The following is a 288,358-nucleotide window of genomic DNA, read 5'->3' on the forward strand; positions in this document are numbered from 1 at the left end:
GTACATACCTAGTTTTTCTTTTTTCAAGAAGTGGAGATGTAGTGGTAGTTAATGGTGTTATTCCGTGCCACTCAGTTAGCCACTCCCACAGGGGAGGAGTTCACATACTGTGCAAGGAGGGTAATTAATAAAGTTCGGTGGAATATCCTGGTGTGCTGGTGTGCTCGGTCCTATTGCACAATAATAAACACAACAGCTAACTTACTTCCTATCCCATCTTTTCCTCCGTTTTGAATTTTTTCATTTCTTTCTGTTCATTTTTAAAAGCTTCCCAACCTTGTAACTTCCCACTATTTTTTGCTCTATTATATGCCCTCTCTTTGGCTTTTACGTTGGCTCTGACTTCACCTGTCAGAACAGTTGTGTCATGCTGCCTTTAGAATGCTTCTTCTTCTTTGGGATGCATCTATCCTGCACCTTTTGAATTGCTTTGTTCCACACACAATGATTCATCTCCTGATCCTATGTCATCTTTTTCTAAAGATTTGATTTCATTTTTTACCAGTGGAGCAACTCCACCCCATCTGCCTACCTGCCTGTCTTTTCAGTACAGTGTATATCCTTGGATATTAAGCTTCCAGCTAGAATCTTCTTTCAGCTACAATTCAGTGATGCCCACAATGTCATACATGCCAATTTGAAACTGTGCTAGAAGTTCATCTACCTTATTCTGTACACTGCGTGCATTCAGATATAACCCCTTCATTCCTGTATTCATCACACTTCTCAAACTTGTCCCCCTTTTACAGTACAACTCTTCCCGTTGATTGCAATTTTGCCCTATCATCAGCCTCTGCATGCTAGCAGTCTCACTACACGCTGCCTGCAATCCTCAGCCCTCTGGTTCCCGTCACCCTGCCAAGTTAGTTAAGACCCTCCCAAACAGCTCTAGCAAACCTGCCCACAAGGATATTGGCTCCCCTCAGATTCAGATTCAGATTCAGTTTATTGTCTTTTAGAAACCACAAATGCAATGCAGTTAAAAAATGAGGCAACATTCCCCCAGAATGATATCACAAAAGCATATGACAAAACAGACTACCAAAAAATCCACGTAACGTTTGGCAATCCCCAATCCAGAGTCCAGAGAGGCTGCTGCGTATTAATATTGTGCTACCGTCTAGCGTGTTCCCCGGAAAGGAGCTCCAAATCCACCACACAAAAACAAGACCAAAAACTAAAGCTACAAGACCTGCACAAAACCACATAATTACAATATATAGTTACAACAGTGCAAACAATAGCATAATTGATTAAAAAAAACAGACCATGGGCACAGTAAAAATAGTCCAAGATGTTAAAGAAGTTCAAAAGAAATCACCATAGTTTCCACAAGTCTCCAGGGTCCCAACAGACTCGCCATCCCACGCCGGCGGCAGAAGGGAGTACCCCCGCTATGGACTTCTAAGGCACCGCCCGAATCAACCTGGCAGACGCAGCACACAATGGAAGCTTTGTCGAAATCAGCCTCGCAGATGCAGCACACACCGAAAGTGACCTGAGTCAGTCGAAAGGACACCGAGTCCGTCGAACCTCCGAGCCGACGACCATCCCCTCCGGCACAGCTTCTCCGAGCACCATCTTCTGCCGAGCGTATTAAGATGGTCCCGCCAACGGCCATCGGCAACGTGACCCTGAGGACTGGGGGCCTGTTCTTCCCAGCAGAGTCCCGGACCTCACAGCAGCAGCAGCAACGAAGAAGGTCTTTCCTGAATTTCCCGATGTTCCTCCATGCTCTCACGTCTGTTTTCAATCAATTATGATTGCGCACGGCACCCCACTTCACAAATAACAGATAATCAGTTCTGGAGTGGCCACTGCAAGCTGCATCACGCCGCCATCTTGGATATTGTTTCAGGTGTAATCCATCCTTTTTGTAAAGGTCGTACCTTCCCCTGAAGAGATCCCAATCACCCAGAAATCTGGACCCCTGTCCATTGCATTTGTTCCTCTACCATGCATTCAATGGCCATATCTTCCTTTTCTTACCCCCAATGGCACATGGCACAGGCAGAAATTACTGCACTGGAGGTCCTGCTTTTCAATTTTCTACCTAGCTCCCTAAAATCTTTCCTCAGGACCTCCTTGCATTGTATACCTATGTCACTGGTGCCAATATGTGCCAAGACTTCTGGCTGCTCACCTTCCCCCTTTAGAGTGCTGTGGACTGAAAGATCTGAAGGCAGACAAGTCACCTGGACAAGATGGTGTACACCCCAGGGTTCTGAAAGAGGTGGCTGAGAGATTGTGGAGGCATTAGTAGTGATCTTACATGATTCATTAGATTCTGGAATTATTCCAGTTCAAAGTAAATTTATTATCAAAATATATACAGAATATGTCACCATATACATCCTTGATATTATTTTTCTTGTGGGAATACTTGATAGATCTAAAAAATAATAACTATAACAGAATCAATGAAAGATCGCCCAATGTAACCAGTGTACAAAAAATAACAAACTGTGCATTAGAAAAAGAATAAATAAACAATAAATATCAAGAACATGAGATGAAGAGTCCTTGAAAGTGAGTCTTTGGACTGGTTGTGGGAACATTTCAATGATGGGGCAAGTGAAGTTGAGTGAAGTTATCCCCCTTGGTTCAAGAGCCTGATGGTTGAGGGCTAAAAACTGTTCCTGAACCTGGTGGTGTGAGTCCTGTGGCTCCTGTATCTTCTTCCTGATGGCAACAGTGAGAAGAGAACATGTGTTTGGGGTCCCTGATGATGGTTGCTGCTTTCCTGCAACAGAGTTTCATATACTGTAGATGTGCTCGCTGGTGGGGAGGGCTTTACCCATACTGTGCAAATGCTGCACACTTGCCATCACCTGTCAGCAAGAAATAACAGATCATACACTGCATACAATTGTAGGAAAGGTGTATTTATGAATGTCACTTAATCAAACATTTAGTAAAGAGGAAGAAACTAGAAGGGCCCATTATAATTCAAACAGTCATGTGTGTGCAAGTTGGAGCACAAATCTTCCAAAAGCTGGAGGTGTTCTTGTGCTAGCTCCTATTAACCGATCACTGATAGAACTTTGCACATTGGACTCCATCGAATCATGCATTCTGGTTGGATCGAAACCTACCATGATCTTCTTCTCTCTCCATCTCCCACTGAAAAAGGATCTTGACCCTTTCAGTGTCCGTCACAAAACATCTCCACCCAGCTTTTTCTAGAACTTCTCCCAATTTCACCATCCTGATCAGCTGACCCGACACGCCTAAGCTGAACGTCACAACCCTTTATCTTTCATGGTAACCCAAACACTACCAGCAGATCACAATGTTTCTACAGAAAACTATTAAATGAAATACCTTCACAGCATTAGCAGTAAATGCTCAGCAGTAAAATCTTAATTGGGATGTTACACTAACTCCCACCAAAAATAGTCATGTCCTCATGATTTTGAAATTTACCAACCCATCTTTGATAACACAGTTTTCAAAAGAATCTAGCGATGTCAGGACCTCCAATCCATTTGTAGATGGTAGTGACATATCTCACTAGAGGCATAAACATAACACTCTGTTCTCCCGGTGTGTCATAGGCCAGCTTGTCTGCAGGTTTCCTGACTCTCTGAGAACTCCTTATCCCATCTTTGGCTTCTTCAGCCTCAAACACTCCTTAGGATTTTTCCTGTCAAACTGGGGATGTCTCACCCTGCTCATTACTCATAGCTTCCAGCAGCTGTTCCCCCGTCACTTGACTGCGCTTAGCTACATGCCCAATTACATTGGAACCCAGCTTCCCTTCATTGTATAGCATCGAGTCTGCCAGCCTACTGCTAATGCCCCCCCCCCCCCCAGCAACTTGTGAGTCAGTGTGGGGTGGTTCAGGAAACTCTTCATCAATTATTGGGGTGTTTGCACAAGGTAACATATATAACAACCTAATTTCCTCATCCTCTGAGTCCGTACAGCATTTAGTGGGTAGATCCCTTTCAAGACTCTCCATTGATTTCTTTTCTGTTTTCCTATTCTGTCCTCCTACTAGCAATAGGGTGCATAGCATGCTCTGGGTCAACATGTACCTCCTGCCCTAGAGGTAAAAGGTGATTCCGATGGAGAGTTTTGACAGGCCCGTACCCATCTTCTGGCTTCACCTGGAAAACTGGCACATTTGGCATCTGACTCTCCACTATGCTTTCTTGATAGCCCTAAATTCCTTATTAAAACTCTGTCCCCAAGCATCAGTTGGAAAAACCTAATCTTTTGACCATATATCCTCTTTTTTTCCTTGATTCTGCCTGGTAGCAGACACCTCTGTTAGTTCACAAGCCTTTTGCAGTTACTTCCTCATGTCAGGCACATACTTAAGATAGGTCTTCTGTGGCAAGTCTTCCCTTCCAGTCCCAAAACAGAGGTCTACAGGCAATCTCACTTTGTGCCTGAACATCAAATAGTATGGGGAATGTCCAATAGCTTTATTCTGTGTACAGTTGTGCAATGGACCAAATGCCAAATATGCTGACTCCATTTGTTCTTCTTACAGCTATTCAGGATTCCGAGCATGTCTAGCAATGTCTGGTTCAGCTTCTCAGGCTGGGGATCACCCTGAGGTTAATAAGGTGGGTCCTTGACTTCTTGACTCCAAGCATGCCCAGTAATTCATGTATGAGCCTACTTTCAAAATTCCTTCCCTGATCACTCTGTATCCATCTTGGAAGGCCGTAATAAAAGAAATACTTTTCTCATAACACTTTGGTCATGATGAACACTCTCTGATCCTTTGTAGGGAAGGCTTGAGAATAAGGAACCCTTAGGAGGCAGTGGTCATAATATAATTGAATTTATACCACAATTTGAGAGGAAGTAGCATAAGTCCAAAGAGACCATAAGACATAGCAGAATAACGCCATTTGGCCCATCGAGTCTGCTCTTCCATTCAATCACGGCTGATCCTTTTTTCCCCTCCTCAGCCCTAGTCCCCAGCCATCTCCCCATAATCTTTGAGCCATATCCAATCAAGAACCTATTAAACTCTGCCTTAACTATTCCCAAAGACCTGGCCTCCACAACTGCCTGTGGTAATAAATTCCAAAATTCACCATCCTCTGGCTAAAGAAATTTCTCTGCATTTCTGTTTTAAATGGATGCCCATCTATCCTGAGGCTGTGCCCTCTTGTCCTAGATGCCCCACCATGGGAAACATCCTTACCACATCTACTCTGTCTAGGCCTTTCAACATTTGAAAGGTTTCAATGAGATCCCCCTCATCCTTCTAAATTCCAGTGAGTACAGACCCAGAGCCATCAAACGTTCCTCATATGATAACCCTTTCATTCCTGGAATTATCCTTGTGAGCCTCCCCTGGGCCCTCTCCAATGTCAGCGCATCTTTTCGTATATGAGGAGCCCAAAACTTTCACAATACTCAAGGTGAGGCCTCACCAGTGCCTTATAAAGCCTCAGCATCACATTCCTACTTTTGTATTCTAGACCTCTGAAATGAATGCTAACATTGCAATTGCCTTCCTCATCACCAACTTTCCTTGCAAGTTAACTTTTGGGGTGTTCGGCACTAGGCCTTCCAAGTCCCTTTCCATCTCAGATTTTAGATTTTCTCCCCAGTTAGAAAATAGTCTGCACATTTATTTCTACTATCAAAGTGCATGACCATGCATTTTCCAACATTGTATTTCATTTGCCAGTCTCTTGCTCATTCTCCTAATCTGTCAAAGTCCTTCTGCGGCCTGCCTGTTTCCTCAACACTGCCTGCCCCTCCACTCATCTTTTTATCATCTGCAAACTTGACAATATGGTCATCTATTCCAACATCTAAATCATTCATATACAGCACAAAAAGTAGTGGTGCCAAAACTGACTACTATGGAGCACAGCTAGTCACTGGCTGCCAACTCGCTGCCTCTTACCAATCAGCCAATGGTCTAACCATACGGTAACTTTCCTGTAATACCATGGGCTCTTAACTTGGTAAACAGCCTCATGTGTGGCAACGTGTCAAAGGCTTTCTGAAAGTCCAAATATACAATATCCACTACACTCCCTACATATAATCTCCTCGAAGAGTTCCAACAGGTTTGTCAGGCAAGATTTTTCCTTAGGGAAACCCTGCTGACTTTGTTCTATCTTGTCCTGTGTCATCAATTACTCCATAACCTCATCCTTAACAATTGATTTCAACATCTTCCCAACCACTGAGGCCAGGTTAACTGGTCTAAAATTTCCTTTCTGCTGCGTTCCTCCTTTCTTAAAGAGTGGATTTTCCCATCCTCTGGAATCAAGCCAGACTCCAGTGAGATTTGAAAGATCATTACTAATACCTCCACAGTCCTCTTTCAGAACTCTAGGGTGAAGTTCATCTGGTCCGCGTGACTTACGTATCCTTCAGTCTTTCAGCTTTTTGAGCACCTTCTCCCTTGTAATAGTAACTGCACTCACTGCTCTTCCCTCATACCCGTCAACATCTAGCACAATGCTTGTGTCTTTCACGGTGAAGATCAATGCAAAATACTCGTTTAGTTCATCTGCCATCTCCTTAATCCCTATAATTATTTCTCCAGCCTCATTTTTCTAGCAGTCCTATATCCACTCTCACCTCTCTTATTGTTTTACATGAAAAAACCTTTACTATCCTCACAATATTGTTTGTTAGATTGCTTTCATATTTAATTTTACCCCCCAATAATTTTTTGAGTTGCACTCTATAGAATTTAAAATCTTCCCAATCCTCTGTCTTCCCACTAATTTTTGCTTTGTGATATGCCCTCTCTTTTGCTCTTACATTAGCTTTGACTTCCCATGTCAGCCACGATTGTACTATTTTGCCATTTGAGTATTTCTTCACTTTTGGCATACATCTATCCTGCACCTTCCTCATTTTACTCAGAAACTCACACCTTTGCTGCTCTGCTGACATCCCTGCCAGCTTCTCATTTCAATTTACTTTGGCCAAATCCTCTCTCATACCTCTGTAATTTCCTTTACTCCACTGAAATAGTGTGCCATCAAACATTACTTTCTCCCTGTCAAATTTCAAATTGATATTATGATCACTGTCTCCTAAGGGTTCTTTTACCTTAAGCTCCCTAATCGCCTCTGATCCATTACATAACACCCAATCCAGTACAGCTGATCTCCTAGTAGGCTCAACGACAAACTGCTCTAAAAAGCCATCTCATAGGTATTCAGCAAACTTGCTCTCTTAAGATCAATTTCCAATTTTGATTTTCCTAATGTTGAAATGTATGTTGAAATCTCCCATGACTATCATAATATTGTCAGATGTATCAGTATTGCAATGGAATAAAGGGAATTACAGAGGCACGAGCGAAGAGATTGCTCAGGTGCATTGGAGGGGAATACTGGTGGGGATCTCAGCAGAGCAGAGATCCTGAAGTTTCTGGGAATATTCCACAAGGTGCAGGATAGATATGTTTCATAGAAGAAGTCTCAAATGGCAGGGGTAGGCAATTGTGGCTGATGAGGGAAGTTAAGGCCTGCATTAAAGCCAAGGAAAGGGCATATAAAGTAGCAAAAGTGATGAGGAAGTTGGATGATTGGGAAGTTTTAAAAATCCAACAAAAGGCAACTATAAAGCCGTAAAAAGGGAAAAGATGAATTCTGAAGGCAAACTAGACAATAATATAAAGCAGGATACTAAGTTATTTCAGTTATATGAAGAGTAAAAAGGAGAATTGATATTGGACCACTGGAAAATGATGCTGGTGAGGTAGTAATGGATGGCAAAGAAATGGCAGGTGAAATTAATGAATATTTTTCATCAGTCCTCAATGTGGAAGACACTAATAGTGTCTCAGAAGTCTGTGAGTGTCAGGGAGCAGAAGTGAATGTCATTTTAACCTGGAAATGGACTCCTCCCATCTTGCGCACGGACTGTTTGATCTGCTTCCATCTGGTAGGCGCTTCAGATCCCTCAAGACTAAGACTAATAGGCACTGGAGAAGTTTTTTCCCTACTGCGGTCACTTTGCTGAACAGTTAACTGCCGGTTAACTGTCAGCTAACTATTACTTGGATTGCACTACCTGTATGTACAATTTATATTTTCATTTATATTTATCATTATTATTGTTATGAGCAGAGAGACAACATCTGCCGGAAGTAAATTCCTTGTATGTGCATAGGTACTTGGTGATTAAAGTCTGATTCTGATTCTGAAATGTGCTAGACAAACTAAAAGGTCTTATGATCGATAAGTCACCTGGACCAAATGGGCTACATCTCAGAGTTCTAGAAGAGGTTGCTGAAGAGATAGTGGATGCATTGGTTATGATCTTTCAAGAATCACTTGATTCTGCCATGGTTCTGGAGGATTGGAACACTGCAAATGTCACTTCATCCTTTAAGAAGAGAGGAAGGCAAAAGAAAGGAAATTATAGGCCAGTTAACTTAACCTCAGTGGTTGGGAAATTGTTGGAGTCCATTATTAAGGACAAGATTTCAGGGCTCTTGGCAACTAATGATAAAACAAGTTAAAATCAGCATGGTTTCTGTAAAGCGAAATCTTGCCTGATAAGTCAGTTAGAGTTCTTCGAGAACGTAACAAGCAGGGTGGATAAGGAGAGGCATGGTTGTCATTTACTTGAATTTTCAGAAGGCATTTGATAAGGTGTTGCACATGAGGCTGCTTAACAAATTAAAATCTCATGGCATTACAGGAAAGATACTGACATTAATAGAGGAATGGCTGATAGGCAGGAGGCAGTGAGTGGGAATAAAGGAGGCTTTTTCTGGTTGGCTAGCAGTGATTAGTAGTGTTCCTTAGGGGTCAGTATTGGGACCACTGCTTTTCACATTATTTGTCAATAATTTAGATAATGTAATTAATGGCTTTCTGGCAAAGTTTGTAGCTGATACAAATAAAGGTGGAGGGGTAGGTAATTCTGAAGAAGCAATGTGATTGCTGAGGACTTAGACAAATTGGAAGAATGGGAAAAAAGTGACAGATGGAATACAGTGTTGGGAAATGTATGATAATGCAATTTGGTAAAAGGAACAGAAGTGTAGACTATTATCCAAATGGGGAGAAAATTCAAATGTCAGAGGTGCAGAGGGACTTAGGAGACCTTGTGGAAGAATTGCAGAAGGTTAATTTATAGGTTGAGTTTGTGGTAAAGAAGGCAAATGAACTGTTGACATTTATTTCAAGAGGAATAGAATATAAAAAAACAAGGAGATTATGCTGAGGCAGGTTTCAACCCTATGCCCTTTTCCTGACATAGATCACCCCAAACTCTCTCAGCTGGCATCTGTATGCAGAACATAAAGCAACTGGGGGTTTGCAAAGGCCAACAGTAGCTCCTTCAACAACTGAAAGGCCTCATCACATTTTGCTTCCCATCTTGTTCCAAAGGGCTCTGAAGGGCTAAGATAAACTTTACTACTTCTTCTTTCATTCTCCTCCCTTTCTTCCCCAAGAGAGGAGAACTGCACAGAAGCTGATTCAAAGGGTGACATACTTTGCAGTAGTCCTTCCCGAACCTCCAGAAGTACCCATAGAATCCAAGGAATGAGTGTAGAGTGCTCACAATCTCACATTCTAGGGCCTTGGCAATGTAGGCCCTGCCTCTATCTTGGATGGTTCCACCACTACTCCACTGTGAGACTAAGTACCCAATGTAGTTGCCAGACATCTTGCAGAACTGGCATTTGTCCAGTGATGGTTTTAACCCTTCAGCTTCAGGCAGTCTAACACCTTCAGTAGCCTCGTCTTGTGCTCTTTCAAGGTGGATTGCAACACCATGAAAACATCCAATTACACCAGTACCTCAAGCAAGTTCATGTCCTCAACAGTCTTCTTCTATGTTGGAAAGTAGCCAGTGTTCCTGATATACCCTGGGACATTCTTTTAAGCTGAAAGAATCCAAGTGGATATATAAATGCTGTCTTCTCTTTGCCAGTTTCACTCATGGCTATCTGATAAGACCCACTCTTTAGGTCCAGCACACAGAACCATTTTACTCCACTGAGACAGGCCAGCACATCTTCCATCTGTGGAACAGTATACTGGTCAGGGACCGTATGTTGGCTCAGTGTCTGACAGTCAACACGCATTTGTACCTTCTCATTCTTTTACTCAGCACCACTATGGGTGATGCATAGGGACTCTGTGACTCAGTGATATTCCAGCTTCATTAATGCTTACAGCAAATGCACAGTATCAGCGAATCTGATCCCAGATGAGCCCCTACAACGAAACCATTTCTCGGGCATCTCTAAAAACACAGCTGGTTAGCCCCTCGCTAACAAGCCAATGGACTCAGTGGTGAGAAAACCACCTTTCTCAAGCTGACTCTAGCAAACTGCAACAGATGTATCGTGGAGAGCATTCTAACAGGGTGCATCACCATCTGGTGTGGAGGAGCCACTGTATGTGATTAGAAAAAGCTGCCCAAAGGTGTAAACTCAGCCAACTCTGCCATTGTGCACTAGCCTCCCCAGCATCTGTGACATCTCCAAAAGGCAATGCCTCAAAACGACAGATCTATAATTAAGGACCCCAATTGCACATGATGTGCTCTACTGCCATTACTACCATCATGGAGGAGGTACAGAAGTCTGAAGAAACAGACTCAATATTGGCTTCTTCCCCTTTGCCACCAGATTTATGCACAAACAATGAACCCATGAACACTACCTCACTACTTCTGCTCTCATTGCCCCCTACTTACTTACTTTTATATATTTCTTACTGTAATTTATAGTGAGCAAGACTTTGCCATAACTTATCTGATGCTAAGCCATGATAATGGTATCTCCGAGCAGTCCTGGCCAGCTTCCTTCATTAACAGGAGTTTAGTCAAAACTTGGTTACCACTATCTTAACTCGCACATCGCCCTCTGGGCTCATCTCCCATAATATTATTTCTGAACATGGAACATAAAACATTGAAATCTACAGCACATTACAGAATTTTTGGCCCACAACCTTGCGCTGACCATATAACCTACTCTAGAAACTTCATTGAATTTCCCTACCACATAGTCCTCTAATTTTCCAAGCTCCATGTGCCTATCTAAGAGTTTCTTAAAAGACCCTATTGTATCTGCCTCTACCACCGTCACTGGCAGTGCATTCCATGCACCCACCATTCTCTGTATGAACAACTTACATCTCCCACGTACCTACTTCGAAGCACCTTAAAACTATGCCCCTTGTGTTAGCCATTTCAGCCCTGGGAAAAAGCCTCTGGCTATCCACATGATAAATGCCTCTCACCATCTTATACACCTCTATCAAGTCACTTCTCATCCTCCATCAATCCAAGAAGAAAAGGTTAAGTACACTCAACCTACTCTCATAAAGCATGCTCTCCAATCCAGGCAACATCCTTGTAAATCTCCTCTGCACTCTCTCTATAGTACCCACGTCCTTCCTGTAGTGAGGTGACCAGAAATGAACACAGTACTCTAAGTGGAGACTAACTAGGTCTTATATAGCTTTAACATTACCTCACGGTTCGTGAACTTAGTCACATGATTGATGAAGACCATCACGCCATACACTTTCTTAACAACACTGTCAACCTGCGCAGCAGCTTTGAGTATGATATGAACACGGACCCCAAGGTCTCGCTGACCCTCCACACTGCCAAGAATCTTACCATTAATATTATATTCTGTCTTCAAATTTGACCTACCGAAATGAACCACTTTCCACTTATCTCGGTCGAACTCCATTTACCAGTTCTCAGCTCAGTTCTGTGTTGTATCGATGTCATGCTGTAACCTCTGACAACCCTCCAGAATATCCACAACACCTCAAAGAAGAGGGGTCTCAGAACAGATCCCTGTGGAACACCACTGGTCACTGTCATCCATGCAAGCCAATTCTGGATCCACAAAGCAAGGTCTTCTTGGATCCCATGCCTCCTTACTTTCTGAATGAGCCTTGCATGGGGAAACTTCTCAAGTGCCTTACTGAAATCCATATACACTACATCCACTACTCTACCTTCATCAATGTGTTTTATTACGTCCTTAAAGAATTCAATCAGGCTTGTAAGGCACAACCTGCCCCTGACAAAGTCATGCTGACTATCCCTAATCAGATTATGTCACTCCAAATGCTCATAAATCTTGCTTCTCAGGATTTTCTCCAACAACTTGCCACCACTGAAGTAAGACTCACTGGTCTAAAATTTCCTGGGTTATATCTACTCCCTTTCTTGAACAAGGGAACAACATTTGCAACCCTCCAATCCTCTGGTGCTTCTCCCATCCCTATTTTTAATGCATAGATCATTGCCAGAGGCTCAGCAATCTCCTCCCTCACTTCCCACAGTAGCCTGGGGTATATCTTGTCCGGTCCCGGTGACTTATCTAACTTAATGCTTTTTGAAAGCTCCATAATATCCTCTTTTTTTAATGTCCATATGCTCAAGCATTTCAGCCCACTGTAAGTTATCCCCACAATTGCCAAGGTCCTTTACACTGGTGAATACTGAAGTAAAGTATTCATTAAGTACCTCTGCTATCTCCTCTGACTCCGTGCACATGTCTCCACTATTGCTCCTGATTGGTCCTATCCTCACATAACTCATCCTCTTGCTCTTCACATACGTGGAATTTCTTGGGGGGATTTCCTTAATCCTGCTCATCAAGGCCTTCTCATGGCCCCTTCTAGCTCTCCTAATTTCATTCTTAAGCTCCTTCCTGGAATCCTTACAATTTTCTAGACCCCTAACAGTACTTAGTTTCCTGAACCTTTTTTTTAAGCTTTTCTTTTCTTCTTAACTAGATTTTCTACATTCTTTGTACACCATGGTTCATTTACCCTACCATCCTTTACCTGCCTTAATGGAACATGGCTATGCAGAACACCATGTAAATGTTCCCTGAATATTTGCCACATTTCTGCTATTCATTTCCCTGAGAACATCTGCTTCCAATTTATGTTCCCAAGTTGCTGCCCAATGGCATCATATCTGCGTTGTTATTATGGACTGCCCTTCTATAATAATGGATCAGCTGCAATGGAATTTGTAGGACACTGAGTCTAAAACTGGATCAGGCTTGTATTTATGGTAAGGTATGGTGTTTTGTATGAATTTGTATTTTAAAGCAAGAATTTGGTGATGTTTGCCACCTGATTGTGCTTGTGTAAGTAATCAGATTGAGTTAAACTGCTACAGGATCCTGTAATGTGTTGGATTGTTTCTGGTTTCTCTTGCCATTTTCTGCATTTATTGCCTTGAATTTGTTGGTGTTTTATTATGTATTTTGATTGTTTTTGTATTAACCACCTGGTCCTGTATTGCCATAAGGAATTCCTCTTTTTCTGGATAGAGGTATCCAACTCTGAGCCAGGCATTCGACACTTCCTTGACAACATCTAGTCTGCTCAGATCTCTTCTGCGGAGGGTCATGCTCTTCCATTGGTTAACTTTTTCTTCTATAATGATAATTTCTTCATTTTTCTGGGCTGTGATTTCATTCAGGTTTAGTGGTTATTGTTGTTATTATTATTATTAAAATACTTTTCACAGCTCCAGCTGGTAAAACCTGAGCTGTAACATAGCCAAGCACATTCTTTTCCCAATTGCCAGGAATTTCTGGACTATTCTAGTGGTGTTCAGTATTGTGGTTTTCTGGATATTTTATATATTGCACTTCTCTGCTGATGCAAAACAACAGATTTCCCAACATATATCAGTGATAATAAACTTAGTTCTGATTGTGTCTATGTTGACCCAAAGCATTAAACCTCTCTTTTTCTTCAATGTTCTGGTTGCATTAAATGACCATTGAGCCATAAAGATTGAGCAATAAAACAATTGGGCAGCCTGATTTGTCAAACATAGATACTCCGATCTCAAGCAAACTAAAATATCTTCATATTTCACACCTCATTCACCATGTCAATAAGAATTAGGCAGAAATCAGAACCACTGTTAACACATCCTATTTTCATTGTATATCTTGTCATACCCAGAGAACACATTATAAAAGTGGAACTGCTCATTTGATTTCTGAATTGTATCTGGCTGGGTTTCAATACTATACTCTATTGTACAGCCTAAAACTCCTTAAACGTTTTTGCAATTTTTGGGAATATCTGATTTTGTTATGTTAATGATGTTCTTGTTTCTGTTTGCATGATTTGTTTTTGTGCACGGGAGTTTGATGCTCTTGTTGCCATTCACGCAGTTTGTTTTATTGCGTGTGGGTGGGGGTTTGATGTTCTTGTTGCTGTATGTGTGATTTGTTTGCTTTTTTGCACATGGTGGGGGGTTGATGTTTTTCTTTGAATGGTTTCCATTGTTCTCTTTGTTTTGTGGCTGTCTGGAGAAGACGAGCCTTGGAATTGTATACTGCATACATACTTAGATAATAAATGTAGCTACCTTGAATTTCCTCTGGTGTACAGTTATAATACCTGATTCTCTACCCTGAATGTAAATTGTTGATCATTTTGCGTGCTCAATTCAGTATAAAGGGTTCCTGCTATTTTAACAACCTTGCTTTTCTACATCATCACTTCTTAATCTGATTTTATATCCACACATTAATAGAACAAAATCTTAGGTGATGCATCTCAGAGAGCATAATATTAGAAAATTGTTACAAAGAGGGCTTTGGTAGGTGGCAGGAGTTAAGTGGATAATGGTTCCACATAAAGTACATTCAGCGTTTCAAATGGCCTGGAATGCAACATTGCTACTCAATTTTGCCTTTTCCATTACCTGCCTACTTAACACAGAAATGCTGAAGAGAAAGCTTTGATTGAAACACTAAAGAAAAGTGCTGTACTAATTGAAATGCACTGTAGATGTTAATGATTGCATGCTGCCATGTTCTGAAGCAAAGTAAGGATCTCTCGCTTTCTTTCTCTCTCTCTCTCACACACACACACACACACACACACACACACACACACACACACACACACACACACACACACACACACACACACACACACACACACACACACACACTCACTCCTTCTCTCTCTTTTTCCCAACTCTCCCTCTGTCCACTTCTCTTCCTTTCTCTCTTCCCCTCTCTCTTCTCTCCTCAACCCCTTCTCCTTTTCTCCATTTCTTTCTTTCTCTCATTCCCTCTCCTTTACTCTCTCTCATTCTCCCTCTCACCTCCCTCTTACTCTCTATCCCCTCTTTTCTCTCTCTATCTCTCTCTCACTTTCTTTGTTCTCCTCTGCCTCTTTCTCTCTCTTTCTCATTATTTTTGATATGTTAGAGTTGAAGTTGGAATTTGATATGGATACAATTTTGCTCCGTTTATAGAATCCCAGTGGGATCACAATGTCAGTGTTGTGTACAATAGTTTTGCTAACTGAATTTAAGAATGGTTCAGTGCAGTGTTATTATTACCAGAGTACTAAGTTATAGGAATGAAGAAAACGAGCATAAATGAGCAACAAAAGTTTTTAGAATGGTAGTCTGCTTTTCTTGGTTACATTTTGATTTATTTTTAAAAAGAATTCCAGGATGCAATAAAAAAAGAGAATGGAGCTTTGGAGGAAAGTCTTCAGGCTATTTTCTTCAATAAAGATTTGTGACATGGACAAGTCAATGGGAACTGTTGAAAAATCCAATAGATTTTTAATTAGTAATGCTCTGATTATTGAACTGGTTGAAATTCGATGCTTTAATGTGGCTTGAATTAAATTAGCCCAAGTGTTTATCAATATACCATTCTGAATTACCTTGGTCAAAAATAATGAAATTCTAAAGTAGCATCTTCTGCACCTCAATTACATGATTGACCTTAAAGTCATCTTTTGAAACAAATTCCCTTGGAGTATAATTTTATCCAGTGGATTTGGGGCCAGTGGATGGTTCCACATCCAGATTTCTTTGATGGTGAGTTCTATCACCTCACTACCTCAGACACATGCCTTCCATCACTGCATTGCCAAAGGCAAACATTTCTCTGAAGTATTCTCTCTTTTCTCCTCATATCTTTGCCTGCCTTAAGTTCAAGAACTGCGTTGATTATGTTTTGGCTCTTAATGGTGGGCAGACAATCTTGCCCCTGTACTCTGCTGATGGTTGGAGTTTCCTAACAGGAAATGCCTGTAGGATACAGTGATTTCTAGCACATAATATAAAAATCATGAAAGTGCTGGTGCAAGGGATTTTGAAACATGAGATAGAGGTCTTTATTCTGTACCTCTACAGAAGATAAGGAATAGAAGCAGAAATTGGTAATTTAGTCCCCTTGAGCATGCTTTGCCATTCAAATTGCCTTGTACCTGAAGTCCACTTTCCTATTAGAATCAATAAACCTGTCAAGTTCTCTTTATTTCTTTCTTCCTTCATTTTCAATTCTGGCTCCTTTCCAAAACACATTCTATACAAAATGCTCGTTTTTGAAGACAGTATATCCAAAAATACCTTTGAACTGTTGAAAAGATTACTTGAAAGGCAACTATAATTGGACCTAAATACATAATAGCTAAGTCATTACACTGGTTTCAAATCTTAATGCTATTTAAATGCAAATTGTTTTCTTTTGGTAAAAGCAGTCATATTGCATGTTAATTCCAAATCTAACTATATAATTAGGAGCATTACAGTGTGGTATGAATGAGTCTGTGTACAAAAGAAAAACTAATCCCTTCAGGATTGCACATTAGTGACTGATTTAGTTATATATCGAACTGAATTCGCAAAGATTGGGGCATTTTATTTGATACATTTAGTGACTGCATCATCAAAATCTGATTTGTTCCCTAGTTTCCACAGGATCATTACCTTTGGTAGCAGGAACATTCAAAATTTATTTTAACTTGGATATAAATAGAAAGAATTGAGAGGTTTGGGGAACTGACATTAGCAGAAGAAACCAATCCTGTGAAGATTAATAATCTTAAAATCTCTAAGGCAAAGATAATATTAATTAATTTGCAGTGTTTAAATGGGAAATTCGATATTAAAATATTTTCTTCTGTGCATGGAGGTGGATTCTATGGTAGGCTGATGCTTATTGAGTTGAAATGCCCCATGTATGTGCTGAAATTATATTTGCTGATTCCTTAAAGGAGATGTGTGTGATTTGTTCTGTGTGTATACTTATGATTGGAGACACAGGTGAGATCTGAGTGGCCGGCGGGAACCAGAGGTGAGTCAGCTGCCCCAGAAAGGATGCAACAAGCTCTTTCACCGGAGGCACTATCCTTCTCTGGGCACCCCAAGTACTCTTTTTACAGGCAGACTAAACCAGGTCACGGTAGCTGGTGGGTCTCATACTGAGTGAGATAGGTACATACTTGTTCTAGCATGACAAGTCATCTCTGGCGGACTGGACTTATGAGATAACTAACGCAATTCTTCTTCCAGGAAGGCATTTTGAAATGCATGTAGGGAGTGAAGGACAATCCAAAGCTAAGAAGTCATGGTCATCCACTACAATCAAGAAAGACCCCAGTTGTGATGACTACTCATATTATTAGAGCCGAACCTCTGTGGTCAAGAATGGAACAGCCCTGGTGCAAAGGCTTTTTGAATTTAAAAACATTTCCACACAGGTTTCCTTGCTGTCTTTGGCAGATACAATGGACAACCATTCAATTATGTTTATGATTGGTTAAGAATAGATATAACCATATAACCATATTCAATTACAGCACAGAAACAGGCCATCTCAGCCCTTCTAGCCTGTACTGAATGCTTACTCTCACCTAGTCCCATCGACTTGCACTCAGCCCATAACCCTCCATTCCTTTCCTGTCCATATACCTACCCAATTTTACTTCAAATGACAATATCAAACCTGCCTCTACCACTCCTACTGGAAGCTCGTTCCACACAATTACCACTCTCTGAGTAAAGAAGTTCCCCCTCATGTTACCCCTAAACTTTTGCCCCTTAACTCTTAACATGTCCTCTTGTTTGAATCTCCCCTACTCTCAATGGAAAAAGCCTATCCACGTCAACTCTATATATCCCCTTCATAATTTTAAAAACCTCTATCAAGTCCCCCCTCAACCTTCTACGCTCCAAAGAATAAATACCTAACTTGTTCAACCTTTCTCTGTAACTTATATGCTGAAACCCAGGTAACATTCTAGTAAATCTCCTCTGTACTCATTCTATTTTGTTGACATCTTTCCTATAATTCGGTGACCAGAACTGTACACAATACTCCAAATTTGGCCTCACCAAAGCCTTGTACAATGACACTTACCTTCATAATCTCAGCCTCTGTCAGCCTCTGTCAGTCTAAATAGTAGTTTTCTTTTTTGGAACCAAGACAACAGTAAGCAGGGACCCATAGACAAGCAAACACACATAATGTTCGAGGAACACACACAAAATGCTGGTGGAGCACAGCAGGCCAGGCAGCATCTATAGGGAGAAGCACTGTTGATGTTTCGGGCCAAGACCCTTCGCCAGGACTAACTGAAAGGAAAGATAGTAAGAGATTTGAAAGTAGGAGGGGAAAATGCGAAACGATAGGAGAAGACGGGGGGGGGGGGGAGGGGGTGGGTTGGAGCTGAGAGCTGGAAAGGTGATTGGCAAAAGGGTTACAGAGCTGGAGAAGGGAAAGGATCATGGGACGGGAGGCCTAGGGAGAAAGAAAGGGGGAGGGGGGAGCACCAGAGGGAGATGGAGAATAGGCAGAGTGATGGGCAGAAAGAGAGAAAAAAAGAGGGGGAAAAAACTAAATATATCAGGGATGGGGTAAGAAGGGGAGGTGGGGCATTAACGGAAGTTAGAGAAGTCAATGTTCATGCCATCGGGTTGGAAGGTACCCAGATGGAAGAAAAGGTGTTGCTCCTCCGCCCTGAGGATGGCCTCATCTTGGAACAACATGGACCAACATTTGGGAATTGGAATTAAAATGTTTGGCCATGGAGTGGAGGTGCTCAACTTACGACGAGTCTCTCTAATGTAGAGGAGGCAGCATCGGGAGCACTGGACACAATACAGAACCCCAGCAGATTCACAGGTGAAATGTTGCCTCACCTGGAAAGACTATTTGAGCTCCTGAACAGAGAAAAGGGAGGAAGTGAAAGGGTAGAAAGTAGAGGGGGGGGGCAGATAAAGATATATTTAGTTGTAGGATCGCTTTGGAGATCGGGGAAGTTGCGGAAGATGACACATTGAATGTGAAGACTCATGGGGTGGTAGGTGAGGACAAGAGGAACTCTTGGGAAGAGTTAAGGAAGTTAAGAGTTAAGGAACTCTTAACACTGTTAAGGTGGCGGGCAGGAGGCGTGAACACAGATGTTTGGGAAATGGAGGAGATGCAGGGGAGGGCAGCGTCAGTAGTGGAGGAAAGGAAACCCCATTCTTTGAACCAGGAGGACATCTCTGAAGTTCTGGAAAGGAAAGCTGCATCCTGAGAACAGACACAGTGGTGGTGAAGGAACTGAGAAAAAGGAATAGCATTTTTACGGGAGACAAGGTGGGAAGATGCATAGTCAAGTTAATGGTGGGAATTTTAGGTTTATAAAAGATGTCGGTTGCTAGTTGGTCTCCAGAGATGGATACAAAGAGATCGAGAAAGAGGAGGGAGGTAGGGTGGAAGTTAGAGGCAATGTTTATGAAATTGACAAGCTCAGCATGGGTGCATGATGCAGCATGACTGCAGTTGTCAATGTAGCAGAGGAGATTTGGGGAGTATTACCAGCGAAGGCTTTGAACATGGACTGTTCTATGTAGCCAACAAAGAGCAGACATGGCTGAGGCCCATGCGGGTGCCCATGGCTACTCCACGGGCCTGGAAAAAGTGGGATGAGCTGAAGGAAAAGTTGTTGAGAGTTAGGACCAGTTCTGCCAGATGGAAGAGAGTGGTGGTGGAGGGGGAGTGGTTGGTTCTTTTGTTAAGAAAAAGGCGGAGAGCTTTGACATTGCTCTGCTTTTGGTTCAAGTCTTGACAAGACTGAAACAAGAAGGGAGTTAAATGCCACCACCATGAAACACTAATTGGCTGGAACAAGTACGCTCACAAGCATTATTCCCAAACCTATTCCATTGCTCAGTTGCAAGGGCACACAGTCTCTTCTGCAGAGTCTGTGGTTGTAATAGCAACTCCCACCACCCTGTGCATCTGCTGACGCACCAGGAATCTGTGCCTGCTGGAAGTCGTGGATGAGAGACCTGCCCAAGATGTGAGGGGCTGGTTCCCATTTGGGCCATCTCCCTCCCAATACATGAGATTTTGGACCTGCCTCATACACAACCAGATGCCAAAATAGACCAGGGCACCATAAGACCAGAAGACACAGGAGCAGAATTAGGCCATCTGGCCCATTGAGTCTGCTCTGCCATTCAATCATGGTTTTGTGAATCCATTGTGATGAGCAAACCAAGCTAAGATGGGGTCCAGAGTTGACCCCCCTGTGAACTATGCCGCTAATGAGAGAGAGAGAAGGGGGGGGGGGAGGCATCCTGTGCAGATGAGAGACAGAGAGACATGATTTAATATTATGGCTCCTTAGCTGATTGTTTACCTTTGCTCCAAGGACACTAGCTTTGCCTACTTGTGAGATTCCTGCAGAGACAGCAAAGTGGAGCCGGTTTGATGGACGACCGGTGTCCAGCAAGTGATGATAAAAAGCAGGTCTGCGAAGACATAGGCCGACACACCAGGGAGACACACCATGGGACACTGAAAGAGCGTTGTGCAACCACATGAAGGTGGGGGTTTGGAGGATCGATTCGGTAGAATTGATCAGTGGCTCACAGTGTGTGAAGGTGCGACCAGTGGGGGCTTGTTTGTGTGTCCACCCTTGCCTGGGTGACAGGTCTACCACTGAAGAATGGTCGTGCCTGGTATGGTCACAGTTGGTGACCGCAACAGGAAGACAACGGGAAGATCGACGGCAATGGCATCACCTCTCGCTCTCTCTCTCACTCTCTCTCTCTCCAACGTTACTCCACCAACTACCTCGACTTAAACTGAACTGAACTGAACGGAACTCTTCATCATCGTAAGACTATCCATTTACCCTTAGACTTTGAAAGAGCTTGGTTTTCAGATTCAGATTCAGATTCAGATTTAGTTTATTGTCATTTAGAAACCACAAATGCAATGCAGTTAAAAAATGAGACAAGGTTCCTCCAGAATGATATCACAAAAGCATATGACAAAACAGACTACACCAGAAAATCCACATAACATTTGGCAATCCCCAATCCAGAGTCCGGAGATGCTGCTGCATATTAATACCGCGCTACCATCTTAACGCATTCCCCAGAAAGGAGCTCCAATTCCACCAGACAAAACACGACCAAAAACTAAAGCTACAAGACCTACACAAAACCAACAACATATACAACAGTGCAAACAATAGCATAATTGATATAAAACAGATTTCTATTTTGATTCCTATTTCCACACTTCTGTATATATCATTGCTAACCTGTTTCATATATTTGCATTTTATAGTACAGTATTACTTAGTTTACTAATAAACACTATTAGTTACAGTGATACCAGATTTCAACGTATATTCCATTTCCGCTGGTTCGGTAACCCGGTCATGGGGTACGTGATACCATCCACAAAGCAGGCAGGAGGGGGAGTGGGTGTGACTGAAGCAAAGGGAGTGGTAGTCAGCTGGTTTGATCTGGGAAACATGGAACACTGGGTGAACCTTCATTGATGATGGTAGTGCAATCTACATGAGACCTTGTTGATAGCCTTCTCCGCTATGTAATATGGGGACAACTTGCAGCTGTCAACTTTCAAGGGAAGCTCCCTAGACACCGACCAGACTTTCACCCTGGCTTGAGACCTCACCTGTTGGTGGAGCAGATCAACATGTTTTTTTTTCTGAGCTCGCAGCAGAGAAGCCCTGGTTTACCTCCACATGCACTTGTAGCATTGGACCAACTGTTCAGCAGCAATCTCACGGTAGGGGAATCCCTTTCGGCATTCAAAGAGGATGACTGGAGGTTATTGAGGGCAATCTCTGCCTAAACCAGTTGAGAGCTCCAGGAGATGGGTTTAGAAGAGACAAGGCAGCACAGGGTTGTCTCCAGTTCCTCATTCACTGTCTCAGTGTGTCCATTAGATTGGGTGTGGAAACCAGATGAGAGGCTGACTGTGGCTCCCACAAAAGAACAGAAGGCCTTTCAGAAATGAGAGCTTGATCAGACACTACATCCTAGGGAAGCTGTGCAGCCAGAACGCATGCTGAACCATGTGCATAGCAGTCTCTTTAGCCGACAGGAGCTTAGGGAGAGCAATGAAATGGGTAGCCTTGGAGAATCGGTCCACAATCACCAGAACTGTAGTGTTTACATCAGATGGGGACAGACCAACGATGAAATCCAATGAGAGCTGGGACCAGAGCTAGTGAGGCATGGGCAGCACACAGAGCAGACCCACCGGGTACTGACATGATGCACTCTTCTGGGCATAAGTGGGACATGCGGATACCAAATCATAGATGCTCTGTGATGTAGATGGGCACCATAATTGTCTCCTGATAAATTCCAGAGTCTGTTGAATTCCTGGATGTCCAAACAGATGGGAGCACTAACCCTATTACAACAATCCGGGGTGTTCTGTGTAGGGACATTATTTATAGTTACTCTATATTTTCTTCTAAAGTAACCACAGAAACTGACTTATTTTCCAAAAGCTAAATCTGGAAATATGAAAGGCTCTGGGCCACATTTGGGATGTGATTAAGCATATTAGGAGTGCAATTCTTCCTTTCTTATTTGGGTCCTGCTCTCTGGAGAGAGAACCAAACATCAATCCACAAAATCCTTTATGTAGTTAAAGTGCAATGAAAATCTTTTATGTTTGGGGATATGTCTCAACACATGTATCACACTTTAGATTTGTTAGTCCATGACAAATTCAAAAAGAAACACTTTTGCTAGAAGGTGAATGAGATGGATAAGACATTAAACTTTGTTCAGAGAAGTGCTTTTAAGCTATGTAACCTTCAAGAGCAAAGCAATTCTAATATATGTTTTAAGTTTGTGAAGCAAAATTTTTTTTTACATATAACCAGGCCAGAGGAACATCCATTTAGAACAGAGATGAGGAGGGATTTCTTTAGCCGGAGAGTCGTGAATTTGTGGAATTTTGTTGCAACAAGCAGCTGATTAGGCCAAGTCATTGGGTTTATTTAAGGCAGAGGTTGATAGATTCTTGATTAGTCAGGGCATGAAGGGATATGGGGAGAAGGCAGGAGATTGGGGCTGAGAGGGAAATGGATCAGCCATGATGAAATGGTGGAGCAGACTCAATGGGCCAAATGGCCTAATTATGCTCCTATACCTTGTGGTCTTAAACATTGTGCTTTTCCTGTTGTTTGAAGTGATCAGGTGTGAGCTATGATCAAACGCTATGTACTTACCTTTGTGTCATGGTTCTGAGTGCCTTTTGTTAATGGTACTCCATTATATCTCAGATTTATAATTATTATTTTCCCAGCAACATCTATGTGTAGCAGTGTTTCTTAACCACTCCTGAAGATTTCACTTTTTTAGGGTATGTCACTGTCTAAGATTTCTCCTAGCTGTGAAATATTTTCTCTGCTCTTGCATTTCACTGAGTGACCGTGCAAGAAGGGGACTAGTGAGGGAGGTTGCCAAGAGACCGATGACGACTCTGGAGGAGTTACAAGCTTCAGAGGCTGAGATGGGAGAGACTGCGCATACGACAACTGTTGCCCGGGTGCTTCACCAGTCGCAGCTTTATGAGAGAGTGGCAAAGAGAAAGCCGTTATTGAAAAAAAAACTCACATGAAATCTCAGCTAGAGTTTGCCAGAAGCCACGTGAGAGAATCTGAAGTCAGCTGGAAGAAGATTCTATGGTCTGATGAAAACAAAGCTGAGCTTCTTGACCATCAGACTAAATACCATATTTGGCATAGTATTTGCACATCATCAAGAACACACCATCCCTACAGTGGAGCTTAGAAAAGCAGAGGGCAATGTGTAAGCCTAGGTAGTTCTAAAGTAAGGACATATTCGGCATACCTTTGTGGACCAAAAGGCCTGTATTGTGCTGTAGGTTTTCTATGTTTCTATGAAGCATGGTGGTGCTGCATCATGCTGTGGGAATGCTTCACTACACAAGGTACTGAAAGGCTTGTGAAGGTAGAGGGTAAAATGAATGCAGCAAAATACAGGGAAATCCTGGAGGAAAACCTGATGCAGTCTGCAAGAGAACTGCAATTTGAGAGATTTGTTTTTCAGCAAGACAACGAGCCCAAGCATAAAGCCACCGCTACAGCAAATTTAATGTCCTGGAGAGGTCAATTCAGAGTCCAGACCTCAGTCCGATTGAAAATTTGTGGCTGGACTTGAAAAAGGCTGTTCACTCACGGTCCCCATGCAATCTGACAGAGCTTCAGCAGTTTTGTAAAGAAGAATGGGGAAAAATTGCAGTGTCCAGATGTGCAAAGCTGATAGAGACCTATCCACACAGACTCAAGGCTGTAATTGCTTTCAAAGGTGCATCTACTAAATACTGACTTGAAGGCGGTGAATACTTACGCAATTGGAGAGATGGGAGAGATTTTGAACGATTTCTTCTCTTCGGTATTCACTAAGGAGAAGGATATTGAATGGTGTAAGGTGTGGGAAACAAGTAAGGAAGTTATGGAACCTATGACAATTAAAGAGGTGGAAGTACTGGCGCTTTTAAGAAATTTAAAAGTGGATAAATCTCCGGGTCCTGACCGGATATTCCCCAGGACCTTGAGGGAAGTTTGTGTAGAGATAGCAGGAGCTCTGACGGAGATCTTTCAGATGTCATTAGAAACAGGGATTGTGCCGGAGGATTGGCGTATTGCTCATGTGGTTCCATTGTTTAAAAAGGGTTCTAGAAGTAAGCCTGGCAATTATAGACCTGTCAGTTTGACATCAGTGGTGGGTAAATTAATGGAAAGTATTCTTAGAGATAGTATTTATAATTATCTGGATAGACAGGATCTGATTAGGAGTAGCCAGCATGGATTTGTGCGTGGAAGGTCATGTTTGACAAACCTTATTGAATTTTTTGAAGTAGTTACGAGGAATGTTGACGAGGGTAAGGCAGTGGATGTAGTCTATATGGACTTCAGCAAGGCCTTTGACAAAGTTCCACATGGAAGGTTAGTTAAGAAGGTTCAGTCGTTAGGTATTAATGCTGGAGTAATAAAATGGATTCAACAGTGGCTAGATGGGAGATGCCAGAGAGTAGTGGTGGATAATTGTTTATCGGGATGGAGGCCGGTGACTAGCGGGGTGCCTCAGGGATCTGTTTTGGGCCCAATGTTGTTTGTAATATACATAAATGATCTGGATGATGGGGTGGTAAATTGGATTAGTAAGTATGCTGATGATACTAAGGTAGGAGGTGTTGTGGATAATGAGGTGGGTTTTCAAAGCTTGCAGGGAGATTTATGCCGGTTAGAAGAATGGGCTGAACGTTGGCAGATGGAGTTTAATGCTGAGAAGTGTGAGGTTCTACATTTTGGCAGGAATAATCCAAATAGAACATACAGGGTAAATGGTAGGGCATTGAGGAATGCAGTGGAACAGAGAGATCTAGGAATAACAGTGCATAGTTCCCTGAAGGTGGAGTCTCATGTAGATAGGGTGGTGAAGAAGGCTTTTGGAACGCTGGCCTTTATAAATCAGAGCATTGAGTACAGAAGTTGGGATGTAATGTTAAAATTGTACAAGGCATTGGTAAGGCCAAATTTGGAATATTGTGTACAGTTCTGGTCACCGAATTATAGGAAAGATATCAATAAATTAGAGAGAGTGCAGAGACGATTTACTAGGATGTTACCTGGGTTTCAGCACTTAAGTTACAGAGAAAGGTTGAACAAGTTAGGTCTCTATTCATTGGAGCGTAGAAGGTTGAGGGGGGATTTGATCGAGGTATTTAAAATGTTGAGAGGGATAGATAGAGTTGACGTGAATAGGCTGTTTCCATTGAGAGTAGGGGAGATTCAAACGAGAGGCCATGATTTGAGAGTTAGGGGGCAAAAGTTTAAGGGAAACACGAGGGGGTATTTCTTTACTCAGAGAGTGATAGCTGTGTGGAATGAGCTTCCTGTAGAAGTAGTAGAGGCCAGTTCAGTTGTGTCATTTAAGGTAAAATTGGATAGGTATATGGATAGGAAAGGAGTGGAGGGTTATGGGCTGAGTGCGGGTAGGTGGGACTAGGTGAGATTAAGAGTTCGGCACGGACTAGGAGGGCCGGAATGGCCTGTTTCCGTGCTGTGATTGTTATATGGTTATATGGTTAATTAATTATTTTGTGTTTTATATTTGTAATTAATTTAGATCACTTTGTAGAGATGTGTTTTCACCTTGCACAAAAGAATCTTTTTCTGTTGATCAGTGTCAAAAAAAGACAAATTAAATCCACTGTGATTCAATATTGTAAGACAATAAAACATGAAAACGTCCATGAGGGCTGAATACTTTTTATAGGCACTGTAACTGCACACAGGCAAGTTACAGAGGTCAATTAATCCTTTAAAGTCTTCATAGGTGGTAATCTCTATGCTATGCTCTTTCCAAAACAATTCCCAACCCATAAATTGGGAAGATTTGGACCTGCATTTATGAGTTTTCGGCATGTTAATGAAGAGTGCTTTGGGACTGGTGGGTGATTCAGGAAGACAATGAATCATTGATGTGCATGTATGTAGATTATCGATAATGTTCCAAAGAAGCTAGCCACATTGCACTGAACTGTCATTAACAGTGCTCATTTGAGAAATTGCTCTGACATTTATAAACATGATAAGCATTTATTGACAATAGTTATTGATAATATTATACACTTGCATATTTTGTGAAATAATTTGTATCTCTAGACCTACATACAGTTCCATTTCCTGACCTGCATACTAAGCTGCCTACTTCTCTATTTGCATGGTTTCAATAAATTCCTCCTACATGAAGAAAAATGAATGATTTTGAAATACTAATACACTTTATCTAATTAAATAAAGCTGGACACATTAAGAAGGGATTATGAAAGCCAAGAAGGGCCATAAAAAGTCCTTGGCAAGTAGGGTTAAGGTGAATCCCAAGGCATTCTGCACATACCAACTTGGTAGAGTTTTTTGACAAGGCGATGAGAGAGATTGATGAGGCTAGGGCAGTGGATGTTGTTAACATGGATGTTAGTAAGGTGTTTGAAAAGGTCCCTCATGGGAGGATAATTCAGAAGATTATGATGTACCGGATCCATGGTGAATTGGCTGTTTAGATTCAGAACTGGCTTGCGCATAGAAAACAGAGGGTAATGGTTGAAGGGACCTATTCGAGATGGAGGTCTGTAATTAGTGGTGTTCTGCAGGGATCTGTGCTGGGAACTCTGCTGTTTGTGTTGTAAGTAGATGGGGGGGTTAATAAATTTGCAGATGATACCAAGAGTGGTGGAGTTGTGGATACTGTAAAAGACTGGCAAAGAATATAGCATGATATAGACCAGTTGCAAATATGGGCTGAGAAATGGCAGGTGGTGTCTAACTCAGATAAATGTGAGGTGTTGCACATCGGTAGAACAAATGCAAGGAGTGTCATAAGGGGACAGGAGGCTGGACCCAAGTGCAGGACACAGACACTGAGTACTAGGGGCAGGACGGGAACAACTAACGATAGACAAGATGTGGTGACTGTGGTGTGCGTGAGGGACATGACATTCAAGGTGATGCTGGGGTTCCGACAGAGTCTTGGAATTCAGGCAAGGCAGGAGGATCCCGGAGTTCAGGCAAGGCAGGAGGATCCCGGAGTTTAGGCAAGACAGGAGGATCCCGGAGTTCAGGCAAGGCTGGAGGATCCCGGAGTTCAGGCAAGGCAGGAGGATCCCAGAGTTCAGGCAAGGCAGGAGGATCCCAGAGTTCAGGCAGGGTCTAGGAGTTCACTGGGCGGGCCGCATAACTCTCAGGCAGGGCCCGGACCTCCCAGGCAGGAACACAGGGGCCTGAATGGGTCACAGGGCACCTGGGTAGGTTGCAGGGCACAACCCATCAGCAGCAAGGGATGGAAGGGGGCAGAGTCCCCAGCCAGGCTTGCCCAACAGAGGCAAGGGATAGGAAGGGAACTAGGTCCAGGGTGACTGCCAGACTTACTCAAAGAACTCATCTTTAACAAGGGGAGCTCCAAGCCGGGGCAACTAGAGAAGCAGGACAACACCCCACCCCCCAACTCGACTCAGTCCCAGAGCTCCCTATAAACACCGCCAGCCGCTGGGCATCAGGTGCACCTCCTTGAGTCCAAATAAGCCACGATGATCTGCAGGTGTGACTACTTGGGCTCAAGGGTGAAAGGAGGGATGGCTACAAGACCCGGAGTCGGGAGTCTGTGGACCGGATCAAGAACCAGAATGCGGGCTCTGGACCGGACAATAACAAGGAGACAGTACACTGTTAAGGGCAAGGTCCATAACAGTGTTGCTGAGCAGAGAGATCTTGGTATCCAAGTTCATAGCTCCTTGAAAGCGGCTACACAGATCGATAAGGTGGTTGAGAAGGCTTATGGAATGCTTGCTTTTATTAGTCGAGGTACTGAGTTCAAAAGTCAGGTGGTTACGTTGCAACTTTATAAAACTCTGGCTAGGCCACATCTGGCGTATTGCACACAGTTCTGGTCATCCCACTATAGGAGGGATGTTAAGGCTCTGGAGAGAGTGCAGAAGAGGTTTACCATGAAGCTGCCTGGTTTAGAGGGCATATGCTATCATGGGAGGCTGGACAAACTTTGGTTGTTTTCTCTGGAGCAGCGGAGGCTGAGGGGTGATCTGATAGAGGTTTACAACATATATGTCAAACTCAAGGCCCGCGGGCCAAATCCGACCTAAAATGAGTTTGACACCCCTGGTTTACAAGATTATGAGAGGCATAGAGTAAGTAGACAAGGAGTAACTTTTTCCCAGGGTTGAAATGTCTAACATCAGAGGACATGCATTGAAGATGAGAGGGAGTAGGTTCAAGGGACATGAGGGTTAAGATTTTACTCAGAGAGTCCTGGGTGTTTGGAATGCTCTACCTGGTATGGTGGTAGAGGCAAAAACGTTGGAGGCTTTTAAGAGACGTTTTGATTGACACGTGGATATAAGGAAGATGAAGGGATGTGGACATGGTGCAGGTAGGAGGGATTAGTGTTTGGGTGTTACTGATTTGCTTTTTAGCTGTTCTGTGCATGCCATGACACTAAGCTCCTCTTCTGCTACCTCTGTCTCTGTGCCTACTTCATTGGCAAGGACTCGCCAGCCCACACCGATGACCCATTACCCCGCCTTCAACCCTTTTCTTCTTCCTGGACACCCTGCTCTGGTCTTCTGCCTGATTTGCATCAACCGTCTTCACTTTACCACTCCTCTCTCCAATTCTAACATCACTCCTTCCAAACGCACTACTCTCCACTCTCTCCGCACTAATCCTAACCTCACCATCAATCCCACAGATGGGGGGGAGGGTGCTGTAGTAGTCTGTCAGACTGACCTCTACCTTGCTGAGGCTTGGTGACAGCTGTCAGACACCTTGTCTTACCTACACCTCAAACAGAACCCCACTAAGGAGCGCTAGGCTATTGTCACCCGCACTACCACTGACCTGATGCACCATCAATAACTCACTCTGAGACGTAAGAAGAGAGTTATCGGCTTTTATTGACTGGAAGAATGAACAACCCAACATCCTGGAGAATGAGGGCCGGCCTCAGGCCTCATTCGCCTTTATACAGGGGTTTGTGGGAGGAGCCACAGGAGCAGTCAGCAGGGGTCTGTTGGGAGCAAACCACTCTGGTATATGTAGTTCACCACATGACCTTATTAAACCTGGGGATCTCCAAGCAGTGCAACCAAGCTCATAATTATCTTACGCAACACCTCCCATTTCTACCTCCTATACAAGAACCCTGATCTTCTCATTTTTACCATCGATGTACTTGGAAAACTGTACTACAATGTTGAATAAAATATGCTATTGAATCATGCCCAGCATCATTGTATTATTTATTTTATGTTTTCAGCCCTGAAAATAATGCAAGAAATTTAAACTATGATGATTGAAATGCTGCGATTTTCTACCTTTTGGAAGATGCAGGAAGATTTGTCAAAGGCCATGATGGGGTGAAATAAGGAGATAACTATGGTGAGTCTGAACCTGCACTCCTAAGTTTAATGTTGCACTGGTCTGTATGTGACAATGTGAATGAGCTCCTTCTTCACACTCATCATCTCCTCCAACACACTTGGATAAGTCACTGCACTTGTTAGTAGATTAACAAGCTTCATCACATAGAATGATTCTGGTTACTTTAGTCAGTGGATAACAATATGACTTTGTATTATCATAGACTGCACCATCAATGAAAACCAATTATTTTTTGTCTTTTATCAGAAATTGAGATGATATAATTTTACTTGATTTTTAATGTTTGAAATTAATTAAAAAATCAAGGGATCCAACAACACTAGTGATGTTGGAACAAATGAAGGCCTATCATAGGTGTACTAAAGAAATGTGATAGCAGCATTTTAAACTTTGTAGAATGCTTTATGAAGTCTGGAATGTATTAAGACATTTTTCCACTGATCATAGCTTTGATTGTTCTTGAAATATAACTTCAATAATAACAAAATAAGAAATTTGTACTTTTGAAGTCTTGTGTTGGGGGTGTCATGATACAAAGAGGAGTAGGAATTTATCTAATCTGAGTTTTAGTTATATGTGTTGAAGTTCATAGAGACCTGTGGTCAGATGCCTTGAAAATGCCATGCCAGATGCAACTGATCAGGACACCCTCAATGGTGCTCCTGTAAAAATTGTTCAGAATGGGGGGAGGGATTCTTGCTCGCCTCAATCTCTTCAGGAAGAGGAGACACTACTGTGCTTATCTGACTAAAGAGATGGTTTTGAGGGAACAGGTGAGATGATCTGTTAAGTGCACTCCCAGAAGCTTGCTGCTCCTAACTCTCACCACGGCAAAACCATTTATGTGCCATGAGCACCTTCCTTAACTCCACAATCATCACTTTGGTCTTAACCATGCTGAGACTCAAGTTGTTGTGTGTTGTTTCCTACAATAACCTTGAACATTAGATGTGTTGCTTCAGGAATAAATGATTAAAAAGCTCTTTTTAGCAGTGTTTGGCCGGCTTGTGGCGTAGTGGCATCAGTGCTGGACTTCAGAGCGAAGGCTCCCAGGTTCGAATCCAGCTGGCTCCCTTGCACACTTTCCATCCGTGCTGGGTTGAGCATCGAGCTAGCAACTCAGCCTCGAGATAGCCTGCTAAAAAAATCGCCGTCACGACGCCGTCCCGATGACTCTACTCGGAGTTAGGGCTTTCTTTTTCTTCTTTAGCAGTGTTCATCGCTGTTTAAATGTTTCTCTGTGTTGTCTCATTTGCTATATCAAAACCATTCTGAGCATTATCTGAATATCAATATAATCTATAATAAAAGCAGAAAAGGTTGGAAATACTCAACAGGTCAGGCAGCATCTGCTGGAAGAGAAACTGAGTCAACATTTCACTTGGAGATCCACCAACTTACTCACCTAGCTGAGCTCATTGTTTGATTTTTACTGATTTACCTCTAAGCTAATTGCCAGTCACTATTCTCTGAAAACTGTTTTGCTTTATCTAGTGATGCCCAGCTTTCATAATGAGATGAAGGTTTTGGTTTCATTGCCTCCTTTATCACACCAATCTCACACTTTACCATCTGCAGTAGAGTGTGTCGACTGCACTCACTCCATTTTCTTAGCTTTCCAGATGGTCTTTATAATTATGTTGTTACCTTTCCAGATGCTTATCATAAGGCAGCAGAAACTCTGCCAAAGGATGAATGAAGACTTCAAATTTTGTACCAACATTCTTCTAAGCTCTGCTGCAATTGAGAAAAAAACACAGTAAAGCATTTGTTCTGCTTTGCTTTTGCCTCTGTTATTAAAACAAAGTTGATTGCAAGAATAAGAAAGGAACAGATTGCTGAGTGCTGTCTTTGTGTCTGTGATCAAGCAACCCACAAGGATATTGCTTTTCCCTTTTGTGTTTCACTCTTCAACTTTTCTCCTTCCCTTGTCAGCCCTGTTTAAAACTTCCCCGAAGATGCTAGTAAACCTCCCAGCCAGGATGTTAACCAGTCTGGTTAAGGTGCAACACATCCCACTTTGACAAATCCCATCATCCCCAGAAACTGTCCCATAGATCCAGGAAGCTAAAGCCCTTCCCCTGCATGGATCCATCCCAATTATACTCTCTACCTAGTAGCTCCAGAAGCACCTGGAGATGGCAGCTTCTGAGGTCCTGCTCCTAGAGAGCTCTCTAAACTCAAGTTGCAGGACTCCATCCCTTCTCCTGGTGCCCACATGTGTCACAGATTCTGGTGTTCATCTTCCCCTTTCAGAATGTTTGGGGGCTGCTCCAAGGTGCCTTTACCATTGTACCAGGAAAGCAACATATAGAATCAGAATCAGAATCAGGTTTATAATCACTGACCGATTTGCTGTTTTGTGGCAGCAGTAGAGTGTAAGACATTAAAAATCACTATAAGGATTTGATCCTCAGTTCCTCATAAATGATTACAATGATCATGCAATTATCTTCTCTCGCTAACCCACCATTCTCCTAGAACACTGTGATCCCGAAAATAACTTTGGGCTGGACTTTGTAATGCAGCCAGGGAGCTTTGCAGGCTGCAGAGGAGGAGAGAGCATCTGGTCATTGCTGATGTCCTCAGGCTAGCAAGGAGTTACAGCACATTCTCTTGGTTCAGAGTTACGTTAAAGTGTGATACAAAGGGCAGAATCAATATTTCGTGTTGTTAAGCAATTTTTCAAAGACGAGGACATTCCGATCACCAACATTCTTGCTTGTGAACAGATGAAGCACCATCGATGACAGGACGGCACTGTGGGGATTACCACTTTCTTGAAAAAAGATATATCTTGCATTTTCACTATTCACTGTGTAAATCACAGACAACAGCTTCTTCAAAAAAAATCCAAGTGATCGGCTGCACAAATCATTAAATACTGTTTTCACAGTGTTAGATAAAATCAAGTCCCATGCTCTCAATTTTTGACTATTCTGAGAGCTTTGTAGTGAGAATGATGAACGGTTTGAATGCTTGCCATTGCACACAGAAGTCAGATAACTCTCAAAAAGAAACTGCCCAAGATGCTTTCATGCGTTGTTTTGAAACTGTGATAAAATTCTTTGAAGACTCAAAAGCTTTATTCAGTAATCAGCTCCAAGAATCTTTGGCATGACATTTCTTATTTGTCAGGATTATTCATAGAGTTTAATGAAGTCAGTCTTCAATTTCAAAGAAATGATGTGAACTTTAACAAAGGCAAATCAATTGTCTGCATATTTCTGTCCAAGTTAACCCTATTTAAGTACAATAAAGGCCATTGCAACCTTTTCCAATTTCCAAACCTCTCTGAGTTGGCAGAGAAAGAAAGAGTACCAAATAATGATCTCAAGTAAACTATGTCCACCTGGGTGAGCTGCAGAAAGCCATGTCAGGGAGGTTCCAGCATTTCCTCTTGGTTCAAATTCCAGATTGGGCAATATATCCATTCCTGAGCACATAATGAGAATTAAGAGGAAGGACAAAGGAAAAGCTGATCTCACTACAAAATAACCTAGCCGAAGCTGAGGCTCAAAAGAAAAATCAAAGATTTTTGGTTACAGAAAGAAATCTCTGAATGCTATCCTGCACTGTGGAAAAAAAGTCAGATGTTCTTCATTGCCTTCCCAACATCATATTTGGTGGAGGGTGGTTTCAGTGCAGTCGCCCAACTTCTTTCAAAGCAATGAAACAATGCAAATTGCTGAACGGTGGTATCTAAGACGGCCTCTGAAGTGACACTCAGCCTGAGGTCTCTGCACCATCTCACTGAGAGGAGAAAAAGCAACAAAGTAGTGAATCATTGGAATCTCTACACTCTAAGATTGTTGATGAAAATTGTTTTTACTGTAATTAAATAAAAAATAATTTTATTTGTAGCTTTAAATGGATTTGAATATTTTTTGCAATTTTTTACTGCTTTGAATTTGCAGTTCTTATTTTCTATCATTGTGCTTTGTAAATCAAAATTATTTATATTTCTTATGTAATTACTGGAAAGGAAGAGGAGGGCGGTGGGGATGTGGCCTAGGAGTCAAGGGGAAGGTAACCTAAAAATGACTTGGAGCCATTGGTTTAGACTGATACTGTAAAGGTGCAGTATTTATTTAGTATTAAGCTACTACTGCTGAGCTGTTGTCTCAGCGTTAGCTTTAGATTGAAAGATTGAGTTAATGGCTGGTTGGTCTAGCATTTATTGGTTTTCCTTTCTTTTTGCACAGTTGTTATTGAAGTCAGAGAGCTGTTGATCCACTGTAGTGTGTCTCTCTCGTGGCACTTGGACCATAATCGCACATCTCATGTCAGCAAATCTCGATCAAACAAGATGGGCCCAGCAGAGAGAGAACAGCTGACCTTGGCCCTGACATTAATTGTCCTGGTAGGATTGAGCTTTCAGTCATTTAAAGCTGCGTTTGGAGGAGTGACTCAACCAGTATGACAGATACCCTCAGAATGACAAGCCCAGTCCAGACCAAAGTTCATGGAGGGGAAACTAAACTCAGTAGAAGCTGGATTGGCTGACATTTTTCACTCAGTGTGACAGCTCTTTTCAGAGTGGTGTATAATCCTAGCTGGAAGAACAAGTGTCATCCCTCACAGCAACAGTTCAGCAACTCACTGCAGACAACCCGAATCACGTGACTGTGATTACTGCTTTCACGGCTGCGATTCAGCGGTCTGCTACCGACAGCCAGAATCAGGTGACAGCCACTACTGCTCTCTCAAACACAATTCAACAGCCTTTAGCCATGTCAGTGCCACTCCAGCATCTCCCAGATGCTTCTTTCCAACGGCCTCAGCAACCTCAGCCGTTAATGCCCCGACTCTCATACCTAAACCAAAACCAAGAATTCCTCCACCAGGCAGCTGCTCCAGTGACCCCAATGGTTGCAGGAATGTAATTACCCAGTGTGAGCTGAATTTTTCCAAGTCCAATGTGATTGGTTCAGTGATGATGTGCATAAACAGGCATACATGGTGAATCCCTGTTCAATGCTCTTCAGAAACAAGATTCCCCCCACAGCCCAGTCACTTAGGCAATTTATGTCAACTTCAAGAGGGTTTTTGAGTTTCCTGGGTCCGTGCCAAGGCAGAGGGATGGCGAGGGACTAGGCAGTAATGATCCGGGGGAATGAGGGATTCCTCATTGCTACCTTTCAGCACTGTCCCTCTAAGTTGTGCAGGTGTGTGGCCACACAGTAACTAAAATGCTCCTGGACACATAGGCTTTGTTGCCACGCAACTAGAGTGAAAACAGATGAGAAAAATGTGAAAGATTTTCTTTCACTGTACTGTACTGTATTTCATTACACTCTTCAATTAATGAAATCTAAAGTATGCGATTTTTAAATTTTTGTTCTAAATATTCATATTAGGCATATTACAAGAAGTATTTAAAGTGCCGTGCAGCTTTCAGACCATGTAAACATTTCCTGCTCAGAGCAATGGTTGGTCTGCCCAACTGTAAAAGAAAAGAGGGAACATTGCCTTCCAGCGTGGACTAAGTACAGGAGTCTGGTACAAGATCGCAGTGTGTGATCAGCAGGACAGCCTGGACGAGCTGATTAATCTGGCCATTCAAATCTGGAAAATGAGTGGTGCAGAGGAAGAATGGCTGAGCTTCTTCCTCCTTTGAGCAGCGTTTGAGCCCACCCCCCTCACCATTCCCCCATTCCCCTTTTTCTCTCTCACCTTATCTCCTTACCTATCCATCAGTTCTCTCCTGTCAGATTCCCCTTTCTCCAGCCCTTCATCTCTGTCACCGGTATTGACTTCCCAGCTCTTTATTTCATCCCTCCCCCTTCCCTATCACCTGCTGCCTTGTATTTCTTCCTCCCCTCCCTCCACCTTCCTACTCTGACTTCTCATCTTTTTACTCCAGTCCTCCTGGCGAAGGGTCTTGGCTGGAAACATTGACTGTACTCTTTTCCATGGATGCTGGCTGGCCTGCTGAGTTCCTCCAGCATTTTGTGTGTGTAGTTTGTAAGTTGGCAAAATTGTATATTATTGTTACGTGTACTGAGTTACAATGAAAAGATTTATTTTGCAAGCCATCCATACAGATGATTTCACCACATCAGCACATTGAGGTTGTACAAGGGGAAACAATAGCAGAACGCAGAGTAGTGTGTTACAGTCTACAGAAAGTGTAGTGCAGACAGACAATATGATGCAAGGCCAGGACAGGGTAGATTGTGAGGGCAAGAGTCCACCTTATACTAGGGGACCTTCAATAGTCTTATGAGCGTGGAATAGAAGCTGTCTTTAGCCCAGTGGTACACACTGCCACACTTCCGTATTTTCTGTAAAGTGAAAAGAGGGAGAAGCAACAATGTAAGGGGAGGCAGAGAGCTTTGATTTCATTGGGTGCTTTGCCAAGACAATGAGAAGTGTAGACAGATTCCATGGAGGGAAGGTTGATTTTTGTGATATGCTGCGCTGTGTCACAACTCTGCAGTTACTTGTGTTCACAGACAGAGCAGTTGCCGTACCAAGCCATGATGTGTCTGAATTCTATAGTGAGTGACAAAGGGGATTGGGGAGATGCTTTTCTAGAATGTACTTAGATTGTTTATTAGAATACATGTTACTCTTCATTTTGATTAAAGCAACGAGGACACTGAAGCATTGAGGCAAGTACAGAGTCTACCTGTTTTTTGTTCTCACTGTACTGGAGAGGGGAGAGCCTGCCACTGGGCCCAGAGATTGTAGTCCAGGTTTTCTGTGTTTTGGATGTGCACTTGGACTTTAGACTTTTTTTTCAGTCTTATAGTTTTTTATATTCTGTGCTTTTTGCCTGATCGTTCTCATTTTTTGTGTGGGAGGAGGGATTTGTGGGTTGATGTGCCTGTTCCATTTTTGTTCATTTTTTGTGTGGGAGGAGGGATTTGTGGGTTGATGTGCCTGTTCCATTTTTGTTCATTTTTTGTGTGGGGAGGGGGGTTTTAGGATTGGTGATCGTACTACCTTTCTTTTCTTTCTGGGTTTCATAGCTACCTGGAGAAGAAGATTTTCAGAGTTGTATACATTTGAACCTTTTGAACCTTTGAATTTCTTACGGGGAAGAGCGGGTGAGGTTCATTCTTTGGTGTCAGGGTCACAGAGTCACACAGCACAGTGACAGACCCTTCAGTCCATCAAGTCCTTGCTGATCATCTAGCATTTCATTTTATTCTCCCCACATTCCCATCAACACCCCTCAGGCTCTACCAATCATCTACACACTTCCAGCCTGCACATCTTGGAGTATCCAGAGGAAATTGGTGCAGTGTGAAATGGTGTAAGCTCCGCACAAACAGTACCCAGGGTCAGGACTGAACCCAGTTTCTTGATGCTGGGAAGCACAGCTCTTCTAATAAAATTATGGTGTTGCTATGTGTCTAACACTTTCAAGGATCAAGGTCAACTTCATTCGCCATATACATTTACATGTATTCAGAATTTGCTGTGGTGTGTTGGCGCACATGAAGCATTCAACTGTGATGAAGAATAAAGAATTATATAAAAATGAAGTAGAATGTTAAGTACAATACGGAATAAAATGTGCATAAATACCAGCATGTATTTACAATGGAAACAGTTTTATATAAAAAGTTTTAAAGTGCTCACAGTGCATTGCAGTGACTGAGGTAATAGGTAGAGGGAGGGGAAGAGGTGCTAACTAGAATGTCGATCAGATTAACGCATAAAATGCTGGAGGAACTCAACAGGTCGGGCAGCATCTTCTGTGAAGAGGAATAAAGATCTGATGTTTTGTGTTCATCTTTGTGTGTGATGCTCCAGATTCTCTCTTGGGTTTATGCTGATCAGATTAACTGCCAGGAGGAAGAAGCTTTTAAGGTGACAGTGTTTGTTTTAATTGCCCTGTATTTACATTGTAGTAAAAATGTGGAGTTTACTTATCTTTAAGAATAGTTGTCCAACACTTGATAAAAAAATCTGTGGATCTCATGAACTCTTATCAGAATCAAAATCATAGTCAATATTTCAATTAAATAACTGATGCATAAGTTCAGTGTAGCAAAAATATTTGATAATACTTGGGAGAATAGTTTGTCTTCATACACCACATGTCATGCTCTTTAATTTGAACAATAAGTAAACGATGGAGGAACTTTGTGAGTGGAGCAGCATCTATGGGGGTGAGGGGGAAGACATTTTTGACCTTTCTGTTTTGGTTGTCCCATAGGGCTTCAGACCCATAGCAGGAGATTTGAAGTGTCATTCTTGTATGAAATGCTGAAGTATACAGATGGAAAAGGCACTGTGATCTCGAGCAATTAATCTGATTTTCTTTTTGTGATTTTGATTGTAGTAGCAAAGGAAGGGTGGGATATGATTGACAAAATAATAAAGTCTTTTGGGGCTAATTAAAGGTAGAGTTTGATGAGCTTTTAAATTGCATTAATGATAGTTGAATTTTAAGTAGGCAATCATTGAGAAAGTTCCACAGAGGAATAATTTTCAGCTGACAGAGCAGAATCATTGAGCAATGGAAATTGGCCAGGTAGATAGAACTGAAACTTCACTGGAAAACTTGAGCATGGTTTCTGAGATGTAAAATTGCTCTTCAAAGTTCAAAGCAAATTTCTTATTGAAATATGTATATGTCAGCCTGAGATTTATTTTCATGCAGCTGTTCATGGTAGAACCAAGAAATACAAAAGAATCAATGAAAAACTACAAAGACTAACGAACAATGTGCAGAAGAAGACAAACTGCGCAAATACAAATAAACAATTAACAGAGAAGATGATTTGCAGGGCCCTAAAAGTGAGTGCTTATGTTGTGGAATCAGTTCAGCACTGAGGTGAGTGAAGTTATCCACTCTAGTTCAGGAATGTAACTGTTCCTGAACCTGGCATTATAGGACCTCTGGCTCCTGTGCCTCTTTCGTTGTTGTGTTACTGTAATCTTGCTTGAATTTAGGATGTCTGTATTTGTTTCCAATCCCCTTTTTCTTTGCTGGGGAAGCTTCTTCAGAGTGCAATAAACCCAAGGCTTTAACAACCTGTCAGTATTGTGTTAATGCAACATCTCTGAGTGACCTAATTTACATGTAATTTTAATCAAGAACTCACCAAATGATGTCCACCAGACCAAAGATAACAAAGGGGAAAAAAAGCAGGTGATTAATTGGATTATTTTTACTCATGTTGACAACAGAATATGAAAACAAACATTCATTGTCTGAGGCATGATGAGTGACAGTGACTCTGAGGACGCAACTCAGCTTCTGCATTCAAATTGGCGAATGCAGGTTCCAGTTAATTGACTTCATTAATACTGCTGTGCAGATCCATTTAGGAAACAAATAACTGCATGAACTCTCCTACCTGCCATCAATTGTGGAAATGGAATGAGGAAAGAAAGAAAGGCTTGCATTTGCTTCGTCCACAGTCGCAGGTTTACCACTGCATCCATGTGGTGAGAGAATGAGTTGGTGTTCAGCCCAAATGCTCTGTACTGGCCAGTGCCCCCTACCCTGTCTGCCTGCATTGGACCCGTCTCTCTCTTCTTGCTGCTACCATTGAGGGAGGGGTCGAGGTTTTGGGTCCCAGGTTTGGGGACAGTGTCGGCCTGCTGAATTCACCTCCGCACTGAACTGACTCCGCAGCTGCGGACTCACTTTCGGGAACTCTGCAACGCTCGTTCATTGTAACATATGTTTATTTATTATTATTTGCGCGAGTTGTCCTCTTCTGCACATTGGACGTTAGTCAGTCTTTGCTGTGTGTGGTTCCTTGTGGATTCTATTGAATTTCTTTGTTTTCTGCATGAGCCTGCAGGAAAATGAATCTCAAGGTTATATAATGTAATTTGATAATAAATTTATTTTGAACTTTGGCATCACACTCTCTCACTCTGTGTAAAGGATATTCTTCTGAATTTCTATTCAATTTTTATCTGTATAGACTACTTTACTGTATTTGATATTTATATTATAAATACACTGTAAATTAGATTACCTATTTTATTATAAATATCGTAAATACTTGTATCATAAATACTATAGCCTTAGGAGTTTGAGGTGATTTAGTCTGTTACTAAAGGCTCTAGCAAATTTCTATAGATGTATATTGGAAAGTATTCTGATTGTGTGGCGACTCCAATGTATAGGATCGAAAGAGGTTCCCCCCGCTCCATCATGGGCACAAACCTTACCACCAGCAAGAACATCTTCAATAGGTGGACCTCAAGAAGGTAGTGCTTCAAGAAGGTGACATCCATCACTGAGAATCTTCACCAATCAGGAGATGTCCCTTTCTCATTGTTGCCATCAGCGAGGAGATCCAGGAGCTTGAAGATACACACTCAATGTTTCCCTCCGCCATCAGATTTCTAAAAGGTCCCTGAACCCACCAATATTACCTCACTATTTCTCTTTTGTTCTATTTATATATTTCTTATTGCAATGGCTCGATTCCTGCCATTGTCTATAAGGACAACGTTCTTCCTGTTTCTGTGTGTGTTTTTTCCTGGTTGTGGTGAACTAGATATACCTGTCTGACTGCTCCTGTGGCTCCTCCCAGGACCCTGCTGACTGCCCCTGTGGCTCCTCCCACAGACCCCTGTATAAAGGCGACTGTGGCCTGCTGCTCTCCCTCATTTTCCCAGGATGTAGTTGTTCTTCAGTCAATAAAAGCCGATATCTCACTTCCTAAGTCTCGGCGTGAGTTATTGATGGTGCATCAATTTTATTGACTGAAAGTTACAACATGGAAACCGCTTTACGCCCAGAACGCCTAGACTTGGACCCCCAAGACCCTGGAGCAGCTCTTGCCTTTGAACACTGGCTGGTGTGCTTCCAATCGTACTTAGAGGAGGTTCGTGCCACTGACTCGGCTGTTCGGCACAAACTTCTCCTCTCGAGGGTCGCCCCAAAAGTTTATTCGTTCATCAGGGACATATCCACCTACGAGGAGGCGCTTGCCGCCCTCAGAAGACAGTACCTGCGGCCAGTAAATCCAGTTTATGCACGGCACCGCTTGGCAACACGAAAACAGCGGCCTACGGAGTCGACTGCTGAATTTCTCCGAGAACTACAGGTACTCGCGCGGGCTTGTGACTGCCAAGCGCTCACAGCAGAACAGCATAAGGAACTCATGGTCCGAGACGCTTTTGTGACTGGGGTCCGGTCAGTGTGTATACGCCAGCGGCTGCTGGAAAAAGCTGATCTTACCTTACGCTCCGCGATAGAGACGGCCGATACGATAGAGGCTGCGCAGCTGTACGCCGAAGAGGTCCAGCCGCGCGATTCCCCGGTTCCGAGCGAATTCGCCAACGCCGCTGCCAGTCGCAGTATCTCAAACCCCACGAATTCGCCAGGTATGAAACTCTGTTACTTTTGAGGGCTTCAGAAACATTCCAGAAACAGCTGCCCGGCGCGCGAAGCGACTTGTTCCAGCTGTGGGAAGAAGGGCCATTTCGCCAAGGTCTGTAAGTCTAAACCGCGCCCGGGGTCGAGCAGCGCTGCGTCTGAGACCTGGGGGCTGCCATTTTGCATGACCGGATGTGGACAACCATCTTTGCCGGCGTCACCAGGCCCCGCCCCCGCCTCGCCATCTTGCATGCCCGGATGTGAGCGGCCAGCTTTGCCGGCGTCACCAGGCCCCGCCCCCGACACGCCCCGTTCAACGCTGGCTTCTGTGACCCTCGACCAAAGCGCCCCACACCAGCTCGCAAGGTCGATGATGGACATCCTGGTGGAGGGGCACAGGACTAGCTGCCTGTTTGACATGGGCAGCACTGAGAGTTTTATTGACCCGGCCACAGTGCAACGCTGTGGACTCATGACACGGCCGGTACGTCAGAAGATCACCTTGGCTTCAGGGTCGCATTCCACGGACATCCGGGTGGGTTGTGTAGCGACATTGGTGGTGCAGGGCACAGAATATCGGAACTTTGCGTTCCTGGTCGTGCCTCGGCTGTGCGCACCTGTGCTGTTGGGGCTGGACTTCCAGAGCCACCTCGAAAGTGTGACTATGGCGTATGACGGGCCCCACCCACCACTCACTGTCAGGAATCCTCAGTTTGGTGGGACTTCGCCATATATTCCGTTACCACACGCACATACACCCCGAACCCCACATCCCGCCCAGCACCATGCCGATAGCTGTGCTGCTGACACTATTTGCAACCTCTCCACCCTCAAGATCCCTCCCCCATCGCTGTTCACCAACCTGACCCCCGACTGTAAACCTGTGGCAACTAAAAGCAGGAGGTACAGCGCGGGGGACAGGGCCTTTATTCATTCAGAGGTGCAGCGGCTGCTCAGGGAGGGGATCATTGAGCCAAGCACAAGCCCATGGCGGTCCCAGGTGGTCGTTGTTCGGACCGGGCAGAAAAATAGGATGGTTGTGGACTACAGCCAGACCATCAATAGATTCACGCAGCTTGACGCGTACCCCCTACCCCGCATCGCGGATATGGTCAACCAGATAGCTCAGTACAAGGTGTACTCGACAATTGATCTGAAATCCGCTTATCACCAGCTCCCCATCCGCCCAGAGGACCGCCCCTACACCGCCTTCGAGGCGGGTGGCAGGCTCTATCACTTTCTGCGCGTCCCATTTGGTGTCACAAATGGGGTCTCAGTCTTCCAGAGGGAGATGGACCGGATGGTGGACCAGTACAAACTGATGGCCACATTTCCCTATCTAGATAACATCACCATCTGTGGTCGCGACTGGTCGGATCATGACGCCAACCTCCAACGATTTTTCCAAGTGGCCGATGCTTTGAACCTCACTTATAACAAGGACAAGTGTATTTTCAGAACCACACGACTCGCTATCCTTGGGTATGTCGTGGAGAACGGGGTCATTGGCCCTGACCCCGACCGTATGCGCCCCCTGTTAGAACTCCCTCTTCCCATTACTCTCAAGGCCCTCCGGCGGTGCCTGGGTTTTTTTCCTATTACGCCCAATGGGTTCCCCATTACGCAGACAAGGCCCGCCCCCTGGTCAAGTCTACCACCTTTCCCCTCTCTGCTGAGGCCCGCGCGGCCTTCAGCTGCATTAAAGGGGACATTGCCAAAGCAACGATGCATGCGGTGGACGAGACCATTCCCTTCCAAGTAGAGAGTGACGCCTCTGATGTCGCGCTGGCTGCTACCCTCAATCAGGAAGGCAGGCCAGTGGCGTTTTTTTCTCGTACCCTTCAAGGCTCTGAACCGGCACTCCACGGTGGAGAAAGAAGCCCAAGCCATAGTGGAAGCTATTCGGCACTGGAGGCACTATCTCGCCGGCAGAAGGTTCACCTTGCTGACCGACCAGCGCTCAGTTGCGTTCATGTTCAGCAACCAACAGCGGGGCAAAATCAAAAATGATAAAATTTTGCGATGGAGAATAGAACTCTCCACCTACAATTATGATATCCTGTACCGGCCTGGCAGGCTCAATGAACCCTCTGATGCCCTATCCCGGGGACCGTGTGCTAGTGCCCAGCTCGACCAGCTGTATGCCCTTCATGCCCAACTTTGCCACCCGGGGGTCACCCGGTTTTATCATTTCATTAAAGCCCGGAACCTGCCGTACTCCCTGGAGGACATCAGGACGATGACCAGGGACTGCCAGATCTGCGCTGAGTGCAAACCGCACTTCTACCGTCCTGACACTGCGCAGCTTGTCAAGGCCACCCGTCCTTTTGAGCGACTGAGTATTGACTTTAAGGGCCCCCTTCCCTCCACCGACCGCAATGTCTACTTTCTCAGTATTATTGACGAGTACTCGCGATTCCCCTTTGCCGTTCCCTGCCCCGACACTGCTACCACGTCGGTCATAAAAGTCCTGCGCCAGCTCTTCACTCTGTTCGGATATCCCTGCTATGTCCACAGTGATAGAGGGTCCTCCTTTATGAGTGACGAGTTGCGCCGGTTCCTGCTTGCTAGGGGCATAGCTACTAGTCGCACCACGAGTTATAATCCCCGGGGGAATGGCCAGGTGGAGAGGGAGAATGCCACAGTGTGGAAGGCCATACTTTTAGCCCTTAAGTCACAAGGGTTGCCGGTCTCCCGATGGCAGGAGGTCCTCCCTGAGGCACTCCACTCTATCCGCTCCCTGTTGTGTACGTCCACTAATGCCACCCCTCACGAATGCTTATTCTCTTTTCCCAGGAAGTCTGTCACTGGGACCACCCTGCCAGTTTGGCCGACGTCCCCGGGGCCAGTGCTGCTACGTAAACATGCGAGGAGTAATAAGTACTCACCACTGGTCGAGAAGGTTCACCTCCTGCATGCTAATCCCCAGTATGCCTACGTGGTCTTGCCTGATGGGCGGGAGGACACCGTCTCTGTCCGTGACCTGGCGCCCGCCGGAGCAGCAGACCACTACCCCGAGCACTCCACGGTAACTATGCACCCTGTGCCCGAGGTGACTCCGCATGCACCGTGCCCCACACAGACTCCGTATGCGTCTGTTCCAGGGACCTCGCTCACACGCGAGGGATCCCTGACACCTCCTGTTGGGACAGAATTAACCCACTCTCCGCCTCCGGAGCAAACACCACCTCCGGCACCTGTGCCGTCATCACCTCCGGCTCCTGTGCAATTGCAGCCGGAGCTACGTAGATCGCAGCGAACGATTCGACCACCTGATCGACTTAACCTGTAAATATGCTTGGGAACTTTTTTTAAACAAAGGGGGGCTGAATGTGGTGAACTAGATATACCTGTCTGACTGCTCCTGTGGCTCCTCCCAGGACCCTGCTGACTGCCCCTGTGGCTCCTCCCACAGACCCCTGTATAAAGGCGACTGTGGCCTGCTGCTCTCCCTCATTTTCCCAGGATGTAGTTGTTCTTCAGTCAATAAAAGCCGATATCTCACTTCCTAAGTCTCGGCGTGAGTTATTGATGGTGCATCACTGGTGCTCTGATTTCCTCCAACGTTCGGAAGACATATAGCTAAGGTTGGGTTAATGATTTATGGGCATGCTATGTTGGCATCAGAAGTGTGGACACACTTGTGGTCTGCCCCCAACATATATTGCTCATTAACATAAAACAGCATTTCACCGTATGTTTCAAAGTTTTGATGTACATGTGACAAATAAAGCTATTGATTATCTTCTGTTTAATCTTTGCTTGACCTGTTAAGATTGATAACATTTTCTATTTTTATTTCAGAGTTCCAGCAACTGCATTTTTTTTACTTTCATCCTCTAATTTGCAGCTTCATTACAGTGCTGGCCATCAAGTGGAACATGTGCTCTGTGCTGGATAAACTAATCTAATCAGAGTGCATTTCACAAAAAGAAGCAATAGAGTAATAAGTAAACTGTTCATTTGATTAATTGCAAACAAAATCACAAGCCTTCTGGTTTCATTAGATAGGAATAAAAGTGATGGCAGCATAATTGTGAAGGGAGTTAATAAAGCCATAAATCTGATTTTCTTTTGAATAGATTTGGAAGCTGTTGGTGTTGGCAATTTATTCTGTAGCTTTTTCCATTCAGCTGGTTTTCTCCTGCTTTCTATAAGCATACTGAGTAACAGCAACACATTCTCCTGCAGTTTCTTCCTACTCTATTTTGGAAGACTCATTAGTGCATTTGTCTTCTTTGAGGATAAGCTCATAAGAGATAAGAGCCAATCAACCCATCGAGTATGCTTCATCATTCCATCGTGGCTGATTTACTATCCCTCTCAACTTGTTCTTCTTGTAACCTTTATTGCCCTTTCTAATCAAGAACCTATCAACCTCCACTTTAAATATACTCAACACTTGGCCTTGACAATGGACAATGGACAATGGACAATGAATTCCACAGATTCACCATTTTCTGGCAAAAGGAATTCCTCCTTTCGGAGGCTGTGCCCTCTGTTCCTAGACTCACCCACTAAAGGAAACATTCTCTCCACGTCCACCCTATCTTGGCTTTTCAATATTTGATAGGTTTCAATGAGATCCCCCTTGTCATGGTGATGGGTTTTGAGAGTTCCTGAAATCCTAAGAGTGATATCGCCTGGAGTTTACCAATTTGGCACTTGGTTCTTGTTAGAGTCACCCACGGTGGTTGGGTTAAGGAGGAGGACTCAGACAAAGAGCGATTCAACCAAGACCTCAGTGGTGGAGCTGGCAGAAGATGATGAAGTGAAGTGTCCCTAGCTGTCTTGAACTCCATGTCACTGGACCCTGACTCTGACCAGTCAAGTGCTGTGTGGTGGATGTCCATGCGTCAGCCTCGCTATGTTATACAACATCACACCCAGGCTTTGTCCCGTAACTCCCCTAATGTGCATTTGTAATAATTGGGTATAATTGCTTGGTCTATGAATGGTTAAGATAAATTGTATTCTCAAATGGTGAGGTGTTAATACAATGATATACAAAGTCAAAATCTTCAGCGTTCTTCTGCTGAATATTGCTTTGCTTACACCTGAACATGTAGTGACACTTGTGGGTTGCAGCCAGCACATCCTTGGTCACTAATGGAAATTTCACTCCATGTCTCAATGTATATGTGATAAATAAGTGTAAATCTGAAGCTTTGTTTGATGGAAGGCTTTTAAACTGATTCTGAGATAACAGGTTTGATTCTTTGAGTATCTGAGTATGGGACGAGGTTTTGTACATTGTGAACTCTTGCCTTAGTACCTGCCTTCATGACATTTCACCCACAGCTGAAGGTCCTCCATATGATGCTCCATGGCTGACTTACCGCACAGGAGGGGTCCCGAAGTTGGAAGACTAACATTTATTATCTACCACCAATCCTTCTTGCTATGGGTCATGGTGTTCGTCTGGCTGGATTTGCATCCAACTCTATTATGGGCCTTAATTGTTTCTGTATTGGAGAAGGTCTCTGTAACTGGTCAGTACGGTGGGGCACTCTGAGATAACCTAGCCCACTGTTACAGGTAGACCATTCATAGGTCATGTTTTCTCTGTGATCCCACTGCCCAAATTCAAACTTGCATTCTCTGACATCCACCTGTTCAGAGGATGCACTTATCATGATCTTCCAAAATTCCTTAGACTTAGGAAGGGTCCTGACAGATTGTGGAAACTGCACAAATAAAAAACAGCCATTTAATGAAAGAGAGGAGCAAGAAAGCAGGGAATTTAGGTTAGGTTGTCCTAACATCAGTTACTGGGGAAACGCTAGAATCTTTCACAAAGGAAGTGATAAAAGAATAATAATAAAGGCATGATTAGGCAGAGTCAATATTTTTTATGGAATTGAAATCATGTTTAATAATTTAAATCAGGTTTATTGGAGATGTACAAGTGGATCAGATACAAAGAACTCAATCAATGAACTGTACTTGGATTTCAAAAAGGTATTCAATTAGATACTATATAAAGGATTACTCCACAATATGATGTGTATGGAATTAAGAGTAGTGTACGAACATGAATAGAAATTGCTGCTTAGATTGAAAGTGGAAAGTAGGAATAAATGAATCATTTTCTTGTCAACAAGCTGTAATTAATGGAGGGGATTTGTGTAGGGCTGAGACCCTTCATCAGGACTGGAAATATTGACTGTTTATTCACTTCCAGAGACACTGCCAGAGCTGCTGAGTTCCTCAAGCATTTTGTGTGTTGCTCTGGATTTTCAGCATCTGCAGAATCTCTTCTGTGTAAGTTGTGATTAATGCTTTGCCGTAGGGCTTTTTTGTGGAACATCAGTTACTTAGGCAGAAGTTGGTGAAGTTGCCATTACTAGGGAGAAGATTCTTTGGATACCAAAAGGTCCGAAGGTAGAAAAGTCATCAGGACCAGATGGTGACACCCCAGGGTTCTGAAAGAAATGGCTAAAGACAACTTAGAGGCATTAGAATCAATTGATTCTGCCATTATTACAGAGAAATGAAAAATTGCAAATGTCATTCCACTCTTCAAAAAGGGAGAGAGGCTGAAGAAAAGGAATTATAGGCCAGTTAGTCTGACCTCAGTGGTTAGGTAGATGCTGTAATTGTTTGTTAAGGATGTGGTTTCGGGGTACTTGGAGGCACATGATAAAATAGGCTGTAAGAGATAATCTTGCCTGACATATCTGTTAGAATTCTTTGAAGAAATAACAAGCAGAATAGACAAGAAAGAATCATGGATGTTGTGTACTTGGATTTTCAGAAGTCCTTTGTAAAGGTACCACACAAGGCTACTTAACAAGCTATGAGCCCATGGTATTACAGGAAAATACTAGCATGGATAAAGCAGAGGCTGACTGGGAATAAAGGGAGCCTTTTCTGTTGGGCTGTTGACTAGTGGTGTTCCACAGGGATCTGTGTTGGGATTGCTTCTTTTTATGTTACATGTCAAAGACTTGAATGATGGCTTTGTGGCAAAGTATGTGGGCAATATGAAGATAGGTGGAGAGGCAAGTAGTTTTGAGGAAGTAGAGTGGCTACAGAAGGACTTAGACACATTAGGAGAATGGGCAAAGAAATGGCAGATGGAATACAGTATCAGGAAGGGTATGAGCATGCACTTTGGTAGAAGAAAAAAAGGGTAGATTATTTACTAAATGTTGCGAAAATTCAAATAACTGAGGTGCAACGGGACTTGGGAGTCCTTGTGCAGGATTCCCTAAAAGTTAATTTGCAGGTTGAGTCTGTGATGAGGAAGGCAAATGTGATGTTAGTATTCATTCCAGGAGGACTGGAAAATAAGAGCCAGGTTGTAATGTTGAAGCTTTAATAAGCACTGCTGAGGCCTCACTTGGAGTATTGTGAGCAGTTTTGGGCCCATTATCTAAGAAAAGATGTGATGACATTGGAGAGGGTTCAAAGGAGGTTCACGAAAATGATTCTGGGATTGAACAGCTTGTCAGGTGAGCAGTGTTTGATGGCTCTGGGCTTCTACTCACTGGAATTCAGAAGAATTAAAGGCCTTGATAGATTGGATGTAAAAAGAATGTTTCCTATGATGGGGAGTCTAAGACCAGAGAACACTGCCTCAGAATAGTGTGGGGGGGGGGGGGGGGAGTCCTTTTAGAACAGAGATGAGGAGGAATTTCTTTAGCCAGAGAGTGTGAATCTGTGGAATTCATTGCCCCGGGTGGCTGTAGGGGCAAAGTCACTGGGTATATTTAAGGCAGAGGTTGACAGATTCTTGATTAGTCAGGGCATGAAGGGACATGGAGAGAAGCCAGGAGATTGGGGCTGAGAGGGAAATGGATCAGCCATGATGAAATGGCAGACACGGGGAACTCTGCAGATGCTGGAAATTCAAGCAACAAACACAAAATGCCGGTGGAACACAGCAGGCCAGGCAGCATCTATAGGGAGAAGCACTGTCGACGCTTCAGGCCGAGACCCTTCATCAGGACTGACAAAATGGCAGAGCAGACTTGATGGGCCAAATGACCTAAATCTTGTTCATTATCGTCTTTTTGACAATCTTATTAATGACTTAAGTGAAAGGGTTTCCGAGTTTGCTGATGATACAAAGAAAGATCTGCAAGTGTAAGTGGAGAAAATCATGGAAGTTGGAGTATAACTGGAACAACCTGTTAGCTCACAGCTCTGGAACTCAGTGTTATTTATTTAGTTATTATTTGCATCTTTTATCTACTTTTGCAGAGCTGATGTTTGTCTGTCTTTATCGCTTATAATTCTCCATCAGTTCCTTTGTACTTCTTTATTTTCCTGTAAATGTCTGCAGGAAAACTAATCTCAAGGCAGTATATGATGATGTATGTGTACTCTGATAATAAATTTACTCTGATCTTTGTGAGGAGGAAACTGAAAAGCAAGAATAGAAGAAGAATAGAAAAGCAAAACATTATTTCAATGTTGGTGTTGTGAACTGTCTGTGTGGTAGTACACAGGTCACCCCACTGAGCCGAGTGAGCCCATGTTCTCTACAGTCTGGAAGATTAAGCGAAGATCTCACAGACCAAGAAGGTTGCATAAAGCAGATGCTCTTCTTTTCAGGAATCTTATGTCTGGGAGTCTTATGTCATAGTCTCAGATTAATGATTTAAGACTGACATGGAGAGGAATTTCAATTTGTTTCTTTATTTATGCGGAATTGACCTATGCTGTGCAGCAGTCCCCAATTTTTAATCCTAACCTAATCACAGAACAATTTACAAAGACCAACTAACCAACCAACTGGTACATCTTTTGATTGTGGCAGGAAATCCCTGTAGTCATGGGTGGTCACTGTATGAAACTCCTTACAGGCAGCCGTGGGAGTTGAACTTGGGTTGCCGGTACTGCCAAGTGTTGTGCTACCATGCCACCCACTGACTGTTGTTAATCTTTCAAGTCCTCAATCCCATGGTCCGTTGATGCGGAACCATTAACTATATCCACGATTGGGTAATATTTTAAAATGATAGAAGAATGGAAGGTTAGTGAGGATTGGACAGGATAGATGATTTGAGACAATGATTTGATCAGTCAAGGTCTCATTAAATGGTGGCGCACGCTTAAGGGAAGGGGACCATATGCTGCAACTGCACGTATTTATGTTATAAATTGCTGTTATTATATTGCTGTTGCTTGACTTAGCATTTTTATATATTTTAAAAATTATTGTCTGTACTGAAGTTATCTAACACTTAATTAGTTTTTTTGTTAAATGAAATGTCAGCAGCGATCCAGATACATCTGTGATTTGGTATTCACATTCCATTTTATCATTTCCATATTATTCAGATTTAATTTTTCAGATAGTTCTGTTTCTTTGTAAACTATGTTTAATAAGGTAGAAGCCAAGTCTTTTGTCTCTTGCAGCTGCAGTGATTAGATCTTTCAGAATTGTGAATCTTCTTTACTAAACGAGTACTTCCATACATTTTCCGGTCTACCCTGTGATACAAAGAGATAGAATTTATTCTTTTCATAGCTGGGTATAACAAAGCAATATGAAGCGATATGGAAACAATTTTCTGCTTCTAGTTCCTCAGCTTTGATTATATGATGTGATTGGTCCAGCAGGCTTCTCTTTGGGGTGGCACCATTACAACACCAGCTACTCTGATTTGGCACATAGCCAAATGGTTACAGCTTCGTCTAGTGATCTGAAGGTCGCTAGTTTAAGCCTTGGCTAAGGCTGCGTGTGTGTCCTTGAGCAAGGCACTTAACCACACATTGCTCTGCGATCACACTGGTGCTAAGCTGTATGGGTCCTAATGCCCTTCTCTTGGACAACATCAGTGGCGTGGAGAGGGGAGACTTGCAGCTTTGGCAACTGCCGGTCTTCCACCAAAAAAAACCTTGCCTAGGCTTGCGCCATGGAAACATTCCATGGCACAAATCCATGGTCTATTGAGACTAACGAAGGCCCACCTACCTACTCGGATTCAATCCCACTGCCGTCTGTAAGGATATTGTATGTTCTCCTCATGACCACATGGCTTTCCTCTGGTACTCCCATTTCCTTCCTCATTCCAAAGATGTACAGGTTAGTAGGTTAATTGATTAATTGGTGCAATAGGACAGTGAGGGCTCATTGGGCCAAAAGGACTTGTTACCATGCTGGGTATCTCTAAATAACATCTTTAATGTCATTCTATCTGATCTGTTCCACCATGTATGGTGTCTCCTAAGGATTCATCCTTGGCCACTTGATGTTGGTGATTGATTGTTACCCCTGGGCACAGGCACCATGTTGGTTTCTGTACCTATGAGGCCACCCACTCCCATTATCTGTTAAGAGTCAAACACTCACCTGACATCAGACTCTGGGTGAGAGGAAATTTCCTCCAACTATGAATCGGGTGGCCTGTGTATTTGTCACAGACTTTGATCCCTTGCTGCCTTGGCCAGAGCCATGTTGAGGCTTATCGCCAAGGATGCTCCCCATGCTTCTACTTCTTCAGAAGGGTCAGGAATTTTGGAATGTCCCCTGTGCTGAACTTAGTGGTGCTGGAATGTATGGTTACACTTGGGGGATGCTCCATGCACATAGAAATAACATTGAGCATAGGACACTACAGCACAATACAGGCCCTTCAGCCCACAATGTTGTGCTGACTTTGTAACCTAACCATTTCCTCCTACAGAGCCCTCCATTTTTCTGCCATCCATGTGCCACTCTCTGTGTACTCCATCAGGTTGAGTGACACTTTCACTGCACGTTTCAAATGGATCTGAATCTGCATGATCCTCACCAGTTTTTATCATGTCTATTGAAACCATCCTATCCAGATGCCTCACAGCTTGGTATTGCAAAAAGAAAGGAAAAAGTACTAAGGTAGTGTTTATGTCTTCATTGACCATTCAAAAATATGAATGAAGGGGGAAGAAGCTGTTCCTGAAATGTTGAGTGCATGTCTTCAGGCTCTTGTACATGGTAGCAATGAGAAGAGGGCATGTCGCGAGTGACGGGGGTCGTTAATGATGAATGCCGTGACCTTGAGTCATTGCTGGAAAGGCTAGTGCCCATGATGGAGCCAACTCAGTTTACAACTTTCTACTGCTTATTTCAATCTGTGCAGTGCCCTGCACCATACCACATGGTGATGCAACCAGGTAGAATGCTTTCCATGATACACCTGTAGAAATGAGCAAGAAATGTCTTTGGTGACATAGCAAGTCTTTTCAAATGCCTAAAGAAACGTAGCAAGTCTCGTCAAACTCATAATGAAATATAGCCACTGTTGTGCCTTCTTTGTAACTGCATCAATACGTTGGGCTCAGGAGAGATCCTCTGAGATGCTGATACCCAGGAACAAACAGGAAGTCTTGATCTCAGAATCTACCTCACCTAGTCTGCACTTTCTCTGTAAATGTAACAATTTATATTGCATTCTGTTACTCTTTCCCTTTTGGACTACCTCAATGTACTAACATATGGCATGATCTGCCTGCAAACAGTTGCTTTTCACTGTATCTCAGTATTTGTTCTATTAGGTTTCTATAGAAACAAAAAAACATACAGCACAATACAGGCCCTTCAGCCCACAAAGTTGTGCCAAACATGTCTCTACCTTAGAACTACCTAGGCTTTACCCATACCCCTCTATTTTTCTAAGCTCCATGTAGCCATCCAGGAATCTCTTAAAAGATCCTTTCGTTTCCACCTCCATCACCACCACTGGCACCCCATTCCATGCACTCACCACTCTCTGAGTAAAAAATTTACCCCTGACCTCTGTACCTACTTCAAAGCACCTTAAAACTGTGCCCTCTCGTGTCAGCCATTTCAGCACTGGGAAAAAGCCTTGGACTATCCACACGATCAGTGCTTCTCATTATCTTGTACACCTCTATCACATCACCTCTCATCCTCCGTCGCTGCAAGGAGAAAAGGCCGAGTTCACTCAATCTATTCTCATAAGACATGCTCCCCAATCCAGGCAACATCCTTGTAAATCTCCTCTGCACACTTTCTATGGTTTCCACATCCTTCCTATAGTCAGGTGACCAGAATTCAGCTCAGAACTCCAAGTGGGGTCTGACCAGGGTCCTATATAGCTGCAAAATTACCTCTCAGCTCTTAAACTCAATCCCACGATTGAAGAAGGAAAATGCACTGTATGCCGTCAACCTCAGAGTCAACCTGTGCAGCTCAGACCCCGAGATCCCTCTGATCCTCCATGTTGCCAGGAGTCTTACCATTAATGCTATATTCTGCCATCATATTTGATCTACCAAAATGACCCACTTCACACTTATCTGGGTTGAACATCTGCCACTTCTCAGCCCAGTTTTGCATCCTATCAATGACCCGTTGTAACCCCTGACAGCCCTCACTCTATCCACAACATCCCCAACATTTGTGTCATCAGCAAATTTACTAATCCATCCCTCCACTTCCTCATCCAGGCCATTTATAAAAATTACCAAGAGTAGGGGTCCCAGAACAGAGCCCTGAGGCACACCACTGGTCACTGGCCTCCATGCAGAATGTGATCCGTCTACAACAACTCTTCGCCTTCTGTGGGCAAGCTGGTTCTGGATCCACAAAGCAATGTCCCCCTTGGATCCCATGCCTCCTTACTTTCTCAATAAGCCTTGCATGGGGTACCTTATCAAATGCCTTGCTAAAATCCATATACACTACATCTACTGCTCTACCTTCATCAACGTGTTTAGTCACATCCTCAAAAAATTCGATCAAGCTCGTAACGCACGACCTACCTTTGACAAAGCCATGCTGACTATTCCTAATCATATTATGCCTCTCCAAATGCTCATAAATCCTGCCTCTCAGGATCTTCTTCATCAATTTACCAACCACTGAAGTAAGACTCATTGGCCTATAACTTCCTGGGCTATCCCCACTCCCTTTCTTGAATAAAGGAAAATCTGCAACCCTCCAATCCTCCAGAAACCTCACCCGTCTTCACTGATGATGCAAAGATCATTGCCAGAGGCTCAGCAATCTCCTCCCTTGCTTCCCACAGTAGCCTGGGGCACATCCCGTCTGCTCCCAGTGACTTATCCAACTTGATGCTCTCCAAAAGCTCCAGCACATCCCCTTCCTTAATATCTACATTCTCAAGCTTTTCAGTGCACTGCAAGTCATCCCTACAATCGCCACGATTCTTTTCCGTAGTGAATACTGAAGCACAGTATTCATTAAGTACCTCTGCTATTTCCTCTGGTTCCATACATGTTTTTCCATTGTCAAACTTGATTGGTCCTATTCGCTCACGTCTTATCCTCTTACTCTTCACATACTCATAGAATTCCTTGGGGTTTTCCTTAATCCTGTCTGCCAAGGCCTTCTCATGTCCCCTTCTGGCTCTCCTAAGTTCATTCTTAGGCTCCTTCCTGCTAGCCTTAGAATCTTCTAGATTCATATCATTACCTAGTTTTTTGAGCTTTTTGGAAGCTCTTCTTTTCTTCTTGACTAGATTTACAACAGGATCTTCATTGGAATCAGCCAGGGTAGGTCTTACCCAATGAACATCAAGGCACTGACTGTGGTAGAACAAAGGGATCTGGGAATACAGGACCATAGTTTATTGAAAGTGGTGAAACAGGTAAATAGGGCTGTAGAGAAAGATTTGGCATATTGGTCTTCATAAATCACTTTATTGTGTACAGGAGATTGGATGTTATGTTAAAATTGTATAATACATTGGTGCAGCCTAATTTGGAGTATTGTGTGCAGTTTTGATCACCTACCTACAGGAAAGATGTAAATAAGGTTGAAAGAGTAAAGAGAAAATTGACAAGGTTGTTGCTGGGTCTAGAGGACCTGAGTTATCAGGAAAGATTGAATACGCTAGGACTTCATTCCTTGGAATATAGAAGATTGAGAGGAGATTTGAGAGAAGTGTACAAAATCATGAGGTGTAGAGATAGGATAAATGTAACCAGGCTTTTCTTACTGAGGTTGGGTGCGACTACAACTAGCGGTCATGAGTTGAAGGTGAAAGGTGAAATGTTTAAGGGGAACATGAGGGGATCTACTTCACTTGGAGGGTTGTGAGAGTGTGGAGCAAGCTGCCAGTGCAAATGGTGCATGAGAGCTCAATTTCAACATTTAAGAGAAGTCTGGAGAAGTACAAGGATGGTAGGGATATGGAGGGCTATGGTCCAGGTGCAGGCTGATGGGAGGGTGCAGTTTAAATGCTTTGGCACAGACTGTGTCTGTGCTGTTCTTTCTATGACTCTATCATCTACATTTCTCTTTCACTTCCAGCTTTTGACATCATTCCTGCACACATCTATCTCTCACTCCCCTCATTAGAATCCACCTCTTGCTCCACCCCTTTCTCCCATCACTTTATACTGGCTATCTCCCCTTTTTCTTTACACTCCAGACAAAGGGTCTTGACCTGAAACATTCTCCATTTGCCTCCAGAGATGTTGCCTGACCCCCTGAGTTCCTCTAGATTCCAGCATCTGCAGTCTCTGTATCTCCAATCACATATTGAGGTAATGTCAAGTGTAGCACACTCTCAGTTCTGTCTTTACAAGTCACTATATCCTTATTTTCCATTGACACATGTAATACAAATGGAAAACACAAATGAGAAGATTTTTAAGTGCTTAAATAAACTGTATCATTGCTATTTTATTTTCCTATCTCAGTATTGTTCACTAGACAGGAGAATTATCTGCACCATTCTACCTCATGTCAGGTTTAACCTGAGCCAGTCTGTGTCTCAGTAAATCTGATGCATTAAATATGACAATAAATAGCTTCCTGAGGCTGGAGGATAAAAGTCAATCTTTGCATCACTTCTACTATGGTCAGTATATCTTTACACGTGGACCGTAAAAGAAGCAAGATAGAGAGGCAGGGTTAAACCACCAAATTTTGCTACAATATTGTGGTAAACTATGTATACCTGTCTGGACACGCCCCTCTGCTGACTGCTCCTGTGGCTCCTCCCACAGACCCCTGTATAAAGGTGAAAGGAGGCACTACTCCCCCCTCAGTCTCCGAGATACTATGCTCCATTTTGCTGCTAATAAAAGCCTATCGTTGGCCTCCTGTCTCCGAGAGTTATTGATCGTGCATCAATTTTATTAGCAGCAATTTTAAAACATGGAGAGCATTTTACGACCCGACAGATTGGATATTGACCCTCAATCTCCGGAAGCCGACATCACTTTTGAACTCTGGCTTGCATGCTTCCAATCGTACCTGGAGGAGGTTCATGTGACCGAGCCTGCCACGGTGCACAGAATCCTCCTCTCCAGGGTCAGTCCGTGGGTCTACTCCCTGATCAGCGACCTGCCGACCTACCAAGGGGCACTGGACAATACCTGCGGCCGGTGAACACCGTCTACGCGAGACATCGCTTAGTGACACGGCGGCAGCGGGCCGGAGAGTCGAGCGCTGAATGTTCCGGGCCCTACAGACACTCGTGCGGGCTTGCGATTGTGGCGGGCTGATGGCCGAACAGCATGCGGAGCTCCTGGTAAGAGACGCCTTTGTTACGGGGATCAGGTCAGTGTACGTGCACCAGCGGCTACTGGAACATGCCGATCTTACCTTACATTCAGCGATCGAGCTGGCTGATATGCTGGAGGCCGCTCTGCACGATGCTGACGCTGTCCAGGCACGCGATCTCCCGCCGGCCCCGTGGACGTCGCAGACCCTGCAACCCACCGGTGAATCGACCTTGGCTGCTGCCAGTTGCGAGTCCGTGAAGTCACCGCACCCTGCCAGTGAATCAACCACGGCTGCTGCCAGTCGCAAGTCTGCACAGTGTTACCTCTGCGGACTCGAAAAGCACCCCTGAAAATGCTGCCCGGCCCGAGCAGCTACCTGCTCCAGCTGTGGAAAGAAGGGCCACTTCGCCAGGGCCTGTAAGTCCAAACCACGAGCGGGGTCGAACAGCGCCGCATGCGAGTCATGGGGGTGGCCATCTTGGTCGCCACCATCTTGCCTGCCCGCCGCGTGCAAGGCATGGGGGTGGCCATCTTTGTCGGCGCCACCTCACCCCGCCTCTGACCCACGGGTGCTTACCGGGCACCAAGACGGCAATGCAACTCTGGCCTCCGTGACCCTCGACCAAAGTGCTCCACACCAGTTCACCAGGTCAATGATGGACATCCTGGTGGAGGGGCACAGGACTAGCTGCCTGTTTGACACGGGCAGCACTGAGAGTTTTATTCACCCGGACACAGTGCAACGCTCCGGACTCGTGACACAGCCGGTAAGCCAGAAGTTCACCGTGGCTTCTGGATCGCATTCCACAGACATCCAGGCGGGGTTGTGTAGTGACACTGGTGGTGCAGGGCACAGAATATCGGGACTTTACGTTACTGGTCATGCCTCAACTGTGTGCCCCTGTGCTATTGGGGCTCGACTTCCAGAGCCACCTGAAAAGTGTGACTATGGCATATGACGGGCCCCTCCCACCACTCACTGTCAGGAATCCTCAGTTTTGTGGGACTTCGTCATATACCTCACTACTGACCACACACACACACCGACCCACACATCCCACCCATCACCATGCCGACAGCTGCGCTACTGACACCACTTGCAGCCTCTCCACCCTCAAGATCCCTCCCCCACTGCTGTTCACCAACTTGACCCCCGAATGTAAACCTGTGGCAACTAAAAGCAGGAGGTACAGCGCGGGGGACAGGGCCTTCATTCAGTCGGAGGTGCAGCGGCTGCTCAGGGAGGGGATCATTGAGCCAAGCACAAGTCCTTGGAGGGCCCAGGTGGTCGTTGTTCGGACCTGGCAGAAGAATAGGATGGTCGTGGACTATAGCCAGACCATCAATAGGTTCACGCAGCTTGACGCGTACCCCCTACCCCGCATCACGGATATGGTCAACCAGATAGCTCAGTACAAGGTGTACTCGACCATAGATCTGAAATCCACTTACCACCAGCTCCCAATCTGCCCGGAGGACCACCCCTACACCGCCTTCAAGGTGGGAGGCAGGTTCTATCACTTACTGCGCTTCCCCTTCGGTGCCACGAATGGTCTCTGTCTTCCAGAGGGAAATGGACCGGGTGGTGGACCAATGCCAACTGAAGGCCACGTTCCCATATCTGGATAACGTCACCATCTGCGGTCACAACTGGCAGGATCACGACACCAACCTCCAACGATTTTTCCAAGCGGCCAAAGCTCTTAACCTCACCTATAACAGGGACAAGTGTGTGTTTGGAACCATCCGACTTGCTGTCCTTGGGTATGTCATGGAGAACGGGGTCATTGGCCCTGACCCTGACCGTATGCACCCCCTGTTGGAACTCCCTCTTCCCACCACCCTCAGAGCCCTCAAACGGTGCCTGGGCTTCTTTTCCTATTACGCCCAATGGGTCCCTCACTACGCAGACAAGGCCCGCCCCCGGTCAAGTCCACCGCATTTCCCCTCTCAGCCGAGGCCCGCGCGGCCTTCAGCCGCTTTAAAGGGGACATTGCCAAAGCAACAATGCATATGCTGGATGAGACCATTCCCTTCCAAGTAGAGAGTGTCGCCTCCGACTTCGTGCTGGCTGCTACCCTCAATCAGGCAGGAAGGCCGGTAGCATTCTTCACTCGTATCCTTCAAGGCTCTGAAATTCGGCATTCCACGGTGGAGAAAGAAGCCCAGGCCATAGTGGAAGCTATTAGGCACTGGAGGCACTATCTCGCCGGCAAAAGGTTCACCTTGCTGACCGACCAGCACTCAGTTGCGTTCATGTTCAGCAACCAACAGCAGGGCAAAATCAAAAATGATAAAATTTTGAGGTGGAGAATCGAACTCTCCACCTACAACTATGACATCATGTACAGGCCTGGAAGGCTCAATGAGCCCCCTGATGCCCTATCATGGGGAGCATGTGCCAGCGTGCAGCTCAACCGGCTATACACCCTCCATGCAGATCTTTGCCACCCGGGGGTCACCCGACTTTACCATTTCATGAAAGCCCGGAACCTGCCTTACTCCCTTGAGGAAATCAGGACGATGACCTGCGACTGTCAATTCTGCGCTGAATGCAAACCGCACTTCTACCGTCCTGAAAAGGCACAACTTATCAAGGCCACCCGCCTCTTTGAGCGACTGAGTGTCGACTTTAAGGGCCCCCTTCCCTCCACCGACCGCAATGTCTACTTTCTCAACATAATCGACGAGTACTTGTGGTTCCCCTTTGCCATCCCCTGCCCCGATACCACAGCCACGTCCGTCATAAAAGCCCTGAGCCAGCTCTTCACTCTGTTCGGATATCCCTGCTATATCCACAGTGATAGAGGGTCCTCCTTTATGAGTGACGAGCTGCGCCAGTACCTGCTGGCTAGGGGTATTGCTACTAGTAGGACCACGAGCTATAATCCCCGGGGGAATGGACAGGTGGAGAGGGAGAATGCCACTGTGTGGAAGGCCACACTCTTAGCCCTTACGTCAAAGGGATTGCCGGTCTCTCACGGGCAGGAGGTCCTCCCCGAGGCACTCCACTCCATCCGCTCCCTGTTATGCACATCCACCAATGCCACCCCTCATGAGCGACTCTTTTCTTTTCCCAGGAAGTCTGCCACTGGGACCACCCTACCAGCTTGGCTGACATCCCCAGGACCAGTGCTGCTCCAGAAACATGCGAGGAGCAATAAATATTCGCCGATGGTCGAGAGGGTTCACCTACTTTATGCGAACCCCCAGTATGCCTACGTGGTCTTACCTGATGGGTGGGAAGACACGGTTTCCATCCACGACCTGGCGCCCGCAGGAGCACCGGGCCCCTACCCCGAACACTCCATGGTGACTATGAACCCTGTACCCACCGATGTATATACCCATGAGACACCGCGCACACCAAGCTCTACACAGACTCCTCACGACACTCCCATACCGGGCGCGACGCACACGCATGAGGGATTACTGACGCCTAACGGGCTGGCACCTCAAGTCAGGCCGGAGCCAGCACAACCACCGTCACTGGTGCAATCACCACCGTCACCGGTGCAATCATCACTGGTGCTACGTAAATCGCAGCGACAGACTCGACGGCCTGATAGACTTAATCTGTAAATATACTTGTAAGAAACTTCGCCCTGTAGGGACTCTCTTTTAAAACAAAAGGGGGGTGAATGTGGTAAACTATGTATACCTGTCTGGACACACCCCTCTGCTGACTGCTCCTGTGCCTCCTCCCACAGACCCCTGTATAAAGGGGATTGGAGGCACTGCTCCCCCCTCAGTCTCCGAGATGCCGTGCTCCATTTTTCTGCTAATAAAAGTCTATCGTTCGCCTCCCGTCTCCGAGAGTTATTGATGGTGCATCAAATATGTCGCACCCAACCTACAATATGTGATTCCCTGATCCTCGAAGACTTTAACACCTGTGAGGGTAATGGATGTTTGGCATTTTCTGTTCTGATTTTTGTGTCCCTAAAGGCTTCCTAAATCAAGATATTCTATTGATCATATCAACAATGTAATTAGATACCATCTGCCTGTTATTTATTTCACTTTTTAGATTTATTGTCTTCTCATTGCTTTGGGTCATTGCATCCTGCAACATTGCCAAGATATTCAGAATTGCAAAGTGGTGTGGGTGGGTGAGAGAAAAGACTCTCATTTGCATTGCGATTTCCATAGTGTCAATGGCAAGGTATGAAGTACAGCTAGAGAGACAAAAGCCACTGCAGATACTGGGATCTGGAGCAATCATCAATCTTCTGGCAGAGCTCAACAGGTTAAGCACCACCTCTGGTAGGAAAGGAATAGTTGCTTTTCAGGGTGAAGCCCTACCTCAGGTCCTGATGCAGGGTTTCAGCATGAAACATTGACAATTCCTTTCCTCCCACAGATGGTGCTCGACCCATGGAGTTTTTCCAGCAGATTGCATGAAGAACAACAAGCTCTCTCAGAGAGAAGTGCGGTAATGGTCAGATAAGGTGATGTCAGTTTAAGGAAATACTCTGGTCAGCAGGTAGTTGTTCTTCCCTGCGGATCATCACCTTGTTGTAGTGGAGTGGCTTGTGAGGTCCTGAGATCCTGAGGGTGATGCCATCTGGGGCTTAGCACCTGGTAGGGTCACCCATGGTGGTAAGGTCAAGGCAGAAGCACCAGATAAAGACCAATTCTAATAAGATCTCAATAGCAGATCTGGCGAAAGATGAAGACACATCACAATGGCAGTGAAGACAGAGGAAGGCTGCAGCAGTGAAAGGTCTCCAACCATCTTGCACTCCACGCCACTGGGCACTGACCCCGGTCTGTCAAGGACTGTGTGGTGAGTCTCCTCTCGTTAACACAACCAGGCATCCTCCATTAAGGCAATAACCCCTTAGGAGAAGGTCATACACAACTTGAGTGGTCACATGACACTACTCGCAAGGGAGGATGCTCTGACTGGATCTACTAAACAAGGCTAGAATGCTAAGGCATCTTGTGATATTTTCCAGGAATTAGCTGAAAAGTTGTGTGCCTTTTCCACTGTACATGGGACAACAAAGCCCCAGAGGGTTCTGGCTTGTGAGAAAAAGAACAGCTTTCTGACAGAGTAGAGTTGGAAAGTCTGGCCAACTGGATGATTATCGATCCAAAGACCTAGTTTACAACAGAGAGCTCTTCAACAAAGCTTTTAGAATACTAATGGTAATACACTTTTTTTAAGAACAGTGCTTGAAAATTAGATTTAGGTTTAGAGATACTGCATGGTAACAGCCCCCCACTCCCAGCCCAACAAGCCCACGCAACCCATAATAACCATGTAACTGATCAACCTGCTAACTGTTACATCTTTGAAATGTGGGAGGAATCTAGAGAAGCTGGAGGTTATGGGGAGAATGTACAAACTCCTTTCAGGCAGCGATGGAATTGAAGCTGGGTAGTAAAAGTGCAATACTAACTGCTGCACTACTGTGCCACCTAGGAATACCACCAAAAGTATGCTCCCTTTGTAAACAAATAATTGTTCATCTTCAAGTCTAAGCCATCTTCAGAACAATCTCATTCACATACTGGTTCCCCTAAAACCCATTTTCCCTCATATGCTTCAAATTGCCCTTCTTTTATCCACCTACACCAGAGCACTTCATCTGCCAGTTAACTTATTTTCAGGGTGTGGAGGAAAGCCACGTAGTCACGGGGAGAACTTACAAACCCCATGTGGACATCACCAGAGGTCAGGATCGAACCCAGGACTTTGGAGCCACGAGGAAGCAACCCGATTGGCTGCACCACCATGCCATCCCGCCAAATAAATAGAGGCGGCACCATAGCATAGCAGTTAGCCACAATGGTTTACATCGCCAGTTGTAAGATCAGGGTTCAGTTCCCACTGCCATCTCTAAAGACTTTGTACATTCTCCCTGTGCCCAATGGAGTTTATTCTGGGTGCTCCGGTTTCCTTCCACATTCCAAAAGATGTAAGGGTTAGGGTTGGTGAGTTGTGGGCAGGCTATGTTGGAGTCGAAAGTGTGACAACCTTTTCAACCTTCACTGATTTGATCTGCCGCAAGTCCCGCATCTCACTGTATGTTTTTATGTATATGTGACAAAGAAAGTTTGAGTATCTCAGAAACTGCTGATCTCCTAGATTTTCACACACAACATTCTCTAGAATTTACAGAGAACAGTGCAAGAAACAAAAAAACATCTGGTGGGCGGCAGATCTGTGGCTGAAATAATGAAGGTAAACTTTACTTCAAAGGTTTGAAGGTACAACTTAATATCAGAGGAATGTATACAATATACATCCTGAAGTGCTTTTTCTTTGCAACCACCCATGAAAACAGAGGGGTGCCCCAAAGAATGAATGACAGTTAAATGTTAAAACCCCAAAGTCCCCCCAGCTCCCCCTCCCTCCCATGTGTATGCGGCAGCAAGCAACGATCCCCCCTCCCCCCCCCCCACTGGCAGAAAAAAGCACATTGACACCTGCCACTGAGCACTCAAGCATGAGCAAAGCAACAGTAAAGCCACAGACTTGCAGTCACCCCAAAGACGACATTGTTCACCCAGGAATCGACATACCACAGGCTCCCTCTCCCTAATAAGGGATAAAGAGGTGTCTCTATTTTCACAGCGAGTGGGGAGACGTAACAAACAACCTGCTGGTTTATGATGTTAAAAGTCCGCCAAGTCGCATTTATCAATCTCTGTGCCCAAAGATCATAAGTCTCTGGGCACACAGCCTCACATATTCCGACTCCCTCGACAACACACGGGTCACCTGTCATGACACCGACTATCGATCCACCCGTCTCCAGAGGCCTGAGATCCTAGGCTTCCAAAGCCGAGCCAAATACTTAGGCCGAACACTTGGCGTGCTGAACAATGGCCAGTCCTGAAACCCTGAGAGCGGGTCCCATTCTCGCAAAGAACCGTAGTCAGCGTGTAACTCCAGGTCAGGGTCTTCAAAAGAACCTTGAAAGGGAAAAGTAGAGATATTAAATATGGAAATGGATCTGTTTCCAAAGATGCAAGCAAAGGAGTCACTGTTTAGTGCCATCATTACTCTGCTCAATTTACTTGCTTGTTTGCTTGTTACATACACCTGTTAGGGTGCATTCTCCAGATACCTTATAAGGTAACCGTAGCCTTCAGCCAGGAGCAGATGTCATCAGGTGGTTCCCAATGGTCACAGAGTGTTTCGGCCCTTAACCACGACACTCTCCAGTTGGTGGGCCGGCAGTGGTGGCTTAATCACTGCCTATCTGTTCCTGGCTTCCAGCTTTCTGACTCTCGCCTACTCCAAATCCAACAAGAGGCTCGTTCTCCCTCTTCCCCCATCCTACAAGCTGCTTGTTTTTTGCTCCTTTCGTCTAGGCCCAGAGCTGACAACAATCGCCATGCTGATTTGGCTGTGAAGCCTCTGCAACCGATCTCCACAGGGAACAACCATGCCTGCCATCCCTGGTCTTTGCACTCCTGCACTAAGAGCTGGTACTTCAAGGCCTTTCTTTCATGGGCCTCTTCCCATCCCCCCTCCCACTGCACCATCAACTCAACCAGAATTATTTTCTAGTTTTTAGTTGACCACAATACAATGTCCGGGCGGAGCGTTGTGTGCACCACCTCCGGGAACTGCAGCCTCCTTCCCACATCGACCCTCATCTCCCAGGACCTGGCCGTTAGCTGCAGGTATGGCTTTGGTTGTTTGGTTACGAAAGGCCTGGCTCTCTCTTTGATGAAGGTGATGGCCTTTCTCAAATCTGTGCCAGCCGTCCTCTTCTTGCACCTCTCTCGCTCTAGTGTGTCAGCAAGAACCAGCAGCACCTTATCATGGCGCCACCTACACCGTCCTTGAATTACAGCTGTTTTACACCCAGACAGTATATGAGCCAGTGTCCCCTTTTGACCACAGAGCTTACAGTTCTTGTCCTCTCTCATCCCCCATGTATACAGATGTAATGGCGAAGGAAGGGTGTCATACACGGATCACAAGAGGAAGGAAATACGGAAGGGCTCCAGTCTCCATAACCCTGTCCATGAGATCTTGCGTTTGGGCAGATCCCATTTTGTCCAGGCACCCTGGGACACTTGTTCCACTGCCTTTGACATCTGCTTCTCTTCCTCGTGGATCCGTACTTCTGCCTGTACCATATCTCGCCTGTTCCTTATGCTTGTGTTTCCCCACTGCTGGAAGTGAACTGAGCCGAGGCCTTGCCGCTGGATGCAGGGGTTGCCGATGATATCTTGCAGCTTCAGAGAACACACTGCCTATTCTACTGCTGCGTTGGCTGCCCACTTGCGCCCAGATCTGGTTGTAACGCCTGCTTGCTTTACCAGGTCGTCATTGGAATCTCTCAAGCTTAATAAGGCTCTGCATTTAGCCACCTTGAATTCCTCCACAACTGATGACTGGGGAAGCTGCAGTTGCCCGGATCAAATATGGAGGCCCACTGAAGAGAAGCTTGAGGGAACTCCTAACCATCTCCGCAGGTGCTTGTTGGTTTTCCTCTCGATGCCCTCTACGGCAGTCATGGGGAACTCATAAAGTGTGAAGAGCCAGAGAAGCCTGGGCAGAAGGCCGTATTGGTACAGCCAGGTCTTGAATTTACTGGGAAGTCCGGATTTGTCGACCTTCTTCAACCATCCTTCTGTCTGCTTCATAGCATTGTAATATATATTGAAACTTTGAAAAACACAGTGAAATGCATTGTTTACATTAATGACCAATATATGCTGAGGATGAGTGGGGGCAGCCCACCTGCTTCAGGCATCACAAAGCACACTCACACTCACTAAGCCTAATCTGTACTTCTTTGGAATGTGGGAGGAAACTGGGGCACTTGGAGGAAACCTATGCAGTTACTGGAAGAATGTATGAACTCTTTACGTCAGTGGGAATTGAACCCCTATCATCCAATCCCTGGCGCTCTTCAGCATTACTCTAAGGGCTACACTACTGTGCCTGGACAACTGATAGCACCTGTGACCAGAACAGGCTGAATTGAAGAAAGGAATTACCTAGATATTTATAATTAGTCATTTATAAATACAAAGTCATTTCACATAGGATTGTTAGCAGATTGAGTACCAACATGGCTGTGAAAATAACAGGGTTTAGATCTGAGCAGGGAGAGGTACTCAGCCGGTAAATGTCTCATTATGGTTCCTCAACCTTAATTTCACTGCAGAGTAAGAAATTCTAATATGTTTCCATTTATTGAAAATCCCAAAGCAGGACTTCTCTGTGTCTAACATTGTGCTCTCTACTGGTCAATATTAAACATAGGAGTGACTCCTGTACCACACTGCTTCCACACGTGTCTTTTAGTACATTGTTATTAATTCTTATCTATTACTCCTAAAAGGGAAAGTGGGCCCTCAAGGGCTGTTGAATCCAATGCTATAGCACATCTTCAGTGCTGCAATGCAGTAAGAGCCCATATTTTTGCTCAGCTACCTTGAGATGTCGAATCTAAAGCCTTCTGACACAGAAGCCAGCTGGAAACAGAGAACTGAGCCATGGCTATTCATCAAGCGATGGGTCTCAGAGATTGGACCACAGAGCAAAGTTTCCCACTGTAATAAGCATATGTTCTTTGACATTATGACAGATGAAAAACATTTACGGCTTTGGGATGAACACTGACTGACTATCCCTCCAAATGTTAGCGGATATGAAGAACATTCATCATTTCTGTGTGCGACATTTCTTCATCCCATTGTGTCAATCGGAAACATCCTGACATGTTTCGCATTTTTTTGCTTCCATACTTAAGCTGCCATTTGTTATATTGGGTTTCTAACTTCTCCCACAGCAACAAGCTGTCTATTACTATTGCTGATTCATTGAACTGATCAGTTCAAGCGACTGGGACTCTGGGGGCATCTGTACAGGGTGCTTTCAGGAATACTGTTGCGGATGGATGTTGATCGATTATTCTGACTTTACCATTTGGAGAGACTCTGCTGATGTTTAAAACCATGTAAGATTTGAACCATGTAAGATAGTTAGTGATTTTCTTTCCCTCAGTGTGATGGACCACTGGAATTAATTATGAAAACAAAAGAATGCTAGAAACATTGAGCATGTCAGACAGCAGCTGCAGAGAATGGAGCTGAGTTTCATCTCAGAGCTGAGGCCTTATCACAGAATCCTGACATTTTATTTGCTAGTTGGTGTGGAGGGTGTTGAACATCTTTGTGCCTTCAAGAAGCAGCTGGATTTGTTTCAGTCTAAGCTGCAGAATGCATGAAAAAGGAGGAAAGTGCTTTATAGAGCAAACATGAGGAAATCTGCAGATGCTGGAAATTCAAACAACAACACACACAAAATGCTGGTAGAACACAGCAGGCCAGGCTGCATCTATAGGGAGAAGCGCTGTCGACGTTTCGGGCCGAGACCCTTCATCAGGACTAGATATTTGATGCGGTACCATGGACTTGTGTCTGATTGTTTCTTGTTTTGATAGCAGTGTATAGAATGGTGAGAGGCATAGACAGAGTGGACAGCCAATGGCTTTTACCCAGGGCAGCAAAGGCTGGTGCAAGAGAGCATAATTTTAAGATGATTGGAGGGATGTATAAGGGGGATGTGAGAGGTAGTCTTTTTTGCACAGTGTGATTGTAGAAGCAGATACATGAGGGACATTTATGAGAGTCTATTCAGGCACGTGGATGAAAGATAAATGGAGGGTAATGTGGGAGGGACAGATTAGACTAATCTTCAGTAGATTCAAATGTTGGCACAACATTTTGCGCTGAAGGTCCTGTACTGTGCCATCAGTTCTATGCTCTACATTTGCACTTATGTCCAGCTTTGTGCAGTTTTTCATCTCTTCACTGTCTTACATAATTTCTCTGTGTTATTTGAGCCTCTGTACCTGTGATACTGCTGTAAGCAAGATTTTCATTGTACCTGTACCTCCCTGTACTTGCGCTGACCTAACTTGACTCCTGTGTAAAAGGAAGGAGTGGGGAGTGGCAATTGAGCGGATAGATATTTCCAATTATTCTTTGATATATTACATGATCCGTACTTGTTTATTTATCTCTCCACTATATTTGTTCTTCAATAGACACATTAAGAGATGGAAGACAGAGCCATATCCTTTGGCCCGTCAAGTCTGACACCAACCAGCACCCATTTTCACATTAATCCTACCACAGCCCATTTATTCTCCCCACATTTCCTTCAGCATCCCCGAGCATTGGTCAGACAGATGTGAGAGTATTATTACCAATTTAGGATTATAAGAAAGGATGTGCTGTCATTGGGGAGGGTCCAAAGGACACTCATGAGAATGATCCCAGGAATGAAGGCATTAACGTATGAAGAACATCTGATTGCTCTGGGTCTGTCCTCATTACAGCTTAGATGAATGAAGGGGGACCTCTTTGAAACCTATTGAATATTGAAAAGCCTAGAGAGAGTGGACGTGGAGAGGAATTCCAGGATCAGAGGGTACAACTGCATACTAGAAGGACGTCCCTTTAGAAAGATATGGGGAGGAATTTCTTTAACCAGAGGGTGGTGAACCTGTGCAATTTATTGCCTTAGGTGGCTGTGGAGGTCAAGTCACTGGGTATATTTAAAATGGAGGTTGATCCACTCTTGATTTGTAAAGGCATCAAAGATTACGGGGAGGAGACAGAAGGATGGGGCTGAGAGAAAAATAAAGTTTATTAAATTGTTAAATTAAATAAGTAGTGGGAAAAAGAGTGGTGATATAGTGTTCATGGGTTCAATATCCATTCAGAAATCTGATGGCAGTGGGGAAGAAGCTGTTCCTGCATCACTGAGTGTGTGCCTTTAGGCTCCTGTGCACCTTCCTGATGGTAGCAATGTGAAGAGGGCATGTCCTGGCTGATGGGGGCCCTTACTGGTGGATGCACCTTTTTGAGACATCGCTCCGTGAAGATGTCCTGAATACTACAGAGTTTGGTGCCCATGATGCAGCTAAGTTTAATACTCTCTGCAGCTTATTTTGATCCTGTGCATTAGCCCTCCATTCCCCGTGACGGATGATGATGCAGCCAATTAGAATTCTCTCCACGGTACATCTATAGAAATTTGTGAGGGTTTTTGGTAACATACCAAATCTCTTCAAACATCTAATGATATATAGCCACTGTCGTGCCTTCTTTGCAGCTGCATCAATATGTTGGGCCCAGGATAAACCCTCAGAGATGTTCACACCCTGAAACTTGAAATTGCTCACTCTTTTCTCTTCTGATCTCTCTAAGAGGACTGGTGTGTATTCCCTTGTCTTACCGTTTCTGGTTCCAAAAGTAGTCATAGCCGAAGGGTGGTAGTGGGGATGAGCTCCCACTGCTTCATGGTGTGCATCTCAAACAGCCTCTGACCACCAAGTCCAACTCCTGGCCTTCACGTGTGGCATAGTTCTTATGTCCGGCGGAGCTGTTCTCACTGATAGGAGAAGGGGCAAAGGCGGGCCACTGGTGCCTTAAAACCAGTTGCTCCAGGCAGATGGGGCTTGTTAACCATGGATGGTAGCTCATCTAGGAGAGGGAAAACTCCAATTATAAACCTTTGCTGCCTTGTGGCTATACCCGCTCATGGGAAAAGCTTTGGGAGTAAACCCTGAGGAAAAATCCAGAGTCGGAGTCCCAATAGTGGCTGACTGCTGTACCCAGCACTGGCACAGCAACTCCTCCGATGCTGTTGGCACCAAACTGTATCAATTTTCGTTGTTCCTTTGGACCTCTCATCAGCATGGAGAGGTGGGTCCCACTGCATGGGCAACAGACGGATCTCCATATCAACTCTGCCCTGCCTTGTGCACTGGAGAGGCCACTCCCAGTGACTACCAGAGGTGCAGTATCCATGGTCAACCATGACTGATGGAGGACACACACACACACACACACACACACACACACACACACATTTCTGAAGCCCACAATCAGTTCTTTGGTCTTACTGACATTGAGTGCAAAGTTGTTGCTTTGACACCACTCAACTAGCTGATTTATCTCACTCCTGTATGCTCTCTCATCAACATTTGCAATTCTGCCACCAATATTTGTGTCATCAACAAATTTATAGATGGTGTTTGAGCTGTGCCTAGCCACACGGTCATGGGTGTAGGGAGAGTAGAGCAGTGGGCTAAGCACACACCCCTGAGGTGCACCACTGTTGATCGTCAGTGAGGTGGAGGTGTTATTTCTGATCCGCACAGATTGTGGTCTTCCAGTTAGAAAGTCGAGACAGTTGCAGAGGGAGATATAGAGGCCCGTGTTCTGGAGCTTTTGAATCAGAAGTATAGCAATGCTTGTGCTAAACACTGAGCTATAGTCAATAAACTGCATCCTGACATAGGTATCGGTATTGTCCAGGTGATCCAAGGCTATATGCAGAGCCAATGAGATTGCATTTGCCGTAGACCTATAGTGACAATGGGCATTTTGTAGTGGGTCCAGGTTCTTGCTGATACAGGAGTTGATTTTAGCCATAACCAACCTCTCAAAGCACTTCATCACTGAAGATGTGAGTGCTACTGGACAATAGTCGTTAAGGCAGCTCACCCTGTCTTCTTCAGCACTGGTATAATCGTTGTCCTTTTGAAGCAGGTGGGAACTTCCGAATGCAGCAACGAGAAATTGAAAATGTCTTTGAATACCCCTGCCAGTTGGTTGGCACAGGTTTGCAGAGTCTTACCAGGTACTCAATCAGGGCCTGTCATCTTGCAAAGGTTCACTCATCTTGAAAGACAGCCTGACAGAGATCACAGGGTCACTGGGTACTGCAGGGACCCTCATAGCTATAGTTTTCTTCTACCTTTCAAATCATGCATAAAAGATCTCATCTGGTGGTGAAGTATCACTGCCAATCATGATGTTAGGTTTGGCTTTGTAGCAAGTAATGGTCTGTAAACCCTTCCAGAGTTGACATGCATCCGATTTCACCTCCATCTTCATTTATTATTGCTCCTTTGCTCCTGAGATAGTCTGCTGTAAGTCATACCTGGGTCTCCAGACCTGAAAGCCACAGATCTGGCCCTCGGTAAGCTATGAACCACTTGGTTTATCCATGACTTTTGATTTGGGTATTACAATATGTTCTTGTAGGCACACACTCATTCACACGGGTTTTAATGAAGTCAGTGACAACTGTGGCGTACTAATTCAGACTCGAAGATGAATTTCTGAATTCAGTCCAGTCCACCGATTCAAAGCAGTCCTGTAAGCACTCCTTGTCCATACCTTCTTTGTTCTCACTACAAGTGGACCCTAAGGGGCTGAATAATTATTTTTTATTTTTTATGCTCTTATTGTGCCACTCATCTACACACTAGGGGCAATTTAAAGTGGCCAGTTAACTTAGCAACTCACATATCTCTGGAAATTGGGAGGAAAGCAGAACACCTGGGGAATGTACCGTAAAAAACTTGCAATCTCCACACAGTCAACACTCTAAACAAGTTGATGGAGCTTTGAGTCACCTATTCTACCAACTTTTCCACTGTGCCACCCTTTTATGATAATTCCACATCCCACTTCCTTCTCTGAGCTTTTCCTCTTCATATCTCTTGCTAATGGTTGTATAAGACATGCTTTTCAAATATTGACTATTTATCTTATCTGTTTACATCAGCCTGATTTCTGGGATGAGAGAATTATCCTATCATGAAACGTTAGGCAAACAACACACACAAAATGCTGGAGGAACTCAACAGTCCTGGCAGCATCTATAGAAAAGAGTAAATAGCCAACATTTCAGGCCAAGCGAAGCGTCAACTGTACTCTTTCCCACAGATGCTGCCCGGCCTGCTGAGTTCCTCCACCATTTTGTGTGTTGCTTGGATTTCCAGCATCTGCAGATTTTCTCTTGTTTGTGATTAGATGTTAAATAAATTGTATACCTATACGTTGGAGTTTCAAAGAAGGGTCTAACTTCCTTGAGATATACAAGATTTTGAGGGAGTTTTATAGGCTAGCTATTTAGGTTACTAGTAAGAGAATGTCAAAGGAGGGTGCAGAGTTGCAAGATAAAAGATTAGCTATTAAAAACAGAAGAGTGTTAAAAATTATTTTTATAGAGGGTGTACAATTCTCTGCTCCAGCTAGATGAAGAAATTAAAGTTTTGGAGAAAGTGGCACAGAAGAGGAGTTGAGGCTAGCATAGATCAGTAATGACTGTACTGAATGGCAGGGCATTCCTACTCCTGGTCTACTCCTGCTCCCATTTGCTTGGTTTCTTATCAGACTCCCTGTGCACCTTTGATCGTTTTCATGACTAAACTCAAATACGCCCATTAATAGAGATGATGAAAAGGATAAATCTCTCATTTCTTAAGATGAATTTCAATCCTTACTCACCCTGATCAGCCCACGGTTTAGGAATCTATATGACTTGCCACAACACCATGGCAACAGCTCAGCTCCTGTTCCTGATATCAACAGCTGACCTTATTTGTACACTACGGTTAACTACAATCATTTATATACCACCCCGGTTTAAGATGGCACAGGGGAAATGCAGCAACTACTTGCTGGTAACAAATAAAACAAACAAAACTACTACCGTAACTACTTGACTAATCACACTTTTTCTGATAAATGATCACTGCAATCAAAAGCCTGCAACTTCTCTTTTGGAGCTGAGCTTTTGAAGCACCTCTACAACCTGGCATTGTTACAGCGTGAACTGAAGTCTCAAAGACGCAGGGCAGTTGCAGTGTGGCACGCACGGGCCAAATTGAGGCAGCGGGGCTTGGGCCCAGGAGTGAGGAACGACAAGAGTTTTGAATGATTGAAGCACTGGGCCAAATTGAAAAGGTCAGGGTGTTGGAGTCAAGGGATGGGCTGGTTCAGCTCGCTACTCGTCTCTGTGCTGAAACTAATGTTCTCACGGGCTGGCTGCTGTGATGACTGGCTTCATGGCTGTGGGCTCACCTTCCTGAACTTCAATTGTGAATGTTATTTGCTTACTTTTATTATTTGCATGTTTTGTTTATTTTCTCTGCACCTTGGATGTTTAATGTTTTTCTTTACTTTAAATGGATTCTGTTGGGTTCCTTTGTTCTGTGTCTGCCTGTAAGGAGATGAATCTCAGTATATGGTATATTTACTTTGATAATAAATGTACTTTGAACTTTGTACTTTAAACAGACATCTTTAGTAACCCATATCAACAGGCTAACGTTAAACCTCTGACCAACAGCATAAAGTGGGGAAAAAAGAAACAATCTCAGGAGATTTATATTAACTTGGTTCTTCTTATTTGCCAAATTCACTGATGATAATTTGGTAATGTGCACACTTACAGCTGTGTGCTCCTTTTGCAGAGTGCATTATTACTTTAATGAATTGTAATGTTTTACCTACGTGCTGAAAGAAGTCTGATTCTCTCATTTCCACTTTACAACAAATTTCTCATTCTTTACTGTTACTGCAGTCAGTGAGTTCCTTAAGGTTGTTTTATCCGGGTGTGGCATTGGGGATAAGCTCCCAATGCCAATGGGGCTTTCATTTTAACTAATTAAAATTAAAAATCAATAAAAGAGCCTCAAAGGCTTCTGTGGAACTATTTTCTCACCATCCTGTCAATATATGTCAATCTTACAATGTTTAGATGTACATTCTGTTTTCCTTTCGATGAGAAAAATCTGCAGATACTGGAAGTCCAAGCAACACACACAAAGTGCTGGAGGAATTCAGCAGGCCAGACTGAATCTATGGAAAAAAGTAAACCGTCAGCATTTCTGGCCGAAACCCTTCATCAAAAAACTTGTTCTTTAGACTGCCTTTCAAACTGCTCTGCTACACAACTGGCCAGTTATATCTGTGGAATGCACAGACTGGGAACGTGATAATGGGAAGCTGATGATAAAGGATAAAATGGTAAAGTGGCTGTAGAATTGGGCTGAGGAAAAATCTCAGGTTAGTCTTTAATGCTGTTGGTACCAATTTTAAAAAAAAATCTCTTATTGATTGCTTTTAATAATCAAAGAATTGTCATCAAATATGAAGAAAATCTGATAACTGTCTCTAAACTGAAACAATAATTTAAAAATGAACATAAAATCAAGCCCTATTGATATTGTAGGCCCTGTACTGTGGCTCATCCAGCTTAATCTGCACCAACCTCTGGCTTGGCCATCACTCCCTTGTTTGCTAACCTTGATTGGCTTGTGATGGATAATACCTTGATTATAAAACTTGTTCATCTTTGTTTTCAACCCACACTCAGCTTCCCCCTATTTCTATGTCCTCAACCACAAACCCTAAACCAATTCTAGACATATTGGTGGAAGTTGAAGTGAGTGTCCCCCTCAAATGTTTCTCAATCTCCTCCTATTTTGGACATCACCAGCATAGAGGCTAAAGTTGTCATCTGATGGGACCCTGGTAACCCGTGTCCAAACAAAACTGGCACTAGAATGCAGAGAGCACTGGTTCCCATTTCCCCTACAGACAGATTCGTTTATTTATCATATAGACATTGAAACACACAGTGACTGCACCAGTGGTGTTAACAACCAACACAACCAGACATGCTATCAGACATCCGGCTCAGATTCATCCGGCCTCTGGTTCTCAGATGTTAGGCTTCCAACTTCCATGCATGTCACCATTGTGGCTGTAACTTGTAGACACACCACAGGTCCTTGGGCTGCCTGCCCACATGGGCCCTGCTGATCTGGGAGGACTGTCTTGGGGTTTTCTCTAGCCCTTATCTACAGGACCTACTATTTTCCAGTCTATGCCTCAGCATGATTCGTGCCTCTGGCTTTTCATTTACTGCTCCAGAATCAGAATCACGTTTAATATCACTGGAATATGTTGTGAAATTTGTTGTTTTGTGGCAGCAGTACATTGTACACACACACACACACACACATTCTAAGTGAAATAAGCAGTGGAAAAAGAGATCAAAAATGGTGAGATAATGTTCATGTGTTTATTTTCCATTCAGAAATCTGCTGGTGGAAGGAAAGATGCTGTTTCTGAACTGTTGAGTGTCCTTCAGGTTCATGTGCCTCTTCCTCGATGGGAGTAATGAAAAGATGGGGCTCCTTAATGAAGGATGCCATATTTTTGAGTCTGGTGCATGATGGAGCTGGTTGAGCTTAACTTTCTGCAGCTTTTTCCGATCTAGTGCAGTGGCCCCTCCCCCCTTAAACTCCTCATGAAATAGAGCTGCTGTCGAGTGTTCTTTGTAATTGTAACAATATGTTAGGCCCAGGATAGATCCTCAGAGATGTTGACACCAAGGAACTTGAAACTGCTTACTCTTTCCATTGCTGACCTCTCAGAGAGGACTGGTGTTTGTTCTCTTGACTTCCCCTTCCTGAGGTCCACAATCATTTCCATGGTCATACTGATGTTGAGTTCAAGGTTTCTACTGTGACACCACTCAACTAGCTGATCTATTAGCTCCTGTAGCCTTCTCATCACTATCTGAAATTCTGCCAAGTTGGGTCATGGGAAAATTTATTGATGGTGCTTGAAATGGCCTAGCCACACAGTCATCGGTGTAGAGAGAGCAGAGTTATGAGCTAAGCACACATTCTTGAGGTGTGGCAATGTTGATTCTCAGTGGGGAAATGTTTTCCAGAACCACGATGACTGTGATCTCCCAGTGAGGAAGCTGAGGATCTATTTGCTGATGGAGGCACAGAGGCTCAGGCTTTGGAGCTTGTTGATTAGAACTGAGAGTATGATGGTGTTGAATGCTGAGCTGTAATCAATAAACAGCTGCCTGATCTACGTATTGCTATTGTCCAGGCGATCTGAGGCCAAGTGGTGAGCCAATGAGATTGCATCACCTGAGACCCATTGTGGCAATAGGGAAATTGCAGAAGGTCCAGATCCTTGCTTAGGCAAGAGTTAATTCTGGCCATGACCAACCTCTCAAGCACTTCATCACAGTAGATGTGAATGCAACTGGGCAATAGTCATGGAGGTCTCTCACTACGCTCTCCTTGGCCACTGGTGTTATTGTTGCCCATTAAAGCAGGTGGGAACCTCTGAATGAACCAATGAGACACTGAAGATGTCTTTGAATACTCTCCCCCACCAAATTGTTGGCACAGGTGGTCGCAGCCTGAAGCCTTGTGAGAGTTCACCCTCTTGAAAAATGTTCTGATATTGACCTCTGAAACAGAGATCACAGGGTCACCAGAGATTTGCACAGGCATAGCTTTATTCTCTTTTTCAAAACGCGCATAAAAGGTATTGAAGCACCAGAGCCAGTCATGATGTTAGGTTTTGCTTTGTGGGAAGTAATGGCCTGTAAACCCTGCCAGAGCTGGCTTGCGTCCAATTCCATTCCTAACTTCTTTCAGAATTGTTTCTTTTCACTCTTAAAGTAGCCTTCTGTAGGTCATACCTGCCCTCTTGTATGGTTCCATATCATCAGTCTTGAATACCACAGATTTAGACCTCAGCAGACTACAAATCTCCTGGTTATCCCCAGCTTTTGGTTTGGTTATATCCAGTATGTTCTTGAAAGTACAGACTTATCCTCACAGTTCTTGTTGAAGTTGTGACAGGGGTTGTGTATTCATTCAGATTTGAATATGAATCCCTGAATGTTGTTCAGCCCACCGATTTAAAGCAGTACTCTAAGTGCTGCTCCACTTCCCTTGATTATACCTTTTCGGTCCTCACCACTGGTGCTGCGGTCTTTGCCTATATATTGGGAGAAGTACAGCCATGTGACTGGACTTTCCAAAGAGTGGGCATGCAATGTCACCACAAATGTTCTTAACATGGCCAAGTGTGTTGGCTCTTTTGGTTCCACATCAATATGTTGGTGATAGTTGATCAGAGACTTCTTCAAGCTTCCCTGGTTTAAATCCCCTCCAATGATAGGGAAGGCACCCGGTGAGCTGTTTTGTGACTGCTATCGTGGTATTCAGCTCCTCCAATGCCTGTCTGATGTTGGTCTGAGGTGGAATGTACACTGCTACCAGGATGATAGTGGAAAACTCACTTGGCAGGTAAAATGGATGACATACTCTTGGACGGGTGAGCATGTTGGAGACAGAACTGCTATGTCCGTGTGCCATGATGAGTTAATCATAAAAATATACTCCACCTCCTCCACCATTAAAAGTCTGAGCTGTCCTGTCTTTGTGGTGAATGGTGAAGCCATCAGACTGTGGCACTGCGGCCAAAATGGCGGGTGTGAGACATGTTTCCATGAAGTAACGTACGTAGCAGTCTCTGATGTCCCTCTGTTACTGAAATTTTGCTCTGAGGTCTTCAATTTTTTTCCCCAGAGACTGTACATTTGCCAGCAGTATAGTTAGGAATGGGGTGGTCCAAAGCCTTTGTGATTTATTTGTACCTGTAGACTGGCAAGTCTTTCCCACTTCCATTTTCTTAATGAGGAACTACACTCACGACCTGAGTCTGCCATCCAGAGTCCACTGATTTTGAGTATAAATAGATTTTTTAAACTGAAGTACCCAAGGATGTGTCTGTGTATTTCAGCTATAGCAAACCTGAAAAGGAATATTTGATTATTTTCATTGAAGCTGCCTTACTTGTCATTACTTATGTCATTACTTATTGGTGCTATCTTAAGGTCAGCTTAATTCCCATCATTCCTGTCCCTAAATCCTAACCTGTTGCCTAATTTTCCATGCACCCCCCCAAACCACCTCTATGAACCTAGAAAGTAACCAAGTTGGAGCCACGACCTCAATGGACATCACAGCTCAGCACCATTTTGTCTAGAATCATTGTCTCTGCCTCTAGAGTCAGTAAAGCCTGGGTCTAGCTCATATAACACTTTCTAGCAAATCCTGGAAACTCTAGGGGAACAAAAAGGTTCAGACATGGTGTAAAAACTTGTTGTCTTTTTCTCTTCCTTATCATTTGCATTAAGGATTGGACAGCGAGGAAATTGGTGCTTCACTCATGTTTCATTCAGCAGTTATTTCAAACCTTCTGAATCCTTAGGGATTAATTATTAGCGGTATTTAAAACCAAGTAAAGATAAAGTCTTACTGTGTATAGAGGGAGATTACTTATAGAATGCTCTGCTTTAAACAAGCTCAACTAATCTTTTATTGTCCTTTTAATTGAACAATTTGTTTTATTTCCCAAATAAACTCACTGTTGATAATTTGTTTTCCTTTTGACCTGATAAACCACTGACTACTCACTGCAGATTTCAGAGGAAATGTTCATCCACAATTCAGGAACAAAGAAATAAAGACACAAAATCTTAATTAATTATTCTTGATTGTTGAGTATCCGTGCAATCTAATCATTATAACTGGTAATCGGAACTGTTGTCCTTCTATTGTGATAACATTAGAAGGGATATTAAACTTAGAGATGTTTGGAGAATGATTAAGAAAATGGAGGGGGTTTCTTAGGGATAATAATATTCCAGTATTGATTGATGAGGGTAAAATGATTGTTGCTGAAGTAAGGAAGGTTGAGCTACTAGCTAGGTCATTTGCTGAAATTCATAATAAAGATAATTTAAGTGAAGAGGTTAAATAACATAGGGATAAGCTGCTAAATGAATACCCTGCTGTGTTGGAAGTCAGCTGTGGCAATGATAGTATTACTGATTTAGAGTTTTCTATGTATGAATTTAAGAAGGCTATGCAGGTCAGACATCTCCAGGAAAGGATGATATGTTATTGTATGATTAGACATATGACTGACAACTCTCTGGAAATAATATTAGATTTTTGGAATCATATTTGGAGGTTAGACTATCTTCCTTCCATGGAAAATTCTAACATGTGGGAAACCCCCTCAGATCCTTCAAGTTATTGGCCTATATTGTTAATGTCTCATTGATGTAAAGTAATGGAATGTATGGTAATACAGCAGTTAAGTTGTATTTTGGAAAAGGAAGGTGAAACTGGGTTTTATCAGAGTGGATTTTGGAAAGGTAGAATGACATTGGATTCAGTTTTATGATTGGAAGATAATATTAGGAAAGCACGTAAATAAAGAAGTGGTAATAGCAGTATCTTTGATATCAAAAAAGCATATGATACGTTACGGAAGGATGAACTTTGGATTAAACTACAGAAAATAGGAGTGGGGGGGAGATAGTGTAATTTTTTCTGAATTTTTTATTTGGACGGTAGGTACAGGTAAGGGTGGGGAAGGTATATTCGGTTCCTATGAGATAGAGAATGGGACCTCACAAGGCAGTATTTGTAGCCCTTTATTATTTAATATCATAATTAATGTTATTTTCTCTGATAGGCATTGTGGTGGATAAATCACTATATGCAGATGATGAAGCTTTATGGATTAGAGGTAAAAATGACAACTTTACTGTGTATAGGATGCAATTAGCAGTGGCAAGTAGATGAGGATTTAAGCTTTCAGTAGCTAAAACTCATTTAAGTGTTTTACAAAGAGGATTAATAGACCTGCACGTCATTTGAAATTAAATGGTGAAACTCTTGAAGAAGTGTCTGTGGTAAGATAATAAACTAACATGGAAGCACCATATCAGTAAAATAATTGTTAAATGTAAAGGAGCATTAAATATTCTCAGGTGTCTATGTGGGTATTTTTGGGGTGCTACTTGAGAATCTTTGTTGACCATTTATATTTGTTTAATTAGATATGTTTTGATTATGTTTGTGTTCTATTAGAGTTTTTCGAGGAGGTTACCAGGAAAGTGGATGAAGGGAAGGCAGTGAATGTTGTCTACATGGACTTCAGAGACTAGCAAAGGAGGACAAAGGGCTTAATTAGGAAAGGGAAAAAAGATTATGAGAGAAAGCTGGCAGGGAACATAAAAACTGACTGTAAAAGCTTTTATAGATACATGAAAAGAAAAAGATTGGTCAAGACAAACGTAGGTCCTTTACAGTCAGAAACAGGTGAATTGATCATAGGAAACAAAGACATGGCAGACCAATTGAATAACTACTTTGGCTCTGTCTTCACAAAGGAGGACATAAATAATCTTCCGGAAATAGTAAGGGACTGAGGGTCTAGTGAGATGGAGGAGCTGAGGGAAATACATGTTAGTAGGGAAGTGGTGTTAGGTAAATTGAAGGGATTAAAGGCAGATAAATCCGCAGGGCCAGATGGTCTGCATCCCAGAGTGCTTAAGGAAGTAGCCCAAGAAATAATGGATGCATTAGTGATAATTTTTCAAAACTCCTTAGATTCTGGATTAGTTCCTGAGGATTGGAGGGTGGCTAATGTAACCCCACTTTTTAAAAAAGGAGGGAGAGAGAAACCAGGGAATTATAGACCGGTTAGTCTGACATCGGTGGTGGGAAAATGCTAGAGTCAGTTTTCAAAGATGTCATTGTACATCAGTCATTGAAGGTGGGCATGCAGGTACAGCAGGCGGTGAAAAAGGCAAATGGTATGTTGGCATTCACAGCAAAAGGATTTGAGTACAGGAGCAGGGAGGTTCTACTGCAGTTGTACAAGGCCTTGGTGAGACCACACCAAGAATATTGTGTGTAGTTTTGGTCCCCTAATCTGAGGAAAGACATTCTTGCTATAGAGGGAGTACAGAAAAGGTTCACCAGATTGATTCCTGGGATGGCAGGACTTTCATATGAAGAAAGACTGGATCGTCTAGGCTTATACTCACTGGAATTTAGAAGATTGAGGGGGGATCTTATTGAAACGTATAAAATTCTAAAGGGATTGGACAGGCTAGATGCAGGAAGATTGTTTCCGATGTTGGGGAAGTCCAGAACAAGGGGTCACAGCTTAAGGATAAAGGGGAAGCCTATTAGGACCAAGATGAGGAAAAACTTCTTCACACAGAGAGTGGTGAATCTGTGGAATTCTCTGCCACAGGAAACATTTGAGGCCGGTTCATTGGCTATATTTAAGAGGAAGTTAGAATTGGCCCTTGTGGCTAAAGGGATCAGGGGGTCTGGAGAGAAAGCAGGTACAGGGTTCTGAGTTGGATGATCAGCCATGATCATACTGAATGGTGGTGCAGGCTTGAAGGGCCAAATGGCCTACTCCTGCACCTATTTTCTATGTTTCTATGTTTCAGTAAGGCCTTTGACAAGGTCCCGCATGGGAGGTTAGTTAGGAAGATTTAGTCGCTGGGTATACATGGTGAGGTAGTAAATTGGATTGGACATTGGCTCAATGGGAGAGGTCAGAGAGCGGTAGTGGAAGATTGCTTCTCTGAGAGGAGGACTGTGACTAGTGGTGTGCCACAGGGATCAGTGCTGGGTCCATTGTTATTTGTCATCTATATCAATGATCTGGATGATAATGTGGTAAATTGGATCAGCAAATTTGCTGATGATACAAAGATTGGAGGTGTAGTGGACAGTAAAGAAGGTTTTCAAAGCTTACAGAGGGATCTGGACCAGCTGGAAAAATGGGCTAAAAAATGGCAGATGGAGTTTAATACAGAGGAATTGCACTTTGGAAGGACAAACCAAGGTAGAACATACAAGGTAAACGGTAAGGCACTGAGGAGTGCAGTAGAATAGAGGGATCCGGGAATACATATACAAAATTCCCTAAAAGTGGCATCACAGGTAGATAGGGTAGTAAAGAGAGCTTTTGGTACATTGGCCTTTATAAATCAAAGTATTGAGTATAAGAGTTGGAATGTTATGGTGAGGTTGTATAAAGCATTGGTGAGGCCGAATTTGGAGTATTGTGTACAGTTTTGGTCACCGAATTACAGGAAGGATATTAATAAGGTTGAAAGAGTGCAGAGAAGGTTCACAAGGATGTTGCTGGGACTTGAGAAACTGAGTTACAGAGAAAGGTTGAATAGGTTAGGACTTTATTCCCTGGAGTGTAGAAGAATGAGGGGAGACTTGATAGAGGTATATAAAATTATGATGGGTATAGATAGAGTGAATGCAAGCAGGCTTTTTCCACTAAGGCTCGGGGAGAAAAAAAAACAGAGGATATGGGTTAAGGGTGAAGGGGGAAAAGTTTAAAGGGAACTTTGGGGGGGGGCTTCTTCATACAGAGAGTGGTGGGAGTGTGGAATGAGCTGCCAGATGAAGTTGTAAATATGGGCTCACCTCTAACATTTAAAAAAAACTTGGACAGGTACATGGATGAGAGGTGTATGGAGGGATATGGTCCAAGTGCAGATCAGTGGGACTCGGCAGAAAAATGGTTCGGCACAGCCAAGAAGGGCCAAAAGGCCTGTTTCTGTGCTGTAATGTTCTATGGTTCTATGGTGTGGCTTATGGATCAGCTTTATCTTCAGCTTTAAAATGCTTGGATGTGATACAAGCACTGGATTTAAGAATGTGTTGTGGGTAATAAGGTCAACCCCTGTATCAGCTTTACTGGTTGAAATGGGATAATTACTCATACAATTTCAGAGGATGAAGTTGATGTTAACATATTGGATTAATTTCAGGGGCAAAGAAATGATCATCCTGTTAAAGATGTATTGGAGGACTGTTGTTTTTAGTTCTGGGTAGATGTGTTTTTATTAAACTGGGAATATGGGTGAGTTGGATTATGCAATATGTCAACTGCAGCTTTCTCAGTAACCCCACCATCAATTTTTCACAATGACTTTAGATTGCACAATTTAACAATGTCTAAGGATTCTGTAATGCCGAAGAGTCTGTTGATTTATCAATATATTAAGGAAAATTATTATGGTATGTTAACCATTTTTACAGATGGATCAAAAGACAATTTAACTGGGAATATTGGTGTGGCTGTTTTTGTGCCCGAATTACAGGTAACAATAAAGAAACAGCTCAAAGTTTCAAAGGTTTCAAAGGTACATTTAATGTCAGAGAAATGTATACAATATACATCCTGAAAAACGTACTAACCATTTTTCAGGATAAACAGCAAAATTAGTAGCCATCATTTTAGGCTTAATGTGGGTGGAGGAAATCTGTTCATGTAAGGTTGTAATTTGTTCAGATTCCTTTTCAGTCTTAAAACAGGTCATTCTGCCGGTAGGTCAAACATCTTTTTGTATACAAAATATTGGTTTATGTTTGCTTTTTATGGGTACCTGTACATGCAGGTGTTGAGGGTAATGAGTGAGTTAATTGTTTAGCTAAGAAAGCTGTTAAAGGTTCAACAGTGGATTTAGACCTTCCACTTAGCAAATCAGAAGCTCAGGGGTTGGTAGGAATAAGAATTAGGGGGTTATGGCAAGACTTGTGGGATACTGGCCTTAAGGGGAGACACCTTTATAGAAGATAAAACTGTTGGGTTTATGAGAGAAATGGATAAAACAAGAAGGGAAGGAAATATTTTGACACAACAGAATTAGGCAGACTATGCTTAATTGTTCCTTATATCTTGTTGGAAAAGATCATTCTGGGTTATGTAGGTTTTGTCATCATTATGACACATACTATTACATTGTGAAGCATATAACATTGAAAGAAATCAATGCAGACTTCATTACAATCTTTGGGGGTTGATAGTCCTCATTTAAAAACTTTGGTAAGTTGTGAAAGTGACTTAATTCACAGTATCGTATTGCATTACTTACAATCTATAGGGTTTTAGGAGTAATTTAGGTTTCATTTGAAAGAGAAGTAGTAAGGAGTTTTTTTTCCAATTCCATATGATACATAGGTCTTTTAAGAGACTCTTAGATAGGTACATGGAGCTTAGAAAAATAGAGGGCTACACAGTAGGGAAATTCTAGGTAGTCTTGAAAGTAGGTTACATGGTCAGCACAACATTGTGGGCCAAGGGCCTGTTATGTGCTTTAGATTTCTATGTTTCTATGTTTCTCTAAACCACACTCCAGTCATGTTGATGGTGGTGGCACACTTTTAAGTTGGACTGTCAACTGCCATAAAAAGTCAGAAGAAGAAGAAGAAGAAGAAGAAGACGAAGAAGAAGAAGAAGAAGAAGAAGAAGAAGAAGAAGAAGAAGAAGAAGAAGAAGAGGAAGAAGCTGTTGTCCTTTTTATCATCTGAAAATAGCTATTAAATAATCAGTTCTATTTGGATGAGATAAACTTTATTTAATGGAGCTGTTTCAATAGAAACTATTCTCAATAGAAAACATTCTTTTTCTGAAGCCCCTTCAGATCTGTGACATTCTATCAGAAATGGAGAAAGGTGGGAGTTAAGCCAAGATTTACATTGTGGGAATAAAGGGCAAGAGAAGAAAGAACAAGAAGAAAGGTCCATGTTGATGTGGAATGCAGAAGAGATTAAGTAACAGGGTACTCACTATGAACCTTGGTTCAGCTAATGAAATGAAGAGGTGTGTGAGCCACAGCAGGTTATTGTACAGTCAGACAAAGTTGGCAATCAACTTAAAATGCATAGGAAATAAACTACAGCAACACCTCCTTGTGAAAAACTGAATACTTTCCCCAGAAAAGAAGAATGTGTGGAGGATAGTTGCACATTAATTAATGTTCAAGTTGGAAGTAAATTTATTATCAAACTAAGTATACTCCACCATCTACTACTCTGAAATTCATTTTTGTGCAGGCATTAACAAAGAAGAACAAAGAAATACAATAGAATCAATGAAAAACTATAAACAAAGGACAATCAATCAATGTGCAAAAGAAAACAATCTTTGCAAATACAAAAAAGACAACAAATAATAATAATACTTCATTGTAAATACAAACCTGATCCAGTTTGAGACTCAGAGTCCTACAAATTATATTATGACTGATCTATTATTATAGAAGGATAATCCATAATAACAATCCAGATATAATATCACAGGAGATGAGCCCAGGGGCCATGTGTGAGTTAAGTTAGAGTCAACAACGTTCTGACTAACTTCCTGGTAATGAAGGAAGCTGGCCAGGACTGCTCTGGAGATGCCATTATCATGAATGTTGGCTTAGCATCAGATAAGATATGGCAAAGTCTTGGTCAAACAATGCTTTAGGCAACTGAATACACTTCAGAGGCTCAAGAAAGCTTGCATGTTACAAGTCCTTGGCCCTGATCTAAGGTTCCCCCAGGTGAAATTCCCTCAGTTTTTGAAAATCCCTGAGGTAAGTTCATCTCTTTGATGGCACCAAATGAGCTCAGAAGCAGTTCGATAAGATTTCCAGTATTTTGTATAGTCCATTTCACTAATGAAGTTACAACGATTTGTGCCATTATTCTGCCTTTTGTCCTCAAGTGAATTCTCTCATTTTTCAGTTAATTTACCACAGCTGCTTTAACAGTTAATGACAAACTGTCAGAGAATATCCATTGAATAAATGCCTGCTTTCAGCTACTCTTTGAAGTGTCTGATGGAAAAGCTCTTTATCTTTCTGTAACTTGAACAACTGATGCACTAATATTCCTGTTGGCGAGCTTTGTTACTCGGTCACTCATTGTCCAATAAGTGATTTTCTAAGAGTCTTGTTTGAAGATGGGTGCCGTGTCAGTTTTGTTCTAATCTGTACCATTTATTCCACTGTGCTTGTGGGGAACTTCCTTCTGATAACATGGCAAGCCCAGAAAAAAAATTAGCAGTAGAAAATGTGCTTCTAAATCATGTCACTAGGGTCAAGATTATGCCTTGGATATCATGCTGTGATCTCATAATTATACTGTGCTGTATTTCACTGATAGTTCTCCATGTGAAATTTTATTAATTTCCTGTGAAGTGACAGACATTGACTTTCAAAGTTTCTGGAAAGAGTAATGAGAGAACGACAAAAAAGCCCAAACACTTTATTTCACAATCTAATATCTCAATACTCTATGCTTTCTCTCCTTAATCAAGCTAACTCACACGGTGTGGAAAAGGCTCAACAGCCTATCTAGTCTTCCATGGTAAGATAGTCCCATCTGTCCTCCTTTGGCTTATTCCATTCTAAACCTATCCTGTCCAGGCTCCTTTTAAACGTTGTTGATGCACCTGTCTCAACTCTTTCCATCATCAACTTGCTCCATATGTTGACCACTCTATGGGTGAAAAAGTTGCCCCTCAGGTTTCTATTAAATCTTTCCTGTGACGGGACCCTGAATTGACCCAATGAACTGTGCTCTTAAAAAGAAAGAGAGAGAGGGAGGTGTCCAACACAGAGAACTTGTTATTAAGAGAGAGAGGCGAAGAATGCTTGGAAGATTGATGTTATGGTTTCTCAGCAGTTTGTTTACATTTCCACAAGGACACTGCCTGCTTGTAAGTTCTTACAGAGAGAGAAGGGTGGAGCAGTTTGATGGACAGCTGGTGTTCAGCACGCCAGGTCAGCTGCTGGACTCAGACACACACAGTTTTGGATGCTGGATGAGCTTTGTTGTGCCCACAGGAAGATGGGTTTTTGGAGGATCGATTAGTGGCTCTCACAGTGCAGAAAAGGTGTGACAGGTGGGGAGTTATTTGTGTGTCCAACCCTTGCCTGGGTTGATAATTCCACCACGGAAGAACGGTTGCCTTTGTTATAGTCACAGTCGGTGACTTCAAAAGGATTTCGGAGGACAACGGGCAGATCGACGGCACGAGCTCACCTGAAGACTTACACACTTCTCTCTCTCCAACTCTACTCAACTAGGTACCATGAACTGAACTGAACATTCTTCATCATTGTAAGACTGTACCCCTAGGTCTGAACAAGCCTGTTTTTTTTTCAATTTCCACACTTATATATATCATCTTTGCTAACCTGTTTAATATATCTGCACTTATATTACTGTATTGCATAGTTACTAATAAACCCTATTAGTGAATAGCAATACCAGACTCCAGACTCTGCTGGTACATTAACCCGTCATGGTGTACGTGACACTCCCCTCTCCCCTTAAGCCTATTCCCTTTAGTTCTCTGATTGGGGAGAATATTAAGTGTATTCACCTTTTCTCTGCTACTCATAATTTTGTAGATCATCCCTCATTCTCCTACACTCCAGTGAAAAATGTCACAATTTGCTCAAACTCAGTCCCCCAAGTCCCAGCAATATGCTTGTAAATCTACTCTGCACTTTTTCCAGCTTAATAACATCTTTCCTACAGCAGGGTGACTAAAACTGTACACAATATTCTAAATGCAGCCTCACCAACATCTGTGCAACTGTATTAGGGTTTACTCAGTGTCCCGACTAACACATACCAGTGTGCCAAATGCTTTCTTCGCCATCCTGTCTACCTGTGATGCCATTTTCTGGAAACCATGTCCTTGTAGTTCTCGGTCCCTCTGTCCTACAACACTCTCTAGGGCTGTATTGTCTACTGAGAAAGATATACTCTCACATGACTTCCCAGAATGCAACATCTCAAACTTATCCAGTTGTTTTCCATAAGACCATAAGGAGCAGAATTAGGCCATCTGGCCCATTGAGTCTGCACCGCCATTCAATCATGGCTGATTCCTTTTTTTAAAATCTTCTCAGCTCCAGTTCCTGACCTTCTCACCATAACCTTTGATGCCATGTCCAATCAAAAACCTATCAATCTCTGCCTTAAATACACTCAATGACTTGGTCTCCACAGCTGCATGCGGCAACAAATTCCACAAATTCACCACCCTTTGGCTTTCTCTGCATCTCTGTTTAAAAAGGCACCCCTCTATCCTGAGGCTGTGCCCTCCTGTTCTAGACTCTCCCACCACGGGAAACATCCTTTCCACATTTACTCTGTCTAGGCCTTTCAACATTCGAAAGGCTTCAATGCAATCCCCTCTCATCCTTCTGAATTCCAGTGAGTACAGACCCAGAGCCATCAAATGTTCCTCATATGATAACCCTCCCTTTCATTCCTGAAATCAACTTTGTGAACCTCCTCTGGACCCTCTCCAATGCCAGCACATCTTTTCTAAGATGAGGGGCCCAAAACTGTTCACAATACTCAATGTGAGGCCTCAGTGGTGCATTATAAAGCCTCAGCATCACATCATTGATCTTGTATTCTAGACCTCCTGAAATGAATGCAAACATGGCATTTGCCTTCCTCACCACCGACTCAACTTGCAAGTTAACTTTCAGGGTACAAGGACTCCAAGTCCCTCTGCGTCTCAGATTTCTGGATTTTCTCCCCATTTAGAAAATAGTCCACACATTTATTTCTACTGCCAAAGTGCATGAACATGCATTTTCCAACATTGTATTTCATTTTCCACTGTCTTGCCCATTCTCCTAATCCTTCTGCATTCTACCTGCTTCCTCAACACTACCTGCCCCTCCACCAATCTTCATATCATCTGCAAACTTGGAAACAAACCCACCCATTCCATCATCTAAATCATTTATATACAGCATAAAAGGAAGTGGTCACAACACCGATCCCTGCGGAACACCACTAGTCACTGGATCCTTTTATTCCCACTTGCTGCCTCCTACCAATTAGCCAATGCTCTAACAATGTTAGTAACTTTCCTGTAATACCATAGGCTCTTAACTTGGTAAGTAGCCTCATGTGTGGTTTTGCCAAAGGCCTTCTGAAAGTACAAATATCCAACATCCACTGAGTCCCTTTATCTATCCTATTTGCAATCTCCTCAAAGAATTCCAATAGGTTTGTCAGGCAGGATTTTTCCATGCTGACTTTGTCCTATCTTGTCCTGTGTCACCAAGTACTCCATCGCCTCATCCTTAACAATTGACTCCAACAGCTTCCCAACCACTGAGGTCAGGCTAACTGGTCTACAATTTCTTTTCTGCTGCCTTCCTCCTTTCTTAAAGAATGAAGTAACATTTGCAATGTTTCTGTCCTCTGGCACTATGCCAGAGTCCGATGATTTTTGAAAGATCATTTCTAATGCCACCACAATCTCTCACACTACCTCTTTCAGAACCCTAGGGTGCAGTTCCTCTGGTCCAGGTGACTTAGGTACCTTTAGGTCTTTCAGCGTTTCATTCTTTTTGCCCCAGCAGGCCACAAATACAACTGCACTGTTAAGCAGCACAGAATTAGGGTGATGGCCACACTGTGCAGAAACGAGCCCTTTAAAGCATAAACATATTAATCATATGCAGTTCCCATTTTATTCTCTTCATATTCTCATCAACCCTCCTCAAAATCTACCAATCCTGATACAGGATTTCAACCTGAAACATTGATAGTTCTTTTCCCCGGACAGATGCTGCTTGACCTGCTGTGTTCTTGCTCCAGTAACACAAGTCTCCTGTCACAGAATCAGTATCGGTATCAGAATCCGGTTTATTATCACCGCATGTGACGTGAAATGTGTTAACTTAGCAGCAGCAGTTCAATGCAATACATAATATAGAAGAGAAAAAAACAATAATAGTAATGATAAATAAATAAGTAAATCAATTACAGAATACATATATTGAATGGATTAAAAAATTGTGCAAAACACAGAAATACTTATATATTAAAAAAGTGTCCAAGGGTTCAATGTCCATTTAGGAATCATATGGCAGAGGGGAAGAAGCTGTTCCTGAATTGCTGAGTGTGACTTCAGGCTTCTGTACCTCCTACTTCATGGTAAAAATGAGTAAAGGGCATGCCCTGGGTGCTGGAGTCCTTAATAATGGATGCTGCCTTTCTGAGACACTGCTCCTTGAAGAGTCATAGAAAAGTATAGCACAAAACCAGGCCCTTTGGCCCATCTAGCCTGTGCCGAACCATTTGAACTGCCCAATCCCATTGACCATAGCCCTCCGCACCCCCTCCCATCCACGTACCTATCCAAATTTCTCTCAAGCGCTGAAATTGAACCCACATCTGCCGCTTGTGCTGGCAGCTTGTTTCATGCTCTCCCCACCCTCCTGAGTGAAGTGCACCTCCACCCGTGTTCCCCTTAAAGACTCCACCTTTCACCCTTAACCCTGATCTCTAATTGTAGTCCCACCTGATCTCAGTAGGGGCAAAATGGTGGGGGTAGATTTATGTCCTGGGTATTTTGTAGGCAAGTGCCCAAGATGGAGCTGACTAGATTTACAACTTTCTGCAGCTTCTTTCAGTCCCATGCAGTAGCACCTCCGTACCAGACAGTGATGCAGCCTGTCAGAATGCTCTCCATGGTACATCTGTGGAAGTTTTTGACATTCAAATCTCTTCAAACGCCTAATGAAGTACTGATTTGCCATCTTTATAACAACATCGGTATGTTGGGACCAAGTTAGATCCTCAGACATCTTGACACCCAGGAATTTGAAGCTGCTCACTCTCTCCACTTCTGATCCCTCTATGAGGATTGGTATGTGTTCCTTCATCTTACCCTTCCTGAAGTCCACAATCAGCTTTTTCGTTTTACTGACGTTGAATGTCAGGTTGTTGCTGCGGCACCATTCCACTAGTTGGCATATCTCACTCCTGTACGCCCTCTCGTCACCACCTGAGATTCTACCAACAATGGTTGTATTGTCAGCAAATTTATAGATGGTATTTGAACTATGCCTAGCCACACAGTCATGTGTATATAGAGAGTAGAGCGGTGGGCTAAGCACACACCCCTGAGGTGGGCCATTGTTGATCATCGATGAGGAGGAGATGTTATCACCAATCTGCAGATTCTCTTCTGGTTAGGAAGTCAAGGATCCAATTGCAGAGGAAGGTACAGAGGCCCAGGTTCTGCAACTTCTCAATCAGGATTGTCGGAATGATGGTATTAAATGCTGAGCTATAGGCGATGAACAGCATCCTGACGGAGATGTTTGTGTTGTCCAGGTGGTCTAAAGCTGTGTGGAGAGCCACTGAGATTGCATCTGCTGTTGACCTATTGTGGTGATAGACAAATTGCAATAAGTCCAGGTCCTTGCTGAGGCAGGAGTTCAGTCTAGTCATGACCAACCTCTCAAAGCATTTCATTACTGTCAATAATGAGTTTTACCAGGCAATAGTCATTAAGGCAGCTCACATTATTCTTCTCAGGCACTGGTATAATTGTTGCCTTTTTAAAGCAAGTGGGAACTTCCACCCATTGCAGTGAGAGGTTGAAAATGTCCTTGAATACTCCTGCCAGTTGGTTAGCACAGGTTTTCAGAACCTTACCAGGTACTCCATTGGGACCTTCCACCTTGCGAGAGTTTGTTCTCATTAAAGACAGCCTAATATTGGCCTCTGAGACAGAGATCACAGGGTCATCAGGTGCAGGAGAGATCTTCACAGCTGTAATTATATTCTCCCATTCAAAGCGGGCATAGAAGGCATTAAGTTTATCTGGTAGTGAAGCATCGCTGCCATTCATGCTATTGGGTTTCACTTTGTAAGAAGTAATTTCTTGCAAACCCTGTCAGAGTTGCTGTGCATCCGATGTTGCCTCCAACCTCATTCAAAATTGTCTTTTCACCCTTGAAAAAGCCCTCCACAAATCATACCTGGTTTTCTGATACAGGCCTGGGACACCAGACTTGAATGCCACAGATCTAGCCTTCAGTAGACGACGTACCTCCTGGTTCATCCACGGCTTTTGGTTTGGGAATGTACAGTAAGTCTTTGTAGGCACACACTCATCCACACAGGTTTTAATGAAGTCGGTAACAACCTCAGCATACTCATCCAGGTTTGAAGATGAATATCCTGAATACAGTCTATTCCACCGATTCAAAGCAGTCCTGCAGGCGTTCCTGTGCTTCCCTTGTCCATATCTTCTTGGTCCTCACTGCTGGTGCTGTAGTCTTCAGTCTCTGCCTATACTCAGGGAGTAGAAGTACAGCCAGGTGATCAGACTTTCCGAAGTGAGGGAGTGGAATAGCACAGTAGGCATTCTTGATGGTGATGTAGCAATAGTCCAGTGTGTTATTTCCTCTGGTATTGCAAGTGATCTGTTGATGGTAGTTGCTCAGTGATTTTTTCAGACTGGCCAGGTTAAAATCTCCCAAAACAATGGTAAAGGTGTTAGGATGCGCTGTTTCATGCATGTTGATCCCATTGCTTAGATCATCTAAAGCTTGCTTGACATTGGCCTGAGGTGGAATGTTAGGAAAATGATCCCAGAGAACTCCCATGGTAGGTAAAAAGGACGGCACTTAACTGCTAGATATTCAGGTCAGGTGAGCAGAATTGGGATAGCACTGATATATTTGTGCACAATTCTACATTCTACAACACAGAAATAGACCCTTTGGCCCATCTATTTCTTGCCAAAACATTTAAACTGCCTAGTTCCATCAACATGCCGGACCACAGCCCTCCACACCCCTCCTATCCATGTGCCTATGCATACATCTCAAATATTGAAATCAAAATCACATCCATCACTTGCACTGACAGCTCTTTATAACTCTCTAAGAGAATTTCCCCTTAACCCATGACCTCTATTTTTAGTCTCACCCAATATCAGTGGAAAAAGCCTGCTTGCATGTACGCTATCTATATTCCTCATAATCTTTTCATGCCTCTATCAAATCTCCCCTCAATCTTCTATGTTCTAGTGAATAAAGTTCTAACTCATTCAATCTTTCCTTATAACTCAGGTCTCCCAGTCTTGGCAACATCCTTGTAAATTTTCTCTTTACACTTACAATCTTTTTTACATCTCTCCTGTAGGAAGGTGACCAAAACTGCACACAATACTCAAAATTAGGCCTCACCAATGTATTATATAACTACAACATAGCATCCCCTCTCCTGTACTCTATACTTTGATTTGCGAAAGCTAATGGCCAAAAGCTTTCTTTACAACCCTCTTTACCTGTGACACAACTTTCAGTGAATTATGGACCTGTATTCCCGGATCATTTCTTCTATCACACTCCTCAGTACCCTAACACTTACTGTGTAATACCTACCCTGGTTGATCCTCCAATACTGCCATTTTTAGCCCATTTTTCCAGCTGGTTCAGAACCCACCACTTGCTTTGTTGGTCTTCCTCACAGTCCACCACACCCACAACCTTGGTATCATCCACAAATTTGCTGATATAGTTAACTACATTGTAATTTCGATCATTGATATAGATGACAAACAACAATAGACCCAGCACCGTTCCCTGCGGCACTCCATTAGTCACGGGCCTTCAGTCAGAGATGCACCCATCTAATACCAGTCTCTGGATTCTCCCACAAAGCCAATTTCTAATCCTATTTACTACCTCATCTTAAATGCCAAGTGTCCGAACCTTCTTGACCAAACTCACATGGGGGACCTTATCAAATACCTTGCTGAAGTCCAAGTCCACTGCCTTGCTTTCATCAGTTTTCCTGGTAACGTCCTTGAAAATCTGCAAGAAATTGGTTAGACATAGACTACCACACAAAAAAACCATGCTGACTATTTAAATACTCATATATCCAGTCTTTAGAATATCTTCCATTAACTTTTCCATTACTGATGTCAGGTTCACCGGCCTATAATTTCATGGTTTATTTTGAGAGCCTTTCTTAAACTGCGGAACAACATTAGCTATCCTTCGATCCTCCAGTAGTTCACTTGGTGCTACAGATGACTTATATATATCTGCTAGGGCCTTTGCAATTTCTGCACTTACCTTCCACAGGGTTCGATGGAACACCCTGTCAGGCCCTGGGGATTTGTCCACCCTAATTTGCCTCAAGACAGCTGTTGTGTTTGGTAACTTCAAAATATTAAACTGATTTAAAGGAATGCATTGGAGTTTAAAATGCAGGTCTAACTTCATGTTTACTTTCAGCCAGTCTCACATGTATCTTGAGGGAGCATGATGACATATGCAATTCATGTATTTATACATATAACCCGTAAAGAATTCTTAATCTAACAACATATATATACAAGTTAACTGAAGTATTATTGAACTATTAAGTACACAACACTCCTCCCTGTTTTGCTATAAACTCAAAGAATGCATCTCAACTATATACACAATATAAGCAATCCCAGGTTCCGGAGCCTCCTCCGTGGTGGTTGTAGGAGTTGACTCCGAGACTGCAGAAAATGGTTCTGACAGTGGTAGCCACCTGTCTTTTTCTTCCTCTTTCTTCTTCTAGTTTATACATCTTGATCTTGGGAAGGAGCATTTATTAATCCTTCTATTGCTCCCTTTACGATCTGATCTCTTCTCTTGGTGTTCTCATCCACAATATCAGCTGAAAAATCCTGTTTTTGCATCTCCATTAACTCCTTTCTTTTTGGCTTTCCATCCATCCAGCTGGGCTTTGTTGTTCTTTGCATTTATATTTACTCTTAGCTTTTTTGCCTCCGACTTGAAGCACTTTAATGTGCACGGAGTAGATTTTGGTTCTTTATGCTCACAAAAGTTGAATTTTTACAACTTTCCTGAAGCTCCTTGAACTATCTTCAGTTTAAAACCAAGCCAAATTTTGCAATTATCTGCCTGATTAACATATCAGAAGTTTTCTTAGATAGCTTCCCTATGAAAACTTATGTAGCCAGACAACTGCTTTTGTCACTTCTGAGCAACATGGTCCTTCCTTGATCCAATATGCATTCCAACCAGAGGCACACAGGTTGGCACCAGCGGCTATTTGTCCTCTGTTGAGAAACAGTTCATGGTATACAGCATGGAGACAGTTGTGGCATCATCCAGTACTTCTCCTACTTCACTTGCAGTTGACTCTTGCAGGAATGTGGCGTGCACATGGTGGATGGATCGCCAATCAAGTTGTCTTTGTCTCAGCCAATCATGGCTTCACAATACTGCTCCTCCTGTTTTTGCACATACAAGCTCAGTGTGGCTTGTTGTTTGTTGTAATTCACAATTATGAATGTCATTCCCCCAGGAGTTATCTTTTCTCCAATGTAAGTTCTTAGTTGGATATCTGCTGGCTTTAGTTTAGTATCTTTGAAATACCGTTCAAGCACATTTTTTGGAATGATTCAAACAGCTGAACCAATGAATTTGCCATTCTCTTCTGGTGTAAGCCATATTGCTTGTCTATTGTTAGTTTTCACATTGTAACTCTCAAGGTTACGCGGACCTGTGTAAGTCTCACCATTATCAGATAGCTCAGCAACAGCGTGCAGCTTAGTGCTCTTTTTGAAACTACAACTTGACTTTTTAGCTTTTTTCTCTTCCCTTGTCTGTCGGTCATATTCTTTGTATGTACTCTGTTGCATTTTCTACAAGTTTCTCCTTTAAACCTGCATTTGTTTGGTGGATGTGGGCCCCTGCCACAACAGTAACACAATTTATTCAGCCAGGCCAGTTTCTCTTCAGATGTTGCAATTGTATTCATGCTCACTGTCATTTCTGACTGCAACTCAATTGTATCTCTGTTTGCGATTTCCACTGCAACACTGATTTCAACTGCTCTTTTAGATGTGAACTGTATTTCAGTTAGAAGCTGTTTTTGAATGTTTTCTTGTAAGGTTTCACAAACTAAATGAACTCTCGGTGCATCATTAAGACCATTACCGAACTGACAATATTCAGACAACTTCTTCATTTCAGCTGAAACAGACTCCCTTCTTTTTGATTCTGTTTATAAAACCTAAATTGTCAACAATAGCTTTGGTTCTAAATGCTCCTGTATTACTTTGACAATATCAGCAAAGCTTATTTCTGCTGATTTGGTTGGAGCAGTTAAACTTCAAAGCAAGCTGTATGCCTGTAATCACTCAGCAAAATTGGTGCTTGTTTCTCATTTGCTATTTCATTTACTTCAAAGTACTGTTGCAATAGTTCAGTATACAAGAGCTATTAAATTGTGTTACTGTTGTGTAATCGAACTCATCAATCTTTCCAATGTATCCATGAATTTCAGCTCTTTTTTTTCAAGATTATTATTACCCGGTACTCACTTTATGAACCTGTGAATTCTTGTTTTCTGACTTTTTGAAAAAAACTCAATCATGTCTTCACTTCCAAAGAACACCTGCTGTGCTGCTTTTTGCAGTTCGACTGTCTCTGCGTGTGCTTTTTGAAACTTCACTGTCTCTTGCAGCTTTTTTTTTTGGTCGAACATCTTGCTCTGCCCTCTCAAGTTCGTTTAAAAATACCTCTTCACCAATGTTGTGTTTTATAACTTTAAAACATTTAATGAATTCAAAGGAAGATATGGAGTCTGAATTGCAGGTTGAACTTCCAGCTTACTTTCAGTGAGGCTTGCATGTACAACGTGATAGCATGATGATGTATGCAGTTCATGTGGTTATACATATAATTCATAATGAAGAGTTTAAATGAACAAGAACACTTAATAAAAAAAATACAAGATTACTCAAGTGTTACTGGACTATTAACTACACAACAACAGCAAACAGCTGCTCCTCTGTAATCTGTATAGGGTCCATGAACTCTCTGCTGCTTTGCCTCACCTCTATAGATCCTGTGTGTCTCTCTCCCAAATAAATACAGATGCAAAAAAAATCCATTTGAAATCTCCCCCATCTCTTTTGGCTCCATGCATAGATTATCATTCTGATATTCCAGTGGACCAATTTTGTCCCTTGCAATCCTTTTGCTCTTAACACAGCTGTCGAATCCCTTAGGATTCTCCTTCACCTTGTCTGCTAGGACAACACCATGCTTTCTTTTAGCCTTCCTGATTTCTTCTTTAAGTGTACTCTTGCATTTCCTATATTCTTCTCGTAACTAATTTGTCCCTACCTACCTATACCTGCTATGCACCTTTTTTTCTTAACCAGGGCCTTGACCAATCCTAAACCTTGTTCTTGTCTTTTATTCCAACAGCCGCACCCAAGCTTTGTACTCTCAAAATTTCACTTTTGAAGGCTTCCCACTTACCAAGTACACCTTTGCCAGAAAACAGCCTGTTGCAATCCACACTTGCTAGATCTTTTCTGATACCATCAAATTTGGCCTTTCTCCAATTTAGAAACTTAATACAAGAACCATTTTTCATAATTACCTTGAAACTAATGGCATTATGATCACCAGATGCAAAGTGTTTCCTTACACAAACTTCTGTCACCTGCCCTGCAAGTTCTTTAATCTAATGAACCTTTCACGACCCACATTGGTTACTTTCATTGTCATCATTGATCATACTCTTTTGTCAATCAACTTTTATGTGGTTCTGCCTTTTTTAATAATACTTTTTATATGTTTTGTACTTTTTAACAAACGCATGTATTTTTCACACTCACTGGCAGAAAATAATATAACAGCTAAACTAACGATTTATCACCTTTCTCATTTTTCATTAGCTTAGTAATAACACATTACTCACATGATATATTTGTTTTAATTATGTAGCCTATTAACTAATTTATCTCTATCAAAGGAATTTCTTCATCTATAAAAGTAATAGATTTTTCATCTTTTATTCCTTTGTCTTGCAACCTTTAGCATTAATTCCCCTCTTAGCATCTCTTCTCAGCTCTTTACTTAGTTTGCTTATTACTTGTACATTTGTTTGTACTCTAAGATGAACTTGGAATTCAGACAGTTCGCCATTCCTGACTCCCAGAAGAACTCTAAGGATCAGAAATTTAACAGAGATCCAACAGTATCAACAACCACATGAATCAGAATGTGTCATACAGGACACAGATGGATGAGCAGAGACAGTTGGCTCCACCGAGTCTGTTCTGCCACAAAACTAAATCATGATTTGCCTGATTATGGTCATTCAGTTTACAATCTGACCTCTGCACCGCTTGATTTCCACTTCCATAAACTAGTCAACTGCAGTCTTGAATGTACTTAATACTGAGTATTCTCAAGGTTCATGGCGAATTCCAAACATCATAAAATAATAGCTTCTCCTTGTCTCAATCTTTTACTAGCAGTAATTTACCCTGAGACTGCCATCCCTAACTGCACTAGGGAAAACATCCAATTTATCAAAAACACTGAATCTCCAGATTATGAGATCCTGTTTCGTTGTCTCAAATAGAGTACAACTAAATGTCTACCAGATGAGGTTCATGAGAATGATAGCATCAACATATGAGAGGCTTTGGGTCTGTACTCACTTGAACTTGGAAAAATGAGGGCTGAAGTCCTTTGAAACCCATCAAATATTGGAAGGCTTAAATAGAGTGGATGTGGAGAGGATGTTGACTGTAGTAGGGGAGTCAAGTACCAGAGGGCATAGTTCTGAAATAGAGGGATGGCCCTTTTAAACAAATGATGAGGAATTTCTTCAGCAAGATGATGGGGAATCTGTGGTATTAATTGTCACATATGGTTGTAGAGACCATGTCATTTGGTGCATTTAAAGGAGAATATTATAGGCTTTTGATTAGTAAGGATGTCAATAGTTATGGGGAGAATGGAGTTGAGATGGATAATAATCAGCCATGATAGAATGGTAGAGAAGACTCAATGGGCCAAATGACCTAATTTTGTTCCTTTGTCTTATCCCTTATAACAGTAGAATGGAAGCTTACAGTACCTTGAGGCTGGTACTGTGTGCTTTTAATCTTTTCTATCTTCTGCTCCATGTAAGGAAGATTCAGATTTATTTATCGCATGTACATTGAAACATGCAGTGTAATTTGCGGTTTGCATTAACAACTAACACGCTGAAGGATGTGCCACACACTCCAGTCCCAACATAGCATGTCAATAATATTCCGCAGAAGAACACAAGCAGCAAGAATAACAAAATGAACAAGACAACGACAGCAAACTCCACTCACACAGCCAGACAGGCCACTTCTAAGCCTTCTGTCCTTTCGATGGATTCTCAGACTTGCAGACTTTGGGCTTCCATCCTCAGATTTCACACCTAGGACTTGCTGATAATGGGTTTGACCTTTGGGCCACACCTTCCAGACTGCTTACCCAAGTCAGCGGGAAGTGCAGACAGAATCCATGGAGGGAAGCGGGCCCTTGTGATGGACTAAGCTGCCTTCTTAACTCTGTGCAATTTCTAGTAATCTTGGGCAGAGCAGCTGCCCTATCTACTCAAAAAATCATGAAGCAGTGTCTTATGATGACTGTGATGATGATAATAATAATAATATTGATGATGCCAACATGGCCAGGTGTTTTACCCTTGAGATATAAATATTGGCAAAAAGAGAACAAATGTTCCTATCTGAGAAAGAAAGCAGTGCCTGGTGCACAATCTGACTGCCAGCTCCATCTCTGTTCTGTACTGAATAACAAGACTCGACTTTGTGGTCATACTCAAGTTTTAACACAAGAGCTCATGGAAATATGAAACATACACCACCTGGCCTCTCAAAACTGCTTTGCCTTTCAATGTGGTCAGAAGAGCACAATTCCTCTTCTTTTTCCATTTCCTGTGCACTGGAATTTCCAAATCTTTCAAAAAATGATCTCCCTGAAAATGCCTCCAGTGATCTAGCTTCTACAGGTTAAGGAATTCCAGGCTGTCACCATCATCTGAAAGAAGAAATTGTTGCAGCTCAGTTTTAAATGACCAGCTTTTATCTTGACTGATGACCACTGGATCTGAGATGCTAATACTATCAACTTTCAAATCAGCCACCCAGTATGAGAGGTTTTTTTTCTACGTTAATGAATGATATTACAATAGGGACCAGCTCAGCTGCATGTTGTGAATTACTACATCAGCCTTCAGGCCACTGAAGAAATTCAACAGAGAAACTGTTAACATTAGGTAAACACCCCGAGACACCAATAGACTAAATATTAAATACCAATTTCTGCCACTGGCCTGCAGCAGTGGTGACACTGAATGATTGTCCTCTTGAAAAGTAATAAAATTTTAAAATCTGAATGTGATTATATTGGTCAAGGGCAAGACCGGTGACATTATAACAATAGTGAATGGTTGGCTTTGGATTAAGGCAAGTTAAATTAAAACATTCCCATCGAATGATATCAAAGTCTGTACTCCCACATGAGTTTCCTTATTTCCTCTGTGCTGGGAGCTAATGGATTCGATAATCTGAATGCATTTTTTCCCAACAATTCTTCCTGCATTCTTTTTCTCATCTGCCTTTCCCTTCTTCATATTTCATGATGGGCTGTGCCAGGGAGAAATAGCGACAGTCAGAAAGTATTACATGTCTGATATAATAGCTCTTGCCAGCCTTCTATCTGTTCAAATATAATAACAGTTTTGCAAGCAAATACCGCACTATCTGTGAAGAGAATAGGCTCCTAGCTCATAGAGGGAGATGACTGAAATATGGTTTGGAAACTGAAATGACCATGGCCTACTCTGTATGCAAAGGCCAAAACTACAGACAATAAAGCAACAGTAATTGGACTGCATTCAAATGTCTTAAACTGAAATATTTTACCCCAGAATCAGAACCAGAAACAGGTATATTATCACTGATATACATAGTGATTTTTTAAAAATTGTGGCAGCAGTACAGTGTAAGCCAAGGCATAAAAATTACTATGAGTTTTAAATGTGTTCCTGGTGCAAAGGAGAAACAATGATGTAGTAGTGTTCATGATTTCATGCATCATTCAGAAATGTAATGGTGGAGGGCAAGAAGCTGTTACTAAAACATTAAGTGTGGGTCTTCAGTCTCCTGTACATGCTTCCTGATAGTAGTAATGAGAAGCAGGCGTGTCCTGGATGATAAAGGTTTTTAATAATGGATGCTTTATCAACCTGAGGCATTGCCTTCCACTTAGTAGTCTGGAAGGTTGTGCCTCTGATGGAACTGGCTGAGTCTATAATCCTCTGAAGCCTTTCTTGATCCATTTAAAAGAGTTCAAGGAAGAATTCAGACTGGCTGGTTTGCCACTTGCCACATTAACCATGATCATAGTCAGTGTTCGTCTGTTTTCGTTTTGTCCTAAGGCTTTCAGACCATTCATGTGAAATACTTTGTCTTAGTAAGGATGTTTGGATACTCAGAGTTGGTCTTATTAGTTAAGATGTGTTCATGGTGTAAAATATAATTTTGCACAAATTGTTGAGGTAAAATATGCAATTGTAACTAATGAAATTATATTTAATTGGTAACTGTTAACTGTATACTGGTAAAATATAAAAACTCTCTTCACTTGAGTTCAGATGTACTTTGAGTTCTGGGAACTCTGTCTCCTCTATGCATCTACATGTGCTGAATAAAGACCTGTTACATCGATAGCTTTGCTCATTCAAAGTCAAAAGAGGCTGCTGTAGTCATTCAGTGCTATGTAACCCATAAAGCAAACTGCCAGTAATATCTTGCACCACGTTATCTGATAGAAAATGGCAGACGCTGGGAGCATTCATCTGGTCATCAGTGGAGAGAGAACAAGAGCCTATTTATCATTTGGAGAGAAGGGGAGAGGCTAAAGGAACACAGGTCTGTGGTACGATGCTGACTCAACCCTGGTTTGTGATGGGAATTCCTCCATTCTCTCAACTGCTTCCCCTTCTTTACAACCTAACATACTTTTCACAGAGTCCTGCCAAAGGGTTTTGGCCCAAAAACATCGACTGTACTTTTCCTAGATGCTGCCTGGTCTGCTGAATTCCTCCAGCATTTTGTGTGTGTTACTTATCATTTTTCCAGTTCTGATGAAGGATCCTTGACCTGAAACAGCAAAACTGTTTCCCTTCTCACAGATGGTAACGGACCTGGTAGGTGCTTCTAAAATCTGCGTTTGCTTTGAATTTACAGGATCTACTGTTTTCTGTTCATATTTCATTCAATAACAATACTCTTTTGCTCTCACCCCTTCTCGTCACCTCACCCGCCTATCACCTCCCTCAGGTGCCCCTCTTCCTTCCTTTTCTCCCCTGGTCCACTGTCCTCTCCTTTCAGATTCCTTTTTCTTCAGTCCTTTACCTTTTCCACCTATCACCTGCCAGCTTCTCACTTCATCCCTCCTCCACACCTACCTAACTTCTCCCTCACCTAGTTTCACCCATCACCTTCTAGATTATATTCCTTGCCCTCCCCCCACCTGAAGAAGAGTTCCAGCTGGAAATGTCGTTTATTCATTTCCACAGATGCTGCATTCCTTAAGTATTCTGTGTGTTGCTTTGGATTTCCAGCATCTGCAGAATCTCTTGCTGCTGGTGTGCTGGTGACAGAATCCTGTTTATGTTGCATGATTCACTTCATAAGCTGTTTAATTTAAACACTTTCATTAAATTATCACAAAGGCAGAGTTACTTCTCATGTATTCATAAGTGAACTAAAAATATCATTCCGAAAATTATTCTGACTTACAACGTTTTTACCTGAATGCCCAGTGATCTGATTTGCTATAAGAAAATTAACATTTATTTAAATTTATTGACATGTCTAATAAGTGATAGGGGTCTAAGCTATCATTTGCATAGATAGTAGCTGCAAGCCTGAATGGTAATAATATAGTAATCACCTTCAATTTCTCCAAACCAGACTCAAACATAAAGAAAAATCTTAGAGGGGGAGAACTTTGAAACCACACAACATGGGGCGTCTTTTATGAGTCCAATGCATTGCCCTTGCTGTATGTTTATGTTACAGAATCATAGAATCATAGCCAGATACTGCTCAGAAGCAGGCCCTTTGGCCCTTTGAATCCATGCTATACCATAAACCACCCTTATACACTGGTTTACATTAAGCTACATTTTAAAGCAATTCTCCCCTCATCCACATCAAAGTGCAGCTGTCTGGCTACAATTGTGTCGGCTGGGTAAAAAAAGCTGTTAAATATAAACTCGCTTAGTTTACATGTTCCACATTATGTGGGGTTCTTAGGTTGGGACAGCCACCTCGGAGACAGTACTGTTGTTAATTAAAAACAAAGGCTGTACTCTATGGGTTCTGGAAATAATCAATGTGAAACAAATCAAAGTTAGGTACATTTAGCCAATGAGCCAGGAGTTAGTGTACAGCAGAGTAAAAGGTAGAATGAATGAACGAAGCATCAGTTAGATTTAGATTTATTTATTAATCACATGTACATCAAAATATACAGTGGAATGTGTTTTTGTGTTGACAGCCAACACAACCTGAGATCATACTGGGTGGGGGCAGCCCATTAGCTTTGCCGCACATTCCAGCACCAACATTGTATGACCACAGTGTTTAGCAGAACAACGTGCCGCCAACATACAAGCAAGAACAACTGAAATAACGACAACACAACAAAGATAGCAGGGGGAGGAAAAACACTATCCTCTCACAAATGGCTAAGGAAGTTGTTCATGCTGGTGAAGTTGTGAGCAGAAATGAAACTCTACCAACAAGTTATAAAACGATAAGATATAGGAGCAGAATTAGACCATTTGGCTCATCAGGTCTACCCCACTGTTCAATCATATCCGATGTTTTTTAACATTATTCTCCTGGATTTTTTATTTAATGAGATATAACGTAGAACAGGCCAATGAGCCACACCACCCAGCAACCTCAGATTTCCCCTGGCCTAATCATGGGACAATATAATTACCAATTAACCTACTAACCAGTATATCTCTGGGCTTTAGGAGAGAATCAGAAAGAACTCACACATTCCACAGGGAGAACATACAAACTCCTTACTATAAGACAAAAGAGCAGAAGTCGGCCATTTGGCCCATCGAGTCTGCTCCCCCATTTCATCATGAGCTGATCCAATCTCCCCATTAGTCCCATTCCCCCATCTTCTCACCATAACCTTTGATGCCCTGACTACTCAGATACCTATCAATCTCTGCCTTAAATACACCCAATGACTTGGCCTCCACTGCCGCCCACGGCAACAAATTCCATAGATTCACCACCCTCTGGCTAGAAATTTTTTTTTGCATCTCTGTTCTGAATGGGCGCCCTGCAACCCTCAAGTCATGTCCTCTCGTACTAGACTACCCCACCATGGGAAACAACTTTGCCACATCCACTCTGTCCATGCCTTTCAATATTCGAAATATTTCTATGAGGTCCCCCCACATTCTTCTAAACTCTAAGGAGTACAGTCCAAGAGCGGTCAAACGTTCCTCATATGTTAACCCTCTCATTCCCGGAATCATTCTAGAGAATCTTCTCTGAACCCTCTCCAATGTCAGCACATCCTTTCTTAAATAAGGAGCCCAAAATTACTTACTCACACTTATGAATAACATCTGGATTGAACTCTGAACTCTGATGCCCGAGTGCTAATTGATACGCTTCCATAGCATTCTCCCATTACCATTAGATCCCATTCCTGTCAGTAACCCATCAGTCTCTGCCTAAATGCACCAATAACCCCAGCTCCATGGCCTTCTGTGCCAATTAATTCTGTAGATTGACAGCTGTGACAGGGTTTGAATGCCATAACCTCCTACAAAGCTAAACCGTGCGACATAGGGAACTGCAGAGCTTCACTTCCAGATGAGCTCAACGCCTCCTGTGTTCACTTTGACCATCAGAACAGGAATGAACCATTGGGCGCACCCCCATGTCTCCCAGTGATCGTTTGGTCTCAGTATCTGACGATGACGTGTGGGCTGCCTTCAAGAGAATGAATCCAAGAAGAGCATCCAGTCTGGATGGAGTACCTGGCTGAGTACTAAGGACCTGTGCTGTCTAACTGGCTGGTGTATTCACAGATATCTCACGCCCCAGCACATCTGCTTCAATCATACCAGTGCTCAAGAAGAGTGTGGCAACCGGTCTAAATGACTATCGCCCAGTGGCACTTAGATCCACAGCGATGAAATGTTTTGAGAGGCAAGTATTGAAGCATATCCCGTCTGAATGGCAAAATAGGCTACTTCCACACTACACCGGATAATTTTGGAAACGCTGGTTTTCGTAAAAACGATAGGCATCCACACTAGGCATTTTTAAAAATATCTCCGTCCACATTAAAACGGATATTTCGGCATATCTCCTCCTACTGCACATGTGCAAGACACATCTACCGAAAACAAGTGGCACGTTTCGTGTTGAATCTTGCTGTGAAAGACTTGGTACACGTTTGTTCAGTTACAGACCAGAAAAACTTAAATGACGGACAGCTGTTGGCTCTCGCGCAGGAGGACTTAAGACTAAAAAAAACAAATACTAGTGTGTATGGAGGTAACCGACAGGGAGTTCGTGGACAGTATGACCTGGCTGATTACAAACATTGAAAAACTGATGAACTCTGTTGCATCAATAAAGCACCTTGTTAAATGTATAACACATGTCTGCATCAGTGTTATCTTGTATTTCCATACAATGTTACATTAGGCTGTTACACATCTATTGTCAGAGAAGTACTTGCATAAATAGGTAAACCACCTTCATACGAGCAAGGACAGAAAACAGGGCAAAGTGAGTATACTTATTTATTCAGTAAATTATCAGTCAAAGTATTTGGTGAGTACATTTCTAACTCTTCTGGCTTCAGTCTCGTTGCTGTCTGTTTTGAAATTGTTAGGTTGCGTTCAAGAAAACAATGAAATGACACGCTGCCATCACCATCTGTTCCGGCATGACAGCGTGTTCAGATTTCTCCGGTTACCCCATCCACACTGCTCCAGCCAAGTGGCGTTTTCAAAATTGCAAACTCTGGAGAGTGTTTCTGAAAATCTCCATTTTCAGGGGACGAAAATGCCATTTTAGTGTGGATGGAGGGTAAAAATGAAGAGAAAAAGCTTTGGTTACAGATTTATCCGGTGTAGTATGGATGTAGCCTTAGATCCGCTCCAATTTGCCTACCGAAGCAACAAGTCTACAGTAGATGCTATATTGTTGGCTTTTCACACAACCCTGGAATATCTGGACAGCAAAGATTCATATCAGGATGGTATTTATCAATTACAGCTCAGGATTTTACACCACCATCCCCTCAAAACTAATCAGTAAACTCCACAACCTGGACCTCAATACCCCATTGTGTAACTGGATCCTGGATTTCCTTACTTGTAGACTCCAGTCAGTTTGGATTGGCAAAAACATCTCCACAATCTCCATCACCACAGGATCACCATAGGGATGTGTACTTCACCCCTGTTCTACTCACTTTACACCTCTGAATGTGTGGCTAAGTACAGCTCCAACACCATATACAAGTTCGCTGATGACATCACTGTTGTGGACCAAATCAAATGTGGTGATGAATTAGCATACAGGAGAGAGATTGAAAACTTGGCTGAGTGGTGTAATAACAAACAAGAGAAAATCTGCAGATGCTGGAAATCCAAGCAACACACACAAAATGCTGGAGGAACTCAGCAGGCCAGGAGGTGTCTATGGAAAAAGTACAGTCTCACTCAATGTCAATAAGACCAAGGAGTGGATTGTAGACATCAGGAGATGGAAACTAGCTAGTAATCATCAGAAGATCAGATATGAGAGGTTCAGCAACTTTAAAGTCCTGAGGTCCTATCTCAGGGGACCAGTCCTGAACCCATCATATAAACATTATTGTGAAGAAAGCATGACAGTGCCTTAGGAGTCTGTTGAGGTTCACCAGGTTATTGAAAACCTTGGAAAACTTCTACAGATGTGTGGTGGAAAGTGTACTGACTGGCTGTATTATGGCCCGGTATGGGAACACCAATGCCTTTGAGTGGAAAATCCCACAAAAGGTAGTAGATTCAGCCCTGTACATCATAGGTAAAACTCTCCCAACTGTTGAGCATATTTACATAAAACACTGCTGTAGAAAATCAGCTTCCATCATCAAAGATCCTCACCACCCAGGCCATGCTCTTTTCTCACTGCTGCCATCAGGTAGAAGATACAAGAGCCTCAGGACTTGCACCACCAGGATCAAGAACAGTTACTACCCCTCAACCATCAGGCTCTTGAAAAAAAAAGGAGATAAAAAGGAGGTAATGCCATTAGGCTTTACAATTCTACCGCCAGGACTGAAGAACTTTTTAAAAGCTATTATTAATGCTTTTTGAGATAGTGATTTAGATGCATATCATATTTTTTACTGAGTTAAGTATTGTATGTAATTAGTTTTGCTACAACAAGTGTATGGGACATTGGAAAAAAAAAGTTGAATTTCCCCATGGGGATGAATAAAGTATCTATCTATCTATCTAATTACACTCATTTAAGGTCTCTGTTATTTTGTTATTTCATGCTCGTTATTTAATGGAAATTATACAGTGTCTGCACAGTGTGTTTATGGTTACTGTTCTATAGATTTGCTAAGTATGACTGCAAAAAGGAATCTCAGAGTTGTATGTGGTGACATGCATGTACTCTGACAATAAATTAACTTTGAACTTCAGGTTCCTCACTCTTTGTTTGAAGAAATTCCACCTCACCTCAGTTTAAAGAGGTGTCCCTTTATTCCGAGGTTGTCCTTTCAGATCCTAGACTCTCCTAATGGAAACATCTTTACATTGACTCTATTCAGTTCTTTCAATATCTGGAAGGTTTCAATGAAATCCCCTTTGATGCAGTACAAGAGTTCTTGCATCTTGGAGAATATGCTCTCCGGGCACTTTAGAACGTTAAAGCACAGTACAGGCCCTTCTGCCCAAGTATAGTGCCAACATTTTAATTTAGTCTAAGGTCAATCTAAACCTCCCCTCCTACATTGTCCTCCATTTTCCTATCATTCATGTGCCTATCTAAGTGTTTCTTTAAATGTCTCTAATGTATCTGCCTCTACCATCACCCCTGGCAGGGTGTTCCATGTGCCCACCCTTCTCTGTGTAAAGAAATTACTTCTGACATATCCCCTTATACATTCTTTAAAATTATGTCCCTGGTATTAGCCATGTCCACTCCAAAAAAAAGTCTCCAAGTGTCCACTCCACCTTTGCATCTTATCATCTTGCACACCACTAAAAAGAGGGCATCTAGCCAATGATGGATGGATTACAGATTCTGCTGGTCGTTAAGGCATTCCTGTATTTCTGAAGAAAAATGGTGCCATCCAGCTGCCTGTAAGTCTATCATTACAAGACTATAAGACCACAAGATGCAGCAGCAAAATTAGGCCATTTGGCCCATCGAGTCTGCTCCACCAGTTCATCATGGCTGATCCATTTTTCCTTCTCAGACCCAATCTCCTGCCTTCCCCCTGATCCCTTCATGTCCTGACTAACCAAGCATCTATCAAACTTTGCCTTAAATATACATAAAGACTTGGCCTCCACAGCTGCCTGTGGCAATAAATTCCACAGATTCACCTCTCTCTGGAGAAAGAAATTCCTCCCCATCTCTGTCCTAAAAGGACAGAGGCTGTGTCTCTGTCCTTACTATACTGAGGCTGTGTCTTCTGGTCTTAGACACTCCCACCATAGGAACTGTCCTCTTCACATCCACTCTATGAAGATAGGTTTCGATCAGGTCACCGCTCATTCTTCTGATGGCTTAGAGCCTTCAATAGTCTTCATAAGACAAGCCATTTAATCCTGGAATCATTTTCGTAAACCTCCTTTGAACCCACTCCAATCTCAGCATAGAAAAGAAAGGAATTGAGTACAGTTAAGGAGATCACAATCGTGAACATGCACCTTCTGCTAATATAAATATCAATAAACATGTAAAGGATCACACACAAAGACTTGTTCAACTCGATTTGTAATCAATACACTGATATAAAAGAAAAGTTTCAACATGGACAATATGTAGAAAATGTATCGGTTTATCAGGAAATGTAGTGAACACTTGACCAAAAGCAAAACAATAGAGACAATGTAGTAGTAAATGATATTTCACTAATAAACTGCAAAATAGCAGGCCACAAAATAAGACAGAACAAATGCTTAACATGACAGGGGAACAAGGTAACTGAAAGCTAGGAACAACTGATTAAGGCTGGTTGGTTTGATGAGTGAAAGCTGGGTTTAAGTAGGCTGCAAGTGATAAATTGGAAATAAATAGCAGGTGACTCCTGTTAGCTGGATGGAGATTGGGAGGTGACTACCTGTGCAGGCCTGGCATCATTAGATGATTGGGCTCACCAAAAACACATTTGTGTTGGATAAAAACACAACGCCAAAAAAAGAAAGGCAGACAAATGTTCCAAGTAAATTTATTACCAAAGTTCCTACCTGTCTTTAAGGTCAGCTCCCGAACGTTGTTATAGCTGGGGGTGATAGTGGGGATTGCTCCCACTACTTACTAAATGCTCCCAATGGCGTGTGCCTCAAATAGCCTCTGACAACCAAGTCCAGCTCCTGGCCGTCACATGTGGCTTAGCTATTAAGCCCAGCGGAACCATTTCAACTGACAGGAGAAGGGGTAAAGGTGGGTAACTGGCACCTTAATACCCATTGCTTCGGGCAGATATGGTTCATCCATGGATGGCAGCTCACCTAGGAGAAGAAAAATTCTGATCTCAAACCTCTGCTGCCTTGCGGCTAAACACACTCATTGGGAAGAATTCGTGAGTAAACCTCCAGGGAAAATACGGAGCTGGAGTCCCTAAGGCAGTCCTACATTGAATTTAATGCTGACTGGCAACTCCTGTGACACTGCTGGTACCAAACTGTATCAGTCTCTGCCTTTCCTTTGGGTTCATCAAATGTATGGAGAGGGGGAGCTTGCTACATGGGCAACAGCTTGGTCTCCATATCATACTGCCCAGGCTTGCAGATCTACAATCAACTCTGACTGACAGAGACCCTCACTCACTCATCTGTCTTTGTGATTTCATCTAACACAAATATGCTCCAGGTCAAACTGGAAGGCAGACTACAAGGACAATGGCAAGATTCTTAGTGTGAAGGAACATAAAGATCTTGGGTTCCTCAAAGTTGATAGGATGGTTAAGAAGGCCTGTGATGTGTTGGCCTTCATTAGTCAGGGGATTGGTTTCAAGGGCTGTGAGGTCATGGTGCAGTTCTAGAAAACCCTGGTTAGATCTTACTTGGAGTTCTGGTCTCTTCATTATAGGAATTAATTAAAAGCTGTAGAGAGGGTGCAGAGGAGATTTACCAGGATGCTACCTGGATTAATGAGCATCAATTTCAAGATTCCGCTGTGTACGGCAGCCGTGTTGCGAACTCTGATCCAACTTTACAGTGCACTGCTAATTTCTGCGATTTCCTTCCTTGTTCAAGTAGATGGATGTCCCATCAGATATGATAGACTGACTCTTCTGAACATCAGGAAGATGGCATTTACCCACAATGTGCTGCCTTTCCCACCTGGAAACTCCTGCTTACATGATCCATGGGAGGATTTATTGCACTGCCACTATCCCGGAAGAGGTGCCGGAGGAGAGGGAGAAGAGCCAGCGTACTAATCGGGCGTCTCTTCCCACAATACTCCGGGCTAACTATCAGTCCCTGGGCTTTAAGTTGTGCATACTGAGATCCAGAATCTACTAAAAGCGGGAAACAGAGGAATGTAATGTTCTGTGCTTCGTTGAGACCTGGCTGACAGAGGAGATACAGGATCATGCCATCGAGCCCTTTGGTATCTCCCTGTTCTGGGCAGACAGGTTGAAAAATCTCACTGGGAAGAGTAAAGGGGGAGGGGTATGCTTCATGGTCAATAATGCCTGGTGAGACCCCTGGAATGTATATGTCCTCAAATCCTTCCATTGCCTGGATCTGGAATACCTCGTGCTGCTGTGTAGACCTTTCTGGCTGCCCACGCAGTTCACAGCTGTGTATATTCTGCCACAGGCTGATACTGACCAGGATCTCACGGAACTGTACGAGATCATCAGCACCCTGGAGGCTGCACATCCACAGGCTGCCTTCACCATCGCCAGAGACTTTAATAGAGTGTCTCTCCGAGGTTTTGCCAACACATTCAGGTGAGCACACAGGGAGATAGCGTACTCGACCACTGCTACTCTCTCTTCCGCAACGCTTACAAAGTGCTTCTCTGCCCACTGTTTGGGAAGTCAAATCACTCCTCCATCTTGTTTCTGCCAATGTTCAGGCAGAAGCTGACACAAGAGGCGGTCAAAGTTAAAACTATCCACTGTTGGTCCAGCCAATCGATCTCCATTACAGGACTGCTTGGATGACATCAGCTGCAATGTCTTGCATGATGAAGAGTCTCCAATTTCACAGATGTGGTCACAGGCTTCGTCCAGAAGTGCGTCGAGGATGTTGTCCCCCAGATATCGGTCAGGATCTACCCAAACCAGAAACCCTAGATAAAGAGTTTCATGCCAGCAGCACTTACCATGCGACACAGAGCTGACATTACCGGTAATCAGCAGAAGCTCAAGAAATGCAGCTACAACCTGCGCAAAGTCAAGATCTCGGGTCTTTGGGCCCACAGCGAAAGATTTTCTGGCCTCCCCAACAACACACGAGTTTCCCACTGTGACACTGACCCTCAATCCGCTCATCTTCAGAACCCCGAGATGTTAGGCTTTTGAATTCGAGCTGGACTCTCAGGCTGAACCCTTGGCGTGCTGAGCAATGGCCAGTCCTGAAACTCCGAGAATCAATGTTGTAGAAAATAAAACATGAAAACTTCCAAGGGGGCTGAATACTTTTTATAGACACTGTATATAAGATAGTAACAAACACTGACAAACAGTATCTTTTTCACAGAAGACAAGGTCTACTATAAGGGGGCATCATTTTAAGGAATTTGGAGGAAACTATAGGAGGTTATCAGAGGTAGGTTTTTTAAAACAGATAGTGATGAGTGCATGACACGCTACCAGGAGTGGTGATGCATGAGGGACATTTTGGAAACTTTGAATTGATATATAGATAAAAGAACAATTGAGGACTATGTGGGAGGGAAGGGTTAGATTGATCTCAGAGTAGGTTATAAGCTTGGCACAACATTGTGGGCCAAAGGGCCTGTACTGTGCTGTGTTCTAAGGCATTAACTTGATAACACACACTCCATTATGTTGATTTGATTGTTTTATGTATTATTCATTAGAAATCTTTATGAATAACGCATGATTTGAAATAAACTATAGCAGATGTCTAACCTCCTGACTCCCCTAAGCATTTCCACCACCTACAAACATGTCAGGAGTGTGATGAAATACACTACACTCTGTGATGAAATACTCTTACACTTTGCGATGAAATACACTACACTCTGTGATGAAATACTCTTACACTTTGTGATGAAATACTCTGCACTTGCCTTATTACATCTTCAACAAGATTTAGCATCAATCAGTGTAAAGGCAGCCACTTACTTGACACTCCAATCACCAGCAGGAACGTACTCACCCTGACTACCTCGGCCACAGCTGCATGGTATACATGGGCACTCCATGTACCAGCAGGAGCATATACTCACCCTGACCATTAAAGCCATGGCTGCATTGTATATACCTACAAAATGCCAATAGCCAATTGTATTCCAATAGTGGCTCCCAGATAGGCGACCTCTGCCTCCAAGAAGTCAGAGCAGCAAGCATTTTGGAAAATTATCGTAGGCAAGTTCTCCTCCAATTCATGTATCCACTGGCCAGGAAATACATCACTGCTCCTTCACTGTGGCACCTCAAGAAGGGGATGTCCATCATCATATGAACATACCCTCTTCTCATCAGTATCATCATGAGCAAGAAGACCCACACTCAATGATTCAGGAGCAACATCTTCCTCCCCATCATCAGATTTCTGAATGGTCCATGAGCAAACAAACGCTACTTCATCAGAATCAGAATCAAGTTAAATATCACCAGCATATATCATGAAATTTGTTAACTTTACAGCAGTAGTACAATGAAATACAAGATAAGACTATAGGACCATAAAACATAGGAGCAGAAACAGGCCATTTGGCCCATCGAATCTGCTCCACTGTTCAATCATGGCTGATCCTTTATTCCCATCCTCAGCCCCACTCCCCAGCTTTCTCCCTGTAACCTTTGATGCCCTGTCCAAAATAAACCTATAAAGCTCTGCCTTAAATACACCCAATGATCTGGCCTCCAAGCTACCTGTGGTAACATTTTCCACAAATTCACCACCCTCAGGCGCATAAAATTTCTCCACATCTCTGTTTCAAATTAATGTCCTCTATTCTGAGGCTGTGTCCTCTTGTCCTAGACTCCTCCACTATGGGAAACATCCTTTCCATGTCTACGCTGTCTAGGCCATTCAACATCCCCACTCATCCTTCTAAATTCCTGCGAGTACAGACCCAGAGCCATCAAACGTTCCTCGTATGATAACCCTTTCATTACAGAATCATCCTTGCAAACCTCCTCTGGACCCTCTCCAAAGCCAACACATCTCTTCTTAGACGAAGAGCCCTAAAGTGTTCACAATACTCAAGGTGAGGCCTCACCAATGTCTTATAAAGTCTCAGCATTACATCCTTGCTCTTGTATTCTGGACCTCTTGAAATGAATACGAACATTACATTTGGCTTCCTTATCACCAACTCAACCTGCACATTAACCTTATAACCATATAACAATTACAGCACAGAAACAGGCCATCTCGGCCCTCCTAGTCCATGCTGAACGCTTACTCTCACCTAGTCCCACCGACCTGCACTCAGCCCATAACCCTCCATTCCTTTCCTGTCCATATACCTATTCTTTTTTTTTAAATGACAAAATCAAGGAAGAGGGACGCCTCACGTCTTAATAAGCTGGTAAGGAAGGTGGGCTCTGTCGTGGGCACAGAACTGGAGAGTATGACATCGGTAGCAGAGCGAAGGGCGCTGAGTAGGCTACGGTCAATCATGGAAAACCCTGAACATCCTCTGCATAGCACCATCCAGAGACAGAGAAGCAGCTTCAGCGGCAGGTTGCTATCGATGCAATGCTCCTCAGACAGGATGAAGAGATCATTACTCCCCAATGCCATTCGGCTTTACAATTCAACCGCCAGGGGTAAGATATGTTAAAGTGCCGGGGTTAGGACTGAGCTTAAGTTACCATTCAATGTATTTTAGTAAACTATTTAAGAACTTTTTAAAAGCTATTTATTAATGCTTTTTGAGAGGGTGATTTTAGATGCATATCATATTATACTGAGTTAAGTATTGTATGTAATTAGTTTTGTTACAATAAGTGTATAGGACATTGGAAAAAATGTTGAATTTCCCCATGGGGATGAATAAAGTATCTATCTATCTATCTATCTATCTATCTATCTATCAAACCTGCCTCTACCACTTCTACTGGAAGCTCGTTCCACACAGCTACCATTCTCTGAGTAAAGAAGTTCCCCCTCATGTTACCCCTAAACTTTGCCTCTTAACTCTCAACTCATATCCTCTTGTTTGAATCTCCCCTACTCTCAATGGAAAAAGCCTATCCACGTCAACTCTATCTATCCCCCTCATAATTTTAAATACCTCTATCAAGTCCCCCCTCAACCTTCTACGCTCCAAAGAATAAAGACCTAACTCGTTCAACCTTTCTCTGTAACGTAGGTGCTGAAACCCAGGTAACATTCTAGAACAACCTTTAGGGTGTTCTGCATAAAGACTCCTTAGTCCATTTGTATCTCAAATTTTTGGATATTTCTCCCTGTTTAGAAAATAGTCCACACATTTATTTCTACTACCAAAGTGCATGACCATGCATTTTCCAACATTGTATTTCATTTGCCACTGTCTTGCCCTTTCTCCTAATCTGTCTGTCCTTCTGTTTACTCATCACTACCTGCCCATCCACCAAACTTTGTATCATCTGCAAACTTGGCAACAAAGCCGTTTACTCCATAGCTAATTCATTGATATACAGCTTAAAAAGAAGCTGTCCCAACATTGACCCCTGCAGAACACCACTAGTCACTGGCAGCCTACCAGAAAAGGATCATATTATTCCCACTTGCTGCCTCCTACCAATCAGCCATACCAGTATCTTTCCTATAATACCATGGGCTCTTAACTTGATAAACAGCCTCATGTGTGGCACCTTGTCAAAAGCCTTCTGAAAGCCCAAATATACAACATCCACTGAAACACCTGCAATGCAAGTTGACTCTTCATCAATCATGGGATTGAATTTAAGAGCCGAGAGGTAATGTTGCAGCTATATAGGACCCTGGTCAGACCTCACTTGGAGTACTGTGCTCAATCCTGGTCCCTCGCTACAGGAAGGACATGGAAACCATAGAAAGAGTGCAGAGGAGATTTACAAGGATGTTGCCCAGATTGGGGAGCATGCCTTATGAGAATAGGTAGAATGAACTTGGCCTTTTCTCCTTGGAGTGACAGAAGTTGAGAAGTGACCTGATAGAGGTGTATAAGATGATGAAAGGCATTGATTGTGTGGATAGTCAGAGTCTTTTTCCCGGGGCTGAAATGGCTAGCATGAGAGGGCACAGTTTTAAGGTGCTTGGAAGAAGGTACAGAGGAGATGTCAGGGGTAAGTTTTTTATTCAGAGAGTGGTGAGTGCGTGGAATGGGCTGTTGGTGGTGGTGATAGAGGCAGAAACGATAGGGTCTTTAAAGAGTCTCCTGGATGGATACATGGAGCTTGGTAAAACAGAGGGCTATGGATAAGCCTAGGTAGTTCTAAGGTAAGGACATGTTCGGCACAGCTTTGTGGTCCAAAGGGCTTGTATTGTGCTGTAGGTTTTTTATGTTTCTATGTTTCTATCTATTCTACTTGTAATCTCCTCAAAGAATTCCAACAGGTTTATCATGCAATATTTTCCCTTAAGTAGACCATGCTGACTTTGTCCTATCTTGTCCTGTGTCACCAAGTACTCCAAAACCTCATCCTTAACAATTGGCTCCAACATCTTCCCAACTACTGAGGTCAGGCTAACTGATCTATAATTTCCTTTCTACTGCCTTCCTTAAAGAGTGGAGTGACATTTGTAATTTTCCAGTCTTCCGGCACCATGCCAGAATCCAATGATTTTTGAAAGATCATTGCTAATGCCTCCACATTCTCTAACGCTACCCCTTTCAGAACCTTAGGGTGCAGTTCATCTGGTCCAGGAGACTTATGTACCCTTAAGCTTTCAAGTTTTTGAGCATCTTCTTCTTTGTAATATTAACTGCATTCACTTCTCTCATATCCTTCAACATCTGGCACACTGCTAGTGTTTTCCACAATGAAGACTGATGCAAAATACTCATTTAATTCATCTGCCATCTCCTTGTCCCCTGTTATTATTTCTCCAGACTCATTTCCTTGCAGTCCTATATCCACTCTCATCTCTCTTATTTCTTATATTATTGAAAGAGCTTTTACTATCCACTTTGATATTGTTTGCTAGCTTGCTTTCATATTTCATCCCTTTTCTCCTAAAGATTCTTTTAGTTCTCTCTCTAGGTTTTTAAAAGCTTCCCAACCTTCCATCTTTCCTCTAATTTTTCTTTGTTGTTTGCCTTCTCTTTTGCTTTTACATTAGCTTTGACTTTCCTTGTCAGCCACGGTTATACGATTTTGCCATTTGAGCATTTCTTCATTTATAGAATACTTTTATCCTGCACCTTCCTAATTTTTCCCAGAAACTCATGCCATTGCTGCTCTGCTGTCATCCCTGACAGCATCTCCTTCCAATTTACTTTGGCCAACTCCTCACTCATACCACTGTAATTTCCTTAACTCCATTGAAATATTGCTCCATCAGACTTTACTTTCTCCCTATCAAATTTCAAGTTGATCTCAATCATATTGTGATCACTGTCTCCTATTTTGTTATTTTATTTCTTTGCCCTGTATTGTTAACACAAAACATAAATTTCACATCATATAAAACTGATCTTAAACCTGATTCTGATTCTCATTCTACCTCGTTATTGCTCTTTTCCATTATTTATTTATTTGGTAGTCAATAGTCAATTAATGTCTTGCACTGCACTGCTGCAAAGCAATATATTTCACAGCATATGTCATTGAGAATAAATCTAATTTTGATTGTTATTTGAATTAAATGCAGGACATCTCCACCAACAGCATCCTTGGGTTGAGTACCTTCAACATACGGACTGATACAATTTCCGAGGACTTTTTCAAGCAATGAATATGAAAAATAATCACCACCTATTGGTGACCTGTCTTTTCTATTTACTGTTTCCATGAACATAATGGCAAAAAGATTGATACATGAAAATGAAGATATATTATCTGTTCCACTGGCAACTCCTGAACAGTTAAGAAAGTGTTCAAAGAAGAAGCTGCTTACTAAAAGATAAAAGTTGCAGATACACAAATTTGACATTAGATTTAACATCAAACATGTGCTAGCCTATCTCAGGGCACTGCATGATCCTTTTACAGATTTCAGTTGAAGACTAAGTACAAATAAGTAGTTTTTTGCAAGCACAGAAGAATGGTTGTTGTGGTTACCAGAGTTTTTTTTTTCATTTTACATTTTAGGATCTTCAGCAAGTAACTGATTGCCACCCATTGTAGTCCAAAAATTGCTCAAAAAGCAAAAGATTACCATTACAAATCTTCTGATTTGCCTCACATAGTGGAAATTTAACACTTGCAGAGAACATCGTACATTACAGTGCAGTACAGGCTCTTCAGCCCACAAGGCTGTGTTAACCTTTTAACCCACTCTAAGTTCAATCTAACCCTTTATTCAAACAGGGCCCTTCATTTTTCTATTATCCACGTGCCCATATAAGAGTCTCTTAAATGTCCCTGCCGTATTTTTGAAAGGATGTTAACATAATGGAAAATGAGTTTTGTCATATGAAGAGCATTTGATGGCTCTGGGCCTGTAACACTAGATTTCAGAAGAATGAGGGGTTACCGCTTTGAAACCTATTGAATGTTGAAAGACCCCAATAGAGTGGATGTGGAGAGGATGTTTCCTGTGGTGGGAGAGTCTAAAACCAGAGGACACAGCTTCAGAATAGAGGGGCATCCTTTTAGATTGGTGAACCTATGGAATTTGTTGCCATAGGCCAATGTAGAGGCCAAGTCATTGGGTATATTTAAGGCAGAGGTTGATAGATTCTTCATTAGTCAGGGCTTGAAGGTATATGGAGAGAAGGCAGGAGAATAAGGTTGAGAGAGAAATTGATCAGCCATGAAGACTCGATGGGCCAAATGTCCGAGTTCTGCTGCTATGTCTTATGGTCATAACGAGAAATCAAAATCATAAAAAAGCTATAAGTTCTCAGTAGGCCTGGCAGCATTTGCAGAGAGAGGAAGAGAATTAATGATTCAAGTTGATCATCTTTCTTCAGAATATGAAAAACAAATAGAAATCAAAGATTTAATTTTCAGAGAAAGAGGACAACTCTTTCTAGAGTTTATTGTCATAGGCATACACTAAAAGGGTATAAACATTACTAAATGAGCTTTTTGCAGCAGCAGCATGGTACATTACAAACATGACAAACACTAATTAACATAAACTGAAATAAATTATGCATTAATACATGTACAGAAAAATAAACAAAATAAGCGCAGAGACACTGGAATAAGTTGAGTAAGAGTAAAAGGCAAAGAGTTTGAGGTAGTGTTATGGTTTTTCATGTGAGTTCAACAACATGATGGCAGTGGGGAAGAAGTTATTGGAGATCCCTGTTACATGGGTCTTCAGTCTCCTGTATCTCCTGCTGGATGGCAGCATTGAGAAAACAGCACGGATGGGGTTCCGGCTGATGATGATGACGTGCTGAAACATCAGCTCTTTTAGTCGTTCTCGATGGTGGGCAGAGGTGTAGAAAGGAAATGTCTAAAAATGGAGACCATGAGTGATTGAATGACAGAAATAGAATTGATGCACTCTGAAAAAAGAATAAAGGCTTGTTCTAAATGCAAAGCTACCTGTCTGAAGGAGACAAGGTAAGCAAAAAGGAGGCAAGATATAATACACTGCAGCTGCTGAAAACCCAACACAAAATAGAAAATTAGAAGTACCAACACGTCAGGTTTCATCCAGAAAGAAAGAAAAACTGAGTTAATGTTACTAACACAAAAATGATAGGCCAATTGGAATTGTTGAATGTAATATTGATTCCTGAGGGCTGTAACAAGCTTGGTTGGAAGTGAGCGTAACATCAGTGGTGGGAGTCTGATGCGAGATGACGCTGAGTGAAAGGATCCACCAACGTTCTTTTTTCCCCAAGGTAGGGGAGCCTGGAGCTGCAGCAAAGGCTTAAGGTGATAGAGAAAAATTTTTAAAGGGATCTGTGGGGTAATCTTTTCCACACAGACGAATGGTGGATGGTGGTACAGTTATAACATTTAAAATATGCTTATGCAGGCATGGGGATAGGAAAGATTTGGAGGAATATGGGGGAAAACTCAGGGAAATGGAACCAGCTCAGCTGATTCTCTGATGCTTTGAGATGCTGCTTCCTTCCCAAACTTACATTGGAACAATGTAGCAGGACATATGCAGTGAGAAGAGAATGAGAGACGGATTGACAATTAAACTGACAGGTAACTGGTTTCCAGATTGAATGAAGATGCTTTGCAAAATGCTCTAACACACAATCTATTTTCAGTTCCCAAGGCCTGACCACCGTCTTTTCACCATGAGACCACTGTCTCTTCATCCCGCGTCAAAGCTCGTACTTCTTTCTTAACAAATGTTCGAAAAAGATTTCCAGATCATTCCCTTTCATTCCCCCTCCCCCACCCACCTACCTTCCCCATCTTGCTACAGCTTTTAGCAAGACCTTTGAGAAGGGCTCTCATGGTATATTTGTTTGGAGGGTAGACTCATGGATACAAAACTGACTTAGTGGTCGGAGATAGAGTGTGACAGTGGTACAGGGTGGCTTTTCAGATTAGAGGTCTGTGACCAGTGGTGTGCTGCAGGGGTCATTGCTGGGACCTTTGTTATTTGTCATGTATATTAATGATCTGCATAAGGATTTAACTGGCAGGATTAGTATGTTTGCAGATGATACCCCAACTGGTGGAGTGACGGATGCATGCCATTGGACCCTGACCCCAATCCGTCAAGGAACATCTGGTGGTTGCCCATGTATCAGCCTCCCCACATTGAACAAAGTCACACACAGGCATTCTCCATTAAGGCAATCTATCCTAGTCCCAATCTCTCACCACGTGTCTAAGAGAAAATATAGTTAGATAACATAATTTTACCACATTAAGGGCACTTACATGTCACTAGTACTTTCTGATGGAATTATTTGAGCAGATTCATTTTAGCGTTGAATTATTGTCAATGCAATGATATAGTCTTTCAATGTGCCACGCTGGATTGTGAAGGGTTATTTTACTTGTTGGTCAAAAGCCACTTCTGCTGGTCATTGAAGGATGCAGCAGCTTTTTCCCACTGTGCGCCACGGTACGGGTGTCCAGTTTCAGGTGCCTCGGGGTTCTTCCTTTTTCTCCAGGCACTCATCTTCACTCTGAGGTTCTGGGCAGTGCTGAAGAACCATTGGGGAAGTGTGCTGCAGGTATACAAGGGCCCACACACACTCTTCACTAAGTATCTGTTTGTTGAATGGTTAGTTTTGAAGTTGTGTAACTCGGGGAGACTTAATGAGGCTCCTGTTGAATTTGAAGTGTTACTGAATGTTTAGTATCATAGCTTGTGAAACACAGGGTGGCTTTGATGTTTGGTCAGATGTTTTACTGTTTGTCTGTAAATAAATGGTTAATGTGCTTATTCATAATCAGTGTCTTCCCATGAACCTGCTTCCTCATAACACGCCCAGAATTAAAGCCGGCACTGTGGCTGGTGCCATGTGGACAGATACCAGCCAATAAAATCAGGAATCATTGTAATGATCTTGGAATAAAATTAACTTTGTACCCAAATGGCCAGTTTCAAATCTAACATGGCATGTAATGATAGTAAATATGATTTTTTTTTATTTAACTGCTTCCCATTTGGTCAGAATTGGCAATAATCATATTTGTTTTTAGTTTTTGTCACTTTAGGATGTCCTGCACTGAACACTGTGATTCCTTTCTTGACCATCACAGCTCCACCTGTGCCAGTCAATGTTGCTCTCGGAGACTGTTGCAGCTTTGCTGGTTATTGAGTGAAACAAATCTATTTCTTTTAGAGTCATAGAGCACTACTTCAGAGAAACCTTTGGCCATCCAGTCCATGCCAAACTATTATTCTGCCTAGTCCCATTGACCCACACCTGGACCACAGCCCTCCAGACCCCTCCCAACTATGTACTTATCTAAACGTCTCTTAACTGTTGAAATCAAACCAAAATCCACCACTTCCACTGGCAGCTCATTCCACACTCACACCACTCTCTGACTGAAGAACCCCCTCAGGTCCCTCTTAAATACTTCATCTTGAATTGAATTGAATTTATTTCTTACATCCTTCACATACATGAGGAGTAAAAATCTTTACATTATGTCTCTGTTTAAATGTGCAATCAATAATTTATAATAAATAGAACAGTCAATGTAACATAGAAATACACTCAGATCAGCGTGAGTTCATCAGTCTGATGGCCTGATGGAAGAAGGTGTGATACCATTTCAGGGACAGTAGCAGCTGGAACAGTTTGTGGTTGGGGTGACTTGGGTCCCCAATGATCCTTCGAGCCCTTTTGTCACACCTGTCTTTGTAAATGTCCTGAATCATGGGAAGTTCACAACTACAGATGCACTGGGCTGTCCGCACCACTCTCTGCAGAATCCAACAATTAAGGGTACAGTTCCCATACCAGGCAGTGATGCAGCCAGTCAGGATGCTCTCAATTGTGCCCCTGTAGAAAGTTCTTAGGATTTGGGGGCCCATACCAAACTTCCTCAACCGTCAGGTGAAAGAGGTGCTGTTGTGCCTTTTCACCACGCAGCTGGTATGTACAGACCACGTGAGGTCCTCGGTGATGTGGATGCCGAGGAACTTAAAGCTGTTTACCCTCTCAAACCCCGATCCATTGATGTCAATAGGGGTTAGCCCATCTCCATTCCTCCCGTAATCCACAATCAGACCTTTGTTTTTGCAATATTGAGGGAAAGGTTGTTTCTTTGACACCTCTGTGTCAGAGAGATGACTTCTTCCCTGTAGGCCACCTCATTATTGTTTGAGATTAGGCCAATCAATGTAGTGTCATCAGCAAATTTATTTAGCAGATTAGAGCTGTGGGTGGCGACACAGTCATGGGTATAGAAGAAGTAAAGGAAGGGATTCAGCACACAGCCCTAAGGGCTCCTATGTTGAGAGTCAGAGGGGTGGAGGTGAGGAAACCCACTCTTAGCACCACAGGCGATTTGACAGGAAGTCTAGGATCGAGCTGCACAAGGCAGGGTCAAGGCCGAGGACTCTGAGCATACTGTTGAACCTGAATGGAATTATGGTGTTAAAACCTGAACTGTAGTCCAGGAACAGCATTCTCATATAAGCATTCTTCTTCTCCAGATGTGTAAGGAAGGTACGTATAGCAGTGGTTATTGCATCATCTGTCGATCGGTTATGTCGGTAGGTGAATTGTAGGGGGTCTGGTTTGGGTGGTTGCAAGCTGCAGATGTAATCCTTGACCATCCTTGTTGGAAACCTCGTTGTCCACATGTTGGAAACATCTGCGTACCTCAGCCTCCGAGATGACCAGGTTGCAGGTTGTGGCGGTGGCTTTCCTCGGAGGCTCAGAGTTAGCGACATCAAACTGAGCGTAAAAGCAACTCAGCTCATCTGGGAGAGAGGCCGTGATATTGGCAGCACCACAACGTTTGACTTTGAAGTCTGTGACAGTCTGCAGCCCTTGCCACAGGTCACATGTGCTATTCACAGTGAATCTTGACTCAGTCTTGCCGCTGTATTATTGTTTCACAGCCTTAATAGCTTTGTGCAGATCGTAGCTGCTTTTCTTGAGCTCCTGCTGATTGGCTCCTTTTTCTTGAGCTCCTGCTTTCACCACTAGTCCATGACCTCTAGTTCTAGTCTCAACCAAGCTAAGTAGAAAAAGCCTGTTGGCTTTTACCCTATCTATACCCCTCTATCGAATCTCCTTTCAGTCTCCTATGCCCCAGGAAATAAACCTATTCAGCCTTTTATTATAACCCTCAAGTCCTGGCAATTTTTTATTCCTTTTTGGCAAATCAACTGTGAAAGAGTTATCTCTAGTTGGTGCACATGCAAACATTTATCCAAATTTTATCGGGGATGTGGCTTATGTTCAATGAGATAGATTTTTTTTTACACAGGGTGTGATAGGCACGTGGAACGCACTTCCAGGGCTGGTGGTAGAGGCAGATACATTTAGGAAGTTTAAGAGAATCTTAGACAGGCACATGGATGAAAGAAAATGGAGGGTTATATGGGAATAAAGATTGATCTTGGAGTTGTTAAAAGATCAGCACAAAATCTTAGGCCGAAGGGCCTCTATCTTCTATGTTCTTGTAATGTAGTGCTAATTTCCTCCATCCATTTACCTTCTGATGCAAATTGTGTGGCTTTTTGCTTCTGTGATTGTGATTGTTGGTTTTAGACTGAAACACTACGTACAACACGTAGCATATGCTTGCTTGGCAGGTCTTTTGAAAGATAGATTTAAATTTATGTTATTCTTTCAAATACTTTTCTCAGGTTGTTAGTTTCTTGTGGGATTCCTAATCTGACAGGCAGAAACAAGAGAGTAGGTTAAAGGTCTGAATGAATCACCTTGTGGAGATTAACATTCAAGGTTTAAATCCTATTTACATTGCAGATCTTTGTTTCAATTGATTCATTGGCTAGGTCAGCATTTATTATTCATCCCTAGTTCTCTGCTGAGAGAACAGGTTGAATTGGTTCCTTGAACCACTGCAGTCTTTCTGACAAAGATGCTGGATAAGGAATTCCTGCATTTTGACCCAGCATTGATTAAAAAAAACAGCAAAATCCTTCCAACTCCAAATCATAGACTGCACCTACAGGTGGAGGTGTGTTCCAGTTGCTTGCTGATTGCACCTTTCTAGATTTTTCAAAAAAGTTCAAGCATTCATTTAGTATCAAAGGACATAACTGCAAAATTCTTCTTTTCCAGATAGCCATGAAACCCAGAAAGAAATGAATGGCAGCTCGATTACCAACCTCCAAATTTCTCCTCTCTGCACAAAAAAATGAACAAAAATGGAACAGGCACATTGACCCCCCAACTCCCCCTCCCCTGCACAGAAAAAAATGAGAAAGAATGGGCAAAAAAAAATACAGAATACAAAAAAACCCATAATACTGAAAAGAAGTCCACAGTCCAAGACCACATCCAAAATGCAGAAATCCTGAGCAACATTTTCCCTCTCCGTAGCAGAGCGATCTCACCAGTGATAAAAAGGCAGGCAGCCAGCATTTCAATCTCTCTCCTTGCTTTAAATCAGTGTGCAATGAAAGCTTTAATCAGCTCTCAGCCTTCTCGCCATGAGGTTCCCACATGCTGCCTCTGCCTCTTGGAATCACCTCGGAGACTGCAGTGCAGAAACACCCAAACGATCTCCAAACTGCAAATCCCAGGTTCCAACAATTCCAGAAACACATTCAAGATGAAATACATTGAAAAAGTGAAATATATTGTTTATGATCTATCCAAAAGATGTCGACTGAGGAAGTGTTGTATGCAGGTGCCATCTTGACCAGACAGGCTGGAAGATGTAATTTAAGAGACCCTGAAGAGCTGCAAAAGTGGATTTTGCAGGTGGCACATAATTCAGATTCAGATTTATTTATCACATGTATATTGAACCATACAGTGAAATGTGACATTTTTGTTAACAGCGTTCACACCCAAAGATGTGCTGAGAACAGTTGGCAAATGTAGCCACACATTCTAGTGCCATCATGGCATGTCCACAATGTTCAGCAGAACAACACAAGCATCAATAACAGCAATAACAACAGAACAAAGCAAGACCCTCTATCCACTCACACCCATCGCAGGCACAGGTAGACCTCCTGCCCTACAATCCATGGCTCCAAACTCTCAGGCTTGTAGACGTAGTGCCTCCAACCTCAGTCCTACAGATCTCACAGGCTTGAACTATGATTCATTGGATCATAGAGTTCTTATTGGATGGAAGATTCAACCCATCAATCTGTGCTAGATGTAAGCGATGGTATTGGGTTTGCTGACTGTGAAATTCTAAACTCACAGACCTTTAATCTTATCGAACATAAATAGCCACGAATACTCTCACTAAAGGGGGATTATACTGTCACTGCCCAATCTTCAAGCACTAGTTCATTTCCTTGTTTAGTCTCCATGGTGAGTTTAGCTGCCGATACCCACTATTCGAGCAGTGGGTTCCCTCCCCCTACCAAGAAGATACAAAGTAGATTATACACAATTCATTTGGTTTCAGTTATGCATGTTCAAATCTGCACATTCTTAAAACACATTTGAAACTCACAGAAGATTTTTATCTTAAGCATCTCCAAATTGCAAATCATTTCTAAAACACAAAACATTTTAAAGCACAAGCAATTTCTTGAACATAAAATATTTCTAAGACACAAAACATTTCTTAAACATAAAGGATTGAAGATTTCCAAAACATAAGTACAATCCCTACAGACTAAAAAGACATACTAAAATATAGACAAATTGTCTGTTGCAGAAACCGAAGCTGGAGGAATTAATTCACCCCATCTTTCTTACATGATTCTTGATGTTCCCATTGCTGATAAGCCTGAACTGTTCTTTACATCTACACTCGTACTCTTCTACTTTGGTGACTTTACAAGCATGTGTATTTTCCTCAGATATCTTTTTAACCCAATCAGTCTAAAAGCATTTTTGGAGACATAGGTCTCACTAGGGCTGTAAATGCTGTGAAGCAAACTCTAAGAGTGCACAAACCTTTTGAACTGTTATTACATCAGTTATTTATAGGCTAAATGATATTATCCATCTGTTCTGCAACTCTGAATTAAGCAACATGAAGAGTCAGCTTGTCTACTTGAAACAACCCAAATTAAACAACCCTTTGTCTTATACTGCATTCTTTTGAGCAGTAAAGCAGATGCAGCAACTAGCATCTGTTTTCTCACAAAGCGTCTACAAAATACAGAGCTTGTTTGCAAAGCTGTTTTAAACTTCAAGCTGATTACTGCTTTCCATTTACATTTTAAGAACTGAAGACTGACTTTTGCTTATGACCATAAACTAACCAATGCAATATAGTTGAAAGTTTACTTACAATTATTTGTGACCTTTCAAATGGTAGCTGCTATTTAGAAAGCAAGCTTAGCAAAATACCAAGAAAGAGACATTGGACAGAATATCCATCACACAAGTAAAACAATCTCATCAGTCTCATAGCCCTGCTCTTTCCCCCCAGCCATGCTAATTATCCTTTCTCAAGTTTCATTCAGAAGGCACTGATTAATTTTGGTTCCATCAATCCTGTGAATTGCAGAACTGAACTATTATCTCCATTGAGAAGTGGCTTATCTCATATTTTGATCAACATTTTGAACCTCTCTGCTACAGGAATTAATTTTCCTCCACTTAACCTGTTCATATACTGTAAATGAGGGTGTAGTGGTTATTACATCGCTTTACAGTGCCAGGATCACCAGTCAGGTCCCAATCCCCCAATACCTGTAAGGAGCTGCATAGCTTTCCTTCGATTGTCCAGTGTGCTCTCACATTCCAAAGTTAGAGTTAGTAAGCTATAGGCATGCTATTTTGGCACTGGAAATGAGGTGGCCCAGCACAACCCTCACTGATTTGATTTGATTCAAGCCAACTCATTTCACAGGATGTATTATGTACATGTGACAAATGGAGCTAAGCTTTACACTAATGAGGACCTAGAAAACAGTGACTAAACCTCCTCTTAGCCTTCATCTTCCAAGAAAAATAGCCCCTTTTTCTTGTCAAGCCAAAGCATTTGTAAACAGGAAGCTCTTTTGAGCAGCGTATGGCAAGTTTATCTCTGTAGCTGTCATTTGGTTGGGATAGTGAAGACCCTGCTGGCAATTTTACACTGGCATAAGTTGGCTCAGTCCTGACATTTCACAGCTTTGCAGTTGTCTGTTTCTATGTTCCCATGTCAGCTGTACCTCTTTCAGCTGGTTTCAAAAGTTCATCTGAGGCACGTTGTATCTTCAGGGCTTTCTGGTCCAACACAGCACAGGAAATGTCATCCTGCTCACTGAATTGAATGTTGCAGCAAGTTGCTGAAGGCATGTGCAATGAGCAGCTGGGGACTCATTCTTGTGTTGTCTAATCCATCAAAACATGATTGATTCAGATGGTCAGTATCAAATGAGCAGGACTGCAACCATCAGCTTTGAAAAGACATCATTTTCGATGTCGCTTATGCTAAAATCCTCATCCTAAGAGAGCTTTTCTTTCCCATAGAGTATTGCCAGCATCAAAATCCATCATCTCACGTTTCTCCTTGGTGGAAGGCATTAAAGTGCAGTCACTGTGTAGGTCAAGTGGGGAGCAATGCCAGCCTCTGTCACAGTGAGCACTGGCAACAACTGAACCCAGGTGCAGAGGAACAGCAGACTCTGTCACAGTGAGCACTAGTAACAACTGAACCTGGGTATGGAGGAACAGCAGACTCTGTCACAGTGAGCACTGGCAACAACTGAACCCAGGTGCAGAGGAACAGCAGACTCTGTCACAGTGAGCACTAGTAACAACTGAACCTGGGTATGGAGGAACAGCAGACTCTGTCACAGTGAGCACTGGCAACAACTGAACCCAGGTGCGGAGGAACAGCAGACACTGTCACAGTGAGCACTGGCAACAACTGAACCCAGGTGCGGAGGAACAGCAGACTCTGTCACAGTGAGCACTGGCAACAACTGAACCCAGGTGCGGAGGAACAGCAGACTCTGTCACAGTGAGCACTGGCAACAACTGAACCCAGGTGCGGAGGAACAGCAGACTCTGTCACAGTGAGCACTGGCAACAACTGAACCCAGGTGCGGAGGAACAGCAGACTCTGTCACAGTGAGCACTGGCAACAACTGAACCCAGGTGCGGAGGAACAGCAGACTCTGTCACAGTGAGCACTGGCAACAACTGAACCCAGGTGCGGAGGAACAGCAGACTCTGTCACAGTGAGCACTGGCAACAACTGAACCCAGGTGCGGAGGAACAGCAGACTCTGTCACAGTGAGCACTGGCAACAACTGAACCCAGGTGCGGAGGAACAGCAGGCTCCCACGTAGAGATGGAAACAAGAGGTTACATATAGGAATTGAAACAGAACATCAGTGACACAATCAAGCAACACTGCAAGGTGGAGTGTTATCAATAGAAGGACCCTGCAAAGAGGATTAATCGGGAGTCTGCTTTAAATAATCACAGAATGTGGAAAACCTGTATCAGTAGCAATTACCTTGACAAGATTACACAGAAAGCACAAGAGCCTAATGACATCAATTAGTAAATACAATTGCTTGAGAAACCTGTAAGACCAATACTCTACACCGCAGAGGCTTACAGGGCTCATGGTAATAGTAGTTAGTGTATTGCTATTATGGAGTTAGCAATCCAGGTTCGATTTCCATTACTGTCTGTAAGGAACCATAGAACATTACAGCACAGAAACAGGCCTTTTGGCCCTTCTTGACTGTGACAAACCATTTTTCTGCCTAGTCCCCCTGACCTGCACCTGGCCCATATCCCTCCATACATCTCTAATACCTGTCCAAGTTTTTCTTAAATGTTAAAAGTGAGCCTGCATTCACAACTTCACCTGGCAGCTCAATCCACACTCCCACTGCTCTCTGCGTGAAGAAGCCCCTCACCCATGTTCCCTTTAAACTTTTCCCCCTTCACTCTTAACCCATGTCCTCTGGTTTTTTTCTTCCCTAGCCTCAGTGGAAAAAGCCTGCTTGCATTCACTCTATCTATAACCATCATAATTTTATATACCTCGTATATAATTATATATGCCGCATAGAAGAATGAGGAGTGCGTATGTTCTCCCTGTGGGTTTCCTCCAGGTGCACCAGTTTCCTCCCATATTCCAAAGACAGACGAGCTAGGGTTGGTCAGTTGTGAGCATGCTCTGTCGGCACCGGAAGCCGGGCAACATTTGCAGGATGCCCTGTCACATTCTTCGACTGTGTAGATCGTTGATACATTTGACTGCATGCTTCAATGTCTCAGCGTGGGTGTGAAAAATAAAACTAACCTCATCTAATTTAATCTGCACACTTTGGAAAAAGTTCTCATCTTACTTCAGAAGTGTCACTGAGCTGAAAGGTCAACTTTCCCTCCCCTCATAAACCTGCCTGATGTGCTCAGTATCTCCAGCAATTTGTTTCACAAATGCCCCTTTGCTTCTGTCTTATTCTAGGGCAATTTGAAATGCAAGTCTTTTTATTAATATTAATTTTTATTGGCTTTCAGAAAATTCATACATTTTTGACTAGCAGAACTTCAAGGTGAGTCACACTTTCTACTGTAAATGAATTTTGATACCTTGTTCCAGGATAAGTCATCCTAGGTATTTCCAACGAGATTAGAAAATCTCAGTCACTATATCCTGAAAAAGATAATGCCAGTGATCTTTGTTCCAAAAGATAATTCCCAGATAATGCTCTAATGCCTGGACGTGTAAGAGTCTGAGGAGATCGAAGTAGTGTCCTTGGAAAAAATCCATAGAACTAATGGGAAAACTAAAAAAATCAAATACAGCGATGATTTAGATTTAGCTTCAAATTCATTTATCACATGTACATCGAAACACAACGAAATATATTAGTGGTGAGATAAGTGATCATTTAGCCTGAGAAGTGGGATTGGCTTTGTTATTGGACTAATTAAATTCCTTCACTATAGGATACAAAGGCACTTTTCAGGCACAGATTTGAAGTCTCACTCTCTCCGGAGTTTAGGGTCAGGATTGAGCTTGCAAGCTTCATGCCAAGTGGTGTTGTTTTTGTATTGAGCTGTAAAGCCTGTAGGTGATTTCACCTTGTCAGCATTTGCTGTGCTTGCAGTGAAAATATCACAGAGTGAAGAACAGTGGGATTTTATTACCTGAAAAATGATTACATTTTGTTCTTTGTGCTGCTGGCAATCAATGTTAGATGGCTGGAATTTTAGTGCGGCCATTCTATTTATTAAAACAACCTGCTGTGGGGCAAGTTAGGCAGCGTTATGTGACTATAACAATTTAAAGTTTGATTCTGAGAGCCATTTCATGGTTCCTGTTATGAATCATGGACTACTTCCATCAGGGCAATTGTCCATGTTGTAGGGCTGCCTGAGTTTCTAAACTGAACTGACTGTCTTCCTGTGTAGGTGCAACAATATGGTAGGAATCCTATTGTGCTTGTTGGCTGAATATAGAAGCCTAACGGTCAGACATCAGACATATAATTTAATATTTTGTTGGAGTCGAGACACTCTGATCAGTTGCAAGCCTACAACTGTTAATCAGCAGGTTTTGTACAGTTTGTTGAGACCTAAGATGAGGCCATGCTGGAAATATTATTTCAGTGTTTGAGGGCAGGGACTGGTTTGCCATTAATTCCTTAAAACTCATGACTTTCCATTGGATTGTGGCAGAGTATGATCTGCAATAAATATTCCATAGTAGTAATAAATTATTTTGATGCTGTTGGCATAATGAGTGCCGTGAAAAGCAAACGGGTTCTAACATCTTAGCAACGCGCCTGAAAATGAAACATTGACTTGTATGAAGGTGATGGCCTTAATGTCATGTTTCCTTCTGATCTGGGCTGTGAGACCCAGTACATGCATATAATTCACTTGCCACTCTCTTCCAGCTCTACCTTTGCTCCCTTTTCTACCTGACACAACGTATCTGTCATCTTTCACACCTGTTCAGTTTGCCAGTCACCTGCCTCACCACACTCACTTCTCTATATTCAGGCTATCTCCCCTCTCCACGTGTAATCCTGATGTAGAGCTTCAACCTGCAATGTTGCCAATTTCTTTCTCCCCCACGGACACCACTCGACCTGCTAAGTTTCTTCATTAGTTTGGTTTTTTCCTCTCTAGATCTCACCATGTTGCAGTCTCTTGTCTCTACATACAGTCCTTTGTAAGGCTCAGCAAATATTGCAAGGCACGGTTGCTTCAAAAACAACAGATTTCACAACATATGCTGGTGATATTAAACTTGATTCTGATTCTGATATTTTTGCAACCTAAGCTCTCAAATGTTGGCTTCACTGAGGTACAGAGTGCTTGAGGTGCCTTTCAGTTAATCTTCCCTCCTCAAACCAATCCAAACAACATTTTCCTGTGTGGGTTTTATTTCAGGCTCTCTCTGTATAGGAGTGTACTGTTATTATGTCTCTTCAACGGGTATTGTCCATTTAACTATATCCTCCAGGCCCATTCAGAGTGTCCATGCTTTTATAGTCCTGGGAATAATGATTTTACTAAACAGCAATGAGGAGCATTTAATTTGAGCTTTAGAATTATGTATTGTCATTTACTTATTAAAATGGGAATACCCAGCTTTCATAGCATATTGTGCAGAATAATGAATAGGAAGAGGTGAATTACAAGATTCTAATCTATTTGAGAAAATCTGGTTGACATCAGTGTTCGATTTTTCACGTCGCTGTGAATATTGGCAGTGTTTAGATCAATCCCTACTATTTTACATTGTTAAACACAAGAAACATCAGGTGCTTCTGCAGACAGGAGGCAATAAATAAGAGTTATTTCTTTTCCTTTTCTCTCCTGAAAGCAGGCTAGTTTTAATCTGAGTTTAAATGTGCTATGTTATCTGGGAATTTAAATTAAGTTGGGGCGGTGTGGTAGCACTGTGGTTAGTGTAGTGCATTTGCGGTGCTAACCACCAGGGTTCAATTTCACTGCTGTCTGTCAAGCAAGAGAAAATCTGCAGATGCTGGAAATCTAACACAAACACAAAATGCTGGAGGAACTCAGCAGGCCAGGCAGCGCCTATGGAAAAGAATAAACAGTCGACATTTTGAGTTGAGACTCTTCATCAATCTTGAAGGCAACAGACTGGGTATGAGAGAAAAAGTGGATCAGCCCTGATGAAATGGCAGAGCAGGTTCGATGGGATAAGTGGGCTAATTCTGCTACGGTTTTAGGAGTTTATATATTTTCCCCACATCCCAGCGATATGCAGGTTAGTAGGTTAAATGATCAATGGGTGTAATTGGGCTTTGTAGGCTCATAGGGCAGGAATAGTCTGTTACCATGCTCTATTTCTAAGTAAAACAAATTAATTAATTAATTAAATCATGATGGTAACAATGGTCATACTCAGTAATGGTGACTTTGAACTTGCTGAAATGGTATGTTGACTGACAAGATTCATGTTTTATGTTTAAGCAATCTCATTGACATGATACATTTCTGTTACTTACAAAATTCTGTCTCCTTGGACAACAAATATGTTTAGCAGCATTGCACCTGCCTCATAAAAGGTGTCAAGTTCAGTCAAATTCTTTTCAGTAACTATGGTGCATTGTGAAAGTGCCAGAGTGTGAAATACAATTGATTACAATGCATTAACTCCATCACACAGGACTGTCCCATATTTAAGCCATCTGTCTCATACCATGTCGTTTTTCGTGCTACGTCTGACAAGACCAAGATTGGAGGTGCATTAATGGAGGAGTAGTGCATGAGTCTTTACCCTGGATTGCTCTGACCCATGTTCAACCCTTCTGTTGATGAGTGAAGATATATGACCTTGCTGGTTACTGCACACCTTTAATACAGCAGGAACAATCATTTCTAGAAACTGAAAAGATTGGTGAGATAATTACATCAATCATTCCAGGGTCAACATCAGGCCACACCAAACTAACTCCTTGTTTCTTGGGTTCTACCTGACCATATTTTTGCTATTTCTTTCTTTTGTTTTCAGCAAAGTGATCCACAGCTTAACAATTTGTTTGTATTTAACCAGCCTCCTTTTATTCCCACTTTACAAGTGACTACAGTTTTACTCTCTCTGGTGAAGTTATTTAGTGGATCCTATGAGAAGGGGCAGAGATTCAGATTTATGGATCGTTGGGATCTCTTCTGGGGAAAGTACAACCTGTACCAAAGGGATGGATTACACCTGAACCCGAGGGCATCCAACATCCCTGCAGGCAGGTTGGCTAAAGTTGTTCGCGAGAGCTTAAACTAATTTGGCAGGGGGGTGGGAACTGGAATGATAATGCTGAAGAAGAGGTAGTTGATTTACAAACAGAGGAAATGTGTAGTGAGACTCCTAGTATGGAAAGACCAATGATAGGCCAAAATTGCAGTCAACAGAGTGAGTTGCAATGTAAAAGGAGGACAAATTCAAAAAGGATGAATATGAGATTGAAGGTGTTATATTTGAATGTTATACGGAATAAGGAATATTAACTTGTAGCACAGTTACAGATTGGCATGTATGATGTTGTAGGCAACACTGGATCATGGCTGAAAGAAGATTATAGCACGGATGTCCAGATCTTGGCCATGGTGGATTTAAACTATGGAAGAAAATGTGGAACTCGAATGGGTCAAGGACAGTGGAAGCAGACAGATCAATTGTTTTTGTTCCTTCCATGCGCTTGGAGATGGAGGCTGCCATTTGTGGAACTGTTTTACATCCTCCATCTTTGCTTTCTGTGTTTTAAAGTAGAACATAGAACATAGAACAGTACAGCACATCACAGGCCCTTCGGTCCACAATGTTGTGCCGACCCTCAAACCCTGCCTCCCACATAACCCCCCACCTTAAATTCCTCCATATACCTGTCTATTAGTCTCTTAAACTTCACTAGTGTATCTGCCTCCACCACTGACTCAGGCAGTGCATTCCACACACCAACCACTCTCTGAGTGAAAAACCTTCCTCTAATATCCCCCTTGAACTTCCCTCCCCTTACCTTAAAGCCATGTCCTTGTGTACTGAGCAGTGGTGCCCTGGGGAAGAGGCGCTGGCTGTCCACTCTGTCTATTCCTCTTAATATCTTGTACACCTCTATCATGTCTCCTCTCATCCTCCTTCTCTCCAAAGAGTAAAGCCCTAGCTCCCTTAATCTCTGATCATAATCCATACTCTCTAAACCAGGCAGCATCCTGGTAAATCTCCTTTGTACTCTTTTTAATGCTTCCACATCCTTCCTATAGTGAGGTGACCAGAACTGGACACAGTACTCCAAGTGTGGCCTAACTAGAGTTTTATAGAGCTGCATCATTACATCGTGTCTCTTAAACTCTATCCCTCGACTTATGAAAGCTAACACCCCATAAGCTTTCTTTTCTACCCTATCTACCTGTGAGGCAACTTTCAGGGATCTGTGGACATGTACCCCCAGATCCTTCTGCTCCCCCACACTACCAAGTATCCTGCCATTTACTTTGTACTCTGCCTTGGAGTTTGTCCTTCCAAAGTGTACCACCTCACATTTCTCTGGGTTGAACTCCATTTGCCACTTCTCAGTCCACTTCTGCATCCTATCAATGTCTCTCTGCAATCTTCGACAATCCTCTACACTATCTACAACACCACCAACCTTTGTGTCATCTGCAAACTTGCCAACCCACCCTTCTACCCCCACATCCAGGTCGTTAATAAAAATCACAAAAAGTAGAGGTCCCAGAACAGATCCTTGTTGGACACCACTAGTCACAACCCTCCAATCTGAATGTACTCCCTCCACTATGATCCTCTGCCTTCTGCAGGCAAGCCAATTCTGAATCCACCTGGCCAAACTTCCCTGGATCCCATGCCTTCTGACTTTCTGAATAAGCCTACAGTGTGGAACCTTGTCAAATGCCTTACTAAAATCCATGTAGATCACATCCACTGCACTACCCTCATCTATATGCCCGGTCACCTCCTCAAAAAACTCTATCAGGCTTGTTAGATACAATGATACTTCAGGTATCCCCCTTGGACTAGAGATAATTATCAAATTAGAGGTTATTTGTGAGATGTTTTGGTTGGACATAATGTGTAGGTTTGTGAATGTTGGGGTGATTTGACCTGGTTACTGAAGAGAGCAAAGAGCATCAATTACCAACTGTCACTTGCTGGGAAGAGGGCAATAAATGGACACTGGCCTGGAGCAGACCCAATAAAAAGGTGTTAAAGGTCAATCAGATGACATTGGAATGCAAGGTCAGAGTTGGTAAGGAATGAGTATAAAAGTAGACAATTCAAGTGATCTATCAGTGACAACTCTCTCAAGAGACTCACCATCACCAGGAAGAACCCCCATGCAAGGGGCTGGGTGAAGATGGGATCGATCATCTGCCCAACGGAGATCCCCTATTTCAATGTTATCAATTGGAAAAGTGATCTGAATGAGTATTGGTACAGAGGGAACAGTAAAATTCATGTTACTGGCCCGGGGTCAACATAGTTCCATTGTTGTTTGTGCAGAGACAATAAAGTGTGAGCATCAATTAGTGATGAGTTGTGTAGTGAGTTTCCTAACCTAGTTCTGTTGATGAACAGTGAACACACAGAAGCACGTTGTATCAAAAGAACAGGCAGGAAGGCAGAGGCGGTGGCATTGCTCTGCTAGGTAAAGAATGAAATCAAATCATTAGAAAGAGGTGACGTAGGGTCGGAAGGTGTCGAATCATTGTGGATAGAGCTAAGGAACTACAAAGGTAAAAAAAACCCCTGATGGAAGTTATATACAGACCCCCAAACAGCAGTAAGGATATGGCCTACAAATTACAATGGGAGATAGAAATTGCATGCCAAACGGGCAATGTTATGAAGGTAAATTGCAGGTAAATTGGGAAAATCAGGTTGGTGCAGGAGTCCAAGAGGGGGAATTTCTAGAGTGCCTATGAGATGGATTTTTAGAGCAGTTCATGGTTGAGCTCACTAGAGGATCAGCTGTTCTGGATTGGCAATGAACCAGAATTGATTAGAGAGCTTAAGGTAAAATAACCCTCAGGGAAAAGTGATTGTAGTATGATTGAATTCACCCTGAAATTTGAGAAGGAGAAGCTGAAGTCAGATGTATCAGTATTGCAGTGGAGTAAAAGGAATTACAGCGGTGTGAGTGTGTCACGGTCCGGTCCGTTGATGACTCATTTTCAGTTAATTCCCCTTTCCCCGTGTTCCACTGGTCTCCTTGATTAGGGCATCTGATCCTCATTCAAACCGGCAGCATAAAAACTCTGGCTTACATCTACTCGCTGCTGGTTCATCACCATAGTCAGTGCGGCTATACTCGTCTTTGGGACAGCTGAGAATCGTGGACTCTAAGTTGCTTCGGTGCCTGTGAATTGCTTAGTTGCTTAATGATTTAGTGATTTTCGTGTCCAGCTGAGTTGCCGGCCATTTTGCCACTACTCCGAGCTAAGATGCGAATTCTGTCGTTTTCATGTTCGGCTGAGACTTGCTGGCAGATTGTTGCCACTCTGAGCCTCCAAGATTAAGGAACTATCTTCCAAGCCACCAAGAATAAGGGACTGTCTTCATGAGCTTCTCCGTGTCTAGACACAAATGGACTGTCATTGTTTGGTTCCTGTCATCTTGTTCGCAGCTGAGTAGGTCCAGCCATTTGCTGCTACCCCAAGTTGGGAATTCTGTCTCTTCGTGTCTAGGGGAGGATTGCTGGCCATTTGTCACTCCTCTGAGCCAAGATATGAATTGTCTGTCTTTGTTTGGTGTTGTCATCTCCGTGTTCCAGTTCCAGGACCAGGCTCTCAGTCCAAGTTCAGTCCAGGTCAAGTTCCCAGCCCATGTTCAGTCCACGTCAAGTTCCGAGTCCAAGTCAAGTTCAAATTTATTCACGTGTCAAGTCTCCATGCCTGTGTCCTGCACTTGGGTCCGCTCCCTACGCTCCATTGCAACAGACAGAGGAGTTGGCCAGAATTGATTGGAAAAAATACACAGGCAGGGATGATGGGAGAACAGTAATGGAAACAGTTTGGAAGGCACAAAATATATACATCCCAAAGAGGAAGAAGTATTCTAAAGGCAAGATGGCACAACCGTGGCTAACAAGAAGTCAAAGCCCACATAAGAACCAAAAAGAGGGCATATAATGAGAAAAAATTAGTGGAAGTTAGAGGATTGGAAAGCTTTTAAAAACCAATAGAAGGCATCAAAAAAAACCATCAAGAAGGTAAAGATGGAATATGAAAGTAATCCAGCCAATAATATTAAATAGAATACCAAAAGTTTCTTGGGATACATAAAGTTTAAAGAGACGAGAGTGGATATCAGACTGCTGGAAAATTATGCTGCAGAGGTAGTACAGTAAAAGGGGACAAGGGAATGGCGGATGAACTGAATCAGTATTTTGCATCAGTCTTCACTGTGAAAACTCTAGCAGAATGGTAGAAGTTCCAGGTGTCAGGGGACATGAGCTGTGTGAAGTTACCATTACTGGAGAGAAGCTTCTAGAGAAACTGCAAGTTCTGAAGGTAGAGAAGTCATCTGGACCAGATTATGTATACCCAAGGGTTTTGAAAGATGTGGCTGAAGAGATTGTGGAGGCATCAGTAATGATCTTTCAAGAATCAATAGATTTTGGAATGGATTCAGAAGACTGGAAAATTGCAAATGTCAACACAAGTGAATCTGCAGATGCTGGAAATAAATAAAAATACAAAATGCTGTCTTGCCTGCTGAGTTCTGCCAGCATTTTGTGTTTTTTTTTATTGCAAATATCACTCCACTCTTGAAGAGGGGAGGAAGGCAGAAGAAAGCAAATTAAAGGCCAGTTAGTCCAACTCAGAGATTGGGGAGATGTTGGAGCTGTTTGTTAAAGATGTGGTTTCAGGGCACTTGGAGGTACATGATAAAATAGGCCATAGTCAGCATGGTTTCCTCAAGGGAAAATTTTGTCTGACAAATCTGTTGGAATTCTTTGAAGAAGTAAGAAAGAGAGACAAAGGAGAATCCGTTGAGGTTGTGTACCTTGATTTCCAGAAGGTCTTTGACAAGATGCCTCATATGAGGCTGCCTAAGAAGCCAGAAGCCCATGGTATTACAGTAAAGGTTCCAGCATGGATAAGGCAGTGGCTGATTGGTAGAAGGCAAAGAGTGAAAATAAATAGAGCTGATTTTTTAACGTTATATATCAATGATTTAGGTGATGGAATTGATGGCTTTGTTACAAAATTTGCCGACCATATAAAGATAGGTGGATGGGCAGGTAGTTTTGAGGAAGTAGAGAGGCTACAGAAGGATTTATATAGATTAGGAGAATGGGCAAAGAAGTGGCAGATGGAGTAAAGTGTCAGAAAGTGTAGTATCATGCACTTGGGTAGAAGAAATGAAAGAGTTGATTGTTTTCTAAATTGAGAGAAAATACAAAAAATCTGAGGCTCAAAGAGATTTGGGTGGCCTTGTGCAGGATTCCCTAAAGGTTAATTTGTTGGTTGATTCTGTGGTGAGGAAGGCAAATGCAATGTTAACATTCATTTCAAGAGGACTAGAATATAAAAGCAGGGATGAAATTTTGTGACTTTATAAAGCACTGGTGAGACTTCACTTAGAACTGTGAGCATTTTTCGCCCCTTATCTTAGAAAGGATGTGCTGAAACTGGAAAGGCTTCAAAGGAGGTTCATGAAAATGATTCCAGGATTAAATGTCTTGTCAAATGTCTTGATCTTTGCATCGTCAATAGGGATGGGAGATGTACTGGAGGATTGGAGGATTGCAAAAGTTGTTCCCTTGTTCAAGAAAGGAAGTAGAGATAACCCAGGAAATTATAGACCAGTGAGTCTGACTTCAGTGGTTGGCAAGTTGTTGGAGGAGATCCTGAGAGGTAGGAGAGACAAAATCTGATTAGGCATAGTCAGCATGGCTTTGTCAAGGGCAGATTGTGCCTTGCGAACCTAATTGAATTCATTGAGGATGTAACAAAACATTGATGAAGGTAGAGCAGTGGATGTAGTGTATATGGATTTCAGCAAGGCATTTGATAAGGTTCTCCATGCAAGACTCCTTCAGAAAATAAGGCAGCATAGGATCTAAGGAGACCTTGCTATGTGGATCCAGAATAAGCTTGCCCACAGAAGGCAAAGGGTGGTTGTAGAAGATTCGTATTCTGCATGGAGTTCGGTGACCAGTGGTTTGCCTCAGGGATCTGTTCTGGGACCCCTCCTCTTTGTGAATTTTATAAATGACTTGGATGAAGAAGTAGAAGGGTGGGTTTGTAAGTTTGCTGATGACAGAAAGGTTGGGGTGTTGTGGGTAGTCTGCAGGATTGTCAGAGGTTACAGCGGGATATTGATAGGATGCAAAACTGTGCTGAGAAGTGGCAAATGGAGTTCAACCCAGATAAGTGTGAGGTGGCTCATTTTGGTAGATCAAATTTGATTTCAGAATATAGTATTAATGGCAAGACTCCTGGCAGTGTGGATGATCAAAGGATCTTGGGGTCTGAGTCCATAGGACACTCAAAGCTGCTGCACAGGTTGACAGTGTTGTTAAGAACGCATATGGTGTGTTGGCATTCATCCACCATTGGATTGAATTCAAGAGCTGTGAAGTAATGTTACAGCTATATAGGACCTTTGTCAGGCCCCACTTTGGGAACTGTGTTCATTTCTGGTCACCTCACTACAGAAAGGATGTGGATACTATAGAGAGAGTGCAGAGGAGATTTACAAAGGATGCTGCCTGGATTGGAGGATGTACCTTATGAAAATAAGGTGAGTGAACTTGGCCTTTTCTCCTTTGAGCGGCAGAGGATCAGAGGTGACCTGATAGAGGTGTATAAGATAATGATGGGCATTGATCGCGTGGATAGTCAGTGGCATTTTCCCAGGGCTGAAGTGGCTAACATGAAGGGGTATAGTTTTAAGGTGCTTAGAAATAGATACTGAGGGGATGTCAGGGGTAAGTTTTTCCACTCAGAGAGTGGTCGGTGCGTAGAATGTGCTGCCAGTGGCAGTGGCGGAAGCGGATACAATAGGGTCTCTTAAGAGCCTCTTAGAGAGGTACATGGAGCTTAGAAAAATAGAAGGCTATATGGTAGGGAAATTCTAGGCAGTTTCTAGAGTAGGTTACACGATTGTCACAACCTTGTGGGCCAAAGGGCCTGTAGTGTGCTGTAGATTTCTATGTTCTATAAGAAGAGTGTTAAATGGCTCTGGGCTTGTATTCACTGGAATTCAGAAGAATGAGAGGTGACCGAATTGAAACCTATTGAATGATGAAAGGCCTTGATAGAGTGGATGAAAAGTGGATGTTTCCTATGGTCATAGACTCTAAGATCAGAGGACAAAACCTCCAAATAGAGGAGCATCCTTTGAGAACAGATATGAGGAGAATTTCTTTGGGCGGGGAGCAGTGAATCTGTGGAATTTGTTGCTACAGGCAGCTGTGGAGGCCAACTCTTTATATACAGGGCATTTAAGGCAGAGGTTGATAGATGCTTGACTGGTCTAAACATGAAGGGATACAGGGGGTAAGGCAGGAGATTGGGGCTGAAAGGAAAAATGGATCAGCCGTGATGATATGGCAGAGCAGGCTTGATGGGCTAAATGGCCTCATTTTTCTCCTTTATGTTATGGTCTAAAATGATCTCTAAAAATAAAGATTAACTTTACTCATCACATGTTCATTGAAACATGCAAAGAAACGCATTTCTTGTGTCAAATTGAATCAACGAGGATTGTGCTGGGCAGCCCACACTTCTAGGGCCAGCACAGCATGCCCACAACTCACTGAGCCTAACTGTACATCTTTGGAATATAAGAGTAAACTGGAGCTCCAGGAGGAAACCCATGCAATCACAGGGAGAATGAGAAACTCCTTACAGATAGCGGCAGGAATTAACTCCCAATCTAACAGCTCGCATTGTAAAGCATTGTCCTAGCTGCTATGATACTGTACCACTCTAACCATCTCACCATATGGCTCGGTGTGGAGGAACCAGATGAATGGCTGCCTGCAGGGGCTGGTGTGAGTCTGCCTGGGGTGAGTGGTATAGACACACAGTATTGAGAGTATGGACTCAAGGCGATATCCTAGCTGCTATGGTAACACTGGGCATTGCTGGGGACATTACTCTGAACTGATTCTATTTCCTGCAGACTCTCTTTCAAGTGCTCTTATGACTCTTGTTTCTCAGTATTATTTTTTTTAATTGCGTAGTTTGTCTTCTTTTGTAGATTGGTTATTACTCTGCAAGATGATGAATCTCAAGGTAGTATATGGGAGCATATATACATACTTTCACACAGATTCAAATATTCAAAGTACATTTATTAACAATGTATAAATTATACAACCTTGAGAGTTTTCAACTTACAGGCACCCACAAAGCCAGAAACCCGAAAGAACCTAATTTTTAAAAAATAGACCAACCCAGTACGCAGAGAAAGAGAGGAAAAACACAAATTGTGCAAACAAAAGAAACAAGCAACAGCATTCTGAACCAAACAGAGTCCTTTGATTCAAATCCCTGGAGCAGCCCAGAGTAGGCCCAAATCCTCGGTCTCAGCCCATTATATTAGCAGGGCTAATCACAGCGAAGCTCGCAGACACGAAGTGTATTGTAGCCGGGACAGTCTCACAGCTTCAGTGCTTTGGAGAGAGGAGTGAACATCATGGGATAGCGAGTGAAATTGGCCCAACTCTCACTTCCGGTCCTGATACCCTGTCTTTCCAGTCTATCTGGGCTGGCAGTGGATTCTGCCTTGTGTTAGGACCCGGACCCCACCACAGCAAAATGCTCTGGGCCTAGACCTCGCTACCTGGCCCGAAGCCATTCTTGGCCTCTTCAAATCGGCTTGGCACTTAGAGCGATCTAATCTCGCAACTGGTTTAATCTCTTACTATCTTTCCTTTCGGTTAGTCCTGACGAAGGGTCTTGGCCCGAAATGTCGACAGCACTTCTCCCTATAGATGCTGCCTGGCCTGCTGTGTTCCACCAGCATTTTGTGTGTGTTGTTGTTTGAATTTCCAACATCTGCAGATTTCCTCGTGTTTGCTCTCCATATCTCCTCTCTTTTTCAATGTCTTGTGTGCATAACGAGGCAAAGCAATGTTGATTTCCTTTTGAAACTGTATCGACCCTTCCTCCCCTCTTTTAGGGATGGATTCTTTTGCCTGCTGTGCCATCCCAACTCTAGCCAGTAGCCATGGTTTGCTCCGTAATAATGAGATGTTGCCATAATTGTTGGTGTGTGTCCCATAACGTTGTTTACATGAGTGAAAAGGGATTCTCTCATTCCAATGAGCACAGAACACCCACTCACAAATGGATCTGACACATTCACATTAGCTCAAGATGCAGCTAACATTATGTTCAAGTGGTTTCTATCACTAATGGATATTAATGCAGACTGACATTAAGACAGAATTTATCTTTCACTATGATTTATTAACCCAGCAGAGAAACAAGAAGCAACCACCGTGGATTTATGTCCTCTGTCTTTGGAAGTGAGCAGAAAAAGGTTCTTCATTGTGTCACTGATACTCTACAGGGACGACAAGCCTTTCTGGAGTATCATTAATATTCCATTGGCTAATTTTCCTTTGAGAATATAAAATATTGACTTTTGCATATTTTTTCCATTTTGTTAAGAAACCCTCATTGAAAGCACACTTAAACTGACTAAGAAATGTTTCATTAAACACAGTCTGTTAGCTGTTTTAAGTTAAACACACTTCCATTAAATGGAATTGCTGCTTTGTTAAAAGAAAAATGTGCAGAGCCAACATTCCTTAGTACTCTGAGGAAAGTAACCCAGAACTGAGATTTCTTTTCATCTACTCAAAATGTCTTAAGGCATCAGATGTAAGATAGGGTTTTCAACTCTGCAGGTGCTTGTGAGGAGTTAACGGTTTTCCCCTTGACTATGTGAGTTTCGTCTGGGAGCTCTGGTTTCCTCCCACATTCCAAAGACATATTGGTTAGTGTTAGTGAGTTGTGAGCATGGAAGTTTGGCAACATTTGCAGGCTTCCTAGCACAATACCTACTGGATTGACTTGACTCAAATGATGCATTTCACCATATGTTTGAATGTACATGTGCAAATAAAGCTAATTTTAAAAGTTGTCTGCACACCTCAGTCCCTCACTCCTGCTGCCTTGGGAAAGCAGCCAACATAATCAAGGGCACCTTCCACCTCCGTCATTTTCTCTTCTCTCTCCCATTCCCCACCTCCCATCAAGCAGAAGATATAAATATCGAGGACACATACCATCAGGAAAGCTGAATTAAACGGGCATCTTGTACAATAAAGGTGAAATCCTGATCTCTCAGTCTATCTCATCATGGCCTTATCTACCTGCACTGCACTTTCTCAGTGACTGTAACACTATTTTTTTTACCTTTTGTACCACCTCGATGAACCTGTGTATGGAATAATCTGTCTGAATGGCATGCAAACAGACGCTTTTCACTGGGACAATAAAAAAGAAATTAGAAATCATTGATAATAATTGCTGGGTCATATAGCAATAGATCAGTTCAGAAGGCAGGCAATCATGCTACCTTGAATCTGGAGTAAATGCCAGATCAGTAAAGATGGTAAGACTGTAGTTGGGAAACAATCATCTGATAACTTCATGGTAACCAGTATTGTCACATTTTCATTCTAAAGTTTATTTTGACCCTGTAAGAAAATGAATCAAGCTCTCCAATTTGCTGGACATGTAATTTATTCATGATGCCTTATATTCTTTCTCTTGCTCCCTCCATTTTTCGCCAATAACCTTTGAACACGATTGATTATATTAGTGAGATCTTAATGTTACTGAACTTGCCAATTAGTGGGCTTTGCCAACAGGTAGCTTACTTATTTCTGAGCTTCAAATTCACAGCTGCTTGAGAAGAAAGGCACATGACATTTGTCAAATTATAGGAAGAGTTGATGGTGTCACTCATCTGAAAGTTTGACATTAAATGTTTAATCTTCCATTTGGCTGCTCTCAAGGCTAGTTCAGAAAAGACAAACTAAACACATCACAGAACCTTTGCTATTTCCTCTGGGTTGAAAACAAATTGAACTCCATACTCTGTTCTCTGGTCAGAAAACATTGTGAAATGATGAAAGCAATGTTGCTTTATTCATAAAGGTTTTGTTACAAAGTTAGCATTCCAATTTGATATTAAATATATACAAACAGCAAATCCTCCTTGGCTTGCTTCTCCAGTCCCCTATGAAATTTCTGCTGTTATGTGGAGTTGAGTCAGTATAGCAGTATTTTGTGACATACTAGACCCCAGAGATGGCAGTTTTCTAATTGTCAATATAAATACTGTACCCTTGGTCAAAGGCCATGGCAATTGACCCTGGGTGGGACAAGTGGATTGATGCACTATAACGATCTATTTGATTTGTTTATTTACAGGAATAGCACAGAACAGACAAGCCCTTCCGGCCCTATGATTCACTCTGCCCCAGCAACCAACCTATCTAACACCAGCCTAATCACAGGACACTTTACAATGACCAATTGGAAGCCCATGTACTCCTGGGGAGAACATGCAAACCCCCTTCAGACAGCACTGGAATTGAACTCCGTTACCCTGAGCTGCGGTAGCATTGCGCTAACAGCTACACTACCATGGCACCCCGTCCTCACATTCTCCAGCACTCTGTCATCGCATCTTATAAAATTCCTGCAGAATTTGTGCATAACTTGTGGCTTTCTTATGAATGCTGCTCAGCTGATGCTATGTGCCCGTGACACTGCTGCAAACAGGTTCTTGTGCCTATGACAGTAAACTTGACTGTGGGTTAGTGGAAGATGTTTGGAGATAGAGCTGGTAGATTTCTATAATGTCTGGACTCTCATAATGTCCTACTGATTGCTTTGTTTCTATCCACAGTAAGATTTTAATTGGTGTTCAGTATGAAGGTGCTGTTGGTTAATACTGTCCACAGTGGTACTTTCCTAAGAAGTTAATATCACTCTAATAAACCTGTGTTTACTGTTGAGTACAAACCTTTGGTCACTAGAGTTAGGTAAGGTGTTAGGACAGTCACTGCATGTTATACTCTGGATGGTGACACACAGTTTCATTCATTTTGTTTTCACATTGGCTTCAACAAACTAAGATAAATACCAAGGTCATTAGCTGAAGTTCTCTTAATATCTGAGAATGGCATGTACAATGAATCAAGACAAGGAACAGTGCCACGGCACCATTCCACAGTAGAATAGATAGATAGATAGATACTTTATTCATCCCCATGGGGAAATTCAACTTTTTTCCAATGTCCAATACACTTGTTGTAGCAAAACTAATTACATACAATATTTAACTCAGTAAAGAATATGATATGCATCTAAATCACTATCTCAAAAAGCATTAATAATAGCTTTTAAAAAGTTCTTAAGTCCTGGCGGTAGAATTGTAAAGCCTAATGGCATTGGGGAGTATTGACCTCTTCATCCTGTCTGAGGAGCATTGCATCGGTAGTAACCTGTCGCTGAAACTGCTTCTCTGTCTCTGGATGGTGCTATGTAGAGGATGTTCAGAGTTATCCATAATTGACCGTAGCCTACTCAGCGCCCTTCGCTCAGCTACCGATGTTAAACTCTCCAGTACTTTGCCCACGACAGAGCCCGCCTTCCTTACCAGCTTATTAAGACATGAGGCGTCCCTCTTCTTAATGCTTCCTCCCCAACACGCCACCACAAAGAAGAGGGCGCTCTCCACAACTGACCTATAGAACATCTTCAGCATCTCACTACAGACATTGAATGACGCCAACCTTCTTAGGAAGTACAGTCGACTAGCGGTTAGTGTAACCCTGTTACAGCTCAGGGTGTCAGAGGTCAGAGTTCAATTCCCACCTTCTCCGCAGGGAGTCTGTACATCATCCCTGTGGAACGCATGGACTTTCTCCGGGTGCTCAGGTTTCTTGCCACAGTTCGAAGACGCGCCAGGTAGGTTAATAAATTGCCCTGTGATTAGGTTACGGTCAATCAGATTGTGAGGTGGCTGGGATGGTGTGGCCCGAGGGCCAGTAGGGCCTACTCTGCACTGTATTGCTAAATAATCAATAAATAGGTAAATAATGTTTTTAGAATGCAGTTGTGAAATCAAAAAAAAATCAGCCTGGCATATGTAGTACGTAAGTATTGCTCTAATGTGATATTCTAAGCCCTTTAAGCATACAGTTCTTAATCTGTATTCAGGGCTTTGAGAGCCGATTATTCATTTCTTAGCTTCAACCATTGCTTATAAACTCAGTTGTACTATTTGGAGAAGTACTGTAATTTAGTTTTGATGCACTCATATGGCAGGGTCCATTGCTCTAGGGACTGGTCCCAAGCATATTGACAGAGGGAAAGGAATTTAAACAATAGAGGAATAATACGTGATGCAGAAAGAAAGAATGTGCCTTTATGTAACTAGCTTCAAACCCATAGGACATTCCAAAGCATTTAGCAGCAACTAATAGTCAGCTATGTCAGTTATGGGTCAACTGCCTTTGAGTCAGAAGGTTATGTGTTCAAACCCTGTTCCAAACACATCATCTATAATAATCTAATCTGACAGCCCATTGCCTTACTGCACCAGCAAAGTTGTTGTCTATTTCAAGAGATGCGATGCTGAGCTCTAGTCTGGTCTGTAATTTAGGTATAAAATATCTGCTTCACTATTTCAAAGGAGGTCTGGGGCATTTCTCCTTCATGTCCTGTCAATACGTATCCCTTGATCAGTCATGAAAATTCAGGCTAGTTGATCATTATGATATTGTTGTTCATAGGTATTTGTTGTGCTCAAGCTGCAGTTTTCTAATATTGTGAATATGAAAGCACTGGAATTGGCTTCATAGAGCTTTCAGATGTCTGAAAGTTGCTATATAAATGCAATCTTTTCATGTAATTACTTCTGAATACGAGCACATTGTTTGGTAAGGATACTAATTTGTATATATGCAGTGAATGACTATTTCATACATATTTTAGAACAGTAGAGCACAGTACAGATCCTTCAGCCCACTATGTAGTGCTGACCCTTTAACCTACTTCAGGATTAATCTAGCCTTTCCCTCCTGCATATCGTCTGGTTTTCCTCCATCCATGTGCCTATCAAAGAAATTGTTAGCATGGTCACTTGAGTCGAGTATGATGTTCTCCTAAGTGTTTGTCTATTGGTAAATCCAGGACATTATGGTGTATTCCCTTAATGGGAGAATTCCTGCGTGTGATTTATTTAACATGGGGAGTCTGATACACGGGCAGCTACCACATGGTCCTTGACAGATCAGGGTCTGGGTGCATTGCCATGGAATGCAAGATGACTGGGGACCCCTCAGCTTCTTCTGCCTTTCATTGCCATTCTGATATGTTGTCATCTTCCATTATCTCCGCCACTGAGGCTTTGATTGGATTGTGCTTTGTCTGGACCCTTCCCCTTGATCTTACTGCTATGGGTGACCCTAAATGCCAGAGGGCTGAACTAAAGATGGCATTGCTCTCGTGATCTCAGGAACTCCCAGTGCTCTCCACCATGACAAGGTGTTGGTCCTCGGAGAAGACCTAAGATAGGCATATACGCATTAGACAGGCATATTTTGTTGGTGAATGTTAAATATTAGACACAAAATTAGTGTAACTTCTCTTTGAACATTAAGTATGTGATATTTTAGGTCTATCTGAGAGGACAGTCACCATCTTCAACAATGCAACCTGGTCAGACTATTGCAACTGGTGTGGGAAGAGAACACAACAGATTTGGATTGAGAGATAGGAAGGAAAATATTGAACTGAGCCTGAATGTCCCTCTCCTGATTGCAGATCCATGTCCTTCTAAGCTTGCTTCCTTGATGCCTTTGACATCTTTTGGGGAGAGAAGTTTGCTGTTGGTTTCCTCTTTGTCACTTAGCTACCCTGCAGGTAATTTACCTACCAGATAGTGAAAGGCTTAGGGAGAGTGCGTGTGGAGAGGTTGCTTCCAATAGAATTCAGATGAGGAGGAACTTTTTAACCAGAGGTTGTTGAATCTGCAGAATTCATTTCCACAGATGGCTGTGGAGGTCTCGTCACTGGGTATATTTAAAGTGGATATTGATAAGTTCCTGATTAGTATGGGAGACAGAGTTTATGGGGTTGAGAGGTAAATGAATCAGTTATGATGAAATGGTGGAGCAGACGTAATGGACCAAATGACCTAATTCTGGGCCTATGGTGAAGTTTATAATTAGTAACTGACTAATCCATCCTGGGGAAACTGGCAGGATTCAGTCTAGGTCACTGAGGTAGTGAGTAAGCAGCTGTGCAGCCTCAGGGACTGAGAAGGCTATTGATGGTCCAGGTGAAGGGGTAGATAGATTGTCAGAACCTTACTTTATTTACTTTAATTTATTTAGTAATAGTCAGAGTAGGCCCTTCTGGCCTTTGATCACCACTACCCCAGCAATCTCCCCCCAAAAAAACAATTTAACCATCGCCTAATCATTGGACAGTTCACAATGAATGACCAATTAACCTACCTGGTATGTCCTTGGACTCTGGGCAGTAACTGGAACACCCGGAGACAACCTATGCATTCCACAAGGGAGGACGTACAGACTCGTTACAGAGGACAGGGATTGAACTCTAACTCCCCGAGCTGTCATATGAACCATAGTGTACTGTTGAATATGACAGCGAATGGAATCAATGGATTGGGACTATAGCGCTTTGTGGTCAGTCTTTCCCAATATGTGGCTGACAGACAATTCTGTTCACTCGTCTACAAAATATTGGTCAAAAAGGTGGGTTAGGAGAGCGTAGAAGGGTGAGTGAAGCCTGGAAGTGAATCCCTGAAGTGGGGGGTGGGACAGTATAAACACAGCCGGCAATGGTGAACACAAGAGATTCTGCAGATGCTGGAACTCCAGAGCAACAGAATGTTGGAGGAACTCAGCAAGTCAGGCAGCATCTTTGGAGAGCAATAAAGAGTCTCCATATAGAGAGGACTGAAGTTGCCTCCATGAGACTTAGGAGCAGAATTGAGCCATTCAACCCATTAACGGATCTGCCATTCCATCATGGCTCATTTATTATCACCTTCAACCACATCTCCTGCCTTCTCCCTTTAACCTTTGACACCCTGACTAATCAAGAACCTATCACACCTGCTTTAAATATACCCAATAACTTAACAATGAATTTCATAGATTCACCACCTTCTGGCTAAAAAAAATCCTCCTAATTCTGAGGCTGTGCCCTCAGCAAATAACCTATTCACATCCGCTCTATGTAGGGCTTTCAATATTCAATGATCTCACAGCAATGTAAGCGATTAACATATGCTTAGTTGAAGAACAATGTGCACAGGAGGATATGCAGAGAACAATCTGCTGCTCATTGTAGTGAATTTCAGGATAACTGTATAGCAGACCTCTTCTGTTAGTTCCAAATTATACACTGTGGAAGGCTTCACTTAATGATATCTAAAAAGACACAAGAGCTTTGGCAGATGCTGGAAATACTGAACAACACACAAAGTGCTGGAGGAACCCAGCAGGTCAGGCAACATCATAGGAGGGGAATATACAGTCAATGCTTGGGGCTTAGACCCAATGAAGGCTACAGGTAGTGCAGCGGATAGTGTAACACTATTACTGCATCAGTGAACAAATAATTGGGATTTGATTCTTACTGTTGTCTGTAAGAAGCTTGTAGATTCTCCCTGTGACCACATGGGTTTCCCTCAGGTGCTCCAGTTTCCTCCCACATTCCAAAGATGTATGGTTAGGGTTAGTGAGTTGTGAGAGTGCTATGTTGGTGCGGGGTGTATGGGGTGTCAGGGAGAGGTAGTACCTCTGATGGGGAACATGTCGTATTCTTCTGAGTAGTTAGTCCGCATTGGTCCTCACCTGACACTCAGCTCTCACCAATGGTTCCTCGTAGCTGTTTGCATGCAACAGCGGCCACACCCCGGGCAACGGTTTCGAATGGCCGGCAAAACCTGGTGAGGGTAGTCGATGGGCCTCAAACCCTTGGTGAGTTAGGGCTTGTCTACCTACGCACGCGAAGACTGAATTCGGCAGACTACGCGGAGGAGACCACTGCTTGGCGGTCCAACGAGTAGAAAGGCGGACCCAACAAAGCGTTGTGGAGTGCAATCAGGGCACAGTGAGACACGTAGGACACTGCTGGCCATCCACTGCATCCCGACTTATCTCCAGCCATCTCGACTCCATCTTGCAACTGGATACAGATAGGTCGGGACGAGAGAGTGAGGCTGACGATTTGCGCAACTCTCCCTCACTTTAATCCAAGTCAAGCGCAAGTCACGACTCCAAACCCATTCCGCTAAAAATCTTCAAGTCCTGTGGCGATGGGCAAGTGGCGAAGCAGCAGGTGTGGATACACTGGAAGCTGTAGTCACAAACCTGCACACAGGCGGCCCAGGGCATTGGGTCGTTCTCCGCTGGAATGAAGCAGCAGTGGAGCTCGGCAGCCCCCTGGATGTCTGAGCAGTCCTCTTTAGGAATCGCTCTGCTCACCTCCATGGAGGAAGGGGCAAGAAAAGGTGCCTCAAACATAGACTGCTTCATCTTACCCTGGCCAGCACACCGCGGCTGGCAGGGATCCCACTCAGCGGTTGAACTGCAAAGAAGATGAAAGTGAAGGTGCTTAACCTTAGCACGTGGAACGTGCAAACTCTGCTTGACATCACCAAGGCTGTCAGACCAGAAAGAAGAATAGCACTGGTCGCCAAAGAACTAGCCCACTATAACGTGGACATTGCAGCACTCAGCGAAACACGCCTAGCAGACAAGGGCCAGCTTACAGAACATGGTGGTGGGTACACCTTCTTCTGGAGCGGTCGCAGCAGCACTGAACGACGAGAGGCTGGCGTTGGATTTGCCATCTGATCCCACCTCGCTCGTAAACTTGCCAAGCTTCCAGAAGGCATCAACGATCGCCTGACGATGCTTCGGCTCCCATTTGGCAATAAGATGAGTGCAACGCTGATCAGTGCATATGCTCCAACGATGACCAACCCAGATGACATCACAGATAAGTTCTATGAAGAACTTGATGCCCTCATAGCAGCAGTCCCACAGTCAGAGAAGCTTATTGTCCTCGGGGACTTTAACGCCAGAGTGGGGACAGATTACCAGACCTGGGAAGGGATTCTTGGAAGACATGGTATTGGCAAGTGTAACAGCAATGGCCTGCTGCTCCTTAAGACATGTGCTACGCATGACCTTGTCATCACCAACACCCTATTCCGCCTCCCTACCCGTAACAAGACATCTTGGATGCATCCACGCTCTAGGCACTGGCATCTGATCTACTATGTCATCACCAGAAAGAGGGACTGGCAAGACGTGAGAGTGACAAAGGCCATGTGTGGTACTGACTGCTGGACAGATCATGGACTCATAGTGTCCAAGTTTAAACTTCGCATCCTGCCTGTGAGAAGACCCCGAGGTCAGAAGACTGCAAAGAGGCTCAATGCCTCCAAGCTGAAGAGCAGCGTAGTTGCAGAAGAATTTTGTGAAGACCTAGATAGCAGGCTGCTTGACACACCCCAGGATGACCACACCAGCATTGAAGAGCAGTGGACGCCTTTCAGAGATGCAGTTTACTCTACCGCTCTCAAACACCTCGGACCAGCAATCCGTAGACATCAAGACTGGTTTGATGAGAACGACGAGGAGATACAGGCACTGTTGTCAGAGAAACACCAACTGTTCAGAGCGCACCAGAACAATCCCACATCACAAGCAAAGACAGATGCCTTTGCCAGGGCAAGACGGAAAGAGCAGAAGAAACTCCGTGAGATGCAGGATGTCTGGTTCAGCAATAAGGCCGATGAGATCCAGGGCTACGCAGACAGTCATGACACCAAGTGTTTCTACAACGCTTTGAAGGCTATGTATGGACCTCAGTCCTCTGGCTCCTCCCCCCTCCTCTGTGCAGATGGGACTCGGCTGCTGACAGAGAAAAAGCAGATTTTGGAGAGATGGGCTGAACACTTCAACCAGGTCCTCAACCGCCCTGCCGAAATCAATGATGAGGCCATTGCTCGCCTACCTCAGGTGGAGATCAACCTGGACCTTGACAACCTCCCCACAGAAGAAGAAACCAGAAAAGCCATCTGGCAACTTTCTTGTAGCAAAGCACCAGGATCAGATGCAATCCCTGCTGAAGTCTACAAAGCAGGAGGCCCATTCATGATGCAGAAGCTGACTGAGCTCTTCCAGTCTTTGTGGAACGAAGGAAAGGTCCCGCAACAGTTGAAAGATGCCAGCATAGTCCACATCTTCAAGAGAAAAGGCAACTGCCAGTCTTGTGACAATCACCGAGGCATCTCCCTCCTGTCCATAGCTGGGAAGATCTTGGCTCGCGTCCTGCTTAATCGCCTTCTCCAACACCTTGAGCAAGGTCTCCTCCCAGAAAGCCAGTGTGGCTTCCGTTCAGAGCGTGGAACTGTCAACATGATATTTGCTGCACGCCAACTCCGAGAAAAATGTCAAGAGCAGCACAGTGACCTCTTTATGACCTTCGTCGATCTGACCAAGGCATTTGATACAATCAGCAGAGATGGCTTATGGAAGATAATGAAGAAGTTTGGCTGCCCTAGCAGGTTCATCAAGATTGTTCGGCAGTTCCATGATGGTGACGAGTCAGAAGCCTTCCCAGTGACGAACGGTGTGAAGCAAGGATGCGTTCTCACCCCTACACTCTTTAGCATGGTCTTCTCTGCTATGCTGAATGGTGCCTTCCGCGATTGTCAGGATGGTATACACATCAGATACAGGACTGGCGGCGGGCTATTCAACCTCCGGCATCTACAGGCTGTTACAAAGGTAAAGGAGACCGTCGTCAGAGACCTCTTATTCACTCATTGCGCCCTCAACACCAGCACAGAACAGAAGATGCAGCGAGAAATGGACTGCCTCTCACGAGCCTGTGACAACTTCGGACTTACAATCAGCACTAAAAAGACCGAAGTTATGTACCAGCCCACACCCGGAAAGCCCTACCAGGAACCACACATCACAGTAAAGGGGCAGAAGCTACTGGCAGTCGACAGCTTTACTTACCTAGGCAGTACTCTATCACGAGCGGTGAACATAGATGCAAAGATCAGCAACAGAATTGCCAAACCCAGTGCCACCTTTGGGAGACTCTGTGAGAATGTCTGGGAACAGAGAGGACTCAGCCTTACCACCAAGCTGAAGGTCTACTGAGCAGTGGTTCTCACCAACCTCCTCTATACCAGCGAGACCTGGACTGTCTACAGCAGACACGTTAAACAGCTCAACCACTTCCACTTGAGCTGCCTCCGCAGACTTCTCCACGTACGATGGCAGGACAAAGTCCCAGACACGGAGGTCCTGGAGCGGGCTAGCATCCACAGCGTCTACGCCCTCCTACAGAAAGCCCAAACCAGATGGGCTGGCCATGTCGTCAGGATGTGTGACAGTCAACCACCAAAACAGCTGCTGTATGGAGAGCTGAGCCAGGGCAAGCGCTCATTTGGAGGGCAGAAGAGACGTTTCAAAGACTGCCTCAAAGTGTCCCTCAAAGACCTCAACATCAATCCCAGTAGCTGGGAATCGCTTGCTCTGGACCGCCCAACCTGGTGGAGCAGGACCACTAAAGGAGCATATGCAGCAGAAATCAAACGCACCACAGAGGCTCAGAGGAAACACGCCGCGCGCAAGGCTCGAGCTACCTCCACTTCCACTGCAGCACCTACCCTCATGTGTCCCACATGTGGGCGAGCTTTCAGGGCCCGGATTGGCCTCACCAGTCACCCTCGGACCCACAGTCACAAACCCTCCACCTGACAGAAGTCATGGTCGTCTTCGACTCCGAAGGATGAACAACAACAACATGTTGGTGACGCTGACGCTTGGTGACACTTGTGGGTTGTTTGCTAATTCGATTTGATGCAAACAAATCTTTTCACCATATGTTCTGATGTACATGTAACAAATAAAACTAATCTGAAGAGTCTGGGTCCAAAACATTAACTGTTCATTTCTTTCATTTCCCTTTGTAGATGCTGCCTGACCTGCTGAGTTTCTCCACTATTTTTTATGTATTGTTCTGGACTTCCAGCATCTCCAGATTTTCTTGTATTTGAAAGACACACTCTGATCTCAACTTCTCCCATTTCCTCTCCATGTTTGATTGGCATTGGAGCTATTTAAACTAAAAACCTGCAGCTAAAATGGTGATGGGGCTTTATGAGGAACACATCTGTATGCCCGTGAATACATAGTGCAGTGCATTGACAGGGTGGCTCTCTTCAAACCAGAAACAAACAAGTTAAAAAAGCAGACAAATGATTCTAGCATGTCAGTGCATCATGCAACAGCAGGGTTCCTTGCTAATGCTTGCTACTTTAGCTGGATGTGAAAACGGCTGGAGGTTCAATGTAAGAAATGTGTAAATAGCAGCAGAAGACTGGGAGTGACTTTGAGGAGTTAATAGAATGAGAAACATAAGAGGGCCATTTTGTAAAGCTAATAGTCCTAGTTCCTCTGTCTGATTGTCCTTAGATTGTGCTAAATGAGGCAGCGCTCCATTAATGTTCTATTTGAAAGGATGGACATGAGGATTCTGCAGATGGCAGTGGAGAAAGCAGCTGTGTGCTAATTGATTAGGAAAATATTATGCCAGCCTGGGTCAAAGCCACTTCCATCCCTCTATTTGACTCGTTATGATCTGCAGCAGCGTTCCGTTGGCAAATGGATCATTTCAATGCCCATGGAGTTAGACATTGCAGAAACATTAGAGGATTTTATTCTATGAAAACCTCCAAATGAATTTTTAATGAATTTTAATGAATTGCAAATAAATTTCCAGATAAAAAGTAATGGATACAGCCAGTCCATCACAGGAAAAGCCCTCCCCAACATTGAGCACATCTAGAAGGAGACTGCCACAAGAAAGCAGACTCCATCGTGACGGACCCCCACCATCCAGGCCAAGCTCTCTTCTTGCCGCTGTTATGGTAAGGAACTACAGGAGACTTAGATCCCACACCACTGGTTCAGCAATAGTTATTAATCTTCAAACATCAGACTCCCTAACCAGTGTGGATAACTTCACAAACAAGAGAAAATCAGTAGATGGTGGAAATCCGAGCAACACACACAAAATGCTGGGGGAACACAGGCAGCATCTATGGAAAAAAGTAAATGGTCCCTGTTTCAAGTTGGGGCCCTTCATCAGAACTGGAGGAAAAAAATGGGAAGTCTGAGTAAGAAGGTGGGGGGAGGGGAGAAAGAAATAGAAGATAGCAGGTGATAGGTGAAACCGGGAGGGGGAGAGCTGGGAAGTCAATTGGCGAAAGAGATAAAGGGCTGGAAAAGGGGGAACCTGATAGGAGAGGACAGAAGACAATGGAAGAAAGGGAAGGGGAGGGGCACTAGAGGGAGGTGATGGGCAGGTAGGAGATAAGAAGAGAGAAGGAAGTGGGAAAGGGGAATGGTAGGGGTGGGAGGCCATTACCAGAAGTTCGAGAAATCGATGTTCATGCCGTAAGATTGGAGGCTACCCAGCCGGAATACAACTGTTGTTCTTCCAACCTGAGGGTGGCTTCATCACGGCAGTAGAGGAGACCATGGACTGATATGTTGGAATGGGAATGGGAAGTGAAATTAAAATGGGTGGCCACTGGGCGATCCCACTTCTTCTGGCAGACAGGGGCTCAGCGTAGCCGTCTCCCAATCTACATCATGTCTCACCAATATACAGGAGGCCACACCAGAAGCACCAGACACAGTAAATCACCCCAACAGTCTCACAGGTGAAGTGTCAGCTCACCTGGAAGGACTGTGTTGGAGCCCTGAATAGCAGTGAGGGAGGAGGTGTAGGGGCAAGTGTAGCACTTGTTACACTAGTAACACAAAGGGCTTCTTATCAAATTCCCTCTTCTCCAGCCCACTATCTCTTTCACCAATCAACTTCCTAGCTCCTTACTTCACCCCTAACCCCCTCCTGGTTTCACCTATCACCTACAATCTTGTATTTCTTCCTCCCCTCCCCCAACCTTCTTAATCTAACTTTCCTTCTTTTTTCTCCAGTTCTGATGAAGGGTCTCGGCCCAAAATGTGGACTGTTTACTTATTTCCATAGATGCTGCCTGGCCTGCTGAGTTCTTCCAGCATTTTATGAGTGGATAACTTGACTCACCTCAATACTGAACCTATTCCACAACCTATGGGCTCACTTTCAAGGACCATACAATTCATGTTCTCAGTAATATTAATTAACTAGTTGAAGACTAGCACACCTTCAGGGTGCAACAACCCACAAAAAATGCTGTGTTGTTGTTTGATTTCCTCGTGTTTACACCTTCAGGGTGCTGGATTTTTGTGGCTTTGGGGACGGGCTGATTCGAGGCCTGTGCTGCTGCCTGATGTGTCGTGGGAGTACTCGGAAAATCAAAAGCAGCGAGCTGTCTGATGGCTGTGTGTCCAGGGACCAAAGTTCTCTGGGCACAGAGCTTGGAAAAAGCAACACAATAGACTTCTAACACCATACATCAGCAAGTTGTTTTGTTATGTCTCTCCTCCTGCTGAGAAACGGAGACCATATAGCAGATATTGCTGCAAATACTCTGTATGACTTGCTGAAACTGTGGAGACCATATAACAATCACAGCACGGAAACAGGCCATTCTGGCACTCCTAGTCCGTGCCGAACACTTAATCTCACCTAGTCCCACCTACCCGCACTCAGCCCATAACCCTCCACTCCTTTCCTGTCCATATACCTATCCAATTTTACCTTAAATGACACAACTGAACTGGCCTCTACTACTTCTACAGGAAGCTCATTCCACACAGCTATCACTCTCTGAGTAAAGAAATAACCCCTCGTGTTTCCCTTAAACTTTTGCCCCCTAACTCTCAAATCATGTCCTCTCGTTTGAATCTCCCCTACTCTCAATGGAAATAGCCTATTCACGTCAACTCTATCTATCCCTCTCAACATTTTAAATACCTCGATCAAATCCCCCCTCAACCTTCTACACCTCTTTCTCCCTTGTTAGTGAGCGAGAGAGCCTGTGGTGTGTCAAATACTGGGTGAATGAGTAGTCTTTGAACTACTGCAAGACTGTGTCTTTATTGATGTTTTGCTGCTCGCTTGAGTGCTTGGTGGGGGGTGCAGATGCTTTTTTACTTGTGGGGGGTCGTTGGTTTGCTGCTGTTTACATGTGGGAGGGGGAGCTTGTGGGGGGACTTTGGGGTTCTACCATTTAACTGTTATTCATTCTTTGTGGCACTCCTCTATTTTTGTGGATGCTTGCAAAGAAAAAGAATTTCAGGATGCATATTGTGCATATTTCTCTGACATTAAATGTACGTATTGAAACCTATTGATCTTTTTGCACATTGGTTGTTTGTCAGCTTTTGTGTGTATCCTGAAAGAAAATGATTCTCAGGAGAGTATATGGTGACATACACATACTTTGATAATAAATTTACTTTGAACTTTGAAATTCCATACCATCGACTCTGATGTATTATCAGAGTTTCTCATGGTGCCTTAATGTATGAAAGCAGAAGTCTTTTAAAGTATTGTGCGAAATTATCACAAATTTCTCAAAACTCTGGGAATATGTTGCAGAAAGCATCAGTTACTTCATAGACCAAAGCTTCATCAAAGTCCATGGAGGGACCGGAGGATTTCCAGAGCCGAGCTTCTCGTGATAGTGTCACTCAGCAGGTTTACATGAATCTGTCTGACACCAGTGAAACGACAGAGGCATTAACTTTACTATTGCAAATAACAAGTGTTGTACAATATTAGGAGGCTGATTGCATTCACACCTCCGAAGACTTCAGCGAAAATGACTGCGACAACCAGCAGAAATAGCTTGTAAGACCCAAAATAATTGGCAGCTGTATGTCCCACATGATTGAATTGTGGAAGATAACAGAGAGACAACAGTTGTTGTTACAGGATGAAGCAGTGCAGAAATCTGCCTCCCACATGCTTACATTTAATCGTGGATGCATTCTGCATTTGCACAGGGTTTTTATTGTGCACTTTATGTCAATGGCGATGTATTTTCTTGGTGAAGGTGATGTCACATACAGTATTTTCTTCGAGGCGATTTGTTGCTGCAATATTTTGTTCAGTGTTATATTGCATGAATGGTCTTGACAGTGAACTGAGAATCAAACCTAAAATGAGAAAAATCCTCTCAGTCATTAGATATTCTGTTCCGAAAAACATTGTTCCTCGAGTAAAAGTTTGTGAACATTACCTTCTTACAGCATGAAAATGAACTTTTTGCAGCAGCAGTACAATACATTTCAAACATGACAAACACTGGTCAACATAAATTTAAATTAACATGACTTATACATAACTTACAAAAAGAAATATTACAAGGTGAGAGAGAAAGAAAAAATATTCTGAGGGTTTTAGGAATCTGAATGCTGTGGGGAAGAAGCTGTTGTTCTATTGAGTTTGGCCATAATAACCAGCGTTCAGAAAGCAGCAAATGCTGGAAATACTAATCTGGTCAGTCTCTAGAGAGAGAAACAGAATAAATGTCAAGGCCAATGACCTTCCATAAATACTGAGGAGAATTGCTTCTGCAGAAGGACCAATGGACCTGAAGCACTAACCTTTACACTCTGATATCCCTGCTGAATATTTCCAACAATATAGCCAGTCTCCAGAGCCTAAAGTGGAACATATTTTTAAAGAGATTGGCTTTATTTGACACACATAGAAACATAAAGTGAAATGCATCATTTGAGTCTAATCAAATCAACGACGATTGTGCTGGACAGCCCATAAGAGTCACCATCATAGCATTGTCACAACTTACTATCCCTAACAATACATCTTTGGAATGAGTGAGAAAATCGGAGAACTTGGAGGAAGCCTGTGTGGTCATGGGGAGAAGATGTGCTAACTGCTATGCTACCATGCTGCCTCACATAACAGCACAGGAAAAGAGCCATGGAGTTTGCATTGGACACAATGGCAGAATAACTTCAATTGCTCCATTCTTTACAAGCTTTATGTCTCTCCAGTTCCTGCATATTCACAGATCTATCCAACAGTCTGTTAAATACCACCATGTATCTGCTTTCAACACTCCCCAGGGAGCCCATTCCAAGCACTAACTGCTCTCTGTGTAAAAATCTGCCCCGCAATTCTCTTCTAAACTTTCCTCCTCTCACCCTAAGGGTACCTCCTCTCGTATACATGTCCATCTGAAAAAAATTCTGACTGCTCTCTACCCTACCTATGCCTCCCATAATGTTATACACTTCCCTCAGCCTTTGATACTCCAGAGAAACAAACTCACATTTACCCAACTTCTCTTTATAGCTCATATACGTTAATAAAGCTAAGCTCTTGGTAACCCTCTTCTGTATAGTTTTGAAGGTTTCCACTCCTTGCTGTAATGAGGTGACCAGAAGTACACCAATGCAGTTCCCAATACAGTTTAATATAGCCACAAACACAAAATGCTGAAGGGACTCTGTAGGTCAGGAAGCATCTGTGGGAGAGAGTAAACAGTCGACATTTCAAGCTGAAACCTTTCTTCAGGTCTGAGAGGAAGGGGTTGAGATATCTGACTCGCTGGATGCTGATAGGTGAAACCAGGTGGGTGGGAAAGGTCAAAGGCTGGAGAAGGAAGAATCAGATTGGAGGAGAGAGTGAACAATAGGAGATAGGGAAGGAGGAGAGGGACCCATGAGGAAGTAATAGGTAGGTGAGAAGAAGTAAAAAGTCAGAATGGAAAATAGAGGAAGAGTGGAGGGGGGGAAATTTTATTCACTGGAAGGAGAAATCGATATTCATGGTATCAGATTGGATGGTACCCAAATGGAATATAAGATGTTGCTCCTCCATCTGTTTTATATATAAAGTATTGTGCATATACAATATCTATATGGCCATGCTATGTTGGAGCCATCAGTGTGAGGACCTTGCACAATGCTCACTGATTTGATTTGAACAGAATAACACATTTCACTGAATGCTTCATGGTACATGTGACAAATAAAGCTAATCTTTAACCTTGTATTGTTTTTAGACACCCAGTATTCAGCTGCTGATTGCAAGCTTTGAAGAACTGGTATTACTATTGAAGCTGTGGCACGTGGAATATTTCACACTTGCGATAACACATTTTAGAACCTTCCTTTCTTTTCCTAAACAGGATTTCTGTAAAGAAGTTGCTCATCACTATTATCCAGTTCCACTATGAGTCACTACTTCATGGTCTCGGAGTGGGTGGAATTCTAATCTTTCATCTTTTTGGAATTACATACTGTATCTGTGTCTTCTAATTCTGTGTTCATAGTCCAAGGTAATTAGATTCACCTGCTCTGTGCCATTGAAATATTTTATAAATCAAGAGAACAGGAATGTTCAATCTTTTTCTGTTAAAACATTCAAAATACTCTTTTCATTTATTGCTTTTTGGCTGTTGAGTAGAGGATGACATGTACTCCGTGGCCACTTTATTACTTAACCCTGTATACTGGTTCTTTAATGCAAATAACTAATCAGCCAATGATGAGGCAGCAACTCAATGCATAAAAGAAAACAGGCATGGTCACGAGGTTCAGTTGTTGTTCAGACAAAACATCAGAATGGGGGAGAAATGTGATCTAAGTCACTTTGACTGTGACTTACCGTTTAAGATGGTGCTGCTGATGCTCAGCAACTACTTCCTGGTGGTAAAAAGCAAAAGAAACTTTATTAATAATGATCAACACTAACAATGGAGAAGTGAGCAATGATGAGTGGAGATGAGCTGTGTTAGAGGGGTGGGCGAGGTCTGCTGGTGGCAAGTGGAGTCAGGGTCAAAGCAGAGTCAAGGCAGAGTTGTGGCATTCCTGAGAGTGAGGAAAGTAACTGATTTAAGTGCCAGGCTGAACTGGAAAGGTGGAGTACAAGTTGAATCATGGCGGCGGGGTCCAAGCACCAAAAAGGTTCAAGAACAAGGAATAACCCGATGTTTGGACAATTTAAACACTAGGCCTGGTTGAAAGGTCAGGTTGTCGGGACCAGAGGCCAGGTGAGGGCTGGTTCTGGTCACTACTCTGCGATGTTTAGTGAGCTCTACGCTCAACTCCAGCATTGGCTACAGTGATGCTTAACTTTGCATCTACGGTTTCTCAATGTTTACTCAGCTTTGCGATGAACTAGGGCTGTTACCTGCTCCAAATGCAGAGATATCTGGCATTGTGACTTTTGTAAAACTCCAGTTCTGATGCCATTTGCTTACTTTTATTGTTTGCACATTTTGTGTTTCTTTCTCTTTTTACACATTGGGTGTTTGACAATGTTTTCTTCAATGGGTTCTTTCCAGATGTCTTTGCTTTTTGGCTGCTGTAAGCAGACGAATCTCAAGGTTGTATAATGTATACATACTTCAATGATAAATGTGCTCTGAACTTTGAACTTTTTGAAGTTTAAGTGATTGCTGGTGCCAGGCAGGGTGTTTTGAGCATCTCGGAAGCCTCTAATCACCTGGGACTTCCACACACAACAACCTGTAGAGAGAATTTTGCAAAAATTTAAAAAAAAACATTCCATGATTGGCAATTTTGTGGGCAAAAAGATGTTTTGTTAATGAGAAAGGTCACAGGGGAATATCCAGTCTGCTTCAAGATGACAGGAATGTGACAGTAATGCAAATAACCATGTGTTACAGAAGTGACATGTAGGAGAGCACATATTGAATCTTGTAGTGGACAGGCAACAGCAGTAGAAGACCATGAACACTTGACAGGAGGTTCCCAATAAAGTGGCCACTGAGTGTAAATCACAACCATTCTAAGGTGCAGTTATTAAACCAGCTGATGTTCATCTCGTAGTGTAAAGAGGAAGAAGAGTCAATATGGCAAACAGTACGAGTAGATTCACATTCTATTGAGGAGACCACATGGCAGGAGAAAGTAAAGGCTGATCTGTCTGCAGAGCAAAAAAATGACCCAGTTTCTGCAAGCTCTTGTATCTCCTTTCTGCAGAGCAGCCAGTTGGAGATGCCAGATTGTATCTTCTTTTCTGTGAAGCAGAGGTTTGCAAGTTCAAGAGCATGCTGAAGGTGTAGTAAAGTGTGGGCAGTATGGTTGCGTAACGGTCAGCACAATGCTTTACAGTACCAGTGACCCGGGTTCAAATCCTACTGCTGCCTGTATGTTCTCCCTGTGACCGCATGAATTTAAAAAGTAAAAGGAGACTGCTGGCTTTCAGACATGATAATGATAGTGTCACAGAGCATGGAAACAGGGTCCATGCACTGACTCGTCCATGTTGACAACATCTGTCTCAGCTGGTCCCATTTAAGAAGGGGACGTTGGGAGAACACACACCAGTCCTCATCGAGGGGTGAGCGGTGGAAAAAGTGACCAGATTCAAATTCCTGGGCATAAACACCTCAGAAGATCTAACCAAGGCCAACATGCCTAACCAACATATTGAAGCAATCACAAAAAAAGGCCAACCATTATACTTCATTTGGAGTTTGAGGAAATTTGGTATGTCACCAAAACTTCAACTATCTACAGATGTACCATGGAGACCATTCTGACTGGTTGCATTGCCATCTGATATGGAGGCTCCGGTGCACTGGATTGAAAGATGTTGCAGACAGTTGAAGATTCAGCCGGGCACTACCCTCCCTACCATTGAGGATATCTCCAAAAGGAAGTGCCTCAAGAAGGTAACATCCATCATTAAGGACCCTCACCATTGATTACATGTCCTCTTCTCTACTTCCAGGAGCCTGAAGATACATTCTCAGTGTTTTAGGAACAGTTTCTTTGTCTCTGCCTTCTGATTTCTGAATGGACCATGAACCTATGAACCCTACCTCACTATTCCTCTTTCTCATTATCTATCTATCTATTTATTTATTTGAATTTCTTAATGTAACTTACTGGTAATTTTTTTATGTGTTGCACTGAACTGATGTCACAAATCTACAAGTTTTACAACAAACTTGATTCTGTTTATAAATCATTTACCCGTGTTTGACCCATATACTTCTCAATCTTTACTGTGCTTGTACCTATCCAAATATCTTGAACAATGTTACTGCATTTGCCTCAATCAGTTCTTCTTCTGATAGATAGATAGATAGATAGATAGATAGATAGATAGATAGATAGATAGATACTTTATTCATCCCCATGGGGAAATTCAACTTTTTTCCAATGTCCCATACACTTGTAGCAAAACTAATTACATACAATACTTAACTCAGTAAAAAATATGATATGCATCTAAATCACTATCTCAAAAAGCATTAATAATAGCTTTTAAAAAGTTCTTAAGTCCTGGCGGTAGAATTGTAAAGCCTAATGGCATTGGGGAGTATTGACCTCTTCATCCTGTCTGAGGAGCATTGCATCGATAGTAACCTGTCGCTGAAACTGCTTCTCTGTCTCTGGATGGTGCTATGTAGAGGATGTTCAGAGTTATCCATAATTGACCGTAGCCTACTCAGCGCCCTTCGCTCAGCTACCGATGTTAAACTCTCCAGTACTTTGCCCACGACAGAGCCCGCCTGTTGTCAGCTTATTTCAATAGACAATAGACAATAGGGGCAGAAGTAGACCATTCGGCCCTTCGAGCCTGCACCGCCATTTTGAGATCATGGCTGATCAATTCCTTATCAATACCCAGTTCCTGCCTTGTCCCCATATCCCTTGATTCCCCTATCCATAAGATACCTATCTAGCTCCTTCTTGAAAGCATCCAGAGAATTGGACTCCACTGCCTTCCGAGGCAGTGCATTCCAGACCCCCACAACTCTCTGGGAGAAGAAGTTTTTCCTTAACTCTGTCCTAAATGACCTACCCCTTATTCTCAAACCATGCCCTCTGGTACTGGACTCTCCCAGCATCTGGAACATATTTCCTGCCTCTATCTTGTCCAATACCTTAATAAACTTATATGTTGCAATCAGATCCCCTCTCAATCTCCTTAATTCCAACGTGTACAAGCCCAGTCTCTCTAACCTCTCTGCGTAAGACAGTCCTGACATCCCAGGAATTAACCTTGTGAATCTACGCTGCACTTCCTCTACAACCAGGATGTCCTTCCTTAACCCTGGAGACCAAAACTGTACACAATACTCCAGGTGTGGTCTCACCAGGGCCCTGTACAAATGCAAAAGGATTTCCTTGCTCTTGTACTCAATTCCCTTTGTAATAAAGGCCAACATTCCATTAGCCTTCTTCACTGCCTGCTGCACTTGCTCATTCACCTTCAGTGACTGATGAACAAGGACTCCTAGATCTCTTTGTATTTCTCCCTTACCTAACTCTACACCGTTCAGATAATAATCTGCCTTCCTGTTCTTACTCCCAAAGTGGATAACCTCACACTTATTCACATTAAACGTCATCTGCCAAGAATCTGCCCACTCACTCAGCCTATCCAAGTCACCCTGCATTCTCCTAACATCCTCATCACATGTCACACTGCCACCCAGCTTAGTATAATCAGCAAACTTGCTGATGTTATTCTCAATGCCTTCATCTAAATCGTTGATGTAAATCGTAAACAGCTGTGGTCTCAATACCGAGCCCTGTGTCACCCCACTAGTCACCACCTGCCATTCCGAGAAACACCCATTCACCGTTACCCTTTGCTTTCTATCTGCCAACCAGTTTTCTATCCATGTCAATATCTTCCCCCCAATGCCATGAGCTCTGATTTTACCCACCAATCTCCTATGAGGGATTTCTTCAAATCTTTGATCAGGGCACGGCTGTGCAAGTGCGTGAAGGTCAGGCGGAGAGAACAGTGAAGAGTTTAAAAGCGAGAAGAGTTTAAAAGGTGATGGTTATTCTTCAGCGCTTTGATCAGGGCACGGCTGTGCAAGCGTGTGGAGGTCAGCCAGTGAGAACGGAGAGAAGAGTTTAAAAAGAAGGCAGCTTTATAGAGTGGGCGTCTGAGGGGCGGGAGACATAGAAACATGGAAACATAGAAAACCTACAGCACAATACAGGCCCTTTGGCCCACAAAGTTGTGCCGAACATATCCCTACCTTAGAAATTACTAGGGTTATCCATAGCCCTCTATTTTTCTAAGCTCCATGTACCTATCCAAAAGTCTCTTAAAAAACCCTATCGTTGCCGGCAGGCCATTCCATGCACTCACCATTCTCTGCGCAAAAATCCTACCCCTGACATTTCCTCCGTAACTACTCCTAAGTACCTTAAACCTGTGCCCTCTTGTGGCAGCCATTTCAGCCCTGGGAAAAAGCAAACTTACTAACCCATCCCTCCACTTCTTCATCCAGGTCATTTATAAAAACCACAAAGAGTAAGGGTCCCAGAACAGATCCCTGAGGCACTCCACTGGTGAATGACCTCCATGCAGAATATGACCCATCTACAACAGAGTAGGAAGGCTTCGGCTCAACGGGGCTTAGGCGATAATGGTTCGAGGTGAGGTACGCTACTTATGTAGAATACAGACAGGAAGAATGTGTGTGAGGCCAGTTTTCTATGCTCAGTGCCAGATGTAGGAGGTCCTGGAGATGCCCAGCCTCCCAGTCGGCCATATCTGCACCAGGTGCATCGAGCTGCAGCTCCTTAGAAACCGCATTAGGGAACTGGAGATGTAGCTCGATGACCTTCATCTGGTCAGGGACTGTGAAGAGGTGACAGAGAGAAGCTATAGGCAGGTAGTTACTCTGGTGCCTCGGGAGACAAATAAGTGGGTAACAGTCAAGAGAAGGAAGAGCAAAAAGCTGATGCGAGAGAGTGCTCCAGTGGCTGTTCCCCTTAACAATAAGTACTCCTGTTTGAGTACTGTTGGGGGAGACGACCTGTCTGGGGGAAGCAACAATGGCCGTGCCTCTGGCACAGAGTCTGGCCCTGTGACTCAGAAGGGTAGGAGGGAAAGGAAGATGGTGGCAGCAGTGATAGGGGACTCTATAGTTAGGGGGTCAGACAGGCGATTCTGTGGATGCAGGAAAGAAACACAGATGGTAGTTTGCCTTCCAGGTGCCAGGGTCCAGGATGTTTCTGATCATGTCCAAGATATCCTAAAGAGGGAAGGAGAACAGCCAGAGGTCATGGTACATATTGGTACCAACGACATAGGTAGGAAAAGGGAGGAGATCCTGAAAGCAGACCACAAGGAGTTAGGAAGGAAGTTGAGAAGCAGGACCTCAAAGGTAGAAATCTCGGGATTACTGCCTGTGCCACATGACAGTGACTATAGGAATAGAATGAAGTGGAGGATAAATGCATGGCTGAGGGATTGGAGTAGGGGGCAGGGATTCAGATTTCTGGATCATTGGGACCTCTTTTGGGACAGCTGGGACCTGTACAAAAAGGACGGGTTGCACTTGAATCCCAGGGGGACCAATATCCTGGCAGGGAAGGTTTGCTAAGGCTACAGGGGAGAGTTTAAACTAGAATTGCTGGGGGGTGGGAACTGAACTGAAGTGACGGAGGAAGGGATGGTTGACTCACAAACAGAGAAAGCTTGGAGACAGTGAGAGAGGGAGGATAGGCAGGTGATAGAGAAAGGACGTGCTCAGATTGATGGCTTGAGGTGTGTCTATTTTAATGCCAGGAGTATTATGAATAAAGCGGATGAGCTTAGGGCGTGGATCAGCACTTGAAGCTATAATGTTGTGGCCATTACAGAGACTTGGATGGTGCAGGGGCAGGAATGGCTACTTCAAGTGTGGGGTTTTAGATGTTTCAGATAGGACAGGGAGGGAGGCAAAAGAGGTAGAGGCATGGCACTGTTGATCAGAGATAGTGTCATGGCTGCAGAAAAGAAGGAAGGCATGTAGGGGTTGTCTACGGAGTCTCTGTAGGTGGAAGTTAGGAATATGAAGGGGTCAATAAATCTACTGGCTGTTTTTTATAGACCACCCAATAGTAACAGGGACATCAAGGAGCAGATAGGGAGACAGATTCTGGAAAGGTGTAATAATGACAGAGTTGTCGTGGTGGGAGATTTTTATTTCCCAAATATCAATTGGCATGTCCCTGGAGCAAGGGGTTTAGAAACATACAAAAGCTACAGCACAATACAGGCCCTTCAGCCCACAAAGTTGTGCCGAACATGTCCCTACCTTAGAAATTACTGGGTTTACCTATAGCCCTCTATTTTTCTAAGCTCCATGTACCTATCCAAAAGTCTCTTAAAAGACCTATCGTATCCGCCTCCACCACCATTGCTGGCAGCCCATTCCTTGCACTCACCACTCTCTGAGTAAAAAACTTACCCCTGACATCTCCTCTGTACCTGCTGCCCAGCACCTTAAACCTGTGTCCTCTTGTGGCAACCATTTCAGCCCTGAGAAAAAGCCTTTGATTATTGTTATGGATTCAGGCAACAATAAATATATGAGTTAGGCAGGGGTTTATATAACAAATAACATGTTTATTAAACACTGAAAACAAACCCCCCCAAAAGTAAACAAATCACTGACGTAACCGGAAGTCAGCTGCTGTGCGGCAGCTTGAACAGTTCTTAAAGCGATGTTGCAAAAACAGTTCTTCAAGGTAGTATTGCCAAAAGTTAAAAATGCTCACAGTCCATTTAAGGAAGAGACTTTTTAAGACGATTTAAATTCTCTTTTCCGTCGTGTTGTTTCGGTTCCCAAGATCGAACTTTTTCCCACGAAGAATTTACAAAACGAAACGGCTTAAAGGCACTGACCTTTCCTTTACAGAACTATTCCCAATCCTTTCTGCTATTTCGCAGGGATTAACACGAGAACAGTCAACGAATTCCTTCTGAATAAGGATCAAGTAAGGTCGAACCTGTTTCACCATCAAAATCGATTCTCCTCGATCTTTAACTCCCGAACTCCGATCTTCACTCTCCACTGCTTCTCAACTAGCAGTATTATAAAGAAACTGCTGGCAATGACCTTTTAAACTTTAGGCATTAGATAAAACTTCATCTTTCAACTAAACTGTGTCATAACATTAAATCACGCAGTGGCATGAAGCCAATATTGGCAAATCCAGCCATGAACTGCCCCTCCTCACAGGGAGGGGTCCTCCTTTTATACCCTGTAAAAAAAACCTGTCACATGACCTCTACCGGCGGGAAAATGACGTCACTCCACCATCACAAGACCATTACCTCAAGTCCAGTATAGCTTCAACCCCAGTCACGGGACAAGGGTACCACTGTCACGTCATGGGTATGTAACATTATCCAGATGATCAATGCCTCTCATCATCTTATACACCTCTATCAGGTCATCTCTCATCCTCCATTGCTCCAAGGAGAAAAGGCCGAGTTCACTCAACCTATTTTCATAAGGCATACTCCTCAATCCAGGCAACATTCTTGTAAATCTCCTCTGCACCCTTTCTATGGCTTCCACATCCTTCCTGTAGTGAGGTGACCAGAACTGAGCACAGTACTCCAAGTGGGGTCTGACCAGGGTCCTATATAGCTGCAACATTACCCCTCGGCTCCTAAATTCAGTTCCACGATAGATGAAGGCCAATACACCGTACGCCTTCTTAACCACAGAGTCAACCTGCGCAGCTGCTTTGAGCATCCTATTGACTCAGACCCCAAGATCCCTCTGATCTTCCACACTTCCAAGAGTCTTACCATTAATACTATATTCTGCCATTAGATGGGGTGGAGTTTGTTAGGTGTGGTCAAGAAGGATTCTTGACACAATATGTAGATAAGCCTACAAGAGGAGAGACTGTACTTGATCTGGTATTGGGAAATGAACCTGGTCAGGTGTCAGGTCTCTCAGTGGGAGAGCATTTTTATAATAGTAGACACAATTCTATCTCCTTTACCATAGCAGTGGAGAGGGGTAGGAACAGACAAGTTAGGGAAACGTTTAATTGGAGTAAGGGGAAATATGAGGCTGTCAGGCAGGAACTTGGAAGCATAAATTGGAAACAGAAGTTCTCAGGGAAACTGATGGAAGAAATGTAGCAAATGTTCAGGGGATATTTGCGTGGGGTTCTGTATAGGTACATTCTAATGAGACAGGGAAAGGATGATAGGGTACAGGGACCGTGGTGTACAAAGGCTGTTGTAAATCTAGTCAAGAAGAAAAGAAGAGCTTACGGAAGTTTCAAAAAACTAGGTTAAAGATAGAGATCTAGAAGATTATAAGGCTAGCAGGAAGGAGCTTAAGAAAGAACTTAGGAGAGCCAGAAGGGGCCATGAGAAGGCCTTGGCGGACAGGATTAAGGAAAACTCCAAGTCATTCCATAAGTATGTGAACAGCAAGAGGATGAGACGTAAGAGAATAGGACCAATCAAGTGTGACAGTGGAAAAGTGTGTGTGGAGCCGGAAGAGATAGCGGAGGTACTTAATGAATATTTTACTTCAATATTCACTATGGAAAAGGATCTTGGTGATTGTAGATATGACTTGCAGCAGACTGAAAAGCTGGAGTATGTAGATATTAAGGAAGAGGATGTGCTGGAGCTTTTGGAAAGCATCAAGTTCGATAAGTCATTGTGACTGGACTGGATGTACCCCAGGCTACTATGGGAGGTGAGGGAGGAGTTTGCTGAGTCTCTGGTGATGATCTTTGCATCATCAAAGGGGACAGCAGAACTTCTGGAGGATTGGAGGGTTGTGGATGTTGTTCCCTTATTCAAGAAAGGGAGTAGAGATAGCTCAGGAAATTATAGACCAGTGAGTCTTTTGACATCTAAGGAAAACTTGGACATGTACATGGATGAGAGGTGTATGGAGGGATCTGGTCCAGGTGCAGGTCAGTGGGACTAGGTAGAAAAATGGTTCAGCACAGCCAAGAAGGGCCAAAAGGCCTGTTTCTTTGCTGTAATGTTCTATGGTTCTATATTCTCACTTCAGTGGTTGATAAGTTGATGGAGAAGATCCTGAGAGGCAGGATTTATGAACATTTGGAGAGGTATAATATGATTAGGAATAGTCAGCATGGCTTTGTAAAGGGTAGATCATGCCTTACGAACCTGATTGAATTTTCTGAGGATGTGACTAAACACATCGATGAAGGTAGAGCCGTAAATACAGTGTATATAGATTTCAGCAAGGCATTTGATAAGGTACCCCATGCAAGGCTCATTGAGAAAATAAGGAGGCACGGGATCCAAGGAGACCTTGCTTTGTGGATCCAGAACTGGCTTGCCCACAGAAGGAAAAGCGTGATTGTATACAGGTCATATTCTGCATGAAGGTCGGTGGCCAGTAGTGTGCCTCAGGGATCTGTTCTGGGACCCCTACTCTTGGTGATTTTTATAAATGACCTGGATGAGGAAGAGGAGAGATGGGTTAGTAAATTTGCTGATGACACAAAGGTTGGTGGTGTTGTGAATAGTGCGGTGGGCTGTCAGAGCTTACAGTGGGGAATTGATAGGATGCAAAACTGGGCTGAGAAGTGGCAGATGAAGTTTAACCCAGATAAGTGTGAGGTGGTTCATTTTTGTAGGTCAAATATGATTTCAAAATATAGTATTAATGAGTAAGACTCTTGGCAGTGTGGAGGATCGGAGGGATCTTGGGGTTTGAGTCCATAGGACACTCAAAGCTGCTGCACGGGTTGACTCTGTGGTTAAGAAGGTATACGATGCATTGCCCTTCCTCAATCGTGGCATTGAGTTTAAGAGCCGAGAGGTAATGTTGCAGCTATATAGGACCCTGGTCAGATGCTCAGTTCTGATCGCCTCACTACAGGAAGGACATGGAAACCATAGAAAGGGTTCAGAGGAGATTTCCAAGGATGTTGCCTGGATTGGGAGCATGCCTTATGAGAATAGGATGAGTGAACTTGGCCTTTTCTCCTTGGAGCGACAGAGAATGAGAGGTGACCTGATAGAGATGAACAAGATGATGAGAGGCATTGATCATGTGGGTAGTCAGACGCTTTTTGCCAGGGCTGAAATGGCTAGCACTAGAGGGCATAGTTTTAAGGTGCTTAGAAGTAGGTACTGTGGTGAACTACATATACCTGTCTGGACATGCCCCCTGCTGACTGCTCCTGTGGTTCCTCCCACAGACCCCGGTCTAAAGGCGATTGAGGCCTGAGCCCGGCCTCTCAGTCTCCAGGATGTAGTAGTCAACCACTGCTTGTTCCTTCTTTCAGTCAATAAAAGCCGATATCTCGCCTATACTTCTCAGAGAGAGTTATTGATGGTGCATCAGGTACAGAGGAGATGTCAGGGGCAAGTTTTTTACACAAAGAATGGTGAGTGTGTAGAATGAGCTGCCAGCAATGGTGGTGGTGGAAACAATAGGGCCTTTTAAGAGACTCCTGTGTAGGTACATGGAGCTTAGAAAAATAGTGGGCTATGGGTAAGCCTGGGTAATTTCTAAGGTAAGGACATGTTTTGCACAGCTTTGTGGGCTGAAGGGCTTATATTGTGCTGTAGGTTTTCTATGTTTCTAAGATCTTAGTTGCTGGTCTGTTCCGCCCTCCCAGTTGCATGTAAAAAATGCTATGGAGCAGGATAGTTCATTGCAGGGGAGAGCGTGGCTTATGCTCCATATGCATTTTTAACTAAGTACCTGTTTGTTGAATACTTAGTTTTGTAGTTTGTGTAACTTGAGGGTACTTAAATGTTGGGTTGAATAGTTTTGCTGTTTGTAAATAAATAATTAATATGCCCATTCATGGTCAGTGTTTTCTGTCTCACTCTCTAAACCTGTGAACTTGCTTCCATGTTACATTTTGGTACTGTGAGCAGGGTTTGGCCAATCTGGGGCAGAAAATGCATTTCTTTGGAAGGTTATTTAATAGAGAGGACCCCCTCCCCCCCCCCCACTGTATGAGGAATGCTGAGACCTGAGTTGGACTGATAGTAGTGGTAGTCTTGCTAACCTACTGATGGGTTATTGGAGGCCAATAGATTGGTCAGACCAGTTAGATGTTGCTGGGCTTGAAATTGGACACCATGTTGTGTCCATATTTGAAATATTGAGATCTCCCAGGGGGAAGGATAATCAGAGGCATGCTTTCTGGTTGTTTGCAGCAATCATAAGGCACCAGCACAAGATGATCATGGATCTTAAGAAAGAGGTGGAGGAGCTAAATCAGCGCAGTCTCATGAGAGACACACTGCTGATGGCCCAGTCATGAGCTACACATTAGAAGGTAATAATAAAGAGATAGCTTGTTGGCTAATAAAGGTACAGCAACTAGAGGCTGCCCTATGAACAATGGGCAACCAAATCCTGGAAAGCTTCGAGCATTAATGCAGCTGGGTGTGTCCTGCTGGATGGTGAAAATGAAGGAGAGAGGGTAACATAGACTCCTTGGTTCATCCCTTGAAATGATCACCCTCTCCCCTGCATACATGAAACAGTATGGGGCAGGCCAGTGATCACACTGTCCCATACTTGCCATGGGGGGGCATCAGTGTGCAGCTTCTTCCTCTCAGGGGGGTGAGGGCGTGGGGGATCAGGAATGTGAGTGCAATGGTACAATAGGTCCTTTTGAGACAACAGAGAGTTATCTGCTATTAGGCAGCCTAACACGTGATCAATAGCAGTGGTTAGATTCAAGTAGCCATCCCTCCTCCAACAGGATTTAAAACCCCAAGTAGAATGGAGCACAGTAGATGGAGGTACTAAAGCCCTTCACCAGCGGGCTCTTACTACAAAGATAATGATAACCTGCCAGACGACTTTGAACTAACCTCCGCCATGATAGGGCATCTGGTTAAGGCAGTGACTTCTCATTTAAAAGGACTTTAATTGTCTTTAATTGAACCAGCATTTGGTTGTCCTATAAGTACAGTTGTTCAATTATTACAGGGTTTGGAGTATGTAGAAGAGGGTGCCTGTAGCTAGGTATGAAAGGTGGATAAGCAGACAAGGAGTGGGGGATCCTGTGTGTACCATAAGGAAATGTTCTTGGCATTGCTTAAAGCTGAGGTTCCAGAGGAGCAGGTAAATACCTCACCCTCTATGCAATGTGGAGGGAGTACTGTAAGAGAAGTGAGAAAGGAAAGTCAGTAATGCGGAAAGGTCATTCTTCAATCCCTCTCCCAATAAGGGCTCCTTTTGTCCACTGCTGGATTCCTCACATTCCATTCGGAATTCCCTATATCCCCTACTGGAGGCATTGCAAAACGCCATGGCCAACTTTCAGCAGCAGTGGGAATCTGGGGGGAGGGGTTATTGTCTTCATGCCCCATTTCCGTAGGGAGGGGGTAATTCGACCTGCATCCCTCTTCCCTGTGAATGATTTGGGTGTGGGGAAATGAGGTATGGGCACACGAGTTTGCTTTATGTGTATGTGAGGATTTTGCCTTTAAGAGACTATGAGAATGTGTCGGGCCATGCCTGGTTGTTTTTTCTGTCCTTTTGTTCTTTGGTAAGAGCATTTTTCCCCTGCGGTGACCGGGTCCGATCCGGAACCGCGTTCCGGGTTTTGATCCGGTCTGGGGGCTCCGGACTCCGCATCCTGCAGTTGTCCCTCCTGTCACCTGTGATCTAGTTAGGACCCTCCTGGTTCAAGGAGACACACCTGTAACTCATTGGGCTGCAGGTGTTTATAAGGGGCCTTGGGACTGGGACCAGAGGGGTGGTTGTTTTGTTCTGTTTCCCTGCTGGCTCTGAACTCGTCTCTGCATTCTGTTATCCTGCCTGGGCTCAGACCTATTCTTCATCATTCTTCTCTGCCTGTACCAGTATTGCCAGGTTGGTCTGCTCTCCCACTTTTCTTCCCATGCGCTGGTCCTGCTTCTCTGCTTGGTTTTGTTTTTCGTGCGGTTGTGCTGTCTGCTGGCCGTTTCTGAATTTCCCATTGTCATGGCTGTTGTGTTGGTCGACCTGGACCTATGCCCATTCCTACCCCTTGCCCCTGTCGGGCACGTCTGGCCGACCTGCCTTGGCCTGGCAGTGGTTCTGCCTGTTCCTATCCCTTGCCTCCGTCGGGCGGCTCCGGCCGATGGGCCGTGGCCCGGCGGGGGTTCTGACCCCTCCTTCTCTTCTGCCTGAATGCTGGGATTGTACCCCGCACCCACCTGGGGGTTCGTGTTGTGCCCAGGCCTCTGGTGTTTCCACCTGGGAGGTGCCCCTACCCAGGACACATGTGGCCTGCCCAGGGAGGGCTCTCTGCTAGCCTATCGCCACCTAGACCTGCCTGCCTGCCTGCCTGCCTGCCTGAACCCCGGGGGCCTGCCTGCCTGCCTGCCTGAACCCCGGGGGCCTGCCTGCCTGAACCCCGGGGGCCTGCCTGCCTGAACCCCGGGGACCTGCCTGCCTGCCTGAACCCCGTGGACCTGCCTACTGGACTTCGATCTTCGGGAGCCGCCCCGCTCTGCCCGCCGGATCTTCGGGAGCCGCCCCGCTCTGCCCGCCGGAACTCTATCTGCCTGAACCCCAGCTACCCTTACGTGCCATGGCATCCCCATCCTGTCCTCCCCCTAGTACTTCAGTGCCTGCGTCCTGCGTTTGGGTCCATCCGGCCCCTCTTGACATGCGGAAATTAACTGTTTTAAGTTTTGCAATTATATTCCTAGTGTTTAAGGAAGAGAAGTATGAGACGGGATTTTTGCTTTTGCTTTTAATCTGTTACTGTTTCCTATGGTTTTAGTCTGCTATTGGTTTTAGAGATAAACCCACATTTTGTACTGGCCATGTGAAATTTGGGTTAATTGAAGTAGAAATTTAACTATATTCTGGATGTGAGATACCCACATTTCAGAGAGACATAAGCATTTGGGGAGCAATTCTAGAAGCTATTTTGTTTTTGTCTTTGAATACCCAGTGACTAATGAGCTTGTATCTCCCTGCATTAAAGAATGGCAAAATGGTGGATGCTGACATATGGTGGGAGACCCTATAATACATTCCGAAGAATGGCGCCTGAATTTGCATACCAGACCAATGTGTCAGATTGCTACATTTCTGCCACTTATATTGGTCCCTTTTGATGACAAGGGAAACGACTGTTGGGGGAAATTATCTAGCTTCTTGTGTTTTGGCATTCTGTTTTGGGAGGAGACAAACAGGGAGTAGTCTATTCCAGCCAACTCAATCCATAGTATGGTATCTGCCTTAATAGCTCCTGGTGGAGTAAGTGCTTTAAGGGCTGGTATTTCCCTATGTACCATTTGTTTAATAGGAAGGTGCTGATTTCCCACCTGGAAGAATGTTGGGGTCAGGTGGCATGATGAGTCAGTGGAGATGGCGAGTGTGAGCAGGAACATTATCCTGGGATAACTGTCTATGCCAAATGGTGTTGTAAAAGTGGGCACTTATTGGATATGCAGTTCCTAGGTCAACCCATGGCTCCCCACAGGAAGCTGATACTGTATGTGGTGCCTTACGTACACCACCCCAGCACCTTGCCCATGTTGGTCAGCATAGTAAGAGGGCTGTTACAGAGGAAGGAAGGATAGCCTTTCCCTGCATGGTGCAGCCAGACAATCCCAGGAACTGGTATCAATGTCTAGGATTACCTGCTCACAAAGAAAGGTGGCACTTGTGTTGTTACTGGTCAAGAATGCTCCACCTCCATTCCTGAAGAGTCGGCTAACACCACTCACCTGGCTGATCACATTTGGGAGTTGGTTTTTGAGATTAAGGAGGAACCAGCTCATTGTATGTTACACTTTGGGTGACACTGCTGGCCTTTTAGGGTGGACTACTGTGGTGCACACGAGGAAGGTTACTATTGGGTTTACTGTATGGGTACTGTATTTCTGTTTTTTATGTAGCTTAGTAGGAAGTTCACAAGGGTTATATTAATTTGAGGGTTGAATTGACATGTAGTTGCAACTTTTGAGGGCTTGAGTGTAGAGTGGGTGCATGGCTTTTTTGCCAGTCAAAAACTGCTTCTGTCGTGTCATTCAGTGATTGATTCGTTTAAAGTTTCTAATGGTCTTTTCCCATTGGTTGGCTTGTGTGTCATGGCACCTAGTGTCCAGTTTCAAACACCCCAGGTATAAAGAGTAACACATGTGAGGGGTTCACTCTCTCTCCCTCTGTTCCCAGGCTATGCCTCGCAGAACCATTGGGAAGGTATGCTCCATGCACACTTTTAACGAAGTATGTGTTTGTTGAGTATTTAGTTTTGTAGTTTGTGTAACTTGAAGGAACTTAAATGCTTGGTCATTTTTTTACTGTTTGTCAATAAATAACTAATGTTTATTTGCAGTCAGTGTTTTCTGTCTCACATGCCAAACTCGTGAACCTGCTTCCACATTGCATTCCTGCAAATATATTTGTGCCTCAATAAATGCAGATAACACTTGTCATTATTGTACAACTGTTTACTGTGCTGTTGACTAGTTGACCATTTTTACATGTACTAAGTTACAATGAAGTCTTTTGTTTATGTGCCATTCAGGCAGATCATTCCATACATGGGTGTATCAAGATAGTAGAAAAGTGCAGTGCAGATATATCAATCAAGCAAGGTCCATGACGAGATAGACTGAGAGACTACAAGTTCATCTTTAGCATACACTCAGTGACCACGTTATTAGGTACAGGAGGTACCTAATCATGGCTACTGAGTGCATGCTCATGGTCTTCTACTGCTGTAGCCCATTCACTTCAAGGTTCAACATGTGCATTTAGAGATGATCTTCTGCTTGTAACAGTTATTTGAATATCTGTTGCCTTCCTGTCAGCTTGAATTAGTCCAGACCTCTCTCATTAACAAGGCATTTTCACCCACAGAACTGTCATAAGTCGGGTGTTGAATCAGGACCCAACTGCAGGACACAGACACTGGAGTCCTGGAAACAGGATGAGACAGAACCCAAGGACAGGACAGTATGCAGTCTAGGCAAGGGAAGCAGGACCAGGAGGAGGGACTGGGAACAAGGAGCCTGGATCACTGGTTTCCTCCTTTAGTTGATAATCAGCTCTTTAGTCTTGCTAACATTGTGAAAAATTATTGTTGTGGCACAATTCAGCCAGATTTTCTATTTTCTCCTAAATACTGATTTGTCACCATCTTTGTTTTGGCTATTGACAGTGGTGTCTCAGAAAACTTGTTTGACATTGGAGCTATGGATTGCCTATTCACCACTCTCCATTGCACATTAGTAGTTCTGCCGTGGAGAGAGTGAAGAGTACGAAGTTACTTGGTGTGCACATAATGGATAATCTAACCTGGACCCACAACACTTCCACATTTGTTAAGAAGGCATGGCATTTTCTATACTTTCTGAGAAGATTGAGGCGTGCAAGGCACTCTGTCCCCATTCTAACAAATTTGGACAGGAGCACCATTGGGAGTGCCCTGTCTGGCTGCATCATTGTGTGGTACAGAAGCTGCAAGGCATTTGGACTGCAGGAGACACTACAGAGGGTAGTAAAAACCAGCAAGAGGATCACCGGAGTCTCTCTTCCCACTATTTGTGATATTTACCGGGAATATTATACACGAAGGGTCCAAGTCAATCCCACAATCTCTTTGACCAACTACTGTCAGGAAGGGGGTACAGGAGAATCAGGTCTAGGACTTCCAGACTGAGTGACAGCTTCTTCCCCAATGATCAATGAATAACCTACCACCACGAGGTCTCAAGAGGTCAGCAAGCTGTTTACTGTATACCTGTGCTGTGCACTTCACATGCATGTCAAATTTGATTTTTATTAACTCATTTGTGGTAATATTTTGTTTTATATGTTGTGTGAAATATATATATTGTGGGTACACTGTGGACCGGAGGAACATTGTTTTGTTTGGTTTTATATATGTACAGTCAGATGACAATGAACTTGTACTTGGACTTATAACAGCAGAGTAGAAGCTGTGCTTGATCCTGGTGTATGGATTCTCAGGCATTTGTGTCCTTTGCCCAATGGGAAGATAGAATAAGAGGAGTGGGAAAGGTCCTTGATTATGTTAGCTACTTTCCCCATGAGGTAGGAAGTGCAGATAGAAGAGGAGGCTGGTTTGCACAATGGACTGGGCTGTGATCACAACTCTACAAATTCCTGTAGTCTTAGGCTGAGCAGTAGGATTTGTTGAAGAAAAATTGTCTAACTTACCAAACATGCAGATGATAAAATGATTACAAAACTGGTAAACAGAGAAAACTAGAGGGCTTCAACATGACGTAGATTGGTTAATATAATGAAGTTTGAAGAGATGCAATATGTCAATAAGTACAAGAAAGGTAATTTTAAAAGTACAATACTAAAATGGCTGCAGAAACAGATGGGCTTGGGTGTACATGTGAAGGTCGAGGAAGTGGTGAACGAAGATGTATAACCCTGAACTTGATAATGAGAGTAATGGATGCAAGGTTAATTAAAGTGACATTGCAATACCTTTTATTAACAGAAAGAGATGTTAGGATGCTTTCTCTTTAACCAGTTTTGATTCAGTGATCAGTTGCCCATAGAACACAAGGGGTACAGGTTTGTATTATTCATGACTTATTTTGCAAGTTTGCAGAAGTAAGAATGGCTGATGTAAGATATTTCACATTGTTCTGTGGAGCTACATTTCCAATGCATTGAATAATCCTGGCTGGTTGGAGACAAGTATGTCTGAGTGATAGGTTTTCAATTAATGCCTCAACTGATTCCCAGAACAATGAAATGTCATCCTCTGAGAGACTGCAGATGGGGTTGGTTAGCTCCACCAGATACAATGAAATAAAACTTGCAAGTTCTGTTATTTATTGTTTATATTTTATAGATTTATTGTGAAATGGATCAGATTGGACCTGCATGCATTTATATTCTGCAATCAATGCAATCTCTTGGATTTATATGCAGTACATTTAATCAGACTGATGCATTTCAATTGCAAAGACTTCCTCTTTAACTTCATTCCTATATTAGTTGGCTTTATAAGTAAGATTGTTCAAAGGCAGGAGTAATGGCATAGATCACCATCTTCACTTCCTTCTCCCCCATGGGATCAGATGTTGCTGTGGTTAATAAGTTTCATGTTTCATCAGGTGAGATTAGTAATGATTCAGCTCACTGCCTGAAACAATGGTTAAGACATAAGTATTCTGTGTGCTTAGCTGTGCTTTATTGGAACAATTTAGTCTAGTATACCTCTAAAACATGCTTTAAAATAATTGTAATTCTAATTTCATGGACATAAACGCAGAGAAAAACGGCATAGAAACAGGCCCTTCCCTTAGCAATTACATGTCACCCAGATGCCCATTGATATTCATAATATTAATCCCATATATTATTCTCCCCACGTTTTCATCACCTTCCTTCACGGGTATACCAGGGACAATTGTGACTAATTAATCTATTGTTATGACCCCAGCCCCCTCCTTTGTGAGATTCGCAAGAGCCCTAGTCAAGGGGGGGTCAAATGACCCAAGAGAGAGAGGGAGATGTGCTGAAGACCACGTTCCCCCGGGAAGCTGAATAAAGCGACTCTTTGACTATTGTCTCATGAAAACCACGTGTAAAGCCCTCGGGCAAAGTGGGCTGGTTGAGAGAGAGGTTGACACCGGCGATCCCGTGAGGAAGTATAAAGGAGGGTCTGGGGGGGGAGGACCCCTTCAGACGCACCAGAAGACACGCTAGAGATCCTGTGACAGCGTTTTGATAGCGACAGCCGGTGGTGGGGTTCGTGTGCGTCTTTTCCTTGCCTGGGATTGGCGACCCCACAACGGAAGAACGGCTTAGCTACAGGGGAGGCCACAGATGAGCGTTCATTCCCCCAATGAGGCTCCGACAAACCGAACTCCTCCAGGTTGGAAAACCGGTCGGGTAACTCTTTCATCCCACCTCTCTCTCTTTCTAACAAAAGTGCACCAACGCGACACCACAACGACGGCAGCTGATGGAACTGCAGTGACCGCAAAAGACTTTTAGATATCCAGTAAACAATATATATCTACATTACCCCTAGACAACGATAGAGCTTATTTCTGATTGATTATTACTATACCTGTGCTTTAGATTGAGTTGTGACGACGTATATGACCTGAATGTTTTGTATTAACCATACGTTTGTGCCCCTTTATAAATAAAAACGTTTGAAAATAGTAGCATCAGGCTTCAGCGGACCTATCTATCTTTGCTGATAAGTCACCCAGTTACTGGGGAACGTAACACTATAAAGCTGCATTCCTTGGGATGTAGGAGGAAACCAGAGCATCTGAAGGAAACCCACATGGTCACAAGGAGAACGTGCCAAACACACAGGGTCAGCACCAAATCTTAAGATCGAACTTGGATCCTTGAAGCCGTGAAATTGCAGCAGTAACAATACCAGTCTAGGATGCCAATCACCTTTCATCAGAAACACTTCACCACTATGTAGAAACAAACTAAGTAATCAAAGCATTAAAAATTATGAAATTTGCTAAAATTGTAATGTTCCTTCAACCTGTTCGACCTAGCAAGGATGTTAAAAGGATGTGCTGTCCTTTCTTTCCGCGGTAGACTTGGGTGGGAACAACTTAATATCAATATGAGGAACTTCCTTGAAGTTGAAGATCCAGTTCAATCTCAATTGGGGAATCAGCTGATGTATCTGAGGCAGGATCCAAGTCTTTCAGGAAATTCCGAATTGTCTGGATAGGGACTGGGAATTCTAGAAGGATAGTGTGAAATGAGCTCAAAAACGTTCTACTTCATCATACAATGTGAATATGATAGAAATTTGACATAAAATTTAAAAATACCTTGGAAAGTGTCCAGTTAAAATAATGGAAAGTCATGCTTTAATTTTTGCAAATTCTGTGGTATGCAGGTTTGTGAAATTCACCACAAATCTGGCAGATGCAGATATAGTAGAGTGCCATTACATGAATTCATAATTCAGTGTACATATCCAACAAATTCAAAACACATTAGGGTGTCCATTATCCACTGATGAATAATGGAAATTGGGAGATAATCGTCAATCTCTAAAATGAAATCTTGTGCATATGTTGTAGAAATGCTGCCATTAAAATAGTCAATGCATATACAATAAAGCTGTCAGAAACTGAATGTAATCTTCATTGGTTTCCGAGGTTGATTTTATTATAGGCACAAGGAGTTGCCATTAAAAGGTTATTCAATGAAGAGCCATCTGCCGTGAAAACACTGCAGGATAATAGTGAAGGTGAACAATTGTCTGATAACAATAAACGTTCCATTCTACATTCTCCTTTCTGTAATATTAAGACTGGACTCGGTTGTAGTTATGGTGGTGGAACCGACAGCATTCACTGTGAAAGTGACAACAGCTTTCGCCTTTGTGGTTTAATGGGGAATTGCTTTTACATATTGTTAATATGTCCACTACTTCTAGCAGCTCATTCCAAATACAAGCTACACTTTGTGTGAATAATCTACCCCAGTAACCCTTTGAAATCTCTCATCACAGGTCATAAACTGATGCTCTCTTAATTTTAGCACCTTTTCCCAGAGGAAGGGAGGGTCACCCCTCATGTAGAAATACAGTAAGTACATTTGCATTTTGGTCAGTAGCTGTGAATTCAATGCTTAACCAAAGACCTTAGTTTTGACTGACATTTTATCTGCAATTCCAGTAAATGTAAGTAAAAAATATCTTAAAATTGGAAATAAAAACAGAAACTGCTAGAAACACCCAAAATGTAAAGCAGCATCTGTGGAAAGAGAAACAAAGTTAAGTATTTCAGTTCTGAGACCCCCTGATCAGAACTGGAAAAGAGAAGACCTCTACTTTCTTAGAAGTTTGTGAAGATTTGGCATGACGTCTAAAACTCTGACAAGCTTCCATTGTTGTGCAGTGTGGAGAATATTGACTATTTCTCTGAGACCCCCTGATCAGAACTGGAAAAGAGATATGAACAGTACTTGCTTAAAACCACCTCTTACATTTTTCTTCCCCAGTTCCAATTACTGGTTCTTGGAACTGAAATATTTGTTCTATTTCCCTTTCCACAAATGACCTGATGAGTGTTTCCAGCATTTAAGACCATTAGATGTAGGAGCAGAATTAAGCCATATGGCTCATCGAGTCTGCTCTGCCATTTCATCATAGCTGATCCATTTCCCTCTCAGCCCCAGTCTCCTGCCTCTCCCCATATCCCTTCATGCCCTGAATCAAGCCTGCAAATTAACCTTTAGGGAATCCTGCATGAGGACTCTCAAGTACCCTTGCAGCTCAGATTTTTAAATTTAGAAAATAGTCTATGCTTTTATTCTTCTACCAAATGCATGACCATGCACTTCCAGACACTGTATTCCATCTGCAACATTTTTGCCCATTATCCTAATCTGTCTAAGTTCTCTGTAGTCTTTCTGCTTCCTCAACATGATCTGCTTCTCAACCTATCTTCATATCATCCATAAAGTTGCCCACAAACCCATCAATTTCATTATCCAAGTTATTGACATATAACGTAAAAAGAAACAGATCCTTGTGCAACACCAATGGTCACTGGCATCCAATCAGAAAAGACCCCCTTTATTCCCACACTTTGCCACCTACCAATCAGTCAATGCTCTATCCATGCTGGTATCTTTCCTGGAATACCATGGGCCTTTAACTTGTTAAGCAGCCTCATGTGTGGGACCTTGTCAAAGGCTTTCTGTGAATCCAAATGCACAACATCCACTGATTCTCCTTTGTCTATTATGTTTATTATTTCTCAAAGAATTCCAGCAGATTTGCCAGGCAAGATTTTCTGTTGAGGAAACCAGGCTGACTACAGCCTATTTTATCAAGTGCCTCCAGGTACTCTGGACCCACATCCTTAACAATTGACTCCAAAATCTTCCCAACAACTGAGGTCAGGCTAACTGGCCTATAATTTCCTATTCTCTGCTTCTCCCTTAGTGGAGTGACATTTGCAATTTTCCAGTCCAAACATTTATTTAGCAGTATATTTAGTGCTTTCCATGTTATATTCCTACTGGCATCTCATTGATGGTCCTCTGCCCCTTTGATGCTTCACCTGCAACATTCCTAGTACTCCTTTCCCTTCTCCTTGGAGTGGTGGAGAGGATTTGAATTCCTGAGATCCCGAGGGTGATACTGTCTGAAGTTTAGCCAGTGCCTAGCTCCTGACAGGGTCGTGGAGAAGTTTCCTGACAAAGAGTGATTCAACCAAGACCTTTATAGGAGCTGCTGGAAGATGATGTCACATCACGATAGCAGTGAAGGTGAAGAAAGGCTGCAGCTGTGAAGGGTCTTCAGTCACCTTGCACTCCGTGCCACTGGACGCTGACCAGGACCACGTGTGGCTTTTCTTGCATCTGTTTTCACACGTAAGCAAAGTCATGCACGGGCATGCTCCATTAAGAGAATCCACCCTAACATCCAGGATTAAGTACAGTTGTGAAAGGGGCAGGAAATGAGACAGGGAAACCCCCACTGACTGGGGGGGGGGGGTTCAGAAACAGAGAAGCATGGCTCTTGCCCACACTGCACCAGGATATGTGGATCCCAGATCAGCCACCCGAGGACCCTACAATAGACAACCCCTTAGAACATTGTACTTGACTGAGTGATTGAACTACATCACTACTGCATTCCACCTTGTCACTGACCTCAGTGTCTCACAATCTCTTTATAAAAGAACTTGATTGGTGGAGGAGAAAGGTGTTTTATTTGAATTGTCCAATCAAACACAGCAGTCACTAGGACCCTGTGGAACTATTGATCAGGTCACGAGCGGCACCACAACTCCACTGTAAGGCGGCCTCTTCTGGAATGAACCATTCAATTGAAAACCATTCTCCAACCATTTCTGAATGGAACATTATTACAGTGAGCATGAGGACATTGGGAAACACAGATCACACAGAAGAGAAGCAAGCTTTGCAGGTTGGCTGAAGCAGCGAGTGGGTGATGAATACAGGCAGGGTAGATGGATCGATCAAGGTGGCCCCACTTCGTGCACAATGATTCTGAAATAATCTGAGGAGTAGCTAAGGGATTGCTTTGAGCTGGTAGACTTGGCTGTGTTCAAGCACTTTATCAGAGGATATGAATGAATAGACCACAGCTCAATAGGTTTCAATAGATACATATAATGTCAGAGAAATGTATACAATATACATCCTGAGAATCTATTTCTTCACAAGCATCTGTAAAAACAGAGGAGTGCCTCAAAGAATGAACAATAGTTAAACATTAGAACCCTAAAGTCACTGCCCCCAGCTCCCCTCTCCCATGCACAAGCAGCCGCGAGGCAAAGACCCCCTCCCCCTCAGGCAACAAAGCATTGGCATCCTCCACCAAGCACTGATAAAGACCCCCTCCCCCTCCAGCCACAGAGCATTGGCATCCTCCACTGATGAAGACACCCACTCGCAATACCCCAAAGTCTACTCAGTCACCCCGTAATTCGACATACCACAGGCTCTCCTTTTCCCTAATAAGGGAAAAAGAGATTTCTCCATTTCACAGTGAGAGGGGAGACATAGCAAGCAACTTGCTGATTTATGAAATTAAAAGTCTGTTGCACTGCTTCTTCTGAGCTCTGAGCCCAGAGACTTGACCCCAGAAAGGCTCAGGTCTCGAGACACACAGCTCCTGATGTTCTGTGTTCTCCTGTAACGCCTCAGTCAGAGGCACCAGCCTTGAATCCACCCATCTCCAGAGCCACGAAAATCTGACACCTTGAAGGTGCACTCGTCTTCCAGGCTGTGTCCTTAGGATATCAAAAAGCAGCCGGTTGTGAGATCCCGAGAGCGGGTCCCATTCCTGCAAAGAACCAAAGTCAGACTGTAACTAAAGGTCAGGGTCTTGCAAAGAACCTTGAAAAGGAAATAAAAGAAATATCAAAGATAGAAATAGAGCTGTTCTGAAGTTGCAAGCAAAGGAGTCGCCATTTAATGCCATCTTGACATTGCTCCACACCCAGTCATGTGTTGTCACAGACTTTATACAAAGATGTTGTAGATGAGTGTGTGCTGAATCCAACCAGAAGATCTAGATGGACAATGAGATCCACAATCAGCTGAGAGCCAGATCAGTGATGTTCAGGTGTGGCAACCAAGCAAGATACAAGAGGCCTAGGTACAACCTTCAGAAAGTCATCTCATGCGTGAAGTGGCAATCTGGAACCAAACTTGAATCACTGAAGGATGCTCGATGGCGGTGGCTGGGCTTGAATGATATCCCCTCCTACAAAGTGAAACCAAGCGACATGGGTGATAAGTCTTCTTTCCCAGATAAGCTCAAATCCTTTGCTCAGTTTGACAGACAAAACATGGAGGAAGCTTCCTGATGATACTGCGATTTCAGAATCAGAATCAGGATCAGATTTATTATCACCCGACATGTGACATGAAATTTGTAACTTAGCAGCAGCAGTTCAATAACCAAGCAGAGAAAAAATAATAATAATAAATAAAATTTTAAAAAATTATAATTAAAAAATAAATCATTACATATATTGAATAGAGTAAAAATGTGCAAAAACAGAAATTCTGTATATTTTTTTAAAAGCGAGGTAGTGTCCAAAGCTTCAATGTCCATTTAGGAATTGGATGGCAGAGGGGAAGAAGCTGGTCCTGAATCGCTGAGTGTGTAAGAGTGAGAAAAGGGCATGCCCTGGAGGTCAATAATGGACGCTGCCTTTCTGAGACACCATTCCCTAAAGATGTCCTGGGTTCTTTGTAGGCTAGTGCCCAAGATGGAGCTGACTAGATTTACGATCTTCTGCAGTTTCTTTTGGTCCTATGCAGTGGTCCCTCCATACCAGACAGTGATGCAGCCTGTCAGAATGGTCTCCGCAGTACAACTATAGAAGTTTTTGTGTGACATGCCAAATCTCTTCAAACTCCAAATAAAGTATAGCCACATCCTTGCATTCTTTATAACTGCATCGATATGTTGGTACCATTTAAATCCTTAGAGTTCATGACACCCAGGCACTTGTAGCTGCTCACTCTCTCCACTTCCATTCTCTCTATGAGAATTGGTATATTGGTATGTGTTTCTTTGTCTTATCCTTCCTGAAGTCCACAATCAGCTCTTTCTTCTTACTGCCATTGAGTGCCAGGTTGTTGCTGTGGCACCATTCCACTAGTTGGCAAATCTCACTCCTGTACGTCCTCTCGTCACCACCTGGGATTCTACCAACAATGACTGTACCTTCAGCAAATTTATAGATGGTATTTGAGCTATGCCCAGCCACACAGTCATGTGTATATAGAGAGTAGAGCAGTGGGCTAAGCACACATACCCCTGAGGTGTGCCAATGTTGATTGTCAGTGAGGAGGATATATTATCACCAATCCACACAGACTGTGGTCATCCAGTTGGGAAGTCAAAGATCCAATTGCAGAAGGAGGTACAGAGGCCAAGGTTCTGCAACTTCTCAATCAGGATTGTGGGAATGATGATATTAAATGCTGAGCTATAGTTGATGAACAGCATCCTGACGTAGGTTTTTGTGTTGTCCAGGTGGTCTAAAGCCATGTGGAGAGCCACTAAGATTGCGTCTGCTGTTAACTTATTGTGGCGATAGGCAAATTTCAATGGGTCCAGGTCCTTGCTGAGGCAGGAGTTCAGTCTAGTCATGACCAACCTCTCAAAGCATTTCATCACTGTAGACGTGAGTGCTACCGGGTGATAATTATTCTCTGAAGTCAATGTGAGAGCATCCTTCAGGCGAGTGAAACTACGGAAAGTGTGCAGCCCTGGTGGGATATCTGGCCGAGTGCTAAAAGCCTGTTCTGATCAATTGGCTCGAGTGTTCACTGAGATCTTTAACTCCTCGCTTCATCAACTGAAGTGTCTACCTGCTTCATTCAGGCTTCACTTAAGAGGGTGCCAAAGAAGAACGTGGTAGCATGCCTCAGTAACTATCGTCCTGTAGCTCTTACAGCCACTGTGATGAAGAGGCTGGTAATGAAACATAGCTCCTGCCTGAGAAGTGACTTGGAATTGCTTCAATTTGCCTACAATCACAACAGGCCCATAGCAAATACCATTTCATTGGTTGCTCACTCAACCCTGGAACATCTGGACAGCATACATCAGGAAGCTCTTCATCAACTACAGCCCAGCATTCAATTCTATCATCTCAATACTGATCAATAAGCTTCAAGTCCTAAATACCTCCTTGTACAACTGTATCCTCAATTTCCTCACTTGCAGACCCCAGTCAATTCGGATTGGCAACAATATCTCCTCTACAATCTTCATCAGCAGAGGTCCAACACAAGGCTGTGTGCTTAGCCTCCTGAGCAACTCACTTTACACTTATGACTGTGTGGCTAAGTACAGCTCCAATGCCTCGTTCAAGTTTGCTGATGACACCACTGTCATAGGCCGAATAAAAGGTGGTGATGAATCAGCATTTAGGAGCGAGATTAAAAATCTGGCTGACTGGTGTCATAACATCAATTACTTACCCACTGCTGCCAAGATTAAAGAGCTAATTAGTGACTTCAAGTGGAGGAACTGGAGGTCCGTGAGCCACTCTGGTTTTGGAGATCAGAGGTGGAGAGGGTCGGCAACTTTAAATTCATTGCTATCATCATCTCAGAGCACATGCCCTGGCCCCAGCACATAAGTGCAATTATAGTGACATCTCTACTTTCTTAGGAGTTTGCAAAGGTTCAGCACGACACCTAAAACTTTGACAAACTTCCATAGAGGTGTAGTGGAGTATATATTCACTGATTGCATAATGGCCTGGTATGGAAACACCAAAGCCCTTGAATGGAAAAAGTAGTGGATACTGCCCAGTCCATCATGGGTAAAGCCCTCCCCATCTTTGAGCACATCTACATGGAGTGCTGTCGCTGGAAAGCAGCATCCATCATCAAGGAAACCCAGCATCCAGGACATGTTCTCTTCTCGCTGCTGCCATCAGGAAAGTGGTACAGGAACATAAGGACTCACACCATTAGGGTTTGAACCAGAGGAGAGTGCTTCACTCAGCTTCACTCGTTCAATAACTGAAATGTTCCCACAACCTACATACTCACTTTTAAGCACTCTTCATCCCATGTTTTTGATATTTATTGCTTATTTATTTATTTTTTATTATTTCTGACCATACTGGTGTTGGGTAAGAGCCTGGCCAGGTGAGTAGTTTGGGAACAGTGCCCACAATTCCTTATCCTTCAGGATACCTAGAGATAAGGATAGGCATGGTTCTTGTGGAAGAGTTTTGAATTGGGGTAGGGCAAATTACCGGGTCATTATGCAGGAACTAGGAAGAGTTAATTGGGGACACCTTTTCTCTGGTAAGTCCACATCAGACATGAGGAGGGTGTTTAAAGATCAATTGCACAGAGTACAGGAAAGGTATGTTCCTGTTAGAAGGAAGGACAGGGATGGAAAGATAAGAGAACCTTGGATATCCAGAGAGGTGATGAACTTAGTCAAGAAGAAAAAGGAAAATTATGTAAAACTTCAGAAGTCAGGATCAAAGGAAGCACATGAAGAGTATGAGAAACTCAGAAGATAACATAAGAAGGAAATTAGAAAAACCAGGTGGGGCCATGAGAAGTAGGATTAAGGCAAATCCGAAGGCATTCTATACATACATCAAGAGTAAGAGGATAACTGGGGGGGGGGGGGTATCAGACACAAAATACTGGAGGATCTCAGCAGGTCAGACTGCATCTATGGAAACGAGTACAGTTGATATTTTGGGCTGAGACCCTTCAACAGGACTGGAGAAAAAAAGATGAGTAGATTTTAAAGGTGGGGAGAGGGGAGGGAGAACACAAGGAGGGGAAACTGGGAGGGGAAGGGGTTAAGTAAAGAGCTGGTAAGTTGATTTGTGAAAGAGATACAGGGCTGGAGAAGAGGGAGTCTAATAGGAGAGGACAGAAGGCCATGGAAGAAAGAAAAGGGGAAAGGAGCACCAGAGAGAGGCGATGGGCGGGCAAGGAGATAAGAGAGGGAAAGGGGGATGGGGAATGGTAAAGGGGGGCATTACCCCTTTCTCAATCTCTCTGTCCCTTTCTCTGGAGACAGCTTATCTACTGATGTCTAGTTTAAACCCACAGACTCTCACCTGGACTATACTTGGATCCATGCTGATACTTGTAAAAATGCCATCCCATTGAACCATAGAACATTACAGCAGAGAAACAGGCCTTTGGGCCCTTCTTGGCTGTGCCAAACCATTTTTCTGCCTAGTCCCACTGACCTGCACCTGGACCATATCCCTCCATACACCTCTCATATCCCTTTCTCTCAATTCCTCTGTCTCTGTCACATCTGATCTCAGGATGAGGCTTTTCATTGCAGAACGAAGGAGGTGTCCCCCTTCTCCAAAGAAAGGGGCTTCCCTCCCTTCACCATCAATGTTGCTCTCAAATGCATCTCTTCCATTTCACACACGTCTGCTCTCAGCCCATTCTCCCACCACTGTAGCAGGGATAGGGTTCCTCTTGTCAAAGAAACCCACACAACAAAGTCAAAAGCCCCTACACAACAAAGAGTCAAACAAACCCATATAACATAGACAGCCAAAAATATCCCACACAACACAATACAGTTTAAAAAAAAACACACAACACAGACTGTCAAAAACCCCTACACAACACAGACAGTGCCTACCACCTACCAACCTACCACCCCACCAGCCTTTGTGTCCAGCAGATACCCATTCCTATTCCGATATGTCCACTCCTCCACTGAAGTAATGAGGCCACACTTAGGTTGGAGGATCAACACCTTATATTCTGTTTGGGTAGCCTCCAACCTGATGGCATGAACATTGGTTTTCCAATCTTCTGATAATGTCTTCCCCTTCACCATTCCCTATCCCCTTTTCCTTCTTATCTTCTTGCCCACCCATCACTTTCCTCTGGTGCTCCCTCCACCCTTTTGTTTCTTCCATGGCCTTCTACCCTCTCCTATTAGATTCCCCCTTCTCTTTCACCAATGAACTTCCTCGCTGTTTATCTCTCCTCCTCCAGGTTTCACCTAGTGTTTCTCCCTCCCCTCCCCCATCTTTTAAATCTACTCCTCAGCTTTTATTCTCCAGTCCTGCCGAAGGGTCTTGACCCGAAACGTCAACTGCACTTTTTTCTATAGATGCTGCCTGGCCTGCTGAGTTCCTCCAGCATTTTGTGTGTGTTGCTTGGATCTGCAGATTGTCTGTTGTTTATGGAGGGAGGGGGAGGAACCACTTGTATGCAGAGTGTAAGTGAGGTACTTAATGAGTACTTTCCTTCACTATTTCCCAAGGAAAAGGATATGGAGGACCCGGATCAGTGCTGAGTATGCAGATGTGTTAGAGTGTTTCGAGGTCAAGGATGAGAAAATGTTGGGCCTTCTAATGAGTATTAAAGTGTATAAGTCCTCAGGCCCTGATGGGATTTATCCCTGGTTATTGTAGGAGGCAAGAGACGAGATTGCTGGCCCCTTGACCAGTATCTTCACAGGTGAGGTCCTGGAAGACTTGCTAGTGACTAATGTTGTACCTCTGTTTAAGATGGAAACAAAGGAAAATCCAGGAAACTATAGACTAGTGAGTCTCACTTCAGTTATATGGAAATAGCTGGAGTAAATTTTTAGGGTTAGGACCCAAGAGGATTTGAAAACCCATGGCCTAATTAGGGACAGCCAGCATGGCTTTATACGGGGCAGGTCGTGTCTTAATTGATTCAGGTTTTTGACAAGGTGATGAGGGTGGGACAGTGGCTGTTGTCTGCATGGATTCTAGTAAACGTTTGACAAAGTCCCTCATGGGAAACTAATCCAGAAGATTAAGATGCAGGGGTTCTGTGGTGAATTGGCTGCTGGATTCAGAACAGGCCTGCACATAGAGACAGAGGGTAGTGGTTGAAGGGACTTACTTGAGCTGGAGGTCTGTAATTAGTGATGGGACCTCTCCTGCTTGTGATGTACATAAATGACCTGGATGAAAATGTAGATGGGTGAGTTAGTAAGTTTGCGGATGATACCAAGATTGGTGGAGTTGTGGATAATGTAGAAGACTATAATGTACAGCATAATATAGATCAGTTGCAGATAAATGTGAGGTGTTGCACCCTGGTACGGCAAACGTAAGGAGACAGTACACTGTTAAGGGCTAGGTCATTAACAGTGTTGCTGATCATAGAGATTTTGGGATCCAAGTTCATTGCTCCTTGAAAGTGGCTACACAGTTCAATAAGATGATTAAGAAGGCTTATGGAATGCTTGCTTTTATTAGCATTGAGGGATATGGACACTATGTAGGAAGGAGGGATTAGTGTTTGGGTGTTTCTGATTTGCTTTTTAGCTGGTTTGGCATAACATTGTGAGCTGAATGGCCTGTTCTGGAGCTGTACTGCTCAATGCTCACTATTCTATGTTCTTTCTCTTTTGATTTTGCACATTGGTTGATGAGGGCCATTGAAGGTGTATAAGATGATGAGCGGCATTGATCATGTGGATAGCCAGAGGTTTTTTCCCAAGACTGAAATGGCTAACACAAGGGGTCATAGTTTTAAGGGCTTGGAAATAGGTACTGAGGGATGTCAGGGGTAAGATTTTCACACAGAGAGTGGTAGGTGCGTGGAATGCACTACTTGTGGTGGTGGAAGTGGATACAATAGGGTCTTTTAAGAGCCTCTTAGGTAGGCACATGGAGCTTAGAAAAATAGAGGGCTATGTGCTAGGGAACTTCTAGGCAGTTTCTAGAGTAGGTTACATGGTAGGCATGACATTGTGAGCCAAAGGGCCTGTAATGTGCTGTAGATTTCTATGTTCTATGTTCTGTCTCCTTTGATATGGTCCTTTATTGATTCTATTGCATTTCTTGGATTTATCGTGTATTCCTGCAAGAAAATAAATTTCAGGATTGTATATGGTGACATATATGTACTTTGATAATAAACTTACTTTGATCTTTAAACTTTGAATATGGTTGGAAGGGATAATAAATCAGCCATGATAAAATGGTGGCTAAATTTTCTCCTATATTTTATGTCTTAAATCTATGGCTTGATGGCATCATAACTGCTGGCTGCCATACTGAAAGCATCCTATGTGGTAAAAGAGAAGTTTATACTGCAGAGTTTACCAAATATTTATGGGCTGCTGTCACTGAGGTCAGAGTCCAATATCTCTGACTATACATTATATTAGTGCATAGAAATATCAGAGCAGGATTATAGATGATAGATTTGCTATATTTGTCACATGTACATTGAAGCATACAGTGAAACGTATCATTTGCATCACCAACCAACACATATTTAGGATGTGCTGGAGGAAGCCTGCAGTTATGTCATGCTTCTGGCACCAAAGCCTCACACTCACAACTTACTAAGCCAAAACTGTACATCTTTTAGAATGTAGGAGGAAGATGGAGCACCCGAAGGTAGCCCACAGGGAGAACATATGAACTCCTAACAGACAGTGGTGGGATTTGAACTCCAATCCTACAGCGGGCACTGTAAACGGTTATGCTAACCACGATGCTACAATGACGCACATGGATTAATCACACTGTAATATTTTCATACTGTTTTCCAATTTATTAAAATTAATAGGTGACAACAACTCGGTAAGTTCCCAATAGTAGGTCAAACGGCGATGATAAATTTCCCCAAGCATTGGTGGGAGGCTAAAGAATTTGGGGAGTTGAAGGTGTGGGATTTCAGCAAGGTAAGGGTGTAACCACAGAAACAGTGTGCTGAACATGACTACAAATTTAAATCTGCACCTTGCGAACCTAGCTCCTCTATGCACAGCTTTTCTGTTCAAGCCCAGGAACCAAGGCCAGCAGACACACTCAGTCAAAATAAGGATACTAACATAAGCTTGATTGCACTTACTAGCTATTGGACTGCTGTTTTACTAATTCTCAAGTATTATTGGCCTGTAATATAGATTTTATTGGTTATTGACACCTGAAAGATCAGTAATTGTATAAAAATTGGTAATTTTGATCAGTAACTTCTGAGAATTTCAGTAAGAGGGGCTGAACTGTTCACTTTGTAAGGGTGAGTTGTCAGAGTTCAGTTAATTAGTGATGACCATGGTCGTGTGAGAGAGAAGTCAGAATGCCCCAGTTGTGGCAGGGTTTTGCTCCCATGAGCTATGCATAACCCAAATGGTTTGCAAGTCAGAAATTCAGCCCTCAGAAGATGTCTTCAACTCCACAGCAGGCAGCCAACTCCATCCTGTCAGTCTTGCAGGCCCTCACTCCTACAAGCAGGTGATACACGAATAAGAAAGGTAGCTCAATACCATAGTGTCTTCATCTACATCGTAGGGGGGCATGACTTTAAAGTGATTGAAGGAAAGTATAGGGTGGATGTCAGAGACATGTTTATTTATGTGGAGAGTGGTGGATGCGTGGAACTTGCGCCAGTGGTGATAGAAGAGGTAGAAACTATACATTAGGGACATTTAAGAGATGTGGTTGATTAAGAAAAATGAAGAGCTATGTGGTAGGAAAGAGTTAGGTTGATTATGGAGTAGGTTAAAATGTTAGAACAACACCGTAGGCCAAAGTGCCTGTATGTGCTATAAGGTTCTATGTCAAATGTAATGAAATATGAAAAAATAATATATTTCTTTATGCTGATGCAGGGTCTCAGCCTGAAACATTGACCGTCCATCTGCTGTCACTGAGGTTGCCCGACCCATGTGTTTCTCCAGCAGTTTGGTTTTGTTTTTCTCCAAATCCCAGCCTCTGCAGCCTTTGCGTCTCCGTGAGAAATAATATGACAGAGCAGGAAATAAATTTCTCTCAGCAGCACTAAGTTAATATATTTCCATGATGATATACAGTGCTTCCACAGTACAATTCATGATCCATTGTTTTTGTTGTGATGCTAATTTTCTCTCTGACTTTCAATGTGCCATTTCTTTGACTTAGGAATCAGATAGAAGGTCTGAAATATATCAGTATTTATCACAGTAGTTTGGTTCTATATTGAAATAACCATTGTGTGTGTTGTGAGAAGAATGCGTCTGTAACTCAGCTGCCATGTTAAATTGAATCATGATTTCAGAATCAGAATCAAGTTTATTATCACTGATATACGTCGTGAAATTTATTGTTTTGCGGCAGCGGTACTATGCAATACATAAGATGTAATAAATTCCAAGAAGAAATATATAAAAATAACTAGTGCAAGAGAAGATCAAAATAGTGAGTTTACTCCTGGTGCTAACATGTCACCTTTGACTTTCAAGCTGAACTCCTATGCCAGAGATGTGTGCTTTATTGATTTTTTTATTAGTGATGGAAAAGCTACGGGCCAGCTATTTCACAGACCATATCTAAAAGCTTTGGAAACCTATCCACACAGAACCACCTCTTCCAGCATGGCCACAGGGGGAATTCAGTGACTACTCCAGTCAGTGGAATATCTAAATCACAACTTTATCTAATACTGCTATCAAATTATGGACAAGTGATTAATTTCTCTGTGATTAGAAACTTCTAGAGGTGAGGGGAGGCATGATGAGTAACCTGATGTCCTACAATTCAAAGACAATTGTTCACATAGTTCAGACACATCCCTGAAAGGCTAGCGTACAAGACAATTAAACTGGAAAAGAAGCTAATTCTGGGTTAATTAATACATTTTAAAACAGACAATAAGAAAATAGAAGAGATAGTGATTGGTTTGGGTGACTCAGAGAAGACAGTGAGAGAGACTGAAATCTTTATTTGGAGATTTCGTGACATGATTTAATCAATCAAGGACAGTTAGAGGTAGTTGATTGGATAGATCAATGGACTTCCTTAATTGTGGTATCTTTCTCTATTCCCTTCATTCTGAGTCAGGATAGGAATGGGTACTATTGAAGTGTGGTACCTGTGGTATTGGGCTAGCTAGCCAGAATTCAAAAGGTTAAATGCTATGCATGCCACTATCGTTCAATATATTTTTTATTTTGAGGGTTGTTCAAAGAAAGCAGATGGAAGGAACTTAGGGGCACTGTGGGGTAGTTAGAAGTGATATTACCTCATTGGTTCCATTCGAAGCTCTATTTGTATGAACATTGCAAATTCTCCCTGTGACCATATGTGTTTGATTGCGGAGTTCCACTCTCCTCCCTCATGTAAAAGATATATTGTTTGTTCTACTTTATCCTGGCATCCTATTCAACCCACTTTCTACTCTTCCAGTACAGATGGGAGGTTCTGACCCAAAATGTCCAGTTTCCCTCCAGAAATTACGCCTGATCTTTGAGTTCCTTTATCTGATTGATGTTTGCTCCACAATCTAGCCACTGAAGTCTCTTGTGTCTCCGGTTTGGTCAGTTAATTGGCCATAATAAATTGACCCTAGTGGGGGAAAGTGAAGGGAATGTGGAGACACACTAATGAGGTTAGAGTAAATAAATACTTGATGGAAAGCCAAGGCTCAATGGACTGAAGGTTGTTTTTTCTGGAGGATTGTTTCTCTAGAACATTGGAGACAGAGAGGAGACTTGATCAAAGTTAATAAAATTATGTGAGGCCTAAATGGAATAGGCAGTCAGAATGTTTCTCCCAGGATACCACAGGGCATAGCTTTTAAGTGAAAGGGGAAAAGATTAAAGGGATATGTGAGACAAGCTATTTACACAGTGTAGTAGGTTCCTGGAGTGCTTTGGCGGGATGGTTGTGGAAGCCGATACCAGAGTGGCACTCAAAGCTTTTCAGATTGGTTCATGAATATGCAGGGAATGGAGAGATATGGATCATCTGCAGGCAGAAGAGATTTAGTTTAATTAGGCAGCATGCTCAGCCCAGATAAGGTGGCTGAAGAGGTCTGTTCCTTTGCAGTATGGTTCATGTTATATGACCTTAACTTTGCATTACAGCCTTATTTCTGATTCTAGCTCTACATTAAAAGTCTAGTCACATTTGGAAGTGACCTGGCAACTTATTCAGTTGTGAAAACAATTGCTCTGGAATAAGGTTCACTCTGTCCTCAGGGCCATAAGGTATGGACGATAAATCTGGTTTTGCCAGCTTTATCCATAACCTGAGAGCAATTTATTTTTAAACATTCTCATAAAAATGTGTCAGGTGCAAATTCCTTATTTCCTTCCAGGTCTCTACAGTCATCCATTCACAAATGTGCCGGAAGGTTTTCTTGTCTTTTTAGTCGTGAAGTATGACACTCCTGTTTAAGTGGGAGCTTTCAATCTGGCAGACTCTGCAGGGGTGGGAGACATTTATTATTATAGCCCTGCGGCATTAAAGACATTTTATTCTCCCATCAGAATCATCTCATTTAAAGTTTCATTATTTGTATTTTTGTTGCAAGGTTCAAGTTCTGGATCACAATCTTTTCCAATTTTCTGGCACTGTGCATTTCTTCCTTGTGTGCTGATTCGCCAACAGCACTGATGGCTACTGCTTTTGAATTATTGCATGGTATCAAATGGAAAGCTAATCAGTATCTTCTGAACTGAAGTAAAAAAGGTGCACGTTACTAGCACTGCTCTGTGGTTTTGTATTAAGAGTACCTCATTCAGTCTGCGATTCTTCACATCTTCTGAGGATGGGCCTCCACCCAGAAACATTAACTCGGCACCAAAACAGGCAGGATTCATTTTAATTCCACTCCCCACTCCCATACCCATTCCAACATGGTCTCCTCTACTGCCACAATCAGGCTGGAGGTACGGGGAGGAGGCAGGAGAACTGAGTTGCGAGGGAGTAGCTATGACAAAATGGAGGAGTAGACTCAGTGAGTCAAATGGCCTAATTCTGCTTCTATCTCCAGCAGTCTTATTTTCACAATTCTCCCCCCCCCCCCTCTCTTCTTCCATCCCTCATTCTGGCTCCCTTTTACCTCTCCTCTTCTCCTCAACTGCCTATTGCCTCTCCCACCTTTCCTCCTTCCCTTTCCTGCATGGTCCACTCTCCTTTCCAACCAAATTTCAGCTTCTTCAGCCCCTTACCTTTTCTATTTATCACCTCACAGCTTCACTCTTCCTCCTCCTCACCCACTTACCTTCCCCTCACCTGGTTTCACTTGCCACCTGCCAGCTTGTACTCCATTCCCCCCCCCCCAACCTTCTTATTCTGGCTTCTTCCCACTTCCTTTCCATAAGACCACAAGACATATAAACAGAATTAGGCTATTCAGCCCATCGATTCTCCTGTCATTTCATCACGACTGATTTACTATCCCTCTTAATCCCATAGCCTTTGAAGTCCTGATGCAAAGTCTCAGCCTGAAACATTGACCATTCATTCCCATCCATAGATGCTGCCTGATCTACTGAGTTCCTTCAGCATTTTGTGTGTATTACATTAACAATTCATCTCTTTCCACAGATGCTGCTCAACTTGCTGAGCATTCCAACGATTTAATGGTTTATGTCACATTTCCAGTACCTGCATTTTTAAAATTTCATTCTTCAGTTCAGGCTTCAAGATCAGAAATATTTGAGACTTTATAATCAGTGTTTGTAAAATAAAGATTAATATGTTTATCAGGCTGGCTCACAAAAAACTGAAGGAGGGAATTTGGATAATGCAGCACATGTTTGTGTCATAAGTCAGGTGTTGAATCAGGACCCAACTGCAGAACACAGACACCAGAGTCCCAGAAACAGGATGAGACAGAACCCAAGGACAGGACAGGATGCAGTCTAGGCAGGGGAAGCAGGAGCAGGATGAGGGACTGGGAACAAGGAGCCTGGGGTGGACTCGGAGCCCGAGACTGGACAAGGACCCAGAACCTGGGTCTTGCCTCGGGCTCGGACCCCCAAACCCAGGTGAGGACATGACAAGGCTTGGCTAGGGACTTGGGGTCTTGAGGCTTGGGTCAAGGCTGCAAGCTTGGCTTGGGGAACTCAGAGGCTGGAGCTAGGGGCAGACTAGGAATTGTACATCAACATGGAGCCAGGACTTATCCTCTGACAAGCCAGGACTCATCTTTAACAGGACACTGACATGAGACGGGACAGTACACAAACAGAGCCAGGGCTTATCCCCCAACAAGCTGGGGCTCATCTATAACTCTACATCAAGGTGGGACAGGACCATCTGTCAAGCAACATCAGAACAGCCTGACCTACCCAACAGAGGCTAAGACAAGACCGATTCCCCCCACAGGGCAACAGCAGAACAGCCAGACTTACCTCACCAGGGCAAGGACAGGAAGAGACAAACACCAAGGAATAATAGACAGTTCCACCTCTGCATCAGGGTAGCTCCGAGTAGCCATTACAGCCAGCAACCTTGGCTGGCTACAGAAGCAACCAGATCCCTACCTAGCTCAGAGTGGCTGACAGCCCCCAGCTGGCTCAGGAGACAGCTGAATCCATACCACAATGACCACTCCAACTACTACCAGCAAGGCTCCCAGACGCCATTGTTCTTCAACATGGCCCCAAGTATAGCAAGAGCCCATTCTAGCCTTCAACCAGCCATCTGCACCACAAGTACCTTGACAAGACAACCCCCAAATCACACTCAATACCAGGGCCACTTATATTCCCACTTCCAATATGAGCCTCAGGTGTTTCTAGTTAAGTCCAACCGCAGCAAGGGACCGCCAGAAAACCCGGAGTCCGGAGTCTGGAGTCCACATACCGGACCACGGACTTCGGACTGAACCACCAGTGGTTAATGACATTTCTCTCTCCAATTGTTTCCAAGGCGTCTGACATGTTCAGGTAGATGATATTAACAGTAAAGACATTATAATTCAACAGAAACCTTCATTATGATATTGTGCACTGACTGACCAGGAGAGTGGAGTCTGTGTAAGCACTTAGCAAAATTGGTACAGTACTCACTTCTCATTGGCTATTTCATTTGTTTCAAAATACTGTTCCAATGGTTCAGTATACATGAGCAAATTACCTGTTGTTCTGAGTTTTTTTATGATCATTATCAACTATTACTCACTCTTTATGAACGCAGAATTTTTCCGTTTATGGTCTTTTTTAAAAACTTTTTTTAACTCAATGTCTCTGCACATGCCGGGCTGTTTCTTTTAAATCTGCCTGTTCCTCGCAGTGTGTTCTGTAGTCTGAACCACTGGCTGCAAAAGGGATAGATAGATGTGAGGCATGAGAATCAGATCAATACTAGGGTGGTGCCGATGTACACAGCTGAAGGAGTACTTTGTGAATGGTGTCACACCTACTTACACAGGAAGGGAGCTATTTCTGGGGCCTGAGCCGATCTTAACCCTCTAGTGAAGCTCACAAGAATTGGATTATCTGATCATTATTAGAATATTTCCTATGGGGGCTGACTGTGCATAATTACCTGCCAAATTTTCTGTATTGCAACTCTGTTCAGACATCAAAAGTACTTAAAGAACATGAAGCCCTTTAGGATAAGAAGGGTGTTAAATAAATTTGAGAGATTCCTTCTCTTCATTTCAAGCTGTGGTTTAGTATTAAGATGAAATTACTTTAGTCTCAGGGGAAAACTGAAGTTATGAATACATACAAGGCTGTTTAGAATTTTTCATGTCTGGGAATAATCTTTACTAATTTTTTTCTTCTGGGCTAATACAGTTTAGAACACAGCTTTCATTTCATGTCTCAGTAGCCCATAACGATACCACTTCAGGCAGAGATTATGTGGTTAAGAATCGATGGAGTGTCAGCAATGGCAAATTACTTTGCTTACAAAATTAAATAGCACCAGGAGAGTTTTTGGATGAAGAGAATCATGAACAACTGTGCTGATGATAACTAGAAATAGGACAGCTGTGATTCTAAAGCCACCCTGCGCATGACATCTTCAAGCCAGTCCAGTCCCTCAAGACACACAAGCTGTGTATTGGACACGGACTTGAAAAAAACAAGAGAATAAATTAATCCAACATGGAATGCGGGGCCAGCTCCCAGTAAAGCTGGATGTCTAGCATTTCTGTGAAGATTTCTTTTGAGAGTAAAGATGAGCTAAATTTGATGGTGTAGGGTGATTTCAAATCCATGACTTTGCTTTGATTATTGAGTTGGTCCAGGGAAGTCACTTTGGATTGTTGGGAAGGTGAGGTTTATGGGCTCAGGCAGGAGGCCACCATTCATAAGATCATAACACTATTAGACATATGAGTAGAATAAGGCTATTTGGCCCATCAAGACTGCTGCATTATTCCATCATGGCTGCACTATTATCCCTCTCAACCCCAATCGCCTACATTCTTCCCATAAACTTACTAATCAAGAACCTATCAACATCCACTTTAAATATACCTCGTCTTTGCCTCCATAGCTTTCTGTAGCAGTGGATTACACAGATTCACCACCTTCTGGCTAAAGAATTTCCTCTTCATCTCGTCTAAAGGGATGTCCTTCTATTATGAGGCTCTGTCCTCTGGTCCTGATCTCTCCCACAATAGAAAACATCTTCTCCATATCCACTCTATTTAACCCTTTCAATAGGTTTCATGTGATCCCCTCTCATTGATCTAATTTCCAGTGAGTACAGGTCAAGAGCCATCGAATGCTCCTCATATGTTAGCCCTTACATTCCTGTGAACCTTTTCTGGGCTCGCTTCAATGCCAGGACATCCTTTAAGGTCCAACACCACTTGCAGTGTTCCGTGTGGTCTGATTAATGCCTTATAAAGCCTCAGCATTATGTCAATGTATTACATTCTGATCATCTGTGAGTTCATTAAATGTGGTTAGAGATATACAAGATTATGAAAGATATAGATTGGGTGTCCAAGACCAGAGGGCATAGTTTTAAAGGAGATGTAAAAGGTTTAGAGGAAGATTAGTTTGATCTGGACGATGTTGAAATTTGGCCTGCACTGGCTGAGCAAATATTATGAAGGCATAATGTTATGGAAACATTTGGCTGAGCTCTTGAGTTACCAAGGCAGAGTTGGCTGCAGACCAAGTACTGGGAAATGGGATTAGCTTTGATAGGTACTTGATGGCCAGAATGGACATGAGGAAGGGCCTTCTTCTGTACTGAGAGATCTATGAGTCCGTGGCACAACCCACTTTGTCAAGTTTATTGACATGTGCTCCAAGGTAGAGACCAATGAAAATCTTGCTTGCAGCAGCATTGAGGGCATGTAGGCTCAGGCAACAGTCAGGACATAAATTATACAAGACAATGAAGGGAAACAGAAAGACAAAAACATAATCAGAGAAAATTCCATAGTATTGCAAGTAATGTTCTGTTGCTAAGGTAGGATTAAGTGTGTCTATAGTATTACACAATTGAACACATCCACAAAGAAAGCAGTAACCACCATCAAGGACCCCCAGCATCGTGCACATGCTTTCCACCTGCTGCTACCATCAGGAAGGAGATACTGGAGCCTTAGGTCCTACACCACCAGGATCGGGAATAGGCTGTCAAACTGGTGTGGCCACCTTCACTCATCACAACACTGAAAGGATCAGTGTACACAACCTATGAACTCACTCCTGAGGTCTCCATAACTCATGTTCTCAGTTTATTTAGTTGTTTGTTTGTTTATTAATTGCTCGAGGGCAGTGGCCTTCCAACAGCAGCACACACTGTCTGCTGTCTCGATGTGCCAATCTCCCGTGATGCTTCAGTCAGTGACATCAGCGAGGAACTGAGTTGTTCACGAGGCTGCACCCCTGAAGGTGCACGCTTTCCAGGCCCTGCATGGAGATATCAAAATGCCAGGCCACGAAGCCAGTCGGAGGACGAGGACCCACTACCCTTGGAGAACCATAGTTAGAGCTGTAGCTGTAGATCATGGAATCTGACAGGACTCCAGCCACCTTGCAAAGAAAAGAAAGACATGAAAACAGGAGTAACTTCTAGATGGACGATCTGGAAGAAATCACCTGGGTCTGCAAAAACCTCTGGTGCCATCTTTAGCTTCTCCCACTCCAGCACTGGTATGAATCCGAGATAAGAATATAGTCTGAACTAGCCCTGTGAGAGAGATGCAGGTATGCAGAGCTCCCTGTGCTCATAGGAGAGTGTTGCAGATTACCACCAGGGACTCTGGAGGAATGTGAGAGTCAGGACTTTCCGTTACCCTGGCACATGCAGAGGTAGGGACAGCAAGGTTCAGCTGATCTTGCAGGTTGGTGATGTCAGTGGTGATCATGAGCTCAGTATCATTGATCATCAGCTGTCCATTTTTCTCCACAGATGCTGCCTGACCCACCGAGGCCCAGCAGCAACTGGGGTGTTGCTCTGGATTTGAGCATCTGCAGTATTTTGCGCCCCCATGAGCTCATCTTTGCCTGGTCATCCACGATACTGATACGACAATGTGTCTGCATTGGGTGAAGATGTTGTAAGATGTGGCACTATGTTGCTAATTGTGTAAAAAATTTTCCATGCTCTGTACAAGTGTAGCATGGGTTAGCACAGTAGCATCATGGTTAGTGTAACACTTCACAGTGCCAGTGATCTGAGTTCAATTCCCGCCACTGCTTGTAAGGAGTTTCTATGCTCTCCCATGACTCTGTGGATTTCCCTTGGGTTCTCTGGTTTCCTCCAACACTTTAACAATGTACCGATGAGGGTTAGTAAGTTGCCGTCATGCTATGTTGGCACCAGAAGCAAAACTCGCGGGCTGCCCCAGAACGTCCTCGGACTATATAGGCTGTTGATGCAACTTCATGGTATGTGTTGACGTACGTGTACAAATAAAAGGTCATCTTTCAAACTGGAGAGACTGCATGGCCCATGCTGTTGCAGAGTAATGCAAATGTGTTATAGGGTAGGGCTGGCCTGACCTGACAACATAATTTCATAAAGGACTTTTGCCACGCTTTATGTTCAGTGTTTTGGAATTCAATAAATGAGTTGATACAGTTATTTTTCTTAGAAATAAAATACCTCACATCATTTTATTTGTGAAAACCTACACTGTAATCAGGTGAACAGCACCCTCTCCCACTTTCAAGTGTGTGATCAAACATAATAAATCTGTTTCTTCTTGAGCTGAGTGAATTATTTGCTCCACAACACTGAGGTTTATTTTAGCAAATATGAGATGTATGTCTTCCTGTTCTTACTTTGATGATACGTTATTTATCATACAATTGGGAGAATGAATAATACCTCTCAGAAACTAAACACCTCCCAAAGTATCTGTGCCAAATGCATAGTTATACATAGTTATCTGTAAGTTGTGCCAGAGGTTGACACAGGGTGTTGAAGAATGCATTTGGGACACTAGCTTTCATTAGTCAGCACAATGAATACAAAAATAGGGACATCATGATTGATGAAAATGCATTTAGAATGCTTAGTGCAATTCTGATCACATAACTGTAGGAAGGATGTCATTAAGTTGGACTCTGAAATAGTCCACTGTTCCCCCAGGCATCATCAAGGCAGCCACCATCATCCTGGTGCCCAAGAGAGCAACAGTAACCTGCCCCAATGACAACTGTCCAGAGGCTCTGGTCTCAATAACAATGAAGTGCTTTGAATGGCTGGTTATGGATAGTATCAAATTCCATCTTTCTCCTACTCAAATCACAAACAAGAGAAAATCTACAGATGCTGGAAATCTGAGCAACACATACAAAATTTTGGCGGAACTCAGCAGACCAGACAGCGACTATGGAAAAAACATACAGTCAACGTTTTGGGCCGAAATGTCAACTGCATTTTTTTCTGTAGATGCTGCCTGGCCTGTTGAGTTTCTTCAGCATTTTGTGTGTGTTTCTCCTACTCAACCCAGGAATATCTCAACAGCAAAGATTCATACATCAGGAAGTTCTTTATCGACTACTGCTCGGCATTCAATACAATCAGCCCCACAAAACTAATCAATAAGCTTCAAGACCTTGACTTCAATTCCTCTTTGTGTAATTAGATCCTTGATTTTCTCACTTGCAAACCCCAGTCAGTTTAGATTGGCAACAACATCTCCTCCACAATCTCCATCAGCACAGGTGCACCACAAAATGTGTGCTTACTTTACAATTATGACTGTGTGATTAGCACAGCTCCAATGCTTGCTGACGATACATACCACTGTCAAAAGTGGTGATGAATTAGCACACAGGAGGAAGACTGAAAACCTGGCTGCGTGGTGTCATAACACCAACCTCTCACTCAATGCCGACAAGACCAAGGGGCTGATTATTGACTTCAGGAGGAGGAAACCCAAGGCCATAAGCCAAGCCTCACCATGGATGTTCATCCCTATACAATTCTGACCCCATCAGGAAGGCCTCAAAGCCCTCTGCTTCTTACTTGACAAAAGAACCAACCAACCCCCTCCACCACCAGCCTCCTCTGCCTGGCAGAACTGGTCAAGATGGCGCCTGCAGACAGCACTCCTTTGGTCGACATCTTCTCAATAGGTCATGAAACCATATATTTCACTTATTTTATGTCTTTTACATTTGTTCTTCCTCTCGAATGTGATTCTGGAACTGTTGGAGTCTGTGGCTGGGTGTTTCAGCACACTGCAGTCTCCAAGGGGATTCTGGGAGGTAGGGTCAGCATGCAGGAACCTCACGGCAAGTCGATGTTCCACTCCATTTCGCCGATTAAGGTAACTAAAGAGATTGAAACATCCAGGTGAATGCTGAAGGTGAGTGCCAGCCTCCTGCCTTTTTATCACTGGTGAGGTCGCCTTGCTGCCAGAGAGGAGAGACCAGGGTGCATCACTGTCTGGTATGGAGAGGCTACTGCAGCTGCAGAGGGTTGTATATTTAGTCGGCTCCAACTTGGGTACTAGCCTACAATGTACCAAGTTGTGGTGTCTCAGAAAGGCAGCGTCCATTATTAAGGACCTACAGCACCCAAGGCATGCCCTTTTCTCATTGTTATCATCAGGTAGGAGGTACAGAAACCTGAAGGCACACACTCAGAGATTTAGGAACAGCTGCTTCCCTTCTGCCATCCTATTCCTAAATAGACATTGAACCCATGAACACTACTTCACATTTTTAATATATATTATTTCTGTCCTTTGCACAATTTTAAATCTATTCAATATATGTATACTGCAATTTATTTATTTATTTATTAATTATTATTATTATTATTATTATTATTATTTTATTTTGTTTCTTCTTCTAGATTATGTATTGCATTGAACTGCTGCTGCTAAGTTAACAAACTTCACGACACATGTCAGTGATAATTAACCTGATTCTGATTCTGAATTATATTTACTGTGTTGTGCAACTTGATCCGGAGGAATGTTGTTTCATTTGGTGGTAAATGTGTATACATTTAGCCATATGCATGTATACGGTTGAACAACATTAAACTGAACTTGAACTTGAGGAGGAGCTTAGGAGGGTTAATGACACCTAACAACAACTCCTTTGCTTGCATCTTTGGAACAACTCTATTTCCATCTTTAATATCTCTACTTTTTCTTTTCAGGGTTCTTTTGAAGACCCTGACCTGGAGTCACATGCTGACTACGGTTCTTTGCAGGAATGGGCCCGCTCTCGAGTTTTCATGACTGGCCGTTATTCAGCACGCCAAGGGTGTGGCCTAAGAGCTTCACTCGCCTTCAAAGGTCCAAGATTTCATGGCTCTGGAGTCGAGCAGTTGAAAGGTCGGTGTCGTGGCCGGAGATCGGTGTGTTGTAGGAGACTCAGATATTTGGGCACAGAGCTTGGAAAAAGCAACACAGCAGACTTTTAACATCGTAAACCAGCGAGTTGTTCATTGTGCCTCCCCTCTTGCTGTGAAAAGGAGACATCCCTTTGTTCCTTATTAGGGAGAGAGAGAGCCTGTGGTATGTCGAAACCCAAAGTCTTTGGGGTGACTGCAAGTCTGTGTCTTTGCTGTTGCTTTGTTCATGCTTGAGTGCTTGGTGGCGGGAGTTGACGCATTTTTTTACTAGTGGGGGAGGGGGATCGTTGCTTGCTGATGCTTACGTGCGGGAAGGAGGGGAGCTGGGGGGGACGTTGTTGTTTTAACATTTAACTGTCATTCATTCTTTGGGGGCACTTCTCTGTTTTCATAGACGGTTGCAAAGAAAAAAACATTTCAGGATGTATATTGTATACATTTCACTGACATTAAATGTACCTTTGAAACCTTTGAAACTTGACGAGGTGCAGAGAAGATTCACCAGCACGTGAATGGAACTGGACCTGGAAGGCTTGAAATATGAGTAGAGGCTGGTTTTTTGTTTCCTTGGAATGTAGGAGGCCAAAGGGAGATTATGAAGAATTATATAAAATCACAAGGGGTACAGATAGGTTCACTGTCTTTTTTCCAAGATAGAGGACATATGTTTAAGATGAGAGGGAAAAGATTTAAAGGGAATCTGAGGTGAAAGTTTTTAATACAGAGGGTGATGGGTATATGAAACATGCTGCCAGAGGAAGTGGTAGAGGCAACTACAACTACAATGTTGAAAAGACATTCAATTAAGTAAATGGATAGAGAAATATGGCCAAATGGGACTAGTTCAGGTGAGGAAATGAGGTCAGCGTGGACAAAGGACTGTTTTATACTGTATATATCTCTGACTCTACCGCCATGGGCCTTCGCTGAGAAACTCAGTAACTCTTAGATTCAATCTCATTGGGAGTCACTGAGTGGGCTTCAGAAAAAGAGCAAATCTTCCCTAATGGTGCTATACCATGGCAAAGAATGGTGATGAGTCTTGGACTGGAGATAGGCTTTCAATATTACTTGGCGAGATTGGGCTCTCGGTGGGGTAAAAATATATGGGGGTTGGGATGGGGTCCTGAGAAGAACAGGTTAAGGATGGCCTTGACTGGTAAGTCCCTTTTAAGCTGTGCTGCTGGAAGGAAGTGAAATTAAAAAAAAGCCCTTTGCTCCTCAGACCTACCTGGACAAATTCATTTCACTGTGCTGAAGGAGAATGGCCTGGTACACATATTACTAACTACACTTCTGATGTAGGAAGAGTATCATTTGTGCAAAAATATTCACATCCCGAAGATGCCGGCCAACACTCCAGTACAGATGTAGCAATAATTACATCTCACTGTAGAAAAGTAACCATTCGCTCCAAATTTCTAACCTGATGTTTTAGCATAAATGAAAGTATCACTAGTTTAATTGCTGAAAGATTGGGAACTTTTCCTAATAAAATTAATAACATTTAATTATTTAATAAAATGTGGGTGTTATTTCTATGTTTGGCATCTATCAGCAATCCCTAATTGCCTTTGATGATGGTCAGGCCCCTAATGAACCACAGTAATCTTTCTGGAGAATGTACTTCCGTACTTCTATTGGACAATAAATTCCAGAATTTAAAATCAGAAATGATAGAAAACATAGAAAAACATAGAAAACCTGCAGCACAATACAGGCCCTTCGACCCACAAAGTTGTGCCGAACATGTCCCTACCTTAGAAATTACTAGGCTTACCTATAGCCCTCTATTTTTCTAAGCTCCATGTACCTATCTAAAAGTCTCTTAAAAGACCCTATCATATCCACCTCCACCACCTTTGCCAGCAGCCCATTCCACACACTCACCACTCTCTGAGTAAAAAACTTACCCGATATCTCCTCTGTACCTACTCCCCAACACTTTGAACCTGTGTCCTCTTGTGGCAACCATTTCAGCCCTGGGAAAAAGCCTCTGACTATCCATATGATCAATGCCTCTCTTCTGATAAAAACCAAGAATACATTTCCAAGTCAGGATGGTATGTGACTAGCAGAGCAACCTATGGGTGTGGGTGATAGTGTTCCTGTGGATATTATCTATTTATTTAGTGCGGCAGCAGAAATTAGGCCATTCCGGCCCTTCGAGCCACACTGGCCCAGCAACCCGGGAAACCTGACTGACTGTAACCTATCACGGGACAATTTACAATGACCATTTAACCTATTTGGTACATCTGCAGACTGTGGGAGGAAACCACAGCATCTGGAGAAAATTCATGCATTCCACATGGAGGAGATAGAGAGACTGATTAGAGAATGGTGCTGGATTTGAACTCTGAACTCTGGAATATCCCATGCTGTAATAGTGTCACACTAACTGTTACACTACCATGATGCCCCACAAGATTTTGTGGGATCCTGCTGTGTATGCATTTCACATGTTTCTCCAATTCTTACAACTTCGATTCACGTCAAATATGTACTGAGTAAAAAGGTCTTTGGGGAAATCATGAGACAAGAAAGTGTATCTTTTTACTCCTTTCATATAATACTCTGGGGAGGGTAAAGAGAAAGGGATGAGTTTATAAGATGCCTCTGAAGATGCACCCTTCTCTGCTTTCAGAAGTGCTTTTAAAGAAGACTCAGTAAGAGACGGTAGTGCACTTTGTGAAAGTACGCATCTCAGCCATAGAGTGATGGAAGTAGACTGATTAAATAAGAAGGAGATTGTTGGGACTCCAGTCCAGCTTTTCCCTGGTGGGCTTCAAGCTATTTGCTTGTTGCTGGAGCAGAACTCATCCAGTAAAGTTGTGAGTACTTTATCACACCCAGACTTATGCCTTGAAGGTTGTTGAAAGGCTTTACAGAATCAAGCGTCTTGTCGTGGGTCTCTGATTTACTCATGTAGGCTTAGCAAGCATGTAACAAGTCCAATTTGGTTTCTGATCAGCAGTATTGTTTTGCATGCTTGTATAATGAATGATACGAATATGTTGATTTTAAAATGACTGGATGAGTTCAAAAAGATTTTTTGTGAACATCCAAGGTTAATAAATTTCTTTAAACTATTTATTTCAGTACTTTGAATTTGACAACAATGTATACATTGAAGTAACCATAGATAACTTCCCTATATCTTGCTACAGTGAGCAATCCAATTATAACCTTCCTTCTGCAGTTTTACCATATAAAAGCCTGCTCGTAGAGCTCAGAAAACAGCAAAGTAGTTACTTACCTATGCAATGCAAGTGATCCATTGCTCTTCCCCGCTTTTTATTTCCCTTCTATTGCTGCTTCATCTTTCGCACGTTCAAATAACACAGGCCTTCGCATTCATTCTCGCTGCAAGATTAAAGCCAGGTGTTGGACGAAGATTATGCCGCTTTATATGATATACGCACACTAGGCATGATATTATTCTCTCAGTTACATACAGAACCGATTATCTGGTGTGTGGGTTTAAGTGAGGTAAAAGGCGATGATTACCTGTGGTTGATTAATTGAGAAAATATTGCAACTGAATATAGCAGAGGATGATTTATGGCTAGACTAGGGACTAATCATTGCCATTGCATCCCTGGTGATTAGCTTGTTGTATCTTGGTCTGTAGAAGGTTGAAGCAAAAGCACGGTGAAGTGGCTTAGTTTGTTAAGTGGATACTTTTATTGCCAGTGATACTTAACCCGTGTGCACTCTATGCTGCACAAAGTTTTTTCTTCACCTTTTGCACCACAGGACAATAGTTCTGCATCTCTGATTTTCAGATGGCATAGTAGCATAACTCTTAGACCTGCTGCCTTGCAGGTGCAGTGGCCTGGGTTCAACCTGGCCCTCTGGTGCTGACTGTATCAAGTTCTCACTGTGACCGCGTTTCAGGACCAGTTTCTTTCCTGTCCTGAAAATGTGCAAGTAGGCAGTTTAATTGTCTACTGTATGTTGCTGTTTGTTTGTAGGTGAGTGGGTGAATTTGAGGGTGGAGCTGGGAATAGTTGACGGGAAGATGGGGGAAATTAGTAGAGTCATAGGCTTGTCTTGTGGGCTGATATAGATTCATTGGACAGAATGGCTTCCTTCTAAGTAATAAGGAAAACAATGGAACTACAGTATAATCCATTTTGTGTGTGTGTGTGTGTGTGTGTGTGTTTGTGTGTCTGTCTGTGTATGAGTGTGTGTGTGTGTGTGTGTGTGTGTCTGTCTGTGTGTGTATGAGTGTGTGTGTGTGTGTCTGTGAGTGTGTGTGTGTGTGTCTGTCTGTCTGTGTATGAGTGTGTGTGTGTGTCTGTCTGTCTGTGTATGAGTGTGTGAGTGAGTGAGTGAATGTGTGTCTGTCTGTGTGTGTCTGTGAGTGTGTGTGTGTGTATGAGTGTGTGTCTGTCTGTGTGTGTATGAATGTGTGTGAGTGAGTGAGTGTGTGTGTGTGTCTGTGAGTGTGTGTGTATGAGTGTGTGTCTGTCTGTGTGTGTGTTTGTGTGTGTGTGTGTGTGTATATGCGCGCACGGGGGGGGGGGGGATGGTTGGAGAACCACTAGAAATTTACAAGAATGTTTAAATGAACCTAATGACAAATGTTCACATCCACACAAAGCTTTCCACCTTCAATCCAAGATGCATAAGCAGGACTCCCCTAGTAAACCTTGTTTCAGCCTAACCTTGTCCATCGAATCTTCAATAACAATTTGTCTGATGCTCTTCTCTGCTGTTTCTGGTCTCCTGGTACCAAGTATCACAATTTCACTGTGATGGTCCATTTTGATTCTCATGAGGACATCATCCTTTCAACAGGCCTCGCCTCAGCTCATCCACCATTACCTCCATTCACCATTACTCTTCCTCCATTCACCATTATTTTTCCTCAATTCACCATTACCTCTTCCTCCATTCTCATTACTCTTCCTCCATTCACCGTTACTCTTCCTCCATTCACCATTACTTGTCCTCCATTCACCATTACTCTGCCTCCATTCGCCATTACTCTGCCTCCATTCACCATTACCTCTTCCTCCATTCATCGTTACTCTTCCTCCATTCACCATTACTCGTCCTCCATTCACCATTACTCATCCTCCATTCACCATTACCTCTTCCTCCATTCACCATTAGTTTTTCCTCCATTCACCATTACCTCTTCCTCCATTCACCATTGATTCCATCCACTTCAGTTTACAGTTGCTGTGGGTTCGAATTTGGATTTTGGATCTTTGTGCTAACTTGTAGGATGCATTGAAGAGCATTATAAATCTTCGTTGGATATGTCTTTGATTTGAAACATTATCTCAGTTTCTCTTTGCACAGAGGATGCCTGACATGATGCCTGATTTGCTAAATACTTCCAGATTTTTCTGTTTTATCTCTGATTTTTAGGTTCTGCTTTCTCTCAGTTTCGTTTTTTAAAGCTTTCCTGTCAAGTCCCATTGTTCACTGCTTTTGTTCAGTACACTGTTGCTCTCGTCTTAATTTTACTTTCAATTCTTGACACGATTTGAAATGAAGCATCAACAATTTATTTTCTCCCATATATAATGCTCAACACATGGAGTTCTTCCAGCAGATAGTTTGCTACATCTACAATCTCGTGTCTCCATCACTTCCAATTTGTACCTTTCCCTCACCTTAATATGATCCATCTCAATTTTCCGACCCCCATTGAGCCCATCTATCAGGAGTGCTGTCACAGGAAAGCAGCATCCATGATCAAGGACCCCACCACCCAGGCCGTGCTCTTTTCGCTCTACTGCCATTGGTAAGGAGATACAGGAGCCTCAAGTCCCACACCACCAGTTCCAGGAATAGTTATTACCCCTCAACCATCATGCTCCTGAACTGGCGTGGATGACTTCACTTACCTCAACACTGAACAGATCATTTAACACAACTCACTTTCAAGGACTCTACAATTCATGTTCTCAGTATTATTTAATAACCCAACACAGACAAAATATGCTGGAGGAACTCAGCCGGCCAGGCAGCATCTAAGGAAAAACGTACAGCCTGAAACATCGACTTACTTCTTCCACAGATGCTGCCTGGCCCGCTAAGTTCCTCCAGCATTTTGTGTGAGTTGCTCAGACTTCCAGCATCTGCAGATTTTCTCCTGTTTACTACTGATTTACTATTTTTTTCATACAAGGTCTCTGCAACTCAGTCTTATTTATTTTCTATTTACTTCATATTATTATTAACATTATTATTATTTGTATTTGTACAGTTTGTCTTCTTTTCCACGTTGGTTATTTGTCAGTCTTTGTGTGTGTGTGCAGTTTTTCATTAATTCTATTGCATTTCTTTGTTCTACTGTGAATGCCTGCAAGAAAATGAATCTCAGGGTTGTATATGGTGACATATATGTACTTTGATAATAAATTTACTTTCAACTGCGATATTTATTATCAATAAGTGTGAATATATCCATTGTTGATAGGTTGGAGTAGTCCTTGTTACCTTGCACATGAAGGAGATATTCTGCCATTCATTTGGAATTTGTTCTGTTCACATCTGCAGATGCTAAGGAGCACTTTGAGATGACTCCATAAGTTTGAACCAGTTCTGGCAAAATATTGGACACTATTTCAACACAAAAGGAAAGATTGAGAAGCTGGCACTAACTTAAACAATGGAAGCACATGGATTGATCTTAAAAAAGTAACATTTGCTAATTGCACACTGTATTTAGTCACACAATTGTTTTTTTCTGGAATGATAGATGCGTTTTTTTAAATGAGCTGCATGCAATCTTAATTATAGACTTGGGCAGTAAAGTTCAGTACTTCTCTATCAGGTTTGAGAGCTGAATCCATTCCTGGCAGTCTTCAGAGTGGTGAAATTACATTGCATTTTAAATTGGGAGAGAGCAATTGAAGGGTGTGAATGCCTTCGTTTCCATCACTTAACTGCTAGAGTGATGGTGAGTTGGTCAACTCAGGCAACACTTTATTTTAAGTTTGTTATCTACTAACATCTTAATAGAAAAGACAAGTGATATCTTTACCAACAAAGGGACTACAGAATTATTTTCAGGATGGTTCTTAACAGGGAAGTGCATCCTAAAAAATCCTGAACCCAGTAAAGCAAGCAGGCTGCACATAAAACAGCAAATCCATGCTTATTGTTTCTTTGTCTTGTATTTCAAAGAGACATAATATGTAGTATCATAGATTATCAAGGGAAGCCATTCTCTTCACAAATTCAAAAGTTGGTGAGAAGGATATTTGAAATATTATCTATAAGACCGTAAGACATAGAAGCAGAATTAGACCATTTGGCCCTTTGAGTCATTACTGATTTATTATCTTCTCCTGGCTTCTTCCTGTATCCATTGATATCATTATTAATCAAGAATCTTTCAACCTCAGGTTTAACTATACCCAATGACTTGAGCTCCACAGCAATCATGGCAATGAATTCCACAGATTCACCACCCTCCGGCTAAACAAATTCCTCTGTTCTGAGGCTGTTCCCTCTGGTCTTTCCCCTCGATAGGAAACATCCTCTCCACTTCCACTCTATCTAGTTCTTTCAATAGTTTTCAATGAGATCCTCAGTCTTCTAAACGCAAGCAAATACAGGTGTAGAACCATTTATTACATTAACCCTTTCATTCCTGGGATTATTCTTGTGAACCTGCTCTAGACCCTCTCCAATGTCAGCATATCCTTTATTAGATTAGCGGCCCAAAACTGCTCACAATACTCCAAATGTGATTGGACTAAAGCCTTATAAAGCCTTAATTAACTGCAATTAGTTAAACTAACTGGTGTTTCCACCTTAAGACTATTAATTCCATCACTCCAGTACTCATGAATTCCAGGTCTTAAAAGCATACTTCAAAAATATTTTTCCTGTTCTCCTTCTAATCCTTTTCCCAATAGTTAAAGCTGTTACTGTGTGCATACTCACCCTTTTGTCCATGGAGCCAGTTTTCTCCTTCATTACTCCTTTGTTGCTTATCTAAACTGAAGGTTTATCATCTTTGCTACCCAGAGAGTGTTTTCAATTAGACTGCTTTGGTTTCAACAATATATATTACTCACCTTTTCCACAATAAATACAATCAGGACATTCTAGTATCTTCCTCTACATTCCTTTTACCATCAATTCAATACATCATACATTATTAACATTTGTCTTTCCTCTTCAAAAATGCAAAGGGAACAGGGAAGTACAGTGCTTTACAGTGCCAGCTTTAAGATCGGGGTTCAATTCCTGCTGCTGTCTGTAAGGAGTTTGTATGTTCTTCTTGTAACTGCAAGGTCTTCTTCCCATATTCTAAACAAGGACTTCTGTTAAGATGGCAGCACACATACAGACAGCGGCCTCTCAGGGGCCAACCAAAGGTGTATTATCCTTTGTAAACCCGTTTCTATATATACTAAGACTATTTTTGACTCCAATGGTAGGTCCACCATATCAGTGAGCTTCTCATTGTTCGGAGTAGCGAGCAGGCGGTTCAGAGAAGGTGAGTCGGCCCATTGGCTGAGAGAGTCAAGTCGGGCTGTTGGGCCGGGGAGGTCAAGATGGGCAGTCTGGCCGAGGAATTTGAGCTGGGTTGTCGAGCCTGGGGATTCGAGCTGGGCTGTCGGGTCATAGAAGGAGACAGATTGGGTTTGGAAGAGCTGAACTGGGTGGAGGTCATGCTGCTGCCTGCTACTTAGAGGCACCAGAGTTGGTGCCTTCATGTTGGCTTGAAGATGGTGAGTGACTGTCCTGCATGTTTCTTCTGCAAGCACAAGACCCTTTTGGACATTGATTGCTGCAGGCCTGCTTCCCTTGTTCGGTGGTGTCACAGGTGGTGAGGCAGCAGTGTCGCCTCAGTTGTTGCAAGGACCAAGCCTCAATCTTTGGGCTTGCATTGTAGAGTAGTGTCCGGGCTCAGCTGGGGGTGGCTCTCCCTTTAGTGCTGCCCTCCAGTGTTGTATCAGTGGAATTACAGGCTGGATTGCTGGCAATCATCAATTTGTGGGATGTTGCTCAGGGTGTGTTTTCTTTTGTGTCTATGTTCTTTGTTTTTTCTTTCTCATTATTTTGAATGTGCTTGTATGTTTTTTGCACCTTGGACCCAGAGGAGTACTGTCTGAATGACAATTAAATTTGGTTTGATTGAATGTACGGGCAGGTGTAGTGACCTTCCAGAATGCTATGTTAGTGTTAGAAGCAAGATGACACTTGCAGAGTCTCTGCACAATCCTCATTGATTTGGTTTGATGTTAAAGATGCCTTTCTCTGTATTTTTGATGTATGCATGACAAATAAAGCTAATCTTCTCCTTCCTTATCTTCAACTTCTTCAACACAGAGCTCAGTCATTTAGTGTCAAGTGTCCTTTTTCCACAATATGCCTTTGCAGTAGCTTGTCCTCCTACATCGTGGAGCGTGGTGGCCAGGACAGCAAACAGCTGGCAGAGCTACTGCCTCACATGACAGAGAACTCGGGTTATATTTTGTATCTCCAGAATCTCATTGAGAGAAAAACATGAGAGCTGGAATAAGTGTGTACATAGTTTCTCTTTTGTGATGCACTTCCATATGATATGGTGGCATAATTACATGTGCCATTCACATACATCAAACATATAATCCATAATGAAGAAGCAAAGAATGCTTAATCAAGCAATACATTTACAAAATGACTGCAATATCCAGAGACAGAGAAGCAGTTTCAGCGACAGGTTACTATCGATGCAATGCTCCTCAGACAGGATGAAGAGGTCAATACTCCCCAATGCCATTAGGCTTTACAATTCTACCGCCAGGACTTAAGAACTTTTTAAAGCTATTATTAATGCTTTTTGAGATGGTGATTTAGATGCATATCATATTTTTTTTACTGAGTTAAGTATTGTATGTAATTAGTTTTGCTACAACAAGTGTATGGGACATTGGAAAAAAGTTGAATTTCCCCATGGGGATGAATAAAGTATCTATCTATCTATCTATCTATCAATATTAAATACACTACACTCCTCCATGCTTAGCTATAAACTCCAATGCAAGATAGAATGTATCTCAGAATCAGAATCAGGTATATTATCACTGGCATGTGATGTGAAATTTGTTAATTTAGCAGCAGCAGTTCAATGCAATACATAGTCTAGCAGAGAGAAAAAATAATAATAATAAATAAACAAGTAAGTCAATTATGTATATTGAATAGATTTTAAAACGTGCAAAATAGAAATACTGTATATTAAAAACAAGTGAGATGGTGTCCAAAGATTCAATGCCCATTTAGGAATCGGATGGCAAAAGGGAAGAAGCTGTTCCTGAATCGCTGAGTGTGTGCCTTCAGGCTTCTGTACCTCCTGCCTGATGGTAACAGTGAGAAAAGACCATGCCCTGGGTGCTGGAGGTTCTTAATAATGGATGATGCCTTTCTAAGACACTGCTCCTTGAAGATGTCCTGGGTGCTTTGTAGGCTAGTGCTCAAGATGGAGCTGACTAGATTTACAACCTTTTGCAGCTTCTTTTGGTCCTGTGCAGTGGCCCCTCCATACCAGACAGTGATGCAGCCTGTCAGAATGCTCTCCATGGTACAACTATAGAAGATTTTGAGTGTATTTGTTGACATGTCAAATCTCTTCATACTCCTAATAAAGTATAGCCACTGTCTTGCCTTCTTTATAACTACATTGATATGTTGGGACCAGGTTAGATCCTCAGAGATCTTGACACCCAGGTACTTGAAGCTGCTCACTCTCTCTGTCTGATCCCTCTATGAGGATTGGTATGTGTTCCTTCATCTTACCCTTTCTGAAGTCCACAATCAGCTCTTCACCTTACTGCCGTTGAGCGCCAGGTTGTTGCTGTGGTACCATTCCACTAGTTGGCATATCTCACTCCTGCACACCTTCTTGTCACCACCTGAGATTCTACCAACAGTGGTTGTATCATCAGCAAATTTATAGATGGTATTTGAGCTATGCCTAGCCACACAGTCATGTGTATATAGAGAGTAGAGCAGTGGGCTAAGCACACACCCCTGATGTGCACTAGTGTTGATTGTCAGTGAGGAGGAGATGTTATCACCAATCCACACAGATTGTGGTCTTCCAGTTAGGAAGTCAAGGATCCAATTGCAGAGGGAGATACAGAGGCCCAGGTTCTGCAACTTCTCTATCAGGATTGTGGGAATGATGGCATTGAATGCTGAGCTATAGTCAATGAACAGCATCCTGACGTAGGTGTTTATATTGTCCAGGTGGTCCAAAGCCCTGTGGAGAGCCATTGAGATTGCGTCTGCCATTGACCTATTGTGCCGATAGGCAAATTGCAATGGGTCCGGGTCCTTGCTGAGGCAGGAGTTCATTCTAGTCGTGACCAACCTCTCAAAGCATTTCATCACTGTCAATGTGAGTGCTACTGGGCAATAGTCATTAAGGCAGCTCACATTATTCTTCTTAGGTACATCTCAACTGAAGTATATAATGGATTGCTCTCTAGTCATCTATACAGTATACTATATAATACAATTACTATATAGACATCCACAGCATAGCAAATTTTAAATTGTCCCATTCTGGCCTGAAGATTTAATCATTGTGGAGGATTTCTTATTTTTGTGGGATAACATCTTTCCTGATAGGGGGTTGGATCTCTCCACTTACCAGGTGAGACTTGTGGCTGTGAAACAATCTCAGGTTCTGAAGCCTCTTCCGTGGTGGTTGTTGGAGTTGACTGGGACTGCAGAGAGTGGCTCTGACAGCTCTGGCCACCTTTCTTCTCTAACAATTGGCTTTGCTCACCTCAACTGATCAATGTGTCGTCTCCAGATGATATCAGACACAATCTCCTTTGTGTAGGAGAGTGGTCCATTTCTGTCCTTAATCTTTCCAAGTGCCCACTTTTGATCACCTCTGTAGTCCCTCTCCTGGTTCGTAAGTCCAGGAGTGAAATATCATACCTTTTTGTTTGAGGTGCCCTCAATTTGTATCAGCTCATACTACTTCTGAGATTGGGTTTGAGCAGATCCAAGGATGAGTGGAATGGACGACTCAGTAACAGCGCAGCTGGAGAGTTGTTGGTTGTGGAGTGTGCTGCATTATGATATGCAAGGAGGAAATTGGTGAGCTTCTGATTCAATGTCAGTGTAGTGTGTTCTGCTGACATTGCTCACAGTGTGTTCTTTAGACTCTGGACATATCTTTCCAGCAAGCTATTTGTAGCTGGGTGGTACATTGCAGATGTAATATGCCTTATTCCACTCATTTTCAGAAATGACTGAGACTCTTCCACAATGAACTGTACTCCGTTGTCACTGACGAAGTGTTCTGGAACACCAGTCCTTGAGGAGAGTCTTCTTAACACATCGACAGTGTGTGAGGGTGTACTGAAGGCTATTGGGAACACTTCTGGTCACTTTGTAGCTGCATCCACTGCTAACAAATTTGTGACAATGAATGGTTCGGCAAATCAATGTGAATCCTTGGCTAGAGAAATGCAGGCCATTCCCAAGGATGGAGAGCTACTCTTAGCATCCTCTGGATGTGTAGGCATCTTGAACAGTGAATGGTAGGCTGCTCGCTCTGCAGATCTGTCCAGGCCACCAGACAAAGCTTTGAACCAATGCTTTCACTTTGACCACAGCACGTAGCTTCTCCAACACTATAGCTCTGAGCCTGAATGCAACAACTCTCAATCCACACATAAGGCAACACCTGTCAAGAACAAGTTCATCCTGGTGCAGGTAAAAATGGGGGAACTGAAATTTCTGCTGTACATTCCAGCCATTTTGGATTGTCATGTGGACCCGAGACAGTGTGGGGTCTTTTCTAGTTTCCCTTTAGATCAACTCTGCTGAAATAGGGAGACTTTCAATTTGCATTAGGGAGAATATGTCAAGCAGAGTGTCTGCTTTTGCAAATTTTTGAGGTACTTCATTTTCCAGCGGTAAATAGGACAATCCATCAGCATTTCCATGATTAGTTGTCCTCTTGTTTTCAATCTTGTAACTATGTCCTCCAAGAAACAGAGCCTACCTCTGCAGCCATTACTTCCTACAAAGCAAAACCCTACATCATGAATGGCAGTGCTGATTCACTCCTACATGAGCTCAATGCCATTAATGCACACTTTGAAAGAAAGAATAAAACTACAGCTATGTGAATCTCTGCAGCATCCGGTGAGCCTGTGATCTCCATCTCAGAGGCCAACATCAGAATGTCTTTCAAGAGGGTGTACCCTTGCAAGGTGACAAGCGATGATGGGCTACCTGGTAGGGCTTTAAGAACCTGTGCCAACCAACTGGGGAGTGAGATCAGAAACATTTTCAATCTCTTACTGCTTCAGTTGGAAGTTCCTACCTGTTTCAAAAGGGCAACAATTATAGCAGTTCCCAAGAAGAGGTGGGTGAGCTGCCTTAATGACTATTATCAAGTAGCGTTCATGCTACAATGATGAAGTACTTTGGAAATTTGGCTATGGTTAGAATTAACTCCTGCCTCAGCAAGGACCTGGAGCCACTGCAATTTGCCTATTGCCACAATCAGTCTACAGCAGCTGCAATCTCACAGCCTTGGATCACCTGGACAATACGTCAGGCTGCTGTTTATTAACTACAGCTCAGCATTTAGCATAATCATTCCTGTAGTTCTCATCAAAAAGCTCCATAGCCTGGGCTCCTGTGCCTGCCTCATCAACTGGATCCTTGACTTCCTCACTGGAAGACCATAGTGAGCGTGGTTGGGAAATAACATTTCCACCTTGCTGATAATCAACTTTGTTGTACCTCTCAGATTTGTGCTCAATCTACTGCTCTACCCTCTCTTCACCCATGACTGTGTGGCTAGGCGCAGCTCAAATGCGATCTATAAATTTGCTTACGACACAACTACTGTTGGCATAATTTCAGATGGTGATGAAAAGGTGTACAGGAGTGAGATAGGTCAACTGGTTGAGTTGTTGTTGTTTGTCCTTCGGAGTCAAAGACGACCATGACTTCTGTCAGGTGGAGGGTTTGTGACTGTGGGTCCGGAGGTGACTGGTGAGGCCAATCCGGGCCCTGAAAGCTCACCCACATGTGGGACACATGAGGGTAGGTGCTGCAGTGGAAATGGAGGTAGTTCGAGCTTTGCGCGCATCGCGTTTCCTCTGAGCCTTTGCAGTGCGTCTGATTTCTGCTGCATACGCTCCTTTAGTGGTCCTGCTCCACCAGGTTGGGCGGTCCAGAGGAAACGATTCCCAGCTACTGGGATTGATGTTAAGGTCTTTGAGGGACACTTTGAGGCAGTCTTTGAAACATTTCTTCTGCCCTCCAACTGAGCGCTTGCCCTGGCTCAGCTCTCCATACAGCAGCTGTTTTGGTAGTCAACTGTCAGACATCCTGCCGACATGGCCAACCCATCTGGCTTGGGCTTTCTGTAGGAGGGTGTAGACGCTGTGGGTGCTAGCCCACTCCAGGACCTCCGTGTCTGGGACTTTGTCCTGCCATCGTACGTGGAGAAGTCTGCGGAGGCAGCTCAAGTGGAAGTGGTTGAGCTGTTTAGCGTGTCTGCTGTAGACAGTCCAGGTCTCGCTGGCATAGAGGAGGTTGGTGAGAACCACTGCTCGGTAGACCTTCAGCTTGGTGGTAAGGCTGAGTCCTCTCCGCTCCCATACATTCTCACGGAGTCTCCCAAAGGCGGTACTGGCTTTGGCAATTCTGTTGCTGATCTCTGCATCTATGTTCACCACTCGTGATAGAGTACTGCCCAGATAAGTAAAGCTGTCGACTGCCAGTAGCTTCTGCCCCTTTACTGTGATGTGTGGTTCCTGGTAGGGCTTTCCGGGTGTGGGCTGGTACATAACTTCGGTCTTTTTGGTGCTGATTGTAAGTCTGAAGTTGTCACAGGCTCGTGAGAGGCAGTCCATTTCTCGCTGCATCTTCTGCTCTGTGCTGGTGTTGAGGGCGCAATCAGCGAATAAGAGGTCTCTGACAATGGTCTCCTTTACCTTTGTAACAGCCTGTAGATGCCGGAGGTTGAATAGCCCACCGCCAGTCCTGTATCTGATGTGTATACCATTTTGACAATCGCGGAAGGCATCATTCAGCATAGCAGAGATGACCATGCTAAAGAGCGTAGGGGCGAGAACGCATCCTTGCTTCACACCGTTCATCACTGGGAAGGCTTCTGACTCGTCACCATCATCCAAAACTTTCACCATCATGCCATCGTGGAACTGCCGAACAATCGTGATGAACCTGCTAGGGCAGCCAAACTTCTCCATTATCTTCCATAAGCCATCTGGGCTGACCTTATCAAAAGCCTTGGTCAGATCGACAAAGGTCATAAAGAGTTCGCTGTGCTGCTCTTGACATTTTTCCTGGAGTTGGTGTGCAGCAAATATCATGTTGACAGTTCCACGCTCTGAACGGAAGCCACACTGGCTTTCTGGGAGGAGACCTTGCTCAAGGTGTTGGAGATGGCGATTAAGCAGGACACGAGCCAAGATCTTCCCAGCTATGGACAGGAGGGAGATGCCTCGGTGATTGTCACACGACTGGCAGTTGCCTTTTCTCTTGAAGATGTGGACTATGCTGACATCTTTAAACTGTTGCAGGACCTTTCCTTCGTTCCACATGGACTGGAAGAGCTCAGTCAGCTTCTGCATCATGAATGGGCCTCCTGCTTTGTAGACTTCAACAGGGATTGCATCTGACCCTGGTGCTTTGCTACAAGAAAGTTGCCTGATGGCTTTTCTGGTTTCTTCTTCTGTGGAGAGGTTGTCAAGGTCCAGGTTGATCTCCACCTGTGGTAGGCGAGCAATGGCCTCATCATTGATTTCGGCAGGGCGGTTGAGGACCTGGTTGAAGTGTTCAGCCCATCTCTCCAAAATCTGCTTTTTCTCTGTCAGCAGCCGAGTCCCATCTGCACTGAGGAGGGGGGAGGAGCCAGAGGACTGAGGTCCATACATAGCCTTCAAAGCGTTGTAGAAACACTTGGTGACATGACTGTCTGTGTAGCCCTGGATCTCATCGGCCTTATTGCTGAACCAGACATCCTGCTTCTCACGGAGTTTCTTCTGCACTTTCCGTCTTGCCCTGGCGAAGGCATCTATCTTTGCTTGTGATGTGGGATTGTTCTGGTGTGCTCTGAACAGTTGGTGTTTCTCTGACAACAGTGCCTGTATCTCCTCGTCGTTCTCATCGAACCAGTCTTGATGTCTACGGATTGCTGGTCCGAGGTGTTTGAGAGCGGTAGAGTAAACTGCATCTCTGAAAGCCGTCCACTGCTCTTCAATGTTGGTGTGGTCATCCTGGGGTGTGTCAAGCAGCCTGCTATCTAGGTCTTCACAAAATTCTTCTGCAACTACGCTGCTCTTCAGATTGGATACATTGAGTCTCTTTGCAGTCTTCTGACCTTGGGGTCTTCCCACAGGCAGGATGCGAAGTTTAAACTTGGACACTATGAGTCGATGATCCGTCCAGCAGTCGGCACCACACCTGGCCTTTGTCACTCTCACGTCTTGCCAGTCCCTCTTTCTGGTGATGACATAGTCAATCAGATGCCTGTGCCTGGAGCATGGATGCATCCAAGATGTCTTGTTACGGGTAGGGAGGCGGAATTGGGTGTTGGTGATGACCAGGTCATGTGTAGCGCATGTCATGAGGAGCAGCAGGCCATTGCTGTTACATTTGTCAATACCATGTCTTCCAAGAATCCCTTCCCAGGTCTGGTAATCTGTCCCCACTCTGGCGTTAAAGTCCCCGAGGACAATAAGCTCTGACTGTGGGACTGCTGCTATGAGGGCGTCAAGTTCTTCATAGAACTTATCTTTGATGTCATCTGGGTTGGTCATCGTTGGAGCATATGCGCTGATCAGCGTTGTACTCCTCTTATTGCCAAATGGGAGCCGAAGCATCGTCAGGCGATCGTTGATGCCTTCTGGAAGCTTGGCAAGTTTACGAGCGAGGTGGGATCGGATGGCAAATCCAACGCCAGCCTCTCGTCGTTCAGTGCTGCTGTGACTGCTCCAGAAGAAGGTGTACCCACCACCATGTTCTGTAAGCTGGCCCTCGTCTGCTAGGCGTGTTTCGCTGAGTGCTGCAATGTCCACGTTATAGTGGGCTAGTTCTTTGGTGACCAGTGCTGTTCTTCTTTCTGGTCTGACAGCCTTGGTGATGTCAAGCAGAGTTCGCACGTTCCACGTGCTAAGGTTGAGCACCTTCACTTTCGTCTTCTTTGTAGTTCGACCGCTGAGTGGGATCCCCGCCAGCCGCGGTGTGCCGGCCAGGGTAAGATGAAGCAGTCTATGTTTGAGGCACCTTTTCTAGCCCCTTCCCCCATGGAGGTGAGCAGAGCGATTCCTAAAGAGGACTGCTCAGACATCCAGGGGGCTGCCGAGCTCCACTGCTGCCTCATTCCAGAGGAGAACGACCCAATGCCCTGGGCCGCCTGTGTGCAGGTTTGTGACTACAGCTTCCAGTGTATCCACACCTGCTGCTTCGCCACTCGCCCATCACCACAGGACTTGAAGATTTTTAGCGGAATGGGTTTGGAGTCGTGACTTGCGCTTGACTTGGATTAAAGTGAGGGAGAGTTGCGCAAATCGTCAGCCTCACTCTCTCGTCCCAACCTATCTGTATCCAGTTGCAAGATGGAGTCGAGACGGCTGGAGATAAGTCAGGATGCAGTGGATGGCCAGCAGTGTTCTATGTGTCTCACTGTGCCCTGATTGCGTTCCACAACGCTTTGCTGGGTCCGCCTTTCTACTCGTTGGATCACCAAGTAGTGGTCTCCTCCGCGTAGTCCACCGAATTCAGTCTTCGCGTGCGTAGGTAGACAAGCCCTAACTCACCGAGGGTTTGAGGCCCATCGGCTACCCTCACCAGGTTTTGCCGGCCGGTCGAAACCGTTGCCCGGGGTGTGGCCGCTGTTGCATGCAAACAGCTACTAGGAACCACTGGTGAGAGCTGAGTGTCAGGTGAGGACCAATGCGGACAAACTACTCAGAAGAATACGACGTGTTCCCCGTCAGAGGTACTACCTCTCCCTAACACCCCATACAAGTTGAGTAGCATTGCAGTAATAACCTTGCACTCAATAATGTAAGATCAAAGAATTGACAGTTGATTTCAGAAAGGATAAGATGAGGGAATTCACACTCGTCCTCACCAAGGGATCAGAAGTGAGAAAATTTCATGTTACTGGGTGTCAACATCTCATAGGGTCAATTCTGGGTCTAACTTATCGATAAAGTAAGAAAGAAGACATGACAGTAGCTATATTTCATTAGGACATCTGGTATGTCACCAAAGACTCCCACAAATTTCTACAGATGCATCATAGAGAGTATTCTAACTGTCTGCAACACCATCTGGTATGGAGGGGGACTGCAAGGGATCAAAATAAGCTACAGAATGTTGTAAACTCAGTCAGTCCCATCATTGGCACTAACCTCCCCAGCATTCAGGACATCTTTAAGGAGCAATACCTCAAGAAGACAGCATCCATTATTAAGTATCCCTATCAATGAGGACATGCCCTCTTCTCATTGCTACCATCAGGGAAGAGGTACAGCAGCCTGAAAGCAAACACTCAATGATTCAGGAACAGCTTCTTCCCTTCGGCCATCAGATTTCTGAATTGACATTGACCCCTTGAACACTACCTCATTACCTTTTCTCCTTGCTTTTTGCACCACTTATTTAATTGAACATATATATACTTATTACTGTAAATGACAGTGTTTATTATTATGTATTACAATGTATTGCGGCCGCAAAACAAAAAAAATGTCATGGCATATGCCAGTGATATTAAACCTGACTCTGATTCTGATTATCTTGGTCAAAGGATATTGATCTATGTTCAGTAATAGGTTGATTGTGACCTTTAAGTGACTGAAGATCCTGATAGACCCATTCTTCTTGGCAACTGGGATCACCAGCATTGGTCATAGGCTCCAATGGACCTTGGAAAGAATTCTATCAGCCACCATGCAATCTTGCTCACTGACTAATTTATCACAGATGGTATAACGGACTGGATGGGCTTTGTAAAACTTTAATTTAACTCTATTTTACACTCGATATGTTTGAGCTTTCATCATCTAGTACCATCTATTATCATGTGGCATCATCTAGTACCTTTCTTAATTCGCTTTCAGTTGACTCTTCTGCAAGGGATATGGCATCCACATGGTGTATGGATCTCCAATCAAGTTATGGCCAATTATGGTCCCACAGTGCTGGCCCTCCTGTTTTTACCACATCCAAGCAGAATGTGGCTTGTTGGTTGTTGTGTTTTACTGTTACGAATGTCATTCCCACAGGAGTTATCTTTTGTCAAGTATAAGTTCACCAGTTGGATATCTGCAGGCTTCAGTTCAGTGTCTTTGAAATGGCACTCAAACTCATTGTGTAGAGTGACTCAAACGGATGAGCCAGAAACTAATTCTATTTTAATTAATTTCCCATTCACTTCTGGTGTAAGCCATATTGCTGTTAGTTTTCACATTGTAAATCTCAAGGTTGCCCAGTCCTGTGTCACTCTCATCATTATCATCAGCAACATGCAGATTAATGCTCTTTATGAAACTGCAACTTGATTTTTTTATCCTTTTCTGTTCTCTGTGCCATCCAAATTTAGTTTGACTGCCCAACATGCTCCTGGTATGTGTCCTACCTTGCTGCATTTTCTGCACATTTCATCTTTAACCCTGCATTGGTCTGGCATATGTGGGTCCTACCATAATGGTAACACTATTTGTTCAGCCAGACAGGTTTCTCTTGCAATTTTGTTCACATCCATTTTCATTCCTGAGTGTAACTCACTTGCATTTCTGGCTGCTTTTTTCATTGATGCAGCAATTTCAACTGCTCTTTTAAATGTGAGTTGTGCTTCTGTTAAGAGTTGTTATTGAATGCTTTCTTCTAAGATTTTACAAACTAAATGATCTTTCAATTAAATGTCCAGGGAAACTGTAGGCTTTTCCACCTATTGCACTCAGTAACACTCCTACTCACTTCTCATTGGCTATTTCATTTGTTTCAAAATACTACACAATTCATTCAATATACATCAACCAGTTATCTGTTGTGCAATTGAACACATCTATCAGCCAGTAATGCAGCCAGTAATTTCCACTTTTATCAACTTATTATTATTATCATTCGGTACTCACTGTTTATGAAACCAGGAATTTCATCCATTTTAAATTGGCCATCTCTATCCATTTCCAAAGAAAAAACATCATGAGTTTCAAAAGTTAGCTAGTCATCTTGAGTTCATTTTAAAATTTCCTTATCATCGCTCTTATGTTTTGCAACTCCAGAACTAATTAAAAGAAAAACACATGAGCCAGGTGCTCACATATGATGTGGTGGCACAATTATGCATACCATTCATGTACTTTTTACACTTAACCCAAAATGAATTATGCAAACAAAGAATGCTTAATATTACTGAAATATTAAATACACTACACTCCTCCCTGCTTAGATATAAGTTCTAGCTCAATAGACAATGCATCTACAATCAAATACAGTGGCTATAAAAAGTATTCACCCCTTGAAACTTTTCATGTTTTATTATTTTACAACATTGGATTTAATTGGCTTTTTTGACACCGATCAACAGAAAACATATTGCATCAAAGTGTAAACAGATCTCTACAAAGTGATCTAAATTAATTGCAAATATACAATGTGAAATAATTGATTGCATAAGTATTCACCCTCTTCAAGTCAGTATTTAGTAGATGCACCTTTGGCAGCAATTGCAGCCTTGTGTCTGTGTGGATAGGTCTCTATCAGCTTTGGACAGCTGGACACTATAGTTTCCCCCAATTCTTCTTTACACAACTGCTCAAACTGTGTCAGATTGCATGGGGGTCATGAATGAACATCCCTTTTCAAGTCCAGCCACAAATTCTTACTTAGATTGGGGACAGGCCTCTGGCTTGGCCACTCCAGGACAACTTTGTTGTTTTTAAGCCATTCCAGTGTAGCTTTGGTTTTATGCTAGGAGACATTGTCTTGCTGGAAAACAAATCTCCTCCCAACTTGCAGTTCTCTTGCAGACTGCATCAGTTTTTCCTCCAGGATTTCCCTGCACTTTGCTGTATTCATTTTACCCTCTACCTTCACAAGGCTTCCAAGGCCTGCTGCAGTGAAGCATCCCTATGCTGCAGCCACCACCATGCTTCACAGTATGGATGGTGTGTTCTTGATGATGTGCAGTATTTGGTTTATGCCAAACATAGTATTTAGTCTGATGGTCAAGAAGCTCAACTTTGTTTTCATCAGACCATAGAACCTTCTTCCAGTTGACTTCAGAGTCTCCCACATGCCTTCTGGCAAACTCTAGCTGAGATTTTGTGTGAGTTTTTTTTCAACAGTGGCTTTCTCTTTGCCACTCTCCCATAAAGCTGTTTCTGGTGAAGCACTCAGGCAACAGTTGTATGTGCAATCTCTCCCATCTCAGCCACTGAAGCTTGTAAATCCTCCAGAGTTGTCATAGTCTCTTGGTGGCCTCCCTCACTAATCCCCTTCTCGCACGGTCACTCAGTTTTTGAGGACAACCTGCTAAATTGCACGGCAGATTTACAGCTGTGTCATATTCTTTCCATTTCTTGATGATTGACTTAACTGTCCTCCAAGGGATATTCAGTGACTTGGAAATTTTCTTGTATCCATCTCCTGACTTCTGCTTTTCAATAACCTTTCCACAGAGTTGCTTGGAGTGTTCTTTTGTCTTCATGGTACAGTTTTTGCCAGGATACTAACTCACCAGCAGTTGGATGTTCCAGATACAGGTGTATTTTTACTACAATCAATTGAAATGCCTGGACTACATACAGGTCTATATAAACAAATCTCCATTTAACTTATTATGTGGCTTCGAAAACCAAATGACTGCACCAATGGTGAATTGGTGTGTCATATTAAAGGAGAAATCAATTATTTTGTGTTTTATATTTGTAATTAATTTAGATCAATTTGTGAGATCTGTTTTCACTCTGACACAAAGGAGTTGTTTTCTGTTGATCAGTATCAAACAGGCCAAATTAAATCCATTGTGATTCAGTGTTGTAAAATAATAAAACATGAAAACTTCCACGCAGGGTGAATACTTTTTATTGACACTGTGTATAAATATATAGAGTACACTATGTAATTTAACTACTATACAGACATCCAGAGCAATGTAAATTTTAAATTGTCCCATTCCAGCATCAACATTTAATCACTGTAAAGGATTTCTTACTCTTGTAGGATAACATCTTTACTGACAGGATGGTTAGACTTGGCTGTAAAAACAATCGCAGGTTCTGGGGCCTCCACCATAGTGGTTGTAGAAGTTAATTCTTGGTCTGAAATATTAAATATACTACACCTGAGTCAATCCTGACCTTGGGTGTTGTTTGCCTTTAGATTGGACCTTCTCCTTTCTCCATGTTCTCTGACTTCCTTCCAAATTCCAAGGTTTTGCAGGTTGATAAGGTAATTAACCATTGTAAATTGAGAGCAACACACACAAAATGACGAAGAAACTCAGCAAGCCAGACAGCATCTATGGAAGAGGGTCTCGGCCTATGGTTGGTCTCACCAATGTTAAGGAGGTCACATTGAGAACATTGAATATGACAATACATTACAAAGAGTACGTAATCAGTAACCAGTCCTGCTCCAACCATGTCAATGTCATGGTCTTGAAAGCTCACCAAGACTTCTACTTCTTCAGGAATTAGCATGTCCCCTTTCACTCTTGCCAACTTTTATTGATGTACCATAGAAACCATCCTGTCCAGATGACCATGATTTAATATTGCAACTGGTCTGCCTGTGACTGCAAGAAACCATAGAGAGTGGTGGCAACAGGTCAGTACATCACAGAAACCAGCCTCTTTCTCTATGGACTTTGTCTACGCTTCTCACTGCCTCAGTAAAGTAGTCAGCATAATCAAAAATCTACTCACCTGGACATTCTTCCTCTTCTCTCCCCTCTAATCAGGCACAAAAAGCCTGAAAGCATGCACCATCTGGCTCAAGGATAGCTTCTACCCACTGTTACAAGACAATTGAACAGTTTCCTATTATGATACAATGGACTCTTGACTCTGCACTTTACTGCAGAATAAAGTTTATTCTGCAATATGGTATTGTTTTATCTTGTATTAACCAAATGTACTGTTGTAATGAATTGATCTGTATAGATGGCAAGCATGCAAGTATTTTATTGTACCTCAGGAGATGCGACAATAATAAACCAATTTAAAAATTTACCAGTATTAAAGGTTAGAAGGCACACAACTGCATCTCTGCTTTACTTAGTCCCTTGATAGTGGTGGTAGATGTGGTATAAGGACAGGAGTACTGTTAAAGGGAAGAGTGCCTTGGTGAGGGGGGAGGATGGATTCAGGAGGGGAAGTCATGGATAGAGCAGTCCCTGCAGAAAGCAGCATGGAGCAGAGAAAGGACGATGTGACTGGTGGTAGGTCTTGTAGCTGGCAGAAATGATGAAGAATGATGAGGGGGATGCAGAGGCTGATGGAGTGAAAAGTAAGGACCAGGGGAACACTATCCCTGTTCTGTCTCAGATGGGGAAAGGTGAGAGCAGAAATGTGGGAAATGGATGAGATGTGGGTGTGGACTCCATTGACCACATTGGATGGGAGGGGAGCCACAGTTACTGAAAAAGGCGAGGCTTCAGAAGTTCTAGAGGGAAGACAACAAGACAACATCTTGACAACAGTTCCCACAGAGATGGAGAAACTGAGAGAAAGAGCTGTATAAAATCCTGAGTGACATAGGGTGATGCACTCAGTCTCTTTTCCAGGGGTGCTGAATCAAGAGCTAAAGGACATAGGTTTAAGATTTAAAGATTAAAGGGTTAAGATAGTAACAACTTAAGTGGCAACTAGTGGTATCTATGGGGAAAGAGTTGAGGCAGGTACAATAACAACTTTTTAAAACAATAGTTGGACAGGTACATGGATTAGAAAGGTTTAAAGTGTTCTGGGCCAAGTACTAGGAAATGAGACTAGCTTGGATGTGGCACCATAGACAGCATAAATAAGTTGGGCCAAAAGGCCTGCTTCTATGCGTCATAACTCTGACTCTGAGAAAGGGATAGTGTCCTCACAGCAATAAAGTTGGGAGGAGGGGTAGAGTTCAATGGGATTAGCGTAGGATTAAAGATGACATGGATGAGAGGTGTATGGAGGGATATGGTCCAGGTGCAGGTCAGTAGGACTAGACAGAAATGGTTCGACATAGTTAAGAAGGGCCAAAAGGCCTGTTTCTGTGCTGTAATGTTCTGTGGTTCTATGATGGGTGCTTGATGGTCAGAAAGTTTTGTCTATTTGTCACTTGTACATCAAAATATGGGGTAAATATGATGTTTGCATTAATAACCAACACACCCAATGGTGTGCTGGGGGCAGCCCACAAATATCACCACACATTCCAGCATCAACAATGCTAGAATGTAGAATATAGAACAGTACAACACTGAACAGGCCCTTCAGCCCTCAATGTTGTGCCAACCTTTTAACTTACTCTATGATCAATCAAACATTTCCTCCCACACAGCCCTCCATTTTTCTTTCATCCGTGTCCCTATTTAAGAGCCTCTGAAATGCCCCTCTCTGCTGCCACTCCTGGCTGTGCATTCCACGCACTTCCCACTCTGTGTTAAAAACCTGCCCCTGACATCTCCCTTTAATTTCCTCCAATCACCTGAAAACCATGCCTTCTTGTAGTATTCATATGTTTTTATTTATTGAAATACAGAACAGACTAGGCTCTTCCCGCCCCTCAAGCCACACCGCCCAGCAACCCCTGAATTAACCCTAGCCCAATCACGGGACAATTTATAATGAGTGATTAACCTACCAACTGGTATGTTTTTGTACTGCGGGAGGAAACTGGAGCACCCAGAGGAATTTAACAAGGTCATGGGGAGAAGATACAAACTCGTTACAGGCAGCAGTGGGATCCATTGCCATCCTGGAGACAGGGTGCTGATTGTCACTTGATCTACACCTCTTATCATCGTATACACCTCCATCAAGTGAACTCTCATCCCTCTTCACTCCAAAGAGAAAAGCCCTAGCTCACTCAACTTTTCCTCGTAAGACATGGAGGGTCCAAGAGACTTTCTAAGCTCTGTGACTCCATGAGAATAAATCTGATTAATTCCCACCTGGGAGTCAGAAAATGATGACACTGATTTTAAATTGCCACCAACTTACCCTTTAGCTCTCTGGCTGGTGCGCCAAGTAGGAAATTCAGGAAGAAAGACCACTGTTGCCCTCTCCCCCATTTGACTGAAGAATGTGCCAGTAGCTGAGATTAATGAGGTGGGATACAGCCTGTGTGGAGGCAAGTCTGAGAGAGCCATCACTTCATTGCAAATGGGGTGTAATTGTTAGAATAATAATCACTGCGGTTTTGGCATTGAATCTTTTTCTGGCTTGTTCTTACTAACTGCTGATGAAACTATGTAAACTTAGATTAATTATAAGACTTTAATTTGCCCCATCAGCCTGTGAAGTATACAGCAATCAATTTTTGGACAGCATTTTGTACAATTTGATAAATAGCACCTTCACAAATCAGACTCCTCATAAATAATGTAGAGCAATGGCCCAGTCGCTGCTCCAGTAAGCACAAGAAATATTAATCAAATCATTTGTATGGCCAGTTTGAGGGGGTGGGGTTGCTTGTTTATACAGTGTCAGGACATTTGATTTAGTGTGAACTCACAGTGTAATCATAGTAACATTTATACAGAAAGTGTCCTGGCAGACTTGAGCTGTAAGGGGAAAAGCAAGGTGCTTTTGGCAAGGGATTGGCAGAGATGGCCACTATTTTAATTTATTTTTATTTAGATAAAATATTAATAAATAGATAAAAATAAACAAGCAAATAAATAGATAGGTAAATAAATGTGATGTGCTGTAAGGTTTCACTGATAATGCAATAGTCTCCCTGTAATGTTTCACTGCTAAGGTAATGGTTTCTCTGTAGCAGCAATGTTTGGGTTATGACTAGAGATAACAGGGCTTTGGAATGTGCACTATCCAACGAGAGGCATGTTGTTCTTTCTTGTGGGTCTAGGAGCAGGGATTTCGCAGTCTTTTGTCAGGGAGAGATGGAAGAGAGAAGACATGAGTGAAGAGAGTTGGTAGACAGCCGGATGGAATGGACTCAGAGCGAGGGTCCTATAGTCAGCAACACTCGGAGGAGGTCGATGGGGAACGAATGGACAATTCTGTGAGCTCCAACGTGCAGACTGGACTGTTTCATTAAAATGGGCCTTTTTCATTTTATTTTCCTTACTAACCCTATAGTCAGATTGAGTTATGAAGTTCAATGATTTAATTGCATACAGTGTACTGTCTGCTATTTTGTGGTTCGGATTTGTAACCAGGCAACACATCACATAGCACCCACGCAAACGAGATTGCTTGGTTTGGCTGGGCCACGGGCTGTCTTCCCCAGACAAATGCATGCTGGCCGAAACTGAAGGTTACATAAATAAATAAACAGATAAATAGATGGATGATTGAATTAATAAACATGTTGATATACAGCACAATAATGGGTCTTTCCAGAACAATAAGACCACACTGCCCAATTATATTCACGTGACTTATTAACCTACTAACTCGAATGTCCTTGGACTGTGGGAGGAACCCAGAGCACCCAGAGGAAACTCATGAGATCACAGGGAAAATGTACAGACTCCTTAGAGACACGGTGGGAATCAAATCCCTACCTCTCGCGCTTTGAAGCATAATGCAAATCGCTGCTCTTGTGTTACCCCATTATTTAGATGGATAGGTTATTAGTGAGTTTCTGAAAGGTAGTAGTGGGAGATGTTAGGTACTTCCAAAGAGTTATATCCAGTTGACAATCTGGCTGCTCACGGTGGTTTTATATGGCTGTGCAGTTGATGGCATAGGAAGCCAGGATGAGATGGTTGGGTAAAACCTTTTACTTCTTCTCAACTACTTATTACTTACACTGGGTCCCCTCCTTCATCCTTTTAGAATCATAGAACACTACAGCACAGAAAACAGATTATTCTGCCCTTCTAGTCTGTGCCGAAATGTTATTCCGCTAGTCCCATTGACCTGCACCCAGTCCATAACCCTCCAGACCTCTCCCATCCATGTATCTATCCAATTTATTCTTAAAAGAGTGAGCCCGCATTTACCATGTCAGATGGCAGCTCGTTCCACACTCCCACCACTCTGAATGAAGAAGTTCCCCTAATGTTCCCCTAAACCTTTCCCCTTTCACCCTAAAGCCATGTCCTCTCGCATTCATCTCTCCTAACCTAAGTGGAAAGAGCCTACTCGCATTTACTGTCTATACCCCTTATAATTTTGTAAACCTATCAAATCCCCCCTCATTCTTCTACGCTCCAAGGAGTAAAGTCCTAACCTGTTCAATCTTTCCCTGTAACTCAGCTCCTAAAGACCCAGCAACATCCTAGTAAATCTTCTCTGGACTCTTTAAATCTTACTGATATCCTTCCTATAGTTAGGTGACCAGAACTGCACACAATACTCCAAATTTAGCCTCATCAATGCCTTATACAACCTCACCATAACATCCCAACTGCTATAATCAATACTTTGATTTATGAATGCCAGGATGCCAAAAGCCTTCTTTACAACCCTGTCTACCTGTGATGCCACTTTCAGGGAATTACAGCATGTATCTGAACTCCCAGATCCCTTTGTTCCTCCGCACTCCTCAGTGCCCTACCATTTACTGTGTATGTCCTACCTTGATCTGTCCTTCCAAAATGCAACACTTCACACTTACCTGCATTTTAAATTCCATCTGCCATTTTCTGGCCCATTTTTCCAGTTGGTCCAGATCCCTCTGCAAGCTTTGAAAGCCTTCCTCATTGTCCACTACACCTCCAATCTTAGTGTCATCAGCAAACTTGCTGATCCAATTTACCACATTATCATCTAGATCATTGATAGAGACAACAAACAACAATGGTCCCAGCACAGATCCGAGGCACACTGCTAGTCACAGGCCTCCAGTCTGAGAAGCTATCATCCATTACCACTCTGTCTTCTCCCACACAGCCAATTTTGAATCTAGTTTACAACCTGTCCATGGATACCTAGTGTCTGAAGCTTCTGAACTAACCTCCCATGTGGGACCTCCCTTGTCAAAGGCCTTACTAAAGTCCATGTAGACAACATCCATAGCCTTTCCTTCATCTACTTTCTTGGTTGCCTCCTTGAAAAACTCTACAAGATACATTAAACATGATCTACCATGCACAAAGCCATGTTGACGATCCTTAATCAGCCCTTGGCTGTCCAAATACTTGTATATCTGATCTCTCAGAACACCTTCCAATAACTTACCAACTACTGATGTCAGGCTCACTGGACTGTAATTACCTGGTTTACCTTTGGAGCCTTTTTTTAAACAGAACAACATGAGCTACCCTCAAATCCTCTGGCACTGCACCCATGGCTAAGGACATTTTAAATATTTCTGCCAGGGCCCCTGCAATTTCTACACTAGTCTGTCTCAAGGTTCGAGAAAATATCATGTCAGGCCTGGGGGATTTCTCTACCTTTATTCGCTGTAAGGCAGCAAGCACCTCCTCCTCTTTAATCTTTGCATGTTCCATGACACTGCTGCCTGTTTCCCTTCCTTCCATATACGCTATGCCAGTTTCCTGAGTGAATACTGATGCAAAACACTGTTTAAGGTCTCCCCATCTCGTGAGGCTCCACATATAGACAACCACTCTGATCTTCTAGGGGACCAATTTTGTCCCTTACTATCCTTTTACTCTAAACATATTTGTAGAAAACCTTTGGGTTTACCTTCACATTATCTGCCAAAGCAACCTCATGTCTTCTTTTTGCCTTCATGATTTCCTTCTTACATCTTCTATACTCAAGACCTCCGTTGTTCCTTGTTGCCCATACCTGCTATACACCTCTCTCTTTTTCTTAACCAGATTGCCAATATCCCTTGAAAACCAAGGTTCTCTATGCCTATTAAATTTGGCTTTAATCCTGGCAGGAACATGCAAACTCTGCACTCTCAGAATTTCGCCTTTGAAGGCCTTCCACTTACTGAACACATCCTTGCCGGAAAACAACTTATCTCAATCCACTCTTCCGAGATCCTTTCTCATTTCCACAAAATTGGCCCTTCTCCAAATTAGAACCTCAACTCAAGGACCAGACCTATCCTTATCCATAATTTACTTGAAACTAATGATATTATGGTCACTGGACCCAAAATGTTTGCCTAAACATACTTCTGTCACCTGACCTGTCTGGTTCCCTAATAGGAGATCAAGTATTGCATCCTCTCTCATAGGTACCTCTATATTGATTTAGAAAACTTTCCTGAACATATTTGACAAACTCCAAGCCATCTAGCCTTTCACAGTGTGGGAGTCCCAGTCAATGTGGAAAGTTAAAATCCCCTACTATTACAACTTTCTGTTTCTTACATCGGTCTGCTATCTCTCTACAGATTTGCTCCTCCAATTCTCTGAGTATTGGGCAGTCTATGATACAACCCTATTAGTGTAGTCACACCTTTCCCGTTCCTCAGCTCCACCCATATGGCCTCTGTAGACAAGCCCTCCTGGCTGTCCTGTCTACGCACAGCTGGGATATTTTCCCTGACTAGTAATGCCACTTCTTCCCCTTTCATCCCTTCCCCCATCACGTCTGAAACAATGGAACCCCAAAATATTAAGCTGCCAGTCCTGCCCCTCCTGCAACAAAGTCTCACTAATAGCAATAATGTCAAAACCCCACGTGCCAATCCGCACCCAAGCTCATCTGCTTTATCTACAATACTCCTTGCATTGAAATAGGTGCACCTGAGAACATTTCTATCATGTACAAACCTTTGATTTCTGTCTATACATGCAGTCTTCACATGACCTTTATCCTCCTCCACCTCACTATCTGCTCTAACACTCTGGTTCCCCTCCCCCTTCAAATCTAGGTTAAAGCCCCAGAGCAGGACTAGCAAATCTACCCGCAAGGATGTTAGTCCCCCTCCAGTTCAGGTGCAAACTGTCCCATCAGAACAGGTCCCACCTTCCCTGGAACAAAGCCCAAATGTCCAGAAACATGAAGCCCTCCCTCCTGCACCATCTCCTTAGCCACATATTTAGCTGCACTATCTTCCTATTTCTAGCCTCACTAACATGTGGCATGGGGAGCAATCCTGAGATTGCAACCCTGGAGGTTCTGTCCTTCAACTTTGCACCTAACTCCCTAAACTCTCTTTGCAGGACCTCCTCCTCCTTCCTATCCCCATCATTGGTCCCTACATGGACCATGACATCTGGCTGCTCACCCTCCCTCCTGAGAATGTCAAGAACTCGATCTGAGATATCGTGGACCCTGGCACCAGGGAAGCAACGGACCATCTGGGATTCTCGATCTCTCCCACAGAACCTCTTATCTGTCCCCCTAACTATCGAATCCCCTGTCACTACTGCTCTCCTCTTTTCCCTCCTTCCTTTCTGAGCTGAGGGTCCAGTCTCAGTGCCGGAGACGCGACCACTACAACTTGCCCCTGATAGGTCATCCCCCACCAACAGTATCCAAAATGGTATACTTATTGTTGATGGGAACGGCCACGGGAGTGCTCTGCTCTTCCTGTCTACTCCCCTTCCCTCTCCTGACAGTCACCCAACGACCAGCCTCCTGGCTTTTAGGGGTGACTGTCTCCCTGAAACTCCTGTCTATTTCTGCCTCTGCCTCACAAATGATCCGAAGTTCATCCAGCTCCAGTTCCCTAACACAGTTTGTCAGGAGCTGCAGCTGGATACACCTTTTACTGGTGTAGTCATCAGGGACAATTGTGCTGTCCATAACTTCCCACATACTTCATACAGAGCACTCAACTGCCCTAACTGCTGCCTTCATTACCTACTCCTAAGTTAATTAAATGAATTAAAGGAACTTACCCAGCCTTACCTCACTGGGAGCAAGCTCGTCCTCAGCCTCTGCTCACTGCGACCTCTCGAGTCAAAGCTCCTCTCCTTCCCTGAGCCACTCCCACACTGGCTACTCCCCTACAGTTACCCCTCCTTTTATTTGTCCCTGCCAATTACTTCAAGTACTCACTCCCTCTAATCAACTAATCAACATTCTGTTTAACCCTTCAGTTGCCCTCCATGCTCCTTTTAAAGCACACTCACCTCAGCTCCTCAGCTGCTTCCCAGCACTCAGCACTCTCCTGAGCCCCTCGCTCCTCCTCCTGCTGCAATGGTCCTGCGATCACACTGTCCCAAGTTCCCACTCTGCTCTCCTTTTAAAGCACACACTTTTCTTCCTATTCTCCACTCTCCACTCCTATCAGATGCTTTCTTCTCCAGCCCTCGACGTTTCTCACCTATAGGCTTCACCTATCACCTTCCAGCAAGCCTCTTTCCCCTGCCCATATTTTTAAATTTCCCTTCCCTCTCAGTCCTGAAGAAGGGACTTAGCCCAAAATGTTTATTGTTTACTCTTTTCCATAGATACTGCCTGACCTGCTAAGTTCCTCTAGCTTTTTGTGTGTGGACCGCTATCCATGTTAAGGCGATGGGAAGATGGTGTGAGTGTGGATGTTTTAGAAATGGAGGAGATGAGGGTTAGGGCAGCGTTAATAGTGCCGGAATGGACATCACATTCTTTGAAGAAGGAGGACTTCACTGATATCCTAGAAAGGAATACCTCATCCTAGGATCTTTCATCCACTTTGGGAGTAAGAACAGGAAGGCAGATTATTATCTGAATGGTATAGAGTTGGGTAAGGGAGTAATACAAAGAGATCTCGGAGTCCTTGTTCATCAGTCACTGAAGGTGAATGAGCAAGTGCAGCAGGCAGTGAAGAAGGCTAATGGAATGTTGGCCTTTATTACAAAGGGAATTGAGTACAAGAGCAAGGAAATCCTCTTGCATTTGTACAGAGCCCTGGTGAGACCACACCTGGAGTATTGTGTACAGTTTTGGTCTCCAGGGTTAAGGAAGGACATCCTGACTGTAGAGGAAGTGCAGCGTAGATTCACGAGGTTAATTCCTGGGATGTCTGGACTGTCTTACGCAGAGAGGTTAGAGAGACTGGGCTTGTACACGCTGGAATTAAGGAGATTGAGAGGGGATCTGATTGAAACATATAAGATTATTAAGGGATTGGACAAGATAGAGGCAGGAAATATGTTCCAGATGCTGGGAGAGTCCAGTACCAGAGGGCATGGTTTGAGAATAAGGGGTAGGTCATTTAGGACAGAGTTAAGGAAAAACTTCTTCTCCCAGAGAGTTGTGGGGGTCTGGAATGCACTGCCTCAGAAAGTAGTGGAGGCCAATTCTCTGGATGCTTTCAAGAAGGAGCTAGATAGGTATCTTATGGATAGGGGAATCAAGGGATATGGGGACAAGGCAGGAACCGGGTATTGATAGGAATTGATCAGCCATGATCTCAAAATGGCGGTGCAGGCTCGAAGGGCCGAATGGACTACTTCTGCACCTATTGTCTATTGTCTATTGTCAAAGCCAATTACCTGCCCTATCCACAAATTCTTTGATTCATGGAACATCCAGGAGCCCATCAATTGCAATTTTGAATGAAAATAATAATTTGACTTCCTCAGACATCCACGGTGGAAAATCAACACACAAACAGCAAAGTATCAGTTCTCTTTAATATTAAATGGCCTTTTCCAAATTCATCAGTTGATTGGAGGTATTGCATTCTACAGAACTCCACTGAGAACCAACTCACAGAATTATATGCAATTTGGGTCTCTCCACTGATAGAAGCATATACTTGCCTTAAAGTCAGTTTAATTCACTAGAATTTGGTTGGAAGGGGCTGGAGTAAGACTAGCCTACTGTTTTTGAAGCTTAGAAGGCCGAAAAATAATTTTATTGAAGTAATTGATTCTGAAAAGGATTAACAGGATAAGTGCCTGAAGCAGTTTCCTCAGGCTAAAGAGAACAGAAGTAGAGAGATCTATCTCATGCTAATATGGAAGTGAGATCAATAGAAGCTACTTAGGGAGTAGTACGTCTTTGGAATTCTCTGCACCAGAGGGTTTTGGACCTTCAATCATTGTTTATACCTGTGGCTGAGACTGACGACACTTTATAATCCAAGTGGAGGAGGGCTTGAATGAAAGGGTTGGCTATATTCTTAGTGTCAGACAGCATGGGCTGAATGGGCAGAAAGGCCAGCTGCTGGGTATATTTTTAATACGGTTAGTTATGACAGACACAGACTGCATATGCTGGGATCTGGAGCAGCACAGCATAGTGTTGGAGAAACTCAGCAGGTCAGGCAGCGTCTCGGGAGGTAGATGGGCAGCTGACATTTCAGGTCTGATCTCAAATGTTGATTATCCATTTCATTCCATAAATGCAGCTTGACCAGCTGAGGTCCTCCAGCACTTTGTTTTTGCATATCTTACTGAGAGGTTTGAATAAATAATCAGACTCTTCAGGAAAGAAAAGACAGGATGCAAAGTTGAGTGGAGAAGTGGCAAATAGATTTCAGTTTGGGAAAATGTGGAATGCTACGCTCCGGAAGATCAAACTTGAAGATGGAGTACATGGTTAATTGCAGTGTGGAGGAACAGAAGAATCTTGTGATCCAAGTCCGTAAATCCATCAAAGTTGCCAAGCAAGTTGCAAAGAGTGATTAACAAGGCGTATCATCTGCTAGCCCTCATTAGTTAGTTAATTGAGTTGGCGGACTGAGCCAAGAGGAAATGTTACAACTCTATTAAACTCTGGTTGAACCACACTTGGAGAATTGTGTTCAATTCTGGTTGCCTCATTACTGGAAAATTGTAGAAGCTTTAGAGGAGGTGCAAAGGAGATTTACCAGGATGCTGCCTGGATTAGATAGATAGATAGATAGATAGATAGATAGATAGATAGATAGTTTATTCATCCCCATGGGGAAATTCAACTTTTTTCCAATGTCCCATACACTTGTTGTAGCAAAACTAATTTCATACAATACTTAACTCAGTAAAAAATATGATATGCATCTAAATCACTATCTCAAAAAGCATTAATAATAGCTTTTAAAAAGTTCTTAAGTCCTGGCGGTAGAATTGTAAAGCCTAATGGCATTGGGGAGTATTGACCTCTTCATCCTGTCTGAGGAGCTTTGCATCGATAGTAACCTGTCGCTGAAACTGCTTCTCTGTCTCTGGATGGTGCTATGTAGAGGATGTTCAGAGTTTTCCATAATTGACCGTAGCCTACTCAGCGCCCTTCGCTCAGCTACCGATGTTAAACTCTCCAGTACTTTGCCCACGACAGAGCCCGCCTTCCTTACCAGCTTATTAAGACGTGAGGCGTCCCTCTTCTTAATGCTTCCTCCCCAACACGCCACCACAAAGAAGAGGGCGCTCTCCACAACTGACCTATAGAACATCTTCAGCATCTCACTACAGACATTGAATGACGCCAACCTTCTAAGGAAGTACAGTCGACTCTGTGCCTTCCTGCACAAGGCATCTGTGTTGGCAGTCCAGTCTAGATTAGATTAGATTAGTCCAGATTAGAGAATACAGCTTAGGAGGAAAGGTTGAATGGGCTAGGGCTTTTCTCTTTGGTGCAACAGAGGATGAAAGTTGACCTGACAGAAGAATATAAGATCATGAGAGTCATAGAGAGAGAGTTCAGCCAAGACATTTTTTCCCAAGGCAGTGTCAGCCAAAACTAGAGGATAAACTCCGTTTATTTATTTAGAGATACAGCACAGAAGAGGTCCTTCTGCCCCAATGAACCATGGTGCCCAGCAACCCACCTACTTAATCCTAGTTTAATCATAGAACATAGAACAGTACGGCACAGGAACAGGCCATTCAGCCCACAATCCCAACCAGATAAGCAAATCAAAAACATCCAAACTAATCCCTCCTACCTACACCATGCATGTCCAGGTCCTCCATGTCCCTTAAATCTGTGTGCTTATCCAAATGTCACTAAAAGCCTGTAATGTGTTTGTCTCTACCACCATACCAGGCATCCACAACTCTCTGAGTGAAAACTTACCCCTCACATCCCCTTTAACCTACAACCTCTCACTTTCAATGCATGCCCTCTGACATTAGACATTTCAATCCTGGGAAACAGATACTGCCTGTCCACTCTCTCTATGCCACTCATAATCTTGTAAACCTCGATCAGATTTCCCCTCAGAGAAAACAACCCTAATGTATTTAGTCTTCATGGTAGCACATATAACCATATAACAATTACAGCACGGAATCAGGCCATCTCGGCCCTTCTCGTCCGTGCCGACGCTTACTCTCATGCCCTTTAAATCAGGCAGCATCCTGGTAAACCTCTACTACACCCTCTCCAAAGACTCAACGTCCTTCCTATAGTGGGGTAACCAGGAATGTATGCAAATTCTCTAGCTTTGGCTTAACCAGAGTTTTACTAAGTTGCAACACAACTTGCTGACTTTTGAACTCAAAGCCTCGACTAATAAAGCAAGCATTCCATAAGCTTTCTTAATCACCTTATTGACCTGTGTAACAACTTTCAAGGAGCAATGAACTTGGATCCCAAGAACTCTCTGCCCAGCAACACTGTTAAAGACATTGTCTCCTTGCATTTACCCTACTGAGGTGCAACACCTCACATTTATCTGGGTTAAACTCCATCTGATATTTCTCAGTCCATATCTGCAACTGATCTATATTGTGATGTATTCTTCTACACAATCCACAACTCCACCAAGCTTGGTATCATCTGCAAATTTACAAATCCACCCATGTACAGTTTCATCCCGGTCATTTATATACCTTCACAAACAGCAGAGGTCCCGGCACAGATCCCTGTGCAAAACCACTAGTTACAGACCTCCAGCTCGAAGAAGTCCCTTCAACCACTCCCCTCCGACTCCTATGCACAAGCCTGTTCTGAATCAAAACAGGAGGATTTACAATGACCAACTAACTTACAAACTGATCTGTCTTTGGACTGTGGGAGGAAACAGGGGCACTCGGAGGAAACCCACGCAGTCACAGGGAGATGATGTTAAAAGCTTAAGATGAGCAAGAAAAGTTTAGAGATGTCAGAGGTTAATTTTTTACCGAGAGAGTGGTAGGTTCCTGGAAAGCACTGCTGTGTGTGAAGGTAGAGACTGATGCATTAGGCTAATTGAAAGACTCAAAAGCTGATGGATGTAAGAAAAATGGAAGGTTATAGGCTGTGTAGGTGGGAAGAGTTAGATTGATCATGAAGTAGGTTTACATAGGTTGCTCTACAAAAAGTGAGAGTCCGTGCAAGGAAAAGACATGCAAAACTAGATTCACATTCAAAAATGAAGTCTTACAAATGCTCAGCTGGTCAACTGAAGAAAATGGTATTTGAGTAAGTTCCTTTGCTGCAGTTTCTCATTATCCTGCTAGTGTGTCTTCCTCCACTTGCACTATTTCTGTATGTTCATATGCCTGTTTTTCGAAAGCGACATTGGGAAAATGAGAGGTATCATTTGCAGTTATCACAGGAGTCAATTATAGATGTGTCACTCATAACACTGAGAGCATTGTCAGTTTGATGAGTGTTTTCTCCTCATTCCCCACTTACAAGCTCTGTAATTTCTGACAAAAGAGCTTCATGCAGTTTCTGTTAGCTGTCTGCAACTGTTAAGAACACCAAAATATAAGAAAGTAAGAACTAAAAGCAGCATTAAAGATTTTAAACATTCAAGCTTGCCATTCATTCAAAACCATGTCCATTTTACAGTACGAGCTCAGCCCGATGTTCCAACACTATCACTTGATCCTCTTCGCATCCAGGAATCCACCAATCTTTATTGAGGATGAACTCTGTGACAGAGTATTCACTGCTGTTTGGGCTAGAGAGTTCCAAGGATATACCACCCTCTGAATTCTCCTCATCTCTTATTCTGAGCCCATGACCTCTCATTCTAGACTCCTCAGCCAAGGAAAACATCCTCCCTCTATCATCTGGCCGAGCCCTGCAAGTATCAACATGATTATCTTTCATTCCTCTGAACTCTGGAGGTTACAGGCCTAGTCTACTCAACGTCTCCTTATAGGACAGGCAATCCATTTCTGGAACTAGTCTAATAAATATTTACTCTACTTATCCTCTGCGAAAGGTCCTCCTTCTTTTGGCTTCGGCGACCAAACCTTGACTGAGTAACACACACAAAATGCTGGAGGAACTGAGCAGGTTAGGCAACATCAATGGAGAGTAATAAACTGTCGAAGCTTTGATCTGAGACCCTTCATCAGGACTGGAAAGGAAGGGGAAAGATGCCAGAGGGAAGGGGAAGGAAGACAAGCTGAAACCAAGTGATTGGGGAAGGGGTGATGAAGTAAGAAGCTGAGAGGTAATAGATGGAAAATGTAAAAGGCTAGAGAAGAAGGAATCCGATAGGAGAAGAGTGGACCATGGAGAAAGGGAAGAAGCGGGACAACGGGGGAGGTGAAAGGCAGGTGAGGAAAAGAGGTAAGGGCAGGACAGAGTAGAGAATTGAAGAAGAGGGGTAAAAGAATGCCAGAATCTGGAGAAATCAATGTTCTTCCAATCAGGCTAAAGGCTACCTAGATGGATATTGCTCCTCCAATCTGACAGTGAGGTCGACTGAATAATCCAGGTGTGGCCTCACCAAGACAGTTAGATATGCTTATTCCTGTACTTAATATTCAGAGTGAAATGTGCCATTTTGTGTTAACAATATACCCAAGGATATGCTGGGAGCAGCCCACAAGTGGCACCACACAGTCAGGCACTAACAAAGCATGCCCACAATGTTCAGCAGAACAGCACAAACAGAAACAACAACAAATCAAATCAAGCCATTTTCACCACCCATCCACACACACACATAGATCTCCAACCCCAGCACAGGGCTTGTGTCCTTCGCCCTTGGGCTTTCAGACTCACAGACATTTGGTTGGAGAAGGGTATTTAATTTAAGTATCTAATGTGTTACTCAGTTAAATGGTAGTTTGTCTTTTTTATACCCTTATAATTAGTTCCATGGAATTTCAGCTAACTGAGGCAGCCACTTAACTCTGCTGATCCCAATGTGTCCTAATTAACCAGAATCCTATATATATATATACATCTGCCAGATTATACATTTACCCCTCCCCCAATCATCTTATTCTGTTTCCCTTTCCTTTCCAGTCCTGATGAAGGGTCTTGACCTGAAACATCGACTGTTTATTCTTCTGCTGCCCTGCTGATTTCCCCAGCATTTTGTGTGTTGTTGTTTTGGATTTCCAGCTTCAGCAGAATCTCCTGTGTTCACAGTATCTCTTAATTTTTCCCAGTTTATTGATCTGGTCTATTCACCCTGGCTCTTTTCCTGTAGGTGCCACCTGACCTGATTTGATTTCAGGTTTCTTCTATCTGGCTTTTGATTCACAGGTGGGCGGCAATGGAAAATCCTGTACAGGACCAGTAATTTTTCAGTTAAGTTGGCTGCAAGCAGCTGGACATTTGTTGTTGACCACTTGTCATGGATACTAGTCTGGCATTTTATTGCAGATACTCATTTGTGTTTGCCACTAATATAGCACAATTACTTTCTAAGGCTGACCTTAGATTTACTGGCAGCTTTGACTTGCTAATCAAGAAAATGAACTTCTGTATACTGATGTTAAAATGCTATTTAAATTTTGATGTCACCTTCCTGTTAATTAAAAAAAATGAATACACAGTTCAAAGCTTCCTGCAAGATAATTTTTATTGCTTATTATGGCATTCCAGAGATGCAATGATATGAACCTGCTTTAAGTAACTTCCTACTGTTCACTGAGTACTGCTCTGATTTTAAATCCAATTATACCGCTGCTTGTGAGTTAATGATACATCAAACCCATTTCAGAACACCAAGTCTGTATCAGAATTCCAAAATACATTCCCACTGAAAATGTCTAGAAGGCTGTCAATCCTTTGGAATAACCTGCATTTGATAATTCTCCCACACAATTCTCTTCAATTTTTATCTTCAACATCTTCAAATATTTGCCTCACAGAATTATGAGGGGTATAGATAGGGTAAATATAAGCAGTATTTTTCCACTGAGGTTATTTGAGATGACAACTGGAGGTCATGGGTTAAGAGCAAAAGGTGAAAAGTTTAAGGGGACCATGGGGACAACTTCTTCACTCAGAGGATAGTGAGAGTGTGGAGCAAGCTGCCAGTACAAGTGGCGGAAGCGGTGTTGAGTTCAATATTTATGAGAAGATTTGATAGGTACATGGGTGGGAGGGTATGGAGAACCATGCTCCAGCTGCAGACCGATGGATTTAGGTAGATTAATGGGTTGGCACAGACTAGATGGACTGAAGAGCCTGCATCTGTGCTGTGTGTTCCATAATTCTATGAATGTAAGGATCAGGCAGGAAATGGAGATGTGAAACTGAATTGAGAAACAGGTTCAAAATGTCAAATGTATTCTCCTGTTCCAAAGTTGTTGAAGTTGCTTGGCGTTTCGCATAGCTGTCACTGATGTCAAGATTATTGTTAGAGACCATCAATGCATGACCAGACACTTCTGCTATAAAGTATTTTATTCCCATTTATGTTCGTACATCCATACCTTTTGTTTGGTGGTGCATGAGAATGGTTATGTGTGGAGTTGATCACTGAAGGTCATAAGGGTCAAGTTGGCACATAACCCTAATATGTCTTCTAAAATAAAGACTTGCCATCATTATCTCAAAAGTCCTAGATGCTATGAATGACCACTTACATCTACTTGGTATCTGTCGGTGGTACAGTAGCATAGTGGTTAGCATAACACTATTATAGCACCAGCAGCCCGGGTTCAATTCCACTGGAGTTTGTACGTTCTCCCTGTGACTGCCTGTGTCTTCTCCGGGTGCTCCCACATTGGGTAAGTAAGTTAATTGGTCACATGGGCAGTGCGGGCTTGTTGGCTGGGTAGGACCTGTTATATGGAAATGAAAAATAAATAAAAATATATGCTTCTGTAATGAATAAAGTAGCTTCGAAGTAGGTTATTAATAAATCAAATGATCATAACCAGATCTGTGAGAGGAGGCAGGCGATTTTCCGTGTCAAGAAAAGAAGGACAACTTTCCCTAGGTAATAATGGCTGGTGACTAGCCTGAATAGGGTTGGAGCAGGGTCTGACTGATACCATAGTGGTCTCAGACAATGCATTAACAAACTAGTTGATATTAATGCTATATAACAACAAGGCAACATGATGATTAATAAGGTGACAGTGTGCCAGGGAGGGTTTGAATGTTAACATAGGAATCTCTGATAAAAACAAACACTAACCTTTGAATTACTCATATTCTGGAACACAGAACGCAGAACAGTACAGCCCATCTCTCAGGCTGCAATGCCTGTGCTGACCGTAATGCCTTTTGCCTGTAGATGCTCCATATCCCTTCATTGTCTGCATATTCATGTGCGTGGCTGACAGCCTCTTAAATGTCTCTATCTTTTCTGCATTCACTGCCATGGTCTGTTACCATGCAGTATATCCAAATTAATTAATTAAACACTTATATGATATATGTATATTATGTATATTATATTATATATATATTATATTATGCCTTTTGTGTAGTCCAAACCGATTCATTTTTTTACATCTTTATATCAGCTGACAGTTTTTGTTTCTTACGAATGCAAAGACACAGCTTTTGAATCCTATGAAAGAATGAGATGGTTGATCAGGTTATTGAGTGGTTTGGTGTTGGCTGTGACACTGACAGCTATAAATCACAGTGTTGTTGGCTTGTGACACTACATTGATTTATTTGAACACAAAAATGTAGATTGTCACGTCAATTGAGGAATAAGGGTCTGCTGCAGAGTTAGAAGTCTTGAATTTCAGGTAAAATCTTAAAGGTAATCCTTTGTTAACTCCGTTATCGTAAGAGCAAATGGCACCTCTGTGCAACTGCCCACAGAGGGACACCTTTTGATCGGTACTGATGTACAAACGTACTTCCAACAAGACTGGAGTGCCCTTCTCGATACTTGTACTCAGTGCTCAATGGAAAGCAGTTGATTTTTGGAAAAACTGTGTATAATTAATGTTTAATATATGTCTTTCCTGTGAATGTTGTTTACCTGGTGCTATGTGCCTGCTGTAAATTTTTCATCGCGCTGGCGCATGGATTTGTGCACATGATAATAAACTTGACTTTGAATTTATTTCCACTTTGAGTGAAAGACATTGGCTAATGGCTCATTTATCACTTTGGTTCAGCCCCATATCCTAAATAAAGTCCAAATCTTTGGCTAACTTTCATTGAAATTCATCTGTTAGTGCTATAGCATAGAATAGAGATAAAGTGCCAGATTTATACAGCACAGAAATAGATCCTTTGGCAAAACTTGACCAAGATACCCATCTAAACCGGTCCCTAAGACCTGTATCCCTCTAAATAATCCCTAGCCCTGCACTTAACAATATTCAAAATTTTCAAAATATTCTTTTGAATATTTTTATTGTATCTGCCTTAACTACATCCTCTGACAGCTTGTTCTATATTAATATTGAAAATGTTGCCACTCAGGTTCCTACTAAATCTTAATTTTCTTACCTTAAACCTATGCCCTCTATGTCTTGATTCCCCAACCCTGGGAAAAAGATTGTGTGCATTCATTGTGTCCGTACTGCTCGTGATTTTGTAGACCTCTACAAGATCACCTTCCAATGCTTCAAGGGATAAGGCTGTGGCCTGCTCAACCTTGCTCTGTAACCTTGTTCCTGAAACACAGAACATCAAACAGTAAAGTGCAGGAACAGGCTCTTCAGCCCACAATGTCAGTTCTGACCATGATTCCAAATTATACCTCTCTGTCTGCACATGATCCATATCCTTCAAGCTTACATATTCACGTGTCTGTCTAAAAGCCTCTTAAACACCTCTACTGTATCAGCTTTTAACCATTACCCCTGGAAACACATTCCAGGAATGTACTACACTCTGTAAAATAATCTCACTCACATGTCTCCTTTAAACTTTCCCACTCTCACTTTAAAAGCATGTGTTCTAGTATTTGATACCTCTACCCTGGGAAGAAGATTCTGACTGTACTCTCTCTGAGCCTTGCAGAATTTTTATGCTTTTTTATATTACTTTCAGAAGCTGCTCGCACATATTTATGTTGGTGGGTTAACATGATAAAAGAAAGCTCTTTTACTTTGATTTTCAAAAGAGAAAATGGAAACACTTTATTTCTTCAAGCATCGCTTGGTCTCCTTTGCTGTTTATAACAAAAAGCTTTGGTTTTGAAGCCAGAGCTCTCTAGCTAGGTTGAAGTGAGGTCTGCAAAATTTTAGCTTATTCCTTTGCCGATGCATTTTTTTTTGCTTGAAACTGGTTGGGAATCAGGGAGTTGAATATCACTAAGCTGTCAGGGTGTGAAGACATGATAACACATCCGATATGAGAGGCTGTAAAGAGGTTGTGTGATCTGCTGGTGGGTGAGAGAACGATTGAGCAGCCATTCATTTCAACATTGGTTTTACTGTTACCTGCATGGAAACTCATCAATGGTTTTCTTTAGAAAATATTAGTTTCACAAAGATGTGAAATGTGAAAAATGCTATACATGTTTAAATCTATTTTAACTTTTGCGAGTCTGTATGTGTGTGTGTGCATAATAATGGAATGGGATCCATGTAGATATGTATGTGTGTGTGTGAATACATGTTTGTTTGTGTTTATCTACATGTGACAATGCAGTGCCTATAAAAAGTATTCACATCCCCTTGGAAGTTTTATGTTTTATTGTTTTACAACATTGAATCACAATGGATTTAATTTGACTTTTTTGACACTGATCAACAGAAAAAGACTCTTTTGTGTCAAAGTGCACACAGATCCCTACAATATCCCTGCACAGATCTCCTTTAATGTGACACACCAAATCAGCACCGGTGCAGCCAATTAGTTTTAAAAGTCATGCAATTACCGTAGATTCCGGATTTTAAGCCGCTACTTTTTTCCCACATTTTGAACAGCTTTGAACTCTGCGGCCTTTAAAACGGAGCGGCTAATGTATTATTTTTTTTCATGCCGCCGAAAACATTTTGCCTCGTAACAGTAGACCAATAAAATTGATGAGTAGTTCACAGAGGTCCAATGAAATTGTACGATAAATCAAGCGCACTTTCACAATTAAATTATTGTAAATCAGTCATTTGTACTCACCCTCATCAACATGGAAAACACTCGAAGAAAAGCATTGTGCTGCCTTTATGGCAGTTATTTAGTTTATAATATTTTCGCTTAGTAATTCATTTTCTAGTTAAAGTTAGAAGAGTTTTAACTATATTTGTTTTCTGTACTACATCGCGGGATGCTATGACGTCACACCTGGTTTCGCCGCGTCTTGTGGGATACCAGTTTGCAATAAACGGGACGGCGGGGGGGGAGCGGCGGAGCGAAAACGCTGCTTTTAAGTTAAAGGCGATCAATAACTTTTCCTGGTAGGCTGCAGTATATATATTTTTTACCAGTCGTTAGGAGATATTGGAATGTTGTTCAGTAAAGAAGTATACGCAACGTATATTTAAAAGTAGCCGCGTTACGGGCACGGTTCGAAAAAAAGCATTTGCAATATGTATTTGTTTTTGTTACCATATGGATTTAATTAAAAGTTAAAAAATCCTCACGTGTAATATCTTTCTGTGTAAATATCTCATATTACAACGTGGGACACCTGCGGCCGAAAATCCGGTGCGGCCTAAAATCCGGTGCGGCCTTTACAAGTAAAAAATTGATTTTATTTCTAAAATTAGAGCCAGTGGCTTTTAATCAGGTGCGCTCTGTAGTCCGGAATCTACGGTAGTTAAATGGAGATCTGTTTTAGGAGACTTGTGTGCAGTCAATGTGTTTCAAATGCAGTAAAAATACACCGTTAACTGGAAGCTCCAGCTGCTGGTGAGTCAGTATCCTGACAAAAACTACACCACGAAGACCAAAGAACACTCCAAGCAACTCTGCGAAAAGGATGTTGAAAAGCACAAGTCAGGAGATGGATTCAAGAAAATTTCCGAGTCACTGAATATCTCTTGGAGTACAGTTAAGTCAATCATCGAGAAATGGAAAGAATATGACACAGCTGTATATCTGCCTAGAGCAGGCTGCCCTCAAAAACTGAGAGACTGTGCAAGAAGGGGACTAGTGAGAGAGGCCACCAAAAGACCTATGACAATTCTGGAGGAGTTACAAGCTTCAGTGGCTGAGATGGGAGAGATTGTGCATACAACAACTGTTTCCCGGATGCTTCACCAGTCACAGCTTTATGGGAGGGTGGCAAAGTGAAAGCCACTGTAGAAAATAAAATACATGAAATCTCAGCTAGAGTTTGCCAAAAGGCATGTGGGAGACCCTGAAGTCACCTAGAAGAAGGTTCTATGGTCTGATGAAAACAAAGTTGAGCTTCTTGGCCATCAGACTAAACGCTGTGTTTGGCATAAGCCAAATACTGCACATCATCAAGAACACACCATCCCTACCGTGAAGCATGGTGGTGGCTGTACCCTGGGGATGCTTCACTGCAACAGGCCCTGGAAGGCTTGTGAAGGTAGAAGGTAAAATAAACGCAGCAAAATACACGGAAACCCTGGAGGAAAACCTGATGCAGTCTGCAAGAGAACTGTGACTTGGGAAAAGATCTGTTTTCCAGCAAGACAATGACCCAAAGCATAAAGACAAAGCTACAGAGGAATGGCTTAAAAACACAAAGTTAATGCCCTGGAGTGGCCAAGTCAGAGTCCAGACCTCAATTCAATTGAGAATTTATGTCTGGACTTGAAAAAGGCTGTTCAGTCATGATCCCCATGCAATCTGACAAAGTTGGAGCAGTTTTGTGAAGAAGAATGGGGGAAAATTGTAGTGTCCAGATGTGCAAAGCTGATAGAGACCTATCCACACAGACTCAAGACTGTAATTGCTGCCAAAGGTGCTCCTACTAAATACTGACTTGAAGGTGGTTAATACTTATGCAATCAATTATTTTGTGTTTTATATTTATAATTAATTTAGATCACTTTGTAGAGATCTATTTTCACTTGGACACCAAAGAGTCTTTTTCTGTTGATCAGTGTCAAATAAAGCCAAATTAAATCCACTGTGATTCAATGTTGTAAAACAATAGAACATGAAGACTTCCAAGGGAGGGGGTGAATCATTTTTATAGGCACTGTATATACATGAGAGAGAGAGAGAGAGAGAGAGAGAGAGAGAGAGAGAGAGAGAGAGAGAGAGAGAGAGAGAGGGAGAGGGAGAGGGAGAGGGAGAGAGAGAGAGAGAGAAGCCACATGAGTAGCTTGCCAATATTCAGCATAATTAGATGTTTTCCACCTTGGTTGGGTGAGACTAGAACCAGGTATCATAGGCTTAGGGTGGAAAGTGAAATATTTAAGCGGAATCTGGAGGGAATTGTTAAGGGTTGATGGGGAGATGCCAAATTTCTTAAGCCTCCAGAGGAAGCAAAAGTTTGGTGAATGTTTTTGGTCATTGTGTCAACATGGTTGGACCAGGATAGGCTATTAGTGATGTTCACTCCTGGGAATTTAAAGCTCTCACCCCACTCAACCTCAACATCATTGATGTAGACAGGAGCATGTACACAATCCATTTTCTGAATTCTATGATCTGATCTTTTATTTTGATGACATCAAGGGAAAGGCTGTTGTCATTCGGCTCTCTATCTCCTTCCTGTACTCCAACTCATAGTTAATTGAGATATGACCCAACATGGTGGTATCATCTGCAAGGAGAGAGAGCTCGAGCAGACTATGGCCATGCAGTCATGAGCGTAGAGGAAGTAGAGTAGGGGGCTGAAGAGGCAACTAGTGGAATATCAGTATTTAGAATAATCACAGTCAAGGTGTTGCTGCCTATCCTTAGTGATTGTAGACTGTTGTTCTGGATGTTGAAGATCCAGTTGCAGAGACCACGAGACCATAAGACATAGGAGCAGAATTAGACCATTTGGCCCATCGAGTCTGCTCTGCCATTTCATCCTGGGTGATCCATTTTTCCTTTCAGCCCCAATCTCCTGCCATGTCCCCATATCCATTTATGCCCTAATCAATATACATACTTTAAATATAAACATACCTTAAATATACATACAGACTTGGCCTCCAGAGCTCCTCTTCCTCTCTTCTGAGTTGAAGGTTAATGAGTGCAGCTCCAGTTCCTGAACACGTTCTCTCAGCAGCTGCAGTTCAGTGCACCTGGTGCAGATGTGTCTATCTGGGAGACTTCCAGTTTCCTAGACTTCCCACATCTCACAAACAGTATAAAACACTGCCCCTGGAGCCATTCCCATTATACGGTGCATTAAGAGATGAGGAATGAACAAATATGAACAGCGAGAGAGGTTGGTGTTGACCTCCAGGATCCAGAGTTTAGTGATGAATTTACTTGGAATTGTAGTATTGAAGGAAAAACTGTAGTCAATAGACAATAGTCTGGTGTATATGTTTTTACTGTCCAGATTCTCTAGAGATGAGTGCAGAGCCAGGGAAATGGCATCCACTGTAGACCTGTTTTAACAGAAGTGAATTGTGTGGGTTGCTGTAATTTGGAAGGTTGGAGATAACAAATCCCATGACCAGCTTCACAAAGCACCTCATGATGATGATGTCAGAAAAAACGGGGCAGTAGTTGTTCAGCCACATTATGCTGTTTTTCTTAGGTACCAGGTGGTAGTGACCTTCTTAAAGCAGGTGAGAACCACAGATGAAGCAGGGAGAGATTAAAAATGTTTGCAAGTATCCTCGCCTACTGCTGTGCACAGGATCTAAAGACGTAGCCAGAGACACTAACTGAGCCAGATGCTTTCCAAAGGTTCACTCTCCAAAAGAGTGACCTTGTGGCTCCCATTAAAGATGCACCAGGTTCAATTACAATCAGAGGTTCATCTTCTGATGTGCTCTGTCAATTCTCGGCCTCTTTCAGGTCAGCCCTCATGTTCAGTAAGGTCAGAACTGAGAATGCTGTCCAGACATCATTCCTTGCTATGTGTTTTAGAAGAGATCTTGGCAGTGAGTTGGTAAATTAGAAGCAGTGGAAAACAGAGAGAATCCAATGGTACTGTGTAAGAAAGAAGGGGGTGACATTAGAGAGGTCCAGACAACGTTTATGAAAATAATCCCAGGAATGAACGGGTTAACATATGACGAGTATTTGATTCCTCTGGGTCTGTACTCACTGGAATTTAAAAGAATGAGGGGGATCTCACTGAAACCTATTGAGTACTGAAATACCTAGATAGAGTGGACATGGGAGAGATAGAGTGGACAAGGAGAGAATGGTTCCTAGGGTGGGAAAGTCAAAGACCAGAGGGCACAGCTTCAAAATAGAATAATGTCCCTTTAGCACTAAGATTAGGAGAAATTTCTTTAGCAGAGGGTGATGTATCTGTGGAGTCCAAGTCACTGGCTGTGTTTAAAGTGGAGATTGATAGGTTTTTGGTTAGTCAGAGTGTCAAAGCTTATGGGAAGAAGGCAGGAGAATGGGGTTAAGTGGGATAATTTATCAGCCATGATTAAATGGTAGAGTAAACCCAATGGGCTGAATGGTTTAATTCTGCTCCAATATCTTATGACCATAACTATTGAAAATACTATAAATACTCAGACAGGGAATGAAAAAGGAGAAACATGGTTAACAGTGAATGTTAACTCCATTTTCCTCTCTGCACATGCCATTCGACCTGCCATGTTTTATAATTTCATTTCATCAGAATTCACAGTACTGAGTGGCTGACATAGAGGCAGAAGTCAAATGAGATCAACTCAAAATAAAATTCAAATTGGAAGTGCACCCACATGTTAAGAAAACAGTTGGCTAATAATATTTACTCTGTGGCAACTTCTTTAGATACACCTGTACACCCGCTCAGTAATGCAAATATCCAATCATGTGACAGCAATTCAATGCATAAAAGCATGCTGACATGGTGAAGAGGTTCAGTTGTTGAATGGGATGAGATTGTTTGAGTATCTCAGAAAGTTCTGATCTCCTGGGATTTTCATGCAAAACAGTTTCTGAATTTTACAGCTAATAACGTGAGAAACAAAAATAAATCATCCAGCAAGCAGAAATTCTGTAAGTGAAAAAGCTTTGTTAATGAAGGAGGTCAGAAGAGAATGGCCAAACTGGTTCAAGCTGACAGGAAGGCAACAGTAAGTCAAAGAACCACACGTTACAACCGTGGTGTGCAGAAGAGCATCTCTGAACACCCTGAAGTGGATGAGCTGCAGCAGCAAAAGATCACAAACATGCATTTAATGGGTGCTTTATTAGGTACATGTGGCCACTGAGTATAGTTCTCAGGAACCAGACTGCAAAGAGGACAGCACAGTAGAGCAGCAGTTAGTGCAACGCTTTTATAGCTTGGGGTATCAGAGTTTGGAGTTCAATCCCAACATCCTCTGTAAGGACACTGTGTGCCTTCTCCCTGCGGAGTGCCTGGGTTCTCCCCAGGTGCTCTGGTTTCCTCCCACAGTCCAAAGCTGTACCAGGTACATTAATTGACCATTGTAAATTGCCTCATGATTGGGTTAGGGTTAAATCGAGTTTGTTGGGGAATGCTGAGTGCCGTGTCTCAAAAGGCCTGTTCTGCACTGTACTTCAAAATAAAATAAAATAAACAATAAAATAAATCAATGGTTTGGGTTTGTGGTGGATAATAATATTAATCACAACCGCCTGCTCTCTTTGTGATAAAGCCGAGTGATTCGAAATTGCACTGTGTGTTACTAACACATCAGTGTTCCTGTGAAGAAAAGCTTTAAAGTGCTTGGCTTTTGAGAATTGGCAAAGTAATCGCATCCGTATTGATCATGCATGCAGGTGCTAACGTCACAGTGGTCGTAAGTTCCTAAGTACAGTAAAACCATAAACCTTGCTACCTCATAATAAGTGTGATAAGAACTAAGATCACTGATGAAAAGTTCACATTTTAGCAACGTTTGTGGTGAAGAACTCCACAAGTTGAGGAGATTAGACATTCATGGCATGGTTTCCTGAACTTTTGATAGCTTGGACCTACCAGCTGAACATGGGGCTGGTATGTGGGTTTGTAGTTCCCAAATGTTTGGTAGCCTTCTGCAATCTGAGTGTATATTATCAAAGGGAAAAAAAGAATAATATTTCCATGTAAATTAAAATTTTATAAACAGCATCAGATGCTGGAAATTTGAACTAGAATCATAGAGTTATAGAAGAATACAGCAGAGATACAGGCTCTTTGAACCATCTAGTCCAGGCTGGCAATGGTGACATCCCAGCTCAGAATCAGAGTAATTATCACTGACATATGTTGTGAAATTTGTTGCTTTGTTGCAGAATGTCAACTCATAACATTTACTATATGTTAGAAAAATAAAAAGTGCAAATCATGATTGATGCAGTCATGTTCACAGGTCTGTAGACCATTAAGAAACTCAATGGTGGAGTGGAAGAATCCGTTGAGTGTGGATTTTCAGTCTCCTCTACCTCCTCCTTGGCAGTAGTAATTTGAAAAGAGTATGTTCTGGATGGTGAAGGTCTTTAATGAAAGATGCCATCTTCTTGGAGATGTCCTCATTGATGGTGAAAATGGTGGCCATGATGGAACTGGCTGAGTCTACAATCCTCTGTAGCTTCTTGTGATCCTGTGCATTGGAAGCTCCATTCCAGCAGTGCTGTAATCTGTCAGGATGCTCTCCACCTTCCAATTCTGCCCATATCGTTCTTCACCCCTCCCCTCCAAGTCCTTCTTAAAAGGCACAATAGTACCTGCTTTAATGACTTCCTTTCTAGCTCATTCCATATATTCACCAGTTTCTGTGAGGAAGAAGTTGCCCTTCATGTCCTTTCCCAATTGTTCCTCTGTCACCCTATACCTAAGTGCCTTAGTTTTAGACTCCAACTGCCCTGGGAAAACCACTGTTACTATCTAACTTGAGTATACCTCTCATAATTTAAATAAAAATCTATGAGATTGCCCCCTCCTCATTCTCCTGCATACTAAATGCAAGAAATACGGGAAGAACTCAGCAGGTCAAGCAGAATCAGTGAAATGAGCTGACCTGAAAATGAACTGTTTCCCTTACTGCAGATGCTGCCTGACCTGCTGAGCTTTTCCAGTCAGTATGTCTTGTAATGTTTTCAAACTGCAGGTGGTACAAACTTGGGTGGGATCGGGTTTTCATGGTTTTGTGTGAGTGAGCAGATTAGTGCCCTAATTGTGATAGAATGGGAAAGGGAAGGCACAAAGGGACCTGAGTATCTGTCTGTAGAAGTCTGAAAAAGGAAAGGCATGTAGAGCTTGGGAAGCTAGAATTAAACTGAGCCCTTGAGGGTTATAAAGAAGCCAGAAAAGAAATGAAGAGAATTAGGAAAGCCAGGAGGTCTATGAAAAGTCAATAGACAATAGACAATAGGTGCAGAAGTAGACCATTCGGCCCTTCGAGCCTGCACCACCATTTTGAGATCATGGCTGATCAATTCCTATCAATACCTGGTTCCTGCCTTGTCCCCATATCCCTTGATTCCCCTATCCATAAGATACCTATCTAGCTCCTTCTTGAAAGCATCCAGAGAATTGGCCTCCACTACCTTCCGAGGCAGTGCATTCCAGACCCCCACAACTCTCTGGGAGAAGAAGTTTTTCCTTAACTCTGTCCTAAATGACCTACCCCTTATTCTCAAACCATGCCCTCTGGTACTGGACTCTCCCAGCATCTGGAACATATTTCCTGCCTCTATCTTGTCCAATCCCTTAATAATCTTATATGTTTCAATCAGATCCCCTCTCAATCTCCTTAATTCCAGCATGTACAAGCCCAGTCTCTCTAACCTCTCTGCGTAAGACAGTCCAGACATCCCAGGAATTAACCTCGTGAATCTACGCTGTACTTCCTCTACAGCCAGGATGTCCTTCCTTAACCCTGGAGACCAAAACTGTCTTCATTGAAAACTCTATAATACACATAGGTTATTATCTATATTTAATCTATATTGAAACAGGGTTGGAAAATAGAGGCAGGGAGAGTGTTCCTGATGTTTAGGGATAAACAGCATTTTGGTCTCAAGATATTTACAACAGAGTTCAGGAGAAATTTCTTCAACTAGAAAGTGGTATTGTTTATGTATAGTTTCTCATAAATCGATTCTCTTTCTTTATTTTCCTGTAAATGCCTGCAAGGAAATGAATCTCAAAGTAATATATGGTAACCTTTGTGTACTTTTAATTCATTAAATATATTCAAGAAGTTACCTAGAGGTGTTTCTTAACACAAAAGGGATTATGTGTGCATGGAGGAGGCAGGAACAGGCTGCTGATCGTCAGACAATGATTGGTGGAGTAACCCAAAGGGCCAAATGGCCAGAATCCTCCCTCTAGTTTTTGATGTTTGAATAATGAAGTTCAACTACTGACAGAATCAAATTGAAAGTCAAGCTACCTTATATCACAAAGCCCATCCAGCTCTGAAAATGGGACGCATTTTCTCTGCTCACTGTGCATTCAAATGGACAGTAAAACTACTGTCAGCATGTGGAACAATATTATTCCCAAGAAGAAATTACCAAGGTTAGACTGTAAGCAAAACAGAGCAAATCCTGAGTCTTGACTGTAGGTGCCACTAGTGTGCTTTGTACATAAACTTCTACCAGTACTCTTACAACTCCAAATGTCATAGAAGGTCACTTAATTCATTTTGGAAATTATATTTCTGTGGCTAACAACTGTTTTCTTTTTTCTGTATCCATGTGTGTGTGCATGTGCTTGCACATATGTGTATATCTGATTGTACGTGCATGTCTGTGTGCATATAATTACCAGTGTTCAAAGACCAAAGTTCAAAGTAAATTTATGATCAAAGTACATACATGTCACCATACACAGCCCTGTGATTCATTTCCTTGTGGTCATTCACAGTAATCCAAGAACCACGGTAGAATCAATGAAAGACCAGACCCAACAGAGTGGACAATCAGTGTGCAAAAGACAACAAACTGTGCAAATACGAAAAGGAATAATAATAAATAAATACATAAGACATAAATATCAAGGACATGAGATGAAGAGTCCTTGAAAGTGAGTCCATAGTTTGAGGGAACAGTTTAGGGATGAGGTGAGTAAAATTATCCCCTCTGGTTTAAGGGCCTGATGGTTGCTGGGTAATACTTATTGCCAAACATGGTGGAATGAGTCTTGAGGCTCCTTAGCTTCTTCCTGATGCAGCAGTGAGAAGAGAGCATGGACTGGGTGGTGGGGGATTTGATGATGGATGCTGCTTTCCTGGGACAATGCTCCGTGTAGATGTGCATATTGGTGGCGAGGGTTTATCCATGTTGCATTGGACTGCATCCACTACTTTAGATAGGCTTTTCCATTCAAGGGCATGAATATTTCTGTACCAGGCCATGACACAGCTGGTCAATATACACTCCACCACACATCTACAGAAGTTTGTCGAAGTTTGAGATGACATGCCGAATCTTCACAAACTTCTAAGAAAGTAGAGGCACTTATGAGCTGGACCCTGGACAAATCTTTGAAGTGATAATACTGAGGAATGTAAAGTTGCTGATCCTTTTCACTTCTGATCCCCCGATGGGAATTGGCTTATGGATCTCTGGTTTCCTCCTCCTGAAGTCTTGCTGACATTGAGTGAGGAATTGTTGTTGTGGCACCACTCAGCCAGATTTCCAATCTCCCTCCGATATGCAGAGTTGTCACAACCTTTGATTTGGCCAACAACAGTGGTGGCATCGGCAAATTAAAATATTGCAGTGGAGCTGTCGTTAGCCTCATGGTCATAAGTACAAAGCCTCATCGTACACCTGTGCCAATGGAGATTGTGGTTGCCAAGCTCAACTTACTGAGATCTGCAAGTGAAGAAGTGTGGACTGTCAGATTGTGTAATGAAATACCTTTGATTGGTTTATGCCCAGCACCAAGCTCTGTCCCCACTATGTTTCATTCCAGTAATCTCTCACACCATTCAATTACAGGAGGCCACAAAACACTATAGAACAACATGCAAAAAGATGAAGGAGGAACTGAGCAGGTCAGGCAGCATCTATGGAGAGAAATGTATAGTCAAGTCCCTCACCTGGGCTGAGCGATGAAGAGGAGATAGTTTGTAGGGTAAATAATGGGTGGAAACATTTGCGTATGTCATGACCACCGACATTATTGGGTTCACATTAAGAGGCTGGTCTCACATGATGTACTGGTGTGAAGTTTTTATTGTGCTTTAGTTTCTGTATTTGCAGGACAATAAAGGAGTTGTTACTGTTTCCTTAAACTTAAAATGCCTCTGCTGTTTTATTTACAAAAACCTACAAGATACTATAAAATGGTGGAGGGAAAGGGTTGAACAAGCAATGGAAAGCCAGGGGTGGATTCAGGTGAGAAGAGGTGATAGCCAAATGGAGGAGGATAGAGTGGGAATGGTGACAGGCTGAGAGCAGAAGTCACAGTGAGAGAGAGTCCCACAGAATTCCTGTTAAAGAAACGTGAAATCCTTTTCCAAAGTGGACATACTGGTACATAAAACATAGAGACATAGCAAACCTACAGCACATTGCAGGCCCTTTGGCCCACAATGCTGTGCCAAACATGTACTTACTTTAAAAACAACCTAGGGTTACCCATAGCCCTCTATTTTTCTAAGCTCCATGTACCTAATCATGAGTAGCAAAGTGGAGATACAAATGAGTGCAAAAGCTGTAATCTTCAGCAGGAACTCAATGGACTAGATATTTATGTGGGGGGAAATGGATGATTAATATTAAGGTTGAGACCCCTTACTTTGACTGAAAGATGGAGGAATATAAAAAACTGAAGGGAAGGTGTGGACCCATATAACTGAGAGAAAATTTCTGTGCACACTTGAAACTTCTCCATTCTCCTCTCCCTCCTGTTTCACACCATTACCAAACAGTTCACAATTGCGCCAGTTGTGGAATCAGACTAATGCCAGATCGGAGAACTAGATTGACACCCGACATAAATTAATTTCAATTAGGGCTTCTTGATAGCTATTAGCAAGGACTGGGTATTCACACCATCTGCTTAAGTCCAGTCCCACAGCTCAACTCAAGCCAACAATGAAAAATATTGATTCCATTTAATACATTCCTGTTCAACTAAACATTACAAATCATTAGCATTCTAATAAAACTGTTCTTAAAGCATTTAATGGTGGACATAGGAATTATTTATTTCCTCACTAGCTCTCTTCCCCTTAATGGGAATATTGACCTTAATCTGGAAATTCTTCAATAAAATATCTTGACTTCAGTCTCCTGAATTCCCATGACCTCCCAAGATTTAATACAAAAAAACCCAGAAAATTAATTGATGTGACCATTATGTAATGTACTATTTCCACATCAATTTATTGTCAGTGATTACCAGTTATAGGGTTCTGCATGCATTATGCTATCTAAAATTGTCCATAATCAGAGGCAATGATGCTTGAATGGATGTGTGCAGTTCAAGAAACATTTAAGGGAACTTAACACCATCAAAGACCAAGTAGACGGATTAACTGGTACCATCTGCAATTTGCCCTGGGCAGCCCACCAGCACCACATCCAAAACCAAGAGACTCGGAGTGTAGTCAGTGCCTGAACTTTCATTGCATGATTGTCCAGTGTTGGGTTTTTCAGAAAGTGGCCCAAAATCCTTTTCTTTACTTCCGCTACAAGCGTAGGACATGAAAGAGATCAAATAAATCTGAGACCAAATCCAGGAGAGTTATGAAGGACAGAGAAGCGGGGTGGGGGGGTGGGGTGGGCAGGGAGCAAGCTGGTAAATGGGGATCTGGGGAAGGATCAGTCATCCAGCCAGGAGTAGGCTTTGCAGAGTTAGTGGAATGAGTAGTTGAGGTGGGTGTAAGTTGAGCAATTCCAGCATTTGCTGGTGTGATTGTTAGTCAGGGAGGGCTGGTATCCGGATGTTATCACTGGTTGAGTGCATTGGATAGGCTGTTGCTGTTGTGGTGGCTGGGATGGGGGATGCAGAGGTAGGTAAATCACTTGAAGAGTCAGCTGGTTACCCTTCCCAGTGTCAGCCTTTAATTTGGTCCAGATGACTTACACTAAGTCACACCAACAACTGCACAATCAACAGTTACAAGGGAATAGCACTGTTTCCAGATGTCCCTACAACTCCCACACCATCCTCATTAGGAGCAATGTTAACGGATTGCCATTGTTTGGAATTGAGTTAGATTATTATTGTCAGATGTACAGAGATACAGTGAAGAACCTAGTTTTTCAAGTCATCCATACAGATCATTTCAAAGCTTCAGCACATTCAGATCATCACAGACCAAATGGAGGAGGAACTCAGCACCTCAGGCAGCATTGATGGAGAGGAATAAACAAGATGAATTTCAGGCCAAGACCCTTCACCAGGACTGGAAAGGAAGGGGGAAGGAGCCAGAATAAGAAGGTGGGGGAAGGGAAAGAGTGCATTCAGGTATTACAAATTGCAGAATACAGTGCTAACATTTGCATTTACAGACGATGTGCAGGTGGACAGTAAGGTGCCATGATGAGGTAAACTGTAACTCAGGTAACAACCTCGTACATCTTCTCTGCACTCTCTCCTTAACTTCCAGCAGTCTGGAAAGCTGGGTGGGAATCTCAGCTGGGTAATTTAATCTCAAGTGCAAATTTAGAAGTAAATGGTTAGTATTAGTAATGACATCTAGTGACTTTAGCGGAAGTGATTTCAGATGCAGGATACAGTGCACATACATGCCTTATGTGGGGCAATTGAATAGGAATGAAATTCTTAATACACCGTGTCTTACTTGAAGCTGGAATGCTAAATGGGGTGCCTGATCTTCATTACAAAATACTGAATAGTTTATGTCTGTCTCATTGAAGAAATCACTCAAAAGATGCCTCTTTACACTCCTTCAGGATTGCACTGAACTCAAGCTGACTCTTCCTACACTTCTCACTGCCCCAGGAAAGCAACCTACAAAATCAAAAGCTCCTCGTACCCCAGTCATACCCTCTTCTCCCCTTCTTTCATTCTACCTCTTCATGGATTATTTGTCTGCTTGTAATGGTGCAACACGCACAGAATGCTGCAGCAACTTGAGCAGGGCAGGCAGCATCTATAGAGGGGAATAAACATTCGAGGATTTGGCCCGAGACCCCTTATCACTTGCGTTTATTTGGCATTCTGTTAATGAACTCACCTCTATGTTTACCAACAGAATCGCTCTACGACAGATACCACAGCATCTGTGCATTTGGCCTTACCCACCTAGAAAACAAGAGCATTTATGTCAGAAACCATTTTTTAAAAATATCAGTTCAGCATCCAACACTATTGTCCCATAGATCTTGATGAATAATTCCCTACTGCTCAGTGTAAGTGCACCGCTTGCCACTGGGTGTTGAACTTCCTAAACAGCAGAGTTCAGATAGTCATCATCTTTAACAGGGATACTCTCCAGGGCGGTGTGCTGAGCCAATTGCTGGACACTCTGCTCAGACATGAGCACGGCCAAACGCCTGAGTGATCACATCGGCAAGTTCGCTGTTGTCACAACACTGGTGGAGATGAAATGATCTATAGAGAAGCACTGGAAGAGTTTGAGGCCTGGAGCCAGGCAAATAGCCTCTTCCTCAATGTCAAGAAAACAAAATAAATGGTTATTGACTTCAGGAAAACTCGTACCGCTCATGCCCCTCTTTATATTGGTGGCACAGCTGTGAAACTGCAAGCAGTTACAAACTCCTGGGAGCGGATGTTTCGCACAACCTCTCATGGTCTCAGAACACATTCTGCACAATCAGTAAAGCACACCGACACTTCTGCTTTCTAAGGAGGCTGATGAGAGTTGGACTATGCACAACTATATTCACATCATTCTGCAGATGGGCAGTAGAGAGAATGCTAACAAGCTGTATCATTGCATGGTCCAGAAACTGCACTGCGATGGATAGGAAGGCTCTACAACAGGTAATCAAAATTGCCCAACACATCACCGGCACCAGCCATCAAAGACGCGTGTACAGAAAGGTGCCAGGAAAGTGCTGTATTAGATCTGGAGTAACAATTATTTCATTCTCCTTTACACTTGATTACTGGAAATGACATTAAACAATCTTCAATCTTGCTTTTCCTTTAGTACCACCTTGATGCACTTATGTTTGGAATGGTATGTCTATATGGCTCACACACAAAGCTTTTCACTGTATCTTGGTACATAGGATGATAACAAACTGATTACCAACTACAGTTACACACACAACATTCTGCAGATATTGGAAGTCTTGAGAAACACACTCAATATGCTGAAGGAAGTCAGTCAGCATCTATGGATCATAAGATCATAAGCCAAAGAGGCAGAATTAGTCATTCTATCCTGGCTGAGTTATTATCCCTCTCACCGACTTTCTCATGCCTTCTTCCCATAACTTTTTATGTCCTCACTAATCAAGAATCTATCAGCCTCCACTTTAAACATACCCAGTGGAGGGTAACAAACAGCTGATGTTTCAGGCCGAGACCTTTCATCAGCACCGAAAGCTACACATTTGATTCTCCATGTCACGATCGAACTACCTTTCCTCTTAAAGGTGTGCATATTACCACTCGTGACTAATTACTAATCAATCCAAATGTGGACCAGTTGCAAATTAATGTTTGGAGGCACAGTAGCTCCTGAAACCCACCTGTCCTGAAGGCACCTGTCCAATCAGCAGTGAGATAATCAGTCTGAGCTCACTTTGTACTGAATCCAAAGGCCATGGGAATTTAATTAATGCACCAATTATGTAGAATTTAAAGCCTTGCCATCCATTGTAGGATATGGCAATTTGCAGTTGTGGGAAGATTTATTGGTTCTTTCAGAGTAGTTTAATGGAAGAGCTCAAAGTGGCAATTAAATGATGCACACAAATTCCTGTGGATTTTTTTCATTCTCTGCAGTGTCACTTTCTGCACCTCTAGCAGAAAGAAAGGGGTTAAGTCTCATGCTAACATAATGGAGAGGCAGTTTGCAGGTAAATGTGCTTGTCTAAGGTGCAATATACAGTACAAAACAGAAGCTTTTTATCAAATAGTTTCCACTGTCCCATGCCACTGGGTCCACCATCAACACCATCCCCAGGTTCTCTCAATATCCAAACGCCTATCCATCACTGTCATTAGTGTAATGGCACTAATGACAGAGATGGATAGGCTTTTAGATATTGAGAGAACCTGGGGAAATGGTGTCAGGACAGGACAGTGGTTCTGAGATAGTTCAGCCATGATCTTGTCGCATGGTACAGCAGACATGAGGGTTAAATGTCCTTCCCCTGGATATTCCTCATTGGATTTCCAGCTCTTCAGGGTGTCTTGTCATTTATACCTTCGGCCCAGCTGGTCAATCAGCACAGATGGAAACCAGCCTCAGGAGTACTTGCTGGCAGCACAGTGGTGCAACTGGGAAAGCTGCTGTCTGACAGCTCCCCAGACCAGAGTTCAGTCCTGACCCCCTTGTGCTGTCTGCATGGTGATTTCACATTCTCCTATCATCATACAGTTTCCTTCAGATGGTCCTGTTTCCTCTCACATCCCAAAGTCATCTGAGATGGGAGACTAATACAATTCAATTCAAATCTAATTGTCATTCAACTCAGGAATACAACCCGATGAAACAGCGATACTCCACTGTCAAGAGGCAAAACATAATACCAGCAGTCATACACAGCACAAAATACACACAAGATGGCAAGTACAAATGATATCACAATCACACAATAAAGGAGTCACACCATGAATCCACAGTTGACCACAACAGAGCTTGTCTTCTGCCGAACAGACATTGGGGAGAAGGCAGCACTGACTCTGGCCTGGACGCCGCAGCACACCACCTCCCGTAGACCATACCAGCCCTGACGCCACCCCCAGGGGAGACTGCAGCTTGCGGCCCAGTCCTCGCATATACAAAATAACAAGCATCTGATTGACAGCAAGATTTATCACTAATTAGATTAGATTAGTTTATTGTCACATACACGTGGGTGCAATGAAACTCCTTCCTGTGTCAAGCTTACAGAGTAAATAGTACGTATAGTAGTAATAAATGCTAATAATAGTTACAATGGTGAGTGCAGAACAGCAGAATGGTGTCAAATAGCAATCTTAGGCGATTGTAGATTGGGGGGCTGAAGACACGTGCTTCTGAAATCTTGAAGCACCCATGACAGGGAGTGGGTGTGAAACACTGATGGCATTGGACAGTCCTTTCCCTGTAAATTCAGAACGACGACAGGAGTTGGTAAAATTCAGATCCAGCAGCATGAAATTTCCAGGCTAATAAGCTACAGTTCTGAGGTTTTTGTTGCTGTTTGTGGTCTTGTGGCTCCCAGCCCAGTGCTGATACCCTACCATGGGGAGGAGCAATCCTTGGATGAAGGACAGACGATGGAAAGCTCATGGTCTCCTCCACAACCCACCCCGATAGCCTTCAAACTGCCTCTTCCCTCTTTCCAAATGTCCTTGGAGAGGAAAGAGATTTAAAGAAAGATAAACATAAATAACATGGAAAAATTATATTTAAAACCATAAACATCAAAAACAATAAATTGAATTCAAATCAGATTTAACACATATTAATTAAAACTTTCAATGTTAAATAAAAAGTAAGAAACCATTTATCTATTTAATGAAGCTTGGCAGCTGGTTTTAAATAGTTAGGGCATATTAAAGTCATTGGTTTTAGTTGGTGTTTGGCTGAGATGCCAGATAAGTTGTGTGTCCTGCCTCTCAATCCAGTACACTACTGATTGTTCCTGGGTTCAGTGGCAGAGTAAAGAGTCCGGGGAGGCTGGATCTTACCTTCAATACTTTCCCCCCTTCCACATTGCAGACAAGCATTGATTTTGAGAATGATGCACCATCAATAACTCTCGGAGACATGAGGCGAGATATAGGCTTTTATTCACTGGAAGAGAGCAGTCAGCAGCAAGTGATCACCATACGACATCCTGGAGACTGAGGGAGGAGCAGTGCCTCCAATTGCCTTTATACAGGGGTCTGTGGGAGGAGCAGTCAGCAGGGGGGGGGGGGGGGGGCATGTCCAGACAGGTATATGTAGTTCACCACAGAGAACTTGCTAACACTTGAGACATGAGAACCACCAACCACCAATCTGCCAAACCAGCAGCTCAATCACAATGTAGCCTGGGCAACATCTTTTTTGAATACAGTTTAGTTGCATGTTAGCCATGGTCATGCTCACATCAATTAAGATGCTGCACAAGTTGTGGATCCAATATTTTCCGCTGTTGGCGGAAGCTTTTGTTGTTTTATACATTTCTCAAGTGTAACACAGAAATCTACAGTTTATGCAAGGAAGAACATCTGGTGGGTGACACTTGGGAAATGTGTGCATCTGTAAAATTTTACTATGGGCAGATGCTTCATAGCTTTCAAATTGCTTTCTTGTTATATCACATCCATACGGTAAAATTAGGAGCAGTGTGTAGACCTTCACATAATGGTGGGGAGAAGTTATTATTAAATGTTTATTCTGGAAAAAGACATCCACTGTTGTAGCCAACTAAAGCTATATGTCTGTTTATAGAGCAAGAGAAGCATCCTTTTCTGTAATAACATCTTCACTTAAATCTCAAGATCCAGTTTGGAAATAGGCATTCTTTGCAAACATGACATTAAAATTGATGTCACTGCAACCAATATTTTAATAAATAACATTTCCCTCTCCCCCTCCCCCACCTATTTTCCCCCTCAGCTGCTCTCACATATCACCTTCCCCTCCCCCCACTTCTCATTCAGGCTTCTCCCCTTCCTTTCCAGTCCTAATGAATAGTCAGCTGTTTCTTCCTCTCCACAGAAGCTGCCTCACCTACAAAGTTCTTCCAGCTTTCCGTATGTGTTACGCTAGATTTCCAGCACCTGCAGGGTCTCTTATATTTTGTTTCAACAATTAGAACTCAGAATGTGCTTTTCAATTGGTAATGATGCAGGCTATTAAACGAGAGTTACCTTTTCTCCCAACCACATTTATAAGATTACGATTAACCCATTGTCTCAATCGTTTCTTGTGCAATCTAGCATATGTAAGTATTTACAACCTCTTTTGCATGATTTGTCCCCAGACGAGCAGAGAAAATGTGTAAACTTCTCACGGACGATCATCAATGCTCTTGGACCTCTGTGGATAACTCCATGCACCGCATCTCTGAACCGATTCCACAGCCTGCTTTCAAAGATTCTACAGCTCACGTTCTCAGGATTATTTATTTTTATTTGCACATTTTCTATAGTTCTGTATTTCTGTATTTTCCTGCAAATGCCTGCAAGAAAATGACTCACAAGGTAGTATATGGGAACATATACTAACTTTGATAATAAATTTATATTGAGGATTTTTTTACTTTCGATAGCACTGTAGGTCAGGACTGATCCCAGGTTGCAGGAATTTTGAAACGAATGCCACTTGGCCATCTAAATCTTTTGCAATGTTGTCTGAGGGATAAAAATTGGACATCATAACTAAAGCTTCTGACTCTGTGTCCAGTACTTGGCTGTGTGCATCTAATTGAAAGTAGATAGAGCTGTGAGTTAGCATTACACCATGAAGAGACTGTTTGCAATGCCACTTTGGTACTTCAATGGACAAAGGACTTTTAAATGATTCAAATGCTTTATAGAGAAAGCTTAAGGAGCAGTTTGTTCATTTAGCATCACTGTTTGATTACACAATGAGTAATCAAAGGAGACCTATGATTAAAGCAACAGATCAGTTTGAACCATAGAACATAGAACAGCACAGTACACTACAGGCCCTTCAGCCTAAGATGTTCTGCTATCTTAAAACCTACTCCAAGATCAATCTAACCCTTCCTCCCACATAGCCCTCAATTTTTCATTCATCTATGTGCCTAAGAGAATCCTAAATGTCCTTAATGTTTCTGTCACTACCAACTTCCTTGGCAACACATTCCATGCATCTAACACTCTGTGTAAAAAAAACCTGCTTCTGACATCCTCTCCAACACCTTAATGATGGCACCAACTTCTTAGTCAAGATGGTGCTAAATGGCAACTCATTTGCTTGCATCTTCGGAAACAGGTCTATTTCCATCTTTAATGGCTCTATTTTTCCCTTTCAGGGTTCTGTTGAAGAGTTACATGCTGACTTTGGTTCTTTGTGGGAATGAGACCCCCTCTCGGGGTGTCACGACTGGCCATTATCTGACATGCCAAGGGCGCGGCCTAAGAGTTTGGCTTGCCTTTGGAGGCCTAGGATCTCGGGGCTCTGGAGACGGGTGGATCAAAGGTCAGTGTCCTGGACTGGTGTGTTGTGGGATCCGAAAGATCTTTGGCTGTGTGCCCAGAGACCTGAGATCTTTGGACACAGAGCTCAAAAAACATGACACAACTGAGTTTTAACATTGTAAACCAGCAAGTTTGTTATATCTCCCCGCTCGCTGTGAAATGGAGACATCTCTTTCTTCCTTATTAGATTGAAGACAGGGTGAACAAGTAGTCTTTGGAGTACTTTGCTGTTGCTTTCTCAGAGGAGAATGGCCAGACTGTTTCAAGCTGACAGGAAGGTGACTCAAATAACCACACATTACAACAAGCAGGACATCATTAAATGCACAACACATCAACAGTTGTAGTGGATGGGATACAGCAGCAAAAGATCATGAACATACACTTTGTGGCCACAGGAGGTATGTAATAACGTGACCACTGAGGGTATCTAGTATCCTGTCATCAACAGAGCAGCTCTGATTCATTGCCTGTCAGACTGGTATGGGATTTGAACTGCTCTTAACAGTTCAAAGAGTTAACCTACAAAGAGTGGTAACCTACAAAGAGTGGTAAATAGGGCAATCTATCACAGGCTTGTCATTTCCTTCCTTCCAGTCCACCATCATAGTGCATTGCTTCATGCACACAGAATAGTACAGCATAGGAACAGGCTATTCAGCCCAAAATGCTGTACTGAACCAGCTAAAAACCAAATCTAAAACACCCAACACTAATTCCTCTTACCTACACCATGTCTATATCCCTCTATTTTCCTCACATCCATGTGACTATCCAACTGTTTCTTAAAAGCCTCTAATATATTTGCCTCTAATGTATTTGCCTCTACCACCATTCCAGGCAGTGCATTCCAGTCATCCACCACTCGGAGTAAATAAACTTTCCCCTCACATCCCCTTTGAATCTACCTCCTCTCACCTTCAATGCACACCCTCTGGTGTCAACTCTGGGGAACAGATATTCTCTGTCCACTGTCTAGGGCTCTCACAATCTTGTTAACCTCTATCAAATCTCACCTCAGCCTCTGACACTTCAGAGAAAACAACCCAAATTTATCCAGCCTCACGTGATAGCAGGTGCCCTCTAAACCAGGCAACATCCTGGTAAATCTCTCCTGCACCTTCTCCAAAGTGTCAACAACCTTCTTATAGTGGGGCAACCGGAACTGTACACAATCCTCCAGATATGGCCTAACCAGAGTTTTATAAAGTTGCAACACAGCCTCCTGACTTTTAAACTCAGTGACTTGACTACTTAAAGCAAGCTTTCTTAACCAACTTATCAACCTGTGTAGCCACTTTCAGGGAGCTATGAATCTGCATCCCAAGATCTCTCTGCTCAGCGCTGAGGATTGTCAGCTTGCATTTATCCCACTGAGGTGTAGCACCGCACATTTATCTGTGTTAAACTCCATCTGCCATTTCTTTGCCCATATCTACAAATGATCTATATCATGTTGTATTCTCTGCCAGTCTTCTACATTATCTCACTAGTCTGGGAGTATCATCAAGGATGGCTGCCACCTTGACCATTCCCTTTTTCTCTCTTCTCAAAGTCAAAGTCAAAGTAAATCTATTATCAAAGTATGCATATGCTTGCATATACTACCCTGAGATTTATTTTATTGCAGGCATTTACAAGTAAATAAAGAAATACAATAGAACTTAAAAACCTACACATAAATAAAGATTGACAAATAATCTATGTGCAAAAGAAGAAAAATTGTGCAAATAAAAATTAAATAATACTGAGATCATGAGTTGTAGAGTCCTTGAAAGTGAGCCTGTACATTGTGGAGTGAAGTTATCCAGTTCAGGAGCCTGATGACTGTAAGGTGATGACAGTTCCTGAACCTGGTGATGTGGGACCTAAAGCTTCTGTACCTCCTGCCAGGTGTAGCAGTGAGAGGGTGGTAGTACTCTGTTGGTGAGAGCGTACGAGCTGAGGGAGTCAGTTGGCGATACTGCTTTCAATACAGGAGATGGAAAGCCAGCATCTCAGACTTAAGAACAGTTTGTTCCCAACTTCTGTCAGACTTTCAACCCAATCACCTCTTTCACATCTCCGTCCTGATGGTGCTGCCACATTCTTGTACTCCTAACTCCGTCCTTTTGGTTTATTCCACAATGAGTAAGTTACATTGGTGTGGGAACTATCGAGTGTAAATTGGCGTCATATACATGACAGATATCACAGGCTGAAGGATTGCTCCTTTGCTGTACTGTTCTCTGCTCTATATTCTGAGGAAGGCTTCTGAATCAGCTTGGTTCTGGTCTGAGATTAACAGGCTGGACTATGCCAAACAAGACCTTGATGGATAATTGCACATCCCGACTCAGCTAAATTCTTCTGGTCTCTCCTCAGTATAAAAGTTGAAAGGAAGCTAAATAAAGATTACCAGTGTGTCCTATTGTATAATTTTCAGTTATTTCCCATGACCTATGGTAGTATAGGGCTGTTCCAACTTGCTCGAGTCCTTCATAAAAGAAGTCACTTGCAAATCTGCAGAGTTGTTTTTTTTATTATATATTGGCAAATTTAGTGCTGAGCTTTGTTGTTTAAGAACAGACATGCACTATGCACCTATGCACTGAAACTGTTGAACTTATTTTATATTTCACTAAACATCAGGAGTGCTTATTTTTTTCAATTTACAGACACAATTTTCATCATGGAGAGAAACTGAGTAGTTTTTAACAGCCGTGTTCTGTCAACCAAAAATAAATAAAATTGTGTGTTACTGCGTTGCAGTTCACCTCTTTCTTACCCCCTGGGCTTTGTTTTATTCGATTTGGGTATAAATTCCATTGAACCAATTAAAACACCATCTCTGGAAACCATGCCACTTAGATCTTTCTGGAAACTTAGCATGATTTTGCTACCACTTGCATTTATTTCTGTACTCCAATTATCTGGCTTTGTCTCCAGAGGACATTAACTCTTGCAGGGGCACAGTTTCAATGTAGACACAAGAGACTGCAGATGTTAGAACCTGAAACCACAAGTAATCTGCTGGAGAAACTCAACAAGTTGAGCAGCATCTGTGGGAGGAAAGGAACTGTCGATGTTCCAGTTCAAAGTTCAAAGGTTACAACCTGAAAAGCCAACCGTGCTATTCCTCTGCTCAACCTGCTGAATTCCTCTAGCAGATCCCTTTCTGCTCCAGTTTCCAGTATCTGTGTCTCCTATTTCTGTGCCGTATCTGTTATAGGACACCTATGAAAAATGAGGAGTGTTCTGAAACCCTCATACAAACCTGAGAAAGTCCTTGTACAAGAAAATAAAACAAAAATTTGACATTTCATCACAGTGCAAAAGCACTTTCTATGAATGGGGCAATAAAGATGGCAGTAAGGTTAGAGATCATAGTCTCAGAATGTATGAATGATACTAAAATGTCCGCCTTCATCTTAGAAAGATAGTTCTACAATAACTTCTCAGGCACGCAGGTCAGGTAAACTGCCGTCAATTATTCTTGTGGGTATCAGGTAAGCTGCAATCATTCATTCATACAGTGGTGAGCTGCCATTATTCATTCAAACAGAACTAGTTAAGCTGCAAGCATTCGTTCATATAGAGGGGAGCGGCAATCACTCATTGATACAGAGCAGAGAGGACTGCTGTGCTTCATAACTACAGAGTCGGGCAGGCTGCTAGCATGTGGTTGCAAAGCCTCTGGAAACCCAGAGCCATGAATGCATGGGCCTTTTATATCCAAAGTAAGCAAACGTAACAGGAGATTACATGGATAACTCTCCCCAAATACATCATGTTTTATAGTTTCACAAATAATGATAATACAGAACAGATTGTTGACAACCCATCAAACTGACAATGAGCATGTATATCTGAGACAGACATGCCTCATGTATGGGGCTATGTGGGACCAGTCATTATATATTGTGTATTGGGTGGCACTGTAGTCTAGTGGTTACCACAACGCTTTACAGTACAGATGACCTGGGTTCAGTTCCTGACACTGCCTCTAAGGAGTTTACACGTTCTCCCCAGGACTGCTTAGGTTTCCTCTGGGTGCCTAGTTTCCTCCCACAGTGCAAAGGCATACTGCTTCATAGGTTAACTGATCATTGTAAATTGTCCGATGATTAGCTTATCGTTAAACTGGTGGGCTGCACAGGACAGAGGATAAGAGGATATCTCTGTCAAGTACGTTAGCACCAAAATGTCTAATGAATCCAATGCCCAGCATATCCATCTATTGTTTCACTGTACTGATTGTTGTTAAGACATTGTGTACATTCCTCATCTCCCTACGGTAAATTAATGTTGTGTCTCTCAAGCAGTTGATTGCAATGCAACTAACAAAGCTCTTTGTCTCTTTCTCAGCTATCTCAGGGTGATCTATTTTAAAGTAATATCACATGCTCTGTTCCAATAGATTCAAATAACAACTTATTTATCACATGTACATTGAAACACACGAGGGGTGATTGATAAGTTCGTGGCCTGGGGTAGAAGGAGTCAATTTTATAAAACCTAGCACATTTATTTTTGCAACATAGTCCCCTCCTACATTTACACACTTAGTCCAGCGGTCATGGAGCATACGGATCTTGGCGCTCCAGAAAGTGTCCACAGATGGGTGATTGATAAGTCCGTGGCCTATGGTAGAAGGAGATGAGTTATACAGCTCTCATTACATACACATGCAGTTCAACTCTTTGAGTGATTATGCAGAAAGTTTGAAGTTAATAACTCATCAGTTAATAACTCGTAGGGATGATTGATGGCATCATCATTGAAGTTCATGGCCTAAGCTAAAAGGAGATAAATTATTAACTTTCTGGAGGTCCAAGATCCGTATGCTCCATGACCGCTGGACTAAGTGTGTAAATGTAGGAGGGGACTATGTTGAAAAATAAATGTGCTGGGTTTTCTGAAATTGACTCCTTCTACCTTAGGCCATGAACTTATCAATCACCCCTCGTACAATGGACTGTGTCATTTGCATTAACAGCTAAACTATCCAAGGACATATTGGGAACAGTCTACAAGAGTTGCCACACATTCCAGTGCCAACATATTAGACCAGTGTATCAATATGCACATAGAGAAACCAATTATTGTCTTTTGGAAAAAGCTTTTCCCTTTCCAAACCACTTACATCAAGTGGCCTCCAGCTGTGTGGAACATTCCAGCTGTGGCTTTAATAAAGAACAGCATACTCAAAATGTTGGAGGAACTCAGCAGGTCAGGCTGCACCTGATGAAGATGGTGGTACGTTTGGACACAGCAGCCTCTCTGCAGCCAACCACAGGTGATTTTGTCTTTTCTAAAAGGTCTTTCTTACGATCACAAGACAATGCTGGACATTAGGAACTTAAAGTGCTGCAGGACAATGATCATTGAGTTGATTGTTGGAGGAGGAGCAGAAGGAGGTGGACAATGTGGACCATGTTGCTGCCTGCTGTAGAAAGACATTGGATTGATGCATGAAGGCAGTATGCAGTCTAACAGTGAGAAATTGTTTTGGAAGCTTTTGTTGCAATTGCAAGATCCTGTTGGACATTAGTAATACAAAATACTGCAAGTCCAGTACAGTGGTATATTTATGAGACAAACGGTGGGGTGAGGGTGGAGGGAGCTGTGTGGCCTTGGTTGTTGCAAGACCTAGGCAGCATTTTACAGGCTTGTCCATTGCAACAGTCCAGCTGGGCATCCATGCTGGATTGGGGCACGCCTCTCCACTGATGCTGCCCTCCAGTGTTTCCTCAGTGGAAAACAAGCTGGATTGCTTGTGTACATTTGTCTGTGGACTTCTAAGAACTGCTTGTTATTGCCAACAACACCTGTGCACCACAGGACTTTTCACTCAGGGACTTGGGCCGTATATATTTATTTTTGCATGCCTGCATGTTTACTGCTGTCATATATGTGTGATTTGTGTATAACTGTTGGCACTGTGTTTTGAATTTTGGCCCTGAAGGAATGCTATTTTGTTTGGCCATATTCATGTATGATTGAATGATAATTTAACAAACTTGAATAAATGGTTCATATTTTGGGCTGAGACCCTTCACTACAACACCGTCCAAATTTTATTTATATTGGGAATAAGACATGATTCTTCATTGCCTAATGATCATGAGCACAAAGCTGAATTGCAACCAATACTTAAGAAGCAGCCCCTTCAAAACACTGAAACAGAGGATGCAATCTCCCACACTCCATAAAAACACGAAACATGGGCTGGTGGAGCAGAGTCTTGGACCTGAATCTATGTAAGCTTAATCCACCCAGGTAGTTAATATATTTCCTTTCATCTGCCATTCTAACTGTAGTGTAGAGTATTTATCAATAGTTATTGTATGATGACATCAATGCAGATTCTGCATAATTAACATTTACAATTTATATATCTACCTACAGATATACCACATAAATCATCTGCTCTTCTTCTGTCTGATCAAAAGCATATTCCAGTTTATTACAACAGAGGCTATAAGTTATAGTGCCATAAAATAGAGAAACCGGACCTTTGTCCTACTGAGTTTGATTCAGACAAGACATTTGTAGTTTGTATATCATTAGTTCCAGCTGACAGTTCCTTCCATTTGCATTTGCATCAAATTCAGCAGCTAAGAGGACAGAATTATTCACTGAGAGGAAAACTTCCGGATTAAAGAAAAGTGATTAAAGATTAGCTTTATTTTGACATGTACATTGAAACATAAAGTGAAATGTGTCATTTGCATCAAATTGAATCAGTGAGGATTTTGCTGAGGGAAGCCCACAAGTGTCAACGTGTTTCTGATGCCACCGTGGCATGGTCACAATTTACTAACCCTAACCTGTGCATCTTTGGGTTGTGGGATAAAACTGGAGTGCCCAGAGGAAATCCACACAAGCTCCTTGCCGACAGCAGTGGGAATTAAACCCCGATCATGCACCTGGTGCTGTAAAGAATTATGCTAACGGCTGTGCTACTGTAGCTCTCCAGTCTGGGTTTGGATTGGGTTCAAGTGAACAAGGAAGTTTTCCACTAAATTTTCACAGCCAGTGTACAAGAAATATTTCTGGTACAAAGCAACGTACATTATCTTAAAGCACATCACAAGTTGTGAGGGGGTAGGAATCCAAACAAGATTTTAGAGTCATTTGTAATCAAAACCATTTGTTTGTGCCAAAATTGTTATACTGTGCATAAGACCTAACTAATTTATTGCACATCAGGTTTAACAACAAAAATGTTCTTTAAAAACAAATACACCAACCTACTTCCTTCCATTGAAATATTTTCTGATAAATATGCAAGCATATATTTTGAATATAAACGTATAAAAACATCAAATCTCATCTCAGTTTGGTCCATTGAATCTGGTGATAAGAAAACAGATCAGATGGAAATTCATCACCTCTTCCGTCGACGATCAGAAACTCATTTACTCTCATCCTTTACTGCAGTGAACCTTCACTAATCACATTTTTTCATTCTCCCCACATTCCCATCGGCCACCTCCAGATTCCATTAATGATCTACATGTTTTTAGGGTGTGGGAGGAAACCAGAACAACTGGAAGAAGACCACATGTCACGGTACTAGTGACATAAATGATGTTCTCCTAATCGCTTTTCTCTGGGGTCATCTTCTGGTGGATTCCCTTAATGATGAATGCATGCACATAACTTTGTCTAACACAGGCAGCCACCACGTGTGGCTTGGAATGCAGGACTTTACTGCTGCAGCCTTCTTCCACCTTTCATTTCCATTGTGAAGTTTCATCATTTTGGTTGGATTGCTCTTTGTTTAGAACCTTCTCTTTGGCCTTGTCAGCATGGGTGACCCTACCAGGACCAGCTGGTTGGACACCACTCTCGGGATCTCAGGAACTCACTGGCCTCTCCACCATGACGAGATGACCATCCTCAGACGAGGTCAGAGGGAGAGTGTACAAACAGCACACAGGTGCCACTGCAATCTGGGATTGAACTGAGATGACAGGAGCTATCAAGCACCCATGCACATTAATCTTGCAATCGTCCATTTTATTTTGGAGATTGGCAGAGATTCCTTTTAATCTCAGGGAAACTAAATGCATTTCTGGCACCTAGCTCACCAGGAAGACATGCTAGCAGCTATACTTCATTAGGAGTTTGGGGATGTTAGTAAGAATTCTAGCAAATTTCTGATGTACCAACAGAAGCATTCTGATAGGCTGTCTCAATGCCTGCTTTGGAGGTTCCAATATGCACAATCGCAGAAGGTTTATTGAGTGAGACAGCTCCATCATGGGGACAACCTTATCATCATTGAGGACACCTTCAGAAGTAGATGCTTCACAAAGGCGGCATCCATAATTAAGGACCCTTACCCTCCAGAATTTGTCCTCTTTGCATTTCTACCATCAGGAAGGAGGGATGGGAGCCTGAAGACCTACATTCATTGTTTCAGAAACAGCTTCTTTCCTACACCATCAGATTTCTAAATAAGCACTGCCTCACCATTCCTCTTTTACACTTTTTTATTTTATTTTATATTTTTTATTTCATTAATTAGATATACAAAGCAACCCACCAACCTAACCTTAGCGCTAGACAATTTACAATGATCAATTAATCTACCAACTGGTATGTATTTGGACTGTAATTAGGAATCTCCCCCCTTGACCTTCCAGGAACTAAGTGCCAGATGGCTCAACTCCAGAAGGTATTGCTCTTGGGATCTCAGGAGCTCACAAACCTCTCCACCATGACAAAGTGATAATCCTCGGAGATTGATTGAAAATGCATGAGGTGTTGTCTTTTTAAAATGGATAATAAAGTTACTTAATCCTCCAAGAGGACCGCAACCTTGTTGTGGTTTGGAGGCTTGCATTCCACAGTGACCTGAAGAGCTACATTGGCTGAAGTCAGGGCTTTAAACTTTGCCTCTCTGTAGGGTCATTCATGCTAGCAGGTCAAAGGGTAGAGGCCTGACTAAGAATGGTCCTCTGGTCTTCCAGAATCGGAGGTTCAGCTCACGGCTAATAACCCTGACTAGCAAAGCAAAACTGTTATGGATATAGCAATGAAGAATCTTACATTTGAGGGGCCAAGGACAGACAAAGAAGGAGGACCTTTATTGCTGCCCTTAATTGCAAGCAGCATTACGGGCAGTAAGCAAGTGAGGAAAGTTGCTTCCTGAAATAACTTGCTGAAGTTAACAGAGTACTTGATGATTTGCCCAGAATAGTCAAACAGGCAAATTTAAACATAACACCATCTTTGTATTTTGGTGCTATTGCAATTACACATATTTAGTACTGTTGGCAACTCACTGTTGTAAGCATGGATGGTAAAAGTGAAGACAAGCCACCTGCCCATGAAACTGTCAACGGGTCACACTTGTAGAAATTCTAAAAGATACAAAGACAGCTGTCTCTTGCAAACCAACTCATTCCAAATTTATTTTGTGGAATGCATGCACGATTTCATTGACCATTTCCCACCAATGTCAGTAGAAGTGATGGACTCCTACCCCTAATCTGTCTGCTTTTACCAGATTTAAATGGAGAAAAGAGAATGGTTTTGATGGTTTAAAAAAAAATAATATCCAAAGAATATGCTTTGCATATTTAATTGGCAGGGAATAGTTTGGTGCAATTAACTTTAAAGGAGATTTTTATGGTTAAAACAAATGTACTATAGATGAATTAAATCTTATGTACAATATTCCAAATTTGACATAAATGATTTATTATAAAATAACCACAAAAACAAAAGAAATCTCACTTTGATCTTAACTCCCTCACTTCTTGTGAACTGCTGAAAGATGCAGAATGTAGTGTGATAAATAGAAATATTTGTCAGATTCTGTCTAGGAAAATTTAGTGCAAAACTTTGTTTACTTCAATCCATTCCATAAGGTTTACTTTCCATAAATGACTCTTTCCTCTGATCTACTGGAAGAGATGAAGGAGCAAATGCAAGAAACTGTCAGCTAAGATAAATGATATACCAACTACAAACTTCTTGTTGTCTAATGAGGCTGAAAAGAAGTCATTTTGCCATTATGTCTATGAACCAGAATATATCTCCCATACTTAATAGGTGCAACGAGGCAGAAATGAACATATGCGCATTACAATTAGCTCCTTATTTACTATAATAATTATATTTTATTAAATGCATTTGTTTAAAGCAGCTTCTGAATATAGAATCAGAGGCCATATTTTTAGGTACCCCGTACATTTGCTTATTAATGCAAATATCTAATCAGCCAATCATATGGCAGCAACCCAATGCATAAAAGCACGCAGACATGGTCAAGATGCTCAGTTGTTGTTCAGATGAAATGTCAGAATGGGGCAGAAATGTGATAAAAATGACTTTGGTCATGAAATGATTGTTGGTGTCATACAGGATGGTTTGAGTATCTCAGAAACTACTGATCTCCTATGATTTTCACACAACACATTCTCTAGAACTTACAGAGAATGGTGCAAAAATCAAAAATATTCAGTGAGCAGCTGTTCTGTGGGTGAACATGCTTTGTTAATGAGAGAATTCAGAGGAGAATGGACAGATTGGTTCAAGCTGACAGGATCAAATAGATAATCTTTGCATGCTGTATTTCTTCTGTGAGCATACCCTGTGAAATTATTAAATTATTAGATTAGTGATCCCAAGGATTAGTCAAAATCTATGACTACATGAACAGACAGTATTGATTAAGTGCTGTAGCATTTTCAGATTTCTTACATCCGTGTGATTTCTCTGAATAAAATTGGCAAATTAGATCCAGTTGTAGGAGGAAGCTGACTATGCACATTAAACAAAACTTGCTGCAACATATTGGTGAGGAAATAGGGGAAACTTTAAATGAAATGTGTAAAATATGGTAAAAAATGCAAGCAGGAGCCCCAGTGGGAAAGTTAAGTTACCAATCTGAATGATGACGTTCTATCTGAATGCATATTGCCTTGGTGTGGCAATTACTTTGCACAAGAAACAAGAAACTGCATAGAGTTATGGACACAGCTGAGCATATCACACAAAAAAAAGTGTCTCCTCCATGGACTCTGTCTGGACTTCTCACTGCCTCAGTAAAGCAGGCAACATAGTCAAATAACAGAGTGGGCATTCTCTCTTCTCCTCTCTTCCATTGGGCAGACTTCTACCCCCTTCCTTTCCAGTCCTGAAGAAGGGTCTTGGCCTGAAATGTCATTTCCATTGGTGCTGCCTCACCTGCTGAGTTCCTCCAGCATATTGTGTATGTTGCTTTGGAATTCCAGCATCTGCAGACTTGCTCGTATTTTTGAGAAAACACCTAAGCCTGAAAGCACATACCACCAGGCTCCAGGACAGCTGTAATAATAGCTATGCCCTCTGATCCTGGAGTTTCCCATAACAGGAAACATCGTCTCTACATCCACTCTATTTAGGCCTTTCAATATTTGATAGTTTTCAATGAGATCTCCCCTCATTCTTATAAATGATAGCATAATGGTTAAGTTATTGGAGTAGAATTTCCAAGGGTTAAATATATGATTATCTGAATCATGCATTGAATAGTTCTCTAGTACAATAATATGGACCCTTAGCCTCACAATCTACCTCATTGCGTATTTGAGTTGAGACTTAACCAGTAGTTTTGCAATGCTGTTATCACTTCCTGAATTTGCAATGACATAATTGTCCTCACCCCTAGTCTGCTTTCAATAACATCTAGTGCTCTTGCTAAGACATGGAGCTGTGCGAGGACTAAGCTGATGGGCAAAAGTAACTCAGTTGCCTTGAATTGCCAGTGCAGAGACCTAGGGTTGGTACTTGGTGGTCAGCATGGACATGGGTTGGCTGAAGGGCCAGATATTGTGGTCTATAATTGCCTTGATAATTCAACAGAGCTGTGCTTGCAGCCCAGTCCATCACACAAACCAGCCTTCCCTCCATTGACTCTGCCTACATTTCCCAACCCCAGTGGGCTGCAAATGCTCATCACTGAATTTCACACTCTGGTCCTTCTTTTGGCCCGGCCTCCAATTTGGTAGAAAACACCAAAACTTGTGAGTACATACCACCAGACTCAATGACAATTGTTGGATTCTTGAGCAAACTTCTCATATACCAGAGATGAATTAACGATCTCCCAGACTACCTACTTGTGCCCTTGTAATTTATTTATTTACTTGCACTGCGCTTTCTCTGTAGCAGTAGCACAATATTCTCTATCAGTTTTCTTTTTTTACTACCTTGTTATACATTGTTGTGTGGCATGAATGGCACACAAAGATTTTCACCCTATCTTGTTACAAGCTGTAATGATGGCATCCTAGTACAATAAAATGGACTCAGCCTCACAATCTACCTTGTAATGACCTTACACTTTATTGTTTACCTGCACTGCAGTTAACTGTAGCTATTACACTTTAATGTGCATTGCTACTGTTTTGCTTGGTTCTACATCAATGCGAAGACCTGGTCCGTATGAACAATATTCAAGACAGGCTTTTCACTATCTCAGTGCATATGACATGACAATAATGAATCAATTCCAATAAATCAATACAATTACTAATACCAATGTGACAATAGCAAACCTGTAGTACTACCAATTTCAAATTTAAAATCTGGCTGAGTGTTGCCTCAACAACAACCTCTCACTCAATGTTAGCAAAACCAAGGAGGTGATTATTAAATTCCGGAGGAGAAAACTGGAGGGCCATTGGGGTGGGGGTGGGGAGGGGTATCAGAGGTGGAAAGGGACAACAGAAACTTTTAATTACTTGTTATCATTTTAGAGGATCAGTTCTGAGCCCAGCACGCAAGTGCCATTACAAAGGAAACATGGCAGCACCTCTACTTTCTTAGAAGTTTGCGAAGATTCAGCATGCCTTCTAAAACTTTGACAAACTTCTGTAGGTATGGTGGAGAATATATTGACAGGAGGCATCTTGACCGGATATGGAAACCCCAATGCCCTTGAATGGAAAAGTAGTGAAACCGAGTCCATCACTGTTAAACCCGTCCCCTCCACTGAGCATATCTACATGGAGCTTTTCCACAGGAAAACAGCATCTATCATCAGAAATCCCCACCATCCAGACCATGCTCTCTTCTCACTGTTGCCATCTTCAAGGAGGTACAGAAGCCTCAGGTCCAACACCACCAAGTTCAGGCACAATTATTACCTCTCAACCATCAGGTTCTTGAATTTGAAGGGGTAACTTCACACAAAAACATTGAACTGTTCCCACAACCTATGGACTCACTTTCAAAAACTCTTCTACTCGTGTTCACAATATTTATTTATTATTATTATTTTGCTTGTTTTTTGTTGTTCCTTTGTAATTACTGTGAATGCCCACAAGAAAATGAATCTCAGTGTTGGATATGGTGACATATATATACTTTGATAATAAATGTAATGTACTTTGCACTTTGAGCTTTACAATTTGGAGTGGATGAGACTAACATAATAGAACCGTTTCCCCCCTTCGATGCTGAGTCACTAAGTTCTCATAGTGCACAAGGTGTTCTGGACTAAATAACCTTGAGAACTGTACTACTGGGGTGAAACAAGCTCAAATTCCATAATGGCAGCTGAGGGGTTTCAATACAGTTACTTAGACAGATACAGAATTTAAAAGTTATTGTCTGTGATGATGACTATGACTTATTGGGATGTCACTTTTATATAAAAACTGTGACTCCAGTTCAACAACAAGATGGCTAATTCTTAGCTGCACACAGTAATGACCTGGCTGACCATTCTGTTGTATCACAACTATTGTGTTGAATGGGAAGATTTCCGTCTTGTGGAACCCAGAGAAGATTATGGATAGGCAACATAAGCTGGCAATACCAGTACTACCCACAACTCTTGAATGAATTCATCAAAGACCACTACCCACCCCACTATGTCTGGCCAATGTTTTGCTTTATATTTGCTTCTTACTCTGCCTTGATGCCCTTGCGTTGTCTTTCCATCACACAGTGCCACTTAGTCTTCCAATTTTATTTCTCAGCTGGGCTGTTCGATTTATTTTTGTCAAATCAGATTCAGAAATAGATTTACTTCCATGAAGCTTTGGGGCAGGTATAGTCATTCATCTTCCAGAATAAATTCCCTGGGGGAAAAAAAGTGTCTCTGTATTTGGAAGTCAAAATAGTAGAAAGCAAATCGAGGGACTTGTCTCTTAAAGGTACATGAAACAGCTCAAAGGTTGATTAATTGGCTTTGATTGAGAGAGTTTGAGAAATGGGCTGTTGTCATGCTCATGAGGGAGTGTATAATATCCTGCGTACAAAAGAAATCACCTTGCATTCTTTCTTCATTCACTGAGCACAGAGAGAGATTCATTACAAGAACAACTTCTATTGAAGTGGCATCTTTAATGTAACAAATATGCCACAAAACACTTCAAGGGAAGCTTATCAAACTAAGAATTGATGGCAAGTCGTTAGATATAGCTAATAGGTTTTGCTTTAATAGTCAACATATTTCAAAAGTGAGCTGATGAGTTCTGAGTTAGTGCGTCCCTGTGAGCGTAAGAAGCAAATAGGTAAGTTGAGAAAGTGGGGTGGCACAGTAGTGCAGTGGTTAGCACAAAGGTTTGGAGTACAGCACCCTGGGTTCAATTCCTGCCACTGCCTGTAAGGAGCGTTCTCCTGGTGACCTCGGGGAGGATAAAGAGGTAAATAAAGAAGGATAAAAAAGGGGTTATGCAATGACCTTGTCAAGTAGGATTAAAGAGGATCTGAAAACAAGAATGTGACACCAGAGTACTTGATAAATCACTCTGTACACATTTGTATTTACACACACACACTCTCACAATACCTTGTCAGTTGCACTGAGGGTGTGCACTTCAATGTTTCCCCCTGGTAAATTGTCAGAACGGTGCCTTTTCTCGTACATGTTGGAATATTCCATTGTTTTAGAAATGGAGATGTGAAATGATGTGTACTGTATTTAATGTAGAAAGCTCTGTTTGTAATATGTAACTACATCATATTCTGAGTCATGAGTAGTCTTCAGTTGTCTTTGTGGGTAATTGAAGATGGTATGTCCTGGTGCCTAAAGTACAGGGCAGATCACTCTCAGGAGAGGGAGAGGGAGAGAGACTGGGCTGCCAGGAGTTCACACGGGACATAGCTATAATTATGTTTCTGCTAGATATCTTTTCTGTAAATATTGGCAGTTGTCATTTTGCTGTTGTTGCTGATTTTTGTAAGTTTGTTTTTTCATACGCCTAATAAACACCCTTGAACGTAAGTGCTAAACATCTCCAGACATCTTTTCTTTGGTTAAAACCCATGTATGTGACAAGCATGGCTAATGAAAGAATAGGCCCTCTCAGGCACCAGAAGAGCAGATCAAGGAATAAGAGCAAGATCCTAACTAAATATGTTTCATCAGTATTCACCAAGGAGAAGATGTCGAGGCTGGGGAGTTAAGGGGAGGGATACACTAATACTCTGGGGCACATCTGTATCAGGAAGGAAAAACTGCTACAAATGCAGCACATTAGGGTAGATAAATCCTCAGGGCCAGAAAGGGTCTACCCTAGGATAAGGGAAGCAGGGAGGAGAATACTGGGTTCTAGCAGATTTTTGGACTTCCATTAGTCACAGATAAACTACCAGAAGATTGAAGGATGGCTAATATTGTCCCCTTGTTCAAAAGGGCAAAGGAATAAACTTGATAACTACAAACTAACATTAGTGGTAGGGAAGTTGTTGGTGAAGGATCTGAAGGAGAGGGTTTTTGTTCACTTGGATAGGTGGGGACTGATTATGAAGAGTCGGTATGGTTTTGCGCCAGGAAGATTATGTCTCAGATTTTTGAAAAGGAGATTGATGAAGTTAGGGCAGTAGATATTATCAATATGAACTTTAGTAAGGCATTTGCCATGGTCTTTCATGATAGGTTTGTCCAGAAGTTAAGGAACAGAGGATGACCTTGTAGGTGTTAAATTTAATACCCTTGATTTTTTGATTAATACCCTTGAATACATTTGTATAATTTGCATTTATTTTGGGGGCTTGTTATGCTGGCATTGCATCCTCACTAACTTGTACTCTAGCTTGAATTTTCGGGTTTATTGTTTTGTCTGATTTTTGGGGGGTAGTTCACAGGGCATGAATTTTTTGTACTCTGACGTGTATTTATAGGAGCAATGTTATCCCCTCAGGGCTCAGTTGATGTTGGTCCTAGTATGGCATGTTTATGACTGAGGTTTTCTGGTCTTTGTCTCCTTATATTATTCAGGGTTTCATTTAGTTTATTTGTTTAATTAAACTCTTAGTTTAACTTTATTATTCTGAGTCTCTGTGTCCTCCTGCACCTGGATCAGAACATGAACCCCAACAAAACCATTCCTATGCCTTTTTAAATGTTAATATGCCTGCCACAACTTCATCTCGCAACTCATTCCATATACTGACCATCACCTGGGAGATGGAAGGATAAATTCTGCTCAGATGTGGCAGTAAATAGCAGAGCCTATGGAACAATAATGTACAGAAAGGTCTAGGGGTGCAAGTCCATAGTTCTCTAAAAGTGGTGACAAAGATGAATAAGAGAATGAAAAAGACATTGTTTGCCTTCATAGTCCACAACATTGAATAAAAGATGCCACATTGAGTTGTATAGAACCATGTTTAGACCATATTTGGAATATTGTGCAGAGTTCCAGTCGCCACACAGTAGGAAGGATGTGATGGTAATAGAGAGAGTGCAGAAGAGATTCACCAGGATATTGCCTGGAATGAAGGGCTATATTACAAGGAGAGGTTATATAGGTTGGGCTATCCTCACTGGAACGTAAGAGGCTGGAATGAGGCTCTGGGGGTTATAGATAGAAAGGAGTGCCAGGGCAGGGAAATATAGAACTAGAGGTAATAGGCTTAAGATGAGGAAAGAGAAGTAAAGGAGAGGGTAGTGGATATTTGGAATGAGCTGCCAGAGAGAGTGGAAACAGATACCACAGTGAACAAAGATGAGCTAGACCATAATGGTCATACCTTTCTACGATTCTTTGCTGACCATTGATCATTTGCTCTACAGGACATCTTGAATGTCTGTATGTGATCACTGAGCACAGAAATGGACTGGTGCAATTCAATTTCAAACAGACAGCACTACTCTGCAAATGGTACACCACAAGATCAGAAGAATCTGATTCAGATTTATACTCAGTTATTTACAATGATAAATACACATACAGTGAAATGTGTTGTTTGCGTTAGCAACCAACACAACCTATGGATCTGCTCGAGGCAGCCCACAAGTCTTAACCCCAAAAATATTTATCCTGACAACACAAGCAACAATAACAACAACACAACAAAAGAAATAAAACAAAAATAACAACAAGAGAACAAGCCACTTTCCTTCTTCCTACCTACTCACACACACAGACTGGGTTCCAAGTCTATGGCAAGCTTATGGACTTGCAGACATCAGGCCCCCAACTTCCCCGGTTGACTCACAGACTTACTCACCCAGGGCTTTACTCATTGGTCTTTGACTTCCGCACTCATTGACTTGGACTCAGACTTTGGTCTTCAAGCTTTAATTTTCAGTATTGACCCCAGTTCTTGCCGATGGCAGGACCCTGATCTTTACACCACCAATCCCAGGTTAGCAAGTTGACGAGTCTGCTGAAGTTCAAATCTGCTTAATGATTCTTCCAAAGATTATGAGTGATAATCAGTGACTAGTTGGTTATAGTTCTCCATCCCTGCATTGTTACTGGGACTTCAGAAGGTTAAGTTGCAGGTGCTCACACTAATTGATATCTCCAGGGTTTATTCCTTGTCAAATCATGATTCGTTTGTATCTGGGTTAAGTTTCACAAGCGATGTTAGTATTTTAATGTCATACCCAATTTTCCTTGTATTCCTGAACAACTTGAGTCTGTGTGGTGAAGATAGTGTTGCTGAGGGAGATGACCAACAACTTCTGAGCTACCAGAACCAATATTGCAAAGCTTGTGCCTGTCTTTTCCTTTATCACTCTTCAAAGTGTCTCGTTTTAGACACGGCAGCCCCTGAGTTACAGCTGGAAAATATAATGGAAATTTGCCCTTACAAAATTTATGAATTACCATCCAAAAATCTTAAAATTTGCTTACATAGAATTCATGTACAGGAGCCTGATGACACAGAATCAACGTTTTAGGAACAGCTTCTTCCCCTCCACTGTCAGATTTCAATGGACAATGAACCAACCCATGTACACATGACCTCACTGTTTTCGTTGTTCTCCTTTTACTCCATTTATTTAATGTTTATGTATATTCTTATTGTAATTTATAGTTTTTAAATTATGTATTTGTCATAAGGAGGGCATTGGGAGCGGACCCAAATGCAAGACACAGACACTGAAGTACCAGGAACAGGACTAGGCGTGAGCAGGAAGACAGGAAAGTGGGGAAGAAAGGACGCCGGACATGACACTGGCCCCGGACGAGACAAGGATTCCAGGCCTGGGCTAAGACTTGACTAGGATAGCGGAACCAGGAAATGGAACTGGGAACTAGGAGCCTGGGGTTGGACTCTGAGCCAGAGACTGGACTAGGACCCAGAACCTAGGTCTTGACACGGGCTCAGACTCCAGAACCAGGCGAGGACAAGACATGGCTACAGGGTGAGGAGAGGCAACAGGACTGGCCATGAGACTCCAGGACAGCACAGGACGAGGGAACCCCAGCATCGGGCTGGGCAAGGTGCTCCTGGGCTGGGCAAGGCACATGGACAAGATGAGAACACAAAGCCATGGCTTGGACAGGACAAGGTACTTGGATGTGGCTAGGACTGGACGTAACCCCGAAGCCTTGACTTGGTCAAGGAAGAGACAGGAACATGGAATACAGAGCCAGGACCCCTCCTTGGAAACATGATGTAGGGCTGGGACTCATTACATAGCATGCAGAATATGATGAGACAGTTTCCAACACTAGGTAGCAGCAAACAACCGGACCTACCTAGCCGAGGTGAGGACACGAAGACGGTTCCCAACACTAGGTAGCGGCAGATGGCCAGACCTACCTAGCGAAGGCGTGGACACAGACAGTTCAAAACAACAAAAAGCTTCCTATCTGAGCCGGGACCCCTCCTTGGAAACAAGACGTGAGGCCAGGTCTCATTACACAGAATACAGAGCCGGGACCCTTCCTTGGGTACAGGACATAGGGCCGGGACTCATTACGCAGCATGCAGAATACGGCGAGATGGTTCCCAACACAAGGTAGTGGCAAACAGCCAGACCTACTTAGCGAAGGCAAGGACACAAAGATGGTTCCCAACACAAGGTAGCAGCAAATGGCCAGACCTACCTAGCAAAGGCAAGGACACAGAGACAGTTCAAAACAACAAAAGAGAGTTCCTATCTTGCTCTGGTGGTTGAACTTGACAGCAGTGAAGGCGAGGCACCAGGAGGAAGGGCAAGGGCAAGGGGAAGGGGGAGGGGAGGGGAGGGGAGGGGAGGGGAGGGGAGGGGAGGGGAGGGGAAGGGAAGGGAAGGGAAGGGAAGGGAAGGGAAGGGAAGGGAAGGGAAGGGAAGGAATACAGACAAGGAGTTTGGACAGGAACAATCCAGCAGCCAGAGGTTGAATCGTGAAGCTATTTATGAAGCCAGCCCAAACGAGAATCAGCTACCTCAACCGAAACTGGGGAAAACCGGAAAACCTGGAATAAGGAACATGGACCGGACCATGAACCGGAATGAGGATTTCATGGACCAGACCATGACAGTATTGCAATATGCAGCTGCTGCAAAACAACAAATTTCACTTCATATGCCAATGATAATAAATCCAATTCTGATGTGAAAAAGAAATAAATAAAGAGCCATTTTTTTTTTAGCTGGTGCACCTTGATAACATGACCTCATTGCATGGAACATCACAGCATAGATTTTTTGTGAGAGATGTTAATCCCCGTAACACAGGGCTTAACTCTATAGAGGGCAGACCCTGTGTTGCTGCGTTCATCATGGTACTGATAGCCTTGCCCATTCTCTTTAAGTCTGACTTGGTTCCAAAGCTTCATAATTTTAACTTCAGTTCTCACGACTTTGCTGTCTTCCTGATGACGGAAAGAGCAACAGGAGTAAAAAATAATACCAGCTTGCCACTGTGGAACAAAATTACAAGAAGAGAAATAAAAGCTGATATATAGAATACCTTTCAAGACATTTGAATATATTAAAAGTCTATGAATTGTTCTACAGAATATTAGAAAGAAAAGCACCTAATTTGTGCATAACAAGGTTTAATTATTTCTGTTCATTTACAGGTGGCTGTTGTCACTGGCAAGGCCAAAATTGAATGCAAACATCGAATTGTACTGGGATTGACTGGGTTGATTGGCAGACACGGAGGTAAGATTAGACTTTGGGTTTAGAATTGCATATAAATCAGACTTCTTAAGGGATCAGAGATATCGTTCCCTGAATACGTACACCAACCAGACCAGTGAACTGAGTTGTATTTATTATTAAATTAAGAAAATTTAACTGCCTCACAGTTCCAACCACCCAGTCTCCATCCTGACTCCTGGTGCTGCCTGAGTGGAATTTATATATTCTCCCTACGACCATATAGATTTTCTTTGGGTGCTCTGGTTTCATCCCACATCGCAAAAACATTCATAGTGGTAGATTAATTGACAGTACCAAATGATCCCTCGTGTAGATAAGTGGTAGATTTAGGGGGTATATGATGGGAACATGGGGTGAATAAAATTGAATTAGTCTAAGTGAGTGGCTGATAATCAGCATGGGCTTGAAGGGCCAGTGGGATCCTTCATATCATTATGAAGTAGTGTCCTGCAGTACTTTGATGTTAAGCATTGGGAGAGATGATTGCAAAGTACATCATGACCATGGCACCTCAACTGCATATAGTGCTGTAAAGCACAATCACTAAGATAATAATTATTATTACTGCTATAATTATTGATTTATTATTGTCAATTTACCAAGATACAGTAGAAAAAAATCAGTTTTGCTTCTCATGCTTTACAATTCATTTTGTCACATTATTGAATTAAGCCTGGATATCAGACCGGTAGAAAACAATGCAGGAGAGGTAGTAACGGGGGATGATGAGGATGAACTTAAAAGGTATTTTGCATCTTTGCTGTGAAAGACACCAACAGTATAGCAAATATTCGAGAATGCCAGGGGGTATAAGTAACTGTTTTGCTATTACTAAGGGGAGGATGCTTGGGAAGTGGAAAGGTCTGAAGGTTGATGGTCAGCTGGACCTGATAGACTACACCCCAGGGTTCTGAAAGAGGTTGCTAAAGAGATTGTGGAGGCACTAGTAATTATAGTTCAAGAATCACGACATTCTGGAATAGTTTCAGAGGCTGGAAAATTGCAAATGTCACTCCACTGTTTAAGAAGGGAGGGAGGCAGAAGAAATGAAGTCAAAGACCAGTTAGCCAGACTCCAGAGTTTGGGAAGACGTTGGAATCCATTATTAAGGATGAGGTTTCTGAGTATTTGGAGGCACATGATGAAGTAGGCTGAAGTCAGCATGGTTTCCGCAAGGGAAGATCTTGCTGACCAATCTTTTTGCATTCTTTGAGGGACTGTGAAAACTACTGAGAGGATCATAGGGGTCTCCCTACCATGCATCAAGAACATTTATCAGAAACGCTGTGTATGCAGGGCCCTTAGTATTATAAAGGATCCCACCCATCCATCCAGCATCCTCTTTGACTTTCTGCCATCAGACAAGAGACTCCGATGCATAAAAACAAGAACAGTCAGGATAGGAAACAGCTTATTCCCTCAGAACATTAGGCTTCTGAATTCCCTGCCACATCGCATTCAAAATGTCTTTGGTTAATCTGTTCTGTACCATACAATATTTAATTTATGCACTTTAGTTTGTTTATTTATGTGTAATCTATCTGTAGATTTCATCCTTATTTTCATAAGTTATTATGTGATATGTGTACTACAGGGCTTTATACCCTGGTTTGGAGAAACGTCTCGTTTGGCAGTTATACATGTATATAGTTAAATAACAATAAA

This window comes from Hemitrygon akajei, chromosome 23 (genome assembly GCF_048418815.1).
Source record: "Hemitrygon akajei chromosome 23, sHemAka1.3, whole genome shotgun sequence".
In the NCBI taxonomy this organism is placed as follows: Eukaryota; Metazoa; Chordata; class Chondrichthyes; order Myliobatiformes; family Dasyatidae; genus Hemitrygon; species Hemitrygon akajei.